This window comes from Ranitomeya imitator, chromosome 5 (genome assembly GCF_032444005.1).
Source record: "Ranitomeya imitator isolate aRanImi1 chromosome 5, aRanImi1.pri, whole genome shotgun sequence".
NCBI classification, from domain to species: Eukaryota; Metazoa; Chordata; class Amphibia; order Anura; family Dendrobatidae; genus Ranitomeya; species Ranitomeya imitator.
In genome coordinates this window covers 671,653,258-671,874,809 of record NC_091286.1, presented here as the reverse complement: position 1 = coordinate 671,874,809, position 221,552 = coordinate 671,653,258, and the positions used below count along the sequence as shown (strand labels likewise).

The 221,552-nt window shown below is 44.8% G+C and overlaps 2 protein-coding genes and 2 long non-coding RNA genes across 9 annotated transcripts; 3 read left to right on the top strand and 1 right to left on the bottom strand.

The window, feature by feature from the left end:
- The first annotated feature begins 8,690 nt into the window (after positions 1 to 8,690).
- Positions 8,691 to 188,424, top strand: LOC138638752 (cytochrome P450 2K4-like). Of its 2 annotated transcripts, none has more exons than XM_069728307.1 (10): positions 8,691 to 8,729; positions 166,558 to 166,745; positions 168,986 to 169,148; positions 174,613 to 174,762; positions 174,901 to 175,061; positions 175,266 to 175,442; positions 175,646 to 175,787; positions 178,277 to 178,461; positions 186,100 to 186,241; positions 187,327 to 187,723. In XM_069728307.1, exons 2-10 carry the CDS (start codon positions 166,572 to 166,574, stop codon positions 187,503 to 187,505), a joined length of 1,473 nt encoding a protein of 490 aa, XP_069584408.1. In that variant the 5' UTR covers positions 8,691 to 8,729; positions 166,558 to 166,571; the 3' UTR covers positions 187,506 to 187,723. The 2 variants fall into 2 exon arrangements, with proteins under 2 accessions (XP_069584408.1, XP_069584407.1); XM_069728306.1 differs by lacking the exon at positions 8,691 to 8,729 and adding an exon at positions 157,572 to 157,875 and having other exon boundaries at positions 187,327 to 188,424.
- On the top strand, positions 12,655 to 127,207 carry LOC138638753 (cytochrome P450 2K4-like). 4 transcript variants are annotated; one of them, XM_069728308.1, is made up of 12 exons: positions 12,655 to 12,795; positions 17,140 to 17,207; positions 18,358 to 18,407; positions 39,555 to 39,742; positions 49,621 to 49,783; positions 50,432 to 50,581; positions 57,967 to 58,127; positions 59,602 to 59,778; positions 62,141 to 62,282; positions 121,946 to 122,127; positions 124,652 to 124,793; positions 126,816 to 127,207. In XM_069728308.1, exons 4-12 carry the CDS (start codon positions 39,569 to 39,571, stop codon positions 126,992 to 126,994), a joined length of 1,470 nt encoding a protein of 489 aa, XP_069584409.1. In that variant the 5' UTR covers positions 12,655 to 12,795; positions 17,140 to 17,207; positions 18,358 to 18,407; positions 39,555 to 39,568; the 3' UTR covers positions 126,995 to 127,207. The 4 variants fall into 4 exon arrangements, with proteins under 4 accessions (XP_069584409.1, XP_069584410.1, XP_069584411.1 ...); XM_069728309.1 differs by lacking the exon at positions 18,358 to 18,407; XM_069728310.1 differs by lacking the exons at positions 12,655 to 12,795; positions 17,140 to 17,207 and adding an exon at positions 18,130 to 18,255.
- On the top strand, positions 98,056 to 107,042 carry LOC138638751 (uncharacterized). Of its 2 annotated transcripts, XR_011312546.1 has the most exons (6): positions 98,056 to 101,407; positions 101,536 to 101,672; positions 102,007 to 102,170; positions 102,715 to 102,841; positions 102,914 to 103,084; positions 103,854 to 107,042. It is a non-coding gene; the product is annotated as an uncharacterized lncRNA (long non-coding RNA). The 2 variants fall into 2 exon arrangements; XR_011312545.1 differs by having other exon boundaries at positions 98,056 to 101,672; positions 103,854 to 107,041.
- Positions 127,837 to 136,341, bottom strand: LOC138680968 (uncharacterized). Its single transcript, XR_011321862.1, has 3 exons — positions 136,244 to 136,341; positions 135,534 to 135,578; positions 127,837 to 128,087 (listed from the first exon to the last, which is right to left on the bottom strand). It is a non-coding gene; the product is annotated as an uncharacterized lncRNA (long non-coding RNA).
- Positions 188,425 to 221,552: the final 33,128 nt, after the last annotated feature.

Genomic DNA, 221,552 nt, shown 5'->3' with positions numbered 1-221,552 from the left:
GGCAGTGGGGATTTTGGGCTTCCTCGTGCACAAGGGCTACTTCGACTCCCTCTATTAAAATGATGGTATAAAGCCCTCATATTGCTAAGTTGATGGAATAATAGAATGTTCTGGCTTTTGAAATGTGAAGATGAAGAATAAACCTGAAAAAAATGCTAAGAGGATAATAATCAATAAATGCCGTCGAAAGTCACCAAGCGACAAAATCAGCTTGTTTTCTGAAGTATTATTACTTGTCACTACAGAATTTATTTCTACTTTTTATTGTGTCACGTGTTGTTTGTGCTGGATTTTGCTTTTTTTATGAGGTGTAAAAGTGAGAGATCAGCAGGAATCCTGGAAAGAGAGAGAAGATTGTAGACTAGATAACTTTACGAGCAACAAGTCATGGGGCAAAGCAAGTTCTTTCTCCTTCAGAGAAGTGTCAGGAGGACTAACTATGGCGATTTAATGGAAAGATCATTAAAAGTTCTGCAAAAACTCAAATTTGTAAAATATCAGAATGGTATGATAAACTTGACATCAGTGATAACTGTAAGGATCTCCTATTGTTAGGAGTCGAGTTTCCTCTGCTGCACAGTGGGAATCTCGATCCGTCTCCGCTGCGGTCTCCCATTCTCCTTCAGCCGCAGTGGAGTCTGCTCAGCAGGGACGTCGCTCCCAGTGTCTTGCTCACTCTCACTCTGTACAGAGAGTTACTGCTGCTTCTTCAGCTCCTGCCATTAAAGTCAGTGCTGGTCAGCGGCGAGCGGACTTCCCTGGGACTAAGTCCTTGCTTGCGCACACTGAGCATGCCCAGGGCAAGATCTCCCGTTGGAGATCGAGGGTCATGTGCTCAGGCTCTGCAGCACATTCCATTGGACCTCTTGGCAGGTCTTGGAAGGGCAAAGTTTCTGTGGCCACATCCTGTGCTGCAACTATATAAACTGCGCATGACCGCACGGCCATGCGCTAGTGTACAATTGAATACGTGTATTTGTTGTGAGTGCAAGTCGTTCATTAAATACCCCTACTCTATTGTATGACTGTTCGCGTATGGAGTATGGCTGCTATCTAGCGCCCGACAAATCACTCAACGTGTCACACACGTATCAGCGTCTATTGCTGTGACCGCCAGTGCGGCGCCACGTGCCAGTAGTGCGCTTCCTGACCCACGTCTGGGTGCTTAGTGGTGCCTGCCAGCACGGCACAGTTCGCACTTCGGTGCTCTAATTATAAGAGTTGCCTAACACACCCTGTTGCGGTGTTGTGTCAGCAAGTGGTCTAATCGGACTTCAATCCTAGTTGGGGTTAAGTTCGCTGACTGCTTGCTCGCCTTCTATGTGCGGTACCGCGATCCTGTGACGCAACAGGATCGCTTCCTTCACGTTGGGTGAAGTTTAACCCACGCGAGTATACTTATGAGTACCGCCATATAGTCCGTCATTACTCAGCAGCAGGTTCCATCTCTGCACGGTGGACCGCGGGCTACGAACGCACCGTACACTATCAGTCTTATTATTTGGTGCGTTCCGCAAGCCCTAACATTACACTAGCGCCAGGGTCTGGCTAGTGATGATGGACAAACAGCAATCCCTGCGGTATATACAGCAGCTGGAGGGTAGGTTGGCGGCTCTCAAGAGCGCAACCTCAGCTGTGGATGTTACCGCAGTTGCTGTACAGGCTGCCAGCGTGGCTGCAGCAACTTTGTCCATTGCCACCCCTGTTCCGACATTTTCTCGCCTCCCGCTGCCAGAAAAATTTTCTGGTAATAGCAAATTTTGTAGGGGATCCGTGAGTCAGTGCTCTATTCATCTCGAGCTTCTGGCTGCACGTTTCCCCACAGAGCGGGCTAAGGTGGGATTTATTGTGTCTCTATTGTCGGACAGGGCGTTGGAATGGGCTACGCCGCTGTGGGAGCGTGGCGATCATGTGGTGCAGAGTGCTCCTCTGTTTTTGAGCACTTTAAAACAGGTCTTTTTAGGACCTCAAGTCACCCATGACACTGCGCTCCAACTGCTGGCATTAACTCAGGGTGAGTCCTTGGTCAGTCATTTTGCCGTCCAATTCCAGACTTTAGCATCTGAGCTGGAATGGTCGGATAAAGCTCTTATCCCCATATTTTGGAGGGGCTTGGCTGACCATGTAAAGGACGCTCTGGCCACTAGGGAGATTCCTGCCACACTGGAGGAGTTAATAACTGTCTCCACTCGAATTGACCTCCGTTTTAACGAGCCGAGGTTAGAGCGAGCCCAGTGTAGGCAGAGGTTTCGGCTGGCTCCTACTTTCGCCAAACCTCTGGAATCTCCGGTCCTGGTTCCTGAGTCACATGAGGCCAGGGAAGTGTCACAAGCGGGACCTAAGTCCCGGACCGCTTGTGCACTCAGGGTCTGTCATGTTTGCCAGCAGTCTGGACATTTAGCCACCAGATGTCCTTAGCGGTCGAGGAAACGTCAGCGTCTAGTGGTCGTAGGTGGAGGTACACTAGACACGGCGACGTTTGCCTCTAAATTGTCCTTTAAGGGGACAATTACTATAGGCTCATTCTCCCACTCGGTAGAGCTCTGCGTGGATTCTGGGGCGGAGGGCAATTTTATGTCTTCTGCCTTCGCCCAACGCCACGCAATACCTCTGGTTATGCTAGCTCAACCTGTAACGGTACGAGTGGTGAATGGGTCGACTCTGCCCTCACAGATAACTCACCAGACCATCCCTTTTACTCTGTCCATGTCACCATCTCATCAGGAGATTATTTCTCTGCTCGTCATTCCAGAGGGAATTGATGAGGTCCTGTTGGGAATACCTTGGCTACGGTACCACTCTCCTCATATCGAGTGGTCCTAAGGCAGAATTCTGGGATGGGGTGAATCTTGTGGGGGTAAGTGTCAGAGGGAGTGCATTCAGGTAGCTACAACTGAGGTACCCGCAGATCTTTCCTCTCTCCCCAAGCAGTATTGGTCGTATGCAGACGTATTCTCCAAAAAGACGGCGGAGACCCTTCCGCCCCATCGCCCCTATGACTGTCCTATTGACCTCTTGCCTGGTGCTGAGCCTCCCCGGGGTCGAGTCTATCCGCTATCTCTCCCGGAGACGGAGGCAATGTCACAGTACATCCAGGAAAATCTGGCAAGAGGGTTCATCAGGAAGTCAGTGTCACCTGCTGGGGCAGGGTTCTTCTTCGTGCAGAAGAAGAGTGGGGAATTGCGTCCATGCATAGACTACAGGGGTCTTAACGCCATCACCGTTAAGAATAAATACCCTTTGCCTTTGATATCTGAACTGTTCGATAGGCTTTGGGGAGCAAGGGTATTTACTAAATTAGATCTGCGGGGTGCTTACAACCTGATTCGCATCCGTGAGGGGGACGAATGGAAGACGGCTTTTAACACCAGGGATGGGCACTATGAATATCTGGTGATGCCCTTTGGGCTCTGTAATGCCCCAGCCGTTTTCCAAGACTTTGTGAACAATATCTTCCGGGATATGCTTTCCACCTCGGTCGTAGTCTATCTGGATGATATTCTCATCTACTCTCCAGATATTGACTCCCACCGGAGAGATGTTTGCAAAGTCTTCGACCTCCTACGGGCAAACTCCCTCTATGCCAAGTTGGAGAAGTGTATGTTTGAGCAGGAGTCCTTACCTTTCCTAGGCTACATCATCTCAGCCCAGGGAATGGCTATGGATCCTGCCAAACTACAGGCTGTGATGGACTGGCAGGAACCCCATTCTCTTAAAGCGGTGCAGCGCTTTATGGGGTTCATCAATTATTATCGCCAGTTCATCCCGCATTTCTCAACTTTGGTAGCTCCCTTGGTTGCCCTCACAAAGAAGGGGGCGAATCCCAAATTGTGGTCTGAGGAGGTCTCCAAGGCCTTTATCTCTATAAAGTCACACTTCGCTAGCGCTCCCATTCTTCATCGCCCCGATGTTGATAAGCCATTTATCATGGAGGTGGATGCCTCTTCTGTTGGTGCTGGAGCAGTCCTCTTCCAAAAGGATGCTCAAGGTCGGAAGCATCCTTGCTTCTTTTTCTCCAAGACCTTCGCACCAGCAGAGAGGAATTATTCCATCGGGGACAGGGAGTTGCTAGCCATGAAGTTGGCTTTCTCGGAGTGGAGACATCTCTTGGAGGGAGCACGTTTTCCCTTCCAAGTCTTCACAGATCACAAAAATTTGGTGTATCTGCAGACAGCTCAGCGGTTGAATTCTCGCCAGGCCAGATGGTCCTTGTTCTTCTCCCGGTTTCATTTCACCCTCCATTTCCTTTCTGGGGAGAAGAACATTCGGGCCGACGCTCTCTCTCGCTCCGTTGTGTCATCTGCGGAGGAGGAGGAGCCTCGGCTTATTGTCCCCACCGAGAGTTTGAGAACCGTGGCCCCAGTTTCACTGGAGTCTGTGCCCCCGTGCAAGACTTTTGTTCCATCTAGTTTGCGACCGGAGGTTCTCTCTTGGGCGCACTCGTCCAGGGTGGGTGGACATTTTGGTACTAAAAGGACATCAGAGTTACTGGCGAGGACATACTGGTGGCCGCATATGGCTCGTGATGTCGCGGAGTACGTTCGGGCGTGTGTCTCTTGCGCCAGGAACAAGACTCCTCGGCAATGTCCAGCTGGTTTGCTTTATCCTCTGCCTGTGGCTGAAAGGCCCTGGGAGATGGTCGGGATGGACTTTGTGGTCGGCTTACCCAAGTCTCGTAATTGCACCATTATCTGGGTGATCACCGATCATTTTTCCAAAATGGTGCATTTGGTGCCTCTTCCACGGCTACCATCTGCACGGGCGTTGGCTGTCTTGTTTATCAAGCATATCTTTCGCTTACACGGTATGCCAGACAAAATTGTTAGTGACCGGGGTCCCCAGTTTGCGTCTCGATTCTGGAGGGAGCTATGTCGTCTACTCAGTATTGAGTTAAATCTCTCTTCGGCATATCATCCCGAGACGAATGGGTTGGTAGAAAGGGCCAACCAGACCTTGGTCACATATCTGCGACATTTTGTTTCTGCCAGACAGGATGACTGGGCATCCTTGCTACCGTGGGCAGAGTTTGCACTTAACAATGCCGTAGCCGACTCCACCGGTCAGACTTCATTCCTCTTAAATTACAGCCAGCATCCGCGTGTTCCTGTGCCCATGCCTGTGTCTTCCGCTGATCCCAGGGTGGCAGACTGGGCTGTGGAGGCACGGGACATTTGGGATCGCACGCAGGATGCCATTCGGGCCTCTAAGGAGAGAATGAGGTCCTCCGCCGATGTTCATCGGCGCCCCGCTCCGACTTTTGCCCCTGGCGACTTGGTGTGGCTCTCCGCCCGTAACATCAGGCTGCGAGTTGAGTCCACTAAGTTTGCTCCTCGCTACTTGGGTCCCTTCAAGGTTCTCGAACAGGTTAATCCTGTGGTCTACCGCCTGGCTCTTCCTCCACGCTTGGGTATCACCGACACCTTTCATGTGTCCCTCTTGAAACCCGTATACATGTCCCGGTTTTCCGTGTCATCTGCCGGGACATTGGGTTCGTCTACGGACGATTACGAGGTGAAAGCTATTTTGGGGTGCAAGGTGGTACGCGGCAAAAAGTTTTATTTGGTGGATTGGAAGGGTTATGGTCCAGAGGACAGGTCTTGGGAGCCTGCTGAAAACATTCGGGCCCCACAGCTCATTGCTGCCTTCGAGCGTAGCGAGGCCCAAGGAGGGGGGGGCCCTGGGAGGGGGGGTAATGTTAGGAGTCGAGTTTCCTCTGCTGCACAGGGGGAATCTCGATCCGTCTCCGCTGCGGTCTCCCATTCACCTCCAGCCGCAGTGGAGTCTGCTCAGCGGGGACGTCGCTCCCAGTGTCTTGCTCGCTCTCACTCTGTACAGAGAGTTACTGCTGCTTCTTTAGCTCCTGCCATTAAAGTCAGTGCTGGTCAGCGGCGAGCGGACTTCCCTGGGACTAAGTCCTTGCTTGCGCACACTGAGCATGCCCAGGGCAAGATCTCCCGTTGGAGATCGAGGGTCATGTGCTCAGGCTCTGCAGCACATTCCATTGGACCTCTTGGCAGGTCTTGGAAGGGCAAAGTTTCTGTGGCCACTTCCTGTGCTGCAACTATATAAACTGTGCATGACCGCATGGCCATGCGCTAGTGTACAATTGAATACGTGTGTTTGTTGTGAGTGCAAGTCGTTCATTAAATACCCCTACCCTATTGTATGACTGTTCGCGTATGGAGTATGGCTGCTATCTAGCGCCCGACAAATCACTCAACGTGTCACACACGTATCAGCGTCTATTGCTGTGACCGCCAGTGCGGCACCACGCGCCAGTAGTGCGCTTCCTGACCCACGTCTGGGTGCTTAGTGGTGCCTGCCAGCACGGCACAGTTCGCACTTCGGTGCTCTAATTATAAGAGTTGCCTAACACACCCTGTTGCGGTGTTGTGTCAGCAAGTGGTCTAATCAGACTTCAATCCTAGTTGGGGTTAAGTTCGCTGACTGCTTGCTCGCCTTCTATGTGCGGTACCGCGATCCTGTGACGCAACAGGATCGCTTCCTTCACGTTGGGTGAAGTTTAACCCACACGAGTATACTTATGAGTACCGCCATATAGTCCGTCATTACTCAGCAGCAGGTTCCATCTCTGCACGGTGGACCCCGGGCTACGAACGCACCGTACACTATCAGTCTTATTATTTGGTGCGTTCCGCTAGCCCTAACACCTATGACACATTCATTTGCTTTTCCGTTAATTTAATAATGTTGGAAACTTTTATTATCGGCATAAAATACTTCCACTTCAAAGGGTACCTTGCTATCATTTAAACAAATAAAATTAGTGTTCCGATTCGAAACAATAGGCCAGTAAGTCTAACCTCTATTGTTGGTAAAATATTTGAAGGGTTTCTGAGGGATGTTATTCTGGATTATCTCAATGAGAATAACTGTTTAACTCCATATCAGCATGGGTTTATGAGAAATCGCTCCTGTCAAACCAATCTAATCAGTTTTTATGAAGAGGTAAGCTATAGACTGGACCACGGTGAGTCATTGGACGTGGTATATCTCGATTTTTCCAAAGCGTTTGATACCGTGCCGCACAAGAGGTTGGTACACAAAATGAGAATGCTTGGTCTGGGGGAAAATGTGTGTAAATGGGTTAGTAATTGGCTTAGTGATAGAAAGCAGAGGGTGGTTATAAATGGTATAGTCTCTAACTGGGTCGCTGTGACCAGTGGGGTACCGCAGGGGTCAGTATTGGGACCTGTTCTCTTCAACATATTCATTAATGATCTGGTAGAAGGTTTACACAGTAAAATATCGATATTTGCAGATGATACAAAACTATGTAAAGCAGTTAATACAAGAGAAGATAGTATTCTGCTACAGATGGATCTGGATAAGTTGGAAACTTGGGCTGAAAGGTGGCAGATGAGGTTTAACAATGATAAATGTAAGGTTATACACATGGGAAGAGGGAATCAATATCACCATTACACACTGAACGGGAAACCACTGGGTAAATCTGACAGGGAGAAGGACTTGGGGATCCTAGTTAATGATAAACTTACCTGGAGCAGCCAGTGCCAGGCAGCAGCTGCCAAGGCAAACAGGATCATGGGGTGCATTAAAAGAGGTCTGGATACACATGATGAGAGCATTATACTGCCTCTGTACAAATCCCTAGTTAGACCGCACATGGAGTACTGTGTCCAGTTTTGGGCACCGGTGCTCAGGAAGGATATAATGGAACTAGAGAGAGTACAAAGGAGGGCAACAAAATTAATAAAGGGGATGGGAGAACTACAATACCCAGATAGATTAGCGAAATTAGGATTATTTAGTCTAGAAAAAAGACGACTGAGGGGCAATCTAATAACCATGTATAAGTATATAAGGGGACAATACAAATATCTCGCTGAGGATCTGTTTATACCAAGGAAGGTGACGGGCACAAGGGGGCATTCTTTGCGTCTGGAGGAGAGAAGGTTTTTCCACCAACATAGAAGAGGATTCTTTACTGTTAGGGCAGTGAGAATCTGGAATTGCTTGCCTGAGGAGGTGGTGATGGCGAACTCAGTCGAGGGGTTCAAGAGAGGCCTGGATGTCTTCCTGGAGCAGAACAATATTGTATCATACAATTATTAGGTTCTGTAGAAGGACGTAGATCTGGGTATTTATTATGATGGAATATAGGCTGAACTGGATGGACAAATGTCTTTTTTCGGCCTTACTAACTATGTTACTATGTTACTATGTTACTATGATTGGAATTTGTCCCACAATAACAATGATACCTTTTTTATAGAGATCCGATGTGTCAGTCATAAGAAATCAAGTATAGAAGACATGTGAAAATCAGACAGGAAGTGCTCCGGGGGCGTGTCAGTGCACTTGAAGTAGTCAAATTGTAGTCACACGTCCTCGATGCACTTCGTTCTTGATTTGCATATTTCTTCTAAACAAGATTTCTCTTGACTGTTACATCAAAGCTCTACAAGAAAAGGTATCATTATTATTGTGGGACAATAAGGTATTTAGCCATACCAATACTTCAATATATAAAAACGCACTGACAGGTTCCCTTTAATATGTTATGCAGGGAACTCCGGTGTATTTGAAATGTAGACAGGTTAATGAAAACTGCTGACTCATCTTCTCACAGCGCCCTATGGATTATGTACGGGGTGGAGTTGTTTTAAAGTTCAACACTGATATAAAAGTTTTCTGAGTGCAGAAGGCAGAAGAGAGAAGACTGTGCACTGCTCACCACAGGACAGGTAAGACGACACATTCTCAATATTGTCCTACACTTTTCATGATTTCTTACCTCTTGCATATAGAATTTGGCATTAATGGAATTTTTAAAATGTTTTCCTTGAGGCTTCATTGCGACAACCAGGGATAAAAATTTGTTACATATTGATGCCAGTAAATTGGTCAAAATACTTGATGAATACAATCCTTGTGTTTCAATTCTTCACTTTTTTCAAGCCGATACATTACTGTTAGTGAATGACACCGCTATTTGCACTCACATGTTTTACACCCTGTCCATTGCTCGTCCTGCTCTTAGCAAAGAAGTGGATACAACTGTGCTCAGTCTAGATCAGGGGTCTCAAATTTATGTGGGTATATGGGCCGCACATAGAAAAAAAACTGCATTCTTTGCAGGATAAAGTGACATTTTTAGCTAAACTATTTTTTTTTCTATACACATTCTGATCATTTTTTTGTACATTTTTGCGTGTTTATTTTATAGTTTGAAATGGCATTCATCATATGGGTTATGGTTACATGCACCTTTTTTGTTCACTTTAGTTAAAAGCATTTTTAGTGACAAAATATTTTTTCATGCTTTTATTTTCAATTTTGTTTTTACATTTTTTACAATTTTGTTTCCCCTAATTGGCCACATACAGTAATATTGTCATACAATTAACATCAAATACCATATACTCATTCTGGCAAACATCTTGAAGTAATGTCCCCCATCGTGGTCCCCATCTTGTAGAAACTCTATCCTGGTCCACTTCTTGTAGTAATGTCCCCAACCTTATTCCCTTCTTGTAGTAATGTCCCCATCCTGCTCCTCATCTTGTAATAATGACCCATCCTGGTCTTCTTCTTGTAATAATATGCCCATCCTCATCTTGTAGTACAGTCCTCATCCAGGTCTCCATATTATAGTAGTATTCCCTCTTATGCCGTTCCTCACATACACATAAAAGAATAAAAATTATTCTCACCTGTCCTCTGTTCCCTCGACATCCTTTCTGTCTATGCACTACAGGCACTGTACAACCCTTGACGATTGCGGCCTGGTTCAGGGGGGCACCAACATCAGACCCTTATTTCAGTTAATTGGGCATTTTATATAGAATATACTTATAAAATGATGATACTTAGCACATAAATTTGCCAATTTGTATGTACTCACCAACCATTATACGGTGAACTTTCTTTATTGAGATGCATCAACAAAGAAGGAAGGCACTCACCGGTCCAAGACTAATCACTTTATTCCATCTTCAAGTAAAATTCATGGTCGGGGAGTGAACATGGGAGTTTAGTGTGAGCAGGGATAGACGACGGCCGTTTCGCGCTGTGCTTGTGCTTCCATTGGTTCACTGACCCGTGGAAGCGCAAGCACAGCGCGAAACGGCCGTCGTCCATCCCTGCTCACACTAAACTCCTATGTTCACTCCCCCGACCATGAATTTTACTTGAAGATTGATAAAGTGATTAGTCCTGGACCGGTGAGTGCCTTCCTTCTTTGTTGATGCATATGGATTGGACTTACTTGTTATTTTTGGAAAGAGCACCTGGACTTGTAATGTGCGGCTGTCTAATAATTTAGTACTGAGTGACACCTAAGTCTAGATCTCAGAAGAATCTCTTTAATCTCAGTCGGTGCCGTCCCATATTTTTTCTGTTTTTGGACATCTTTCTTTATTGAGACCCTATCTTTTTATATCAGAATTACCTATCCCTGGTCAAAAGCTGACCATATTCCTCCCCATGCCTCAGCCTATAAGAGATAAGTCTGATAGAATTAGGGTTACTTGAAAGAAAGGTATTCCTTGTCATGTCTGGTGTGCACTCACAAATTAAATTTGTGTTCTATGTACCTCAATTTTATAAGCATAGTCTACATGACAATCTATCTATTATAGCTTGCTACCAAAACAGTGCAGCAGCACGCTGTGTGCAACCAGATATTAGAAAATATAGAGCATATGAAATTGCGATTGCATTACTGCTATATAGAATATACTTAGAAATTGGCAAAGTCATGTGTACCCACCAGCCATATCTAGGCTACCTTTTTTGATGGGATCTTAACCTTTTCTATCAGACAAACATGGCTAAAGGCTAAACACTTTCAGGGCATTTGATGACTGCCTCCTTATTGGGATGAATATTTCTCCCATGTCTCAGACTATAATAAGTGAATCTGATAGTATTAGGGTTCCATGAAAGAAAGGTACAACTTGTCTTGGCTGGTGGGTGCACACAAATCAACAAATTTATGCTCTAAGTACCTCAATTTCATAAGTATAGTCCTATGACAATAATGCAGTTTACAATTAATTTCATATCTATCTCTTTAGGGTTGAGCGACTTTTACTTTTATAGGATCGGGTCGGGTTTCACGAAACCCGACTTTTTCAAGTCGGGTCGAGTGAAATCGGCCGATCCTATAAAAAAGTCGGGGTCGGGGTCGGCCGAAACTCGAAACCCAATGCAGTGCATTGGGTTTCCAATGGTTCCCAGGGTCTGAAGGAGAGGAAACTCTCCTTCAGGCCCTGCGATCCATATTTAAGTGTAAAATAAAGAATTAAAATAAAAAATATCGCTATACTTACCCTCTGACGCGCCCTGGTACTAACCGGGAACCTTCCTTCCTTCGAATCAGCGCTTGCAGGACCTTGCGGTGACGTCGCGGCTTGTGATTGGTCGCGCGACCGCCCATGTGACCGCTCGCGCGACCAATCACAAGCCGCGACGTCACCGCAGGGTCCTGCAAGTGCTGATTCTTAGGAAGGAAGGCTGCCGGAAAGAAGCAGGGCTCGTCCGAGGGTGAGTATATTCATATTAGGTATATACTCACCCTCGGACGCGCCCTGCTTCTTTCCGGCAGCCTTCCTTCCTAAGAATGAAGGTTGCGCTAAACTGCACTGCAACCACATCACACCCAGATCTCGAAAAATGTACATTCTGTGTGTCTTGAAAAATGGCAACAAACGTAAAGTTGTTTTTTTTTTCTACAAATTTCCTGAATTATTTTTTTACCACGTAAATAAAAAATAAACTTAACATGTTTGGTATCTGCATAATTATACTGACCTGAGGAATCATATTAGTAGCTCAGTTTTATCACATAGCGAACATGGTAAATAAAAAAAATAAATAAATAATTGCTGAATTGCACTTTTTTTTTTTTCAATTTCACGCACTCGGAAACTTTTCTTGTTTTCCAATAGACTAAATAGTAATATCAATGGTGCCATTTAAAAGTACAACTCATCCCGCAAAAATAAACCCTGATATGGCTATATTGACAGAAATATAAAAAGATGATGGCTCTTGAAAGAAGGGGAGAAAAAAAAACAAAATATCAAAACAATTGTTACTCTCCACATAGGGATCATTTTTGGACCCCCACTTGTCAAAAGTTACGGTATGTTTTTTTTCGTATACATCTCAAGAGGATGAACACTAATACAGTGAGCAGGCATTTTTGCCCCAAAAAGGATCATGTTTGGACCATTTTTACCTTCTAAAAATACCCCAATATGTACAACGGTACAAGGCATTGTCAAACAGCCTCTTTGTTTCGCACGGTCTACCCATATATGCTGAGGACACGCTGATGTTACAAAAGGCTATGCTTCCATTAATGACTTTGAAAGCAGTTGGGTACAGTCCTCAGAATGCGATACATGTCAATATAGGGTGACTGGAAACTTTGCAGCAATTGATATTAGTGGCAAATTAATTTGCTGTGAGGCAAACTTTTGGAAAAAGCTTTCAAGCTTGAATTTCAAACGATTCAATAATCTCTAATGCAAAGCTGTGCAGACAGAATTGCTCTTCGACTGTGCTGACGAACTCTTAGCATTTTCATATTGGAGATCTATAAAAAGTTTGTTTATTTTACTCTTCACAAAGGTCCATTGGCAGAGAACTGGCACATTTCATCACTGCTTCCTAGGGCTAAATACAGGGTGGAGTTACTTGTAAAGTTTTCACTTGTGTAAAAATCCTCCGAGTGCAGAAGACAGAAGAGAGAAGACTGGATCAGTGCATTGTGTTGTGTCCTGTTTACAGTCGGCACCGCAGGTATGATTATTGATTACTTTTCTTACATTTTTCTTGAGTTCTTTATCTATTATTATTATTATTATTATTTATTTATATAGCACCATTAATTCCATGGTGTACGTTCAGGGTTATAGATATCGTTTACAGTACACAAATTTACAATGACAGTCTGGTACAGAGAAGAGAGGACCCTTACATTTATTTACATGTCCTAATCTATCTCATATCCATCTTACCTAGTTCTCCACAATAATAGCATCACCTACTGTGTCTTGGACGCAGTGAGTGACAGTTTTACTGCCCTATGAAACCAGGGTGAGTGACAGCTCAGTTGACCAATCTAGTGCAGAGGTGTACTAAACTGTCAGCATTTGATAGAAAGCTTAACCCCTTTCTGCCATCCGACGTACTATTCCGTCCATGTGGGGTGGGCCTTAATTCCCATGGACGGAATAGTACGTCCAGGGCGATCGGCCGTGCTCACGGGGGGAGCGCAGCCGATCGCGGCCGGGTGTCACCTGCCAATTGCAGCTGACATCCGGCGCTATGTGCCAGGAGCGGTTATTAACCCCCCGGCACACCGCGATCAAACATGATCGCAATGTGCCGGCAGTATAGGGAAGCGTCGCGCAGGGAGGGGGCTCCCTGCAGGCTTCCATGAGACCCCCGCAGCAACGCGATGTGATCGCGTTGCTGCGAGGGTCTCCTTACCTCGCTCCCTGTAGCAGGCCCGGATCCAAGATGGCCGCGGCATCCGTGTCCTGCTTGGAAGGAGGTGGCTTACCAAGTGCCTGCTCAGTGCAGGCGCTTGGTAAGCCTGCATAGCTCTCAGACAGATCGGTGATCTGACAGAGTGCTGTGCAAACTGTCAGATCACCGATCTGTGATGTCCCCCCCCCCCCCCCCGGGGCAAAGTAAAAAAGTAAAAAAAAAAATTTCCACGTGTAAAAAAAAAAATAAAAAAAAAATTCCTAAATAATGAAAAAAAAAGATATTATTCCCATGAATACATTTCTTTATCTAAATTAAAAAAAAAAACAATAAAAGTACACATATTTAGTATCGCCGCGTCCATAACGACCCAACCCATAAAACTGTCCCACTAGTTAACCCCTTCAGTAAACACCGTAAGAAAAAAAAAAAAGAGGCAAAAAACAACGCATTATTATCATACCGCCGAACAAAAAGTGGAATAACACGCGATCAAAAAGACAGATATAACTAACCATGGTACCGCTGAAAACAGCATCTTGTCCCGCAAAAACGAGCTGCCATACAGCATGATCAGCAAAAAAATAAAAAAGTTATAGTCCTCAAAATAAAGCGATGCCAAAATAATTATTTTTTCTATAGAACAGTTTTTATCGTATAAAAGCGCCAAAACATAAAAAAAAGATATAAGTGAGGTATCGCTGTAATCGTACTGACCCGAAGAATAAAACTGATTTAACAATTTTACCAAATCAAGGAAAAAGATGTGCACACTGTAACTAGGTTGGTGCAGGCATGAACAAAATAGTCCAAGTATAAGAAAAATCAGCCGCACTCAAATGGTTGAAAGTTCAGCAAACTGTGTAGTTTCTTTATTAACACAAACAATAAACATCACCAGGTGCTTTTTTAGGAGGTAAATGGGTGGCGGACTATTCAATTCGGGTAACGTTTCGACCCCAGCGGGTCTTTATCAAAACCTCACTGTAAAACAGATACAAACATATAAGTGAACTGTACATATATACATGTAATATATTAAAAAGAACCGAAAAAAAAAGGGAAAACAAGAAAAACAATAACAAAAACAACAATAACATCAGGTCCAAAATTCATAATGGTACTAATTGACAGCTGTAACAACAGTACTCTGTCCCATACAATTACAAGAACATGATGTGGAGACCCTATCATAGGGGTGGGGAGTCCCCCATTTTTTGCAGATGGGAGCAAGGCTATTCCGGAGAAACAGTTACATAGAGCACATATATAAGTCTAAACAGGAAAACCAGGTGCAGCGATCCGGTCGCTGATGAAATGCACTGACCTTATGCCAAAGAGGTAGAGGAGAGGAGAAAGAGCCGAATTCCCATAGGGCTAAGGGGAAGTAAAGAGAAGGGAGAGAAAACAGGGAATAAGCAAATGACCAGTAAAACAAGTAAGCCGCTGTAAGCAAGAGGAGAGAGACTTAATAATTACCAGCTCTGGCTGGGAACTGGGTGTATGTATATTGGAGGTATAGATGGAAGTGTCACCGAGTCAGCGAAAGAAAAAGAAGATGAAAAAGGAAAAAATAAAAAGATATGAATAAAAAAATTAAAAAGATAAAAAATAATAATGAAGAAAAAGAGAAGAGAGGAAGTTGTGTATGCTTAAAGCAAGCAGAGTTATGGCTAATTTCGGTAAGCAAGCTAAAATGGGGGTATATACTCCCTATAGTTGGGAGGAAAAATTAGAGAGTTGTACATAAATAAAAAAAAATTAAAAAAAATAATTAAAAAAAAAAATAGAATAAAGTAAAATAAAATAGAATAAAGATGAAAAAAAAAAAATAAATAAATAAAAAAATCAAAACAGCTACCTTTCTATCTAACCCCCACCCCACAATACCCGTCTTTTATGTTCTCCCCAAAATTCATAAATCCCTCACGAATCCCCCAGGCCGCCCCATAGTCGCATCAACAGACTCCATCCTAGCACCTCTGTCCATTTTTTTAGAAAAGTATCTGACCCCATTGGTTAAAAATACAAAATCTTTTATCCTGGATACAGGCCACTTTATCAGGACAATCAAGCAGTTTTCCACGGTCACATCACATTGCCTTTTGACTACTCTTGATGTCAAGAGTTTATACACATCCATCAAGCATGAACTAGGCTTCTAGGCGGTTGATAACCTACTACAGACCCTAGATCTTAGCCCACAATCCCAGCAGTTTATTTTAGACCTTCTCTCTGTAGTCCTCAAGGACAATTTTTTTATGTTTGGGGATCAGTTCTACCTTCAAACCTGCGGGACTGCCTTGGGCTCTAACGTGGCGCCAGCATATGCAAACATCTATATGGACACATTTGAGAACAAACACATTTACAACAACACACTGTTCCGGAAACACTCTAAATGCTGGCTCCGATACATCGATGATGTGTTCTGCCTATGGGATGGAACACCCGATACTTTTTCTTCTTTTTTTTCGCAGATCAACAACATCAGACCAGAGCTGCAGTTCACCCCTAGCTGTGACACCCAGAAAATCCCATTTTTGGACACCTTGGTGACCAAAAATGCCAAAGGGGGTTTGGACACGGATATTTTTGTAAAACCCACTGACTCTAATAATTTACTTCTTTTCACAAGCTGTCATCCTAGATCTACCCGTGAGAGTCTCCCACGCTCCCAATTCCTGAGGGTCACCAACATTGTCTCTGATACAGACTTGGTTGGTTCACGGTTGGACGACATGGCCCAAAAATTCAGGAGCAGGAAATACCCAGAAAAAATTCTTGCAATGGAAAAACAGAGGGCACTTGAACGCCCTCCTTGCAGATGCCGCGTTTCTAAACCCGAACGGGTTCCTTTCGTACATACACATCACCCCATCATGCCATTGATCTATAAAACCATCAACAAGCACTGGCCTCTCCTTTCAGAAGCCTACCCACAAATAGCATCCTTCCAAACACCTGCACTGATGTGCAAACGCAGACCTAGGAACTACAAAGACTCCCTGGTCAGGGCCGACATTGGCAATCTCACTAAGCAACCTATACAACAATTCCTGAGCTCGCAGCGAATGGGTACATTCCCATGCTTGAATTGCGCATGTTGTGCCAATGTAATTAGATCCAGTGAATTCCTACATCTGCACACAGGCAAGAGGTTTAAGATTAATGGCTTTTATACTTGTGAAACCAACTTTGTGGTGTACCTTATTAAATGCCCGTGTGGCCTCCTGTATGTAGGGGAGACCACACAGCATGTGCGGGACAGAATTTCGAGCCACAAATCTACAATTAGACTGAAAAAAAACTTGGCTCCCACTCCCACACCACTTTGCTCTGGCCAACCACTCCGTTTCCCAACTCCGCTACCAGGTGATAGAAAGGGTAGAAAAACCCAGACGTGGGGGTGATCACGTTAAACTTCTGAAGGAAAGAGAATCCTTTTGGATTTATACGCTACAGACCATGGCCCCCAAAGGCTTCAACAGGGAATTAGATTTGACCTTTTAGTTGAGTGGATTGTTCTATACGTAACTTTGATATGTTGTAACTATATCTGCCGCAGGTTCTCCAGGTTCTCCGGTCAAGGTCGCCCCCATTTCTAACCTATGTCATTCTTTTTGTCTCCACCCTTCCTTCCTACATCAGACCTCTTGAGCAAGCATTATAAGGAAAATATGTATTTGGTTTTCTTTTCCTCTATTCGGCTGATCTGGGTAAGTCCCCTTTATTTTCTCTTTTTAGTTTTTTCTTTTTTTTAAAAAAAAACTTTTTTCCTCATTTTTCCTTTTTTCTCTTATTTATTATTTTTTATTTTTATATTTTTTTTACTTTTTATTTGCTTTTTTGACATCCCCTTTTTTCATTTTTTGTGTACTTGTTTTTTTCTTTTGTTTTTTCCTTTTTGTTTTTTCCTCGTTTGTTATTTCTCCTCTTTTTTTCCTTTTTTTTTCTTAGTACATTCTTTCCAGTTTTGGTTTAGTCGTTTTTTAAATTTTTTTATTCCTTTATTCTTAGTTTCATTTGTTTATTTTTTATTTTATTATTTTTATTTTTTTTTCATCTTTATTCTATTTTATTTTACTTTATTCTATTTTTTTTTTTTTTATTATTATTTTTTAAATTTTTTTTATTTTTTTATTTATGTAGAACTCTCTAATTTTTCCTCCCAACTATAGGGAGTATATACCCCCATTTTAGCTTGCTTACCGAAATTAGGCATAACTCTGCTTGCTTTAAGCATACACAACTTCCTCTCTTCTCTTTTTCTTCATTACTATTTTTTATCTTTTTAATTTTTTTATTCATATCTTTTTATTTTTTCCTTTTTCATCTTCTTTTTCTTTCGCTGACTCGGTGACACTTCCATCTATACCTCCAATACACATACACCCAGTTCCCAGCCTCTTGCTCTCATGTTCTCTTTGTTTTCTCTTTATACATGCTCCCTAACTTCTCCCTTTACAGCTCCCTTAGCCCTCCACGCTGGTTACTTGGACCCCGCCCTAACCTGCAGTAGCTCTGCATATCTCCCTGAGCACACTACGCAGGCGCCTGACTATCACGCTGCTGGCATCTACTCTGTGGCCACAGCGCAGACTCAGTCTGAATACACAGCGTTCCTAGCCTCTTTCCCAGTCTGAGCCACTGCGCAGACCCGGATATGACCGTATGTGTCTTGTGTATAAATTCTCGCAGCCTTACACATTTGCTCCTACATCACCCACCAGGCGGACGCGCTTCCACACAATTCCACCAGAGCTGGTAATTATTAAGTCTCTCTCCTCTTGCTTACAGCGGCTTACTTGTTTTACTGGTCATTTGCTTATTCCCTGTTTTCTCTCCCTTCTCTCTACTTCCCCTTAGCCCTATGGGAATTCGGCTCTTTCTCCTCTCCTCTACCTCTTTGGCATAAGGTCAGTGCATTTCATCAGCGACCTGATCGCTGCACCTGGTTTTCCTGTTTAGACTTATATATGTGCTCTCTGTAACTGTTTCTCCGGAATAGCCTTGCTCCCACCTGCAAAAAATGGGGGACTCCCCACCCCTATGATAGGGTCTCCACAGCATGTTCTTGTAATTGTATGGGACAGAGTACTGTTGTTACAGCTGTCAATTAGTACCATTATGAATTTTGGACCTGATGTTATTGTTGTTTTTGTTATTGTTTTTCTTGTTTTCCCTTTTTTTTTCGGTTCTTTTTAATATATTACATGTATATATGTACAGTTCACTTATATGTTTGTATCTGTTTTACAGTGAGGTTTTGATAAAGACCCGCTGGGGTCGAAACGTTACCCGAATTGAATAGTCCGCCACCCATTTACCTCCTAAAAAAGCACCTGGTGATGTTTATTGTTTGTGTTAATACAGAAACTACACAGTTTGCTGAACTTTCAACCATTTGAGTGCGGCTGATTTTTCTTATACTTTATCAATTTTACCAAACGCGGAATGGTATAAACGCCTCCCCCAAAAGAAATTCATGAATAGCAGGTTTTTGGTCATTCTGCCTCACAAAAAATGTCACGTGCCCGAAAATGTTACCAATAAAAACATCAACTCGTCCCGCAAAAAACAAGACCTCACATGACTCTGTGGACTCAAATATGGAAAAATTATAACTCTCAAAATGTGGTAACACAAAAAATATTTTTTGCAATAAAAAGCGTCTTTCAGTGTGTGACGGCTGCCAATCATAAAAATCCGCTAAAAAACCCGATATAAAAGTAAATCAAACCCCCCTTCATCACCCTCTTAGTTAGGGAAAAATTAAAAAATATGTATTTATTTCCATTTTCCCTTTAGGGCTAGGGTTAGGGCTAGGCTTAGGGTTAGGGCTAGGGTTAGGGTTAGGGTTAGGGCTAGGGCTAGGGTTAGGGTTAGGGCTAGGGTTAGGGCTAGAGTTAGGATTAGGGTTAGGGTTAGGGCTAGGGTTAGGGCTAGGGTTAGGGTTAGGGCTAGGGTTAGGGTTAGGGCTAAGGTTAGGGCTAGGGTTAGGTTTAGGGCTAGGGTTATGGCTAGGGTTAGGGTTGGGGCTAGGGTTAAGGCTACAGTTAGGGTTAGGGTTTGGATTACATTTACGGTTGGGAATAGGGTTGGGATTAGGGTTAGGGGTGTGTCTGGGTTAGAGGTGTGGTTAGGGTTACCCTTGGGATTAGGGTTAGGGGTGTGTTTGGATTAGGGTTTCAGTTATAATTGGGGGGTTTCCACTGTTTAGGCACATCAGGGGCTCTCCAAACGCGACATGGCGTCCGATCTCAATTCCAGCCAATTCTGCATTGAAAAAGTAAAACAGTGCTCCTTCCCTTCCAAACAGGGGTTTACCCCAACATATGGGGTATCAGCGTACTCAGGACAAATTGGACAACAATTTCTGCGGTCCAATTTCTCCTGTTACCCTTGGGAAAACACAAAACTGGGGGCTAAAAAATAATTTTTGTGGGAAAAAAAAGATTTTTTATTTTCACGGCTCTGCGTTATAAACTATAGTGAAACATAGGGGGCTCAAAGTTCTCACAACACATCTAGATAAGTTCCTTGGGGGTCTAGTTTCCAATATGGGGTCACTTGTGGGCAGTTTCTACTGTTTAGGTACATTAGGGGCTTTGCAAACGCAATGTGACGCCTGCAGACCATTCCATCTAAGTCTGCATTCCAAATGGCGCTCCTTCCCTTCCGAGCCCTCCCATGTGCCAAAACGGTGGCTCCCCCCACATATAGGGTATCAGTGCACTCAAGACAAATTGTACAACAACTTTTGGGGTCCAATTTCTCCTGTTACCCTTGGAAAAATACAAAACTGGGGGCTAAAAAATAATTTTTGTGGGAAAATTTTTTTGTTTTATTTTTACGACTCTGTATTATAAACTTCTGTGAAGCCCTTGGTGGGTCAAAGTGCTCACCACACATCTAGATACGTTCCTTAGGGGGTCTACTTTCCAAAATGGTGTCACTTGTGGGGGGTTTCAATGTTTAGGCACATCAGTGGCTCTCCAAACGCAACATGGCTTCCCATCTCAATTCCTGTCAATTTTGCATTGAAAAGTCAAACGGCGCTCCTTCCCTTCTGAGCTCTCCCATGCACCCAAACAGTGGTTTATCCCCACATATGGGGTATCAGCGTACTCAGGACAAATTGTACAACAAATTTTGGGGTCCAATTTCTTCTCTTACCCTTGGGAAAATAAAAAATTGGGGGCGAAAAATAATTTTTGTGAAAAAAATGATTTTTTATTTTTACGGTTCTGCATTATAAACTTCTGTGAAGCACGTGGTGGGTCAAAGTGCTTACCACACTTCTAGATAAGTTCCTTAGGGGGTCTACTTTCCAAAATGGTGTCACTTGTGGGGGGTTTCAATGTTTAGGCACATCAGTGGCTCTCCAAACGCAACATGGCGTCCCATCTCAATTCCTGTCAATATTGCATTGAAAAGTCAAACGGCGCTCCTTCCCTTCTGAGCTCTCCCATGCACCCAAAAAGTGGTTTACCCCCACATATGGGGTATCAGCGTACTCAGGACAAATTGTAACACAAATTTTGGGGTCCAATTTCTTCTCTTACCCTTGGGAAAATAAAAAAATTTGGGGCGAAAAATAATTTTTGTGAAAAAAATGATTTTTTATTTTTACGGTTCTGCATTATAAACTTCTGTGAAGCACTTGATGGGTCACAGTGCTCACCACACTTCTAGATAAGTTTCTTAAGGGGTCTACTTTCCAAAATGGTGTCACTTGTGGGGGGTTTCAATGTTTAGGCACATCAGTGGCTCTCCAAACGCAACATGGCGTCCCATCTCAATTCCAGTCAATTTTGCATTGAAAAGTCAAACGGCGCTCCTTCCCTTCCGAGCTCTCCCATGCGCCCAAACAGTGGTTTACTCCCACATATAGGGTATCGGCGTACTCAGGACAAATTGTACAACAACTTTTGTGGTCCAATTTCTTCTCTTACCATTGGGAAAATAAAAAAATTGGGGGCAAACATATAATTTTTGTGAAAAAAAATTATTTTTTATTTTGACGGTTCTGCATTATAAACGTCTGTGAAGCACTTGGTGGGTCAAAGTGCTCACCACACCTCTAGATAAGTTCCTTAGGGGGTTTACATTCCAAAATGGTGTCACTTGTGGGGGGTTTCAATGTTTAGGCACATCAGTGGCTCTCCAAATGCAACATGGTGTCCCATCTCAATTCCAGTCAATTTTGCATTGAAAAGTCAAATGGCGCTCCTTCGCTTCCGAGCTCTGTCATGCGCCCAAACAGTAGTTTACCTCCACATATGGGGTATTGACGTACTCAGGACAAATTGTTCAACAACATTTGTGGTCCATTTTCTCCTGTTACCCTTGGTAAAATAAAACAAATTGGAGCTGCATTAAATTTTTTGTGAAAAAAAGTTAAATGTTAATTTTTATTTAAACATTCCAAAAATTCCTGAGAAACACCTGAAGGGTTAATAAACTTCTTGAATGTGTTTTTTAGCACCTTGAGGGATGCAGTTTTTAGAATGGTGTCACACTTGGGTTTTTTCTATCATATAGACCCCTCAAAATGACTTCAAATGAGATGTGGTCCCTAAAATAAAATGGTGTTGGAAAAATGAGAAATTGCTGGTCAACTTTTAACCCTTATAACTCCCTATCAAAAAAAAAATTGGTTCCAAAATTGGGCTGATGTAAAGTAGACATGTAAAAAATGTTACTTTTTAAGTATTTTGTGTGACATATCTCTGTGATTTAATTGCATAAAAATTCAAAGTTGGAAAATTGTGAAATTTTCAAAATTTTCGCCAAATTTCTGTTTTTTCACAAATAAACCCAGGTAATATCAAAGAAATTTTACCACTATCATGAAGTACAATATGTCATGAGAAAACATTGTCAGAATCACCGGGATCCGTTGACGCGTTCCAGAGTTATAACCTCATAAAGGGACAGTGGTCAGAATTGTAAAAATTGGCCCGGTCCATAACGTGCAAACCACCCTTGGGGGTAAAGGGGTTAATCGACCAATCTAGTACAGAGGCAAACTGAGCTGTCACTGCATTGCAGTCACGGGTGTAGCGGTGACTGCAATGCAGTTTTGAAAAAATAAGTGTAGCCATAGACATGTTAGTGTTAGTGTGGGCAAATGCAAAAGATTGAGCACCCTGCATCGTTTGTACCTAGTAGCACCCCTTTTTGAAAGTATCACAGCTTGTAGCCAGCAAAAAAGTCTTTCAATTCATATTTGAGGGATTTTCATCCATTCTTCCTTGCAAAATTCATCCATTTCTGCGAGATTCCTGGGGTCAATTGCATGTACTGCTATTTTGAGGTCTAGCTACAGATGTTCATATCAGGGGACCGTGAGGGTCATTGTAAAACCTACAGCTTGCACCTTATGAGGTAGTCTATTTTGGATTTTGATGTGTGTTTAGGATCAACATCAGCTTTTTTTTACAGATGGTGTTATGTTTGAATAAATAAATTGTTGAAATTTCATTGAATCCATTATTACCTCTATCCTATGTTCCCATGCCATTGGCTGCAACACAAACCCAAAGCATTAATGATCCACGGAATATACCAGGGAATTGTGTCATCTTTAACTTTATCCCCTTTAGAGATCATTGTATCTTCAACTTGCTTTACTGTTCACAAAAACATTAACCTTGACCAGGGGTGCCAAAACATGTACATGCCACTCTATGTGCATGCATGTTGCAAGTGTGTGTGTACTTGGTATGTGTACAGTATGTATGTGTATGTGTACACACACATATATATATATATATATATATATATATATATATATATATATATATATATATATATATATATATATACACATATACAGCTCTGGCAAAAATTAAGGGACCGCTGCAAAATTTTCAGTTTGTCTGATTTTTCTATTTGTAGGTATATTTTTTGGTAAAATGTAAATTGCTCTTTTAGTCTATGAACTACTGACCACCTATCTCTGAAGTTCCAAGCAATAAATTTTGTATTTATTTTCTGAAAATGAGAAATAGTCAAAATAACAGAAAAATGCATTGCTTGCAGACCTCAAATAAGTTAAAAAAAGACCATAATCATTTAGATACATCAATACTAAGGCCTTAACTCAGGAAGAGTTCATAACTCAATATTTTGTGGAATAACCATGATTTTTAATCATAGCTTTCATGCATCTCAGCATGCTTTCCACCATTCTTTCACCTTTCGCCTTTGGGTGACCTTATGCCACTCCTGATACAAAATCTTAAGCAGTTCTTCTTTGTTTGATGGCTTGTGACTATCCATCTTCCTCTTGATTACATTCCAGAGGTTTTCAATGGGGTTCAGGTCTGGAAATTGGGCTGGTCAAGACAGGGATTTGATGTGGTGCTCCTTCATCCACACCTTGACTGACCTTGCTGTGTGGCATGGTGCATTGTCCTGCTGGAAAAACAGTCCTCAGAGTTGGGGAACATTGCCTGAGCAGAAGGAATCAACTGTTTATCCAGGATAACCTTGTATGCAAGGTATGCATATCCTTCACAAAGATTAACCTGCCCAATTCCAGCCTTGCTGAAGAATCCCCAGATCATCACTCAGGGCCGGCGTCAGCACCCGGCACAGCGGGCAAATGCCGGGGCCTTGGGAAGAAAGGGGGGCCCACTAGCAGCTGGGAGAGCAGAGCAGGAGATAACATGCTCTCTCCCCCCACAAAGTCACTGCTGGCTGCGTTCTCTTAACCCCTATGTGCCAGCTCTGACACAAGCATCTTCTCACTCAGTCAGTGCAGCCAGGCAGGCACATAGGGGTTAACAGAAGGCAGCCAGCGTGACTGTTTGTGGGCGGAGAGAGCACGTTCTCTGCTCTCCCCCCTGGCTGGCTGCAGACAGTGCTGCTGAGCTGAACTTATCAGGAAGATTCCGGAGGAGCTAGTCCTACCAGAGTGCAAAGGTATCCAGCAATAATTGCAGTTGGTCCTGTGGCTCAGTCTGCTGCTGTCTGTCTCTGCTGCCTAAAAATGTGGGTGATGTCTGGAGGAGCAGCTGGTGGGGTGCAGCCACCCAGCTCTCCCAGAACCCCAGAATACATGCATGCTGCACCAAACCTGCACCAGTGGGGCAGGAAGAAGCTTAACCCCTTCCCATCTGTATGAAGGTTATTGCTAAACCTTAAATATAACAATCTGACCCGCATAAATGGGGTTAACCAGATGCCAGGAGGAAGGGGAGCTGCTGCCATGTGGGCTGTATGTTGGGGCCCCGTGGCCCCAGGCTGGTGACTGGAGGGACTCTGCCCAGTGCTGGCATGTGGGTGATTTCTGCTCCAGATTCTCAGCTTCTCTCCTCCAGGTCACACTGTGCAGTCACAGCAACATTGGTTGTGTCTGTCCAGGTCCCAGCAGCTGCCACTGCTCCCACCAAGGACATGGCATCACTTAACCCTTCCCCTGCAGCCACCGGCAACAAATGCACATTATTCCTTGATTAAATCAGGTTCCAACCCAATAGAGGAGCAGACATTTCCTGCTGCCATTAGGGTCCGGGAGGGGGTGACATTGGCTGCCCTGCTACTCTGTAGTGGGGGGTGACAAGTGTAACATGGGGTAACGATGACGGAGAAATGCACAGGATAATAGTGAGAGCGACAGAGGGCAGTGTATGGTATGGAGCAGTCAGGGGGTGGGCTGCAGGATCCCCCCATACTGTACATGACTGCTCGGGACAGGGAGGTGTTTAATGAGCTTCTAATGACAGGGCACTAATTGGGTCATTAGGGTTTGTGGAAACGATTCAGCATCAGGTCCCTCATTAATGCCCGAGCGATGTTACTTTGTAGCACAGATCTGTTAGGTCCGCAAAACCAAACAACGTTGTTTATGTAGAAAAGTCTTTGTTTCATAGAAAAACTCAAAACAGAAAAGATTTTCTGATACAACAACGCCCTGCTCACGACACTGCACAGCACCTCTCCTGTATATATACACTGCACAGCACCTTTCCCCCTGTATATATACACTGCACAGCACCTTTCCTCCTGTATGTATACATTGCACAGCACCTCTCCTGTATATATACACTGCACAGCACCTTTCCTCCTGTATATATACACTGCACAGTACCACTCCTCCTGTCCTGTATATATACACTGCAGAATTTACAATAGCTGTCACTCATGTAAGAAGTGAAATCTGGCATTGTACTATACATTTCTCTGCCGTATCTGTGCATCATAAATCGGGTATGTGTTAAAGGGGGGGGCCCACTGAGACTCTTTCGCCCGGGGCCCTCAAAAACCTGGAGCCGGCCCTGTCATCACTGATCCTCCACTAAATTTCACAGTGGGTGCAAGACACTGTGGCTTGAACGCCTCTCTAGGTCTCCGTCTAACCATTAGATGACCACTAGGCAAATCTTAAAATTAGACTCATCAGAGAAGATTACCTTACTTCAGTCCTCCATGGACCAATACTTATGGTCTTTGGCAAACTTCAGCCTGGCTCTTTTTTGCTTCTCAATGAAGAAAGGCTTTTCTCTAGCTTTACATGCCTTCAGTTGTGCCTCTAGGAGCCTGTTACAAACTGTTCTTGCCGCGCACTTCACCCAAGCTGCCTTTGCCATTCCTTTTGTAGGTCACTTGATGTCATCCTGCGGTGTTAGGACTGGCGGAACGCACCAAGACAGATGATAAAGGTGCGTTCGCAGTCCGGGGTCCACCGTGCAGGTGAGAACCTGCTGCTAGCAATTAGCAGACAATATGGCGGTACACTAAAGTATACACGCGTGGGTTAAACCTCACCCAGCGTGAAGAAAGCGATCCTGTTAATTCACAGGACCGCAGTACCGCACTAGTGCGCGAGCAAGTGGTCAGCGGACTTAACCCCAGAAGGGATTGGAGCCCGATTAGACCCTTGCTGGCGTAACACCGCAACTGGGTGTGTAGAGAACCTTAAACAATCTATGTGCACAAGAGTGCGAGCGATGCCGCACTAACGGACGCCACTAACCACCCAGACTCGGGTATGGAAAGCGCAAGGCAGGCGCACGGCGCCGTACTGGCAGGCACAGCTACAGGACGCTGTGATGTGTGTTAGTGCTGTAGGCTAAGTCGGGCGCTAGGTAGCAGCCATACACCTTCCGCGAACAGACATTCAATAGGGTAGGGGTTTCCAAGGACGACTTGCACTCACAACATACACACATAAGCAATTGTAAAACAATACTAGCGCATGGCCGTGCGGTCATGCGCAGTTTATATAGCAGCAGCACAGGAAGTGGCCACAGCACTTTTGCCCTTCTAGGACCTGCCAAGAGGACCAATGGAATGTGCTGCAGAGCCTGAGCACATGACCCTCGATCTCCAACGGGAGACCTTACACTGGGCATGCTCAGTACATGCAGACAAGGACTTAGTCCCAGAGAAGTCCGCTCGCTGCAGACCAGCACTGACTTTAAAGGCAGAGACTGGAGAAGCAGCACTAACTCTCAGAACAGAGTGTGAATGAGCAAGACGCTGGGACCGACGTCCTTGCTGAGCAGGCTCCACTGCGGCTGGACAAGAATGGGAGACCGCAGCGGAAGTGGCTCGAGATTCCCCCTGTGCAGAAGCGGGAACTCGACCCCTAACATTACCCCCCCTCCTAGGGCCCCCCCCTCCTTGGGCCTCGCTACGTTCGAAGGCAGCAATGAGCTGCGGGGCCCGAATGTGCTCAACAGGCTCCCAGGACCTGTCCTCGGGGCCATAACCCTTCCAGTCCACCAAATAAAATTTTTTACCACGCACCACCTTGCACCCCAAAATAGCGTTCACCTCATAATCGTCCGTAGACGAACCCGATGTCCCAGCAGATGACTCGGAAAAGCGGGACATATACACGGGTTTCAAGAGGGACACATGAAAGGTGTCGGTGATACCCAGGCGTGGCGGAAGGGCCAAACGATAGACCACAGGATTAACCTGCTCGAGGACCTTGAATGGACCCAAGTAGCGAGGAGCAAATTTAGTGGACTCAACTCGCAGCCTGATGTTACGGGCGGAGAGCCACACCAAGTCGCCAGGAGCAAAGGTCGGGGCGGGGCGCCGATGAGCATCAGCGGAGGACCTCATTCTCTCCTTAGAGGCCCGAATGGCATCCTGAGTGCGGTCCCAAATATCCCGTTCCTCCACAGCCCAGTCTGCCACCCTGGAGTCGGCGGAAGACACGGGCATAGGCACAGGTACCCGTGGATGCTGACCATAGTTGAGGAGGAATGGGGTTTGTCCAGTGGAGTCGGCAACGGCGTTGTTCAGTGCAAACTCTGCCCATGATAGCAAGGATGCCCAGTCATCCTGCCTGGCTGAAACAAAATTTCGCAGGTATGTGACCAAGGTCTGGTTGGCCCTCTCTACCAACCCATTCGTCTCGGGATGATAAGCGGAAGAGAGATTCAACTCAATACTGAGAAGACGACAGAGCTCTCTCCAGAACCGAGACGCAAACTGGGGACCCCGGTCACTGACAATTTTGTCTGGCATACCATGTAGGCGGAAGATATGTCTGATGAACAACGCTGCCAAGGCCCGTGCAGAAGGTAACCGCGGCAGCGGCACCAAATGCACCATTTTTGAGAAATGATCGGTGATGACCCAAATGATGGTACAGCCGCGAGACTTGGGCAAACCCACAACAAAGTCCATCCCGACCATCTCCCAGGGCCTATCTGCCACCGGCAAGGGATAGAGCAAACCAGCTGGCCTTTGACGCGGAGATTTATTTTTGGCGCAGGAGACACACGCCAGAACATAATCCCTGACATCCCGGACCATATGCGGCCACCAGTACGTCCTCGCCAGTAGCTCAGATGTCCTCTTTGTCCCAAAGTGTCCACCCACCCTGGACGAATGAGCCCAAGAGAGAACCTCCGGTCGCAAATTAATGGGCACAAAAGTCTTGCCCGGAGGCACAGACTCTAGTGATACCGGCGCCACGGTTCTCAGGCTCTCGGAAGGGACAATAAGCCGAGGCTCCTCTTCCTCCTCCTCAGTTGACATAAGGGAGCGAGAGAGAGCGTCAGCACGGATATTCTTCTCCCCGGCGAGATAATGAAGGGAAAAGTGGAACCGGGAGAAGAACAGGGACCATCTGGCCTGGCGAGAATTTAGCCGCTGGGCTGTCTGCAAATAGACCAAATTTTTGTGGTCCGTGTAAACTTGGAAGGGAAACCGCGCACCTTCCAGAAGGTGTCTCCACTCCGAAAAGGCCAACTTCATTGCTAGCAACTCCCTGTCCCCGATGGAGTAGTTCCTCTCCGCTGGCGTGAAGGTCTTGGAGAAGAAGAAGCATGGATGCTTCCGACCTTGAGCATCCTTTTGGTAGAGGACTGCTCCAGCACCAACGGACGAGGCATCCACCTCCAGTAGGAATGGCTTATCCACATCGGGACGATGTAAGATGGGAGCGCTAGCAAAGTGGGACTTAACAGAAGTGAAGGCCTTGGAGACCTCTTCCGACCACAATTTGGGATTCGCTCCCTTCTTGGTGAGGGCTACCAAGGGAGCCACCAGAGTTGAGAAGTGGGGAATGAACTGGCGGTAATAGTTTATGAACCCCATAAAGCGCTGCACCGCTTTAAGAGAATGGGGCTCTTGCCAGTCCATCACAGCCTGTAGTTTGGCAGGATCCATAGCCAATCCCTGGGCGGAGATGATATAGCCCAGGAAAGGTAAGGACTCCTGCTCAAACACACACTTCTCCAACTTTGCGTAAAGAGAGTTTGCCCGTAGGAGGTCGAAGACTCTGCCAACATCTCTCCGGTGGGAGTCAATGTCTGGAGAAAAGATGAGAATATCATCCAGATAGACTACAACCGAGGTGGAAAGCATATCCCGGAAGATGTCGTTGACAAAGTCTTGAAAAACGGCAGGTGCATTACAGAGCCCGAAGGGCATCACCAGATACTCATAGTGCCCATCTCTGGTGTTAAATGCCGTTTTCCACTCGTCCCCCTCACGGATGCGAATCAGGTTGTAAGCACCCCGCAGATCTAGTTTCGTAAACACTCTAGCTCCCCGAAGCCTATCGAAAAGCTCAGATATCAACGGCAAAGGGTACTTGTTCTTAACTGTGATAGCATTAAGACCCCTGTAGTCTATGCATGGACGTAGTTCTCCATTCTTCTTCTGCACGAAGAAGAACCCTGCCCCAGCAGGTGACACTGACTTCCTAATGAACCCTCTTGCCAGATTCTCTTGTATGTACTGAGACATTGCCTCCGTTTCCGGGAGAGATAATGGATAGACTCGACCCCGGGGAGGCTCAGCACCAGGCAAGAGATCGATAGGACAGTCATAGGGGCGATGGGGCGGAAGGGTCTCCGCCGCCTTCTTGGAGAACACGTCTGCATAAGACCAATATTGCTTGGGGAGAGAGGATAGATCTGCGGGTACCTCAGTAGTAGCAACCTGAACGCACTCTCGGTGACACCTACCCCCACATGATTCACCCCATCCCAGAATTCTGTCTGAGGACCACTCGATGTGAGGAGAGTGGTACCGTAGCCAAGGTATCCCCAACAGGACCTCATCAATACCCTCAGGAATGACGAGTAGAGAAATAATCTCCTGATGGGATGGCGACAGGGACAGAGTAACAGGGATGGTCTGATGTGTTATCTGTGCGGGGAGTGTCGACCCATTCACCACTCGTACCGTTACTGGTTGGGATAGCATAACCAGGGGTATTGCGTGACGTTGGGCGAAAGCAGAAGACATAAAATTGCCCTCCGCCCCAGAATCCACGCAGAGGTCTACCGAGTGGGAGGATGAGCCAAAGGTAATTGTCCCCTTAAAGGACAATTTGGAGGCAAACGTCGCAGTGTCTAGTGCACCTCCACCTACTACCACTAGACGCTGACGTTTCCTCGACCGCTGATGACATCTGGTGGCAAGATGTCCTGACTGTTGGCAAACCTGGCAACCCTGGAGTGCACGAGCAGTCTGGGACTTAGATCCCGCTCGTGACACCACCTTAGGTTCCTGGAACTCAGGAGCCTGAACTGGAGATTCCAAAGGTTTGGCGAAGGTGGGAGCCAGCCGAAACCTCTGCCTACACTGGGCTCGCTCTAACCTCCGCTCGTGAAAACGGCGGTCAATGCGAGTAGATACTGCTATTAACTCCTCCAGTGTGGCGGGAATCTCCCTAGTGGCCAGAGCGTCCTTAACGTGGTCAGCCAGCCCCCTCCAAAATATAGGGATAAGGGCTTTATCCGACCACTCCAGCTCAGATGCCAGAGTGCGGAAATTATAAAGCCCACCTTAGCCCGCTCTGTAGGGAAACGAGAGGCCAGAAGCTCGAGATGTATTGAGCACTGACTCACGAAACCCCTACAGGACTTACTGTCACCAGAAAATTTCTCTGGTAGCGGGAGGCGAGATAGCGTCGGTACAGGAGCGGCAGTGGACAAGGTAGCTGCAGCCACACTTGCAGCCTGAACAGCGACAGCAGTAACATCCACAGCTGAGGTTGAACGCTCAAAAGCCGCCAACCTTCCCTCCAGCTGCTGGATGTACCGCTGTAAACGCTGATCGTCCGCCATTTTACTAGCCAGACCCTGGCGCTAGTATTCTGTTAGGACTGGCGGAACGCACCAAGACAGATGATAAAGGTGCGTTCGCAGTCCGGGGTCCACCGTGCAGGTGAGAACCTGCTGCTAGCAATTAGCAGACAATATGGCGGTACACTAAAGTATACACGCGTGGGTTAAACCTCACCCAGCGTGAAGAAAGCGATCCTGTTAATTCACAGGACCGCAGTACCGCACTAGTGCGCGAGCAAGTGGTCAGCGGACTTAACCCCAGAAGGGATTGGAGCCCGATTAGACCCTTGCTGGCGTAACACCGCAACTGGGTGTGTAGAGAACCTTAAGCAATCTATGTGCACAAGAGTGCGAGCGATGCCGCACTAACGGACGCCACTAACCACCCAGACTCGGGTATGGAAAGCGCAAGGCAGGCGCACGGCGCCGTACTGGCAGGCACAGCTACAGGACGCTGTGATGTGTGTTAGTGCTGTAGGCTAAGTCGGGCGCTAGGTAGCAGCCATACACCTTCCGCGAACAGACATTCAATAGGGTAGGGGTTTCCAAGGACGACTTGCACTCACAACATACACACATAAGCAATTGTAAAACAATACTAGCGCATGGCCGTGCGGTCATGCGCAGTTTATATAGCAGCAGCACAGGAAGTGGCCACAGCACTTTTGCCCTTCTAGGACCTGCCAAGAGGACCAATGGAATGTGCTGCAGAGCCTGAGCACATGACCCTCGATCTCCAACGGGAGACCTTACACTGGGCATGCTCAGTACATGCAGACAAGGACTTAGTCCCAGAGAAGTCCGCTCGCTGCTGACCAGCACTGACTTTAAAGGCAGAGACTGGAGAAGCAGCACTAACTCTCAGAACAGAGTGTGAATGAGCAAGACGCTGGGACCGACGTCCTTGCTGAGCAGGCTCCACTGCGGCTGGACAAGAATGGGAGACCGCAGCGGAAGTGGCTCGAGATTCCCCCTGTGCAGAAGCGGGAACTCGACCCCTAACATGCGGTTGCTTAAAGATATTCAAATAAGATGATGGTCATCTTGGTCAGTGGAGAGTTGTTTTCGCCCTCTGCCGGTCTGTAGCTTTGTTGTCCCCAATGTCTTTTAAAGAGAAAGTGCCACCCCAAAATGAAAGGTGAGCTAAGCCCAACAGCATCAGGGGCTTATCTACAGCATTCTGATGTATCCTAAAATATGAGAAAAAGAGGTTATATTATACTCACCCAGGGGCGGTCCCGGTCCGGTCCGATTGGTATCGCGGTCCAGTCCGGCGCCTCCTATCTTCATCAGATGACGTCCTCTTATTGTCTTCAGGCTCTGGTGCAAGCGTACTTTGCCTCCCCTGTTGAGGGCATAGCAAAGTACTGCAGTGCACAGGCGCCGGGCCTCTCTGACCTTTCCTGGTGCCTGTGCACTGCAGTACTTTCCTCTGCCCTCAACAGGGCAGACAAAGTACGCCTGCACCGGAGCCGCAGCGTGAAGACAAGAAGAGGACGTCATCGTAAGAAGATGGGAGGCACCGGACCGGACCGGACCACGACACCCATCATACCGGGACTGCCCCTGGGTGAGTATATTATAACCTCTTTTTCTCATATTTTAGGATACATCGGGGGCTTATCTACAGCAATCCAGAATGCTGTAGATAAGCCCCTGATGCTGGTGGGCTTACAGGTTCCCTTTAAGGATGGAGGCAACATGACGCTCACTGTGTCCCTCTGCTAATAAAGCCAGAATTGAGCCCTTCTTTTATCCATTCAAGACTTTTCAACTCATTTGACATAGTTAAAAGTTATTTTTTCATTCTTATTACTTTTGGGATTTTACTAGCACTTGTTTTGTCATCCAGCTTGTCCTATTGCAAGAGGATTGTGAACACCATAGCAGTATTTTTTTTATACTTTCCTTCATTAAATAAGATTTGGTTCAGGTGATCACCTAATCAGAAGCACATTAAGTAGAATGAGGTGTACTATGGTTGGAATTCAACTGACACCTGAATGGAATGGCTGTCAGACATGTAGCGAAGCAGATTTTTATAAAACTGTGCAGTGGTCACCTAATTTTGACAGAGCTGTATATATATATATACATATATATATATATATATATATATATATATATATATATATGTATATATATATATATACGTATGTAACACCCCAGGTAACTGGTTGTTACAGTGATGTTGCCTTCCTTTCGGGGAGGGCAATATCATGCTTGGAGGCAAGGAGGATTCCCTTTACCAGGTAACGCACCCACATTCAACACATTTTGAATCCAGGCCAGAAGGGGGAGCTCAGGACCTGGATTCAGGGGAGCTTCCCCAGCTTTAAGTGTTCTGGTCTGGAGGAGTAGTAAGGTAGTATGTGAGAGAGAGGGAAGTCTTTAACTGAGAGCAGACAACAGAGCCGTGCAGCCAGGACTGAGCTGCAGCTCCAGGGAAGGACCTGAACCTGAGGGGTTGAGAGTGGTGGAGCAATTGAGGAAATGAGCATAGTGGAGAAAGCAAAGGGCTCAGAGGGAACTGTGACTGAGCACCCGCAGGATTCGGACACCGGGAGCCCAAGATTGTGTTGTATTCTAGGACACATAGCAGACCCAGAAGGCATAGGACTGTATGTTATTTGCCCACACCACGCCTGGAGGCGAAGCAGCACCTGAAGAGCCCGGTTTGTGATAGAGTCCCCATAAAATGGCTCAAGCTGCCCACCATACAGGTACCTGTCTCAATACAGAAGGGAGAGAGGACTTTGCCAGCAGCTACAGGCAGCAGGGACCTCTCATACTAGCGCGAGTAGGAATGCTTATGAACCTCACCTGGGAGAGGGATCCACTATTGCCTCCAGGCTGTCTGGACCATACCACCCCCTGATCCTGGTACCCTGGACTGTGGACTGCTACTGCCAGTAAACCAGGTAAAGACTTTACAACTCTGTGTCCTCCACTCATTTGCCAGCATACATCATCCTTGCCACACACCTTGGGAGCCCCTGGGGATCCTGCTTCACCTGTGGGAAGCGTCACCATCTTGCTGCAACATCACCCCAGAGGACCCCTTTAACCAGCGTCTGTCCCCTCTGACCGAGAATCACAGATGGCATCATGAATAGACTTTATTCTAAATCCCTTAAAAGACTTTTCCCCTTTTAAGAGAGCGCCCTGGGCCATGGACCCGGTCGCAGCCACCGTTACATCCCACTAAGTGCTAATGGACCCAGTGCTGAATATCCCACTGCCCAGGTGGGCGACTCATGTATATATATCGTTCTCCTTGGTCACACCTCTGTTGTGCTTCAAGTTGCCCACCGCGGCTCAATAACATTATCTCTCTTGGCTTATTAAAAGCTCATTAAGACACACATCTGTATCTTGGTATCTTGGGATTTAGATTCTAATCCTCTAGTTCTCTATAAAGTTAGGGCCAGAAATATTTGGACAGTGACACAAGTTTTGTTATTTTAGCTGTTTACAAAAACATGTTCAGAAATACAATTATATATATAATATGGGCTGAAAGTGCACACTCCCAGCTGCAATATGATAGTTTCCACATCCAAATCGGAGAAAGGGTTTAGGAATCATAGCTCTGTAATGCATAGCGTCCTCTTTTTCAAGGGACCAAAAGTAATTGGACAATGGACTCTAAGGGCTGCAATTAACTCTGAAGGCGTCTCCCTCGTTAACCTGTAATCAATGAAGTAGTTAAAAGGTCAGGGGTGGATTCCAGGTGTGTGGTTTTGCATTTGGAAGCTGTTGCTGTGAGCAGACAACATGCGGTCAAAGGAACTCTCAATTGAGGTGAAGCAGAACATCCTGAGGCTGAAAAAAAAGAAAAAATCCATCAGAGAGATAGCAGACATGCTTGGAGTAGCAAAATCAACAGTTGGGTACATTCTGAGAAAAAAGGAATTGACTGGTGAGCTTGGGAACTCAAAAAGGCCTGGGCGTCCACGGATGACAACAGTGGTGGATGATCGCCGCATACTTAATTTGGTGAAGAAGAACCCGTTCACAACATCAACTGAAGTCCAGAACACTCTCAGTGAAGTAGGTGTATCTGTCTCTAAGTCAACAGTAAAGAGAAGACTCCATGACAGTAAATACAAAGGGTTCACATCTAGATGCAAACCATTCATCAATACCAAAAATAGACAGGCCAGAGTTAAATTTGCAGAAAAACACCTCAAGAAGCCAGCTCAGTTCTGGAAAAGTATTCTATGGACAGATGAGACAAAGATCAACCTGTACCAGAATGATGGGAAGAAAAAAGTTTGGAGAAGAAAGGGAACGGCACATGATCCAAGGCACACCACATCCTCTGTAAAACATGGTGGAGGCAACGTGATGGCATGGGCATGCATGGCTTTCAATGGCACTGGGTCACTTGTGTTTATTGATGACATAAGAGCAGACAAGAGTAGCCGGATGAATTCTGAAGTGTACCGGGATATACTTTCAGCCCAGATTCAGCCAAATGCTGCAAAGTTGATTGGACGGCGCTTCATAGTACAGATGGACAATGACCCCAAGCATACAGCCAAAGCTACCCAGGAGTTCATGAGTGCCAAAAAGTGGAACATTCTGCAATGGCCAAGTCAATCTCCTGATCTAAACCCAATTGAGCATGCATTTCACTTGCTCAAATCCAGACTTAAGACGCAAAGACCCACAAACAAGCAAGACCTGAAGGCTGCGGCTGTAAAGGCCTGGCAAAGCATTAAGAAGGAGGAAACCCAGCGTTTGGTGATGTCCATGGGTTCCAGACTTAAGGCAGTGATTGCCTCCAAAGGATTTGCAACAAAATATTGAAAATAAAAAGATTTTGTTTGGGTTATGTTTATTTGTCCAATTACTTTTGACCTCCTAAAATGTGGAGTGTTTGTAAAGAAATGTGTACAATTCCTACATTTTCTATCAGATATTTTTGTTCAACCCTTCAAATTAAACGTTACAATCTGCACTTGAATTCTGTTGTAGAGGTTTCATTTCAAATCCAATGTGGTGGCATGCAGAGCCCAACTCGCGAAAATTGTGTCACTGTCCAAATATTTCTGGCCCTAACTGTATTTAGTGTGCTCCATCTTCTGTACATACTGTGCTTCTAATTGATTCTATCCTTCCTGGGTTCCTCTTCATCCGTCCTGCTGCTCCTGAGATTCCAGAGTGTGCCAAGTCCTCACTTTCCATGTGTCTTCCTCTTTGCTGGACCAACTCCTTGGTCCATGTACCCACCCAAATCTGAGGCTTCATTGATACACCAGAGAATGTGAGCCCAAAAAAATTGCCTAAAATTTTACCAAAAAATTAGAGCTGCATGAATCCAAAATGCTTCATTCTGACCCACCACGCTATGCCATTGCTCTCTGGTCTCTTCTGGTCTTCCTCCACTCTACAGCAGCCCAACACACATTATCATGTTGGGACTACACAATTTGCATTGTCCAATGCCAGAGTCAAAGCGGTGACTTAAAATAGTATACAGTTGTGGCCAAAAGTATTGACACCCCTGGAATTCTGTCAGATAATGCTCAGTTTCTATCTGAAGATGATTGCAAACACAAATTCTTTGGTATTATTATCTTCATTTCATTTGTCTTAAATTAAAAAGCACAAAAGAGAATGAAGCAGAAAGCAAAACATTGATCATTTCACACAAAACTCCAAAAATGGGCCAGACAAAAGTATTGGCACCCTCAGCCTAATACTTGGTTGCACGACCTTTAGCCAAAATAACTGCGACCAACCACTTCCAGTAACCATCAGTGAGTTTCTTACAATGCTCTGCTGGAATTGTAGACCATTCTTCTTTGGCAAACTGCTCCAGGTCCCTGATATTTGAAAAGTGCCTTCTCCAAACTGCAATTTTTAGATCTCTCCACAGATGTTCTATGGGATTCAGGTCTAGACTCATTGTTGGACACCTTAGAAGTCTCCAGTGCTCCAGAGTAACCATTTGAGCATAGTAAACAGTATGACAAAGTAGCTGACAAATTAAGTGGTTTACCTAACAGCAAAAATCTCATTGATTTACAACACCTGACAGCAAAAACAAATTGTGTACTTTGCTTTTCCAAAAATAAGTGGTAGTGGAAACCTTTCCTTTTTCCTGCAAAAAGTCTTGCCGGTGAACCAGAAGTGAAAGTCTTTAGGGTAGTTCATAGGATGAATTCTAAGAGAATAAAAGTCTTTGAACTCAGGGTGATGTTTGTTGGTCTATCTGGAGAGAAACTGCACATTTCCCCAAAAAGAACAAGGCAGGGAAACCAACTTTCGTAAGGTGGTAGAGAGAAACTGTTTTGCACTGTTAAAATTGGGAAACAAATGTATCTTCCGAAAAACTGGTGGCACAGTTGAAGTAGATGTATAAGCCAACTTTGTGGGAGTCTCCTGATTTATTCATCAGGAACTACAAATGCTTCTCAATAATTTAGGATATCATCAAAAAGTAAATTTATTTCAGTTCTTCAATACAGAAAGAGAAACTCATATATTATATAGAGTCATTACACAGAGTGATCTATTTCAAATGTTTATTTCTATTAATGTTGATGATTATGGCTTACAGCCAATGAAAACCCAAAAGTTATTATCTCAGTAAATTAGAATACTTTATAACACCAGCTTGAAAAATGATTTTAGAATCTGAAACGTATGTTCAGTAAATGCACTCAATACTTGGTCGGGGCTCCTTTTGCATCAATTACTGCATAAATGTTGTGTCGCATGGAGGCGATCAGCCTGTGGCACTGCTGAGGTGTTATGGAAGCCCAGGTTACTTTGATAGCAGCCTTCAGCTCGTCTGCATTGTTGGATCTGGTGTTTCTCATCTTCCTTTTGACAATACTCATTGGTTCTCTATGGCAGAGGTCCCCAACTCCAGTCCTCAAGGCCCACCAACATGTCATGTTTTCAGGATTTCCTTAGTCTTTCCCAGGTAATAATTGCATCACCTGTGCAATGCAAAGGAAATCCTGAAAACATGACCTGTTGGTGGGCCTTGAGGACTGGAGTTGGGGACCTCTGCTCTATGGGGTTAAGGTCAGGCAAGTTTGTTGGCCAATCAAGCACAGCGATACTATTGTTTGTAAACCAGGTATTCGTACTTTTGGCAGTGTGGACAGGTGCCAAGTCCTGCTGAAGAACGAAATTTCCATCTCCAAAAAGCTTGTTGGCAGAGGGAAGCATGAAGTATTTTAAAATTTTCTGGTAGACGACTGACTTTGGTCTTGATAAAAACACAGTGAACCTACACCAGCAGATGACATGGCTCCCCACACCATCACTGATTGTGGAAACTTCACATTAGACCTCCAGCAGCTTGGATTGTGGCCTCTCCACTCTTCCTCCAGACTCTGGAGGCTTGAATTGGAAATGAAATGCAAAATCTATTTTCAACTGAAAACATCACCTTAGACCACTGAACAGCAGTCAATTTTTTTTTTGTCCTTGGGCCAGGAAGAAGCATCTGGCTTTGCCTATTGGTCATGAGTGGCTTGAAACAAGGAATGTGACACTTGTAGCCCATGTCCTGGATACGTCTGTGTGTGGTGGCTCTTGAAGCAATGACTCCAGCAGCAGTCCACTCCGTGTGAATCTCCTCCAAAGTTTTGAATGTCCTTTTCTTAACAATCCTTTCCAAGCTGCGGTTATCCCGGTTGCTTGTGCACTTTTTTCTACCACACTTTTTCCTTCCACTCAACTTTCCATTAATACGTTTGGATACAGCACTTTGTGAACATCCAGCTTCTTTAGCAATGACATTTTGTAGCTTACCCTCCTTGTGGAGTGTGTCAATGACTGCCTTCTGGACATTTGTCAAGCCACAAGTCTTCCCCATGATTGTGGAGACTATTGAATCAGACTAAGGGACCTTTTAAGCACTTAAGAAGCCTTTGCAGATGTTTATTGTTAATTATTTTAATTTTCTGAGATAATAACTTTTTGGTTTTCATTGGCATAAGCCATAATCATCAACATTAATAGAAATAAGCCAATGAAATAGATCAGTTAGTTTGTAATGACTCTATATAACATGAGTTTCACTTTTTGTATTGAAGAACTGAAATAAATTACTTTTTTGATGATATTCTAATTTAGCGAGAATCATTTGTATAAGTTGAAAATTGGATCTTCAGATAAATCAGTCTTTGGATGCTCAGTTTTTGTGTTTTGTTATCAAACTTTGTTTGCTGTATCGCCGTTTTTTGCACAGGCTTTTCAGTACATCCAATAAATATTTCTTGAGTCTAACTGGCATTCCTTTAATTATGAAAACTGAAGTGTTCTTAGATGATATACATGAAAACCTAGCAATAGAAGGGTTGATTGCCTTATTTCTGTGTTGCTGCTAGGACAATAAGAATTACTTAATAACTTGTTTTTCTTGTGTTAATCTTCTAATACTCATTTCTAGGTAAATGTTGCTTTATCTGTAATTATGTGTAATTCATACAACCCATTATTCATTGCTTTCTAATGCTTTTCATGTATCTTCACATTTTACAGCTCTCGCGTTCACCATGGACCTGGTCACTGTTCTCCTCTCAGTGGTTGTCATCCTATTTTTGGCCACAGTTTTTAAGAATCGAAAACAAGGAACTTACAAAAATTTTCCACCTGGACCAAAGCCTTTGCCAATCATTGGGAATGTCCTCATGATGGACACAGGAAGACCCCATAACACATTTATGCAGGTAAAACTTTGTCATTTTTTAATTAAAAAAAAATCCCACTGCAACAAGACGTAACTAATCCAGATGGACCAGTGGCGTATCTAGGGGGGCAGCCGGGGCATGTGCCCTGGTCGCAGCTGGCAGGGGGCGCAGTCGGGCCGCCTAATGCGGTGGACCGCAGTGTCTCCCCTGGCAGCTGCATTCTGCCACCCCTGGACTGGGAGTCAGCTGTTCTCTGTGCTGACTGTCAAGCTGACAGCCAGCGCAGAGAAGCTGCAGCGCGCCAGTCCCAGTATTCAATTGTACTCGTATCTTACAGAAACCAGTACAATTGAAGATGTGACTGCAGGGTAGCGTCTAAATTGGAGTTCATTTCTGGAGGGGGAGGAGTCGATTGCAGGAAGCTGCTGGTGGAGAAGAGAAGCCGGAAATGAGGAGCCGTGTGAGGAGAGGACCGAGAAGCTGCAGCATGGAGCCATGTGAGGAGAGGAGCTGCAACATGGACCCTTGTACAAGGGAATGAGGATGCAGGACTCAGTGTGAGGCTCTCAGGATGTAATTTGGAAAAGGGGTGATGTTACTTGAGTGGGGCTGCATAGGGAAGATGATGGTGAGGGGCTGTGTGGGGAATGGGGGGATGATGACTAGCTGTGTGGGGAATAGGGGGATGATGAGATTCTGTGTGGGGAATAGGGGGATGATGAGGAGCTGTGTGGGGAATAGGGGGATGATGAGATTCTGTGTGGGGAATAGGGGGATGATGAGACAATGTGTGGGGAATAGGGGGATGATGAGACAATGTGTGGGGAATGGGATGATGAGGAGCTGTGTGGGGAGTAGGGGGATGATGAGGAGCTTTGTGGGGAATAGGGGGATGATGAAATGCTGTGTGGGGAATGGGGGATGATGAGATGCTGTGTGGGGAAAGGGGGGATGATGAGACGCTGTGTGAGGAATAGGGGGATGATGAGGAGCTGTGTGGGGAATAGGGGGATGATAAGACGCTGTGTGGGGAACGAGGGGAATCATGAGGACGGAGCTGTGTGGGGAATGGGGGATATATTGTGTGGGGAGATGTGGAGAGGAGATGGGGGGATTTAAGGACACAAAATGAAGAGCAAAGGGGGAGTTGGGGGCATATATGAGGAAATAGTACAGGGGAATGAGGGCATGTATGAGGAAACATATATGAGGGTGATGGGATGTGTGCAGACACAGTATGGGGGGTCAGGTGAGCAGGCAGTATAGAAAGTGAGGGGGTAAATATATGAGGAGACAGTATGGCGAACAGGAGGGATGTGAGAGGAGACAGTATGAGTAGGGAGGTGAATAGCGTGAGGAGACAGTATGGGGGGAGAAAAGTGAGTGGGCACAGAATAGAAACTGAGTAGTGGGTTCATAGCATGGAGGGACAGTGTAAGGGCACAGCCAGGAGTGGACAGTATACTTAGGAGGGGGAGTGTGATGACAGAGTATAGTATAAATACTAGGCCCTATAGGGGACACAGTGTGAGAGGACAGTGTGAAGAGGGGGCCGGTATGGAAAGAAGAGGTCAGTGTGAAGAGCATGTACCATAAGAGGGACAGTGTGGGAGTCATATTTTGTGCAGACAATATAGTGAGGGGCAATTTTTTATTCAGGAGCATTATAATGACACTTGTATCTTTAAGGGCATCATGTAGAGATTTTCTGCAAAAGAGCGGAGAAGATGGAAGTCTGCAGAGATGGCTGTGGATGAGAAAATTCATCATGGGGTCAGGACAAGATGAAGAAAAGAAGGAGAACGGCTCCAGAGACAACATCATCTATAAGGTACCTCTCATGTTTTTATTTATGTTAGGAGCATTAAAGGGGATGTCCAGGTTTGTAATGAGTCTGCAGTCATTCTTTGTGTCTGCAGACTTCTGAGTTCTCACAGTGCGCACTGTACGCTGTCAGGATTCTCTCATGCTGACGATTTACATACATGCGGTCATGTTCTGACTAGACATGTGTGGCCTCACTCTATAAAAATGAACTGAACGAGGCCGGGCACGTCTAGTCAGAATGTGGTCAGAAGTATACAAATCACATGCTTGTGCTGACATGATTGTCCACCGGCAAGGGAGAATCCTAAAAGTGTGCAGTGCATTAGTTGTGAGAATTCAGAAGCCTGTGATGTCAGGATTCAGCTCTGCAGGTTCCAGTATTCGCCACATGGACACTTCACTCATATGTGACTTTCATACTTGTGGTCCTGTGACAACGAGCTTCTCTTCTGCTTGTCTGTTTTTCACTGAACATTGAGAGCATTAGGGAGAGGAGCTCGTGGGTACATGACTAAGTGTGAAAATCGCATATGTCCTGGGGCGGGCGCCAAAAATGAATTCTTGAATTCTTGCCCTGGGTGCCAGAAACCCTAGATGCACCTCTGAGATGGACACTAAGTACAATAACTCGCCTCCTAGTAGTGTGCTCGCTGTCAGGATTCTCCAATATTGTCCATGAGGCCGGGGTCATATTTGCGAGTGCGATGCGAAAAACTCGCGCGAGTCTCTCGCATTAATACCCGGCACTGCCGCCGTCACTCGGAGCTGGAGTGTGCGGCTGCATATATTTCTATGCCGGGTTTTGAGACAGGAGACTCACGTGAGTTTCTATTATCAGACTCACAAGTGTGACCCCGGCCTTAGAGTGATTTTCGTACTTGCAGTCACATAAAGACTAGAAGTGCTCGTGGAGCGCCCCCAGACACAGGGCCACGTGTTCTCGGTACCGGGCCTCTCTGGTTCGGTTCTGAGGCTGTCACGGTGGCTAGACCCGGTCCGCGACCCTGCTAAGGGGCGTCCAATAAAGGTGGTACAGTCTGTCAAGGATTCGTGACGCCACCTGTGGTGTTCGGTCAGGGTGACCGACGCTGCAGTGGGGTCCGCTGGGGTGATGGAATGGCAGCTGGATGGTATACTTTCCCACAGGTGAAGTATGTCACTTGACCACCTGGTTTCACAGGCAATACCGTAGAATCCAGACAGTGTGCGCACCTCAGCTGTCATCATTCAGATATTGCAGACTTTTATCCCAAGTTTGGAAAACTTGTTTAAATGTGAATTTTTTTTTAACAATTGTGGCTCAATGGTTTGCACTGTAGTTTTGCAACGCTAAAGTCCTGATTCAAATCACATCAAGGACAACATCTGCATGGAGTTGATATTTTCTCCCTGTGTTTGCATGAGTTTCCTCTTGGTGCTCTTGTTTCCGCCCACACTCTAAAGACTTACTGATTTAAATTGTGAGCCCTAACAGAGACAGTAATAAAAATGAATTTAAAGAGATATGTAAATTAATGGCGCTAAATAAAAAAGCAAAATAAATTAATAAAAAATGTGACACTTTGTTCACATTTCCTTCTGATTCTCAGTTACAAAATCTGAAGATTTAGACACAGTTCCACAGTTCTTAGAAAATCAAAAAAGAAATGTGGCACTCACCCAGTTTGCAGTGAAGTTGATGTCTTTTATTTTACCATATCAAGGTTACAGACATTTTCTTGGAAATGGCAGGTAACCGATAGAAGCGCTGAGTGTGCGAAACGGCCGTCGTCCTGTCTTCACTCCCGGCACCCTCACTTTTTACCTGCCGATTCCAAGAAACTGTCTGTAACCTTGATATGGTAAAATAAAAGACATCAACTTCACTGCAAACTGGGTGAGTGCCACATTTCTTTTTTGATTTTCTATGGATTATCTTTTTGCTATTATATGTGAAGCATCATTCCCAGTGGCAAAAAGCAACCGTTTTTTTAGTCCTGAAGGATCATATGTTGTATGCCTTGAAGAGCACTACAGCTCCTGGTGCCATTCAAATCTTTTCTCAAACTTTTAATTCCACAGTTCTATCTGTGGAAGCTCCAGGCAGGCAGGGCCGCCATCAGAGCATTACTGCCCTTACTACTGTATGGGGCCCGGTGACTAGAAGCAGAAAGGGGGGCCCGAACATGCTGGCAGCCTGGTCCACTCAGGCCCCCTCTCTTTTGCTTCTCCTCATCGGGCCCCTGGACATTTTGCTCAAAACTTCTGAACACCCGATGCATAACAGCACTGTGGTGTTTTAAAGATACATCTACAGTGTTGTTAATGCATCCAGCGAACGTAAATTGGCACTGAACCTTTAAGCTGCGGCCGGCCCGGGTGCTTCATGGTCCTTTCTGACATCAGATGCTGCTCCACTTTCTCATTTCGGAGCAGAGCAGTGTGCGGTGTGTCACGCGGGGGCGGATGAGAGCAGGTGGAGGCGGGGGGCGGGGAGCAGGGTGAGTCTCACTCTCTTCGGTGATCCCGTCTGCTGAGCTGTATCTAATCCTATCCTGTGTGATCCCATCTACTGAGCTGTGTATCTAATCTTATCCTGTGTGATACTGTCTGACGTGCCATGTATCTTATCATCTCTGGCGTGATACTGACTGCTGAGCCGTGCATCTAATCCTATCCTGTGTGATACTGACTGCTGAGCTGTGTATCTAATCCTCTCCTGTGTAAAACTGTCTGATAAGCCGTGTATCTAATCATCTACTGTGTGATCATGTCTGCTGACTTGTGTATCTAATCTTATCCGGTGTGATAGTCTGCTGAGCCGTGTATCTAATCTATTCTATCCTGTGTGATACTGTCTGCTGAGCTGTGTATCTAATCCTATCTTGTGTGATACTGTCTGCTGAGCCATGTATCTAATCCTCTCCTGTATGATACTGTCTGCTGACCTGTGTATCTAATCCTATCCTGTGTGATACTGACTGCTGAGCTGTGTATCTAATCCTATCCTGTGTGATACTGACTGCTGAGCGTGTATCTAATCCATTCCTGTGTGATACTCCTAAGCTGTGTATCTAATCCTCTCCAGTGTGATACTGACTGCTGAGCCATGTATCTAATCCTCTTCTGTGTGATCATGTCTGCTGAGCTGTGTACCTAATCATCTGTGTGATACTGACTGCTGAGCCATTTATCTAATCCTCTCCTGTGTGATACTGTGTGCTGAGCCGTGTATCTAATCTATTCTATCCTGTGTGATACTGTCTGCTGAGCTGTGTATCTAATCCATTCCTGTGTGATACTCCTAAGCTGTGTATCTAATCCTCTCCAGTGTGATACTGACTGCTGAGCCGTGTATCTAATCCTCTCCTGTGTGATCATGTCTGCTGAGCTGTGTACCTAATCATCTGTATGATACTGACTGCTGAGCCATTTATCTAATCCTCTCCTGTGTGATACTGTCTGCTGAGCCGTGTATCTAATCTATTCTATCCTGTGTGATACAGCCTGCTGAGCTGTGTATCTAATCCTATCCTGTGTGATAGTCTGCTGAGCCATGTATCTAATCCTCTCCAGTGTGATACTGACTGCTGAGCCGTGTATCTAATCCTATCCTGTGTGATACTGACTGCTGAGCTGTGTATCTAATCCTCTACTGTGTGATACTGACTGCTGAGCTGTGTATCTAATCCTCTCCTGTGTGATACTGACTGCTGAGCTGTGTATCTAATCCTCTCTTGTGTGATACTGACTGCTGAGCTGTGTATCTAATCCTCTCCTGTGTGATACTGACTGCTGAGCTGTGTATCTAATCCTCTCCAGTGTGATACTGACTGCTGAGCGTGTATCTAATCCATTCCTGTGTGATACTCCTAAGCTGTGTATCTAATCCTCTCCAGTGTGATACTGACTGCTGAGCCATGTATCTAATCCTATCCTGTGTGATACTGACTGCTGAGCTGTGTATCTAATCCTCTCCAGTGTGATACTGACTGCTGAGCCATGTATCTAGTGTATCTAGTGTTATGCTGTCTGCTGAGCTGTATCTCATTCTCACTTGTGTGACCCCGTCCGGTGGGCACTGTGGTATAACCCCTTCTCGCTGTTGCAGGTTGTATGTGGTCTTGGAGGTTGTCGCTTTTCCCGTTCTCTTCTTCTGACTGGGGTTGACGGATGAGCAGGCGGAAGGTGGGGGGCGGACGAGAAAGGAGAGGCGGCGGGTGGACAAGCAGGGTGAGGCGGCAGGCGGACGAGCAGGGGGAGTCTCTCTGGTGAGAAGAGGCTTCAGGTGGCTCACTGTGGCTGCGGCTGGACTGGTATCGTGTGGCTAATGAGGGAAGACTGCATCCAACAGGGCCCAGGGGGAGGCTAGTGGAATGTATAAGCTACTGGATGATCCTGACCTGCTGCAAAACCAAATGCCCAATTATAACAACAGGCAGCAGTGCTCAGGATCATCCAGTAACTTATAAGTTTTGGTTGGGGTTTGGAAGGGGGGTGGGGAATTATTGGTGTGAGTCACCCTGCCAGGGCCGTGGGGTAACTGGTACTGTGTCCGGTGTTCACAGGGGGATGTCATGGTGGCGACCCGGTCCATGGCCCTGGGCGCCTATGTAAAAGGGAAAGGTCTTTAAAGGGAATAAATTTTATGTTCGTGACACCACCTGTGGTATTCGGTCAGTGGGGCCCGACGCTGCTTTAATAGGTCCTCTGGGGTGATGTTATGGCAGCTAGATGGTATAACTTCCCACAGGTGAAGTGTATCCCCAGATCTCCCTGTGTGTAGATGAAAGATGGTCAATGGCGCAGTAAAAAACGAGGACTCAGGGTTGCAGTCTCTTTACCTTGTTTACTGAAGACTTCAGGCAGCCACAGTCCAGGGCACCAGATCACAGGGCAGGCAGGGTCCGGCCGGCTTGGGGGCAAATTAGGAGTTCCCTTATCCAGGTGAAGTTTAAAGCCTTCCTCTGCCTATGACTTCATATAAGGTCCTCACAGATGTTCTCTCTCTGTCCCCCGTATAAGATAGGACATAACCCGTATGACTGGTGACTTGAGAATTTTTACAGGGACTCTAGCAGGGCAGACAGGTAACTTGCAGTTCAGCTGTCCTGACGGTCTCTGATGTAAGTCGTAGATGCCCATGCAACCTCGGTGCACCGGCTACCGGTCTCTGCACCTCAGAAGGAGGCATCCTGCTCGTGGCTTGTCTCCCACTGGTATCCTCTCATGTGCTTCGCTCTTCTGCACGCTCACTGCAATATATTCGGCTTTCGTGCAATTTCTTTCCAGGAGCTGCAGCACTGTGGCTACACAGCTCCGTACACCTTCTTCTGCCACTGACTGCTCCAGTCTGTTCCCTGGCAGGAACTAACTCACTTTCTCTACAAACTACCATATATACGAGGAGTCACCTAGTAAATAGGATCAAAAGCTCCCCCTGGTGGCCTGGAGTGTGAACATGTTGCATGTTTGTGTTTACCTGGTGACAGTTATCCCTTCTTGCCTCCAAGCGTAACGTCACTCTCCCCGTGAGGAAAGGAATACCAATGTGATGACCAGGACCCTGGGTCGCCACAGATGCAAGTGGGTATATATGATCGGAAAACCTCTTTATTATTATTATGGCAGTGTAATTTTTTAAATGGGGCTATTTGTCTGTGCTCGCACAGCAATGCATGGACTAGGCGTCGATCCTCTCACCAGCATCCTCATACATGCTGTGAGGCTGGTGAGCTCAGGTCAGGAGATCCGTGGCCAGTCCATTCACCATGGTCCAAGTGCAGACTGATATTCACAAGAAGTGGAGCTTTTACAAGAGAGGGTGGAGGAACTGTGGAAGGTTCGAGGGGTGGAGGCGGAACTGGGGTTGGAGACTGGGCAGAGATTCAAGGGGGCCCTGAAATTCCTAGTGGCAGCCCTGCAGGCAGGTAATCCATCTCTAACCCTGCTCCTGACCGTTCTCCTGTTCTATTGTTCCTGCTGCTTCTAGTTATTAGCTGATGCATTTTCTGAGGATCATTCTCAGCAGCCATGGCTCTATACATCTTTGTATCGGTAAGAGTCAGATGATCACTTATATTTTGTGACTCTGTAAAGCGGCCAGGGTGGTAGTCGTGGCAACGGGCTGTAGTGTTCCCACACCCTAGTGCCTCACCGATGCCATATAATGTCCCTTCTGCTGCACGTGCAGCGTGCACAGCAGAACACTTACATCAGTTGCTAAAGTCCCCTCATGCTCGGTCTTTCTGGCTTTAGACCCACAGATCCCACAAATCACTCTGGACTCCATGTTCATGCTCAACTGTACAACTTTACTTAAACATGGGGTTTTGTCACTGATGCCATACAGTTCCTTTGCAGTGTCAATCCTGAGGCTTTCCCTGAAAATCTCTGTTCTTCCTGTTGATCAGCTCTGGCCCCTTGGACAATATCTGTCCCACGGGCAATCTCTGGCTCTTCCTGGCATCTCTGTCTCCCTCCTAGACAATCCCTGTCCCTTCTGTGACTCCCGTGGTTCAAGGTCCCCCAGCTTCCTCCCGTTCAACTCATCCCGACTCAATAGGAGAAGGTAGAAGGCTGGCCATCTCAGCTGACCTAATCCCGGCCTCAGGCCCTGGATCCTCTTGGGATGGGTTACCTTTGAAGGTGGTGACTGCTACCACATTTATCAGCCTGGAGCCCCTTCATGCCATAACAGCTTTATCCCCATGACTGGCAGACTGTCACTATTCACTGCTGCATCCTGACTGAGCTGAACCAGTAAGTGCCTCACTATATCCTCAATGCTCTGCACTGCACTACACCATAACTCCTCCTCACTGGAAAACCTTTATGCTGTCTTTTCCTAAACTTATATGCTTATTCCTTATCTTTAATGTGCCCCACTGTTCTATCCCACTATTGACCTATGATATCCCTACTTCTTTACATAACACACATCACATTATAGTACATAAATAATACAGCAACAATACATTAACATTAGTAAACGTCAAGGTGCAGCACGTAATATATGTGTACATTTTCCACAGGGGGAAAACACCTCACCTCCTACAACTCAGTACCGTACTCACATCCATAGCAATCATTGATGGTTTCTGTCAAACAGTCTTCTCTACTACCCTTTCTTACTACTATTCATTACTTATGACTGTTCAAATGTAGAATCCTAGTGGTGGCTTAGATAGCAGTGTAAGTACATGGGGGAGTAAGGCTCCAAAAAGAGCCTAAAATCTCAGGTTTAGATTCAACAAGCAGAACAGCATGGAACACTAAGTATCCTATCAAGATTATGGACACAACAACAAATCTTGGTGAACGCCTTTAAAAAACAAGATTATCCACTGGTCATCTTTTGTATCCATTAGAGTTGAGTATACTGCAAATAGACCGATTCTCTTAATTTGGTTGGAAAATGTGATTTCCAGATACAAGAGCATAACAAGCAGAGAGGTATAAAATACATTGTCCAACTTGAAACCTCACCTGTCCTGGCATCGGAGCCTCCATTCTTCCTCTGGCTCACTTCCTCCATACGGTTCCAGACTTCTCTTCCTTTTGTAGGAGCTATTATGTGGAGCTATTAGTAACTGCCCCATGGGGTTATTGCCTTCTTTTGGATCAACATGTTAGTCTATAGGTTGACCTTGATGGACTTAAGTCTACCTTCAACCTTAAAAACAATAAAACTATGAAAATCTGAGGGTTCAGGTGAATTCAAACATTTTGTGAAATTCAAAGGAAATTTGATCCAGCTCAAATCGATCCACACAACTCTAGTAACCATCTTATGCTAGATCTGGCACTGTGCTGTGGTTTTCTATTATGAACATACACCAAAATCTAGATGTGAATAAACTATTATTGGGTGTTTAGATGTGATTACATTTAACTTTAGATCTGAAAAATGGGCACAAGGGCTCGCATCTATATTTCTATGACCAAATCCTCTAAATGTTAGTTAACCATATTAAGATTCCCAATATAGGTGTAAGTCTCCCGTGATCTATAACGTCTACTCTAAAGTCTAACTCCTATAATCAGTGAACATAAAAAGGTAAAGCAATTTCAGGACATTGGTGATTGTATGATCATTCTTGTATTCACAGTTGGCTAAGGAGTATGGCCCAGTCTTTAGTATCCAGATAGGAATGTCAAAATCCATCGTCTTATGTGGTTATGATACCATTAAAGATGCTTTCGTCAAATATGCAGACTATTTTGCAGAAAGGCCAGATACACCATTGTTTTTAGAGGCTCTAAAAGGCTATGGTAAGTCTTTGTTTTATTTATAACATTTCTTTACCTTGTTATTAACAACGTTCTGTGTCTTAAATACTCATTTATTAACTAGAAAAAACTGCTATAAAGGGAATAACCTCCTTGGAGAACCAATCATGTTCATGTATTACATCAAGATGATCTTGATTTCATAGGGCTTTGTGCAATGCCTCTTTTCTCTTGTGGTAGCACAGAAGATGAGTTGAGTGGCTGCTGATTGGCTATTATGTTAATGTTTTTTATTGGCACAGAGAGTAGTGTAAGTCCATGGAGAAATCGCATGTGGTGGGGTTAGGTTAAATCTGCAAATGTTCTAGACCGGAGGGTAGAGGTCTTTGAAGTCTAATACTAGTCCTACTCCTCCTATATCTACATCTGAACTTAAATATTTGACTGAATTTGGAATCTAAAGGATAACTAGAAAACTCAACTAATTAAAATTATTATAAAAATATATATTTTTGGGCTCTCTTCTTTACAGGTGAGTTTTTTTTTTCTCTGACTGACTAATAAGCAGTTTTATTTGGGGTTTTATTTTTTTTTGTGGTCCGCCAGATAATTTCTTGGATTTGTGATGGACCTGTCAAGTCTTAAATATCAATTTTAGTACATATCTCTTGTCCATCCGGTCATCTTTAGGTATTGTATTTTCCAATGGAGAGAACTGGAAAGTGATGAGAAGATTCACACTCTCCACACTACGAGATTATGGAGTGGGAAGGAAGACCATAGAGGACAAGATCATTGAGGAGACTGAGTATTTAATACAAAAGCTGAAATCATATGAAGGTGAGTTTTGTAGTATGTCACCTGGGGAAATACTGCATCTAAGGTCGATCAATTATACATTAAAGCCAAATACAGTGGTGTGAAAAAATGTTTGCATCCTTCCTGATTTCCTATTATTTTCCATGTGTGCCACACTTAGGCCATGTTGACATGTTGCGGATTTTACCTCGGATCCGCTGCGTTTTTGACGCTGCGGATCTGCAGCAGATTTTCATGCGGTTTACAGTGCCATGTAAACCTATGGAAAACACAATCCACTGTGCACATGCTGCGGAAAAAAACACGCAGAAATGGAGCGTTGTTTTTTCCGCAGTATGTCAATTCTTTGTGCGGATCTGCAGCATTTCTGCAAGCATTGACTTGTATTGAGTCAGGCACATCCGCAGCAAAACTGCAGATGTAAAAAAGATCTGCGGTCTAGCTGTGGGGGAAACGCTGCAGTTCGGGAGGAGGGAAGTGTGTGGGCGGAGACAGTGCGTGTCTGTGTGTGCGGCGGTGTCTTCATGTGTGTGTGTATGTCGGTCTGCGGGGCTGTCAGGGAGTCTGTGCAGGACTGCCAGGGCTGTCGGGGGTCTGTGCGGGCTGTTGGGGTTCTGCTGGGGCTGTCGTGGGTCTGTGCAGGGCTGCTGGGGGTATGCCGGGGGTCTGTCGTGGCTGTCGGTGTTCTGTGCAGGCTGTCGGGGGTCTGTGTGGGGCTGTCGGGGGTCTGTGCGGGGCTGCCGGGGCATCTTCTGAGGTTGTCAGGAGTTTGCCAGGGCTGACGGGGGTCAATGTGGGCTGCCAGGGGTCTGTTGGGGATCTGCCATGGCTGTTGGGGGTCTGTGTGGGCTGTCAGGGGTCTTTGTGGGGCTGTTGGGGGTCTGTGCGGGGCTGTTGGGGGTCTGCCATGTCTGTGTGTGTGTGCAGGCATCATCCGATGGGACTACAAGTCCCATCGGGCTATGCCTGCTACAGTGACAGCGATTGACACATTAGCCAATGATGGGACAGTGGTAGTGTGTTGAATGTAAAAAAAAACACAAACAGGTAACAGTACATAAAACATATAACATATAACAGAACATACAACATACAACAGTACATACAACATACAACAGTGCATACAACATATAACAGTACATACAACATACAACATATATCAGAACATACAAAATACAACATACAACAGTACATAAAACATACAACATATAACAGTACATACAACATACAACAGTACATACAACAGTACATACAACATACAACATATAACAGAGCATACAACATACAACAGTACATACAACATACAACATACAACAGTACATAAAAACATAAAACATACAACATATAACAGTATATACAACATACAGCAGTGCATACAACATACACCAGTACGTATAACATACAACAGTAGATACAACAGTACATACAACATACAACAGTAAATACAACATACAACATACAACAGTACATACAACAGTACATACAACATACAACATATAACAGGACATACAACATATAACAGTACATACAACATACAATTACAACAGTACATACAACATACAACAGTGCATGCAGCATACAACATACAACAGTACATACAACATACAACATGCAATAGTACATACACAGTACATAAAAAAATACAACAGTACATACAACATGCAACAGTACATAGAACATGCAACATATAACATAACTCACAACATATAACAGTACATACAACATACAATTACAACAGTACATACAACATACAACAGTGCATGCAGCATACAACATACAACAGTACATACAACATACAACATGCAATAGTACATACACAGTACATAAAATTTACAATAGTACATACAACATGCAACAGTACATACAACATACAACATATAACAGAAGATACAACATACAACATATAACAGTACATACAACATATAACAGTTCATACAACATACAACATATAACAGTACATACAACATATAACAGTTCATACAATATACAACATATAACAGTACATACAACATACAACATATAACAGTACATACAACATACAACAGTACATACAACATACAACAATACATACAATATACAACAATACAGCAGTACATACAATATACAACATATAACAGTACATACAACATACAACATATAACAGTACATACAACATACAGTACAAACAACATATAACATACAATACATACATACAGTACATTCATACATTACATACATATAGACATACAGTACATACAACATAGAGTACATACTCACCATCACCTTGTCACCATGATCCCATGCAGCTTTGCCATAAAGTGAGACCCTGAACTAAGGTAACCTCAGTGATGCACTGAAGGAGCCATTGTCTCCTGTCAGTGTGTCCCTCAAGGTCTGTACAGTAGTGACATCACCCAATGTCACTGTTCTATAGGGGAGATCATCGTGGGACATTCATTATTAATTGGACTACGTCGGACAGGGAGTATACGGATTATTATTTAAAATTTTTTGCAGGCGAGCGAGTATAGTAAGTATGGTTAAATTAAGAATATTAAAATACTTTTTTCTGGCTGTGTCTTTATTTTTTATAACCCTTTCACTACTATAGGATTAATAATGGATAGGCGCCTTATTGACGCCTCTCCATTATTAACCGGCCTTAATGTCACCTAACATTACCCCATATCCCACCGCTACTCGGGAGTGGGAAGAGAGGGGCTAAGTGCCAGAAATGGCGCATCTTACAGATGAGCCATTTCTGGGGCGGCTGCGGACTGGTATTTGTAGCCGGGGGACCAATATCCATGGCCCCTCTCTAGGCTGTGAATATCAGCCCACAGCTGTCTGCGTAGCCTTTCTGGCTTTAAAATATAGGGGGACCCCACGTAATTTTTTTGGGGGGTCGCCCTATTTTAATAGCCACTAAAGGCTACGCAGACATTTGCCGGCTGATATTCATAGCCTGGGAGGGGCCATTGGTATTAACCCCTTTACAGGCTACATATATTGGCCCCTGGCTGTCGGCTTTCCCCCTCTTTTGCAGAAAATTGTGCGGGAGCCCACGCCATTTTTTTCCTGTTTTTTTTTTTTTTTAATTGAACGTTCATTAAGAAACATAGGCCTTGCTAATATATATTTATGGATATATCTATGGATAAATTTATATATCTATAGATGGATAGCTATGGATATATCTATAGATATTACTGAGGCCATATCTATCTATAGATATATTTACAGATAGTTATATCTATAGATACATAGATATATCTATCCATATACCTGGCTACTTTAACACATCAGGTTTTTGCCATCAGGCACAATCTGGCGAGTTTTGAAAACAACGGATCCGTTTTTTTCTCATAGAGTTGTATTAGCACCGAATTACGCCTGATGGCCACACGTTTCATCCGTTTTTTGCCGGATTCGTCAGAAAAGCTGTTTCCGGCGGACGGAAAAAACGTATAGAAGAAAGGATCCGGTGAAAAATGTATGAAACTGAGATGTGAAATGATGAATCCGGCCTCCGAATCCGGTTTTTCATGCATGTTTCCATTCAAATCATGCACATTTTCCGTTCTCGCTCTCTCTCAAAAAAGGATCAGTTGCATCAGTTTTTCACTATTTGCAACGGATCCGTTTTGTCAAATTTTCGCCGGATCCTGCCTGACGGAAAAAAACTGATGTGTAAAAGTAGCCTAACTATCCATATATCTAGCTACATCTATGCATAGATACAGTTAGGTCCATATATATTTGGACAGAGACAACATTTTTCTAATTTTTGTTATAGACATTGCCACAATGAATTTTAAACAAAACAATTCAGATGCAGTTGAAGTTCAGACTTTCAGCTTTCATTTGAGGGTATCCACATTAAAATTGGATGAAGGGTTTAGGAGTTTCAGCTCCTTAACATGTGCCACCCTGTTTTTAAAGGGACCAAAAGTAATTGGACAATTGACTCCAGGGCTATTTCATGGACAGGTGTGGGCCATCCCTTCGTTATGTCATTCTCAATTAAGCAGATAAAAGGCCTGGAGTTGATTGGAGGTGTGGTGCTTGCATTTGGAAAGTTTTGCTGTGAAGTAAACACGAGGTCAAAGGAGCTCTCCATGCAGGTGAAACAAGCCATCCTTAAGCTTTCAAAACAGAAAAAAACCCATCCGAGAAATTGCTACAATATTAGGAGTGGCAAAATCTACAATTTGGTACATCCTGAGAAAGAAAGAAAGAAAGCACTGGTGAACTCATCAATGCAAAAAGACCTGGGCGCCCACGGAAGACAACAGTGGTGGATGATCACAGAATAATTTCCAGGATGAAGAGAAAACCCTTCACAACAGCCAACCAAGTGACTAACACTCTCCAGGAGGTCGGCGTATCAATATCCAAATCTACCATAAAGAGAAGACTGCATGAAAGTAACTACAGAGGGTTCACTGCACGGTGTAAGCCACTCATAAGCATCAAGAATAAAAAGGCTAGACTGGACTTTGCTAACAAACATCTAAAAAAGCCAGCACAGTTCTGGAAGAACATTCTTTGGACAGATGAAACCAAGAACAACCTCTACCAGAATGATGGTAAGAGAAAAGTATGGTGAAGGCGTGGTCCAGCTCATGATCCAAAGCATACCACCTCATCTGTAAAACACGGCGGAGGCAGTGTGATGGCTTGGGCATGCATGGCTGCCAGTGGCACTGGGTCACTAGTGTTTATTGATGATGTGACACAGGACAGGAGCAGCCGAATTAATTCTGAGGTATTCAGAGCCATACTGTGTGCTCAGATCCAGCCAAATGCAGCCAAACTGATTGGTCGTCATTTCATACTACAGATGGACAATGACCCAAAACATAAAGCCAAAGCAACCCAGGAGTTTATTAAAGCAAAGAAGTGGAATATTCTTGAATGGCCAAGTCAGTCACCTGATCTCAACCCAATTGAGCAGCAGTTCACTTGTTAAAGACTAAACTTCAGACAGAAATGCCCACAAACAAACAGCAACTGAAAACCACCGCAGTGTAGGCCTGGCAGAGCATCAAAAAGGAGGAAACACAGCGTCTGGTGATGTCCATGAGTTCAAGACTTCAGGAAGTCAATGCCAACAAAGGGTTTTCAACCAAGTACTAAAAATGAACATTTTATTTAAAATTATTGAATCTGTCCAATTACTTTTGGTCCCTTTAAAACAGGGTGGCACATGTTAAGGAGCTGAAACTCCTAAACCCTTCATCCAATTTTAATGTGGATACCCTCAAATGAAAGCTGAACGTCTGTACTTCAACTGCATCTGAATTGTTTTGTTTAAAATTCATTGTGGTAATGTCTATAACCAAAATTAGAAAAATGTTGTCTCTGTCCAAATATATATGGACCTAACTGTATATCTATATACATCTATCCATAGATATATCTATCTACATCTATCTCATTCTTTCTAACTATCTATCTATCTATCTATCTATCTGTGTGTAATGTAGTGTGGGTTGTACAAATGTAAAAGAGGAGGTTTGACAAGACATGACATAACAAATCTTTTTTTTTATTCAATAATACATCTTTATTTAGCTTTCAAAAACACATACAAAAACACATTAAAAAAACGTGCAAAAACCGCATCAAAAACGTGCAAAAACGTATCAAAAACGCACCTGCGTTTTCTGCCAAGAGCTGTGGATTTAGTGCAGAAAAATCCGCAGGCAAATCTGCAACATGTGCACATACCCTTAAATGATTCAGATCACCAAGCAAATTTAAATATTACACCTGCATGACAAAGTGAAATAGACCAAAAGGATCCTCAAAAGCTAGACATCATGCAGCAATCCAAAGAAATTCAGGTAGAAATGAGAAATAAAACAACTGAGATCTATCACTCTGGAAAAAGCTATTAAGCCATTTCAAAAGTTTTTGGGACTCCAGCGAACCACAGTGAGAGCCATTATCCCCAAATGGTGAAAACATGGAACGGTGGTGTACCTTCCCAGGAGTGGCCAGTAGACCAAAATTACACCAAGAGCACTGTGAAGACTGATCCAAGAGGTCACAAAAGATGCAACAGCAACATCCAAAGAACTGTAGGCTTCACTTGCCTCAGTTAAGGTTAGTGTTCATGACTCCACCATAAGAGAATAGGGAAAAAATGGCCTGCATGGCAAAATTCCAAGCCAAAAACCACTGCTGAGCAGTGAAAACATAAAGGCTTATCTTAGTTTTGCAAGAAAGCATAATGATGATCCACATGACTTTTGGGAGAATACTCTAAGGACTGATGAGACAAAAGTTGCATTTTTTTTAATGTTGTATGTCTCATAACTTCTGATGTAGAAGTAACACATCATTTCAGAAAAGGAACATCATACCAACAGTAAAATATGATGGTGGTAATGTCATGGTCTGGGGCTGCTTTGCTGCTTCAGGACCTGGAAGACTTGCAGTGGTAATTGGAAAGATTAATTCTGCTGTCTACCAAAAAATCCAGAAGGAGAATGTCTGGCCATCAGTTGGTGATCTCAAGGTAAAGCACGCTTGGGTTATGCTGCAAGACTATGGTATAAAACACACTGGCAAGTCCACTTCTGAATGGCTAAAAAAAAAAATTAAGACTTTGGAGTGACCTAGTCAAAGTCCTAACCTTAATCCTATTTAGATGCTGTGACATGACCTTTAAAAAGGTGGTTCATACGCTGAAACCCTCCAATGTGAGCCAATCAAAACAATTCTGCTAAGTGGAGTGGGTCAAAATTCCTCCAGATCATTGTAAAAAATGTGTTGCCAGTTATCCCAAATGATTGATTGCAGTTGTTGCTGCTAAGGGTGGCCCAACCAGTTTTAGGGGGCAATCACTTTTTCACACTGGGCCTTGTAGGTTTGGATTTCTTTTTCCACTAATAATAAAGACCTTCATTTAAAAACTTCTTTTTTGTTTACTTGTGTTTTCTTTGTCTGAAATTTACATTTCTTGGTGATCTGAAACATTTAAATGTGACAAACATGCAAAAGAATAAGAAATCAAGAAGGAGAAAACAATTTTTTACACCACTGTATTTACATGGTATATTTACTTCTAGGAAAAACATCAGTTGGAAGAACATGGACCACTGTCGCACAGGGCCGGTTATAAGTTACCATCTTTTGGTAACTTGAAGTTGAAATGAGTTAAGGGATTGATAACAGTCACCTTTGGCTTCCAATTCATTTTTTACTTCTGCCATGTATTGCAAATTGGGATTGCCTATTAAGTATTTACAACATAGCCTGCAAATATAGCGATACAGAAGAAAGCACCTCTACGGGTTGAGGTGACATCTCAAGTGTAAATTCAAGATCATGTAATAAAAGATTTACTCAAACATTCAAGGCATCAATAAAACAAAAAAAATATAAAACATATTTATATTTTATCCCCTTACTTTCAGGAAAGCCCTTTGATAACGTCACCGGTATTTATGCTGCTGTAACTAATATAATTGTGTCCATACTCTTGAGCAAAAGATTTGATTATGAGGATCCAACAATACTGCGGCTTATGGGTTTAATCAATCAGAATGTAGAACTTTTAACCAGCCCCTGGGTCATGGTAAGTAATTATTCAGGGATGTATGAAGGTTCAATCAGTAGGGACAATGCCTTATTGATTTTACATTTCTCAGAGGTTAATGTGCTAAGTATGCTTTCATGGTAGACTGGGAAGAGCATTTTTGGTGGTGGTCCATGTTAGCATGTAACCATAAGCGTGGTCTAGGTTATTTAAGAATCAGTGTTCAGTAGTGTTGAGTGATACCGTCCGATACTTGAAAGTATCGGTATCGGATAGTATCGGCCGATACCCGAAAAATATCGGATATCGCCGATACCGATATCCGATACCAATACAAGTCAATGGGACACCAAGTATCGGAAGGTATCCTGATGGTTCCCAGGGTCTGAAGGAGAGGAAACTCTCCTTCAGGCCCTGGGATCCATAGTGAGGTGTAAAATAAAGAATTAAAATAAAAAATATTGATATGCTCACCTCTCCGGCGGCCCCTGGACATCACGCTGGTAACCGGCCGGCTTCTTTGTTTAAAATGAGCGCGTTTAGGACCTGCGAATGACGTCGCGGCTTCTGATTGGTCGCGTGCCGCTCATGTGACCGCCACGCGACCAATCAGAAGCCGTGACGTCATTCGCAGATCCTTAATTCCTAGAATTAGGAGTTTAGTGAATGAGAATGACGTCGCGGCTTCTGATTGGTCGCATGGCGGTCACATAAGCGGCACGCAACCAATCAGAAGCCGCGACATCATTCGCAGGTCCTAAACGCGCTCATTTTAAACAAAGAAGCCGGCCGGTTACCAGCGGTGATGTCCAGGGGCCGCCGGAGAGGTGAGCATATCAATATTTTTTATTTTAATTCTTTATTTTACACATCCCTATTGATCCGATACCGATACCCGATACCACAAAAGTATCGGATCTCGGTATCGGAATTCCGATACCGCAAGTATCGGCCGATACCCGATACTTGCAGTATCGGAATGCTCAACACTAGTGTTCAGTCATCTGGAGTCAGTTACAGAGAGCATGTGAGTGTATTGGAGCCTCAGGCTGCCTGTGTATATTACAAAGTCAAGTGAGGATTGGGCATATTTGCCAATTGGAACACTGGTTGAAGGTTACATCTGAGGTGGAGGAACCATTGCTCACCCGATGTAGAGAATGCCTTTTGAAAATGAAGCAAAGTGCCTAAAAACTTAGTCTGGACTCAATAAATCAAGAGAGTTGCTCATATGCAGAGGAGAATGAATTCTGCTAGTGAGCAACTAACAGCTTCCTGAGAGCTTAATTCAGGTGACCACATTCAAGAGAGCCGAGACACCACACATTTAGAGTGGGAGCCGAGACACCACACATTTAGAGTGGGAGACAAAACACCACACATTTAGAGTGGGACAACTGTTTTTTTTTTAATTATCTTAATTTATTTGTTTTGTTTTCTAATGTTCATAATTTCATTAGAACATATTCTTCAAGATTTTTTTTCTTTTCTTTTCTTTTCATGTATACCGAAGCTGTACAACAGTTTTCCATCTTTTGTGAAATGGCTGCCTGGAGCTCACAAAACTATTTTAAAAAATAATAAAGAACTTAATAACTTCATAATAAAAACATTTACGAAACAGAAGAAAGAGCTGGATGTGAATGACCAAAGGAACCTCATTGATGCCTTCTTGGCCAAGCAGCAAGAGGTACAGTGTACATTTTAGGTGTTAATAACATGTAATTTTATTAAAAAAAAAATAATGTACAAAAAGACAAAAGTAGAACATTTTAACAAAAACTTGACGCAACATGGTGAATTCATTATGCAAACAACATAACCAAGCAAGAATCATGTTCACAATACTCTGCGAAACATATGAACCAGCTCACCCTCAATGAGGCCTTCAGTGGTCCTCAGTATGGAAAAACCACTCCTCACCGGACTGGGGAAGTGGTAATTTAAGATAGATTTTTAACCGATTTTCCATTGTCTGGAAAAATTATTTATCTTGCACAACAAAGTACTTGTAACAAACGTGTTAGATTAGCCCAAAAATTTGGCACAAACTGCTAATTAAATCTACAAGAACCAACCTCTCAAAGGTTCCTTGTTGATCAAAGCAATTACTTCTTAGGAAGTGGTTAGAGCTTGGAGGACTTCAAAGAGAGTGGTAAGTCATGTTGGGAAATTGAATGCTTCTTTTTGTTTTTGTCATTGATATCACTGTTGCCACTGCCTATAGCTGAGAACAAGATCTTGAATAAATGGCCGGACCTTCAGAGGTCTTGGGAAAATGTACAGTATACTACAAACTGCATCCGCCAGGCAAAAGGAATTTAATAGAAATATGTCATGTAAATTTTATTAACCATTGGTTGAAACAGGTTGCACTCATTCAATTCTTGATCCTGAGAGGTTACAAATGGTACCGTAGTGCCTTATCTGAAACCAGAAGAATAAAGAATTTTTTAAAGCACAGTAGGAAAATAATCTTTAGTCTAACATTGCAGAAATGTTATTGAACATGATATCAGAGCAATGATCATGCACAATTCAAGAAACGCATTGACTTTCCTTCTCAGAAGTGGTTCATTTCACATTAAGGCTATAAACATCTTTGACATGTGTTAGTGGTTAAATTGCGGCAAGTTTCAGTCTGAAATCTTTTCTTTTTCATTCATTTTAAGATCCCGAATATACAGGTTGCTTCGAGTTTCAGGTTTTTCTGTTATGGATGTGATAAACGATTATGTTCGGAATCGGTCGCCTAAACTGAATTTGCCATATTTGTGCCATATCGGTACACTATTTGTGCCGAATTTATGTTTGATGATCGGTTCCAAACATTTCTACTCCCATTGATGTTCGGCAATATTGCAAAAACAATATTCGCCGCCAATCATAATCGGAAACAAATTTTGAAAAATTCGCTCAACTCTAGTGCTGTGCTTACCACCTTTTCTGTAGCATGCTTTATCTGCCCTACCTGACAATGCACATGCTACAACTACCTCCTCTCCCTGCTGATTTCTCTTATTTGAAAAAAGAGAAGGAAGAGCAGAAAGATCCATCAGAAGCAGAAGATCTGTAACATTTTTTGCAGATTAATCAGCTAGGAAAGTGATAATCTACCAGAGAAAAATATGTTTACGAAAGATTACACATGTTGTAGAAAGTTGTGCACCACTCCATCAGGAAGCAAAATGAAGAATAAAAATAAAATATGTGTGAATATGTAGCTATCCTAGTTAAAATTGTGTTTAAGTCAGAAAGGTTGTGAGTTGAAATGTGCTTCTTCCACAGTTCAAAGAGCTATGGAGGAGATTTAGTTTTACAAATAGAGAATGGACAGTGGACTATTGGATGACACACATACCTTAATCCTAAACCTGGAAAGTCATTTAAATAAGGTTCAGGGTGTTGACTTCCTTCTTTGAAGATTTAGTTTGATGATCTAGGTTTACTTTGCTTACTCAGGATAGTGTGCCGTAGCCTTGGAACAAGCTTAAAGGAGTTGTCAATCATTACGTTTCCATATTTCTGGTCAAGATTCCTGCTGTTTTCTTGACGTCCTGATGGGAACATACATAACCTCTGAAGATAATCCATGACTTAGTCAGAATAAAGAAATTAAAGCTAGGATAACACAGATTCCATTATGTTAGAAATACGGTTTGACCTAGAGAATAGGCCAGTAAAATTTTAAAGGTCCACCGACGGTGGCTCAGCTTACCAAGCCCATGAACTTTGGACACGGACGGTGGATTTGTGAACAGTCGAGTTGAGAAAGGTGATGGTGGAACTTGTGAATGTCGAATACGTGCTACTGGGGTTTCTGAATGATTTAAGATGTCAGATAATTTCAGAATCAGTGATACTTTGTGTTAAGGTTGGGTTTATTAACTAGAAATTGGGTCTATGTCCTAGGAATGACAGAATATGGTTACTTCCAGTAATAATCCTCTAGATTATTCTCTCGTATAGTATTTAAATATGTAAATGAGTACTCTAGAAAAAAAATAGATAAAAGACAATATTCAGCATTTCATATTACTTTTTTTCTCCAGGGAAAACCAGAATCCACACAGTTTTATCACAATGAGAATTTAACTACTCTGGTGGCAGATTTGTTTGGCGCTGGAATGGAGACCACATCAACCACATTGAGTTGGGGGATCCTTCTAATGATGAAATATCCAGAAATTCAATGTAAGAAATGAATTAAAAGGATTTGTATACTGAGTATACAATTTAAGATCACATAAGGTCCTTCACCAATATTATTTATTTTTTGACATATTATTAGTGATGAGCGAGAATACTCATTTGTCGGGTTTTCCGAGCACGCTCTGGTGGTCTCCAAGTATTGTTAGTGCTCCGAGATTTCATTTTCCTTGCCGCAGCTGCATGATTTACGGCTGCTAGACAGGCTGAATACATGGTAGGATTGCCTGTTTGTTATGGAATTCCCACATGTATTCAGGCTGTCCAGCAGCTGTAAATCATGCAGCTGAGGAGAGCAAAACTAAATTTCCAAGCACTAACAAATACTCGGAGATCACCCTAGTGTGCTCGGGAAAACCCAAACAACGGGTATACTCGCTCATCACTAATCATTATAATTTCATTGAGCACAGTGGAAGAGAGCATGAGTGAGTCCACATGGGCCGGCCTTACAAATAGAAATGCGCTTTTGTCACTTAGCTCAGCCATTGTAACAATGCAATCGCACATCCACATATTTATAGACAAAGTATAAAAATATAGGATACACATGGTGGATATAATATTGTCAGATCTTTAATTCACTCCCTATATCCAGTCACTAACATGCCCAAATCACCTGCACCTCAAAAAAATTCTTCAGAATACAACCATTTCTCTCCTTTGAAACTGCAAAAACTCTTACTGTTGCTCTGATTCTATTTTTAACAACTGCAATTTACCACTTATCGTACTTCTCTCTAGGCTAGAGTTGAGCGACTTTTCCTTTTTTAGGATTGAGTCGGGTTTCGCGAAGCCGCGAAGCCCGACTTTGTCAAAAGTCGGGTCGGGTGAAATCGGCCGATTATTTCGAAAAGTCAGTGGCCGACCGAAACAGGAAACCCAATGCAAGTCAATGGGGAATCAAAGTCGGCAGTGAGTTTGCATCTCGGCTTTGGGAAAATGGCCGCCGCGATCTCTAATGCGCACGCGCGGCATCCCGCGGCCATTTTCCTGAAGCCCCGTGCAGCAGAGCACTCGATCTGCGCACGCGCGGCCCCAGGAAGATGGCCGCCCCCACCGACGAAAGGGATGACAGCGCAGATCGCGCGCTGTGTCTTCACCACTACGCCACTACGCCACCAACGTAAAGCTGAGGAAGAACCAGCGATGTCACCACGCCCTCCCGACCTGACCAGCCTGATTGACAGGCGAAAATGGCGACTTTGGTAAGTTATTTCTCAGCATACATGGGGAATCGGGGTACACTACATACACTATAGGAACACACAGCGCAGGCCCTATTTAACAGTATTTATAGCTCAATCTCAAAAAACGGGGTGACAGGTTCCCTTTAAGCTTGTCAATCTTAATTTACTTAATAATACTAGTTAGGCAATGAAAACAGGGGGTCATTTGGCTAAAGTTGTGGGGGGTAGGGCTGGCTCAAGATTTTTGTGGGCCCAGGAAACGCGGAATACGTCACGGCGGTGGAGCAGGGAGAGGTAAGTATTTCAACTTTGCAAGTGCTGTGATCCTGAGCAAGCAGGGGGGCCCACTAGTTGGCACTGGCACAGGGCCCCTCATAGTACGGTGGTGTGTTTGATGGCGGGTGGCGCCTCCCACTGCCAGAGACACTTTTACGTACTATGAGGGGCCATGTGCCAGTGCCAACAAGTATGCCCTCTACCTGATGAAGGAACCTGCACTTTCATCTGCACCTTCCTCTTTGTCCCTGTGTAAGGTGGTATAGTATGCGGGAAGGGAAACCTGACTTTCAGCAAGGTCAGATTCAGGCTGTGTAGAGTGCAAGGGGAATGTAGTGTTCTGGGTCAATGTACCAGCAGATTCATCTAGCAGTGGCTGGGCAATGGGCAGGATGAAGAGGAAACACAGATATAGGCCCAAAATTAAAAAAGTAGGCTACAAGCAGTTCAAAATTGGTAACAGGACTAAACAGGCGGCATTGCTTTGTTCAATGGAGGACAATTGTAACGAGTGGCGCAGACACAGTTAGTAGGTCCAAAATAAAAAAGTAGGCTAAATGCAGTTCAAAATTGGTAACAGGTCTAAACTGGCGTCATTGCTTTGTTCAGTGGAGGACAATTGTAACGAGTGGCGGAGACACAGTCAGTAGGCCCAAAATAAAAAAGTAGGCTAAATGCAGTTCAAAATTGGTAACAGGACTAAACAAGCGGCATTACTTTGTTAAGTGGAGGACAATTGTAATGAGTGGCGCAGACACAGGTTGTAGGCCCAAATACAAAAGTAGGCTAAAAGCAGTTCAAAATTGGTAACAGAACTAAACAGGTGGCATAGCTTTGTTCTGTGGAGGACAATTGTAATGAGTAGCGCAGACACAGGTAGTAGGCCCAAAATACAAAAGTAGGCTAAATTCAGTTCAAAATTGGTAACAGGACTAAACAGGTGGCATAGCTAGGTACTGGGGTGGGTTCCTCTGCTGAGTAGCAGACAGTGGTAGTAGGCACAAAGTATTAACTGGTCTAAATGGAGGCCAGGCCCCTGTATTTTTTAACAATCATCTATCATTTCAACAAATTTGCTTTGGCAGTGCCATTGAAGGATTTAACAGCACAGACTACACAGTGGTGGAGCAGGGAGAGGTAAGTATTGCAAGTTGTAGAGCACTGTTCGAGCTGGGAGGAACACTCTCTCGAGGGCGGCGGTACTGGCACAGGGCCCCTCATATTATGACGGTGTGTCTGACGTTGGTTGTGCACCACCACCATCAGAGACACTTCATTGTACTATGAGGGACCCTGTGCCAGTGCCGTCGCCCACGTGTGGGCGCACCCACCTGTCCAGGCAAACAGTACTCGCACGGGTGCTTGCGCCACGTGGTGACCACGGCCCTGTGGGGGGAGTCAGCCCATTTAGGGAGGTATAAAAATGGCCTATGGTGGCCATCAGCAGCTGCAAATGGAGGAATTGGAGAAGTCAGTAAGAGGAGGCCAAAAGCAAGACATTTTTCAGGCAAGCAATGTGTCAGCAGGTGAAGGTGGGACAAAATAATTTGAAATCCATGATTGGTTCATTTTAATGAAGGTTAGATCATCAACATTTTGCGTAGCCAGACGTGTCCTTTTTTCGGTCAGTATTGAACCAGCAGCACTGAAGACTCTTTCTGATAGCACACAAGAAGCAAGGCAATTGAGCTCCTGTGATGCATATTCTGCCAACTCAGGCCAGGTGTCTATTTTAGATGCTCAGTAATCAAAGGGGAATGACCTGTGAGGGAGAACATCGATAAGGGAGGAAAAGTAGTTCGTAACCATACTGGACAAATGCTGTCTCCTGTCACTTTGAATCGATGCAGCAGTACCTGTCGTGTCAGCGGTCATTGCGAAATCACTCCGCAACCTGGTCATAAAACCCCTCTGTCCAACGCCACTTCGGATTTGTGCACCTCTAACACCTCTGCCATGTTGCCCCCTACGGCTCGTGTGAGAACCATCAACGCCGCTGTGTGCTGGGAATGCCTGAACCAAACGGTACAAAAGAGTTGCTTGTTTGGTATCCAATATTTGCTCAAGGTTCTCATGTGGCATGATATTTTGTAATTTTCCTTTATATCATGGATCCAGGAGGCAGTCCAACCAGTAATCGTCATTGGTCATCATTTTGATAATGCGGGGGTCCCTTTTTAGGATACGCAAGGCATACTCAGCCATGTGGGCCAATGTTCCAGGTGTCAATTCACTGCTTGTGCTGGGTTGAGGAGCATTTTCTTGCAAATGAACATCACTTGTGTCCCGCAAAAACCCTGTACCTGACCTTGCAACGCCACCAGTTTCTATTGTCCCCTGAGAAGCATCCTCCTCCCATAAATATTCATCCCCATCATCCTGATCCTCATCCTCTTCGTCTGCCACCTCGTCTAGGAGAGTTCCCTGAGCAGACAATGGCTGACTGTCATCAAGGCTTCCCTCCTCCTCGGCTGCAGACGCCAGCTCCTTAATGTGCATCAAACTTGCATCAGCAGACGCATTAGTGGGATGCTCATGCTTATGATGGTGTCATGTGCACTTACCAGCTGTGTGCATTCCTCAAAACACTGAAGGACTTGACAGAGGTCTTGGAGCTTCGACCACTGCACAGCAGACAACTCCATGTCTACCATCCAACTGCCTGCCCGTGTATGTGTATCCTCCCACAATTTAATCACAGCACGCATCTGTTTGCACAGCCTCTGGACCATGTGCAGTGTGGAGTTCCATCTTGTTGCAACGTCGATTTTTAGGCGGTGCTGGGGAAGATTCAGCGATCGCTGATGGTTCAGCATACGGCTGGAGTGTACGGGCGACCGGCGGATGTGCGAGCATAGTCTTCACACCTTCTGGAGCAGGGCTGGTAACTCCGGATAATTTTTGAGGAAGCACTGCACCACCAGGTTCAAGGTGTGAGCCAGGCAAGATATGTGTTTAAGTTCTGAAAGGTTTATGGCAGCCATAAAATTCCTTCCGTTATCACTGACTACCTTGCCTGCCTCAAGATGTACACTGCCCAGCCATGACTGAGTTTGTTGCTGCAAGTACTCGGCCAGTACTTCCGTGGTGTGTCACTTGTCGCTCTAACACTTCATTTCTAAAACAGACTGCTGACGCTTACCTCTAGCTGTTCGATAATGGGACACCTCGTGTGCAACACTGGCAGATGCGGATAGAGTGGTCATGCGACTGCACTCTGTGGATGAGCTTTCGCTTCTGGAGGAGGAGGACGAGGGGTGGGGACCGCCTACAGCCAACTGTTTCCTAGACCGTGGGCTAGGCAGAACTGTCCCACTATGGCTGTCCCCTGTGGACCCTGCATCCACCACCTTAACCCAGTGTGCCGTGATGGACATGTAAAGTCCCTGGCCATGCCTACTGGTCCATGCATCTGTTGTGAGGTGCACCTTTCCACTGACTGATTGCCTCAGTGCATGGACAATGCAGTTTTTGACATGCTGGTGGAGGGCTGGGATGGCTTTTCTCGAAAAGAAGTGTTGACTGGGTAGGTCATAGCGCGGTACAGTGTAGGCTATCAGGGCTTTGAAAGCTTCGGTTTCAACCAACCAGTAGGGCATCATCTCTAACGAGATTAGTCTAGCAATATGGGTGTTCAATCCCTGTGTACGCATATGAAATGATGAGTACTTTCTTTTCCTAATGAGAGTCTCTTGTAGGGTGAGCTGGACTGGAGAGGTACATATGGTAGAACTTGCGGTTGTTGTGGTGGTGGACATGGCGGATTGAGAGAGGGTTGGTGATGGTATTCTCAATGTTGGCCTACATACAGTGTTTCCTACCAAGAACCTTGTGATTCCCTGACTGCTTTGGCCTTGCGACGATACCTCCACATTTGCTGCTGGTGGTGTCCTAACCGGTGGGCTTACAGTGAGGGAAGCAATGTAGCATTGCTGACTACCTTCGTTCTGAGCAGGTGCACCAACGGTTCGGGATGTTTGGTAGTTAGTCCAGGCTTGCAAGTACATGCTGGTTAAATGTCTAAGCATGCACGTTGTATTTAAATTTTGAAGATTCTTCCCTCTGCTAAAGGTCTTTGAGCATTTCTTACAGATAACTTTTGACTGATCATTCGGATCTTGGTTAAAAAATTCCCACGCTGCACTCTTCCTACTATGGAATACCTTTTCAGGCATTGCACGCTGTGCTACTTTCACCGGATTGCCACGCTGTTTTAAAACTGTTTTTGACAAACGTTTTTGGCCTGCCAGATGACAGCTGTTGAGATGTAGATGGCTGCTGCGGATCATCCTCCTCCGCTTTAGAGCTACTGGCAGCGGCACCCTCTTCCCCCAATGGCTGCCAATCTGGGTCAACAACTGTGTCATCTATCACCTCCTCTTCAATGTCATGTGAACCTTCCTCTGTGTCACCGTGTAAGGTGCTATAGCGTTCAGGACGGGGCACCATAGTCTCATCAGGGTCAGATTCTGGCTCAGTACACTGTGAGGGCAATGTAGTGATCCGACTCAATTGAACAGCATTATAATTTAGCTGTGGCTGTGCATCTGTGGACTCCATGTCCGATTCATCTTGTAATGGGCAGTTAAAACTTCCTGTTCTAACCCAGGCATGGTATGTGTAAAGAGCTCCATGGAGTAACCTGTAGTGCTGCCTGACGCATCCTTCACTTTTGGTTTGGGTGAAGGACACAAGGAAACGTCTTGTTCCTGACCGGGAGCATCCACTGACGACTCGCTGCTTTTATATTTGAAACTTTCTGAAGAGGAGGCGAAAGAGCTAGAGGCTGAGTCAGCAATGAAAGCCCAAACTTTTTCCTGCTGCTCCGGCTTTAAAAGCCGCTTTCCTACTCCCAGAAAAGGGAGCCTTTGAGGCCTTGTGTAGCCAGACGATGACGCTGACTCAATACCTCGAGCCTTAGGTGCTATTGTGCTTTTGCCACTACCACCAGATGCACCAGCACCACCATCAGTACCAGCTGGCAACCACTGCGCACGGCCTCTTCCACGAGACTTCCTCATTTTTTGGAAAATATAACCAAAATAACAACCATTATATTGTAAAACAAGGTAGAAGGTGTATATAAACTTGTTGAGAATTTGAAACTCCTTTTTTTGGGGGGAGACTGACCCAAAACTCAGGCCCAGTGTATAAAACAACGCAATCTAAGTGGCAGAAAGTGGCTGGATAATATATGAAAAAATACAAGGACTGTAGTACAATTTCATTCTCCCTACAATGATCTGAGGACAAGTATGGCAGCAATAAAAAGGACTGCTGCACACAAAAGTGTGGACAAATAAACAAGATAGCTGTGCAGAAAGGAGCAACAGGATTTTTGCTTTTAAAAAAGCAGTTGGTTTGCACAGCGGCATGCAAACAGCAATGCAGCTATCAGGGAGCCTTATAAGCTACAGAGCTGATGCACAAAAATATAGCCTCCACTGTCCCTGCAAACAAATGGTGGTGTTGGACAGTGGAAATCGCTACAGCACAAGCAGTTTCGGGGTTAATCTTCCCTCCCTAACTATATCCCTTCTTCTGTTGAAGGTGCAGCAACCTCTCCCTATACTAAGATCGGCAGTAGTAAGATGGCGGTCGGCGTGCACGCCCCTTTATAGCCCCTGTGATGACACAGAAAGCAAACCAATCACTGTCATGCCCTTCTTTAAGATGGTGGGGACCGAGACCTATGTCATCACGCTGCCCACACTCTACGTCCTCCTTCATTGGCTGAAAAATGGCGCTGAAAGCGTCATACGAAACGTGACTTTGGCCCGAAGATCGCCGACCTCATGGCCGATCCCACACTAGGATCGGGTCGAGTTTCATGAAACCCGACTTTGCTGAAAGTCAGCGATTTTTGAATTTGTCTGATCCGTTTCGCTCAACCCTACTCTAGACTATCCTATTTATCCTTAATACAGTAGTCACAATCATATTTCTGTACACCCACTCCACTGACGCCTCTTCTCTGTGCCAGTCATTGCACTGGTTACCCATGCACTATAGAATACAACATAAACTTATCACACTCACCATCAAAGCTTTCTACAGTGTTGCAAATTGAGCTGAACACTCTTGTCTCTGTATACCACCCTGTCATCTCCATCCACAGTGCTGCAGCACCCCACATCTGTTCCTTTATCTATATCTAACACACTACACTTGCCCTCAGCCCTTCACCACCTTACATCTCCTCCTCATCTCAATGCACCACCCTACTTGTGCTCTCCATTTTGCTATTGATCTATGATGAACATCATTTATAATTTAAAGCACCCACTCATACATTAAGGAGCATTCTTGTGTTGTATCAGTTCTCTGGAATGAACTACCCCATCTGATAAGTTCCCAGTGTTCACAGTTTTAAGTGTGGCCTAAAAACACATCTCTTTGGACAGGTCTATTACCTGACTAATCTAACAGTTCTTATCAGTTCTTCATTTCTTCATTTTCCTCAGAATCTTATCCTTTCTATCCTCAGTTCACACCTTTCTTAGCACTTTACTCTATTTATTGTATTGATTGCTGAACCATATAATACAAGGAGCATTTCCCTGTATATTGTAAATGGAATTTAACATATAAATACACAGTAAGTGATGGGCGAGCACTAAAATGCTCGGGTGCTCGTTGCTCGGGTCGAGCAGATTGGAATACTCGGTTACTCGGCCAAAACAATGAGCCCAATGTAAGTCTATGGGAGACCCAGGTATTTTTACTGCGATCCCCCCGGGGGTCCTTTTAAGATCTAAAAACATCTGAAAATGATGGAAACACTGCTCAAATGACACTGGGACATCATGGGGATCGCCCCTGGAAGCATTCCTGATTTCTAGTTCACAGCTTTAATCATTTTTTTCCGAGATTCATGCCATTTTTCCTGGTGCCATAAAAAACACATGAAAAGAAAACCAAAACGGGTTTTGCTTTGAAATATGTCAAGGTGCATCCTTTACTTGCCTGTAAGGCCAAATATTTAACCCCAGACCGAAAATTTACTCTCCCACTAAGGCTTAGTTCAGACGCAGTGTTTTTGAAGAGTTTTTCAACTTTAACATTGCTTTCAACCATTACAAAGGCATTCACTGGGAAATGTCATTGTAACATGTAACACCCCTAGCTGGCCATGTGGTGTGTGACACATAAGCAGACCCATCTTGTTTCATTTACGAAGGAGGGACTCTTAAAGTCACAGGGCCTGTTTTTACTTGTGCATCAGGCGGCATTAATCTTCTTAAAGGGCCATTGTGAAACATTGGGTCTCCTAAGCTGTTGTAGCCGATGCTGTGAGGGGATGGGCTGACAAGAATTATGATGCACCACAATACCACTGTCATAAGATGTCCAGGGGGGACTCCTGAAAAAGTGTTGCATTGAATGCAAGTCCTGCCCTGTTACCAAGTCATATGCACCCTAATAAGCCTTGGAACCCACATAGTGGATGGGCTCACGAAAATCCACTTCATAATATGCATTTTGTGCTCCATACTCCTTGGTTTTATACATTGCCAGAAAGGCGAGCCCTGCTGTAAAGGCAGTCATATGCACCCCAGTAGGCCTTGGATCCCACATAGTAGATGGGCCCAGGAAAATCCACTTCACAATATGCATTTTGTGCTCCATACTCCTTTGTTTTATACATTGGCGGCAAGGCGAGCCCTGCTGTAAAGTCAGTCATATGCACCCCATTAGGCCTTGGAACCCACATAGTGGATCTACCCATGAAAATCCACTTCACAATATGCATTTTGTGCTCCGTACTCCTTTGTTTTATACATTGGCAGGAAGGCGAGCCCTGCTGCATAGTCAGTCATATGCACCCCATTACGCCTTGGAACCCACATAGTGGATAAGCCCATGATAATCCATTTCACAATATGCATTTTGGGCTCCATACCCTTTTGTTTTATACATTGAAAGGAAGGCAAGCCCTGCTGTATAGTCATATGCACCCAGGGGCGTAGCTAGAGCTTTTGCCGCCCGGGGCTGCTCCCAAGTTTGGCGCCCGAGTGCGTTACACCGCGGCCCGTTACCGCTGCTATTAACCCTGTGTGAGTGGTGACTGGAGGGGATTATGGAGCGGGCGCTGATTGTGGGGAGTATAGAGCAGGCGCCGGGCACTGACTGCAGCGGAGGGACTAATCGGACTGTGCCCGTCGCTGATTGGTCGCGGCAGCCATGACAGGCAGCTGCCGAGACCAATCAGCGACGACAGACAGAGGCCGCGACCAATGAATATCCGTGAAAGAAAGAAAGACAGAAGGACAGACAGAAAGACGGAAGTGTCACCCTTAGACAATGATGTAATATATATATATATATATATATATACATATATACTTCTCACCTGTGTCTTGCCTCTCTGTTGTTTTCTGTCTCTGTTCTCACACTCTGATTTTCATATTGCCTTCTGCCTCTTCTTCCTGCTTGTCCGTGGCTCCGCCCCCGACATTTAGCCCCGCCCCTCCATGGCTCTTCACATTGTGAGAGCTGTGACGCTGCTGATGGGGCGGGATCGGAGCTTCTGCTGCTGACTGCAGGTGCGGGGGTGAGTCACAGCGTGTGTGACTGTGTGCCCCTGCTACACTGCAGCCAGCAACTCTGCACGGCCGCGCGCACTGCCAGCGCTCTGCTCCAGTCCTCATAATGCTGGGAGGAAGGAGCAGAGAATGAGTGCGCGCAGCCGCGCTGATAGCCGCCCCCGCATTGTGCCGTCCGGGGCGGCCCGCCCCCCCCCCCGCACCCCCTTTCCTACGCCACTGTATGCACCCCATTAGGCCTTGGAACCCACATAGTCGATGTGCCCATGAAAATCCACTTCACAATATGCATTTTGTGCTCCCTACTCCTTGGTTTTATACATTGCCAGAAAGGCGAGCCCTGCTGCATAGTCATATGCACCCTATTAGACCTGGGATCCCACATAGTAGATGGGCCCAGGAAAATCCACTTCACAATATGCATTGTATGCTACATACTCCTTTGTTTTATACATTGGCGGCAAGGCGAGCCCTGCTGTAAAGTCAGTCATATGCACCCCATTAGGCCTTGGAACCCACATAGTGGATGTGCCCATGAAAATCCACTTCACAATATGCATTTTGTGCTCCATGCTCCTTTGTTTTATACACTGGCAGGAAGGCCAGCCCTGCTGCATAGTCATATGCACCCCATTAGGCCTTGGAACCCACATACTGGATGGGCCCAGGATAATTCACTCGTATTTTTTAATGGTATGATTGTTCTCTCTTTGCACAATTATTTACATGAGAATTTTGCAATTTTATTTGGCATGTTTTTAACACTAAGGTTCAAATACAGCTTTAAAAAAGGCAAATACGTGCAATGCAAGGCAATTTTATTGCAAACTACAAAATTCAAGGAATAATATGATTGAATATTGTGATTGCGTACACTTTTGTATGTGTTAACATGCACAGGTTAATAAGTACATATAAGGATTAAATAAATGTGATATTACGTATATATGAAGATTAACTACATACAGTATAGTTAGATCATCACCAAGAGGCTTTTAAACATCATCCATCTGGAATATCAGAGAAGCAACACCAAGACAGAGAACCCCTGAGAGATTACCTACACTGCATGGGCGTCCCCAATTATGCAGGTATCAGCACACTATACATGTACAGGTACCCCAGTTTTGACATCTGTCTCAGTCATGTTCCTCTGGTCTTATATAGTGATTTACACTATGTAGTAACTCTAGGCTCACTCACACCTTCAAGTGGCCACTTTTCAAGATTGGATGAAACTGAGATATCATGGAGTCATCAGACGAGGGTCCATAAACCCCAAGAAAATAAAAGCCACAAGGATTTTGATCCTTTGCCACCACCGGCATAGTTTAAGTAAACCTTAATGTTTTACAATGACAAACAGCAAACATATAGAGGCTTAGAACTGTTTGTGAAGTGAATAACCAAACATTTATCAAGATTGTGTCACTATGAGCATTGTCTGTCAAATCTCTAAATGTTTTACAAGAAATGCAGCTATGTGATTGTCTGAATGCATTCGGTGTACAGTATTTCAATCTTGTTTACAAATCGCCATTTGTATATTCTCCATTTGTACATTTGAGGCAGAGAAAGTTAAGACTCACAAGAAGAGAAACAAGTATAGTGGACAAAGCTATAATTTTAATGAACTACTGAGGCAAAGTAACAGCATTGCTTTATCAAATTTATATGAAGTGTATTGTGTCCAATGTTAGCAACCAGGCAACACAAAAAGGAGCTTCTCAAGTGAACTCTTTAAGGTAAACAAATGTTATGAAGTGTTTTTCAAGAAGGATGTGGCTTCACCAATGGGGGGTACCTTTTGTATAAATAGACTAACGGCATCACAGCCTTCCTTGATCAAACTTCACCAGCCTATAACAGTACAAAGCACGTTCACCCTGGTGATCTAGTGGCAGTTAAACAAGAGACATTGCAGGAGTCAGATTTAAGAAGTTGGCCCAATGGAATGCCATGCCCAATTCCCCTATGTGGGGTCCTTTTTGGACTGATTAAAATAGTGCCATCACAGCCCCCTACACCTAAATGCCCCGTACAGACCATGTTCACCCTGGTCATTTAGTGGCAGTTAAAGGACACATTGCAGGAGACAGAGTTAAGAAGTAGGCCCAATGTAATGTAATTCCCAATTCCCCATTGTGGGGTCCTGTTTTTACTAAATGAAATAGTGCCTTCAGAGCCCCGTGCCCAAAAATCACCGGCCTATAACAGAACTGAGCACGTGCACCCTGGTCATGTCGTCGAAGATTGCAGATTGCAGAAGACAGAGTTAAGAATTAGGGCCAATGTAGTGGTGTGGGTCTCTGAGACTTTTAATGCAATGCATGATCTGCCAAACAATTCCCTAATGGGGGTACCTTTTTTAAAAATACACTAGTGCCATCGCATGCCCCTAGCCCAAACGTCAACGGCCTATAACAGTACTGAGCACGTTCTCCCTGGTGATCTAATGGCAGGTACAGGACCGATTGCAGAAGACCGAGTTAAGAAGTAGGTGCAATGAAATGTCATGCCCAATTCTCCAATATGTTTTCCTTTTTTTCAAAAATAAGAGTGCCATCACAGCACCCTTGGCCAAAATGCACCGTACAGAGCACGTTCACCCAGGTGATCTACTGTCAGGTACAGGACAGATTGCAGGAGACCAAGTTAAGAAGTAGGCCCAATGTAATGCCATGCCCAATTCCCCAAAGTAAAATCCTTTTTTTTTAAAAGAAAAGAGTGCCATCACAGGCCCCTTGGCCAACATGCACTGTACAGAGCACGTTCACCCTAGTGATCTACTGGTAGGTACAGGACAGATTGCAGGAGACCGAGTTAAGAAGTAGGCCCAAAGAAATGTCATGCCCAATTCCCCAATGTGTTGTCCTTTTTTTTCAAAAATAAAAGAGTGTCATCACAGCTCCCTTGGCCAAAATGCACCGTACAGACCAAGTTCACCCTGGTGCTATAATGGTTCTGGATGAGGAGGATGAAGATACGGAGGAGGATAAAAACAAACAGACCAAATCTAGAAGCGTATACCCATGTGTGGTTGTGAAGAGGTGCATGACAATACACCTCCCCAAAACAAAGAATGTATTTGAAGTTATGTTTTGCTGCTTTCACTTGGTGGTGTTCAGAAATCTTTCCCAATCCAGGTATTGTTCATTTTGATAAGAGTCAGCCTGTCAGCATTTTCAGTTGACAGGCGGATGCGCTTTTCTGTTATAATTCCACCAGCGGCACTAAAAACCCACTCTGACAGAACACTAGCAGTAGGGCAGGCCAGGACCTCCAAGGCATAGAGAGCTATTTCATGCCACGTGTCCAGCTTGAAAGTATCGGTATCGGATAGTATCGGCCGATACCCGAAAAGTATCGGATATCGCCGATACCGAAATCTGATAAATAAAGAATTAAAATAAAAAATATTGATATACTTACCTCTCCGGAGGCCCCTGGACATCACCGCTGGTAACCGGCGGCACGCGACCAATCAGAAGCCGTGACGTCATGGAAGGCTCTAAACGCGCTCATTTTAAGAAAGAAGGCTGCCGGTTACCAGCGGTGATGTCCAGGGGCCTCCGGAGAGGTGAGCATATCAATATTTTTTATTTTAATTCTTTATTTTACACATTAATATGGATCCGAAACCGATTCCCGATACCACAAAAGTATCGGAACTCGGGATCGGAATTCCGATACCGCAAGTATCGGCCGATACTTGCGGTATCAGAATGCTCAACACTAATCACGGTATTGATTGTGAAGCTGTTTATTTCACTGTAATCCGGTCCCGGTTTCTTTAGTGATCAGCCTGAAAGGACTGGTGCTTCCCTTCCACACATGCAATCCAGTTTTGACTCCTGACTGATTCAGCTGATATAATCAGGAACTGCTGGGATCTCAGTCTCTCATCTGCTGGTCTGGGAAGCTGACACAGTAAGGTTGCACAAACTTCTTTCTTGTTGTGTAGGTTTATTTTGTAGTTAGAATCTTGTTAGTTAGTGGCCAGACGGACTTAGATATTTTATTTCATGTTTGGCACGTGTAACATTGTACGGCAAATGTGTACAATAAACACACCTGACACATACCTGTGTGGAACTCGCTAGTCTGCTATTGTCCGTTGTGACTCCATAGCCATCTGCTTGGGCCAAAGCAAAGATCCCTGCTGAGCTATATTCCCACAAATGGTGTTTTGAATGCGGGCACTTGTGGCTATTGGACTGTGACTGCAGATAAAGTGCTCTGTGTATGTCCTGGCTGAAAGCTCCTGTGCTTTTGAAGAGCCAAGAGTCCAGTAATATGGAGGAACTAGTGAAACAGTTATTGCAGGCAAATGTTCAACAACAGCAGACCAATACTTACTTCCAGCAAGCCCTGGACCAGCAAAACCAGATTCAGCAAGAGGAGTTGAATGCAATAAAGCAGGCTTTGAATCGGCAGCCCCAACATGAGAGGGATCATGCACAAAGTGTTGCTGGTGCACGGAAAGCCGTACAAAAAACCCTGCTTAAAATGACTTCTGACGATGATGTAGAAGCGTATCTGTTAGGAGTCGAGTTTCCTCTGCTGCACAGGGGGAATCTCGATCCGTGTCTGCTGCGGTCTCCCATTCTGCATCGGCCACAGTGGGGTCTGCTCAGCGGAAACGTCGCTCCCAGCGTCTCGCTGAGGCTGATTCTGTGCATAGGGTTACTACTGCCTTTTCTGGCTCTCCTATTGTACCCTGCACTGATCTGCGGCGAGCAGGCTTCTCTGGGACTAAGTCCTTATTTACACATACTGAGCATGCCCAGAGCAAGATCTCTCAGTGGAGGTCTAGGGTCACATGCTCAGGTACTGCAGCGACTCCCATTGGTCCTTCTCACGGAAGGTCCTGCAGGTACTAGGACTAGTTCTGCTTTGCACACTGAGCATGCCCAGGGCAGGATCTCTCAGTGGAGGTCTGGGGTCACGTGCTCAGGTGCTGCAGCAATTCCATTGGTTCTTCTTTCACAGGTCCTAGATGTGCTGCAGCTATTTAAGGCTCGCATGGCCGCACGGCCGTGTGCTAGTATCGTCTTATGCTATATGCTTTGCGCCAATGTGGTCATGTGTTTGAATGTGTTCAGGGACCCGGCTGAAATAAGCCCCTAGAATGCTGGCATCTCCAGCGAGGAGTTTTGTATGCATGCATGACCACTCACTGCTCACATCTGGGTAGTTGGCCTGTCCCTCTGTGAAAGTCTAACAGGGCACAGTGCTTTCATCTCGCGGTTACTCTGTGAAGCTAACAGAGTTGGTATATACTGCCATATAGAGCCGCCATTATTTAGCAGCAGGTACTTTCCTGCACGGTGGATCCCGGGTTGCGAACGCACCAATTCCATTTAATAAATAATATATTTGGTGCGTTCCCCCAACCCTAACAGTATACTAGCGCGAGGATCTGGCTAAGTAATGGCGGATGAACAGCGATTGCAGGGGTACATCCAGCTGCTGGAGGTTGGCGTCTCTTGAGCGTGCAACCTCGGCGGTGGATGTTACCACAATAGCTGTTCAGGCTGCTAGCGTGGCTGCAGCAGCTTTACCCACTGCCACCTCTGTTCTGACCCTATCTCACCTTCCGTTGCCTGAGAGATACTCTGGGGACAGTAAGTCCTGTAGGGGTTTCGTGTGCCAATGTGGTATACACCTCGAGCGTCTGGCTGTACGTTTCCCTATTGAGCGGGCAAAGGTGGGATTCATAATCTCTCTCTTGTCGGACAGAGCGTTGGAGTGGGCTACGCCGCTGTGGGAGCGCAACGATCATGTGGTGCAGAGTGTTCCTCGGTTTCTGGACACTCTGAAACAGGTCTTTTTAGGACCTCAAGTCACCCATGATACAGCGCTCCAACTGCAGGCTTTGACTCAGGGTTCAACCATGGTCAGCCATTTTTCTGTTCACTTCCGGACATTAGCGTCTGAGTTGGAATGGCCAGATAAAACCCTCATTCCCGTATTTTGGAGGGGGCTGGCTGACCATGTGAAGGACGCTTTGGCCACTAGGGAGATTCCCGCCACACTGGAGGAGCTCATAGCCGTATCAACTCGCATAGACCTTCGTTTTCACAAGCGAAGGTTGGAGCGAGCCCAGTGTAGGCAGAGGTTTCAGCTGGCTCCCACCTTCGCCAAAACTTTGGAATCTCCAGTCCATGCGTCCGAGTCACATGAGGCCTTAGAGGTGACACGAGCGGGATCCAAGTCTCAGTCCGCCCGTGCACATAAGGTCCATCATTTTTGCCGGCAGTCAGGACATCTTGCCTCCAAGGGTCCTCAGCGGTCGGGGAAACGTCAGCACCTAGTGGCAGTTGGAGGAGGTACACTAGACACAGCGACGTTTGCCTCAAAGTTGTCCTTCAAGGGGACAATTACCATAGGCCCATCCACTCTTATGGTCGAGCTATGCGTGGATTCTGGGGCAGAGGGTAACTTTATGTCTTCCGCTTTTGCCCAGCGTCACGCAATACCCTTGGTGATGCTCGCCAAGCCAGTAACCATTCGAGTGGTAAATGGGTCGACACTACCCTCACAGATTACCCACCAAACCATTCCTATAACGCTTTCTGTGTCCCCGTCACATCAGGAGATAATCTCCCTATTAGTCATTCCTGAGTGAATTGATGAGGTCCTGTTGGGGATACCATGGCTTCGCTACCATTCTCCTCATATTGAGTGGTCTTCAGGGAGAATTTTGGGATAGAGTAAATCCTGCGAGGGTAGATGTCAGAGGGAGTGCGTTCAGGTTGCTACTACACAGGTACCCGCAGATCTTTCCTCTCTCCCCAAGCAGTATTGGCCCTATGCAGACGTGTTCTCCAAAAGGTCTGCGGAGACTGTTATGGCTGGCAATCAGGCAACACAGCGTGCAGTAATCAGCGCACATACAGAGATCTGGCAATAACCAAAAACAATAGGACGAGCTCTGAGACGTGGAATCTCTGTAGACTGCAGTACCTGATCTATCCTCACACAACTATAAGCAGCAGTGGATTGCGCCTAACAACTACCTATGCAACTCGGCACTGCCTGAGGAGCTGACTAGCCTGAAGATAGAAATACAAGCCTGACTTACCTCAGAGAAATACCCCAAAGGAATAGGCAGCCCCCCACATATAATGACTATTAGCAAGATGAAAAGACAAACGTAGGAATGAAATAGATTCAGCAAAGTGAGGCCCGATATTCTAGACAGAGCGAGGATAGCAAAGAGAACTATGCAGTCTACAAAAAACCCTAAAACGAAAACCACGCAAAGGGGCAAAAAGACCCACCGTGCCGAACTAACAGCACGGCGGTGCACCCCTCTGCTTCTCAGAGCTTCCAGCAAAAAACAATAGCAAGCTGGACAGAAAAAAACAGAAAACAAACTAGAAGCACTTATCTAGCAGAGCAGCAGGCCCAAGGAAAGATGCAGTAGCTCAGATCCAACACTGGAACATTGACAAGGAGCAAGGAAGACAGACTCAGGTGGAGCTAAATAGCAAGGCAGCCAACGAGCTCACCAAAACACCTGAGGGAGGAAGCCCAGAGACTGCAATACCACTTGTGACCACAGAAGTGAACTCAGCCACAGAATTCACAACAGTACCCCCCCCTTGAGGAGGGGTCACCGAACCCTCACCAGAACCCCCAGGCCGACCAGGATGAGCCACATGAAAGGCACGAACAAGATCTGGGGCATGGACATCAGAGGCAAAAACCCAGGAATTATCTTCCTGAGCATAACCCTTCCATTTGACCAGATACTGGAGTTTCCGTCTAGAGACACGAGAATCCAAAATCTTCTCCACAATATACTCCAATTCCCCCTCCACCAAAACAGGGGCAGGAGGCTCCACAGATGGAACCATAGGTGCCACGTATCTCCTCAACAACGACCTATGGAATACATTATGTATGGAAAAGGAGTCTGGGAGGGTCAGACGAAAAGACACCGGATTGAGAATCTCAGAAATCCTATACGGACCAATAAAACGAGGTTTAAATTTAGGAGAGGAAACCTTCATAGGAATATGACGAGAAGATAACCAAACCAAATCCCCAACACGAAGTCGGGGTCCCACACGGCGTCTGCGATTAGCGAAAAGCTGAGCCTTCTCCTGGGACAAGGTCAAATTGTCCACTACCTGAGTCCAGATCTGCTGCAACCTGTCCACCACAGAATCCACACCAGGACAGTCCGAAGACTCAACCTGTCCTGAAGAGAAACGAGGATGGAACCCAGAATTGCAGAAAAATGGAGAGACCAAGGTAGCCGAGCTGGCCCGATTATTAAGGGCGAACTCAGCCAACGGCAAAAATGACACCCAATCATCCTGGTCAGCGGAAACAAAACATCTCAGATATGTTTCCAAGGTCTGATTGGTTCGTTCGGTCTGGCCATTAGTCTGAGGATGGAAGGCCGAGGAGAAAGATAGGTCAATGCCCATCCTACCACAAAAGGCTCGCCAGAACCTCGAGACAAACTGGGAACCTCTGTCAGAAACAATATTCTCAGGAATGCCATGTAAACGAACCACATGCTGGAAGAACAAAGGCACCAAATCAGAGGAGGAAGGCAATTTAACCAAGGGCACCAGATGGACCATTTTAGAAAAGCGATCACAGACCACCCAAATGACCGACATTTTTTGAGAAACGGGAAGGTCAGAAATGAAATCCATCGAAATATGTGTCCAAGGCCTCTTCGGGACCGGCAAGGGCAAAAGCAACCCACTGGCACGTGAACAGCAGGGCTTAGCCCTAGCACAAATTCCACAGGACTGCACAAAAGCACGCACATCCCGTGACAGAGATGGCCACCAGAAGGATCTAGCAACCAACTCCCTGGTACCAAAGATTCCTGGATGACCGGCCAGCACCGAACAATGAAGTTCAGAGATAACTTTACTAGTCCACCTATCAGGGACGAACAGTTTCTCGGCCGGACAACGATCAGGTTTATTAGCCTGAAATTTCTGCAACACTCTCCGCAAATCAGGGGAGATGGCAGACACAATGACTCCTTCCTTGAGGATACTCGCCGGCTCAGATAACCCCGGAGAGTCGGGCAAAAAACTCCTAGACAGAGCATCCGCCTTCACATTTTTAGAGCCCGGAAGGTATGAAATCACAAAATCAAAACGAGCAAAAAATAACGACCAACGGGCCTGTCTAGGATTCAAGCGCTTGGCAGACTCGAGATAAGTCAAGTTCTTATGATCAGTCAATACCACCACGCGATGCTTAGCACCCTCAAGCCAATGACGCCACTCCTCGAATGCCCACTTCATGGCCAGCAACTCTCGGTTGCCCACATCATAATTACGCTCAGCAGCAGAAAATTTCCTGGAAAAGAAAGCACATGGTTTGAACACTGAGCAACCAGAACCTCTCTGTGACAAAACCGCCCCTGCACCAATCTCAGAAGCATCAACCTCGACCTGGAACGGAAGAGAAACATCAGGTTGACACAACACAGGGGCACAGCAAAAACGACGCTTCAACTCCTGAAAAGCTTCTACGGCAGCAGAAGACCAATTAACCAAATCAGCACCCTTCTTGGTCAAATCGGTCAATGGTCTGGCAATGCTAGAAAAATTACAGATGAAGCGACGATAAAAATTAGCAAAGCCCAGGAATTTCTGCAGACTTTTTAGAGATGTCGGCTGAGTCCAATCCTGGATGGCCTGAACCTTAACCGGATCCATCTCGATAGTAGAAGGGGAAAAGATGAACCCCAAAAATGAAACTTTCTGCACACCGAAGAGACACTTTGATCCCTTCACGAACAAGGAATTAGCACGCAGTACCTGGAAAACCATTCTGACTTGCTTCACATGAGACTCCCAATCATCTGAGAAGATCAAAATGTCATCCAAGTAAACAATCAAGAATTTATCCAGATACTCACGGAAAATGTCATGCATAAAAGACTGAAAAACAGATGGAGCATTGGCAAGTCCGAACGGCATCACCAGATACTCAAAATGACCCTCGGGCGTATTAAATGCCGTTTTCCATTCATCTCCCTGCCTGATTCTCACCAGATTATACGCACCACGAAGATCAATCTTAGTAAACCAACTAGCCCCCTTAATCCGAGCAAACAAGTCAGAAATCAATGGCAAGGGATACTGAAACTTAACAGTGATCTTATTAAGAAGGCGGTAATCAATACACGGTCTTAGCGAACCATCCTTCTTGGCTACAAAAAAGAACCCTGCTCCCAATGGTGACGACGATGGGCGAATATGTCCCTTCTCCAGGGACTCCTTCACATAACTGCGCATAGCGGTGTGTTCAGGTACGGACAAATTAAATAAACGACCCTTAGGGAATTTACTACCAGGAATCAAATCGATAGCACAATCACAATTCCTATGCGGAGGTAGGGCATCAGACTTGGACTCTTCAAATACATCCTGAAAGTCCGACAAGAACTCTGGGATGTCAGAAGGAATGGATGACGAAATAGACAAAAATGGAACATCACCATGTACTCCCTGACAACCCCAGCTGGTTACCGACATAGAGTTCCAATCCAATACTGGATTATGGGTTTGTAGCCATGGCAACCCCAACACGACCACATCATGCAAATTATGCAGTACCAGAAAGCGAATAACTTCCTGATGTGCAGGAGCCATGCACATGGTCAGCTGGGCCCAGTACTGAGGCTTATTCTTGGCCAAAGGTGTAGCATCAATTCCTCTCAACGGAATAGGACACCGCAAAGGCTCCAAGAAAAATCCACAACGTTTAGCATAATCCAAATCCATCAGATTCAGGGCAGCGCCTGAATCCACAAACGCCATGACAGAATACGATGACAAAGAGCACATTAAGGTAATGGACAAAAGGAATTTGGACTGTACAGTACCAATAACGGCAGAGCTATCGAACCGCCTAGTGCGTTTAGGACAATTAGAAATAGCATGAGTAGAATCACCACAATAGAAACACAGTCTGTTCAGACGTCTGTGTTCTTGCCGTTCTACTTTAGTCATAGTCCTGTCGCACTGCATAGGCTCAGGTTTACTCTCAGGCAGTACCGCCAGATGGTGCACAGATTTACGCTCGCGCAAGCGACGACCGATCTGAATGGCCAAGGACATAGACTCATTCAAACCAGCAGGCATAGGAAATCCCACCATTACATCCTTAAGAGCTTCAGAGAGACCCTTTCTGAACAAAGCCGCTAGTGCAGATTCATTCCACAGAGTGAGTACTGACCATTTCCTAAATTTCTGACAATATACTTCTACATCATCCTGACCCTGGCATAAAGCCAGCAGATTTTTCTCAGCCTGATCCACTGAATTAGGCTCATCGTAAAGCAATCCGAGCGCCAGGAAAAATGCATCAACATTACTCAATGCAGAATCTCCTGGTGCAAGAGAAAACGCCCAGTCCTGTGGGTCGCCGCGCAAAAAAGAAATAATAATCAAAACCTGTTGAATAGGATTACCAGAAGAATGAGGTTTCAAGGCCAAAAATAGCTTACAATTATTTCTGAAGCTCAGGAACTTAGTTCTGTCACCAAAAAACAAATCAGGAATCGGAATTCTTGGTTCTAGCATCGATTTCTGATCAATAGTATCTTGAATCTTTTGTACATTTACAACGAGATTATCCATTGAGGAGCACAGAGCCTGAATATCCATGTCCACAGCTGTGTCCTGAAGCACTCTAATGTCTAGGGGAAAAAAAAGACTGAAGACAGAGCTAAGAAAAAAAAATGATGTCAGGATTTCTTTTTTCCCTCTATTGGGAATCATTGGTGTGGCTCCTTGTACTGTTATGGCTGGCAATCAGGCAACACAGCGTGCAGTAATCAGCGCACATACAGAGATCTGGCAATAACCAAAAACAATAGGACGAGCTCTGAGACGTGGAATCTCTGTAGACTGCAGTACCTGATCTATCCTCACACAACTATAAGCAGCAGTGGATTGCGCCTAACAACTACCTATGCAACTCGGCACTGCCTGAGGAGCTGACTAGCCTGAAGATAGAAATACAAGCCTGACTTACCTCAGAGAAATACCCCAAAGGAATAGGCAGCCCCCCACATATAATGACTGTTAGCAAGATGAAAAGACAAACGTAGGAATGAAATAGATTCAGCAAAGTGAGGCCCGATATTCTAGACAGAGCGAGGATAGCAAAGAGAACTATGCAGTCTACAAAAAACCCTAAAACGAAAACCACGCAAAGGGGCAAAAAGACCCACCGTGCCGAACTAACAGCACGGCGGTGCACCCCTCTGCTTCTCAGAGCTTCCAGCAAAAAACAATAGCAAGCTGGACAGAAAAAAACAGAAAACAAACTAGAAGCACTTATCTAGCAGAGCAGCAGGCCCAAGGAAAGATGCAGTAGCTCAGATCCAACACTGGAACATTGACAAGGAGCAAGGAAGACAGACTCAGGTGGAGCTAAATAGCAAGGCAGCCAACGAGCTCACCTAAACACCTGAGGGAGGAAGCCCAGAGACTGCAATACCACTTGTGACCACAGAAGTGAACTCAGCCACAGAATTCACAACAGGAGACCCTTCCGCCTCACCGCCCCTTTGACTGTCATATTGACCTCTTGCCTGGTGCTGAGCCTCCCCGGGGTCAAGTCTATCCGTTATCTCTCCCGGAGACGGAGGCAATTTCTCAGTACATCCAAGAGAATCTGGCAAGAGGATTCATTAGGAAGTCAGTGTCACCGGCAGGGGCTGGGTTCTTCTTCGTACAGAAGAAGACTGGAGACTTACGTCCAAGCATAGACTACAAAAGTCTTAACGCCATCACCGTTAAGAACAAGTACCTATTACCCCTGATATCTGAGCTTTTTGATAGACTACGGGAAGCAAGGGTATTTACAAAGTTAGATCTGCGGGGTGCTTACAACCTGATTCGCATCCGTGAGGGGGATGAATGGAAGACGGCTTTTAACACCAGGGATGGGCACTATGAATATCTGGTGATGCCCTTCGGGCTCTGTAATGCCCCAGCCGTTTTCCAAGACTTTGTGAATGACATCTTCCGAGATATGCTCACCACCTCGGTCGTAGTCTATCTGGATGATATTCTCATCTACTTTCCAGATATTGACTCCCATCGGAGAGATGTTCACAAAGTTTTCGACCTCTTATGGGCAAACTCCCTCTACGCCAAGTTGGAGAAGTGTGTGTTTGAGCAGGAGTCCTTGCCTTTCCTTGGTTATATCATCTCTGCCCAGGGTTTGGCTATGGATCCTGCCAAGCTACAGGCTGTAATGGACTGGCAGGAACCCCATTCTCAAAGCGGTGCAGCGCTTTATGGGGTTCATTAATTATTATCGCCAGTTCATTCCACACTTCTCAACTTTGGTAGCTCCCCTGGTTGCCCTCACCAAGAAGGGAGCAAATCCCAAGTTGTGGTCAGAGGAGGTCTCCAAAGCCTTTCTCTCGATTAAGTCAGACTTCGCTAGCACTCCCATCCTACATTGCCCCGATGTAGATAAACCATTTATCTTGGAGGTGGATGCCTCATCCGTTGGTGCTGGAGCAGTCCTTTTCCAAAAGGATGCTCAAGGTCGGAAGCATCCTTGCTTCTTCTTCTCCAAGACCTTCACACCAGCGGAGAGGAATTATTCCATCGGGGACAGGGAGTTGCTAGCCATGAAGTTGGCTTTTTCAGAGTGGAGACACCTCTTGGAGGGAGCTCGTTTTCCCTTCCAAGTCTTCACTGACCACAAGAACTTGGTGTATATACAGACGGCCCAGCGGCTGAACTCTCGCCAGGCTAGATGGTCCCTGTTCTTCTCCCGGTTCCATTTTACTTTCCATTTTCTTTCCGGGGAGAAGAACGTTCGTGCCGATGCTCTCTCCCGCTCCGTAGTGTCATCTGAGGAGGAGGAGGAGGAGCCTCGGCTTATTGTCCCTTCTGAGAGCCTGAGAACTGTAGCTCCGGTTTCGCTAGAGTCTGTGCCCCCGGGCAAGACTTTTGTGCCAGCAAATTTGCGACCGGAGGTTCTCTCTTGGGCTCACTTCTCCAGAGTGGGTGGGCATTTTGGGACCAAGAGGACAACTGAGCTTCTGGCGAGAACATACTGGTGGCCGCATATGGCCCGAGATGTCAGGGACTATATTCAGGCATGCATTTCTTGCGCCCAGATTCGGTCTCCTTGGCAACGGCCTGCTGGGTTGCTTTACCCTCTACCGGTGGCAGACAGGCCCTGGGAGATGGTCGGGATGGACTTTGTGGTGGGCTTACCCAAGTCGCGTGGCTGCTCCATTATTTGGGTTGTCAGTGTCACCGACCATTTCTCTAAGATGGTGCATTTGGTGCCGCTTCCACGGTTACCTTCTGCACAGGCCTTGGCGGTGTTGTTCATTAAACACATTTTCCGATTACATGGTATGCCTGATAAAATTGTCATCGATCAGGGTCCCCAGTTCGCGTCTCGGTTTTGGAGAGAGCTCTGCCGTTAACTCAGCATAGAGTTGAACCTCTCCTCTGCATACCATCCCGAGACGAATGGGTTGGTGGAGAGAACCAACCAGACTCTGGTGACATATTGGCGACATTTCGTCTCTGCTAGGCAGGATGACTGGGCATCTTTGCTACCTTGGGCGGAATTTGCCTTGAACAACGCCGTAGCCGATTCCACTGGTCAGACTCCTTTTCTCCTTAATTACGGCCAGCATCCGCGTGTCCCTGTGCCCATGCCCGTGTCATCCACCGATTCTAGGGTTGCAGACTGGGCGGTGGAGGCACGTGACATCTGGGACCGTACACAGGATGCCATCCGGGCCTCCAAGGAGAGAATGAGGGTTTCGGCTGATACACACCAGCGCCCCGCTCCGATCTTTGCTCCTGGCGACTTAGTGTGGCTCTCCGCCCGTAACATCAGGCTGCGAGTTGAGTCCACTAAGTTTGCTCCTCGCTACATTGGCCCGTTTAAGGTTCTGGAACAGGTCAACCCTGTGGTCTACCGTTTGGCTATTCCTCCACGCCTTGGTATCACCGATACTTTTCACGTTTCCCTCTTAAAGCCCGTTCATTTGTCCCGGTTTTCTGAATCATCTGCTGGGACATCGGGTTCATCCACGGATGAGTTTGAGGTGAATGCTATTGTGGGGTGCAAGGTGGTACGTGGCAAGAAATTTTATCTGGTGGACTGGAAGGGTCATGGCCCAGAGGATAGAACCTGGGAGCCTGTGGAGCACATTCGGGCTCCGCTGCTTATTGCAGCTTTTGAGCGTAGTGAGGCTCAAGGAGGGGGGCCCCTAGGAGGGGGGATAATGTTAGGAGTCGAGTTTCCTCTGCTGCACAGGGGGAATCTCGATCCGTGTCTGCTGCGGTCTCCCATTCTGCATCGGCCGCAGTGGGGACTGCTGAGCGGAGACGTCGCTCCCAGCATCTCGCTGAGGCTGATTCTGTGCATAGGGTTACTACTGCCTTTTCTGGCTCTCCTATTGTACCCTGCACTGATCTGCGTCGAGCAGGCTTCTCTGGGACTAAGTCCTTATTTACACACACTGAGCATGCCCAGGGCAAGATCTCTCAGTGGAGTCTAGGGTCACATGCTCAGGTACTGCAGCGACTCCCATTGGTCCTTCTCACGGAAGGTCCTGCAGGTACTAGGACTAGTTCTGCTTTGCACACTGAGCATGCCCAGGGCAGGATCTCTCAGTGGAGGTCTGGGGTCACGTGCTCAGGTGCTGCAGCAATTCCATTGGTCCTTCTTTCACAGGTCCTAGATGTGCTGCAGCTATTTAAGTCTTGCATGGCCGCACGGCCATGCGCTAGTATCGTCTTATGCTATATGCTTTGCGCCAATGTGGTCATGTGTTTGAATGTGTTCAGGGACCCGGCTGAAATAAGCCCATAGAATGCTGGCACCTCCGGCGAGGAGTTTTGTATGCATGCATGACCACTCACTGCTCACATCTGGGTAGTTGGCCTGTGCCTCTGTGAAAGTCTAACAGGGCACAGTGCTTTCATCTCGCGGTTACTCTGTGAAGCTAACAGAGTTGGTACAGTGGGGCAAAAAAGTATTTAGTCAGTCAGCAATAGTGCAAGCTCCACCACTTAAAAAGATGAGAGGCGTCTGTAATTTACATCATAGGTAGACCTCAACTATGGGAGACAAACTGAGAAAAAAAATCCAGAAAATCACATTGTCTGTTTTTTTTAGCATTTTATTTGCATATTATGGTGGAAAATAAGTATTTGGTCAGAAACAAAATTTCATCTCAATACTTTGTAATATATCCTTTGTTGGCAATGACAGAGGTCAAACGTTTTCTGTAAGTCTTCACAAGGTTGCCACACACTGTTGTTGGTATGTTGGCCCATTCCTCCATGCAGATCTCCTCTAGAGCACTGATGGTTTTGGCTTTTCGCTTGGCAACACGGACTTTCAACTCCCTCCAAAGGTTTTCTATAGGGTTGAGATCTGGAGACTGGCTAGGCCACTCCAGGACCTTGAAATGCTTCTTACGAAGCCACTCCTTCGTTGCCCTGGTGGTGTGCTTTGGATCATTGTCATGTTGAAAGACCCAGCCACGTTTCATCTTCAATGCCCTTGCTGATGGAAGGAGGTTTGCACTCAAAATCTCACGATACATGGCCCCATTCATTCTTTCATGTACCCGGATCAGTCATCCTGGCCCCTTCGCAGAGAAACAGCCCCAAAGCATGATGTTTTCACCACCATGCTTTACAGTAGGTATGGTGTTTGATGGATGCAACTCAGTATTCTTTTTCCTCCAAACACGACAAGTTGTGTTTCTACCAAACAGTTCTAGTTTGGTTTCATCAGACCATAGGACATTCTCCCAAAACTCCTCTGGATCATCCAAATGCTCTCTAGCAAACTTCAGACTGGCCCGGACATGTACTGGCTTAAGCAGTGGGACACGTCTGGCACTGCAGGATCTGAGTCCATGGTGGCGTAGTGTGTTACTTATGGTAGGCCTTGTTACATTGGTCCCAGCTCTCTGCAGTTCATTCACTAGGTCCCCCCGCGTGGTTCTGGGATTTTTGCTCACTCTTCTTGTGATCATTCTGACCCCACGGGTTGGGATTTTGCGTGGAGCCCCAGATCGAGGGAGATTATCAGTGGTCTTGTATGTCTTCCATTTTCTAATTATTGCTCCCACTGTTGATTTCTTCACTCCAAGCTGGTTGGCTATTGCAGATTCAGTCTTCCCAGCCTGGTGCAGGGCTACAATTTTGTTTCTGGTGTCCTTTGGCAGCTCTTTGGTCTTCACCATAGTGGAGTTTGGAGTCAGACTGTTTGAGGGTGTGCACAGGTATCTTTTTATACTGATAACAAGTTTAAACAGGTGCCATTACTACAGGTAATGAGTGGAGGAAAGAGGAGACTCTTAAAGAAGAAGTTACAGGTCTGTGAGAGCCAGAAATCTTGATTGTTTGTTTCTGACCAGATACTTATTTTCCACCATAAAATGCAAAAAAAATGTTAAAAAAACAGACAATGTGATTTTCTGGATTTTTTTTTCTCAGTTTGTCTCCCATAGTTGAGGTCTACCTATGATGTAAATTACAGACGCCTCTCATCTTTTTAAGTGGTGGAACTTGCACTATTGCTGACTGACTAAATACTTTTTTGCCCCACTGTATATACCGCCATATAGAGCCGCCATTATTTAGCAGCAGGTACTTTCCTGCACGGTGGATCCCGGGTTGCGAACACACCAATTCCATTTAATAAATAATATATTTGGTGCGTTCCGCCAACCCTAACAGTATGTCACCGTATTTGAACGTATTGCAGAACGTGAGCATTTACCGGTGGACAGGTGGGCTGAAGTGGTTGCGCCATTTTTGAGCGGGGACCCACAAAAGGCCTATTACGATCTAAGTGGAGTGGATGCTATGGACTATACCAAATTAAAAGGCGAAATCCTGGCAAGGCTGGGAGTAAACATATATGTTCGAGCACAGAGAGTACATTTATGGACTTTTGTGGAACATCAGCCAGCCCGCTCACAAATGCATGATCGTATCCATCTAGTAAAAAAATGGCTGCAACCAGAGGTTTTGACATCCGCAAAGATGGTAGAACGTGTTGTTCTAGACAAGTACCTGCGGTCCTTACCCGCTAAGATACAGAGGTGGGTTGGACAGGGTGACCCATCTACAGCCGACCAGTTGGTGAATATGGTCGAACGCTACAATGCTTCCGAAAGCCTACTCCAAGGGACATTATCACCTCGCTGGGCTCCCAAGAAATCGCCAGAAAATACTGCGAAACCTACTTCATCTTCAAAAGAAGAGAACGTTGCAATAAAGGGTAGCAGACCCACAAAGGACTATGGAGGCGGTACAGTCTCACAGCAATTCAGCAGACCCTATCAGGCGTCTCCGGTGAGGAAGCAAGGACCTATACAATGTTGGCGATGTCGCGGGCTTGGCCATGTAGCAGCTAACTGCCTAATCACTACTGAGCCAATGGACTGTAACCCTATGAAACGCCTTTCGTTATATGTACAATTGGTCTGTGTTGCAGAGGTCCTCACAGGAAATGAACGACAGGTGTGTTGCCTCGAGGTCGACGGCCATAGTGTGAATGCCATCTTGGATTCCGGCAGTCAAGTAACTCTGGTACATGCCAGTTTGGTGGACCGTAGAGTCCTAACGAACTCAACCGTGGGCATTAGTTGCATCCATGGCAATATAAAAAACTACCCCACTGCCTGGGTCACCCTTGCCACGCCAGTAGGAACCAAAAGACATCAAGCGGCAGTCCTAAAGTCTATGGGACATGATGTAATATTGGGAAGAGACTTTCCCTTATTTTGGGACTTGTGGAGCCTTAAAAATGGCATGAACACTCTAGTTGAGGAGGGTGCCGTGGGGCTAAACCCTGAGCCATTGCAGCAAGAGGGGGGGTCCATCTCAGAGGAAACTCCAGAATCTGTAGACTCACCTCTGGCTATATATACAGGCGACACAAGTGAACTAGGAGGCTATAGAAATGCCAGGTCTTGAGGTGGCCCTGGTAAGTTCGGGACCGCTCAGCACCAGGACCCTACTCTGGCAAGGGCATGGGAAAATGTAAAGGTCTCTGATGGAAGACCATTGTACCCAGGGGCTCAAAATGAGTTCCCACATGTAGCGGTGCAACAGGGTATGTTGCATCACATAGACAAAGTGCGAGGGGTGGTGGTAGAGCAACTAGTGGTGCCCAAGTCCTTTCGCCAGGTAGTTTAGGAACTGGCACATAAACATCCCTTGGGGGGACACCAGGCCGGAGAAAAAACAAAACACCATATTCTGCAACGTTTCTTTTGGCCGGGTCTAGGGGGGACGTGACCCGGTATTGTCAGTCCTGTCCTACATGTCAATTGACCACACCTATGTCACATTTTAGAAGCCCCCTTGTGCCCTTACCAATAATAGAGGTGCCCTTTGCGAGGATAGCAATGGATATAGTTGGTCCATTAGTTAAATCTGCCAGGGGTCATCAGTACATTTTGGTAGTACTAGATTATGCCACTCGTTACCCTGAAGCAGTGCCTCTGCGGAATGCCAATGCGAAAGCAATTTCAAAGGAACTTGTTAATATGTTTTCTCGCAGCGGCATTCCGAAAGAAATACTAACGGATCAGGGAACCCCCTTTATGTCTCGAATACTTAAGGACTTATGTAAGCTACTAAAAATCTCCCACTTGCGTACTTCAGTATATCACCCTCAGACTGACGGATTGGTGGAGCGATTTAATAAAACCCTGAAGGGAATGTTGAAAAGGGTGGTAGATAAGGACGGGAGGGATTGGGATGCTCTCCTACCATATCTCCTGTTCGCTATTCGGGAAGTACCCCAATCCTCCACAGGCTTTTGCCTTTTGAGTTAGTTTACGGGCGATGTCCTAGAGGCCTGTTAGATATTGCTAAAGAGACTTGGGAACAAGAGGTGACTCCTTATTGTAGTGTAATTGAACACGTAATGCTTATGCAAAAAAGAATTGAGGCAGTCATGCCAATAGTTAAAGAATGTTTAGAACGTGCGCAACAGGCCCAAAGCATGATATATAACCGAGTGGCTAAAACACGAGTCTTTCAACCCGGAGACAAGGTGTTAGTATTAGTGCCTACTGTAGAAAATAAATTTCTTGCGAAGTGGCAGGGCTCATACGAGGTGTTGGAGAGAATAGGTGAAGTGAATTATAAGATATATCAACCAGACAAGAGGAAAACCGAACAAATCTACCACATAAACTTGCTTAAGGCCTGGCGGGACAGGGAGAGTTTAATGACAGAAGCCACCCTTAATGATGGACCTCGTACGGCACCACCATCTGTGGTAAATGACCCCCAGGTAGCACTGCCAGAGGTTGGTATTGCAGAGACACTATCCGAAAGTCAAAAACGAGAGACCAAGGAATTTATACAGAAAAACACAGAGGTTTTTTCAGAGCTTCCTGGCTGTACGCACTTAATTAAACATGACATTGTTACTGATCCACAGGCCCGGGAACGACTAAAACCATATCGAATTCCGGAGGCTCGGAGACAAGCCATTGCCCAGGAAGTCAAGAAAATGTTAGAACTTGGAGTCATTGAAGAGTCCCGGAGTGGTTGGGCTAGCCCAATCGTGCTGTTACCCACACCCGATGGGACTATTAGATTTTGTAATGATTTTCGGAAATTAAATGAGGTATCGAAATTTGATGCCTACCCGATGCCGAGAGTTGATGAACTTATAGAGAGACTGGGTTCGGCCAGGTACATATCCACTATCGACTTAACAAAAGGTTATTGGCAGATACCCCTCACGGATTCAGCCAAAGAGAAAACAGCCTTTGTAACGCCCCAGGGACTGTTCCAGTACCGTGATATGCCATTTGGGTTGCATGGTGCTGCAGCCACCTTCCAACGTCTAATGGATATTGTCCTTAAACCCCACGTCCAGTATGCGTCCGCATACTTGGACGATATCATTGTCTTTAGTGATGACTGGGACACACATTTGTCAAAAGTACAAGCCGTCTTGGATTCGATAAAAACTGCTGGGTTAACTGCCAATCCTAAGAAATGTACCTTGGGATTGGAAGAGGCTCGCTAACTGGGATATAGCATAGGGTGAGGAGTCATAAAGCCACAGACCAATAAAGTGGACGCTATTCAGAATTGGCCACGACCGGTCAGCAAAAAACAAGTCAGAGCCTTTTTAGGGATCGTTGGTTATTATAGGCGCTTCATCAAACATTTTGCCACTATCGCGGCCCCTCTCACAGATCTTACCAAGGGCTCGAAATCTATCACAATAAAGTGGAACACAGAAGCAGAGAAGGCCTTTCAGTATTTGAAAACGGTCCTCTGTGACCAACCAGTGTTGGATGCCCCTGACTTTAAATGGGAGTTTATTGTCCAAACGGACACCTCTGGTGTTGGCCTCGGTGCAGTTTTGTCACAAGAAGTGAATGGCGAGGAACACCCAGTGAGCTATCTGAGCAGAAAGCTTACCAGGGCAGAAAAGAACTATAGCGTGGTTGAGCGGGAAGCCCTGGTTGTGAAATGGGCCCTTACGCTATTATTTACTAGGTCGCCAATTTAGGCTAGTAATGGACCATTCACCCCTAACATGGATGTGCCGGGCAAAAGAGGGCAATGCGAGGGTGACGCGCTGGTTCTTGGCATTACAACCTTTTAATTTTTTCGTTAAGCACAGGGCAGGCGCAGCGCACGGGAATGCAGATGCGTTGTCTAGGACACACTGCTTGGCAGCTCATTGTGTCTGACCCTACGGGCTCGAACAAAGGAAGGGGGTATGTGAGGTGCCAAGGGGAGAAGTACTAGAAAACAGATATGTTTCTCCCTGTTTCATTTCATATGTATCACGGTATTGATTGTGAAGCTGTTTATTTCACTGTAATGCGGTCCTGGTTTCTTTAGTGATCAGCCTGAAAGGACTGGTGCTTCCCTTCCACACATGCAATCCAGTTTTGACTCCTGACTGCTTCAGCTGATATAATCAGGAACTGCTGGGATCTCAGTCTCTCATCTGCTGGTCTGGGAAGCTGACACAGTAAGGTTTAATGCACCCCACAGATCATGGGGTGCATTAAAAAAGGTCTGGATACACATGATGAGAGCATTATACTGCCTCTGTACAAATCCCTAGTTAGACCGCACATGGAGTACTGTGTCCAGTTTTGGGCATCGGTGCTCAGGAAGGATATAATGGAACTAGAGAGAGTACAAAGGAGGGCAACAAAATTAATAAAGGGGATGGGAGAACTACAATACCCAGATAGATTAGCGAAATTAGGATTATTTAGTCTAGAAAAAAGACGACTGAGGGGCGATCTAATAACCATGTATAAGTATATAAAGGGACAATACAAATATCTCGCTGAGGATCTGTTTATACCAAGGAAGGTGACGGGCACAAGGGGGCATTCTTTGCGTCTGGAGGAGAGAAGGTTTTTCCACCAACATAGAAGAGGATTCTTTACTGTTAGGGCAGTGAGAATCTGGAATTGCTTGCCTGAGGAGGTGGTGATGGCGAACTCAGTTGAGGGGTTCAAGAGAGGCCTGGATGTCTTCCTGGAGCAGACAAATATTGTATCATACAATTAGGTTCTGTAGAAGGACGTAGATCTGGGGATTTATTATGATGGAATATAGGCTGAACTGGATGGACAAATGTCTTTTTTCGGCCTTACTAACTATGTTACTATGTTACTATGTTACTATGTTACACAAACTTCTTTCTTGTTGTGTAGGTTTATTTTGTAGTTAGAATCTTGTTGTTAGTTAGTGGCCAGACGGCCTTTAGATATTTTATTTCATGTTTGGCATATGTAACATTGTACGGCAAATGTGTACAATAAACACACCTGACACATATCTTTGTGGAACTCGCTAGCCTGCTATTGTCCGTTGTGACTCCATAGCCACCTGCTTGGGCCAAAGCAAAGATCCCTGCTGAGCTATATTCCCACAAAAGGCACAGAGGAATCACGGAGGATGTTTGTATGATCTGCAAGGTACTCCCTCACCATCTTCCCAAACATTGCACTTCTTGTGACAGCACCCCTTGCCTGTGTGCCGCCACGATGGGAGGGTCTGAGAAAACTGTCCCAGAACTTGACCATGGTTCTCCTGCCTGAGCTGGATTATACTTCTGTCTCTCACGCTTGGAGTCCTTGGTTGTGCAACAAACTTTACTGCTGCCAGCATTCTCACATGGGAATTTTCTAAGTAATTCCACTACAAGGGCTCTCTGGTACTGCAACACTTTTGTACACCTCCCTGCCTCAGGCAGAAGAGATTAAAAGTTTTCCTTGTGGCATGGGTTTAGAAGTGTCACCAACCAGTAATGAGTGTCACCCAAAATTTTGATAATCCGAGGATCACGTGAAATGGAGCGAAACATAAAGTCAGCCATGCTTACCAGACTGCTAACAGGCAAGACTTCCGTGTCCTCACCAACAGGATGACTGACCAAGCTGTCCTCCTCCTCCTCATCCTCATCTTTCTCAGGCCATCCACACTGAACAGACGCTAATACAGATGTGTTTGTAGTACTGTCTATAGCGCATGAAAGTAGCTCCTGTTCTTCCTCCTCCTCATTGCCTACCAATGCACGTTGAGAAGACATGAGGCTGGGCAGAGTGTAATCCCCCTGTATGTTTCTTTGCTCCATGTCCTCATGCTCTGCCTGCAATGCATCCTCTTTGATTGTGAGCAGAGAGTTTTTCAGAATGCTGAGAAGCGGGATGGTGATGCTATATATGGCGTCATTGCCGCTCACCATCTTGGTACAGTCCTCAAAGTTTTGGAGGATGTTACATATGTCTGACATCCATGTCCACTGCTGAGGTCTTATGTGTGGAGTCTGACCTGAAATTTGACGGCCTTGTTGATGTTGGTAGTCAACAACGGCCCTCTTCTGCTCACAAATCCTTTCCAACATATGCAGTGTAGCGTTCCAGCGCGTGGGGACATCTCACAACAGTCGGTGAGCTGGTAGCTGAAACTGCTGCAATAGAACGGCAAGGGCGGTTGAAGCTGTAGCTAACTTTCTAAAATGGGCAGAAAGATGGCGTACTTTCACTAGCAGATGAGGCAGCTCCGGGTAGCTTTTCAGAAAACGTTGAACCACAAGGTTAAGCACATGGGCCAAGCAAGATACGTGTATGAGCTCACCTTGCCTCAGAGCCGCCAACAGGTTACGGCCATTTTCACACATGACCATGCCTGGCTGTAGGTTCAGTGGTGTCATCCAAACATCTGACTGCTCTTTCAGCACTGTCCACAACTCTTCTGCATTGTGCGGTTTGTCACCTATGCAGATTAGCTTCAGCACAACCTGTTGCCGCTTGGCTGAGGCAGTGCTGTAGTGCTTCCAGCTTTTGACTGATGTGTTGATTTCAGACATGGAGGATAAAGAGGAGGAGGAGGAGGTGCACGAGCTGTAGACTGTGGGGGCAACCCTGATTGACATAGGGCCAGCAATCCTCAGCGTGGGGAGGATGTGTTCTATCCCAAGGTCCGACTGGGTCCCGACTTCCACTATGCTAACCCAGTGTGCCATCATTGATATGTACCGTCCGTGCCCACAAGCACTTGTCCACGTGTTCGTGATTAGGTGGACTTTCCTGGTAACAGCATTGTTGAGGGCATGGGTAATGTTGTGGGGCACATGATGGTGTAATGCCGGTATGGCACACCGGGAGAAATAGTGGTGTCTGGGGACCGAGTACCTTGGGACGGCCGCCACCATCAGGTTGCAGAAAGCTTCCATCTTAACCAGCCTAAAAGGCAGCATTTCTAGCGCAAGCAGAAGAGAAATATTAGAATTGAGGACTGTGGCCTGTGGGCGATTGGCTTTGCATTTTTGCTTGCGTTCCAAAGACAGGGTTATAGACAACTGAAAGCTGTGCTGGGACAAGGACGTGGACTCGCTTGCTGATGGTGCTGCTTGACTGTGGGCCACAGCAGGTGCAGGGCTAAAGGCATCTTCACATGCACGGTGTACTGGGGATTGGCTTCTGCGCAAAACAGTGGAAGAAGCAATGGTGTGACCAGCAGGCAGTGGTCCTGGAGCCTGGGGTTCTGCCCACAAAGTCGGGTGCTTTGCTTGCATTTGCCTGATCATGCTGGTGGTGGTCAGGCTGGTTGTTTTGCTACCCCTGCTGATGCGGGCATGGCAGGTGCTGCAAATGGCCTGTTTGGGGTTATAGGCAGAGTCTTTAAAAAATAGCCAAATATATTAATAAAGGGTGCACCAAAAGCTATAATCTTGAGTAAATACTGTAGGGTGCAGTGCCAAGTCCAATATAGATATAGAACCAAAAAACAAAGAGAACAGAATGGACTATAAAGCAGGCACGCACAACCAACAAAATAGAAAAATAACAAATGTTTTATTGAACACTACAGCAAAAACACATAAAAACAATTAAAATGTACAAATAGTGTACATAACACCCTGATATAAATATCCTACAAATAATGTGCAGTCGATATAGAACATGACATAGTGTCCTCGGTCCGCCTGATGTATATCACATAATATAGATGGAACAAAAACCTCCTAATAAAATAACACATCCAAGTATGCTATAAGCGCACCAATAAAGAACACAGGTGCAAAATACTATGGGTTAATAAATGTCAGAGCGCACGACGAACCTGGTGGAATAAATGTCCATACCAAGTCCTATTCAATAAACAATAACAAAATGCCCAATAGATGACCAAAAGAGAAAAAAAAAAACCCAAAAAAAACCCCCATAATTATAAAGAAAGGGCCATGTAATGCCCGGCAAACTCAGCTGAAACACGGAGGGAAATAGCAGGCTAGGACCCAGATCTATGACGACAATGCCGAATCTGAAAACAGGTATCAATGCCTAAGTGTAGACGGCATGAAGCAGAGTAGGCAGGGTGTCAGACAAGAGCCCCACGCGTATCGCCGCCGCAGCGGCTTCGTCAGGGGAAGTAGTTGCTGTGGACGATCACTTACATTTAAATAGAGGATCCAATTAGCCGGAGTGTGTGCCAGCCGTGCCGTTACACAGGGAGAGAGACGTGGACCGGAAGTCGCGCTGGCCGGAAGTGACGAGCGGCAGAATGGAAAGACACAGAGAATCTCCATGGAGAAAGATGACGCATGCGCAGACGCGGCTCTGGGTACTGAGCCGCGCTGCACAAGCGTCTAGAGGGAGGCAATAGAGACCACGTAAACCCAGCGACGTATGGGGCATGCAGATGAAAAATGCCAACGCAACTGCGTGCGCAAATCCATGTAAAGGAATGCATATCATGTTTAAAGGAATACTCGATAACCATGTGATCCACATAGCATACGGAAACTCAGGGACATACATGACCTGGTGGGAGTATGGACTTCTGGATATCTATATTATATTAAGACTTTGGAAAACCAGTCAGGATACGACCATTGGACATCTATGAGAGGTGTCATAGGTGGTGTTTAATGGAGGACGGTTGAATATACCCGACCGCTGGATGGGTAAAGACTTTCATTTCATCTATGGGTACATCTTTTTGGACCCCTGGCGTATTACCCACTGGACCTTTATTCATGTAATTCATATGGAGTAATGGACTTGAATAATCACTCACTGCACCTTCCATCTTATTGTGCTACCTTTCTTGGCATTCGGATTGGAGTTTATGGGAGGGTGAGGGTTTCTTTATTATTTTTATTATTATTATTTTCATTTCATTATTGTTTTCCCTTCTATTATTATTTTCTTTATTTCTCTGATTATTTCTCTGATTATTTTTCATTAATGTATGTCTATTTATGTATTATTATTATTTATTACTTATCTTTATTTTTATTTTTTATTTATTATTTTTTATTTATTATTTTTCATTATCTTTTATTTATTATTTTTTTTTTTTTTATTATTATTATTATTTTTCATTATTATATACTTATTTTTCATTCATTTATGGTTGCATGGATGTTTGTTTAATGAGTTATATTCCCTCCATGTAGGTTTACATATATCATCGGTGCCTGTTGTTTTTGGCTGTATGCCAGCTTTTATCATGACCTTATGTCCCTGAGTTTCCGTATGCTATGTGGATCACATGGTTATCGAGTATTCCTTTAAACATGATATGCATTCCTTTACATGGATTTGCGCACGCAGTTGCGTTGGCATTTTTCATCTGCATGCCCCATACGTCGCCGGGTTTACGTGGTCTCTATTGCCTCCCTCTAGACGCTTGTGCAGCGCGGCTCAGTACCCAGAGCCGCGTCTGCGCATGCGTCATCTTTCTCCATGGAGATTCTCTGTGTCTTTCCATTCTGCCGCTCGTCACTTCCGGCCAGCGCGACTTCCGGTCCACGTCTCTCTCTCTTCCTTTGTAACGGCACGGCTGGCACACACTCCGGCTAATTGGATCCTCTATTTAAATGTAAGTGATCGTCCACAGCAACTACTTCCCCTGACGAAGCCGCTGCGGCGGCGATACGCGTGGGGCTCTTGTCTGACACCCTGCCTACTCTGCTTCATGCCGTCTACACTTAGGCATTGATACCTGTTTTCAGATTCGGCATTGTCGTCATAGATCTGGGTCCTAGCCTGCTATTTCCCTCCGTGTTTCAGCTGAGTATGCCGGGCATTACATGGCCCTTTCTTTATAATTATGGGTTTTTTTTTTTTTCTCTTTTGGTCATCTATTGGGCATTTTGTTATTGTTTATTGAATAGGACTTGGTATGGACATTTATTCCACCAGGTTCCTCGTGCGCGCTGACATTTATTAACCCATAGTATTTTGCACCTGTGTTCTTTATTGGTGCGCTTATAGCATACTTGGATGTGTTATTTTATTAGGAGGTTTTTGTTCCATTTATATTATGTGATATACATCAGGCGGACCGAGGACACTATGTCATGTTCTATATCGACTGCACATTATTTGTAGGATATTTATATCAGGGTGTTATGTACACTATTTGTACATTTTAATTGTTTTTATGTGTTTTTGCTGTAGTGTTCAATAAAACATTTGTTATTTTTCTATTTTGTTGGTTGTGCGTGCCTGCTTTATAGTCCATTCTGTTCTCTTTGTTTTTTGGTTCTATATCTGTATTGGACTTGGCACTGCACCCTACAGTATTTACTCAAGATTATAGCTTTTGGTGCACCCTTTATTAATATATTAGGATATCTGTCTGGCCCTGTGTTCCGGGGCATTTTTTCTTAACGGTCGCACACACCTATTTTGGTGGTGCTGGTATAAAATTACAGACTTATTGTGATCCGGTTGGTGTGACGCTGTTGTCGTCATGGATTGGGAGGCCAGGGAGGCAGCCTGGCGGGCCAAATCTTCTAGTGTGTTTGAGGCTAATACAGTAGTTGCCTCTAGTGTGGATAATGGCTTCTCTGCATTATGTTCCGATTTAACCAAAGCCCACAAGACGTGTGTGAGGCTTTGGTGGAACATGAGAAGCCTAGATGAATATATCAAATCTGGATTTGTCCCTAGGGGGCTTCGTGTGCCTATCTTCCCTACTTGGGAACCCACTGATTCTTTTCAACAAACGTGGGAGCAGGGACTAACACGTTGCTCAACTATTTTGATGAATCTATTACTTGAACATGACAGGACACTTTTTTCATCCACGAAAGTTCTAGTTAAAGATTTGGAAGTTAAACTTGCTACGTTTGAAGAGGGCCAGGTTTTGATATTTAAAAACAAACTTAAGGATACACTTGACAAATATGAATTGGAAGTAACACAACGAAAATGTAAGAAGTTTCAGAGGGACAGGATGGACTTTGAACAACAGACAGAGTACAAATGGAGACATGTTGGCAATGCTCGCCGCACAGGAGTAGGTAGAGGGGGCCTAACTACATCGACTAATATCTCTGCATGGAGGGAGGACAGTTCAAGTGATTTTTTGTCCTCTACCGGGAGCGAGGTAGACCACGGACCAGACGTGGGGGCAAACGCAAGAAGCGTGAAAAAAAGATTACCACGGCACAGGGGTCAAACTTCACCTCATTGGCACCAATATCCCACCAGACGGAAGTAAACCAGCCAGGGACTCGGGATTTGACTTCATCTGCTCAGGAGTTAGGATCAACGGTGTTGCAGGTAATTAATTTATCTGAGTATCAGCTTTCTTCCCTTGAATTATCGGTCCTTCAGAGGGGGTTATCTTTTGTCCCCACACACCCAGTGGATAAATTTGTTCTTATTAAGGATTTATACCTCTTTTGTAGAAAGCTCACCTTCCAGGTCATGTACAGGAGACCGGACATTTTGCAAACGATGCCCTTGGATGAACGGAGCACCTTTCAGGATTTATTAGAGCTACTTGAAGAGAATGAGTCGGGTTCTACAAGAAGGAGATTCCCAGGTAGGAACAAGTCTCTCAAAACACCGTCCTTTTCCCTGGTACCGGCTATTAAAATATTTTTTGAGATGGTCAAGTGTGACATCCAGGCTATGCCTGCTCTGGTAGGTGGCACCTCTAATTTAAGCATGGAGGAGAAACGGGCTTTATCTGCTTTGCAGAATAATAGAGAATTTACAATAAAGGAAGCTGACAAAGGGGGTAACGTGGTGTTGTGGTCTTATCAGCTATATGAAGCCGAGGCTAAACGTCAGCTCAGTAATGTTCAATACTACCAAAAGCTTCCTTCTGACCCAACTTCTTTGTTCCTCTCGAAATTTGAACGTCTTCTCTGCAGGGCCCATCAGCTTGCCATCATCACCACACAAGAAAGGCGGTACCTGTGGATAGAAAATCCGGTCACGGCAACATTCTACATGCTGCCAAAGATACATAAGGATAGCATTAAGCCTCCTGGTAGGCCAATCGTCTCTAGTGTTGGCAGCATGTGCGAAAGAGCGGGTGAGTACCTGGATTTCTTCCTCCAACCCATTGTCTCATCTCTCCCTTCATTTATTCGTGACTCCTCACACTTTATTGAGGTGTGTGGCCGGATTGAACTCCCCGATGACTTTTTATTGGTCACGTGTGATGTTGAGTCACTTTATTCTAATATTAGTCATAAAGAAGGGATTGAGGCGGTTGCTCATTTCCTAAATTTGAAGAGCTCCTTGGATAGGGGGCATGACTCGTTTCTGCTTGATCTCCTGACATTCGTCCTTCATCACAACTTTTTCCTCTTTGACAGGGCTTACTACCTCCAGCGATCAGGCGTGGCGATGGGCGCGAAATGTGCACCAGCCTATGCTAACATCTTTTTAGGCTGGTGGGAAGAGAAATTTGTTTATCCTTTACCCTCTTTCGTCGCCCACGTCCACGCCTTGGTACGCTTTATAGATGATGTTTTTATCCTTTGGAGGGGCACGAGAGAGGAATGTGAGGAATTCATTAGGAGCCTGAACTCTAACCCCTTTAACATCTTTCTCACCCATTCTTTGTCTGCCAGTGAAATTACTTTTTTGGACCTGAAGATTTTTCCTCATGAGGGTCGTTTGGCGACGGATTTATTTCGAAAGCCTACGGCAACTAATGCACTTTTGGACTTCTCAAGCTTCCATCCCTGGCATACCAAGGTGGGTGTACCCACGGGACAGTTTCTGCGTGTCAGACGTAACTGTACCCGTGATCATGATTTTTCTATCCAGGCCCGTGATCTCTCGGATCGTTTTCATCAGAGGGGTTACCCGAGACGTATCATCTCTAAGGCCTACCAGAGGGCAAGGGGCCAGGATCAGCAGTCACTTCTTTCCTCAAAAGGAAGATGTCAGGAGACACAGACGAGATTCATCACTGACTTTAGTGACAGCTGGAAACAGGTCAGTGACATTCTATCGAAACATTGGCAGATCTTGAGAACAGATACACAGACGGTTGAGGTTACAAGTGACAGACCCCTCATGACGGCAAGACGAGCGCCGAATTTGAGAGATCTCCTTACTAGGAGTCATTTTAAAAGACCAACAGTGAGACTGCATAGGGGGATTGTCCTCAGGGGATCATTTCCCTGTGGGGATTGCAATGTTTGTCCTCACATGATCCCGACTCAGAATACCTTTCTTCATCCTACACGCAATAGTAGACATCCCCTGAAGGCATACATCAATTGTAAATCCAGGGATGTTATATATGCCTTAATCTGTCCTTGTAAGCTTGTGTATGTCAGACAGACATCACATGAATTGAGAAAACGAGTTCAGAAACACATCTCAACTGTACATCTAGCGGCCTCGGACTCAAGGAAGGGTAAGACTCTCACCCCAGTGGCTGAACACTTCCTAGCTCACCATAGGGGCTCCTCAATTGACCTTACAATAGTGGGTTTACAGAAGTTAACCCCGAATGAGAGAGGTGGGGATAAAGGCAAATTACTTTTACAAATTGAATCCAGATGGATTTTTCAATTACAGTCTGTAACCCCCTCTGGTTTAAATGAGGAACTTCTTTTTACAGGGTTCTTGGGGAGCTAAATGTTTTCACCCCAGCTGTTTCATCTTGATTTTTCTTTCCGGATCTTTCTATATATATTTTTGGTAAGATCATCATCATCATTATTATGATGTGGCCATGTCTTCATTTCTTTTCCAGTTCTGCTATTGGATCCACTTCGTTGGTTTTCGCCCATATTAGTTGGGTTTTGGATGTCTGCTCTTCTGTACATGACTTGGTGGGAGTATGGACTTCTGGATATCTATATTATATTAAGACTTTGGAAAACCAGTCAGGATACGACCATTGGACATCTATGAGAGGTGTCATAGGTGGTGTTTAATGGAGGACGGTTGAATATACCCGACCGCTGGATGGGTAAAGACTTTCATTTCATCTATGGGTACATCTTTTTGGACCCCTGGCGTATTACCCACTGGACCTTTATTCATGGAATTCATATGGAGTAATGGACTTGGATAATCACTCACTGCACCTTCCATCTTATTGTGCTACCTTTCTTGGCATTCGGATTGGAGTTTATGGGAGGGCGAGGGTTTCTTTATTATTTTTATTATTATTATTTTCATTTCATTATTGTTTTCCCTTCTATTATTATTTTCTTTATTTCTCTGATTATTTCTCTGATTATTTTTCATTAATGTATGTCTATTTATGTATTATTATTATTTATTACTTATCTTTATTTTTATTTTTTATTTATTATTTTTTATTTATTATTTTTCATTATCTTTTATTTATTATTTTTTTTTTTTTTATTATTATTATTATTTTTCATTATTATATACTTATTTTTCATTCATTTATGGTTGCATGGATGTTTGTTTAATGAGTTATATTCCCTCCATGTAGGTTTACATATATCATCGGTGCCTGTTGTTTTTGGCTGTATGCCAGCTTTTATCATGACCTTATGTCCCTGAGTTTCCGTATGCTATGTGGATCACATGGTTATCGAGTATTCCTTTAAACATGATATGCATTCCTTTACATGGATTTGCGCACGCAGTTGCGTTGGCATTTTTCATCTGCATGCCCCATACGTCGCCGGGTTTACGTGGTCTCTATTGCCTCCCTCTAGACGCTTGTGCAGCGCGGCTCAGTACCCAGAGCCGCGTCTGCGCATGCGTCATCTTTCTCCATGGAGATTCTCTGTGTCTTTCCATTCTGCCGCTCGTCACTTCCGGCCAGCGCGACTTCCGGTCCACGTCTCTCTCCCTGTGTAACGGCACGGCTCGCACACACTCCGGCTAATTGGATCCTCTATTTAAATGTAAGTGATCGTCCACAGCAACTACTTCCCCTGACGAAGCCGCTGCGGCGGCGATACGCGTGGGGCTCTTGTCTGACATCCTGCCTACTCTGCTTCATGCCGTCTACACTTAGGCATTGATACCTGTTTTCAGATTCGGCATTGTCGTCATAGATCTGGGTCCTAGCCTGCTATTTCCCTCCGTGTTTCAGCTGAGTATGCCGGGCATTACATGGCCCTTTCTTTATAATTATGGGTTTTTTTTTTTCTCTTTTGGTCATCTATTGAGCATTTTGTTATTGTTTATTGAATAGGACTTGGTATGGACATTTATTCCACCAGGTTCCTCGTGCGCTCTGACATTTATTAACCCATAGTATTTTGCACCTGTGTTCTTTATTGGTGCGCTTATAGCATACTTGGATGTGTTATTTTATTAGGAGGTTTTTGTTCCATCTATATTATGTGATATACATCAGGCGGACCGAGGACACTATGTCATGTTCTATATCGACTGCACATTATTTGTAGGATATTTATATCAGGGTGTTATGTACACTATTTGTACATTTTAATTGTTTTTATGTGTTTTTGCTGTAGTGTTCAATAAAACATTTGTTATTTTTCTATTTTGTTGGTTGTGCGTGCCTGCTTTATAGTCCATTCTGTTCTCTTTGTTTTTTGGTTTTAAAAAATAGCCAGACTCAGGAAGATCTCACAGGTTGAATGAAAACTTCACTCATGTTGGTATTACCGGGAACGGATGCACAACTCCTTCTGTCTGAGGCCACCACACTGCTTCTTCGTGCCTGTTGGGGGGATATGCCTCCTTCCCCATTTATGCTGCTGTCCTTGCTATGCATGTCCTCCTGCCAGGTTGGGTCAGTCACCATGTCATCCAGCACCTCATCTTCCACATCCACACCCTGCTCCTCCTCACTTTCTGGAAATTGTGGCTCATCATCGTCCACCTCTTGTGACCCTTTCCCACCATCGCCTTCGCGTGACCGGGGCTGGTCAAAGCTTTGGGCAGCTCTACATGCGATCTCATCTTTCCCCACTTCAAGTTGACCGGCAGAGATTTCTGAATCTTGAAATGAAAAACTAAACAGCTCTTCAGAGTGTACAAGTGTGGGATCAGTTGTCTCAGGGCACTCGGCATGGTGGGAGGAAGGAGGATCAGGGTGAGGAATATCCTGGCCATGCTCATGGCTACTCAGACTTGACCATGTGGAAGACTAAGTGGTGGTGGTGGCTAAGTGACTGGAAGCATTATCCGCTATCGAACCAACAACCGTTTCATACTGCTCTGGCTTCAATAGTGGTGTGTTGTGGTCACCTAGAAACTGGGACAAGAAGGTCGAGTGAGATGATGTGGGTCTTTGTTGTTGCCCACTTTCACCTTGCCCACGGTCTTGTCCTCTGCATGCACCATCATCATCCCGTCCTCTTCCCCATCCCTTGCCAATTGCCTTAACCATTTTAAATGGACTACTGCATTTCCAATGCTCAACACAAACGTCTTTATTAGTAACAAAATAATATGTGATCAGTATGCCTGCAAATCTACGATTTTCAAATCCTGGTGTGGTATTTCCTGATGAAGGGGCATGAGACCCCTGAAACGCATTGAATAAAACAACTGTGAATCAACTATACTCTCCTGAAATTCATCTTAGCGGCAGTGCAGAATTTTAACTACAAATCTCCCTTTGAAGACAATATTTTCTCTGGTCGGTGAATCTCATCCTAACCAGGTGAGCAAATTTGGTGTATATTCTCCTCTGTGTAACGTGGATAAGACCCTATTGTGCTCTTTGTCTTCCCATTGTTTTGCAACAGCCACAAAGTAAGTTCACGGGCCTCCAATGGCAAAACTTGGAGCAGAAATATATGACGGCTGTAACAGAAATATCACACTGGCAAATCTGTGGCCTTTCAAATTTTTGGGGTGCTAAATAGTGCTGTATACAATGCCCAAACTTAGAGCACAGAGATATATGAGGCCCTTTTCGGTGAATTTCAAACACCAAAAAAAAAAAGGGACACAAGGGTAGCACACTGTTGTGAATTCTGTTGTCAAGCTCCCTCCTGTGGTCATGAATGGTACTTCGGCTGGTTCTGTCCATGGGCTTCCTCTGGTGGTTGTGAGTGGAGCTGCGGCTTCTGAGTTTCCTTCTACAGGTGACGAGGTTAATTCGTTAGCTGGCTGCTCTATTTAACTCCACTTTTATTATTATTTATTATTATTATTATTATACATTTTTATAGCGCCATTTATTCCATGGCGCTTTACATGTGAATACGGGGCAAATATAGACAATTACATTAAACATGAGCAGATAACAAGGCACACGAGTACATAAGGAGGGAGGACCCTGCCCGCGAGGGCTCACAGTCTGCAGGGGGTGGGTGAGGATACACTAGGAGAGGGAAGAGCTGGCTGTGCGGCTGTTCAGTAGGTTGAGGATCAATGCAGACTGTAGGCTTGTCGGAAGAGATGAGTCTTCAGGTTCTTTTTGAAGGTTTCTATGGTAGGCGCAAGTCTGATGTGTTGGGGTAGAGAGTTCCAGAGTATGGGGGAAGCACGGGAGAAGTCTTGGATGCGGTTATGGGAAGAAGAGATGAGAGGGGAGTAGAGAAGGAGGTCTTGGGAGGATCGGAGGTCGCGTGTAGGTAGGTACCGGGAGACCATGTCACAGATGTATGGAGGAGACAGGTTGTGGATGGCTTTGTATGTCAGTGTGAGGGTTTTGAACTGGAGTCCCTGGGTGATAGGAAGCCAGTGAAGGGCTTGACACAGGGGAGAGGCTGGGGAATAGCGGGGGGACAGGTGGATTAGTCGGGCAGCAGAGTGTAGGATGGATTGGAGTGGTGCCAGAGTGCTAGAGGGGAGTCCAGAGAGTAGGAGGTTGCAGTAGTCGAGGCGGGAGATAATAAAGGCATGCACTAGCGTTTTTGCAGTGTTGCGGTCAAGGAAAGCACGGATCCGGGAAATATTTTTGAGTTTGAGATGACAGGAGGAGGCAAGGGCTTGGATATGTGGCTTGAAAGAGAGGGCAGAGTCGAGGATCACCCCGAGGCACCGGGCGTGTGGGACTGGGGATAGTGAGCAGCCATTGACATTGATGGATAGATGTGGTGGAGGGGTAGAGTGAGATGGGGGAAAGATGATGAATTCTGTTTTGTCCATGTTCAGTTGTAGAAAGCGAGCAGAAAAGAAGGCTGAAATGGCAGACAGACAGTGCGGGATTTTGGTAAGCAAGGAGGAGAGGTCAGGTCTGGAGAGGTAGATCTGCGTGTCGTCGGCGTAGAGATGGTACTGCATACCGTGGGATTCTATGAGCTGTCCCAGGCCGAAAGTGTAGATGGAGAAGAGTAGGGGTCCTAGAACAGAGCCTTGAGGAACACCGACTGACAAGGGGCGAAGTGAGGAGGTGGTGTGGGGGAGGGAGACACTGAATGTTCGGTCTGTCAGATATGACGAGATCCAGGAAAGGGCCAAGTCTGTGATGCCAAGGGATGAGAGGATTTGTAGCAAAAGGGAGTGGTCAACAGTGTCAAAGGCAGAAGACAAGTCCAGAAGAAGGAGGACAGAGTAGTGTCGCTTGCTCCTGGCAGTTAGTAGGTCATTGGTGACTTTAGTTAGGGCAGTTTCAGTTGAGTGATGGGAACGGAAGCCTGATTGTAACCGATCAAAGAGGGAGCAGGAGGAGAAGTGGGAGGACAGTTCAAGATGGACGTGTTGCTCCAGCAATTTGGAGGCATAAGGGAGAAGAGATATTGGGCGATAGCTAGACACAGAGGATGGGTCGAGGGAGGGCTTTTTGAGGATGGGTGTGATCTTGGCATGCTTGAAGGATGAGGGAAAGACACCTGTTGTGAGTGAGAGGTTGAAGAGGTGCGTTAGGGTTGGGATGAAGACCGTGGAAAGGTTAGGGATGAGGTGGGATGGGAGCGGGTCAAGCGTGCAGGTGGTGAGGTGTGATCTTGACAGGAGGGTGGAGAGCTGATCTTCTGTCATGGTGGAGAAGCTGGTTTTGGAGGAGCAGGGTTGAGCAGCTAAGAGGGGCAGTGGGCGCTGTGGGCCAAAGCTTTCTCTGATCGTATTGATCTTCTGTTTAAAGAAAGAGGCGAAGTCATCAGCAGAAATGAGGGGGGAGGGAGGAGGTGCGGGGGGACGGAGTAGAGAATTGAAAGTGTTGAAAAGCTGTTTAGGGTTGTGAGACAGGGAGGATATGAGGGATGAGAAGTAAGTTTGTTTTGCGGCAGTGAGCGCAGACTTGAAGCTGGCGAGGGACTGCTTGTATGCAGTGAAGTGGTCGGCAGAGTGGGATCGCTTCCATCTCCGCTCAGCAATCCTGGAAGCCCGTCTCAATTCTTTGGTCAGGCTGGTCAGCCAGGGCTGCATGTTAATTGTACGAGTTTTACTATGCATGAGTGGGGCGGCCGAATCGAGTGTTGTTGTTATTGTGGTGTTATAAAAAGTGGCAGCAGCATCTGTGTCATGAAGGGAAGCTATGTCTGTGAGAGGGAGAAGGGACTCAGAGAGTGATTGTAAGTTGAGATGTTTGAGATTTCTGCGAGGGTGAGTGAGTTTGTGGAGTGAGGGTTGCACACTAGGAGAGGAGAGGGACGAGAATGTCAGTAGGTTGTGGTCAGACAGGGGGAGGGGTGTGTTAGTGAGATTAGTAAGGGAGCAGAGGCGGGTGAAGATGAGGTCCAGCGTGTGGCCATCTTTGTGAGTGGCCTCAGAGGACCATTGAGTGAGGCCAAAGGAGGCAGTCAGTGATAAAAGTTTAGAGGTAGCTGAGGTGAAAGTGTCAATGGGGACATTGAAATCACCCATGATGATAGTGGGGATGTCAACAGAGAGGAAATGAAGTAGCCAGGTGGTGAAGTGGTCGAGAAAGGTGGAGATGGCTAGTTCTGGGGGGCGGTAGATGACAGCCAGCTGGAGGTTGGAGGGGGAATAGATGCGGACAGAGTGCACCTCAAACGAGGGAAGAGTAGCGGAGGGTGGTAGCGGGATTGGAGTGAAGGAGCAGGTGTTGGACAGGAGCAAGCGAACTCCTCCACCGCGTTTGTTGCTGGGGCGAGGGGTGTGAGAGAGGTGGAATCCGCCATAGGAGAGCGCAGCTGGAGAGGCCGAGTCAGAGGGGGTGAGCCAGGTTTCAGTGAGGCCGAGGAAGGAGAGTTTGTTGGTGATGAAGAGGTCATGGATAAATGTCAGTTTGTTGCAGATGGAGCGTGCGTTCCATAGTGCTCCAAGTAGGGGGAGCTGGGGAGTGTGGGCTGGATGAATGGGTATGAGGTTGTCGTGGTTGGGAAAACATGCGGAGGATCGTGGCAGGGGGTTAGAAACGAGTGTGGGGATGAATTGAGGAGGGCCAGGATTTGGGGATATGTCACCAGCAATGAGGAGTAACAGACAGATCATTAGAAGGTGGGAGCAGGATAGGACATGATGCGGCCGTGTGTGTCTGGATAAAAAGGATTGTATGTGGAGGAACAGTTCTGAGGGGAAGGTGAGATGGCTGGGGAGTATGGAGGAAGAAATGACTAGTTCCTTACTAGGAGGAGGGATTGCAGGAGATTGTAAGAAGGAAAGTAGTATGGGGGTGAAAGAGAAAAGAAACCGAAACATTGTAGTGGTTAGTAGTCTGTTACCTTCCAGTCAATTCCAGTCCAATTCAGTCTAATTCAGAATCATAATTAAAAAAGATGTAATTTAAAAGATGGAAGTTAAAAGATGATTTGCAGCAGACTGAGTCTATAGCAGACTCCTGCATGTGAATATATCCCCAGTTAAGGGCAATCAGGTGTGAATGAGGGGGTGGCTGGGTATGGGAGACCAGATGTAGAGAGTTAAGCAAAGGTCATAAAATGAGGGAGGGGTAAGACTGACCACTCAAAGAGATGCCAGGATCACACAATGGGATACATGAAAACAGGTCATGGAAACAAGCTCATAGGTGAGAAAGCATACTAAAAGGATTATATGTGCTGCATCAAGACACTCAAATCCAGGGGAAGCATAGAAAAGCCAGTGCAGTATACAGAGACATTCAGAAGCCAGGGAGAGCTGGGTAAAGTCAGTGCATACCATGGAAAATCAATGCAGTATACAGAGACATTCAGAAGCCAGGGAGAGCTGGGTAAAGTCAGTGCATACCATGGAAAATCAATGCAGTATACAGAGACATTCAGATCACTCCACTCCACTCCACTTAGATCATTGCTCCATGCCACCTGTCAATGTTCCAGTATTGGTCTAGCTCTCTCCTGGATCGTTCTTGTGACCTGTCTTCCCAGCTGAAGCTAAGTTACTGGTTGTTTTTCTCTGGTTTGCTATATTTCTGTCCAGCTTGCTATTTTGATTTTTGTCTTGCTTGCTGGTAGCTCTGGGACGCAGAGGGAGCGCCTCCGCACCGTGAGTCGGTGCGGAGGGTCTTTTTGCGCCCTGTGCGTGGTCTTGTTGTAGGTTTTTGTGCTGACCGCAAAGTTACCTTTCCTATCCTCTGTCTGTTCAGTAAGTCGGGCCTCACTGTGCTAAATCTATTTCATCTCTGTGTTTGTAATTTTCATCTTTACTCACAGTCATTATATGTGGGGGGCTGCCTTTTCCTTTGGGGAATTTCTCTGAGGCAAGGTAGGCTTTATTTTTCTATCTCTAGGGCTAGCTAGTTTCTTAGGCTGTGTCGAGTTGCATAAGGAGCGTTAGGAGCAATCCACGGCTATTTCTAGTGTGTGTGATAGGATTAGGGATTGCAGTCAGCAGAGTTCCCACATCTCAGAGCTCGTCCTATATTATTAGTAACTTTCAGGTCATTCCGTGTGCTCTTACCCACTAGGTCCATTAGTGTCCTTACCACCAGGTCATAACAGTACAGGTGGCCCAAAGTATTAATGCATCTCAATAGAGGGATAAGAGAAGTTGTGAAACCATTTTTTTTTCTTTGCAGTGTGTTTTGTCTCTCTTTTCCCCTTTACCTCTGGGTGGTTCAGGATACAGGTGTAGATATGGACATTCAAGGTCTGTCCTCTTGTATGAATAATCTCACTGCAAGGGTACAAAACATTCAAGATTTTGTGGTTCAGAATCCGATGTTAGAGCCTAGGATTCCTATTCCTGATTTGTTTTTTGGGGATAGATCTAAGTTTCTGAATTTCAAAAATAATTGTAAATTGTTTCTTGCTTTGAAACCTCGCTCCTCAGTTGACCCTGTTCAACAAGTGAAAATCATTATTTCTTTGTTACGTGGCGACCCTCAAGACTGGGCATTTTCCCTTGCGCCAGGAGATCCGGCATTGCGTGATGTTGATGCGTTTTTTATGGCGCTCGGATTGCTTTATGATGAACCTAATTCGGTGGATCAGGCAGAGAAAATCTTGCTGGCTCTGTGTCAGGGTCCGGATGAGGTAGAAATATATTGTCAGAAGTTTAGGAAGTGGTCTGTACTCACTCAGTGGAATGAATGTGCCCTGGCAGCAATTTTCAGAAAGGGTCTCTCTGAAGCCCTTAAGGATGTCATGGTGGGATTTCCCATGCCTGCTGGTCTGAATGAGTCTATGTCTTTGGCCATTAAGATCGATCGACGCTTGCGTGAGCGTAAAGCTGTGCACCATTTGGCAGCATTATCTGAGCATAGACCTGAGCCTCTGCAATGTGATAGGACTTTGACCAGAGCTGAACGGCAAGAACACAGACGTCGGAATGGGCTGTGTTTTTACTGTGGTGATTCCACTCATGCTATCTCCGATTGTCCTAAGCGCACTAAGCGTTTCGCTAGGTCTGCTACCATTGGTACGGTACAGTCGAAATTTCTTTTGTCCGTTACTCTGATTTGCTCTTTGTCATCCTATTCTGTTATGGCATTTGTGGATTCAGGTGCTGACCTGAATTTGATGGACTTGGAGTTTGCTAGGCGCTGTGGTTTTTCCTTGGAGCCCTTGCAGTATCCTATTCCATTGAGAGGAATTGATGCTATGACTTTGGCCAAGAATAAGCCTCAGTACTGGACCCAATTGACCATGTGCATGGCTCCTGCACATCAGGAGGATATTCGCTTTTTGGTGTTGCATAATCTGCATGATGTGGTCGTTTTGGGGTTGCCATGGCTACAGGTCCATAATCCAGTATTGGATTGGAAATCTATGTCTGTGTCCAGCTGGGGTTGTCAGGGGGTACTGTTATGAAGGCAATCCAGTGACACAGTGTGCCAGCAATCAGAGCACATACAGTGATCTGACAATAACCCAAAAACAATAGAACGAGCTCTGAGACGTGGAATCTCTGTAGACCGCAATACCTGAACCTATCCTAAACACAACTAAAGGCAGCTGTGGATTGCGCCTGTCACTACCTATGCAACTCGGCACAGCCTGAGGAGCTGACTAGCCTGAAGATAGAAAAACAAGCCTGACTTGCCTCCGAGAAATACCCCAAAGGAAAAGGCAGCCCGCCACATATAATGACTGTTAGCAAGATGAAAAGACAAACGTAGGGATGAAATAGATTCAGCAAAGTGAGGCCCGATATTCTAGATAGAGCGAGGATAGCAAAGAGTACTTTGCAGTCTACAAAAAACCCTAAAGCAAAAAACCACGCAAAGGGGGCAAAAAGACCCACCGTGCCAAACTAACGGCACGGCGGTGCACCCTTAGCGTCTCAGAGCTTCCAGCAAAAACGAATAGACAAGCTGGACAGAAAAAGTAGCAAAAAAACAAAGAAGCACTTATCTAAGCAGAGCAGCAGGCCACAGGAAAGATCCAGAAGCTCAGGTCCAACACTGGAACATTGACAAGGAGCAAGGAAGACAGAATCAGGTGGAGTTAAATAACAAAGCAGCCAACGAGCTCACCAGAACACCTGAGGGAGGAAGCTCAGAAGCTGCAGTACCACTTGTGACCACAGGAGTGAATTCAGCCACAGAATTCACAACAGGGTACATGGTGATGTTCCATTTTTGTCAATTTCGTCATCCACCCCTTCTGAAGTCCCGGAGTTTTTGTCGGATTACCGGGATGTATTTGATGAGCCTAAATCCAGTGCCCTACCTCCTCATAGGGATTGCGATTGTGCTATTAATTTGATTCCTGGTAGTAAGTTTCCTAAGGGCCGACTGTTCAATTTATCTGTGCCAGAGCACGCCGCTATAATAATCTTTATTTTTTATAATAATCTTTATTTTTTATATAGCGCTAACATATTCCGCAGCGCTTTACAGTTTGCACACATTATCATCGCTGTCCCCAATGGGGCTCACAATCTAAATTCCCTATCAGTATGTCTTTGGAATGTGGGAGGAAACCGGAGTACCCGGAGGAAACCCACGCAAACACGGAGAGAACATACAAACTCTTTGCAGATGTTGTCCAGGGTGGGATTAGAACCCAGGACCCCAGCGCTGCAAGGCTGCTGTGCTATCCACTGAGCCACCGTGCTGCCCTCTGCTATGCGGAGTTGTGTAAAGGAATCCTTGGAGAAGGGTCATATTTGCCCGTCGTCGTCACCATTGGGAGCAGGGTTCTTTTTTGTGGCCAAGAAGGATGGTTCTTTGAGACCTTGTATTGATTACCGCCTTCTTAATAAGATCACAGTCAAATTTCAGTACCCTTTGCCGCTGCTGTCGGATTTATTTGCTCGGATTAAGGGGGCTAGTTGGTTCACCAAGATAGATCTTCGTGGTGCGTATAATCTTGTGCGTATTAAACAGGGCGATGAATGGAAAACAGCATTTAATACGCCCGAGGGCCATTTTGAGTACCTGGTTATGCCATTCGGGCTTTCCAATGCTCCATCAGTATTTCAGTCCTTTATGCATGACATCTTCCGAGAGTACCTGGATAAATTCCTGATTGTATATTTGGATGATATTTTGGTCTTCTCGGATGATTGGGAGTCTCACGTGAAGCAGGTCAGAATGGTGTTCCAGGTCCTTCATGCGAATTCTTTGTTTGTGAAGGGGTCAAAGTGTCTCTTTGGAGTTCAGAAGGTTTCATTTTTGGGTTTCATTTTTTCCCCTTCTACTATCGAGATGGACCCTGTTAAAGTCCAGGCCATTTATGATTGGACTCAGCCGACATCTGAGAAGAGTCTGCAAAAGTTCCTGGGCTTTGCTAATTTTTATCGTCGCTTCATCAGTAATTTTTCTAGTGTTGCTAAACCGTTGACTGATTTGACCAAGAAGGGTGCTGATGTGGTCAATTGGTCTTCTGCGGCTGTGAAAGCTTTTCAGGAGTTGAAGCGTCGTTTTTCTTCTGCCCCTGTGTTGTGCCAGCCAGATGTTTCGCTTCCGTTTCAGGTCGAGTTGATGCTTCTGAGATTGGAGCAGGGGCTCTTTTGTCGCAAAAAGGTTCTGATGGCTCAGTGATGAAACCATGTGCCTTCTTTTCTAGAAAGTTTTCGCCTGCTGAGCGCAATTATGATGTTGGCAATCGAGAGTTGTTGGCCATGAAGTGGGCATTCGAGGAGTGGCATCATTGGCTTGAGGGAGCCAAGCATCGCGTGGTGGTCTTGACGGATCACAAGAATTTGACTTATCTCGAGTCTGCCAAACGGTTGAATCCTAGACAGGCTCGTTGGTCGCTATTTTTCTCCCGTTTTGATTTTGTGGTTTCGTACCTTCCTGGCTCTGGGGTAATTTTGTCTGCCATCTCCCCTGATTTGCGGCGGGTGCTGCAAAAATTTCAGGCTGATAGACCTGACCGTTGCCCAGCGGAGAAACTGTTTGTCCCTGATAAATGGACTAGTAGAGTTATCTCTGAGGTTCATTGTTCGGTGTTGGCTGGTCATCCTGGAATCTTTGGTACCAGAGATTTGGTGGCTAGATCCTTTTGGTGGCCGTCTTTGTCACGGGATGTGCGTTTTTTGTGCAGTCCTGTGGGACTTGTGCTCGGGCTAAGCCCTGCTGTTCTCGTGCCAGTGGGTTGCTTTTGCCCTTGCCGGTCCCGAAGAGGCCCTGGACGCATATCTCTATGGATTTCATTTCGGATCTCCCTGTCTCTCAAAAGATGTTGGTCATTTGGGTGGTTTGTGATCGCTTCTCTAAGATGGTCCATTTGGTACCCTTGTCTAAATTGCCTTCCTCCTCTGATTTGATGCCATTGTTTTTCCAGCATGTGGTTCGTTTACATGGCATTCCGGAGAACATCGTTTTGGACAGAGGTTCCCAGTTTGTTTCGAGGTTTTGGCGAGCCTTTTGTGCTAGGATGGGCATTGATTTGTCTTTTTCCTCGGCTTTCCATCCTCAGACAAATGGCCAAACCGAACGAACTAATCAGACTTTGGAAACATATCTGAGATGCTTTGTTTCTGCTGATCAGGATGATTGGGTGTCCTTTTTGCCTTTGGCTGAGTTCGCCCTTAATAATCGGGCCAGCTCGGCTACTTTGGTTTCGCCATTTTTCTGCAATTCTGGTTTCCATCCTCGTTTGTCTTCAGGGCAGGTTGAGTCTTCGGACTGTCCTGGTGTAGATACTGTGGTGGATAGGTTGCAGCAGATTTGGACTCATGTGGTGGACAATTTGACATTGTCCCAGGAGAAGGCTCAACGTTTCGCTAACCGCCGGCGCTGTGTGGGTCCCCGACTTCGTGTTGGGGATTTGGTTTGGTTGTCGTCTCGTTATGTTCCTATGAAGGTTTTCTCTCCTAAGTTTAAGCCTCGTTTCACTGGTCCGTATAAGATTTCTGAGGTTCTCAATCCTGTGTCGTTTCGTTTGACCCTTCCAGCTTTTTTTGCCATCCATAATGTATTCCATAGGTCATTGTTGCGGAGATACGTGGCGCCTGTGGTTCCATCCGTTGATCCTCCTGCCCCGGTGTTGGTTGAGGGGGAGTTGGAGTATGTGGTGGAGAAGATTTTGGATTCTCGTATTTCGAGACGGAAACTCCAGTACCTGGGCAAGTGGAAGGGTTATGGTCAGGAAGATAATTCCTGGGTCTTTGCCTCCGATGTTCATGCTGCCGATCTGGTTCGTGCCTTTCATTTGGCTCGTCCTGGTCAGCCTGGGGGCTCTGGTGAGGGTTCGGTGACCCCACCTCAAGGGGGGGTACTGTTGTGAATTCTGTTGTCAAGCTCCCTCCTGTGGTCATGAATGGTACTTCGGCTGGTTTTGTCCATGGGCTTCACACATGGTGGTTGTGAGTGGAGCTGCGGCTTCTGAGTTTCCTTCTACAGGTGACGAGGTTAATTCGTTAGCTGGCTGCTCTATTTAACTCCACTTAGATCATTGCTCCATGCCACCTGTCAATATTCCAGTATTGGTCTAGCTCTCTCCTGGATCGTTCTTGTGACCTGTGTTCCCAGCTGAAGCTAAGTTACTGGTTGTTTTTCTCTGGTTTGCTATATTTCTGTCCAGCTTACTATTTTGATTTTTGTCTTGCTTGCTGGAAGCTCTGGGACGCAGAGGGAGCGCCTCCGCACCGTGAGCCGGTGCGGAGTGTCTTTTTGCGCCCTCTGCGTGGTCTTGTTGTAGGTTTTTGTGCTGACTGCAAAGTTACCTTTCCTATCCTCTGTCTGTTCAGTAAGTCGGGCCTCACTGTGCTAAATCTATTTCATCTCTGTGTTTGTAATTTTCATCTTTACTCACAGTCATTATATGTGGGGGGCTGCCTTTTCCTTTGGGGAATTTCTCTGAGGCAAGGTAGGCTTTATTTTTCTATCTCTAGGGCTAGCTAGTTTCTTAGGCTGTGTCGAGTTGCATAGGGAGCGTTAGGAGCAATCCACGGCTATTTCTAGTGTGTGTGATAGGATTAGGGATTGCGGTCAGCAGAGTTCCCACGTCTCAGAGCTCGTCCTATATTATTAGTAACTTTCAGGTCATTCCGTGTGCTCTTACCCACTAGGTCCATTAGTGTCCTTACCACCAGGTCATAACAGCACACACAACTATGCTACGTATGCCTGACAAACTATCACTTTTCAACAGGCCTCAGTCTGACAGAAGAGGCTGTATTTTTTTTGGGGGGGGAGGGAACTTTGGGAAAAAAAACCTTTTTATAGACAGTAAAGAAGCTGCAGCAGCAGCTGCAGGCAGTTATGGAGCTTTGGGAGGGATGCAGTGGGAGCAATGGACGCACATACAGTGCCTGCAGCCCTTGCACTGATGTGGATATGCTGTGCCCTGCCTGCCTAGCGCTGTAATATTAGGACCCATGAATTAGCTCTAAAAAGGACTTTTGGCTTCTCAAGAGTTGTAAGAGTTGCAGACATACACTAACTCTAAAACCACAATGCTGACCCTATTTTGTCAGCAGATCTCCCTACTCTCGCTGACACAGAAACAGAATGCAGCGAGCAGGGCGGCGCCTGGTCTCTTATATTCGGGATGTTGCTGTATGGCCCAGTAAAATACTGCACGACCACAAAAAAGATGGCTGCGGCGTTTCAAGGCCTGGCAGACAATTCCTGCACTGTGATTGGGTCTCTAAAGCCAGCCAAAACTGCTGGGTGGAGACTGCAGTTACCGCCGAATAATCCCGGGAATGCTCGCTGCTCGGCGAGTACCCCGAGTCTCGGGCGAGTATCAAATAGTGGCGAACACGTTCGCTCATCACTATACACAGTATATAGGAGTTACATAAATAAAATTAGTCATTTTTTATAATTATTATTGTTTAATTATTATTTTTCTCTGTTTATACCAAGAGTTTCTACATGTAGACATGTTAGTTGTCGAGATCCCACAGCTGCACAGGGGGAATCTTGAGCCATGTCCTCTGTGGTCTCCTATTCTTCTTCAGCTACAGAGGATCCTGCTCAGCAGAGACATCAGTCCCAGCGTCTTGCTCAGGCTAATGCTGTGCGTTTTGTTGCTGCTGCTATCCCAGGTTCAACTATAGAAACCAGCATTAGTCAGCAGTGAGCAGACACTCCTGCTTTTCTCCATCTGAGCATGCCCATAAGACGACGGCTCATTGGTGGTCAGAGGTAAAATGCTCAGCTTATCAAGCAGCTCGGATTGGGTCATCAGCAAGGTCCCAGAAGGCTGCGGTTATAAAATGATAGGCCTATAATTATGGTGTGTGTGTGCAAGCGTGCAGGTCTCAGGTGAAAGCTCCTAATGATCCCCTTCCCTCTGACTGTGCATGTGAATTGGGTGATTGGAGTCAGAGACATTGCCTAGTAGTGGCATTGCCTGTACGCCACTGTGCCACCATTTAGTGTCCACCATTACCGAGCAACAGTTTACAACTCTGCACGGTGGACCCCGGGCTGTCAACGCACATTATGACTATCTTTATATTTATTTAGTGCATTCTGCCATCCCCAACATTATGGGTCATCAGCAAGGTCTCGGAAGGGTGTGGCTATAAAAGGATTGCAATGCCGTGTGCTAGTATATCCTATAATTGTGGTGTGTATGCAAGCATGTGTGACTCAGGTGAAAGCTCCTAATGATCCCCTTCCCTCTGGTTGTGTATGTGAATTGGATGATTGGAGTCAGAGAGAGCGCCTAGTATTGGCATTGTCTGTACGCCACTGTGCACCCACTCCACGCTCCACAGTAGCTAGCATCAGTTTGGCATTCGTCTGTGTGACTAGTTAGCGTGTGTTAGTGGCGATCGCCACTGCAGCTCCAGGTTCCCCCCGTGCGCTATATATAATTAGCGGTTCTGTGGAGTAACAAGGCTCTCTGCAGTACACACTGGGTGACGGTTAAGGCTACTTTCACACTAGCGTTTTTTTTAATACGTCGCAATGCGTCGTTTAGGGGAAAAAACGCATCCTGCAAAGTTGTTTGCAGGAAGCGTTTTTGCCCCATAGAGTAACATTACCGACGCATTGCGACATATTGACACACTTCGCAACCGTCGTGCGACGGTTGCGCCGTGTTGTGGCGGACCTCTGGTAGCAAAAAATGTTACATGTAACGTTTTTTGCTGCCGACGGACTGCTTTTTCCGACCGCGCATGCGCGGCCGGAACTCCGCCCCCACCTCCCCGCACCTCACAATGGGGCAGCGAATGCGCCGGAAAAATGCATCCGCTGCCTCCGTTGTGCGGCACGTTCACCGCTAGCGTTGGAATCTTGGCCCGACGCATTGCGACAGGCCGAATCCGACGCTAGTGTGAAAGTAGCCTAACCTGTGTGTTCAGTATTTAGTGTCCGTCATTACTGAGAAGCAGTTACATCTCTGCATGGTGGACCTGGGGCTGCCAACACACCTTATAACTATCTTTATAATTATGTATTGTATTCTGTCAGCCCTAACAAGATGTCTGCTGGTATAATCAACTGACCATGTTCTTCAACAGTGGCTAAAATGTCACATCCTGTGTTGTGTTCCCACTGCTGCACAAGGGGAATCTCGAACCATGTCCTCTATGGTCTCCCATTCTTCCCAAGCCACAGAGGAGCCTGCTCAGCAGAGACACCGGTCCCAGCGTCTTGCTCAACCTGATGCTGTGCATCTGGCTACCACTGTCATTCTTGGTTCTGCTATTATAACCAACAGTGGTCAGCGGCGAGCAGACATTCCTGGGACTAAGTCCTGCTTTTTCTCAACTGAGCATGCCCGTGGGACGACCTCCCATTGGAGGTCGGGGGTCACATGCTCAGGTCCTTAAGCAGCCCTGATTAGACGACTGGGAAGGTCCCGGAAGGACGCCGCTATAAAAGGATTGCATGGCCTCTCAGCCATGCGCCAGTATAAAACGTATACCATGTGTGTGTGGATGAGTGTTTGATATCTGGTGAAATCTCCTAATCAATCCCTCCTTAGCGTTGTTATGTATGGTTTGGGTGTTGGAGCTGACTAGCACCAGTCTGTGCCATTCTGCACAAGGCATGATTGTACTGCGTCATCTCAGCAGCATCTGCCAGTGTGGCCACATGTGCATTTAGTGCGTGATCCGGTCCCTAGCTAGGGCGGTTAGTGGCGTCCGCCAGAGCGGTGCTGCGCACACTCAGAACACTAAATCTTTATTATTTAGGTTTCTCCCTGGCACAGCAGTTTCGGCACTGAGCGCTAGTGGGTCTAGAGGGACTCTAACTCTGTGTCCTTGGAGCAGAGTCCTGTCACCTAACACTAGCATTCACTCAGTGGTATTGCGGCCCTGTGAAGCAACAGGGTTAGCCTCCTTACTTACCGGGAGAAGTTAACCCATGTGTGTTCGCATTATACCGACGTATATTCTGCCATTACCGAGCAGCAGGTGTCATCTCTGCACGGTGGACCCCGGGCTGCGAACGCACCATGTTTCTTCCTTCATATTATTTGGTGCATTCTGACAGCCCTAACACTATCCCAAAAGAAAAAATAAAGATTACCGCTGGGGACTAGTGATAGGCATGGTCAAATGATGTGGCGTCACATGGATCAAGAGTTATAGAAATTGAGCAGATGCTCAAGATGTCTGTGGTGATAGGAGAAAGTTTCCATAAAAATGTATAAATTCAACACTAACATATGGGTAATGTACCAGGTTATAGCATCTATAGGAAAGACCTTGATGTTAAACTTAGATTGGTTATCAAAGAATAATGTATTAAAGGTGTTTCTGGGATTACAAATTGATAGCCTAGCCTTAGAAAAGGACATCAATGTTTGAGTTGTGGGGGTCCCAGAGGTCAGTGACTTTGATAGAACCAAAAGTCTGTGGTGCTCACTGGAGATTATGGTCTGTTCGATGCTAGACATTGTGACAGTCTCGTGATGTGGCTGCTATTCGTGCTGCAGCTCAACCCCATTCAAGTAAAGAAGTCTCAAAGTTGTTTTTTTTCTGCTGGAAAATTCCAGGATTCCAAGGAGGTCGGTATGGGAAACAAGCTCTGCATTATCACAATTTCTAGAATATTGTTAAAATTTCATTAAATATTGGAAAATATATTGATGATTTTTTCTTAGCAGGTTGCAACTATTTTTTAAGATACTGTATATCAATCAACCCCCTAGAAATTATTTTTTGCTGCATTCTGTGTTTTAAGTTAGAATTTAATGTGCGCATATTTGTACATATCTGTTTTGACAGTAAAAGTGCAAAATGAAATTGAACGAGTCATCGGGTCGGCACAACCTCAGACAGAACACAGGAAACAAATGCCGTATACTGACGCCGTCATCCATGAAATCCTTAGGTTTGGGGATATTGTGCCGATAGTGTCACATTCTACCTCTCAAGATGTCACTTTTCATGGTTATTTTATTCCAAAGGTAGTGCCAACATTTCATTGTTTATTCTTTTGTGCCATTAAAAATGGAATGGTATTGTGATTTCAGACAGAGACATGAGCTACATTACCTGGGCAAACATGGACGTAGGGAAAAGGATAATGGAAAAGAAGAAGGTAATCTGTGAACAAAGCAGCAAAGTCCAGAGGATAAAAGACTAATAAGATTATATCGATAGAAAGCAGATCCATTACTGGATGGTGACATACAGTAGACTAGAGAATGAGAACTCAACTTCGAGAACTAGACACAAGACTTAAGTAATATGTTTTAAATGGGAAAATAAAGAAGGAAATAAAGGTGTACAGGTGTTAGGTCATCAAGAAAATTCTCAAATGTGATAGGGTATAGTGTTGTCCCATCAGTTATGAAGGCTATGGAACAGAAAGATTAAGTGGAAGCCAAACATCTACAAGATACAACTATGGCAGAGAGCAACATTAGGACATCATTAGGTAGACATAGGACTAAAAAGGAGAATGGTCTCAAGAGGTTGGGCATTATCAATGAGATTATGTTTCACTGAAAGGACAAAGGCTAAATCACAAATCGCCTTTCTTAAGGTAAACCTTCCAATTCTTCTAAAAAGCACATACACCACTCTGATTTTTTGACTGTAAAAGTACAAAAAAGCACCATAGCACATCTCAAGAAACAGGAGGTGGACACAACTTTTCCTTTCTCCCAGCCCATGAAGTTAGAATATATTCCCTTATAAAATCTAGTGATGATTACAACTGACTAGTGATGAGATCTGACACAATTCCGCATCTCCGGCCTTTTCGCTCATAGACGTGACTTTCAGGTATAATCAGGCCTCTGAGGTTACTGTGCACCCTGCCGAAGTGGCATAAGTGGTGACATCATGGTCCATCACAATTTTACGACTCATAGTGACCTCCGAGGTCTGATCGCTGCCAGAAGTCCCATTCTAGAATGAAGAGACCGGGCATGTGACATGATGGTGGAGAGAAGAGCCGCTGAGAATCGCATGCCGAGCAGCGAGGAAAGGGGAAAAGGTGAGCTTTAATATTAGTGAGGTTTTTATCAACTTTTGCTGGGCAGCTAGCTGGCATATTTACATGAAAATCTGTATTCTGGAGGATATGAAATTATGTAAAATTCTTGTATTATTAACCCCTTTCTGACCTTGGACGGTATAGTACGTCCGAGGTCAGAAGCCCTGCTTTGATGCGGGCTCTGGCGGTACAAAACAGCTGACATGTGCCCGCAATAGTGGCGTGTGAAATCGCGATTCACCCGCCGCTATTAAGTAGTTAAATGCCGCTGTCAAACGCAGACAGCGGCATTTAACTACCACTTCCGGCATGCGGCCAGAAATGAGCGCGTCGCTGACCCCCGTCATATGATCGGGGGTCGGCGATGCTTCTGCATTGTAACCATAGAGGTCCTTGAGACCTCTATGGTTACTGATCCCCGCTAGCTTTGATCGCCACCCTGTGGTCGGCGCTCATAGCACATCTGCATTTCTGCTGCATAGCAGCGATCTGATGATCACTGCTATGTAGCAGAGCTGATCCAGTTGTGCCAGCTTCTAGCCTCCCATGGAGGCTATTGCAGCATGGCAAAAGTAAAAAAAAAGTTTAAAAAAATGTGAAAAAAATAAAAAAAATATATAAAAGTTTAAATCACCACTCTTTTGCCCCATTCAAAATAAAACAATAAAAAAATCAAACCTACACATATTTGGTATCGCTGCATTCAGAATCGCCCGATCTATCAATAAAAAAAAGCATTAACCTGATCGCTAAATGGCGTAGCGAGAAAAAGATTCAAAACACCAGAATTACAGTTTTTTGGTCGTCGCGACATTGCATTAAAAGTAATAATCGGGCGATCAAAAGAATATATCTGCACAAAAGTTGTATCAATAAAAACATCAGCTTGGAACACAAAACATAGCCCCTCACCCGACCCCAGATCACGAAAAATGGAGACGCTAAGGGTAACGGAAAATGGCGCAATTTTTTTTTTTAGGAAAGTTTGGAATTTTGTTTCACCACTTATATAAAACATAACCTAGTCATGTTTGGTGTCTACGAACTCGTAATGACCTGGAGAATTATAATATCAGGTCAGTTTTAGCGTTTAGTGAACCTAGCAAAAAAAAGCCAAACAAAAAACAAGTGTGGGATTGCACTTTTTTGCAATTTCACCGCACTTGGAATTTTTTTCCCGTTTTCTACTACACGACATGCTATAACCAATGATGTTGTTCAAAAGTACAACTCGTACCACAAAAAAATAAGCCCTCAAATGGCCATATTGATGGAAAAATAAAAAAATTATGGCTCTGGGAAGGAGGGGAGCGAAAAACGTACACGGAAAAACGGAAAATCCCAAGGTCATGAAGGGGTTAAATTACACTCAAATAAATGAGCTCATCTATAGAACTTATCAATTAAAGGATCCCTTTAAATGTTATTGCCTAAATTAAATATCACTCCAATTTTTTAAGTAGTATTGCTTTTGTGTTTTCTTCCAGGGAACATGCGTGATTGCTCTTTTCCATTCGGCTCTCAGAGATAAAGATTACTTTGAGAAACCATATGAGTTTTACCCAGAACATTTTCTTGACTCCAATGGAAATTTCAAGAAGAATGAGGCCTTCATAGCATTTTCAATAGGTATCGTTAATAATACATGACTTATTCTTTGGAGGGATAAGATCAGTGCATTAATAATAGAATTATTTCTAACAATACAATCAGGCTCGGACTGGCCCACCGGAGAACCGACGGATTCTCCAGTGGGACCAGGCACTGACACCTGCTGGCATACTGGCCAGCAGCTGCCTAGGGCCCCACTGCTCCAGGGGCCCCCAGCCAGTGGCTATGGGGACCCCTAGTCAAGGGGGCCCGCCCTGTGCCAGTGTAGCAACAGCTGGAGACAGGATCCTGTCCACACTGCTAAAGCAAAATGAATATTCATGCTTCCCCACACCGCTATGGGCGTGGAGAGGCATGAATACCATTTCTCTTTAATAGTAGGCAGCATTAGCCGCAGGCTGCAGCTAACACTGCCCGCATGTAAAGCATCACCACACACACACAGCACCACCACACACACACAAAGCACTGCACACATACAGACACACACAGGCAGAGACTCAAAGAGCAGCTTACCTCCCAGCGTCTTTCTTCCTGTCTGAGACAGCCAAGCTGGATGACATCATCATCCAGCGTGCTGTCTCAGTCAGAAAGCTTCCAGCAAGGAAGAGGCTGCCGGGATGAGCTGCTGCTGCGGGGAGGTGAGCTGTGCTGTGTGCCTGCGTGTTTGTGTGTGTATGCCTGCGTGTGTGTATGTGAGAGTGTCTGTGCCCGTGTGTGTGTGTGCCTGCATGTTTGTGAGAGTGTGTGTGCGCCTTGCGTGTGCGTGTGCCCGCGTGTGTGTGATGAACTGCGGTGAGGTGTGTGTGTGTGGTGGTGAAGGACAATGATATTGGTGGGGGGAGACGATGGAGGTGATTGCCAATGATAGTGGTGGGGGAGACAATGATGGAGGTGATAGGCAATGATGGTGGGGAGGCAATGATGGAGGTGATGGGCAATGATAGTGGTGGGGGAGGCAATGATGGAGGTGATGGGCAATGATGGAGGTGATAGGCAATGAAGGTGATAGGCAATGATGGTGGGGAGGCAATGATATAGGTGATGGGCAATGATAGTGGTGGGGGGAGGCAATGATGGAGGTGATGGGCAATGATGGTGGTGGGGGAGGCAATGATGGAGGTGATGAAATGGACAATGATGATGGGGGAAGAAACATTGATGCAGGTGGTGGAATGGGCAGTGATGGAGGTGGTGGGGATAATGATAGGGGTGGAGGGGGAGAAGGCAATGATGGAGGTGGTGATGAGGACAATGATGGGGGTGGAGAGGGGCTGCATTATACTTTATGAGGGGGCTACATTATATTCTGTGGGGGGACTACATTATTCTCGGGGGACTACACTACATTATATTATGGGGGTCAACATCATACTATATGAGGGGGCTACAGTATACTCTATGGGGGGCTGCATTATATTCTGTGATGGGGCTGCATTCTCTCAGGGGACTACATTATATATTCTGTGGTGGGCTACATTATACTATATGAGGGGGGGTTGCATTATACTATTTGAGGGGGCTACATTATATTCTATGGTGGGGACTGCGTTATACCTGAGGGGGTTGCATTATATTTTGTGAGGTGCTGCATTATATTCTATGAGAGGGGACTGCGTTATATTTTATGTGGGGGCTACATTATATTCTGTGAGGGGGCTACCCCAACCCTTGCTACATAATTAAGATGTGAACTACCTTATATTATACCCTGATATTAGCGCTTTTTATTGCACAATTGGTGGTCTTGCATCTATTTCTATGTAGCTACATAGTGGGCCCCAAGAATGATTATCTCTGGTAGGCCCAAGGTGCTCCAGTCCGATGCTGAATACAATACTTATTCCTTCAGAAAACAAAATCTCCTACAGCTACATTGACAAAAAATGAGCATGCCCTCAAGGCCAAAATTGGCCTGGTCTCCAAGTGGATAATGTTTCCATGGAACCAACTTTGAAGGAGATATTATGAAAAACACAGATAAAAAGATCTTTAAATCTAATAACCTTCATGTATTTATAATTTTGGACTACTTTACAGGGAAAAGAAGTTGTGCTGGAGAGACCTTGGCTAAAATGGAGATATTTCTCTTCTTTACATCACTGATGCAACATTTCACATTCCATCCACCACCTGGAGCGAAACTGGACCTTACTCCTGCCCTGGGGGTTACAAGTGCCCCACAACCTTATAAAATGTGTGCCGTGTCTCGCAGATAGACTATGATCACCTTCAATCCTAATGTGAAGGATACTTCACGTCATAGAAAAAAAATTATTGAAAATAATTCAACAATTTTGTAATCTATCAGGAAATTTTTCAGCATCCATTTTTGTATTGTAATAAGTTTAAATAAAATGATAATGAAAAATGAATGAATAATAATAAGAATAATAAAAACAATAATAATAAAATAAACTTTATACAATTTGTTTTAGTGTGGGTTCTATTTTTTTGTAGACATTGAGAAAAGTCATCCAACAGGCCATGAGGAAAACATCCCAGTACATTGGTTCCAAGCTTAAAGTTTTCAGTTAGATCTAGATCTACAGTTCGGTGGACTTTCTAATGTATGAGGCACATCACAATGTGATAAACTCCAATGTGGTGTAATTAGAAAGTTCTGCTTCACATAGAAAATGAGTAAATGTCCCACTTTTCACCCAATATTCTTTAGATCCATAAAAAAAGCTAAAGTCATGTCAAGGTATAACATCTAGGATGACTACACATATAATCAGAACATTAAGAATATGAATGTTTGTATGTAATGATGCCGGATGACACTAGAAGCAAGTAATGATCTCACAAGTGCTTCTTCCACCTTTCTTGTAATTAACTTATTACTCATTTATTCACATGTTTAATCTTGCTGTATTTCGAATGCTATGCTATGATGGTCTTAGGTAGGGGAGGGAGGCCTCAAACTGTCCCTGGAACTTGTACCCCAACTACCCCTGTCCCGGGGGTGCTCTTGATCTTTCTCTAGGTGAAGAGAATGGGGCATCACACTGCGCTGCTCACCTGTCAGGATAATGTACCAGAGAAGTCCAAGTAGATGTAATAGAGAATAGACTTTATTTCTGCGCATTTCGTGGTGGTCACACCAATTCCTCAGGACAGTCTATACACATACACATACAGGGTCTGTTATTTATAGCAAAAGAAGGCACATGGAGATGCCTCCTTTCAAAAAAATGCCACACCCAGTGGACATGGAATCAGACTTGGTGCTCTTGATGGTAGAGAGGCCCGAGATTTCAACCTTACTCTGCTCCTGATAATCGCTGATCTTCCCTCAACTCAAGGAGCCTGGGACAGAAATTTAAAGTAAACAGGACATAAAAGACAAAAGTATGATAACAGAAAATCATCATCTATCGTACAAAAGCACTAACCAACAATAATGAGAAGGATAGGGACAGGGAGGAATAAACTAAACAGGAACAGGGACCAAGAGATAAACACACACTTACTACAGAAAACCACAGAACACCTCCACGATAAGGCAAATCTCGTTGCTGGGAACCTATCTAATGTAAATATAATTTGATATTTGTATACATTACCTAGGCTTTATGACTGAGCACTCCACCCCTCAGCCTCAGGTGTGTTTAATTACAGGAGGATTCTACCTTCCCATATAAATGTAGATTTCAGTCTAAGAGAGGATCCACAATAGATAGGTTCCCAGGAAAGATAATCGACTTATCGTGGCTTCCTGGCACACATGAACTGGCCAATTTAAGTGCTAAATATTCTCAATTTTTCATATTTTCTAGTGCAGTAATGCAGATCAAATTTCATATATTTCATGTTTGTATGCTATAGCGCTACAGATTGTTACTTTATGTGTTGGCCATAAATGAATTTGGATCCAAGTCTCCACATCCAAGTTAATTGAAATCCTAAATTTAATGGCCACAAATCTTAGCCCAGATGAGACCTTAAAATAATTCAGGATTCCAGATAAGTCCCAAAAATAATTCAGACCCCAGATAGTGCCTAAATAGCAGAATTGATTTTCAATAGTCAAAAGATGAGTTGATCAACTTCCAATTTATGTGTCAAAGAACAGCTTGGGTTTTTATTTCACTTACATCAAACACATTGCTCCCTAATTCATCAGAAAAATAATAGTGTGTAAAGGAGCAGAACAACAATAATAGGCAAAAAAAATTTTTATGTATTTTTATACATCAGTGTTCCCCAACTCCAGTCCTCAAGACCACCAACAGTGCTTGCTTTTAGAATTTACTTAACCCATTTCTGCCATTAGATGTACTATCCCATCGAGGTGACCTAGGATTTAATTCCCACGATAGGATAGTATGTCATAGGCGATCGGCCGTGCTCACGGAGGGAGCGTGGCCGATCGCAGCCAGGTGTCAGCTTATTATTATTATTATCCAGTCACGGACCGCTCCAGGCACATTAACCCTCGGAACACTGTGATTAACCATGATCACAGCGTTCCGGAGCCATATGGAAGCATCGCGCAGGGAGGGGGCTCCCTGCATGCTTCCCTGAAACCATGTGATCGCGTTGTTCCGAGCATCACCTCCATCCTCCTCCCTGCAGGCCCCGGATCCAAGATGGCTGTGGGGGCTTTCTGGGTCCTGCAGGAAGGTGGCTTACAAGCGTCTGCTGAGAGCAGGTGCCAGCAAGCCTGCAGCACTGTCTGTCAGATCGCTGATCTGACACAGTGCTGTGCAAAGTGTCAGATCAGCTATCTGACACTATACCAGGATGTCCCACCTTGAGACAAAGTAAGAAAAAAATATAGTTACATGTCTAAAAAAAAAAAAAAAAAAAAAACCTAAATAAATGAAAAAAAAAATATATATATATATATATTGTTCAAATAAATACATTTATTTATGTAAATAAAAAAAGTACACATATTTAGTATCGCCACATTCGTAACGATCCGACCTATAAAACAGTCCCACTATTTAACCCCTTCAATGAACAACGTAAAAAATAAAATAAAAAACCATTCAAAAAACATACCGCCGAACAAAAAGTGGAATAACACACGATCAAAAAGATGGGTATAAATAAACAAAGTACCATCGAAAACATCATCTTGTCCCACAAAAAACAAGCTGCCATACAGCATCATCAGCAAAAAAAAAGTATAGCCCTCAGAATAAAGCGATGCAAAAATAATTATTTTTTCTATAAAATAGTTTTTATTGTGTAAAAGTGCCAACACATTAAAAAAAATATATAATAATAATAATAATAATTTTTATTTATATAGCGCCAACAAATTCCGCAGAACTTTACAATTAAGCGGGGACACGTACAGACAGTAAATTCAGTACAAGTTAAGACAATTTAAACAGTGACATTAGGGGTGAGGTCCCTGCTCGCAAGCTTAAAATCTACAAGGAAATGGGGGGGCACAATAGGTGAAAAGTGCTTGTTATTTCAGGTCTGGAAATTATAATAAATAAGGATTTTCATATGAAGCTGCATGATCCGGTCATCAGCCCATGTGTTTAAGTGCAATAGTCAAGTATCAAGTGCAGTTATCATGTGCATGGAGGGTGTGGAGACAGATGAATAGTAGGGTGCAGATTCACATGCAGATAATATTTGGAAGGAGGGAACAGGACAAAGTTAGTTTACTGAGTAGTTGATTTGGTAGGCTTGTTTGAAGAGATGGGTTTTTAAAGCGCGCTTGAATAGGTCGGGGCTAGGTATCAGTCTGATCGTCTGGGGAAGTGCATTCCAGAGAGCTGGCGCAGCACGAGAGAAGTCTTGAAGACTGAGGTGCGAGGTTCAGATAGTCTTAGGTCATTTGTAGAACGGAAAGTACGTGTAGGGCGATAGACGGAGATGAGAGAGAAGATATAAGGCGGTGCAGAACTGTGGAGAGCTTTGTGGGTGAGAGAGATGAGTTTATACTGGACCCTGTAGCGAATGGGTAGCCAGTGTAATGACTGGCATAAGATGGAGGCATCGGTGAAGCGGCTGGACAGAAATATGATCCTGGCTGCCGCATTTAAGATGGATTGGAGAGGAGAAAGTTTGGAAAGAGGGAGACCGATCAGAAGAGAGTTGCAGTAGTCCAGATGGGAATGAATGAGAGTGACAGTAAGAGTCTTAGCAGTTTCAAAGGTGAGAAATGGTCGGATTCTGGAGATGTTTTTAAGATGCAGGTGACAGGAGCGAGTGAGTGATCGGATATAGGGAGTAAAGGAAAGTTCGGTGTTGAATATCACCCCAAGACAGCGGGCATGCTGCTTGGGAGTTATGGTTGAAGGGTAATTTCGATGTTGGGTAGAGTGAGATTAGTAGAAGGGAGAAACACAAGTAGTTCAGTTTTGGAGAGATTTAGTTTCAGATAGAGGGAGGACATGATGTTAGAGACAGCAGACAGACAATCCTTGGTATTTTGAATTAGGGTAGGGGTGATGTCGGGGGAAGAAGTGTATAATTGGGTGTCGTCAGCATAGAGATGGTACTGGAACCCAAATCTGCTGATTGTTTGTCCAATGGGCAGTGTATAGAGAGAAGAGGAGGGGGCCAAGGACTGAGCCCTGCGGAACCCCGATAGTAAGGGGACGAGGAGAGGAAGAGGAGCCGGCAAAAGATACAGTGAAGGAGCGGTCAGAGTGCACAGTGTCAAATGCGGCAGAGAGATCCAGGAGAATCAGCAGGGAGCAATGACCTTTGGATTTAGCTGTTATTAGATCATTAGAGACTTTAGTGAGGGCAGTTTCAGTGGTGTGTAAAGAGCGGAAACCAGATTGTAAGGGGTCAAGAAGAGAGTTATCCGAGAGATAGCGGATAAGACGGGAGTGGACCAAGCGTTCCAGGAGTTTAGAGATGAAGGAAAGGTTAGAGACAGGTCTGTAGTTAGCTGTGCAGTTCTGGTCCAGGGATGGCTTTTTAAGTAAAGGGGTAATGATGGCATGTTTAAATGAGGAGGGAAAGATGCCTGAGGAAAGAGAGAGGTTAAATATTTTAGTCAGGTGAGTGGTGGTGACCACTGGTGAGAGAGACTGCAGGAGAGGTGAAGGAATGGGGTCACTATTGCAGGTTGTAGGCCGAGCAGAAGTGAGGAGCTTGGAAACTTCTTCTTCTGAAACAGGCTCAAAGATGTCTAGTGAGCTTGAGGTGCGGCAGGGAAGGGGATCCAGGCACTGAGGAGATTGGGCTGAGATATCCTGATGGATGTGGTTGATTTTTTTCTTGGAAATAAGTGGCCAGATCCTCACCACTGAGATTGGAGATGGTGGCCTGTACTTTAGGTTTCAGGAGGGAGTTTAAGGTTTCAAAAAGTTGTTTTGGGTTGTTGGATAGTGAGGTGATGAGGGTGGTGAAGTACGATTGTTTGGCCAGAGAAAGGGCAGAGTTATAGGTTTTGAACATGAACTTATAGTGGATGAAGTCTTCTGCTAAGAGAGATTTTTTCCACTGCCGCTCTGCACACCTTGAGCAGCGCTGAAGAAAGCGTGTTTGCATAGTGTGCCAGGACTGCCGTTGTCTGTGTCGGGTATTTCTGCGTGAAGAAGGTGCTGCTTCATCCAGGGCATTCTTCAGTGTAATATTGAAGTGTGACAATGCTAATTCTGGACAGGAGAGGGAGGAGATGGGGGCTAAAGATGTGTGGAGGTTGTCCATAAGCTGCTGGGTATTAGTGGTACGTGTATTCCGATAAGTGTGGTAAGTGGGGATATCCCAGGTGAGGAGACAATTCTTGACAGAGAAGGAAAGAAGGTTGTGGTCCGAGAGCAGGAGAGGGGAGTTAGTAAAGTCGTGCAGCGCTCCGGGACGGGAGAAAACCAGGTCCAGAGTATTCCCGTCCTCATGCGTAGGAGAATTAGTAAACTGTGAGAGGTTGAATGAAGAAGTTAGAGAAAGAAGATTAGAGGCAGATTGGGAGAGGGCATCATTGATGGGGATGTTAAAGTCTCCCATGATGAGGGCGGGGATGTCACAGGATAGAAAGTGAGTAAGCCAGGTGGCAAAGTGGTCTAGAAACAGGTGGGAGGAGCCTGGAGGGCGATAAACAACCGCCACCCGCAAGGGGAAGGGCTTAAAGAGTCTGATGGCGTGGACTTCAAAGGAAGGAAATGTAAGTGAGGGAACCGGGGGGATGACCTGGAAAGCACATTGTGATGAAAGGAATAAACCAACACCTCCACCCTGTCTGTTCTCAGGTCTGGTGGTATGTGAAAATTTCAGCCCACCAAACGAGAGCGCAGCAGCAGCAGTGGTGTCTGAGTGCTGGATCCAGGTTTCTGTAATAGCCAGAAGGTTAAGGGAACTAGAGAGGAAAAGATCATGAATGTAAGTTAGTTTGTTACACACAGACCGTGCATTCCAGAGAGCACAGAGGAAAGTAATAGGAGAAGGCATGCACTGAATGTTAATAAGATTAGCAGGGTTTCTATATGTAGCTGGAGGAGAGTAATGTATGCTGGTGGAGGTAGGTCCAGTGTTTGGGGAAAAAAATATAAATGAGGTATCACTGTAATCGTACTGACCAAAAGCATAAAACTGCTTTATCAATTTTACCAACCGTGGAATGGTATAAATGCCCCCTCCAAAACATATTCAAGAACTCCTGGTTTTTGTTCATTCTGTCTAACAAAAATCGGAATAAAAAGCGATCAAAAATGTCATGAGCTCAAAAATGGTACTAATAAAAACGTCAACTCATCCCGCAAGAAACAAGACTCACATCACTCTGTGGACCAAAATATGGAAAAATTATAGTTCTCAGAATGTGGTATTGCAAAAAATATTTTTTGCAATAAAAAGCGTCTTTTAGTGTGTGACAGCTAAGCATAAAAACCCGCTATAAAAACCCAGTATAAACAGTAAATCAAACCCCCCATTATCATCGCCTTAGTTAGGGAAAACTAATAAAATAAAAAAATGTATTTATTTCCATTTTCCCTTTAGGATTAGTGTTAGAGTTGGGGCTAAAGTTAGAGTTGGGGCTAAAGTTACAGTTGGGACTAAAGTTAGGGTTAGGTTGGAACTAAAGATAGGCTTAGGGTTGGGGCTAAAGTTAGAGTTGGTGCTAAAGTTAAGGTAGGGGCTAGAGTTGGGGTTAGGGTTTGGATTACATTTACGTTGGGGTTAGAGGTGTGTCAGGGTTTGAGTATGGTTAGGGTTGGGATTAGGGTAAGGGGTGTGTTGGGGTTGGGATTAGGGTTAGGGGTGTTCGGGTTAGGGGTGGGGTTAGGGATGGTATTAGGGTTGGAGTTAGAAATTGGGGTCCAATTTCTCCAGATACCCTTGAGAAAATACAAAATTGGGGGCTAAAAGATCATTTTTGTGTAAAAAAAAGGATTTTTTAATTTTCAGGGCTCTACATTATAAACTTCTGTGAAGCACTGGAGGTTCAAAGTGCTCACCACACATCTAGATAAGTTCCATAGGGGGTCTACGTTCCAAAAATAGTTTCAATTTTGTTGGGTTTCCACTGTTTAGGCACATCAGGGGCTCTCCAAACACGACATGACTTTCGATCTCAATTCCAGCCAATTTTGCATTGAAAAGTCAAACGGCGCTCCATCCATTCTGAGCTCTGCCATGCGCCCAAATAGTGGCTTACCCCACATATTGGATATCGGTGTACTCAGGACAAATTGCACAACTTTTGGGGTCCATTTTCTCCTGTTACCCTTGGTAAAATAAAACAAATTGGATCTGAAGTAAATTTTTTGTGAAAAAAAGTTAAATGTTCATTTTTTTTAAACATTCCAAAAATTCCTGTGAATCACCTGAAGGGTTAATAAACATATTGATTGCAGTTTTGAACACCTTGAGGGGTGCAGTTTTTAGAATGGTGTCACTTTTGAGTATTTTCTTTCATATAGACTCCTCAAAGTGACTTCAAATGTGATGTGGTCCCTGAAAAAAATTGTTTTGAAAAAATGAGAAATTACTGGTCAAATTTTAACCCTTACAACTCCTTAACAAAAAAAATTTGGTTCCAAAATTGTGCTGATGTAAAGTAGACATGTGGGAAATGTTACTTATTAAGTAATTTGTGCGACATATATCTGTGATCTAAGGGCATGAAAATTCAAAGTTGGAAAATTGCGACATTTCCTAAGTTTTCGTCAAATTTCCATTTTTTTCACAAATACATGCAAGTAATGTCAAGGAAATTTTACCACTAACATGAAGGACAATATGTCACGAGAAGACATTATCAGAATCACCTGGATTCATGCAAGCTTTTCAGAGTTATAACCTCATAAAGGGACAGTGGTCAGAATTGTAAAAATTGACCTGGTCATTAACATGCAAACCACCCTTAGGGGTTAACCCTTTATGTACCAATGTCTTTTTTTGGGATGCCTAATCTTTTGCTTCTAGCAACTAAGATTTTATAATTTTTATAATTAGGTCCAATCTTTTGCGTTGTGTTTGTAAAATGAATGTTTTCAAAACAGGAAATCAGGTCATTGTCATTTTAAATTTTATATTGGGACGCCCTTTTTTGAAAAATCCGTACTTGTAAAAATTTGGCGAATTATGTTTCGGATTCTTTACGACACAAAATCGTTAAAAATCTGTCATTTAAAAAAAAATGAAAATTGCTAATTTGGCAAGTAATGGGTTAAGGGGTTAATATTGCACTGTTGATTGAATTATCACCTGGGCAATACTAAGGAAATCCTGAAATCATGATTTTTTGGTGGCTCTTGAGGAGTAGAGTTAGGGAACGTTCTCCAACATCCTCTGATTTTTCTATCACCGGCCTGATGAAGGGTACATTACCTGATACACTGTATTGCTTCAACTCACATTGTTGTAGTTTTTTGGCTAAAGGGGATAAAAGGGAAAAAGCATTAAAAAAATATTACTTTTTGTGCCTATTTTTGTTGTGTCATTCCTTTATTCAGAATTCATTTTCATTTTCTAACATTAATTTAGAGTCAAGGTGAAACCCCAAAATTAATTCACACATAACAAGAAACAATAATAATTGAGACCTTAGATCGGGTCCCAAAATGTGCTATATAGTTATATTGACTATACACATTTTTATATTATTGTGCTTGTGATAACATTATTGGGAATGTAGGGAGAGAATTAACTTTGCTGTCAATGTAATACATTATTAGAAAGGACATTGGAAATAAGTATAACTTAAAGCTGTGTAAACTCTTTTAGGGTCAATTCATGCTCTGCGGGATTTTGACAGATAGTTCAGTGACCGTCCTAATCTATGGCTTTTGATAAGCTGATATAGTAGTGAGCTAAGGCAAATGAGTTTATGGATAAAACTTTATCATTGATTGTTTAGAAAAAGTCACTTACAATGTAAACCATTCTATTTAGAAACTCACTTGCACGCTATAAACTCACTTGCTCTTAATCAGTTTACCCGCCTACACCAGATGAACTGGTTTTACTTCTAAACTTGGCTCAGTTTTCCCTCTCAGGAGGACACAACAGCCACTTCTTCACTCAAGAACTCGACTTACCTGTTGCTGCCTTTTGTGATTATTACGGTCGGCATTAATATTCCCTCTGAGACTTCACAGAGCGTGAGTTGGGAAGTTAGAAATATGGGTGCTGCTCCTTATACAGAAAGCTGTAATACAAGGTGTCTAAAATTATTCAAAATATTTAGAATTGAGAGTCCTCAGTGGTTGATAACTTTTAATGGCTAACTGAAAAGATGGAAACGAATTGCAAGCTTTCAAGACTACTCAGGTCCCTTCATCAGGCACAGACTAATAGAAATTCTGAAGAATCGCATATTTATGCACAACGCAGCACAGAAATAGTGCCATAGATAAGACAGGTGACGTGAAGCAGAACTACCATTATGTGAGTGATAAACAGTTATGCCCATAGATATTGGAACAGTTTATAGATAAGGAGTGTGAATGTTTTGTTGTCCTCTGATTGGGGTCTGGTTCTATGTTATGATGATCCCACAGGGTCTGAGGAGCAAATTCCATAATTGATGTAATACTGTATCATACAAAGTAAAGTCGGGATCGACCGAAACACGAAACCCAATGCAAGTCAATGGGGCAGCATAGTCGGCAGTGAGTGGAGGCCAGGAAAACACCTAGAGTGCCCATTTTAATGTCAAAACCATCCATTCTTCTTAATGAAGCTTGTCAAGCGTAATTTACCTTATAATAATTGGAAGGCATTTGAAATTGGGGGTCATTTGGCTAAAGTTGTGGGGGGTAGGGCTGGTTCAAGTAATTAGTGGGCCCAGGAAATCTGGACCACGTCACGGCAGTGGAGCAGGGAGAGGTAAGTATTTCAACTTTGCAAGTGCTGTGAACCTGAGCAAGCAGGGGGGCCCACTCGTTGGCATTGGCACTGGCACAGGGCCCCTCAAAGTACAGCGGTGTGTTTGCACGGCGGGGGTGCCTCCCACCGGCAGCAACACTTTTGCGTACTATGAGAGGCCCTGTGCCAGTGACGTCGCCAACTAGTATTCCTCCCCCCACCTGATGAAGGAACCTGCACTTTCATCTGCACCTTCCTCTTTGTCCCCGTGTAAGGTGGTATGGTATGCGGGAAGAGCAACCTGACTTTCAGCAGGGTCACAATGTTGTTGTGTAGCGTGCACGGGGAATGTTGCGTTATGGGTCAATGTACCAGCAGACTCATCTATCACTGGCTGGGCAATGGGCACGATGAAGTGGAAACACAGATATAGGCCCAAAGAAGAAAGTGGGCTAAATGCAGTTCAAAATTGGTAACACAGGAATAACCAGGGGGCATTGCAGTGGAGGACAACTGGAATGAGAGGCTTACACAGAGAGTAGGGCCAAATCAGTAAGTAGTCGAAATGCAGTTCAAAATTGGCAACCGTAGTAAACAGGCGGCACAGCTTTGTTCAGTGGAGGAGAACAGCAAGGAGTGGCAGACACCGATAGTAGGCCCCAACCCAACTAGTAGGCCAAATGCAGTCTAACATTAACAACTACTTAACGAGAGGCTGAAAATGGAATTTCAGGACAGGAAACCAGGAGAACAGCAAGGAGTGGCAGACACCGATAGTAGGTCCCAAACCAACTAGTACGCCAAATGCAGTTGTTCCATTTAACCACAATTTAATGAGAGCCTGAAGATAGAAGCTCAGGAAAGGCAACCTGGTGAAAACCTTGGAGTGTAACACAACCTGTCTCTACACCCCATACCAAATTTGTAGGCCTAATGCAGCGTAGTTTCCACCAACTACTAAACGAGAGCCGGAAGATCGAAGCTCATGAAAGGCAACCCGGGGAACACCTTGGAGTGTAACACAACCTCTCTCTACACCACGGAAGGGCTGATTCTTAGGAAGGAAGGCTGTTGTAAATAAGCATTGCGCGTCCGAGGGTGATTATATTCTTATTCGGTATCTACTCACCCTCGGACGCGCCATGCTTCTTGATTTGTAATTAATGTTTATTTGCAATGTGCTTTTGACTTACTCAATTATTTTTTTAATTATTGATTTTATTAAATTAATAGTTTAACATCTTATTGGAAATAATTTAAAGGAGACGCGACAGGACAACACTCGGTGGATGCCATATCTGTGTTAACAACTCCAAAAAACTTTCAGTTAACTTCTTGCAGGAGAAAGAAATTGTAGCTGTTGGACCTTTGTAGTACAGTTCCAGATATTTGTTGTGTGTTTGTTTTGATTGTTAAAATGTCTGCATTTGAGATCTCAACACGATCTTATTTTTTATAATCAAATTATTTTTTTAAATATTTTATTAGGTTGGTTCAAGGGGTACACGGGCCGCAGTAGACAGGTCAGTGGAGGCCTAGTGGAAGGAGGGACCGCAGATGCGCCACTGTTTCACCCATACACAATTAGTAGGCCTAATGCAGCGTAGTTTCCAACAGCTACTAAACGAGAGCCGGAAGATCGAAGCTCAGGAAAGGCAACCTGGGGAACACCTTGGAGTGTAACACAACCTCTCTCTACACCACGGAAGGGCTGATTCTTAGGAAGGAAGGCTGTTGTAAATAAGCATTGCGCGTCCGAGGGTGATTATATTCTTATTCGGTATCTACTCACCCTCGGACGCGCCATGCTTCTTGATTTGTAATTAATGTTTATTTGCAATGTGCTTTTGTGTTATGGCTGGCAATCAGGCAACACAGCGTGCAGAAATCAGCGCACATACAGAGATCTGGCAATAACCAAAAACAATAGGACGAGCTCTGAGACGTGGAATCTCTGTAGACTGCAGTACCTGATCTATCCTCACACAACTATAAGCAGCAGTGGATTGCGCCTAACAACTACCTATGCAACTCGGCACTGCCTGAGGAGCTGACTAGCCTGAAGATAGAAATACAAGCCTGACTTACCTCAGAGAAATACCCCAAAGGAATAGGCAGCCCCCCACATATAATGACTGTTAGCAAGATGAAAAGACAAACGTAGGAATGAAATAGATTCAGCAAAGTGAGGCCCGATATTCTAGACAGAGCGAGGATAGCAAAGAGAACTATGCAGTCTACAAAAAACCCTAAAACGAAAACCACGCAAAGGGGCAAAAAGACCCACCGTGCCGAACTAACAGCACGGCGGTGCACCCCTCTGCTTCTCAGAGCTTCCAGCAAAAGACAATAGCAAGCTGGACAGAAAAAAACAGAAAACAAACTAGAAGCACTTATCTAGCAGAGCAGCAGGCCCAAGGAAAGATGCAGTAGCTCAGATCCAACACTGGAACATTGACAAGGAGCAAGGAAGACAGACTCAGGTGGAGCTAAATAGCAAGGCAGCCAACGAGCTCACCAAAACACCTGAGGGAGGAAGCCCAGACATGGACATCAGAGGCAAAAACCCAGGAATTATCTTCCTGAGCATAACCCTTCCATTTGACCAGATACTGGAGTTTCCGTCTAGAGACACGAGAATCCAAAATCTTCTCCACAATATACTCCAATTCCGCCTCCACCAAAACAGGGGCAGGAGGCTCCACAGATGGAACCATAGGTGCCACGTATCTCCTCAACAACGACCTATGGAATACATTATGTATGGAAAAGGAGTCTGGGAGGGTCAGACGAAAAGACACCGGATTGAGAATCTCAGAAATCCTATACGGACCAATAAAACGAGGTTTAAATTTAGGAGAGGAAACCTTCATAGGAATATGACGAGAAGATAACCAAACCAAATCCCCAACACGAAGTCGGGGTCCCACACGGCGTCTGCGATTAGCGAAAAGCTGAGCCTTCTCCTGGGACAAGGTCAAATTGTCCACTACCTGAGTCCAGATCTGCTGCAACCTGTCCACCACAGAATCCACACCAGGACAGTCCGAAGACTCAACCTGTCCTGAAGAGAAACGAGGATGGAACCCAGAATTGCAGAAAAATGGAGAGACCAAGGTAGCCGAGCTGGCCCGATTATTAAGGGCGAACTCAGCCAACGGCAAAAATGACACCCAATCATCCTGGTCAGCGGAAACAAAACATCTCAGATATGTTTCCAAGGTCTGATTGGTTCGTTCGGTCTGGCCATTAGTCTGAGGATGGAAGGCCGAAGAGAAAGATAGGTCAATGCCCATCCTACCACAAAAGGCTCGCCAGAACCTCGAGACAAACTGGGAACCTCTGTCAGAAACAATATTCTCAGGAATGCCATGTAAACGAACCACATGCTGGAAGAACAAAGGCACCAAATCAGAGGAGGAAGGCAATTTAACCAAGGGCACCAGATGGACCATTTTAGAAAAGCGATCACAGACCACCCAAATGACCGACATTTTTTGAGAAACGGGAAGGTCAGAAATGAAATCCATCGAAATATGTGTCCAAGGCCTCTTCGGGACCGGCAAGGGCAAAAGCAACCCACTGGCACGTGAACAGCAGGGCTTAGCCCTAGCACAAATTCCACAGGACTGCACAAAAGCACGCACATCCCGTGACAGAGATGGCCACCAGAAGGATCTAGCAACCAACTCCCTGGTACCAAAGATTCCGGCCAGCACCGAACAATGAAGTTCAGAGATAACTTTACTAGTCCACCTATCAGGGACGAACAGTTTCTCGGCCGGACAACGATCAGGTTTATTAGCCTGAAATTTCTGCAACACTCTCCGCAAATCAGGGGAGATGGCAGACACAATGACTCCTTCCTTGAGGATACTCGCCGGCTCAGATAACCCCGGAGAGTCGGGCACAAAACTCCTAGACAGAGCATCCGCCTTCACATTTTTAGAGCCCGGAAGGTATGAAATCACAAAATCAAAACGAGCAAAAAATAACGACCAACGGGCCTGTCTAGGATTCAAGCGCTTGGCAGACTCGAGATAAGTCAAGTTCTTATGATCAGTCAATACCACCACGCGATGCTTAGCACCCTCAAGCCAATGACGCCACTCCTCGAATGCCCACTTCATGGCTAGCAACTCTCGGTTGCCCACATCATAATTACGCTCAGCAGCAGAAAATTTCCTGGAAAAGAAAGCACATGGTTTGAACACTGAGCAACCAGAACCTCTCTGTGACAAAACCGCCCCTGCACCAATCTCAGAAGCATCAACCTCGACCTGGAACGGAAGAGAAACATCAGGTTGACACAACACAGGGGCACAGCAAAAACGACGCTTCAACTCCTGAAAAGCTTCCACGGCAGCAGAAGACCAATTAACCAAATCAGCACCCTTCTTGGTCAAATCGGTCAATGGTCTGGCAATGCTAGAAAAATTACAGATGAAGCGACGATAAAAATTAGCAAAGCCCAGGAATTTCTGCAGACTTTTTAGAGATGTCGGCTGAGTCCAATCCTGGATGGCCTGAACCTTAACCGGATCCATCTCGATAGTAGAAGGGGAAAAGATGAACCCCAAAAATGAAACTTTCTGCACACCGAAGAGACACTTTGATCCCTTCACGAACAAGGAATTAGCACGCAGTACCTGGAAAACCATTCTGACTTGCTTCACATGAGACTCCCAATCATCTGAGAAGATCAAAATGTCATCCAAGTAAACAATCAAGAATTTATCCAGATACTCACGGAAAATGTCATGCATAAAAGACTGAAAAACAGATGGAGCATTGGCAAGTCCGAACGGCATCACCAGATACTCAAAATGACCCTCGGGCGTATTAAATGCCGTTTTCCATTCATCTCCCTGCCTGATTCTCACCAGATTATACGCACCACGAAGATCAATCTTAGTAAACCAACTAGCCCCCTTAATCCGAGCAAACAAGTCAGAAATCAATGGCAAGGGATACTGAAACTTAACAGTGATCTTATTAAGAAGGCGGTAATCAATACACGGTCTTAGCGAACCATCCTTCTTGGCTACAAAAAAGAACCCTGCTCCCAATGGTGACGACGATGGGCGAATATGTCCCTTCTCCAGGGACTCCTTCACATAACTGCGCATAGCGGTGTGTTCAGGTACGGACAAATTAAATAAACGACCCTTAGGGAATTTACTACCAGGAATCAAATCGATAGCACAATCACAATTCCTATGCGGAGGTAGGGCATCAGACTTGGACTCTTCAAATACATCCTGAAAGTCCGACAAGAACTCTGGGATGTCAGAAGGAATGGATGACGAAATAGACAAAAATGGAACATCACCATGTACTCCCTGACAACCCCAGCTGGTTACCGACATAGAGTTCCAATCCAATACTGGATTATGAGTTTGTAGCCATGGCAACCCCAACACGACCACATCATGCAAATTATGCAGTACCAGAAAGCGAATAACTTCCTGATGTGCAGGAGCCATGCACATGGTCAGCTGGGCCCAGTACTGAGGCTTATTCTTGGCCAAAGGTGTAGCATCAATTCCTCTCAACGGAATAGGACACCGCAAAGGCTCCAAGAAAAATCCACAACGTTTAGCATAATCCAAATCCATCAGATTCAGGGCAGCGCCTGAATCCACAAACGCCATGACAGAATACGATGACAAAGAGCACATTAAGGTAATGGACAAAAGGAATTTGGACTGTACAGTACCAATAACGGCAGAGCTATCGAACCGCCTAGTGCGTTTAGGACAATTAGAAATAGCATGAGTAGAATCACCACAATAGAAACACAGTCTGTTCAGACGTCTGTGTTCTTGCCGTTCTACTTTAGTCATAGTCCTGTCGCACTGCATAGGCTCAGGTTTACTCTCAGGCAGTACCGCCAGATGGTGCACAGATTTACGCTCGCGCAAGCGACGACCGATCTGAATGGCCAAGGACATAGACTCATTCAAACCAGCAGGCAAAGGAAATCCCACCATTACATCCTTAAGAGCTTCAGAGAGACCCTTTCTGAACAAAGCCGCTAGTGCAGATTCATTCCACAGAGTGAGTACTGACCATTTCCTAAATTTCTGACAATATACTTCTACATCATCCTGACCCTGGCATAAAGCCAGCAGATTTTTCTCAGCCTGATCCACTGAATTAGGCTCATCGTAAAGCAATCCGAGCGCCAGGAAAAATGCATCAACATTACTCAATGCAGAATCTCCTGGTGCAAGAGAAAACGCCCAGTCCTGTGGGTCGCCGCGCAAAAAAGAAATAATAATCAAAACCTGTTGAATAGGATTACCAGAAGAATGAGGTTTCAAGGCCAAAAATAGCTTACAATTATTTCTGAAGCTCAGGAACTTAGTTCTGTCACCAAAAAACAAATCAGGAATCGGAATTCTTGGTTCTAGCATCGATTTCTGATCAATAGTATCTTGAATCTTTTGTACATTTACAACGAGATTATCCATTGAGGAGCACAGAGCCTGAATATCCATGTCCACAGCTGTGTCCTGAAGCACTCTAATGTCTAGGGGAAAAAAAAGACTGAAGACAGAGCTAAGAAAAAAAAATGATGTCAGGATTTCTTTTTTCCCTCTATTGGGAATCATTGGTGTGGCTCCTTGTACTGTTATGGCTGGCAATCAGGCAACACAGCGTGCAGTAATCAGCGCACATACAGAGATCTGGCAATAACCAAAAACAATAGGACGAGCTCTGAGACGTGGAATCTCTGTAGACTGCAGTACCTGATCTATCCTCAGACAACTATAAGCAGCAGTGGATTGCGCCTAACAACTACCTATGCAACTCGGCACTGCCTGAGGAGCTGACTAGCCTGAAGATAGAAATACAAGCCTGACTTACCTCAGAGAAATACCCCAAAGGAATAGGCAGCCCCCCACATATAATGACTGTTAGCAAGATGAAAAGACAAACGTAGGAATGAAATAGATTCAGCAAAGTGAGGCCCGATATTCTAGACAGAGCGAGGATAGCAAAGAGAACTATGCAGTCTACAAAAAACCCTAAAACGAAAACCACGCAAAGGGGCAAAAAGACCCACCGTGCCGAACTAACAGCACGGCGGTGCACCCCTCTGCTTCTCAGAGCTTCCAGCAAAAGACAATAGCAAGCTGGACAGAAAAAAAACAGAAAACAAACTAGAAGCACTTATCTAGCAGAGCAGCAGGCCCAAGGAAAGATGCAGTAGCTCAGATCCAACACTGGAACATTGACAAGGAGCAAGGAAGACAGACTCAGGTGGAGCTAAATAGCAAGGCAGCCAACGAGCTCACCAAAACACCTGAGGGAGGAAGCCCAGAGACTGCAATACCACTTGTGACCACAGAAGTGAACTCAGCCACAGAATTCACAACACTTTTGACTTACTCAATTATTTTTTTAATTATTGATTTTATTAAATTAATAGTTTAACATCTTATTGGAAATAATTTAAAGGAGACGCGACAGGACAACACTCGGTGGATGCCATATCTGTGTTAACAACTCCAAAAAACTTTCAGTTAACTTCTTGCAGGAGAAAGAAATTGTAGCTGTTGGACCTTTGTAGTACAGTTCCAGATATTTGTTGTGTGTTTGTTTTGATTGTTAAAATGTCTGCATTTGAGATCTCAACACGATCTTATTTTTTATAATCAAATTAATTTTTTAAATATTTTATTAGGTTGGTTCAAGGGGTACACGGGCCGCAGTAGACAGGTCAGTGGAGGCCTAGTGGAAGGAGGGACCGCAGATGCGCCACTGTTTCACCCATACACAATTAGTAGGCCTAATGCAGCGTAGTTTCCAACAGCTACTAAACGAGAGCCGGAAGATCGAAGCTCAGGAAAGGCAACCTGGGGAACACCTTGGAGTGTAACACAACCTCTCTCTACACCACGGAAGGGCTGATTCTTAGGAAGGAAGGCTGTTGTAAATAAGCATTGCGCGTCCGAGGGTGATTATATTCTTATTCGGTATCTACTCACCCTCAGACGCGCCATGCTTCTTGATTTGTAATTAATGTTTATTTGCAATGTGCTTTTGACTTACTCAATTATTTTTTTAATTATTGATTTTATTAAATTAATAGTTTAACATCTTATTGGAAATAATTTAAAGGAGACGCGACAGGACAACACTCGGTGGATGCCATATCTGTGTTAACAACTCCAAAAAACTTTCAGTTAACTTCTTGCAGGAGAAAGAAATTGTAGCTGTTGGACCTTTGTAGTACAGTTCCAGATATTTGTTGTGTGTTTGTTTTGATTGTTAAAATGTCTGCATTTGAGATCTCAACACGATCTTATTTTTTATAATCAAATTAATTTTTTAAATATTTTATTAGGTTGGTTCAAGGGGTACACGGGCAGCAATAGACAGGTCAGTGGAGGCCTAGTGGAAGGAGTGACGGCAGACAGGCATCAAAGGCCTAACATTGGGCTGGCTGTAGGCAAGTTAAAATTGGTTCCAGGGGAACACGGCCATCAGTGGCCTGGTCAGTGTAGTTGTAGTTGAAAGAACGGGACGCAGACAGGCTTCGAAGGCCTAACATAATAACATAGGGCTGGCTGTAGGCAAGTTAAAATTGGTTCCAGGGGAACACGGCCATCAGTGGCCTGGTCAGTGTAGTTGTAGTTGAAAGAACGGGCCGCAGACAAGCTTCGAAGGCCTAACATAACAAACTTGGGCTGGCTGTAGGCACTTTTAAATTGGTTCCAGGGGTACACGGGCAGCAGTGGTCTGGTCAGTGGAAGTCTAGTGGAAGGAGTGACCGCAGACAGGCTTCCAAGGCCTAACATAACAAACTTGGGCTGGCTGTAGGCACTTTTAAATTGGTTCCAGGGGTACACGGGCAGCAGTGGTCTGGTCTGTGGAAGTCTAGTGGAAGGAGTGACCGCAGACAGGCTTCCAAGGCCTAACATAACAAACTTGGGCTGGCTGTAGGCACTTTTAAATTGGTTCCAGGGGTACACGGGCAGCAGTGGTCTGGTCTGTGGAAGTCTAGTGGAAGGAGTGACCGTAGACAGGCTTCGAAGGCCTAACATAACAAACTTGGGCTGGCTGTAGGCACTTTTAAATTGGTTCCAGGGGTACACGGGCAGCAGTGGTCTGGTCTGTGGAAGTCTAGTGGAAGGAGTGACCGCAGACAGGCTTCGAAGGCCTAACATAACAAACTTGGGCTGGCTGGAGGCACTTTTAAATTGGTTCCAGGGGTACACGGGCAGCAGTGGTCTGGTCAGTGGAAGTCTAGTGGAAGGAGTGACCGCAGACAGGCTTCCAAGGCCTAACATAACAAACTTGGGCTGGCTGTAGGCACTTTTAAATTGGTTCCAGGGGTACACGGGCAGCAGTGGTCTGGTCAGTGGAAGTCTAGTGGAAGGAGTGACCGCAGACAGGCTTCGAAGGCCTAACATAACAAACTTGGGCTGGCTGTAGGCACTTTTAAATTGGTTCCAGGGGTACACGGGCAGCGGTGGTCAGGTCAGTGGAAGTCTAGTGGAAGGAGTGACCGCAGACAGGCTTCCAAGGCCTAACATAACAAACTTGGGCTGGCTGTAGGCACTTTTAAATTGGTTCCAGGGGTACACGGGCAGCAGTGGTCTGGTCTGTGGAAGTCTAGTGGAAGGAGTGACCGCAGACAGGCTTCCAAGGCCTAACATAACAAACTTGGGCTGGCTGTAGGCACTTTTAAATTGGTTCCAGGGGTACACGGGCAGCAGTGGTCTGGTCTGTGGAAGTCTAATGGAAGGAGTGACCGCAGACAGGCTTCGAAGGCCTAACATAACAAACTTGGGCTGGCTGGAGGCACTTTTAAATTGGTTCCAGGGGTACACGGGCAGCAGTGGTCTGGTCAGTGGAAGTCTAGTGGAAGGAGTGACCGCAGACAGGCTTCCAAGGCCTAACATAACAAACTTGGGCTGGCTGTAGGCACTTTTAAATTGGTTCCAGGGGTACACGGGCAGCAGTGGTCTGGTCAGTGGAAGTCTAGTGGAAGGAGTGACCGCAGACAGGCTTCGAAGGCCTAACATAACAAACTTGGGCTGGCTGTAGGCACTTTTAAATTGGTTCCAGGGGTACACGGGCAGCAGTGGTCTGGTCAGTGGAAGTCTAGTGGAAGGAGTGACCGCAGACAGGCTTCCAAGGCCTAACATAACAAAATTGGGCTGGCTGTAGGCACTTTTAAATTGGTTCCAGGGGTACTTGGGCAGCAGTGTATGGTCAATGGAAGTCTAGTGGAAGGAGTGACGGCAGACAGTCTTCGAAGGCCTAACATAACAAAATTGGGCTGACTGTAGGCACTTTTAAATTGGTTCCAGGGTAACACGGCCAGCAGTGGCCTGGTCAGTGTAGTAGTTGTAGAAAGAAGGGACCGCAGACAGGCTTCGAAGGCCTAACATAACAAAAATGTCAAAACAATGGTATTGTCAGTGCCAGGCATTGAAGGATGTCAGCGCCTAGACTACACATTGGTGAAGCTGTGAGAGATAATTTTGCTAGTGGTAGAGCACTGTTTGAGCTGGGGGGGGAACTGTCTTGTGGCCGGCGGTACAGGCACAGGGCCCCTCATATTACAACGGTGTATCTGACGTTGGGTGCGCACCACCACCGCCAGAGACACTTTATTGTACTATGAGGGACCCAGTGGCAGTGCCGTCGACCAAAAGCGGCCACACCCACCTCTTCAGACAAACAGCACTCTCAAGGGTCCAAGCGCAAAGTGGCGATAGCACGGCCCCGTGTGGGGAGTTTGGCCATTTCGTGAGGTGGAAACATGTCGTATGCTGGACAATCAGGTGAAGAAAATTACGAGATTGGAAAAGTCATTCAGAATAGTCCACAGGCAAGACCTTTTCATAGGAAAGCTAGGTGTCAGCCGGGCAGGGTGGGGCAAAAGATTTTGAAATCCAGTTGTGGTTCATTTTAATGAAGGTTAGATCATCTACATTTTGGGTAGCCAGACGAGTCCTTTTTTCTGTTAGTATTGAACCTGCAGCACTGAATACTCTTTCTGATAGGACACTAGCTGCCGGGCAAGCAAGCTCCTGCAATGCATATTCTGCCAATTCTGGCCAGGTGTCTAATTTGGATGCCCAGTAATCAAATGGAAATGACGGTTGAGGGAGAACGTCGATAAGGGATGAAAAATAGTTTGTAACCATACTGGACAAATGTTGTCTCCTGTCACTTTGAATTGATGCTGCAGTACCTGTCCTGTCTGCGGTCATAGAAAAATCACTCCACAACCTGGTCAGAAAACCCCCCTGGCCAACGCCACTTCTGATTTCTGCCCCTCTAACACCTCTGGTCTGCTGGCCCCTGGAGCTCGTGTGAGAATGATCACGGGCGCTGTGTGCAGGGAATGCCAGAAGCAAACGGTCAACAAGAGTTGATTGTTTTGTTGCTAATATTAGTTCCAAGTTCTCATGTGGCATAATATTTTGCAATTTGCCTTTATAGCGAGGATCAAGGAGGCAGGCCAAGCAGTAATCGTCATCGTTCATCATTTTTGTAATGCGTGTGTCCCTTTTGAGGATACGCAAGGCATAATCCGCCATGTGGGCCAAAGTTCCCGTTGTCAAATCTGCGGTTGTGCTTGGTTGAGGGGCAGTTGCAGGCAAATCTACGTCACTTGTGTCCCTCAAAAAACCAGAACCCGGCCTTGCCACGCCACCAATTTCCCGTGCCCCCGGGAAAGCTTCCTCATTAAAAATATACTCATCCCCATCATCCTCCTCATCCTCCACCTCCTCTTCGCCCGGTACCTCGTCATGTACACTGCCCTGATCAGACAATCGCTGACTGTCATCAAGGCTTTCCTCTTCCTCTGGTGCAGACGCCTGATCCTTTATGTGCGTCAAACTTTGCATCAGCAGACGCATTAGGGGGATGCTCATGCTTATTATGGCGTTGTCTGCACTAACCAGCCGTGTGCATTCCTCAAAACACTGAAGGACTTGACACATGTCTTGAATCTTCGACCACTGCACACCTGACAACTCCATGTCTGCCATCCTACTGCCTGCCCGTGTATGTGTATCCTCCCACAAAAACATAACAGCCCGCCTCTGTTCGCACAGTCTCTGAAGCATGTGCAGTGTTGAGTTCCACCTTGTTGCAACGTCTATGATTAGGCGATGCTGGGGAAGGTTCAAAGAACGCTGATAGGTCTGCATACGGCTGGAGTGTACAGGCGAACGGCGGATATGTGCGCAAAGTCCACGCACTTTGAGGAGCAGGTCGGATAACCCCGGATAACTTTTCAGGAAGCACTGCACCACCAGGTTTAAAGTGTGAGCCAGGCAAGGAATGTGTTTCAGTTGGGAAAGGGAGATGGCAGCCATGAAATTCCTTCCGTTATCACTCACTACCTTGCCTGCCTCAAGATCTACAGTGCCCAGCCACGACTGCGTTTCTTGCTGCAAGAACTCGGACAGAACTTCCGCGGTGTGTCTATTGTCGCCCAAACACTTCATAGCCAATACAGCCTGCTAACGTTTGCCAGTAGCTGCCCCATAATGGGAGACCTGGTGTGCAACAGTGGCAGGTGCGGATGGAGTGTTTGTGCGACTGCGGTCTGTGGACGAGCTCTTGCTTCTGCAGGAGGACGAGGAGGAGGAGGAGGAGGAGGGGGTGCGAACGGCTACAGACAACTGTTTACTAGACCGTGGCCTAGGCAGAACTGTCCCAAACTTGCTGTCCCCTGTGGACCCTGAATCCACCACATTTACCCAGTGTGCCGTGATGGACACGTAACGTCCCTGGCCATGACTACTGGTCCATGCATCGGTTGTCAGGTGCACCTTTGTGCTCACAGATTGCCTCAGTGCATGGATGATGCGCTCTTTAACATGCTGGTGGAGGGCTGGGATGGCTTTTCTGGAAAAAAAGTGTCGACTGGGTAGCTCGTAGCGTGGTACAGCGTAGTCCATCAGGTCTTTGAAAGCTTCGCTTTCAACTAACCGGTAGGGCATCATCTCTAACGAGATTAGTCTAGCTATGTGGGCGTTCAAACCCTGTGTACGCGGATGCGAGGCTAAGTATTTCCTTTTTCTAACCATAGTCTCATGTAGGGTGAGCTGGACTGGAGAGCTGGAGATCGTGGAACTAGCGGGGGTGCCGGTGGACATGGCAGACTGAGAGACGGTGGGAGATGGTATTGTTGCCGCCGGTGCCCTAGATGCAGTGTTTCCTACTACGAAACTGGTGATTCCCTGACCCTGACTGCTTTGGCCTGGCAAAGATACCTGCACAGATACAGCAGGTGGTGCGCTAAATGGTGGTCCTACACTGCCGGAAGGGATGTTGCGTTGATGACTAGCTTCATTGGCCGAGGGTGCAACAACCTTAAGGGACGTTTGGTAGTTAGTCCAAGCTTTCAAATGCATGGTGGTTAAATGTCTATGCATGCAACTAGTATTGAGACTTTTCAGATTCTGACCTCTGCTTAAGGAAGTAGAACATTTTTGACAGATGACTTTGCGCTGATCAATTGGATGTTGTTTAAAAAAATGCCAGACTGCACTCTTTCTAGCATCGGATACCTTTTCAGGCATTGCAGACTGAGCTTTAACCGGATGGGCACGCTGTCCTCCACCAGGTTTTGGCTTTGCCATGCGTTTTGGGCAAGATACGGGCCCGGCAGATGGAACCTGTGGCGATGTTGATGCCTGCTGCGGCCCCTCCTCCTCCTCTGCTTCAGAACTGCTGCCGCCTGCACCCTGTTCCCCCAATGGCTGCCAATCGGGGTCAAGAACTGGGTCATCTAATAACTCTTCTTGTACCTCCTGCGCAACTTCGTCTGTGTCACCGTGTCGTTCGGTGGTATAGCGTTCGTGATGGGGCAACATAGTCTCATCAGGGTCTGATTCTTGATCAGCACCCTGCGAGGGCAATGTTGTGGTCTGAGTCAAAGGACCAGCATAGTAGTCTGGCTGTGGCTGTGCATCAGTGCACTCCATGTCAGATTCAACTTGTAATGGGCATGGACTGTTAACTGCTTCACTTTCTAAGCCAGAGACGGTATGTGTAAAGAGCTCCATGGAGTAACCCGTTGTGTCGCCTGCTGCATTCTTCTCTGTTGTTGTTTTTGCTGAAGAGGACAAGGAAGTGACTTGTCCCTGACCGTGAACATCCACTAACGACGCGCTGCTTTTACTTTTACCAGTTTCACGAGAGGAGGCAAAAGAGCTAGAGGCTGAGTCAGCAAGATAAGCCAAAACTTGCTCTTGCTGCTCCGGCTTTAAAAGCGGTTTTCCTAATCCCAGAAAAGGGAGCGTTCGAGGCCTTGTGTAGCCGGACGACGAACCTGGCTCCACAGCTCCAGACTTAGGTGCAATATTTTTTTCCCCACGACCACCTGATGCTCCACCACTACCACTACCCTAATTACCAGCTGACAATGAACGCCCCCGGCCACGACCTCTTCCACTAGACTTCCTCATTGTTTTAAAAACGTAACCAAACTAACGTTATTTGTTGCAGTCACACAACTTACACGGTGAGCTATAACTTCAGTATGATTTAGCTACCCCTTTACAGGTTGGTGAGACCACAGCGAAAATCAGGCCCAATGTTACACACTCTGTTTTTGGTGGCTGCAAATTAGAGAGATGCCCCACACGCAGGACTGTCACTGAAGCACAAATGTTAATATTAATGTCACACTATTATTTTTTTTTTATTTTTTATTTTTTCAGGAACACTTTAGAAACCCCCCCAAAAAAAAAAATAGATTTTTGCAGGGAGAATTTAGAAAACAAATGTAACAAACTATATGCTTTCTATGGGCCACTGAGTGAGAGATGACGCACACAGGAATCAGGAGTGGCACACAAGCCCAGAGGCCAATATTTTTCTACCAATGATTGATGGAGTTATTTTCTCTGGTAGATTTTGGAACCCAAATCAAGGAAAAAAAATATAGGCTTTCTATGGACCACAATTGGAGAGAGAGAGAGAGAGAGAGAGAGAGAGAGAGAGATGGCACACCCAGGAGTCAAGACTGGCACACAAGCAGAAAGGCCAATATTAATCTCCCACTGTTTTTTTTGGTTGTTTTTTTTTTTTTTTTTTCAGGGAGACTTTAGAAAAAAAAAAAAAAAAAATATGATTTTATCAGGAAGAATTTAGAAACCAAATAAAATAAAATGATTTTTTCAGGGAGAATTTATAAAACAAATAAAACCAAAAATAGGCGTTCTATGGCCCACTGACTGAGATATGACACACACAGGAGTCAGGAGTGGCACACAAGCCCAGAGGCCAATATTTTTCTAGCAATGATTGATGTAGTTATTTTCTCTGGTAGATTTTGGAACCCAAATCAAGGAAAAAAAATATAGGCTTTCTATGGACCACAACTGGAGAGAGAGAGAGAGAGAGAGAGAGAGATGGCACACCCAGGAGTCAAGACTGGCGCACAAGCAGAAAGGCCAATATTAATCTCCCACTGTTTTTTTTGGTTGTTTTTTTTTTTTTTTTTTCAGGGAGACTTTAGAAAAAAAAATAATAAAAAAAATATGATTTTATCAGGAAGAATTTAGAAACCAAATAAAATAAAATGATTTTTTCAGGGAGAATTTATAAAACAAATAAAAACAAAAATAGGCGTTCTATGGCCCACTGACTGAGAGATGACGCACACAGGAGTCAGGAGTGGCACACAAGCCCAGAGGCCAATATTTTTCTAGCAATGATTGATGTAGTTATTTTCTCTGGTAGATTTTGGAACCCAAATCAAGGAAAAAAAATATAGGCTTTCTATGGACCACAATTGGAGAGAGAGAGAGAGAGAGAGAGAGATGGCACACCCAGGAGTCAAGACTGGCACACAAGCAGAAAGGCCAATATTAATCTCCCACTGTTTTTTTGGTTGTTTTTTTTTTTTTTTTTTTCAGGGAGACTTTAGAAAAAAAAATAATAAAAAAAATATGATTTTATCAGGAAGAATTTAGAAACCAAATAAAATAAAATGATTTTTTCAGGGAGAATTTATAAAACAAATAAAAACAAAAATAGGCGTTCTATGGCCCACTGACTGAGAGATGACGCACAGAGGAGTCAGGAGTGGCACACAAGCCCAGAGGCCAATATTTTTCTACCAATGATTGATGTAGTTATTTTCTCTGGTAGATTTTGGAACCCAAATCAAGGAAAAAAAATATAGGCTTTCTATGGACCACAATTGGAGAGAGAGAGAGAGAGAGAGAGATGGCACACCCAGGAGTCAAGACTGGCACACAAGCAGAAAGGCCAATATTAATCTCCCACTGTTTTTTTTTGGTTGTTTTTTTTTTTTTTTTTCAGGGAGACTTTAGAAAAAAAAATAATAAAAAAAATATGATTTTATCAGGAAGAATTTAGAAACCAAATAAAATAAAATGATTTTTTCAGGGAGAATTTATAAAACAAATAAAACCAAAAATAGGCGTTCTATGGCCCACTGACTGAGAGATGACGCACACAGGAGTCAAGACTGGCACACAAGCAGAAAGGCCAATATTAATCCCCCACTGTTTTTTTTGTTTGTTTTTTTTTTTGTTTTTTTCAGGGAGACTTTAGAAAAAAAAATAATAAAAAAAATATGATTTTATCAGGAAGAATTTAGAAACCAAATAAAATAAAATGATTTTTTCAGGGAGAATTTATAAAACTAATAAAACAAAAAATAGGCGTTCTATGGCCCACTAAGTGAGAGATGACGCACACAGGAGTCAAGACTGGCACACAAGCAGAAAGGCCAATATTAATCCCCCACTGTTTTTTTTGTTTGTTTTTTTTTTTGTTTTGTTTTTTTCAGGGAGACTTTAGAAAAAAAAATAATAAAAAAAATATGATTTTATCAGGAAGAATTTAGAAACCAAATAAAATAAAATGATTTTTTCAGGGAGAATTTAGAAAACAAATAAAACCAAAAATAGGCGTTCTATGGCCCACTGACTGAGAGAGAGAGAGAGATGGCACGCTTAGTACTGGCACACAAGCCCAAAGGGCAATATTAATCTCCCTTTTTTTTTCAGGGAGAATTTCTAAAACCCAAAAAAAAAAAAAAATAGGCTTTCTATGGCCCACTATTTGTGAGAGAGATGGGACGCTCAGGACTGGCACAGATGGCACGCTCAGGACTGGCACAGAAGCCCAGAGGCCAATATTAATCTCCCTTTTTTTCTGGGAGAATTTATAAAACCAAAAAAATATTTAAATAGGCTTTCTATGGCCCACTATTTGTGAGAGAGATGGCACGCTCAGGACTGGCACAGATGGCACGCTCACAACTGGCACACAAGCCCAGAGGCCAATATTAATCTCCCTTTTTTCAGGGAAAATTTATAAAACAAAAAAAAAAATTAAATAGGCTTTCTATGGCCCACTATTTGTGAGAGAGATGGCACGCTCAGGACTGGCACAGATGGCACGCTCACAACTGGCACACAAGCCCAGAGGCCAATATTAATCTCCCTTTTTTTCAGGGAGAATTTATAAAACCAAAAAAAAAATTAAATAGGCTTTCTATGGCCCACTATTTGTGAGAGAGATGGCACACCCAGGGCTGGCACAGATGGCACGCTCAGGACTGGCACACAAGCCCAGAGGCCAATATTAATCTCCCTTTTTTTCAGGGAGAATTTATAAAACCCAAAAAAAAATTAAATAGGCTTTCTATGGCCCACTATTTGTGAGAGAGATGGCACACTCAGGACTGGCACACAAGCCCAAAGGCCAATATTAATCTCCCACTGTATTTTTATCAGGGAGAATTTATACACCCCACAAAAAAAAATACAGAAAAATGAAAAGGCTTTCTATGGCCCACTATGTGAGAGAGATGGCACACACAGGGATGGCACTCTAGCAGAAATGCCAAATTGCCAATCTTAATCTCCCACCAAAAAAAAAAAAAAAAAACAGGGAATGTCCTACAATTACTATCTCCCTGCCTGCAGTAATCTCAGCCAGGTATGGCAGGCAGCTACTATCTCCCTGCCTGCAGTAATCTCAGCCAGGTATGGCAGGCAGCAATAAGGAGTGGACTGATGCACAAATCAAATAAAAAGTGTGGACAAACAAAAAAGATAGCTGTGCAGAAATGAAGGAACAACAGGATTTGTGCTTTGAAAAAAGCAGTTGGTTTGCACAGCGGCGTACACACAGCAATGCAGCTATCAGGGAGCCTTCTAGGGCAGCCCAATGAGCTACAGCGCTGAGGGGGAAAAAAAAAAAAAAAAACTTCCACTGTCCCTGCACACCGAGGGTGGTGTTGGACAGTGCAAATCGCTGCAGCACAAGCGGTTTTGTGGTTAATGGACCCTGCCTAACGCTATCCCTGCTTCTGACAAAGCGGCAGCAACCTCTCCCTAAGCTCAGATCAGCAGCAGTAAGATGGCGGTCGGCGGGAACGCCTCTTTATAGCCCCTGTGACGTCGCAGACAGCAAGCCAATCACTGCAATGCCCTTCTCTAAGATGGTGGGGACCAGGACCTATGTCATCATGCTGCCCACACTCTGCGTTTACCTTCATTGGCTGAGAAATGGCGCTTTTCGCGTCATTGAAACGCGACTTTGGCGCGAAAGTCGCGTACCGCATGGCCGACCCCGCACAGGGGTCGGATCGGGTTTCATGAAACCCCGACTTAGCCAAAAGTCGGCGACTTTTGAAAATGTTCGACCCGTTTCGCTCAACCCTAGTCACAATTCTTGCACACCTACTGCTGCGCATCATCCTCCTACTTATTCTTTTCCTTCTCCATCAAATTATGCTGCATGTTACCTTGAGGGAATGTATGGTTGCCAAATCGGAATAGTCAAGCAGGCATGCAAAAAGTTAAATGTGTGTAAAATATTTTCAATTTCACATTTTTGTTTTTTTCAATACTATTATCTCCCTGACCAAAAACCTTAACTAGATTGCTATACTGTTTGCCAGGTACATAAATGGTAATTAATTTTCTTCAACATCTAGCAGTATTGTTGTGATAAAAAAAGGTTCTTAATTTTTTATAAAGCCAGTGTCCATTTAAGCTACTACACCACTGATTTGATTTATGATGAGCTGACAGGACTAGTGACGTTGCAGAAACACTCGCTCCTGTGATAAAACAGGCAGGAAAATGTGTTATATCTGCTGTAAGCCCCTGCTGTGTTGTCTGTATACTGAATTATGATAAACTCATGCTTTCAGAAAATAACATTGCATAGCAGCGTCACATTTAAAAGATTATTTCAGCACAGGAACATTTATTTTTCAATGCATCCAATTGTGGAACTTATTATTCCAAGACGTATTATTTAAGATGTACTTTGCTCATGGAACAACCATATTGTGCAACTACAGTATGTGCAGGAAGGGCCAAATTGGAGAGTTGCCAAAGAACATAGTAGATAAGCAGGATATAAACATAAAAAAGGTGAAATGAGTTTTTCTCTGCTTGAAACACAAAACTTGTAGTCTTAAAGGAACACTCTGAGTAAGTGAAAATATGATATTTTATTACCGTAAAAGCTATTTTGTTATCAATATACCTGAATACAGTCAATGGCCATATAATATAGAGGCAGCCAATATGTTGCTACTATGAGAGGGGATTAATAAAGTTATGCAACATCTGAGTCAACGCAAAATCTACCCGATAGCTCGCACCTAGTGTGCGTCATTCTTCATTCTGGTGTCTTCTTATGTGGCAGTGGGGATTTTGGGCTTCCTCGTGCACAAGGGCTACTTCGACTCCCTCTATTAAAATGATGGTATAAAGCCCTCATATTGCTAAGTTGATGGAATAATAGAATGTTCTGGCTTTTGAAATGTGAAGATGAAGAATAAACCCGAAAAAAATGCTAAGAGGATAATAATCAATAAATGCCGTGAAAGTCACCAAGCGACAAAATCAGCTCGTTTTCTGAAGTATTATTACTTGTCACTATAGAATTTATTTCTACTTTTTTTTGTGTCACGTGTTGTTTGTGCTGGATTTTGCTTTTTTATGAGGTGTAAAAGTGAGAGATCAGCAGGAATCCTGGAAAGAGAGAGAAGATTGTCGACTGACTAGATAACTTAACGAGCAACAAGTCATGGGGTGAAGCAAGTTCTTTCTCCTTCAGAGAAGTGTGAGGAGGACTAACTATGGCAAATTAATGGAAAGATCATTAAAAGTTCTGCAAAAACTCAAATTCGTAAAATGTCATAATGGTATAATAAATTTGACATCAGTGATAACTGTAAGGATCTCCTATGACACATTCATTTGCTTTTCCGTTAATTTAATAATGTTGGAAACCTTTATTATCGGCATAAAAAGGGTACCTGGCTATCATTTAAACAAATGAAATTAGTGTTCCGATTCTATTGGAATTTGTCCCACAATAACAATGATACCTTTTTTATAGAGATCCGATGTGCCAGTCATGAGAAATCAAGTATAGAAGACATGTGAAAATCAGACAGGAAGTGCTCTGGGGGCGTGTCAGTGCACTTGAAGTAGTCAAATTGTAGTCACACGTCCTCGATGCACTTCGTTCTTGATTTGCATATTTCTTCTAAACAAGATTTCTCTTGACTGTTACATCAAAGCTCTACAAGAAAAGGTATCATTATTATTGTGGGACAATAAGGTATTTAGCCACACCAATACTTCAATATATAAAAACGCACTGACAGGTTCCCTTTAATATGTTATGCAGGGAACTCCGGTGTATTTGAAATGTAGACAGGTTAATGAAAACTGCTGACTCATCTTCTCACAGCGCCCTATGGATTATGTACGGGGTGGAGTTGTTTTAAAGTTCAACACTGATATAAAAGTTTTCTGAGTGCAGAAGGCAGAAGAGAGAAGACTGTGCACTGCTCACGACAGGACAGGTAAGACGACACATTCTCAACATTGTCCTACACTTTTCATGATTTCTTACCTCTTGCATGTAGAATTTGGCAATAATGGAATTTTTAAAATGTTTTCCTTGAGGCTTCATTGCGACGACCAGGGATAAAAATTTGTTGCATATCGATGCCAATAAATTGGTCAAAATACCTGATGAATACAATCCTTGAGTTTCAATTCTTCACTTTTTTCAAGCCGATACATTACTGTTAGTGAATGACACCGCTATTTGCACTCACATGTTTTACACCCTGTCCATTGCTCGTCCTGCTCTTAGCAAAGAAGTGGATACAACTGTGCTCAGTCTAGATCAGGGGTCTCAAATTTATCTGGGTATATGGGCCGCACATAGAAAAAAAACTGCATTCTTTGCAGGATAAAGTGACATTTTTAGCTAAACTATTTTTTTTTCTATACACATTCTGATCATTTTTTTGTACATTTTTGCGTGTTTATTTTATAGTTTGAAATGGCATTCATCATATGGGTTATGGTTACATGCACCTTTTTTGTTCACTTTAGTTAAAAGCATTTTTAGTGACAAAATATTTTTTCATGCTTTTATTTTCAATTTTGTTTTTACATTTTTTACAATTTTGTTTCCCCTAATTGGCCACATACAGTAATATTGTCATACAATTAACATCAAATACCATATACTCATTCTGGCAAACATCTTGAAGTAATGTCCCCCATCGTGGTCCCCATCTTGTAGAAACTCTATCCTGGTCCACTTCTTGTAGTAATGTCCCCAACCTTATTCCCTTCTTGTAGTAATGTCCCCATCCTGCTCCTCATCTTGTAATAATGACCCATCCTGGTCTTCTTCTTGTAATAATATGCCCATCCTCATCTTGTAGTACAGTCCTCATCCAGGTCTCCATATTATAGTAGTATTCCCTCTTATGCCGTTCCTCACATACACATAAAAGAATAAAAATTATTCTCACCTGTCCTCTGTTCCCTCGACATCCTTTCTGTCTATGCACTACAGGCACTGTACAACCCTTGACGATTGCGGCCTGGTTCAGGGGGGCACCAACATCAGACCCTTATTTCAGTTAATTGGGCATTTTATATAGAATATACTTATAAAATGAAGATACTTAGCACATAAATTGGCCAATTTGTATGTACTCACCAACCATTATACGGTGAACTTTCTTTATTGAGATGCATCAACAAAGAAGGAAGGCACTCACCGGTCCAAGACTAAACACTTTATTCCATCTTCAAGTAAATTTCATGGCCGGGGAGTGAACATGGGAGTTTAGTGTGAGCAGGGATAGATGACGGCTGTTTCGCGCTGTGCTTGTGCTTCCATTGGTTCACTGACCCGTGGAAGCGTGAGCACAGCGCGAAACGGCCGTCGTCTATCCCTGCTCACACTAAACTCCTATGTTCACTCCCCCGACCATGAATTTTACTTGAAGATTGAGAAAGTGATTAGTCTTGGACCGGTGAGTGCCTTCCTTCTTTGTTGATGCATATGGATTGGACTTACTTATTATTTTTAGAAAGAGCACCTGGATTTGTAATGTACGGCTGTCTAATAATTTAGTACTGAGTGACACCTAAGTCTAGATCTCAGAAGAATCTCTTCAATCTCAGTCGGTGCCGTCCCGTATTTTTTCTGTTTTTGGACATGTTTCGTTTTTGAGACCCTATCTTTTTCTATCAGAATTACCTATCCCTGGTCAAAAGCTGACCATTTTCCTCCCCATGCCTCAGCCTATAAGAGGTAAGTCTGATAGAATTAGGGTTCCTTGAAAGAAAGGTATTCCTTGTCATGTCTGGTGTGCACTCACAAATTAAATTTGTGTTCTAAGTACCTCAATTTTATAAGCATAGTCTACATGACAATCTATCTATTATAGCTTGCTGTTAGGACTGGCGGAACGCACCAAGACAGATGGTATAGATGCGTTCGCAGTCCGGGGTCCACCGTGCAGGTGAAAACCTGCTGCTAGCAATTAGCAGACTATATGGCGGTACACTAAAGTATACACGCGTGGGTTAACCTCACCCAGCGTGAAAGAAGCAATCCTGTTAAGGCACAGGACCGCGGTACCGCACCTAAAGCGCGAGCAAGTAGTCAGCGAACTCAACCCCAACAGGAATTGAAGTCCGATTAGACCCTTGCTGGCACAACACCGCAACTGGGTGTGTAAGGAAACTGAAGAGCAATATTAAGGCACAAGAGTGCATGCAGTGCCGCACTGACAAACGCCACTAACCACCCAGGCTTGGGTAAGGAAAGCACAGAGGAAGTGCACAGCGCCGTACTGGCGGTCACAGCAACTGGACTCTATAATGTGTAACTAGTGCTGTAGGATAAGTCGGGCGCTAGGTAGCAGCCATACACCTTCCGCGAACAGTCATTCAATAGGGTAGGGGTATCCAAGGACGACTTGCACTCACAACATACACACATTAGCAATTGTAAGACAATACTAGCGCATGGCCGTGCGGTCATGCGCAGTTTATATAGCTGCAGCACAGGAAGTGGCCACAGCACCTTTGCCCTTCCAAGACCTGCCAAGAGGACCAATGGAATGTGCTGCAGAGCCTGAGCACATGACCCTCGATCTCCAACGGGAGATCTTACCCTGGGCATGCTCAGTACGTGCAGACAAGGACTTAGTCCCAGAGAAGTCCGCTCGCTGCTGACCAGCACTGACTTTAATGGCAGAGACTGGAGAAGCAGCAGTAACTCTCAGAACAGAGTGAGAATGAGCAAGACGCTGGGACCGACGTCCTTGCTGAGCAGACTCCACTGCGGCTGGATAAGAATGGGAGACCGCAGCGGAGGTGGCTCGAGATTCCCCCTGTGCAGAAGCGGGAACTCGACCCCTAACATTACCCCCCCTCCTAGGGCCCCCCTTCTCCTTGGGCCTCGCTACGCTCGAAGGCAGCAATGAGCTGCGGAGCCCGAATGTGCTCAGCAGGCTCCCAGGACCTATCCTCAGGGCCGTAACCCTTCCAGTCCACCCAAAAAAATTTTTTGCCGCGTAACACCTTGCACCCCAAGATAGCGTTCACCTCGAAATCGTCCGTAGACGAACCCGATGTCCCGGCAGATGACTCAGAAAACCGGGACATGTATACGGGCTTAAGGAGGGACACATGAAAGGTGTCGGTGATACCAAGGCGTGGAGGAAGAGCCAGACGGTAGACCACAGGATTAACCTGTTCGAGGACCTTGAAGGGACCCAAGTAGCGAGGAGCAAATTTAGTGGACTCAACTCGCAGCCTGATGTTACGGGCGGAGAGCTACACCAAGTCGCCAGGAGCAAAGGTCGGAGCGGGGCGCCGATGTGCATCGGCGGAGGACCTCATCCTCTCCTTAGAGGCTCGAATGGCATCCTGAGTGTGGTCCCAAATATCCCGTGCCTCCACAGCCCAGTCTGCCACCCTGGAGTCTGCGGAAGACACGGGCATAGGCACAGTTACCCGTGGATGCTGACCATAGTTGAGGAGGAATGGGGTTTGTCCAGTGGAGTCGGTTACAGCATTGTTCAGCGCAAACTCTGCCCATGATAGCAAGGATGCCCAGTCATCCTGCCTGGCTGAAACAAAATGTCGCAGGTATGTGACCAAGATCTGGTTGGCCCTCTCTACCAACCCATTCGTCTCGGGATGATAAGCGGAAGAGAGATTCAACTCAATACTGAGAAGACGACACAGCTCTCTCCAGAACCGAGACGCAAACTGGGGACCCCGGTCACTGACAATTTTGTCAGGCATACCATGTAGGCGGAAGATGTGCTTAATGAACAACGCAGCCAAGGCCCGTGCAGAAGGTAACCGTGGTAGCGGCACCAAATGCACCATTTTCGAGAAATGATCGGTGATGACCCAAATGATGGTACAGCCGCGAGACTTGGGCAAACCCACGACAAAGTCCATCCCGACCATCTCCCAGGGCCTATCTGCCACCGGCAAGGGATAGAGCAACCCAGCTGGCCTTTGACATGGAGATTTGTTTTTGGCGCAGGAGACACACGCCAGAATATAATCCCTGACATCCCGGACCATATGCGGCCACCAGTACATCCTCGCCAGTAGCTCAGATGTCCTCTTTGTCCCAAAGTGTCCACCCACTCTGGACGAATGAGCCCAAGAGAGAACCTCCAGTCGCAAATTAATGGGCACAAAAGTCTTGCCCGGAGGCACAGACTCAAGCGAAACCGGCGCTACGGTTCTCAGGCTCTCAGAAGAAACAATAAGCCAAGGCTCCTCTTCCTCCTCTTCAGTTGACATAAGGGAGCGAGAGAGAGCATCAGCACGAATATTCTTCTCCCCGGCGAGGAAATGAGAAGAAAAGTGGAACCGGGAAAAGAAAAAGGACCATCTGGCTTGGCGAGAATTTAGCCGCTGGGCTGTTTGTAAGTAGACCAAATTTTTGTGGTCAGTGTAAACCTGGAAGGGAAACCGCGCACCTTCCAGAAGATGTCTCCACTCCGAAAAGGACAACTTCATTGCTAGCAACTCCCTATCCCCGATGGAGTAATTTCTCTCCGCTGGTGTGAAGGTCTTTGAGAAGAAGAAGCATGGATGCTTCCGACCTTGAGCATCCTTCTGATAGAGGACTGCTCCAGCACCAACGGATGAGGCATCCACCTCCATTAGGAATGGTTTATCCACATCGGGACGATGTAAGATGGGAGCGCTAGCAAAATGGGACTTAATAGAAGTGAAGGCCTTGGAGACCTCTTCCGACTACAATTTAGGATTCGCTCCCTTCTTGGTGAGGGCTACCAAGGGAGCTACCAGAGTTGAGAAGTGGGGAATGAACTGGCGGTAATAGTTAATGAACCCCATAAAGCGCTGCACCGCTTTAAGAGAATGGGGCTCTTGCCAGTCCATCACAGCCTGTAGTTTGGCAGGATCCATAGCCAATCCCTGGGCGGAGATGATATAGCCCAGGAACGGCAAAGACTCCTGCTCAAACATACACTTCTCCAACTTAGCGTAAAGAGAGTTTGCCCGTAGGAGGTCGAAGACTCTGCCAACATCTCTCCGGTGGGAGTCAATATCTGGAGAAAAGATGAGAATATCATCCAGATAGACTACAACTGAGGTGGAAAGCATATCCCGGAAGATGTCATTGACAAAGTCTTGAAAAACGGCAGGGGCATTACAGAGCCCGAAGGGCATCACCAGATACTCATAGTGCCCATCTCTGGTGTTAAACGCCGTTTTCCATTCGTCCCCCTCACGGATGCGAATCAGGTTGTAAGCACCCCGCAGATCTAATTTAGTAAACACTCTAGCTCCCCGAAGCCTATCGAAAAGCTCAGATATCAACGGCAAAGGGTACTTGTTCTTAACGGTGATAGCGTTAAGACCCCTGTAGTCTATGCATGGACGTAGTTCCCCATTCTTCTTCTGCACGAAGAAGAACCCTGCCCCAGCAGGTGACACTGACTTCCTGATAAACCCTCTTGCCAGATTCTCTTGAATGTACTGAGACATGGCCTCCGTCTCCGGGAGAGATAATGGATAAACTCGACCCCGGGGAGGCTCCGCACCAGGCAAGAGATCGATAGGACAGTCATAGGGGCGATGGGGCGGAAGGGTCTCCGCCGCCTTTTTGGAGAACACGTCTGCGTAAGACCAATATTGCTTGGGGAGAGAGGATAGATCTGCGGGTACCTCAGTAGTAGCAACCTGAACGCATTCTCGGTGACACCTACCCCCACATGATTCACCCCATCCCAGAATCCTGCCTGAGGACCACTCGATGTGAGGAGAGTGGTACCGTAGCCAAGGTATCCCCAACAGGACCTCATCAATACCCTCAGGAATGATGAGCAGAGAAATAATCTCCTGATGGGATGGCGACATGGACAGAGTAACAGGGATGGTCTGATGTGTTATCTGTGCGGGGAGTGTCGACCCATTCACCACTCGTACCGTTACTGGTTGAGATAGCATAACCAGGGGTATTGCGTGACGTTGGGCGAAGGCAGAAGACATAAAATTGCCCTCCGCCCCAGAATCCACGCAGAGGTCTACCGAGTGGGAGGATGAGCCAAAGGTAATTGTCCCCTTAAAGGACAATTTGGAGGCAAATGTTGCAGTGTCTAGTGCACCTCCACCTACTACCACTAGACGCTGACGTTTCCTCGACCGCTGATGACATCTGGTGGCAAGATGTCCTGACTGTTGGCATACATGGCAACCCTGGAGTGCGCGAGCGGTCTGGGACTTAGATCCCGCTCGTGACACCACCTTAGGTTCCAGGAACTCAGGAGCCTGGACTGGAGATTCCAAAGGTTTGGCGAAGGTGGGAGCCAGCCGAAACCTCTGCCTACACTGGGCTCGCTCTAACCTCCGCTCGTGAAAACGGAGGTCAATGCGAGTAGATACTGTTATTAACTCTTCCAGTGTGGCGGGAATCTCCCTAGTGGCCAGAGCATCCTTAACGTGATCAGCCAGCCCCCTCCAAAATATAGGGATAAGGGCTTTATCCGACCACTCCAGCTCAGATGCTAGAGTGCGGAAATGGACGGCAAAAAGGCTGACCAAGGACGAGCCCTGAGTCAGTGCCAACAGTTGGAGCGCCGTGTCATGGGTGGCACGAGGTCCTAGAAAGACCTGTTTCAGAGTGCTCAGGAATAAAGGAGCACTCTGCACCACATGATCGCCACGCTCCCACAGCGGCGTAGCCCACTGCAACGCCCTGTCCGACAATAAGGAAATTATAAAGCCCACCTTAGCCCGCTCTGTAGGGAAACGAGAGGCCAGAAGCTCGAGATGTATTGAGCACTGACTCACGAAACCCCTACAGGACTTACTGTCACCAGAAAATCTCTCTGGCAGCGGGAGGGAAGATAGCGTCGGTACAGGGGCGGCAGTGGACAAGGTAGCTGCAGCCACACTTGCAGCCTGAACAGCAACGGCAGTAACATCCACAGCTGAGGTTGAACGCTCAAGAGCAGCCAACCTTCCCTCCAGCTGCTGGATGTACCGCTGTAAACGCTGGTCATCCGCCATTTTACTAGCCAGACCCTGGCGCTAGTATTCTGTTAGAACTGGCGGAACGCACCAAGACAGATGGTATAGATGCGTTCGCAGTCCGGGGTCCACCGTGCAGGTGAAAACCTGCTGCTAGCAATTAGCAGACTATATGGCGGTACACTAAAGTATACACACGTGGGTTAACCTCACCCAGCGTGAAAGAAGCAATCCTGTTAAGGCACAGGACCGCGGTACCGCACCTATAGCGCGAGCAAGTAGTCAGCGAACTCAACCCCAACAGGAATTGAAGTCCGATTAGACCCTTGCTGGCACAACAACGCAACTGGGTGTGTAAGGAAACTGAAGAGCAATATTAAGGCACAAGAGTGCATGCAGTGCCGCACTGACAAACGCCACTGACCACCCAGGCTTGGGTAAGGAAAGCACAGAGGAAGTGCACGGCGCCGTACTGGCAGTGACAGCAACTGGACGCTATAATGTGTGACTAGTGCTGTAGGATAAGTCGGGCGCTAGGTAGCAGCCATACACCTTCCGCGAACAGTCATTCAATAGGGTAGGGGTATCCAAGGACGACTTGCACTCACAACATACACACATTAGCAATTGTAAGACAATACTAGCGCATGGCCGTGCGGTCATGCGCAGTTTATATAGCTGCAGCACAGGAAGTGGCCACAGCACCTTTGCCCTTCCAGGGCCTGCCAAGAGGACCAATGGAATGTGCTGCAGAGCCTGAGCACATGACCCTCGATCTCCAATGGGAGATCTTACCCTGGGCATGCTCAGTACGTGCAGACAAGGACTTAGTCCCAGAGAAGTCCGCTCGCTGCTGACCAGCACTGACTTTAATGGCAGAGACTGGAGAAGCAGCAGTAACTCTCAGAACAGAGTGAGAATGAGCAAGACGCTGGGACCGACGTCTTTGCTGAGCAGACTCCACTGCGGCTGGACAAGAATGGGAGACCGCAGCGGAGGTGGCTCGAGATTCCCCCTGTGCAGAAGCGGGAACTTGACCCCTAACACTTGCTACCAAAACAGTGCAGCAGCACGCTGTGTGCAACCAGATATTAGAAAATATAGAGCATATGAAATTTCGATTGCATTACTGCTATATAGAATATACTTAGAAATTGGCAAAGTCATGTGTGCCCACCAGCCATGTCTAGGCTACCTTTTTTGGTGGGATCTTAACCTATTCTATCAGACAAACCTGGCTGAAGGCTAAACATTTTCAGGGCATTTGATGACTGCCTGCTTATTGGTATGAATATGTCTCCCATGTCTCAGACTATAATAAGTGAATCTGATAGTATTAGGGTTCGATGAAAGAAAGGTACAACTTGTCTTGGCTGGTGGGTGCACACAAATCAACAAATTTATGCTCTAAGTACCTCAATTTCATAAGTATAGTCCTATGACAATAATGCAGTTTACAATTAATTTCATATCTATCTCTTTATACCTTTTTTGAAAGTTTTCTATAGGATATTTCATATCATGCAGAAGATTTTGCAGATAGACTCCCCGTGGTCAGTTTTTTTTTTTTTTTGTGGTTACTCTTACAAGTCATAAGTAGATTTATTGTTTATTTTTCTCCAGTAATGAGATAATCTTTGTGAACCAATATAATTTTCAATCCAACTCTTATCTTTCTATCTCACTTTAATCTTTTGCAGAACTCCATTTCACCATGGACCTGGTCACTGTTCTCCTCTCTGTCGTTGTCATCTTGTTTTTGGTGAACACATTTAGGAACCAAAAACAAGGAAATGACAAAAATTTCCCACCTGGACCCAAACCTTTACCGATCATTGGAAACATCCACATAATGGATATAGGAAAACCCCATATAACATTTATGCAGGTAATACTGGTTAACCACTTTGTTTCTAGTGTGTTTTGTTTAAAGAAAATGTAGGAGTGAATATCAGGAACAGAGGGCTATTTCCATTGTGAATACAGGCCATAGATGGTTTACAATCAATGGAAAAGTCAATACCAGGGGTTCTATAAATTATTCCATTGTATTTGTGTCATAATGATTTAATATGATTAGCTCAGTGTGAATAGACATTAGGCGAATAAATAGATGGCTCAGTAGAGTTGGGCTCCATCCAATGAGATCTCTTTACGCAACTTGGATCAAAACTACGACTTTTTTTCATATGTGCAGTAATAGTGGAATTCATTCATTCAATAACCTGTCATACTGGGGGCGGCATGAATCAGAGCCTGCCTTCACGATTGCAAACAGCTATATTTTTCTCTAATACACATCAATGCTTCAGAGAAAATACATGTAGAACATCTGACCTAGGACCATAGCCGGAGATAAGACTAGTCCGGCACCAACTCAGGCCGGCTCTTCATTGACAGGTCTTTCTCTATATCTGGGGTGACAAGTCTCATCCCTGGTTGTGGTCCCAGGCCAAATCTTATAATTATGGTCTTTCTGAAATGCAGAACCATTTCATAGGAGAATATACAAATGTACAGCAAGATTGTGATTCCTGCTGGCTGTGGTTTGAGCTGTATGAATTGAGTGACCGGTTCCCTTGAATTGTGCTGTTGCACAGTGTTTTTTTGCACTTATACCTGGCCTTGTGTTAGGGCTTGCGGAAAGCACCAAATAATATTAAGGAAGATATGAGGTGCGTTCGCAGCCCAGGGTCCACCGTGCAGAGATGACACCTGCTGCTCGGTAATGGCGGACGGTATATGGCGGTATAATGTGAACACACGCGGGTTAGCTTCACCCGGTATGTGAGGAAGAAAAACCTGTTGTGTCACAGGGCCGTAATACCGCAGAGTGAACGATGGTAATTGGTCACAGGACTCTACCCCAAGAACACAGGTTACAGTCCCTCTAGACCCAATAGTGCTTAGCGCTGCACTGCGGTACCAGGGGTAATGGATTTGGTGCACTAGGTGCATGCAGCACCACTCTGGCATACGTCACTAACCACATAACCAGGGCCTGGAAAGCGCACTAGTTGCGCACGGCGCCACACTGGCAAATGATGCTGAAGTGATGCAGTATTTCGTACTCTTGTACTGGATTGCACTATCTGGTGCCAGTCAGCTCCAAACACCCAAACCACATATAACAACGCTAGGGAAGGGAACATTAGGAGCTTTCACCAGAAAACATACACGCATCCCCACACACAACATTAGGTTTATACTAGTGCATGGCCAAGCGTCCATGCAAACCTTTCATAAATGCAGTCTTCCAGGACCTTCCCAGTAGTCCAATCAGAGCCGCTACAGGACCTGAGCATGTGACCCAGAGACTCCAATGAGAGGTCGTCGCAGGGGCATGCTCAGTAGACGAAAAGCAGGACTTAGTCTCTGGAAAGTCTGCTCGCCGCTGATCAATCCTGGTTACAATGGCTGAACCTGGTACGGAGCAGTAACCAGACACACAGTATTAGCTTGAGCTAGTTGCTGGGACTGACGTCTCTGCTGAGCAGACTCCTCTGCGGCTGAGGAAGAATAAGAGACCACAGAGGACATGGCTCGAGATCTCCCCTGTGCATCGGTGGGAACTCGACACCTAAGGCTACGTTCACATTAGCGTTTCCCGACGCAGCGTCGGGAAACGCTGCGGCGACGCATGCGTCATGCGCCCCTATATTTAACATGAGGGACGCATGGACATGCATTGTGCAACGCATGCGTTTTTTTTGCCGCAAGCGTTGGGCGCAGAAAACGCAACAAGTTGCATTTTTTTTGCGTCCAAATTTCGGCAAAAAAGGATGCATGCGTCGCAAAACGCAGCGTTTTTGCGTGCATTTTGGTGCATTTTTATTTGCGTTGTGCATTGCGTCGCCGACGCAGCGGCGCACAACGCAAATGTGAACTTAGCATAACACCTTGTCCTATATTTTCTGCACAACCTTTGACAGACCTTCTCGTATGTAGGATCCAAGTGGAATCCATTTTATGATAGATTTGGAAACACAGGATATTGTAGGTTGAAATGTATTAAAATTAAAGAACTACTTAATTGCTATTGTCATAACTGGCTACATGTTTATTGAGAGGGTGTTAAGGAAATTCTAGGACATTTTGCAAATTTTATGATCTCTTTTGTATTTATAGTTGGCCGAGAAGTACGGCACGGTCTTCAGTTTTCGGATTGGAATGTCAAAATCCATCATCCTCTGTGGATATGAGACCATTAAAGATGCTTTAATTAACCATGCTGAATTATTTTCAGAAAGGCCAAACATACCATTGTTTTCAGAAGCAACTAAAGGTCATGGTGAGTTTTTGTATTGGTTGTAACATTTTTCTTTTATATAAAGGGAGATCCTCTGTTACAGGGTGAGTCCCCTGTCCAAGGCTGTCATCAATCAGCAGGAAAGAAGGGCTGTAATAAAGAATGTCTTGGGTATGGTGGACCAGCAAGGTCCTTGCATAACATCTAGAGAGCATTTGTAAACTGGATGCTATTGATAAGTGATCTTTGACTTTACGAGAAATGTAGCATGAAATTTCTCTGTCCCAAAGCTATATATATATACTAGCTGAAGAGCCCGGCGTTGCCTGTGTATAGTAAATATCTGTGGTTAGTTATAGCACCTATCTTCTCTTATTTTCCCATCACACCTCTCATTTTCCCAATCACATCTTTCATTTTCCCAATCACATCTCTCATTTTCTCCCTCACACCTCTCATTTTCTCCCTCACTCCTCTCATTCCCCCCTAACACTTGTCATTTCGACCTCATATCTGTCATTTTCCGATCACTCCACTCTTTTCCCTCGCTCCTCTAATTTTGCACTCACACCTTTTCATTTTCACCTCACACCCCTCCTTTTCACCTCAGTATATACATGTTTGCATCTCCCTTATATATAGTATACACCTGTATGTCATCTCCTGTATATAGTATATACCTGTATGTCATCTCCCCTGTATATAGTATATACCTGCTGTGTGTCATCTCCCCTGTATATAGTATATACATGTATGTCATCTTCTATATATAGTATATACCTTTATGTCATCTCCTTCTATATATAGTACATACTTGTAGGTCATCTGCTCCTGTATATAGTATATACCTGTGTGTCATCTCCTTCTATATATAGTATATACCTGTATGTCATCTCCTTCTATATATAGTACATACTTGTAGGTCATCTGCTCCTGTATATAGTATATACCTGTGTGTCATCTCCTTCTATATATAGTATATACCTGTATGTCATCTCCTTCTATATATAGTACATACTTGTAGGTCATCTGCTCCTGTATATAGTATAAACCTGTATGTCATCTTCTATATATAGCATTTACCTGTATGTCATCTCCTCCTGTATATAGTACATACTTGTAGGTCATCTGCTCCTGTATATAGTATATACCTGTGTGTCATCTCCTCCTGTATATAGTTTATACCTGTATGTCATCTCCTCCTGTATTGAAAGATAGGAGACAAAAAAAGCGCAAATAGGGTCTTATCCCCAGGATTGTTTCTGATCAATTGTGAGAGAACTGCTCACCTGGTAGTACACAGTACAAGCGTGTAGTTTGTCAGCTGCTGCAGATCCACAGGTCGGCGCTGCGACCTCTCAGATCCGTTATAATAGATGAAATGTGGATTACATCCGCGCTGCTGCGACAAATAATAGATCCAGATATACTTGTAAAATGTTCGGGTGGTTTATTCAACACGTTTCGAAGCTCATGGCTTCTTCTTCAGGAAGTTTCCACACAAAGATATGACACGTGGTACTGTTGCAACAGAAGAAGCCATGAGCTTCGAAACGCGTTGAATAAACCACCCGAACATTTTACAAGTATATCTGGATCTATTATTTGTCGCAGCAGCGCGGATGTAATCCACATTTCATCTATTATAACGGATCTCCTCCTGTATATAGTATGTACCTGTATGTCATCTCCTCCTCTATATAGTATATACCTGTGTGTCATCTCTCCTGTATATAGTATATATCTGTGTGTCATCTCCTCCTGTATATAGAATACAGATAATAAATGGGAAATGTTTAAGAACATCCTAAATAGGCAGTGTAAGCGGTTTATACCTTGTGGGAATAAAAGGACTAGAAATAGGAAAAACCCAATGTGGCTAAACAAAGAAGTAAGACAGGCAATTAACAGTAAAAAGAAAGCATTTGCACTACTAAAGCAGGATGGCACCATTGAAGCTCTAAAAAACTATAGGGAGAAAAATACTTTATCTAAAAAACTAATTAAAGCTGCCAAAAAGGAAACAGAGAAGCACATTGCTAAGGAGAGTAAAACTAATCCCAAACTGTTCTTCAACTATATCAATAGTAAAAGAATAAAAACTGAAAATGTAGGCCCCTTAAAAAATAGTGAGGAAAGAATGGTTGTAGATGACGAGGAAAAAGCTAACATATTAAACACCTTCTTCTCCACGGTATTCATGGTGGAAAATGAAATGCTAGGTGAAATCCCAAGAAACAATGAAAACCCTATATTAAGGGTCACCAATCTAACCCAAGAAGAGGTGCGAAACCGGCTAAATAAGATTAAAATAGATAAATCTCCGGGTCCGGATGGCATACACCCACGAGTACTAAGAGAACTAAGTAATGTAATAGATGAACCATTATTTCTTATTTTTAGGGACTCTATAGCGACAGGGTCTGTTCCGCAGGACTGGCGCAGAGCAAATGTGGTGCCAATATTCAAAAAGGGCTCTAAAAGTGAACCTGGAAATTATAGGCCAGTAAGTCTAACCTCTATTGTTGGTAAAATATTTGAAGGGTTTCTGAGGGATGTTATTCTGGATTATCTCAATGAGAATAACTGTTTAACTCCATATCAGCATGGGTTTATGAGAAATCGCTCCTGTCAAACCAATCTAATCAGTTTTTATGAAGAGGTAAGCTATAGGCTGGACCACGGTGAGTCATTGGACGTGGTATATCTCGATTTTTCCAAAGCGTTTGATACCATGCCGCACAAGAGGTTGGTACACAAAATGAGAATGCTTGGTCTGGGGGAAATTGTGTGTAAATGGGTTAGTAACTGGCTTAGTGATAGAAAGCAGAGGGTGGTTATAAATGGTATAGTCTCTAACTGGGTCGCTGTGACCAGTGGGGTACCGCAGGGGTCAGTATTGGGACCTGTTCTCTTCAACATATTCATTAATGATCTGGTAGAAGGTTTACACAGTAAAATATCGATATTTGCAGATGATACAAAACTATGTAAAGCAGTTAATACAAGAGAAGATAATATTCTGCTACAGATGGATCTGGATAAGTTGGAAACTTGGGCTGAAAGGTGGCAGATGAGGTTTAACAATGATAAATGTAAGGTTATACACATGGGAAGAAGGAATCAATGTCACCATTACACACTGAATGGGAAACCATTGGGTAAATCTGACAGGGAGAAGGACTTGGGGATCCTAGTTAATGATAAACTTACCTGGAGCAGCCAGTGCCAGGCAGCAGCTGCCAAGGCAAACAGGATCATGGGGTGCATTAAAAGAGGTCTGGATACACATGATGAGAGCATTATACTGCCTCTGTACAAATCCCTAGTTAGACCGCACATGGAGTACTGTGTCCAGTTTTGGGCACCGGTGCTCAGGAAGGATATAATGGAACTAGAGAGAGTACAAAGGAGGGCAACAAAATTAATAAAGGGGATGGGTGAACTACAATACCCAGATAGATTAGCGAAATTAGGATTATTTAGTCTAGAAAAAAGACGACTGAGGGGCGATCTAATAACCATGTATAAGTATATAAGGGGACAATACAAATATCTCGCTGAGGATCTGTTTATACCAAGGAAGGTGACGGGCACAAGGGGGCATTCTTTGCGTCTGGAGGAGAGAAGGTTTTTCCACCAACATAGAAGAGGATTCTTTACTGTTAGGGCAGTGAGAATCTGGAATTGCTTGCCTGAGGAGGTGGTGATGGCGAACTCAGTCGAGGGGTTCAAGAGAGGCCTGGATGTCTTCCTGGAGCAGAACAATATTGTATCATACAATTATTAGGTTCTGTAGAAGGACGTAGATCTGGGGATTTATTATGATGGAATATAGGCTGAACTGGATGGACAAATGTCTTTTTTCGGCCTTACTAACTATGTTACTATGTTACTATATTTATATATATATATATATATATATATATATATATATACTAGATGGTGGCCCGATTCTAACGCTTTGGGTATTCTAGAATATGTATGTATGTATGTACATCACGCTTAGCACAGCCACGTAGTATAAAGCACAGCCACGTAGTATATAAGACAGCCACATAGTGTATAACACAGCCACATAGTATATAACACAGACAGCCACATAGCATATAGCACAGCCACGTAGTGTATAACACAGCCACATAGTATATAGGACAGCCACGTAGTATATAGCAGCCAGATAGTATATAGCAGTCACATAGTATATAGCACAGCCCACGTAACACAGAAAACCACATAGTATATAGCACAGCCACGTAGTATATAGCAGCCATGTAGTATATAGCAGCCACGTAGTATATAACACAGCCAACGTAATATATAGCACAGCCCACGTAATGTATAGCACAGCCCACGCAGTATACAACACAGGCGACGAAGTATATAACACAGCCCACGCAGTATATAACACTGTCCACGTAGTATATAGAAGCCAAGCAGTATATAACACAGCCCACGTAATATATAACACAGCCCACGTAACATATAGCACAGCCCACGCAGTATATAACACAGTCCCCATAGTATATAGCAGTGTGGGCACCATATCCCTGTAAAAAAAATAAAATAAAAAATAGCTATATACTCACCCTCTGACGTCCACCAAAGCTGTAATTACCCAGATGGGTAATTTTGCAATGCATCACTGGGAACGGAAGCTGGCAGCAGCATCGCGCGCCTCGGTGGACGGTGGAAGGTGAGAATAGCACAATTTTTTTAATTATTATTATCTTTAACATTATATCTTTTTTTGATTGATGCTGCATAGGCAGCGTCAATAGTAAAAAGTTGGTCCAGGATGGGGCGACACACTGGCACTGACTGGAGGGGAGTAGGGAGGGGGGCACTGACTTGAGGAGAGTAGGGAGGGGCAAATTTGCCACTGAGAGTTTCAGTGGAAAAAGGAGATCCATACAAATTCTACATAACAAGCCCTAGAAGACAGTTTTTGGTTTGGATTTGGTGCACGGAATGTGCACTCACCATATTGGCTTCCAGGACAAAATGAGTACAGAGGTCGGTTAGTACTGAACTTCAGCATCAGGTAAACAGAAAATTAAAACATTTTTAAAAACATGATGTAAAGGTACAAAAGATGTTAAAAAGATAAGGACAAATGAGGTTCAGGTTTCAACTCTAAATCATAACAATCGACTGTAGCTGACAGCTATACTTAAGAATTCTTAACCCGAAACGCGTCAGCTTATGGATCTTTATCTTTTTAACTTTTTTTGTACCTTTATATCATGTTTTTTAAAATTCACACTGAACATTGTGTTAGTTTTCTCTTTTTATGGTGCTGAAGCTTGGTGTTAACACACCTCTGTTTTCCATTTTTACTTTCCATCAAATACATTTTATGCAAGTCGAATTTCATGACATGTTTGATGCACTCATCCAGTAGGCTTCTGATGTTTTTCGAGGACCTCTAAGTAAACAAGATTTGCCTTGGTCAAGCCAATGTATAGACAACACCCATCACTTAAAGTGTATTCACTCCACTCAGGTGTCATCTTTTCCACTGGTGAAAACTGGAAAGCAATGAGGAGATTTACTCTCTCAACCCTACGAGATTATGGAATGGGGAGAAGAACCATAGAAGACAAGATCACCGAGGAATCGGAATACTTAATTCATAAGTTAAAGTCCTATGAAGGTAAGAAATTATTTCATCCTTTCCTTAGCAATTCCTCACCCTAACGTCTTGTTATCATTAAATCAATAATTTTAAATTTCCAAGAATTATTAAAAAAATTCTAAAATAATAGAAAAACAATTATTTGCTTTCTTTCAGGCAAGGCCTTTGATAATATTACCAGTATTTATGCTGCTGTAACCAATATAATCGTGTCCATTCTCCTGAGTAAAAGATTTGACTATGAGGATCCGACCATACTGAGGCTTATGGGCTTAGTCAATGAAAATGTGAAGCTTCTAAGCAGCCCCTGGGTCGTCGTAAGTGATTTATTTATTGGTCCTTCATATGACTTCCATTGACCACCTAATGGTCTGTTTGTCGTTTCCGTCCTTCTGTCTATGTAGTAAAATAACATGTTATGTTTTGAAGATGTTATAAGGACTAAAAGCACATTTTATCGTTCGTCAAGTTCAACGTGTAAATATATATTTTTTCATTTTTTTGTTGCATGTATGCCGTAGCTGTACAACTGTTTTCCGTTACTTGCAAAATTGCTTCCCGGAGCTCACAAAACAATTTTTGAAAATACTAAAGAGTTTCATAACTTTATAATAAGAACATTCACCAAACAGAAGAAAGAGTTGGATGTAAATGACCAGAGGAACCTAATCGATGCCTACTTGGCCAAGCAACGAGAGGTATGATCAATGTGTTACCAGGTATCTTTCCAGATACAGAGCATAATAAACGTGAGATGTAAAAAAACACAAAAAAACTGAATACTCATTTCATCTCTTACTCTCCAGCCACCCTCCTAATGTGGCATGACTGCAGTTTCCCAGACTAACTTCTTTTGTATATATGAACATTTTGGGAAATGTTTAAACATTTTTTTTTCCAGGGAAAAGCAGAAAACATAAAATTTTTCAACAATGATAATTTAATTTCTCTGGTGGGAGACTTGTTTGGAGCTGGAATGGAGACCACATCAACCACATTGAGATGGGGGATTCTGCTCATGATGAAATATCCAGAAATTCAAAGTAAGATCAATCATTTCAATCATGTACTGTAGATATTTTAACTTTAAATTTATATGTTTTTTAACATGTTATTAAGATATGTAGAAGAAAGTACAAGTGAGATAGAACCCATTTGTATCGGGAACATTTGCTAGGACAAGTAGGCCCACATTTTGCTAGAGAAGTCTGCTTGAGCAACCGTTTTCACATCTTTTAGGAAATTCTATTTGTAAAAATAAGGAACTTTGACCAATGCCATTAAAAAAAATATGGATGGGTTTATTTTTGAAGCCAAAGGAGCTTGTCTCAGTTGTGTAAGTGATGTTTACTGCATATTTGTTTGATGAGGTTATGGACATATGTCATATCATCTGCATCGCTAATTTTTGGTTTTCCGATTTGCCCATCAAAAAGTTTACTTTCAGTGATTTTTCCAAAGTTGTCCAGAACAAAATAAATAAAAGTAGATGCAAATGCAAAACATGCATGTCACGGGGTCCTTCTCCGATACCACACAATCAACAGAGCAAGAGAAGAGTAAACAATCCCAAGACCTTTATGTAGGCAAACATATGAAAGGTCCATAGACAATCCATCACACAAAGGATAAGATAGTCCAGAAGTCGAATGCAGTTCAGTGACAGGATAAAAGTCCAACAATCCGGCAAACAGAGGATAACATAGTCCATATACTCTTCTTTCTCTCTGAGGTGCTGTGAACACATCATCATTCCACATAGGACTGCTCTGTGTCTTACCTCCCTGATATTTTAAAAGTCCCCCTCCTCATTCACAGGTCAGGAGGGGGAAGGTCTCAGGGGCTCATTGTTTCAACAAGCTAGTTCAAATGTCAATAACATATTAGCAAACAGGATTATTCACTGACCCTGTGAGAAGACAACTATACAGTACTGTGGGGGCTGATATCAGAGGGCAACCACAGGCATTCATCAATTAGCAAATCACTCATCCTACAAGAGAACACCATGATAATCAGTAAAATATTAATACAAATAATATGATATCCACATACCATATCCCTCCATCACAATGCTCCTAGTCGCCAATATAAAATCTATAAAAATTCTTCCCTAGGGTGTTCTTTATGGCAATGAGGCCTTTGGGACATTCTAGGTTCCAGGGTCTGGTAGATACCGTTCCGATTGATGATGTTAGCTTTGTGTCACTGGAATGCAAATGTTCACAAAATTCGTATATATGATGATCTCCAAGTTAAAAACTGAGGAGTCATGATGCAAAGCAGTGTCTTGTAGGACACTTAGTTCTGACAGTCGGTGGTGATCCTTTCTATGACATGAAGCTAAACAGAAATGTGGAAATGCGTTAGGTAGAACCGCATTACATGGTTTAAGTGTCACAAAAGCATGAAGTGTTTCAGTGCTCTACATGGAAAAGGAACATTTTGAAAAAAGTTTTGTAAAATTCATTAGGAGCAAGCCCTTTTTGGACATTTATGACTTATAATGTGGAAAGATGCAAACTTGCCTGGAAAGTTTCTGAGCACCCTGACATGAGAGCTGAGCACATGAACATGAGTGCTGATATTCCATTTCTAAGGCTAAACCCCATTCTTAAGATTTGTGTGGGTCCCATCGGACATTTGGACCATTTTCTGTGGTTATACTAAAAATGTCCAAGATGACATAAATCTTTTAGATTGACAGTAACAGAACTTGCTTGGGACAAGATTATTGATGAACAATTGATAGCAACTCAAATGTGTTCCAAATTTTTCACAATAGGTAATAATTTTTTTTACTAAATTCCACACACCTCTGATATTGCTCCACCAATCATCATCTCTGTTTTCTGTTATATATCTTCCTTTTAATTGGCCTCCAATGCTGACGATCTTAAATGGGCGCTACGCTGTCACATCCTGTACATGGTCATGTGGAGTGTAATGCCCGTCAATCGATGGCTCGGAGCCTAATAAAGAGCTGCAGCATCAGAGGCCTGGAAAGAAAAGAAGATATAGGAAAGATGACAGAAGAAAGAAGACATGGGAGGTAACAGCAGAGGTTGGGGAGAGCCAAGCAGAGTTGGTTCTAAGAGTTTTTTTAAACTCTTTTCGACAATTTGATTTTTTCCGAAATCGAATTTTGCAGCCAAGTAAAAGTGAAGCTGCTGAATTAGAATTTTGGCAGATTTGCTGATTTCCTTGTTCTGGATTATCAGACGATAGCATTAAAGAAAATAGAAACTCAAAGTTTGGAAAGACAATAATAATATATTTAACAAATGTTATAGAAATATACAATAAAGGTTCTAACTAGTGTGAATGGTGGAGTCTAAGAGGCCAGCAGTTATAAAATACAATTGTGTCTGTAGGTCCTTCATAGGTCCTGACATGTCTCTTCATCTTGTGCATACTATTGAATACATCCAGATTATTGTGCAAATTGGTAACTATGACTATATATATATATATATATGTATATATATATATATATATATATATATATATATATAAATCTCTACCGTGACAGAGAAAGTGCAAAATGAAATTGAGCGAGTGATCGGATCCGCCCAACCTCAAATGGAGCATCGGAAAGAGATGCCGTACACTGACGCCGTCATTCATGAGATCCAGAGGTTTGGAGACATCGCACCGGCTGCTGTTCCACATGCAACTTCTCAAGATGTCACCTTCAGAGGCTATTTTATTCCAAAGGTACTGCAGTGCTGTCATCTATTTTCTCTTGTTGGACCACTTTATTAATTGGTGATGTGAGAACCTGCTATTGACCTAATCCCTATCTATAGGGCTAATCATAACAACACATAAAGCACAGTGTATCAGATACAGTATCTTTCTGTAATAGTTGTGATCCTTCAAAATTCTTATTTACAAACGATAGTATTTGATAATGTTGAAAAAAAGTCTAGCAAGTCCAACCTATATTCCTACCAAGAGAATCCTCACTGAGGCCGAGGCCAATTTTTTTATGTAGGGAAAAAATGTCCTTCCTAAGGGCAGTCCCACGCGTCCAGATAATTCCGGTACCGGAAAATTCGGTACCGGAATTATCCGTGTCCGTGTGCCCGTGCATTTCTGTGGCACATCAGTGTGGCACACGTGCTGCACACGTGTGCCACCCATGTGCCCACTGGGTACCACACGCACCGTGCAGGAGACAGCGCTACAGTAAGCGCTGTCCCCTGCATCTGGTGCTGAAACCGCGATTCATATCTTCTCTGCAGCAGCGTTTGCTGTAAAGAAGATATGAATAATCCTTTTTTTTTGTTGTTTCTCGTGTTTAAAATAAAGGTTCATGTCCCCACCCCCTGTGCGCCCGCCCGCTGTTCTTAAAATACTCACCCGGCTCCCTTGCTGGCTGGCGCTGCTTCCTGTCCTGGCCACACCTTCTATTGTAAGAGCGGTCACGTGGGGCCACCGATTACAGTCATGAATATGCGGCTCCACCTCCCATAGGGGTGGAGCCGCATATTCATCACTGTAAATGAGCGGCCCCACGTGACCGCTCATACAGTAGAAGGGGCGGCCAGGACAGGAAGCAGCGCCAGCCAGCAAGGGAGCCGGGTGAGTATTTTAAGAACAGCGGGCGGGCACACAGGGGGTGGGGACATGAACCTTTATTTTAAATACGAGAAACAAACAAAAAAAAGGATTATTCATATCTTCTTTACAGCAAACGCTGCTGCAGAGAAGATATGAATCGCAGCTTCAGCATCAGTGGGGGGGACAGCGCTTACTGTAGCGCTGTCTCCTGCACGGCACACGGAATGCACACGGACAACATCCATGTGCGGTACGTGTTTTACACGGACCCATTGACTTTAATGGGTCCGTGTAATCCGTGCGCTCCCACGAACACTGACATGTCTCCGTGTTTGGCACACGGAGACACGGTCTGTAAACAATCAATGACATCTGCACATATGCATTGATTTGAATGTGTCTACGTTAGTCAGTGGCTCCGGTACGTGAGGAAACTGTCACCTCACGTACCGGAGCCACTGACGTGTGAAACCGGCCTAGCTTCTGATTTTACGATCAAAATAATTCCATCTATTTGTAACTTTGGAAATATAGTACCCATAGTGATATTATATTTTTAATGAAAGGCATCTGATTCTAGACCCTCCTTGAATTTGTTTAGTTAATCATCATGATGTATGATCCACCTCTCGTGTCTCTCCTTTTCCTCATAGTTTGTAAGCTTGCGAGCAGGGCCCTCATTCCTCTTAGTATCTATTTTGAACTGTGATTTCTGTTATGCTGTAATGTCTATTGTCTGTACAAGTCCCCTCTATAATTTGTAAAGCGCTGCGGAATATGTTGGCGCTATATAAATAAAATTATGAATTATTATTATGATATCATGTGGCCATCAGCTCTTTAGTCTCACTGCTCTTACAGAAAAGAAAACCCCGGGTAAACAATCTCATATGATGAGGGTAAGAGATAAAGGGAAAATAAGTGCTTCTTAGTGTAAAAATGTAGGGGGTAAAAGGGTAAGATGAATATAACTATACATTCAATCTCAGAAGTTATGCAAGGGCGGACACAGCATTGCCTAACTGTAGCTGCATCTGGGTCACGTGAGGCCAAGTGAGCGGTCAGCGATAGCTCCACCCACATGCAGAGAGGTCAACAAGAGGTCTTTACAAAAATACTTCTGTACAAGGGTTCAATTGATGAGAGAATGGACATCCTCTTTAACCCTTTCATGACCTTGGGATTTTTCGTTTTTCCGTGTTTGTTTTTCACTCCCCTCCTTCCCAGAGCCATAACTTCTTTATTTTTCTGTCAATTTGGCCATCTGGGGGCTTATTTTTTGCGGGATGAGTTGTACTTTTGAACGACATCATTGGTTTTAGCATGCCTTGTACTAGAAAACGGGAAAAAAAATTCCAAGTGCAGTGAAATCCCACACTTGTTTTTTGTTTGACTTTTTTGCTAGGTTCATTAAATGCTAAAACTGACCTGCGATTATGATTCTCCAGGTCAGTACGAGTTCATAGACACCTAACATGACTAAGTTATTTTTTACCTAAGTGGTGAAAAAAAATTCCAAACTTTGCTAAAAAAAAAAAAATTGCGCCATTTTCCGATACCCGTAGCGTCTCCATTTTTCGTGATCTGGGGTCGGGTGAGGGCTTATTTTTTGAGTACCGAGATGATGTTTTTAATGATCGCATTTTGGTGCAGATATATTCTTTTGATCGCCCGTTATTGCATTTTAATGCAATGTTGCGGCGACCAAAAACATGTAATTCTGGCGTTTCAAATTTTTTTCTCGCTACGCTGTTTAGCGATCAGGTTAATGCTTTTCATTTAATTGATAGATCGGGTGATTCTGAACGCGGCGTTACCAAATATGTGTAGATTTTATTTTTTTTTATTATTCATATATTTTGATTGGGGCGAAAGGGGGGTGATTTAAACTTTTATATTTTTTTATTTTTTTTCACATTTTTTTAAACTTTTTTTTTTTACTTTTGCCATCCTTCAATAGCCTCCATGGGAGGCTATAAGCAGGCACAGCACAATCAGCTCTGCTGCATAGCAGCGATCTGCTGTTCGCTGCTATGTAGCAGAAAATCAGGTGTGCTGCGAGCGCCGACCACAGGGTGGCGCTCACAGCCACCGGCGATCAGTAACCATAGAGGTCTCTAGGACCTCTATGGTTACCATCCTGACGCATCGCCGACCACAGATCATGTGACGGGGTCGGCGATGCCGTCATTTCCGGCCGCTCGGCCTGATGCGGTAGTTAAATGCCGCTGTCTGCGTTTGACAGTGGCATTTAACTATTTAATAGGTGCGGGCAGATCGCGATTCTGCCCGCGCCTATTGTGGGCACATGTCAGCTGTTCAAAACAGCTGACATGTCCCGGCTTTGATGCGGGCTCACCGCCGGAGCCCGCATCAAAAAGGGGCTTCTGACCTCGGACGTCCTATCCCGTCCGAGGTCAGAAAGGGGTTAAGGTAAGACTGTATCATCTGCTCCTACCAGGCTCGGATTGGCCTACAGGAGAACAGGAGAATCCTCCGTTGGGCCACCACCCTCTTAGATGAGCAGTACTTTCCATGATATACTTAAATTGCTGCATACAGACAAAGGCGGCATCTTTTTTATTCACAAATAAACCCATTTTACTGCGATAGAAAGATGTGAATGAGTCATATTGACATGTTGCTGAAAAGTGGGGCCCTGGAGTTGGTTACTGATGAGCCCTTGGTACCCCAGTCCGACACTGACTCCTTCCATTGATCATTTCCTGTAAAAGGGAGGGTAAACCATACCACAGGCTTAGTCCAAAGGACTACAAGCCCTACAGCTTAGAAATCCATTTTTTTCACGGATAGTATCCATACTTATGTTCGGACATTCATGTTCACACATCCATGTTTTTTGCAGACCATGTGTTGGCAAAAAAATAAATCAAGAAAACATAGCAAATTTTTATTTGAATCATGAATCATTGTTGAGGTCCAACCATTTTTGAGGTCCATGTGGTCAGACTCTACGTCCCCTTCTCCATGCGAGTGGCGGTGGTGTATCGTCCTCCCGGCCCCTCTCATCAGTTCCTGGATCACTTTGCCACCTGGCTTCCACACTTTCTCTCCTGTGACACCCCCACCCTTATCATGGGTGATTTCAACATCCCCATTGCCTCTCCCCTCTCCCCATCTGCTTCTCACCTTTTATCTCTATCCTCCTCTTTCGGCCTCTCGCAGCATACTAACTCTCCAACACATGAAGATGGAAACTCCCTTGACTTGGTCTTCTCCCGGCTTTGCTCAGTGGATGATTTCACAAACTCCCCTCTCCCACTCTCTGACCACAACCTTCTTTCATTCTCTATCAAGAACTGCCATCCCGCTCAGGTCACCCCCACTTTCCACACTTATAGAAACATACAGGCCATTAACAAACAGAAACTTATGAAGAACTTGCAGTCCTCATTGGCCCAAATCTTCTCCATCTCATGTCCTGATTCTGCTCTGAAGCATTACAATGAAACCCTGCAAAGTGCTCTGGATGAAGCTGCTCTTCCTATACATAAAACAACTCGGCACAGACGGCAACAACCGTGGCACACACGTTTCCTGCAGCGGTGCTCCAGGTGCGCAGAACGTCTGTGGAGAAAATCTAATCTACCCGAAGATTTCATCCATTATAAGTTCATGCTAAAGACATACAATTCTGCCCTTCACCTCTCCAAACAAACCTACTTCAACACCCTCATCACCTCCCTGTCCAATAACCCTAAACGTCTCTTTGACACGTTCCAGTCCCTACTCAACCCAAGAGAGCAGGCCCCAACCACGGATCTCCGTGCTGACGATCTGGCCAATTACTTCAAAGAAAAAATTGACCACATTCGACAGGAAATCATCTCCCAATCTCTTCATACCATGCACTTTCCTCCCTCCCCCACTGCATCTAGTTCACTCTCTGACTTTGAAGCAGTTACAGAAGAAGAAGTAAGCAGGCTGCTTGCATCTTCTCACCCGACCACTTGCACCAGTGACCCCATTCCGTCACATCTCCTCCAGTCCCTTTCCCCGGCTGTCACCTCTCACCTAACAAAAATATTCAACCTTTCCCTCACTTCCGGTATTTTTCCCTCCTCATTTAAGCATGCCATCATACATCCATTACTTAAAAAACCATCCCTCGATCAAAACTGTGCCGCTAATTATAGACCTGTCTCTAATCTTCCCTTCATCTCTAAACTCCTCAAACGCCTGGTCCACTCCCGTCTTACCCGCTATCTCTCAGATAACTCTCTTCTCGACCCTCTTCAATCTGACTTCCGCTCTTTACACTCTACTGAAACTGCCCTCACTAAAGTCTCTAATGACCTACTAACAGCTAAATCTAATAGTCACTACTCCATGCTAATTCTCTTGGATCTCTCTGCAGCATTCGATACTGTGGATCATCAGCTCCTCCTCACTATGCTCCGCTCCATCGGCCTCAAGGACACCATTCTCTCCTGGTTCTCCTCCTATCTCTCTGACCGATCCTTCACTGTATGTTTTGCTGGTTCCTCCTCCTCTCACCTTCCCCTTACTGTTGGGGTTCCTCAAGGATCAGTCCTAGGCCCCCTCCTCTTCTCGTTATATACTGCCCCTATTGGACAAACAATCAGTAGATTTGGTTTCCAGTACCATCTTTATGCTGACGACACCCAATTATACACCTCTTCTCCTGTTGTCACGCCGACCTTTTTAGAAAACACCAGTGATTGTCTTACCGCTGTCTCTAACATCATGTCCTCCCTCTATCTGAAACTGAACCTGTCAAAAACTGAACTCCTCGTGTTCTCTCCCTCTACTAACCTACCTTTGCCTGACATTGCCATCTCCGTGTGCGGTTCCACCATTACTCCAAAGCAACATGCCCGCTGCCTTGGGCTCATCCTTGATTCTGACCTTTCATTCACCCCCCACATTCGATCACTGGCTCGCTCTTCTTACCTGCATCTCAAAAACATTTCTAGAATTCGCCCTTTTCTTACTTTCGACTCTGCAAAAACTCTTACTGTTTCACTTATTCATTCTCGTCTGGACTATTGTAACTCTCTACTAATCGGCCTCCCTCTTACCAAACTCTCCCCGCTCCAATCTGTCCTGAATGCTGCTGCCAGGATCATATTCCTCACCAACCGTTACACCGATGCCTCTACCTTGTGCCAGTCATTACACTGGCTACCCATCCACTCCAGAATCCAGTACAAAACTACTACCCTTATCCACAAAGCACTCCATGGCTCAGCACCACCCTATATCTCCTCCCTGGTATCAGTCTACCACCCTACCCGTGCCCTCCGCTCCGCTAATGACCTCAGGTTAGCATCCTCAATAATCAGAAGCTCCCACTCCCGTCTCCAAGACTTTACACGTGCTGCGCCGATTCTTTGGAATGCACTACCTAGGTTAATACGATTAATCCCCAATCCCCACAGTTTTAAGCGTACCCTAAAAACTCACTTGTTCAGACTGGCCTACCGCCTCAATGCAATAACCTAACGATCCCTGTGTGGCCTATTTATATATATATATTAAAAAAAAAAAAAAACAGGTTCCTCGCATCATGTTCTCATTCACTTTATGCAGTTAATAGCCCTCTGTGTCAGTACTGCTACATACTTAGGCAGTTAACTGGTTCATGCAGCTTTACATGAACACCCGAGCCTTACACCATGGCCGGTCCGAATAACTAAAGCAATTGTTACCATCCACCTCTCGTGTCTCCCCTTTTCCTCATAGTTTGTAAGCTTGCGAGCAGCAGGGCCCTCACTCCTCCTGGTATCTGTTTTGAACTGTATTTCTGTTATGCTGTAATGTCTATTGTCTGTACAAGTCCCCTCTATAATTTGTAAAGCGCTGCGGAATATGTTGGCGCTATATAAATAAAAATTATTATTATTATTATTATATTGTCAGCCATATAACGTTTACAAGTCTGAGAAAATGAGTGAAGTCACGAGTCATCCATGTTTTGTCCATAATTAATTTTGTAATGGGTAGGAGAACCTTTTCAATTTTTATTTCTTACATTTTTTTTTTGTATATAAGAAAATTATTTATTAAATACTGATGGTAAAAACAGACATATGGTTCAAACATAGATGAAAATCTACCCGTTTTTTCCACCGATGTGAAAAAAAAAACAGAATTCAGAATGAGGCCTAAAGTGGAAAGGGCAACATAACCAGACATAGCCAATAACTGGCGTCCAGCCATAACTAAATAGTTTAATCACCCAAACTTTGCAGTGAGAATGTACTAACCCTATAAAGAGTAACCATTGTTTTAACTTTTTTCTACATACATTATTAGTACATGAGAAAATAAGAAACTTTGTAATATCTTATTAGAGAAAACAGCTTCTTTCTCCTCCTGGACTGATCTTTTACTCTCTAAACTCTCGAATTCATGGTTAAAGTGTATTTTCTGTGAATCGAGATTTTCCACTTGCTAAGAAAGGAGATGACAGTTGGTGCTTATGAGGTTCTATGTTTGTGTCTGCCTCTAGCCCCTCCCCTCTGCATAGGATTTTAGAGGCACCAACTGTCATCTCCTATCTCAGTAATGGAAAAATCTGTTTTACAAATTTTACCCATAAATTGAGACTGAGAGATCAGTCCAGTAGGAGAAAGAAGCAGATTTCTCTGATAAGATATACTACAGAGTTTCTTGTTTCATTTCTATAATTGATTTATAGAAAAATAATGAAATACAGTTCTTTCCCATTGGAACCTATTTAGCATTTTATTTACTATGACCTATTTCATTAATATCTTACTGTGTCATTTTGTTTTCTTCCAGGGAGCAACTGTAATCGCACTGATCCATTCAGCTCTCAGAGATAAGGATTACTTTGAAAAACCAGAAGAATTTTATCCGGGACATTTTCTTGACTCTGCTGGAAACTTTAAGAAGAACGAGGCCTTTATACCATTCTCCATAGGTAACAGGGACACTAAACCTAAAAGTGAATGTATAAATTAACTTCATTAACCTTTTTTTTTCAAAACACCCTTCCCTATAAATGAGACATTACCACATCCATATAGATATTTCTGTCTGCTTTTTCCTACAATATTTTTTTTTATGAAAATCTGTCAACAGATCAAAAGTCTTCAGTTCCTTCATTTATTTTATTTCCACTACCACCACTAATGTTATGGTTTTCTTTTAAGATTTGTTATACGGTTCCACAGACAAGAACTTTATTATTTAGAGCTATTTTTTAAGAAATTTACAAACAGGCAGCACACAGTGTTCCTCAGGGGCGTGTCTTTAGATTGTTTTGCCTATTTACCCTTTTGTTATTACATCATTGATAAAGAGCATATTGGGAAAACAATCAGAGCAAAATGTAGTCACTTTTGACCTGGTAAAAGGTCTTTTTTAAATATATATTTTTTTACAATATTTATTAGGCATGATCAGACCAGGATTCGTGAACGGTAAGACGCAGCCATTGACAGCAATGAAAAAAATGCTTCAGTGGCGCTTTAACTCATCAAGTCAAAAGTGCCTTGTTTTGCTCTTATTTTATTTCTACCGCACCCCTAGTTGTTTTTTTTGTTCAAGTCCATTGTTGTTTTTCACAGCAACATAAAGCAACTTAGAAGGTTTTCCCCGATAAGTGGAAACCCCTTTAATAGGTTCCCAAAATGGCAGACCCACAGACCATTTACACATTGCAATGGCAGTTGGAGACCTTTTGCCTACTTGCCAAAAGTGTTGATTTTGCCAAGACAATCATGTAAAGCAGACTGGAAAATCGGTGGAGTTTATTGAAATATATCCCAAAAGTAGGTGATGTCCGGAATTCTTAAGGAATTCCCACTAGTGGTGGAGGAAATGTTGGCATGTAAGAAATTATGAAATTGGTACCCTGCAGTGGAGTCGTTGGGTTGAAAGAGGAAGCACCTTCCTGTCGTCTCACCACATAGATGTCGTGGTAGCCTCAATCCACTTGAGCAAAAAAAAGATGATTTACGTCTGAATTCAGTCATGTATTTATGTGTTTGCATTCTTTTCTAGGTAAAAGAAGTTGTGCTGGGGAGACCTTGGCTAAAATGGAGATATTTATCTTCTTTACGTCATTGTTGCAAAACTTCACATTCCATCCCCCACCTGGAGCCAAACTGGACCTTACTTCTGCCATGGGGTCAACAAATGCTCCCCACCCTTATGAAATCTGTGCTGTATCTCGCAGATAGACTATGATCAGTGATCACCTTCAGTCCTAATGCGATGGATACGTCAATTCATAGGAAAAAAATAATTGCAGTTTGGGATCTACATTTTGAAATCTACCAGGATATAAGGAACATGGACATGTGATGGAGAGAAGAAGTTGTTGTGATTTTGTTTGATCTGTTTGCATGTCCTTTCCCCCCATTATTATAATAGACCCACAATACTTTATTGCACTTTCACCATAGTTATGTCTTCGTCTTGAATGTCCATAATGTTCATTTGCTGCTGCTTGACCTGTTCCTTACTGGTCTATATGAGCCATGATGAATTGATCTGATAATAGCCCTGGTCAAGACTCATGTGAGCCCCCGTATAGTTTCCCAATGAGCATTTTACTCAATAGGACTGACACAGATATACTTACTGGATATTGCTGTGATTTTAGTTTGATCTTTTTTCATGTCCTTTTCCCCCCATTATTATAATAGACCCACAATACTTTATTGCACTTTCACCATAGTTATGTCTTCATCTTGAATGTCCATAATGTTCATTTGCTGCTGCTTGACCTGTTCCTTACTGTCTAATTGAGCCATGATGAATTGATCTGATAATAGCACCAGTCAAGACTCATGTAAGCCCTCGTATAGTTTCCCAATGAGCATTTTACTCAATAGGACTGACACAGATATACTTGCTGTGATTTTTTTTAGTCTTTTTGTAACCTTCAGTCCTAATGTCATGGATACGTCAATTCATAGGAAAAAAATATTGTCGTTTGAGTCCTGTTCTTTACCCGTCTATATGAGCGACCATGAATTGATCTGATAATTGCACTAGTCAAGGCTCATGTGAGCCGTCATACTTTCACAAACTTTCCAATAGGTAGCTCTTCTACTTCTGAGTCAAGGACAATAAAAAACACCCCATGGTAAAGAACTTCTGGCCTTATAATAATAATAATAATAATAATTTTATTTATATAGCGCCAACATATTCCGCAGCGCTTTACAAATTATAGAGGGGACTTGTACAGACAATAGACATTACAGCATAACAGAAATACAGTTCAAAACAGATACCAGGAGGAGTGAGGGCCCTGCTCGCAAGCTTACAAACTATGGGGAAAAGGGGAGACACGAGAGGTGGATGGTAACAATTGCTTTAGTTATTCGGACCAGCTATAGTGTAAGGCTCAGGTGTTCATGTAAAGCTGCATGAACCAGTTACCTGCCTAAGTATGTAGCAGTACAGACACAGAGGGCTAATACTGCATAAAGTGTATGAGAACATGATGCGAGGAACCTTTTTTTTTTTTTATTATAAATAGGCCACACAGGGATCGTTAGGTTAATGCATTGAGGCGGTAGGCCAGTCTGAACAAATGAGTTTTTAGGGCACGCTTAAAACTGTGGGGATTGGGGATTAATCGTATTAACCTAGGTAGTGCATTCCAAAGAATCGGCGCAGCACGTGTAAAGTCTTGGAGACGGGAGTGGGAGGTTCTGATTATTGAGGATGCTAACCTGAGGTCATTAGCGGAGCGGAGGGCACGGGTAGGGTGGTAGACTGATACCAGGGAGGAGATGTAGGGTGGTGCTGAGCCATGGAGTGCTTTGTGGATGAGGGTAGTAGTTTTGTACTGGATTCTGGAGTGGATGGGTAGCCAGTGTAATGACTGGCACAGGGTAGAGGCATCGGTGTAACGGTTGGTGAGGAATATGATCCTTGCTGCAGCATTCAGGACAGATTGGAGCGGGGAGAGTTTTGCAAGAGGGAGACCGATTAGTAGAGAGTTACAATAGTCCAGACGAGAATGAATAAGTGAAACAGTCAGAGTTTTTGCAGAGTCGAAATTAAGAAAAGGGCGAATTCTAGAAATGTTTTTGAGATGCAGGTAAGAAGAGCGAGCCAGTGATCGGATGTGGGGGGTGAATGAAAGGTCAGAATCAAGGATGACCCCAAGGCAGCGGGCATGTTGCTTTGGAGTAATGGTGGAACCGCACACGGAGATGGCAATGTCAGGCAAAGGTAGGTTAGTAGAGGGAGAGAACACAAGGAGTTCAGTTTTTGACAGGTTTAGTTTCAGATAGAGGGAGGACATGATGTTAGAGACAGTGGTAAGACAATCACTGGTGTTTTCTAGTGCCTTCAGTCTGTATTCTCCAGGTAAATCCAGGTCCATTTCCACCATAATTATAATAGATCCACTAAACTTTATTGCACGTTCTCCATAGTTATGTCTTCATCTTGAATGTCCATAATGTTCATTCGCTGCTACTTGACCTGTTCTTCACCAGTCTATATAAGACATCATGAATTGATCTGATAATAGCCCTGGTCAAGGCTCATGTGAGACCTTATACTTTCGCAAACTTTCCAATAGGTAGCTCTTCTACTTCTGAGTCAAGGCCAATAGAAAAACACCCTAAAGTAAAGATTTTCTGGTCCTCAGACTGTATTCTCCAGGTAAAATCCAGGTGTACTATTTGGCCACAATTGATGTTCAGTTTAGTGTTACTGTGCAGAAGCTGGACTTATTTCTTATGTATGAGGGACATACTTCGGATTAGGCAGCTTCACCAACTTCATATGTAGCAGGTGTTGGAATCCAAAATGTTTGAATGCCCACCTATCTCTAAGCATTCACCAGATCCATGTGAAAGTAAAGGTGATCGGCACAACTTTCTGGGTAGATTTGATTCCCTATGAGAAAATTAGGTGCAAATGGAATTTGATAGGAGAGGGTTAAAAATAATTGCTTTTTATGTTTACTTCTCTTGAGCCTACTTCTTGACTGTCCTGCCACCACAGCTAACTGCACAGTCCTAGGTTTTCTACTCCTCAGTCTTATCTTTGATATTTCCATGGTTGAGTATGCGCGAAACTGTCAAGTAGTCTTTGATGCACACCAATTGTGCTATGCCCCATATGACCATGTTGGGTCTAGTCAGCTAGGAAATGTGCTGGACATAAGAGAGAAACAAAAAGAAGATAATTCTAAGTGCAAGCGGGGAACTGCGGTAGTGGATTAAGCAAGAGGAGGAGACCCCAAGAAATTTGAGATCGTTGTTTTTTGCAAACCTTCTGAGGTTCAAAATTGCATCATGTTCCTGAATTGAATCACTAAATATTTTCGATCATTCAGAGTCCGAATTTTGAAGGAAATTTACAAGACAAAATGAGTCTTTTAGAACTGATTCACTTGCTCAATTCTAGTCCAAATAATAGAGGAAAGTGAAGATCGCTAAATGAATTTAAACCACAGATCGCAGAAACTTTTGGAAAGAGCTCAAAGAAAAAGTTGATGATGACATTACAGACATACAGTGGGGCAAAAAAGTATTTAGTCAGTCAGCAATAGTGCAAGTTCCACCACTTAAAAAGATGAGAGGCGTCTGTAATTTACATCATAGGTAGACCTCAACTATGGGAGACAAACTGAGAAAAAAAAATCCAGAAAATCACATTGTCTGTTTTTTTAACATTTTATTTGCATATTATGGTGGAAAATAAGTATTTGGTCAGAAACAAACAATCAAGATTTCTGGCTCTCACAGACCTGTAACTTCTTCTTTAAGAGTCTCCTCTTTCCTCCACTCATTACCTGTAGTAATGGCACCTGTTTAAACTTGTTATCAGTATAAAAAGACACCTGTGCACACCCTCAAACAGTCTGACTCCAAACTCCACTATGGTGAAGATCAAAGAGCTGTCAAAGGACACCAGAAACAAAATTGTAGCCCTGCACCAGGCTGGGAAGACTGAATCTGCAATAGCCAACCAGCTTGGAGTGAAGAAATCAACAGTGGGAGCAATAATTAGAAAATGGAAGACATACAAGACCACTGATAATCTCCCTCGATCTGGGGCTCCACGCAAAATCCCACCCCGTGCAGTCAGAATGATCACAAGAACGGTGAGCAAAAATCCCAGAACCACGCGGGGGGACCTAGTGAATGAACTGCAGAGAGCTGGGACCAATGTAACAAGGCCTACCATAAGTAACACACTACGCCACCATGGACTCAGATCCTGCAGTGCCAGACGTGTCCCACTGCTTAAGCCAGTACATGTCCGGGCCCGTCTGAAGTTTGCTAAAGAGCATTTGGATGATCCAGAGGAGTTTTGGGAGAATGTCCTATGGTCTGATGAAACCAAACTGGAACTGTTTGGTAGAAACACAACTTGTCGTGTTTGGAGGAAAAAGAATACTGAGTTGCATCCATCAAACACCTTACCTACTGTAAAGCATGGTGGTGGAAACATCATGCTTTGGGGCTGTTTCTCTGCAAAGGGGCCAGAACGACTGATCCGGGTACATGAAAGAATGAATGGGGCCATGTATCGTGAGATTTTGAGTGCAAACCTCCTTCCATCAGCAAGGGCATTGAAGATGAAACGTGGCTGGGTCTTTCAACATGACAATGATCCAAAGCACACCGCCAGGGCAACGAAGGAGTGGCTTCGTAAGAAGCATTTCAAGGTCCTGGAGTGGCCTAGCCAGTCTCCAGATCTCAACCCTATAGAAAACCTTTGGAGGGAGTTGAAAGTCCGTGTTGCCAAGTGAAAAGCCAAAAACATCACTGCTCTAGAGGAGATCTGCATGGAGGAATGGGCCAACATACCAACAACAGTGTGTGGCAACCTTGTGAAGACTTACAGAAAACGTTTGACCTCTGTCATTGCCAACAAAGGATATATTACAAAGTATTGAGATGAAATTTTGTTTCTGACCAAATACTTATTTTCCACCATAATATGCAAATAAAATGTTAAAAAAAACAGACAATGTGATTTTCTGGATTTTTTGTTCTCAGTTTGTCTCCCATAGTTGAGGTCTACCTATGATGTAAACTACAGACGTCTCTCATCTTTTTAAGTGGTGGAACTTGCACTATTGCTGACTGACTAAATACTTTTTTGCCCCACTGTATATTATGCCCTTCATGACCAGACGTATTTCCGTTTTTACGTTTTCATTTTTTGTTTCCCTTCTTATCAGAGCCATAACTTTTTCATTTTTCCATCAATATGGCCATGTGAGGGCTAGTTTTTTTGAGGGACAAGTTGTACTTTTGAATGACACCATTGGTTTTAACATATTGCGTACTGGAAAATGGGAACAAATCTCCAAGTGCGGTGAAATAGCAAACAAAGTGCAATTTCACAATTTTTTTTACCATGTTCACCAAATGCTAAAACTGACCTGCCATTATGATTCTTCAGGTAATTATGAGTTCATTGACACCAAGCAAGTCTAGGTTCTTTTTTATCTAAGTGGTGAAAAAAATCCAAAATTTGGTAAAAAAAAAATGCTGCCATTTTCTGACACCTGTAGCATCTCCATTTTTTGTGATCTGGGGCTGGGTGAGGGATTATTTTTTGCATGCAGGGCAGACATTTTTATTAATACTGTTTTGGTGTAGATGCCATCTTTTAATAGTTTGTTATTGCAAAGTAGTTTTGACCAAAAAAAGTAAATCTGTTTTTTTTAACTTTTTTTCTCATTACGCCGTTTAGCAATTGGGTTAATTATTTCTTTCTGTTGATAGATCAGGTAATTCTGTAAGCGATGATACCAAATATGTGTATGTTTGATTTTTCTTTTATTGTTTTATTTTGAATGGGGCGAAAGGGGGGTGATTTGAACTTTTATATATACTTTTTATATATTTTTACATTTTTTTTTTTTGCTTTTTCCATACTTCAATAGTCTCCATGGGAGACTAGAAACTGCAGTTGTCTGCTTGCACACAGACAATGATCAGATTGCCTGTGTGTAACAGAAATGCGCACCTGCTATGAGCACCTACTGCTGGGCGGCACTTATAGCAATCCGGCAATGATAACCATAGGGTTCTGCTGCAGAAACCGTGTTTTCATGCCAACCCATCAGTGACCTGAGGGCATGTTACACGGGTGCTGATGGGCATGATTAGTGACGCGATTCTGGTAAGCGCGAGTTAAATGCCGCTCTCAGAGATTGACAGCAGCATTTAACTAGTTAACAGCCGCGGGTGGATCGTGATTTTACCTGTGTCTATTGTGGGCACATGTCAGCTATACAAATCAGCTGTGATATACCTGGAAAGGTGCAGGCTCAGTGCCGGAGCCAGCATCAATCAGAGGGAGTCCGACATCGGCGTACTATTACAACCTACAGTATGTCAGAAAGGGATTGTAAATAAATATAATGCAACTAAGAATGTGCAGGACTTTAGCTTTGTTGCCCACTAGAGGGGTAAGGCTGGGTTCCCATTGCGTTATGGGATCGCCTTTAACGGACAGCGTTGCACGGCGAAATTAACGCCGTGCAACGCGTCCGTTAGCGCGCCCATTCAAGGCAATGGGAACGCGCATCGCTAGCGCGTGCCATTTTCGGCACGCGCTAGCGATGTGCCGGTGTTTTGTAGCGCGCCGCGGACGCTGCTCGCAGCGTCCGCGGTGCGCCCGAGGTCCGTTCCCCGCTCTCGCAGATCAGGGATCTGCGCTAGCGGGGACGTTAAACGCGACCCCGAAAATCACATTGCATTAGCGCAACCCGCTAGCGCTTAGCGCTAAACGGATTGCTCTAACGCAATCTGAACCTAGCCTAAGAGGTGGAGGTGGCATGGAAGCTATCGAACCCTCCATAGGTACCAGGAATACATATTAGACTACTACCTCGGTACCCATGTAGCTGGTTGTTAGGGACAATTGTCACACTTTAGATGTATTATTTTCTTACATATTGCCATCTATGTATGTTTTATGATAATAAACGTTAATGTTCATTGTGAAATAATTACTATCATGAGTTTATTAATCATCTGTAATAATGTAAAATAAATAAATTTATTTATTAGCCCTCCATTCGGTTAAAATTGTTAGGTAGTGGGACTCCTAGACTAATGAAGCCTATGCACTAAGTGAAAGAGCTGCCAAAAATTAGAAGGAGGGACTGCAATACCCCCTGGAATACACTTAGAGGAGGGCCTCTTTTTGTGGTTTTCATGTCAGAGTAGGACTGGCAAATGTAAGGACCGTTGATGCGGGTTGCCAGCTTACATATTATGGCCAGAATATCAACCAATACCTTACATATATTGATATGTTTTTTTTTTTTTGCACGTTGTATTTTTTTCGGGGTGCAGTTGGGCCCAAATGGTTTTGTACACTGTGGCCTCTGTTCACACAGGATGCATTATAGTTAGCATTGGGCAGCTGAGAACCAGATGCTCTGCATTCCTTGTGTGAACACGCCACATACAGAGTATATTTTTTTTGCATTGGTGTGCCACACGGCCAATCCCTGACTAAAGGCTGGCTGTTTCATTTGGTATTGCACCTGTGCAGTTGCCATTTTACTTGGGTCCGTTGCACCCTGTCAGTGCAGTTGTATTGAGGCCCATTTGGACAGGTAAGCACCTCTGCCTGTTTTTGGTTTGTTTTCTTTAATATTGGAGGATTTTCCTCTTTTCGTGGTTTTCAAGGGAGAGATGCTGGCCAATGAGTGTTTTCCTCACCAGATTGAGGAGGGCGCTCACTGGCTGCTGTCTCTGTGCTCCTGCATGCCGCGTCCCTGGTGACTGGGGAGTACTCACATACAGTCAGGGGCCTCGCCGCGCAGCACACAAGGACAGCAGAGGAGGAAGAGCAGGACTTACGTTGTGTCTTCTGCTCCCTCCACTGTTCTGTTCCAAGCAGCCTGCAGCAGCATCTCCTCACTGTGAAGAGATGGGGGAGGAGCTCACTGCAGGAGACAACATGGTCGCACCAGGGGGCTGATATCAGTCCTGTCTGCTCTATGCCCCATCCCCCACAGTGAGTTCTGCAGCCCTCTTCATCTGAACTGACCTCCTCCAGGGTTCATCTGATCACCTGATATACAAGAGAAGTATGTGTGTGTATGTGCATCTGTGTATGTACAGTGTGTCTGTGTGTCTATCTGTGTGTGTATCTGTGTATGTATGTATGGTATATACAGTGGGGCAAAAAAGTATTTAGTCAGTCAGCAATAGTGCAAGTTCCACCACTTAAAAAGATGAGAGGCGTCTGTAATTTACATCATAGGTAGACCTCAACTATGGGAGACAAACTGAGAAAAAAAAATCCAGAAAATCACATTGTCTGTTTTTTTATCATTTTTTTGCATATTATGGTGGAAAATAAGTATTTGGTCAGAAACAAACAATCAAGATTTCTGGCTCTCACAGACCTGTAGCTTCTTCTTTAAGAGTCTCCTCTTTCCTCCACTCATTACCTGTAGTAATGGCACCTGTTTAAACTTGTTATCAGTATAAAAAGACACCTGTGCACACCCTCAAACAGTCTGACTCCAAACTCCACTATGGTGAAGACCAAAGAGCTGTCAAAGGACACCAGAAACAAAATTGTAGCCCTGCACCAGGCTGGGAAGACTGAATCTGCAATAGCCAACCAGCTTGGAGTGAAGAAATCAACAGTGGGAGCAATAATTAGAAAATGGAAGACTTACAAGACCACTGATAATCTCCCTCGATCTGGGGCTCCACGCAAAATCCCACCCCGTGGGGTCAGAATGATCACAAGAACGGTGAGCAAAAATCCCAGAACCACGCGGGGGGACCTAGTGAATGAACTGCAGAGAGCTGGGACCAATGTAACAAGGCCTACCATAAGTAACACACTACGCCACCATGGACTCAGATCCTGCAGTGCCAGACGTGTCCCACTGCTTAAGCCAGTACATGTCCGGGCCCGTCTGAAGTTTGCTAGAGAGCATTTGGATGATCCAGAGGAGTTTTGGGAGAATGTCCTATGGTCTGATGAAACCAAACTGGAACTGTTTGGTAGAAACACAACTTGTCGTGTTTGGAGGAAAAAGAATACTGAGTTGCATCCATCAAACACCATACCTACTGTAAAGTATGGTGGTGGAAACATCATGCTTTGGGGCTGTTTCTCTGCAAAGGGGCCAGGACGACTGATCCGGGTACATGAAAGAATGAATGGGGCCATGTATCGTGAGATTTTGAGTGCAAACCTCCTTCCATCAGCAAGGGCATTGAAGATGAAACGTGGCTGGGTCTTTCAACATGACAATGATCCAAAGCACACCGCCAGGGCAACGAAGGAGTGGCTTCGTAAGAAGCATTTCAAGGTGCTGGAGTGGCCTAGCCAGTCTCCAGATCTCAACCCTATAGAAAACCTTTGGAGGGAGTTGAAAGTCCGTGTTGCCAAGCGAAAAGCCAAAAACATCACTGCTCTAGAGGAGATCTGCATGGAGGAATGGGCCAACATACCAACAACAGTGTGTGGCAACCTTGTGAAGACTTACAGAAAACGTTTGACCTCTGTCATTGCCAACAAAGGATATATTACAAAGTATTGAGATGAAATTTTGTTTCTGACCAAATACTTATTTTCCACCATAATATGCAAATAAAATGTTAAAAAAACAGACAATGTGATTTTCTGGATTTTTTTTTCTCAGTTTGTCTCCCATAGTTGAGGTCTACCTATGATGTAAATTACAGACGCCTCTCATCTTTTTAAGTGGTGGAACTTGCACTATTGCTGACTGACTAAATACTTTTTTGCCCCACTGTATGTGTATGTATGCTATATTTGTAGGTCTGTGTGTGCGTATGCATGTACAGTATATGTGTGTCTGTACGTACAGTATATGTGTGATTCTGTGTATGTGCGATAAATAAGTATATATGGTATATACAGTGGGGCAAAAAAGTATTTAGTCAGTCAGCAATAGTGCAAGTTCCACCACTTAAAAAGATGAGAGGCGTCTGTAATTTACATCATACGTAGACCTCAACTATGGGAGACAAACTGAGGAAAAAAAATCCAGAAAATCACATTGTTTGTTTTTTTAACATTTTATTTGCATATTATGGTGGAAAATAAGTATTTGGTCAGAAAAAAACAATCAAGATTTCTGGCTCTCACAGACCTGTAACTTCTTCTTTAAGAGTCTCCTCTTTCCTCCACTCATTACCTGTAGTAATGGCACCTGTTTAAACTTGTTATCAGTATAAAAAGACACCTGTGCACACCCTCAAACAGTCTGACTCCAAACTCCTCTATGGTGAAGACCAAAGAGCTGTCAAAGGACACCAGAAACAAAATTGTAGCCCTGCACCAGGCTGGGAAGACTGAATCTGCAATAGCCAACCAGCTTGGAGTGAAGAAATCAACAGTGGGAGCAATAATTAGAAAATGGAAGACATACAAGACCACTGATAATCTCCCTCGATCTGGGGCTCCACGCAAAATCCCACCCCTTGGGGTTAGAATGATCACAAGAACGGTGAGCAAAAATCCCAGAACCACGCGGGGGGACCTAGTGAATGAACTGCAGAGAGCTGGGACCAATGTAACAAGGCCTACCATAAGTAACACACTACGCCACCATGTACTCAGATCCTGCAGTGCCAGACGTGTCCCACTGCTTAAGCCAGTACATGTCCGGGCCCGTCTGAAGTTTGCTAGAGAGCATTTGGATGATCCAGAGGAGTTTTGGGAGAATGTCCTATGGTCTGATGAAACCAAACTGGAACTGTTTGGTAGAAACACAACTTGTCGTGTTTGGAGGAAAAAGAATACTGAGTTGCATCCATCAAACACCATACCTACTGTAAAGCATGGTGGTGGAAACATCATGCTTTGGGGCTGTTTCTCTGCAAAGGGGCCAGGACGACTGATCCGGGTACATGAAAGAATGAATGGGGCCATGTATCGTGAGATTTTGAGTGCAAACCTCCTTCCATCAGCAAGGGCATTGAAGATGAAACGTGGCTGGATCTTTCAACATGACAATGATCCAAAGCACACCGCCAGGGCAACGAAGGAGTGGCTTCGTAAGAAGCATTTCAAGGTCCTGGAGTGGCCTAGCCAGTCTCCAGATCTCAACCCTATAGAAAACCTTTGGAGGGAGTTGAAAGTCCGTGTTGCCAAGCGAAAAGCCAAAAACATCACTGCTCTAGAGGAGATCTGCATGGAGGAATGGGCCAACATACCAACAACAGTGTGTGGCAACCTTGTGAAGACTTACAGAAAACGTTTGACCTCTGTCATTGCCAACAAAGGATATATTACAAACTATTGAGATGAAATTTTGTTTCTGACCAAATACTTATTTTCCACCATGATATGCAAATAAAATGTTAAAAAAACAGACAATGTGATTTTCTGGATTTTTTTTTCTCAGTTTGTCTCCCATAGTTGAGGTCTACCTATGATGTAAATTACAGACGCCTCTCATCTTTTTAAGTGGTGGAACTTGCACTATTGCTGACTGACTAAATACTTTTTTGCCCCACTGTATGTATGTTTACATGCATGTACAGTACAGACCAAAAGTTTGGACAGACCTTCTCATTTAAAGATTTTTCTGTATTTTCATGACTATGAAAATTGTACATTCACACTGAAGGCATCGAAACTATGAATTAACACATGTGGAATTATATACTTAATAAAAAAGTGTGAAACAACTGAAATTATGTCTTATAGTCTAGGCTCTTCAAAGTAGCCACCTTTTGCTTTGATGACTACTTTGCACACTCTTGGCATTCTCTTGATGAGCTTCAAGAGGTAGTCACTGGGAATGGTTTTCACTTCACAGGTGTGCCCTGTCAGGTTTAATAAGTGGGATTTCTTGCCTTATAAATGGGGTTGGGACCATCAGTTGTGTTGTGCAGAAGTCTGGTGGATACACAGCTGATAGTCCTACTGAATAGACTGTAAGAATTTGTATTATGGCACTACAAAGAAACTAGCTCACATGAGGACCGCCCCAGGAAAGGAAGACCAAGAGTCACCTCTGCTTCTGAGGATAAGTTTATCCGAGTCACCAGCCTCAGAAATCGCAGGCTAACAGCAGCTCAGATTAGAGACCAGGTCAATGCCACACAGAGTTCTAGCAGCAGACACATCTCTACAACAACTGTTAAGAGGAGACTTTGTGCAGCAGGCCTTCATGGTAAAATAGCTGCTTGGAAACCACTGCTAAGGATAGGCAACAAGCAGAAGAGTCTTGTTTGGGCTAATGAACACAAGGAATGGACATCAGACCAGTGGAAATCTGTGCTTTGGTCTGATGAGTCCAAATTTGAGATCTTTGGTTCCAACCACTGTGTCTTTGTGCGACTCAGAAAAGGTGAACGGATGGACTCTACATGCCTGGTTCCCACAGTGAAGCATGGAGGAGGAGGTGTGATGGTGTGGGGGTGCTTTGCTGGTGACACTGTTGGGGATTTATTCAAAATTGAAGTCATGTTGAACCAGCATGGCTACCACAGCATCTTGCAGCGACATGCTATTCCATCCAGTTTGCGTTTAGTTGGACCATCATTTATTTTTCAACAGGACAATGACCCCAAATACACCTCCAGGCAGTGTAAGGGATATTTGGAGGATAGGAGAGGAGAGTGATGGGGTGCTACACCAGATGACCTGGCCTCCACAGTCACCAGATCTGAACCCAATCGAGATGGTTTGGGGTGAGCTGGATCGCAGAGTGAAGGCAAAAGTGCTAAGCAACTCTGGGAGCTCCTTCTAGATTGTTGGAAGACCATTCCCCGTGACTACCTCTTGAAGCTCATCAAGAGAATGCCAAGAGTGTGCATAGCAGTCATCAAAGCAAAAGGTGGCTACTTTGAAGAACCTAGAATATAAGACATAATTTCGTTTTTTTCACACGTTTTTGTTAAGTATATAATTCCACATGTGTTAATTCATAGTTTTGATGCCTTCAGTGTGAATGTACAATTTTCATAGTTATGAAAATACAGAAAAATCTTTAAATTAGGTGTGTCCAAACTCTTGGTCTGTACTGTATGTACAGTATAGGTGTACAGTATGTATAAGTGTGTACATTATGTGTATACTATATGTGTATATAACTGTATGTGTGCATCTTCAGTATATATGTGTATGTATATATGGTATATGTGTGTGTATGTACGGTATGTGTGTATATGTATGTACGGCACGAGTATGTGTATCTGTATGTATGTACGTTATTTGTGTGTATGCATGTATTATATGTGTATCTATGTGTATTTACGGTATGTGTGTGTATGTACTGTATATGCCTGTATGTACAGTATGTTGTATGTATGACGGTATATGTATGTGTATCTGTGTGTATGTACGGTATATGCAAGTACAGTATGTGTGTGTATGTACAGTTATATGCGTGTGTTTGTATATGTACAGTATGTGTATGTATGACGGTATATGTATGTGTATCTGTGTGTATGGTATATGTGTGTGATTGCATACACGGTATATGTATACATAGTATCTGCGTGTATGTATGTACAGTATGTGTGTATGTATGTACGGTATATGTATGTGTAATGGATATATATTTATTACAAACACACACGGTAGATATATATATATATATATATATATATATATATATATATGTATAAACTATCTCTTGTACCCGTTCTATGCCCGGGTGGTGAGCATTTATATTGGTATATGGTCGTCTCCATCCTGATATGTGGTGCTTCCATCCTGCGCCCTAATCTTGTCATGTGCTGCTACCATCTTGTGCCCCATCCTGTCATGTGCAGCCCCCATCTTGTCATGTGCTACTCTCTTCCTGAGACTTCATCCTGTCATGCGCTCCCATCCTGCACCCCCATCCTGTCATGTGGTGCCCCCATCCTGCACCCCCAGGCTATCATGTGCTGCTCCCATCCTGCACCCCCTTTGTGTCATGTGGTGCTCCCATCCTGCACCACCATTCTGTCATGTGCTGCTCCAATCCTGCGCCTCTTTCTGTCATGTACTGCTCCCATCCTGCACCCCATTCTGTCATGTGGTGCTCCCATCCTGCACCCCATCCTGTCATGTAGTGCTACTATTCTGCACCCCCATGCTGTCATTTGCTGCTCCCATTCTACACCCCCATTCTGGTATGTGCTGCTCCCATCCTGCACCCCCATCCTGTCAAGTGGTACTCCTCATCGTGAGCCCCCATGCTGTCATGTGCTGCTCGCATCCTGCACCCCCACCCTGTCATGTGGTGCTCCTCATCCTGCACTCTCATGCTGTCATGTGCTGCTCCCATCCTGCGTCCCCATCCTGTCATATGCTGCTCTCATCCTGCGCCCCCATCCTGTCATGTGCTGCATTTGTGGTGCCCCAGCGTCCTGGTCATCACAGTAGCATTGCTTTCCTCACAGGTAGAGTGATGTTACGCTTGAAGGCAAGAAGGGATAACTGCAACCAGGAACCACAAACATGCAACACATTCACATTCCAGGCCACCAGGGGGAGCTTTTGATCCTACTTGCTAGGTGACTCCCCATATAGAAAATAACTGGTAGTCTGTAGGGAAAGTGAGTGCGTTCCAGGCAGGACCAGCCAGGAGACGGACTGGATCAGTCTGAGGTAGCAGAAGGTTTTACGGAGCTGTATAGCCCCAATGCAGCAGTTCCTGGAAAGAGACATTCAGAAAGCTGAATACATTGCAGAGAGCGTGCAGGAGAGCAGAGCACAGGAGAAGATATCAGGGGGAGACCAGCCCCGAGCAGGTTGCCTACTTCTGATGCGCAGAAACCGGTAGCCGGAACACCGAGGATTGTAAGGCCCTCTACGACTTACATCAGAGACTGGCAGGACAGCTGAACTTTATGTTACCTGTCTGACCTAACACCCAGGAGGCACGGTGGCATCCCTCCAAGGCCGGGGCATGCTAGAGTCCCTATAAACAGCCTCAAGCCATAAGTCATACGGGTTATGTCCTATCCTACCCGGGGGACAGAGAGAGAGATAACATCTGTGAGGACCTTATGTGGAGCTTTAAGCCGTAAGGGACCACACCACCACGGCGCTAAAGGAAGGCTTTTGATTTCCACCTGGGTAAGGGGACTCCTAACTAGCCTTCAAGCCGGCCTGACCCTGCCTGCCCTGTGATCTGGTGCTCTGGACTGTGGATGCTGAAGACTTCAGTAAACTGATGTGCCACGAGAGCACACGGACACACGGACACGGATAATTCCGGTACCGATTTTTCCGGTACCGAAATTATCTGGATGTGTGAGACTGGCCTTAGATTGCGTAATTATATACACAGGGCCTGAGTTTTGGTTCAGTCTCCCCCCAAAAAAGTGAGATTCACATTCTCACAAAATGGATATACTTCAGTTCTTTTAGTTTGTCATATATCAGCCAGCCACTTTTTGCCACTTAGATTGCGTAATTATATACACAGGGCCTGAGTTTTGGTTCAGTCTCCCCCCCAAAAAAGTGAGATTCACAGTCTCACAAAGTGGATATACCTCAGTTCTGTTAGTTTGTCGTATATCAGCCAGCCACTTTCTGCTACTTAGATTGCGTTGTTATATACACTGGGCCTGAGTTTTAGTTCTGTCTCCCCCCAAAAAAAGGGAGATTTAAATTCTCAACAAGTTTATATACACCTTCTACCTTGTTTAACAGTTGATATTTTGGTTAGATTTTCCATTAAAAAAATGAGGAACTCTGGTAGAAGAGGCCGTGGGTGGTGATTGCCAGCTGGTACTGATGGTGGTGGTGGTGGTGCATCTGGTGGTAGTAGCAAAAGCACAATAGAACCTAAGGCTGGAGGTGTTGAGCCAGCGTCATCTTCTGGCTACACAAGGACTCGAAGACTCCCTTATCTGAGAGTAGGAAAATGGCTTTTAAAGCCGGAGCAGCGGGAAAAAGTTTTGGCTTTCCTTGCTGACAGCCTCTAGCTCTTTAGCCTCCTCTTCTGAAAGTTCAAATATAAAAGCAGCACGTCGTCAGTGGCTGCTCCTGGTCATGAACAAGACGTTTCCTTGTGTCTTTCACCCAAACCAAAAGTGAAGGATGCGTCAGGTGACACTACAGGTTACTCCATGGAGCTCTTTTCACATACTGTGCCTGGGTTAGAAAGGGAAATTGTTAACTGCCCATTACAAGAAGAATCGGACATGGAGTGCACAGATGCACAGCCACAGCTAGATTATTAGATTATTATGCTGTTCCATTGACTCAGATCACTACATTGCCCTTGCTGTGTACTGAGCCAGAATCTGACCCTGATGACACTATGGTGCCCCGTCCTGAACGCTATAGCACCTTACTCGGTGACACAGAAGAAGGTGCACATGACATTGAAGAGGAGGTGATAGATGACCCAGTTGTTGACCCTGATTGGCAGCCATTTGGGGAAGAATGTGCCGCTGCCAGTAGCTCAGAAGCGGAGGAGTATGATCCGCAGCAGCCATCTACATCGCAACAGCTGTCATCTGGCAGGCCCGTATCAGGACAAAAACGTTTGTCAAAATCAAAAACAGTTTTAGGACAATGTGGCCATCCGGTGAAAGTCGCACATCGTGCAATGCCTGAAAAGGTATTCCATAGTAGGAAGAGTGCAGTGTGGCAAAGATCCGAATGATCAGTCAAAAGTTATCTGTTAGAAATGCTCAAAGACCTTTAGCAGAGGGAAGAATCTTCAAAATTTAAATACAACGTGCATGCGTAGACATTTAACCAGCATGCACTTGCAAGCCTGGACTAACTACCAAACCGTTCATGCACCTGCTCAGAATGAAGGTAGTCAGCAACGCTACATTACTTCCCTCACTGTAAGCCCACCGGTTAGGAAACCACCAGCAGCAAATGTGAAGGTATCATCGCAAAGCCAAAGCAGTCAGGGAATCACAAGATTTTTGGTAGGAAACACTGTAGGTAGGCCAACATCAAGAATACCATCACCAACCCTCTCTCAATCCGCCATGCCCACCACCCCCACCGCTAGTTCATCCATATGCAGCTCTCCAGTCCAGCTCACCCTACAAGAGACTTTCGTTAGGAAAAGAAAGTACTCATCCTCTCATCTGTGTACACAGGGATTGAACGCCCTCATTGCTAGACTAATCTCGTTAGAGATGATGCCCTACTAGTTGGTTGAAAGCGAAGCTTTTAAAGACCTGATGAACTATGCAGTACCACGCTATGACCTACCAAGTCGGCACTTTTTTGCGAGAAAAGCCATCCCAGCCCTCTACCAGCATGTCAAAGACCGCATTGTCTATGCACTGAGGCAATCAGTCAGTGGAAAGGTGCACCTCACAACAGATGCATGGACCAATAGGCACGGCCAGGGACGTTACGTGTCCATCACGGCACACTGGGTTAATGTGGTGAATGCAGGGTCCACAGGGGACAGCTATAGTGGAACAGTTCTGCCTAGCCCACGGTCTAGGAAACAGTTGGCCTTAGGCGTTCGCCACCCCTCCTCCTCCTTCTCCTCCAGAAGCAAAAGCTTGTCCACAGAGCGCAGTCACACGACCACTCCATCCGCAGCTGCCAGTGTTGCACACGAGATGTCCCATTATGGAACAGCTAGTGTTATGCGTCAGCAGACTGTGCTACAAATGAAGTGTTTTGGCGACAGACACACCGCGGAAGTACTGGCCGAGTACTTGCAGCAAGAAACTCAGTCATGGCTGGGCAGTGTAGATCTTGAGGCAGGCAATGTAGTCAGTGATAACGGAAGGAATTTTAAGGCTGCCATAGCCCTTTCAAAACTGAAACACATTCCTTGCCTGGCTCACACCTTGAACCTGGTGGTGCAGTTCTTCCTCAAAAAATTATCCTGAGTTACCAGCCCTGCTTCTGAAGGTGTGAAGACTTTGCTCACACGTCCGCTGGTCGCCCGTACACTCCAGCCGTAAGCTTAACCGTCAGCGATCGCTCATCCTTTCCCAGCACCGCCTGATAATCAACGTTGCAACAAGGTGGAACTCCACACTGCACATGCTTCAGAGGCTGTGGGAACAGAGCCGTGCTGTAATTAATTTGTGGGAGGATACACATACACGGGCAGGCACTTGGATGGCAGACATGGAGTTTTCTGGTGTGCAGTGGTCGAAGCTGCAAGACCTCTGTCAAGTCCTTCAGTGTTTTGAGGAATGCACACAGCTGGTAAGTGCAGATGACGCCATCATAAGCATGAGCATCCCACTAATGCATCTGCTGATGCAAAGTTTGACCACATTAAGGTGCAGGCATCTGCAGCCGAGGAGGAGGGAAGCTTTGATGACAGTCAGCCATTGTCTGCTGAGAGAACTCTCCTGGACAAGGTGGCGGACGAAGAGGAGTCAGAGGATGATGGGGATGAATATTTATGGGATTAGGATGCTTCTCAGGGGGCAATAGAAACTGTTGGCGTTGCAAGGTCAGGTACAGGGTTTTTGCGGGGCACAAGTGATTGATTTGCAAGAAAGTGCTCCTCAACCAAGCACAAGCAGTGAATTGACACCTGGAACATTGGCCAACATGGCTGAGTATGCCTTGCGTATCCTAAAAAGGAACCCCCGCATTATCAAAATGATGACTGATGACGATTACTGGTTGGCCTGCATCCTGGATCCACGATATAAAGGAAATTACAAAATATCATGCCACATGAGAACCTTGAGCAAATATTGGCTACCAAACAAGCAACTCTTGCAGACCGTTTGGTTCAGGCATTAACAGCACACAGCGGCGGTGATGGTTCTCACACAAGCCATAGGGGGCAACATGGCAGAGGTGTTAGAGTTGCACAAATCCAAAGTGGCATTGAACAGAGGGGTATTATGACCAGGTTGTGGACTGATTTTGCAATGACGGCTGACACGACAGGTACTGCCGCATCAATTCAAAGTGACAGGAGACAGCATTTGTCCAGTATGGTTACGAACTACTTTTCCTCCCTTATCGATGTTCTCCCTCACAGGCCATTCCCCTTTGATTACTGGGCATCTAAAATAGACAACTGGCCTGAATTGGCAGAATATGCATTACAGGAGCTCGCTTGCCCTGCTTCTAGTGTGCTATCAGAAAGAGTCTTCATTGCTGCTGGTTCAATACTGACCGAAAAAAGGACACGTCTGGCTACCCAGAATGTTGATGATCTAATCTTCATTAAAATGAACCAATCATGGATTTCAAATTATTTTGCCCTGCCTTCCCCTGCTGACACGTAGCTTGCCTGAAAAATGTCTTTATTTTGGCCTCGTCTTACTGAGTTCTCCAATTCCTCCATTTGCAGCTGTTGAATGTCCACCATAGGCCATTTTTATACCTCCCTAAATGGGCTGACTCCCCCCCAAAGGGCCGTGGTCACCATCTGGCACAAGCACCCTTGCGAGTGCCGTTTGCCTGGACAGGTGGGTGCGCCCACTCTTGGGTGATGGCACTGGCACAGGGTCCCTCATTGTACAATGAAGTGTCTCTGGTGGTGGTGGTGCACAACCAACATCAGACACACCGTTGAAATATGAGGGGCCCTGTGCCAGTACCGCCGCCCACGAGAGAGTGTTCCCCCCAAGCTCGAACAGTGCTCTACCACTTGCAATACTTACCTCTCCCTGCTCCACCACTGTGTAGTCTGTGCTGTTAAATCCTTCAATTGCACTGCTTATACAAATGTGTTGAAATGATACATGATAGCTCAAATATACAGGGGCCCTGGCCTCCATTTAGACCAGTTAATTCTTTGCGCCTAATACCACTGTCTGCTACTCAGCAGAGGAGCCCACCCCTGTACCTAACTATGCCGCCTGTTTATTTATCAACTATTTTTTGGCAGACATTTAGCCTACTTTATCATTTGGGCCTACCAACTGTGCCTGCCACTCATTACAGTTGTCCTCCACAGAACAAACCAATGCCGCCTGTTTTGTCCTGTTTCCAATTTTGAACTGCAATTAGCCTACTTTATTATTCTGGGCCTACTAACTGTGTCTGCGCCACTCATTACAGTTGTCCTCCACTGAACAAAGCAATGCCGCCTGTTTAGTCCTGTTTCCAATTTTGAACTGCATTTAGCCTACTTTATTATTTTGGGCCTACTAACTCTGTCTGCGCCACTCATTACAGTTGTCCTCCACTGAACAAAGCAATGCCGCCTGTTTAGTCCTGTTATCAATTTTGAACTGCATTTAGCCTACTTTATTATTTTGGGCCTACTAACTGTGTCTGCGCCACTCATTACAATTGTCCTCCACAGAACAAAACAATGTCGCCTGTTTAGTCCTGTTACCAATTTTGAACTGCATTTAGCCTACTTTATTATTTGGGCCTATATCTGTGTTTCCTCCTCATCCTGCCAATTGCCCAGCCACTGCTAGATGAGTCTGCTGGTACATTGACCCAGACCACTACATTCCCCTTGCAGTCTACACAGCCAGAATCTGACCCTGCTGAAAGTCAGGTTGCTCTTCCCACATACTATACCACCTTACACAGGGACAAAGAGGAAGGTGCAGATGAAAGTGCAGGTTCCTTCATCAGGTGGGGGGGGCATACTCATTGGTGACATCACTGGCACAGGGCCCCTCATAGTACGCAAAAGTGTCTCTGGCAGTGGGAGGCGCCACCCGCCATCAAACACACAGCCGTACTATGAGGGGCCCTGTGCCAGGGCCAATTGCCAATGAGTGGGCCCCACTGCTTGCTCAGGATCAAAGCACTTGCAAAGTTGAAATACTTACGTCTCCCTGCTCCACCGCCGTGACGTATTCCGCATTTCCTGGGCCCACGAAAATCTTGAGCCAGCCCTACCCCCCCACAACTTGAGCCAAATGAACCCCATTTTTCAATGCCTTACTATTATTATAAAGTAAATTAAGATTGACAAGCTTCATTAATAAGAATTTATGTTTTTGGCATTAAAATGGGCACTGTAGGTGTTTTCCTGGCCTCCACTCACTGCCGACTTTGATTCCCCATTGACTTGCATTGGGTTTCGAGTTTCGTTCGGCCCCCCGACTTTTCGCAATAATCGGCCGATTTACACAACCCGACTTTTGACAAAGTCGGGTTTTGTGAAACCCGACCCGATCGGTTCGCTCAACTCTAATCACCACTACTGAAACAACTGTAGCAACTGCACCAGTAGATATGTATACTCGGTACATGCAAACTCTAATTACAGCCTGTGACTTGCCTATATATTGGACAATACCAGGGGCTACCATGGACAATGCCACAACTAAGATAAACTAAACATTGAAAATAACTGTAAATAGTTAAGTTAACTCCTTGTTGCAAGTTTCTTAAATGACTGTTACTGTTTAATCTAATAAATAAAGCTGAATGTGTGTGTGTGTATGTCTGTGTGTGTATGTCCGGGATTGGCATCTGAACCGTTGTAGCTACAGCCACAGACTTTTGCACAGTCACACGTCTGGACCCCGAGAGCGTCATAGGCTATGTTGTGAGGTGAAATTTTAACCCCGCGCTTTCCAATTTACCAAACAATTTTGCCGCTATCTACATAATGGAGAAAAGTGAAAGGAAAAGTGTTGGAGGCAAATTGACAGCTGCCAGATGTGAACAAGGGGGACTTAAAGAATGAGAGCGATGGGGCCAAAGAGTATATACCGTACAGTTGCTAAGGTGGGGCCCCGACATGGAATACTCACCACACACGGGGATATGAACACACACACAAAATGCGCCACACACTACCACGTGCTTGAACACATATACCACCCTCAGCACACATTTCACCACAAATACACCAACCTCGCCACATAAAAGTCGAAACACAAAAGTCGCCGCTCAAAACTCGCCACACACAAAACTCGCCACATGCAAAACTAGGCTCACGCAAAACTCGCCACACGTGCAAAACTCACCTCATGGAAAACTCGCCACACGCAAAACTTGCACACGCGGAAAAATTGCCATATGCACAAAAGTTGCAACACATGCAAAAGTTGCCTCACACAAAACTTGCACATACTCAAAAGGCAGCACACATAAAACTCGCCACGCGCAAAACTTGTTGCACACAACTTGCTACACTAACCTGTCACATGCAACTCGACACACAAAAAGTTGCTACACGCATGTCGCCACACAACTCATCTCAAAAAGTCGCTACATGCATGTCGCCACACGCAACTCAACACACACAACTTGACACACGAAACTCGCCCTAAAACACACAGAAGTCTGATATTACCCTTCAAAAATAAAAATCTGATTAATAAGCAGACAAACTACAAGAGCAACAAATGTACCATATAGGAAATACGGCAGCTGTCAGTCACATGACCTGTCTATTATGTGTATGTGTGAGCTAATATATACTGCCAGGGGGGAGGGCTTCCTGTTGGCTGGAGATATATCAGGCTGCCAATTTAGCTTACAAATACTGAGGTAAAAATACTGACCAAATAATGTGTGAACGAGGTCTAATACAGGAGGAGATGACATACAGATATATACTATGTACAGGGGAGATGACACACAGGTATATACTATATACAGGAGGAGATGACACACAGATATATACTATATACAGGAGAGATGACACACATGTATATACTATATACAGGAGGAGATGACACACAGGTATATACTATATACAGGAGCAGATGAGCTACAGGTATATACTATATACAGGAGGAGATGACATACAGGTATATGCTATATATAGGAGGAAATGACATACAGGTATATACTATATACAGGAGGAGATGACACACAGATATATACTATATACAGGGGAGATGATACACAGGTATATACTATATACAGGAGGAGATGACATACAGGTATATACTATATACAGGAGGAGATGACATACAGGTATATACTATATATAGGAGGAGATGACATACAGGTATATACTATATACAGGGGAGATGACAAACATGTATATACTGAGGTGAAAATGAGAGGTGTGAGGTGAAAATGAAAAGGTGTGAGTGCAAAATGAGAGGAGTGAGAGAAAATAGTGGAGTGATCGGAAAATGACAGATGTGAGGTCGAAATGACAAGTGTTAGGGGGGAATGAGAGGTGTGAGGGGGAAAATAAGAGGTGTGAGAGGGAAAATGAGAGGTGTGAGGGAGAAAATGAGAGGTGTGAGGGAGAAAATGAGAAATGTGAGGGGGAAAATGAAAGACGTGATGGGAAAAATGAGAGGCGTGATGGAAAAATAAGAGAAGCTAATTAGCTTCCATTGCTAATTTACTTGGGCAGTGTCTGCATCTTGCCAGAACCTCTCTGGACGCCGGTCTATAGCCTGTCCTTCCAACTGTTATGGGGGAACAGGCTTAACCTAATCAAGAGGGAGGTCACGTACCACACAAGGAGACTTGATGGGTTGGGTATGGTCAACCCAGTGGTGTTCTTAGTGAACACTTTTCTTAAGATCAACATTGCCAACCTCTGGTCAGAGAGGGCTCCTCCGTGGGTATTCTCCTGCAGGGGATGGTTTCGGCCTTTCTTCCAGGAATGGGAGACAGGAGGGTAGGTGAAGGACCTACGCACACCACATGGACATCTCCCGGCTTATGCTACCCTGGCTCTGAGGATGATCCGCAGGTGGGGTCTGGGAATGTGAGAGATCAGGACCATGTCGAGGAAATCCTTTGACAGTAGGGTCCTGTTGACCCATTTCCAGAAGCCCCTGGTGCTCAGAGATTGCCCAGGCCGGGATCTGGAGGGGGGGCTCGGGTTGTTAAACTCTTTCCGGATCCCCTCGAAGTTTTGGGACTTGGCCTGGCGCTGCTTTCATGGGAGGCTGTATGTGAGGGACAATCTGTAGTGCAGGAACTCTGATGATCTGGGTTGTCCTCGTGAGGAGTGTGGCGACGTGCTGGAAAGCATGGAGCACTTCCTCCTTCAGTGTCCCTTTAATACAGGGGTCTATAACCGGGTGGGTGCTTCCATAGGCTGGCCTAGGCTGGCATCCCTCTCTTATGCGGAGTGGGCTTATGGGGCATTCAGATCCCTTGGTGGCCGAGATCGGGGCACTTTATTCCTAGTTAGTGTAGTTGTTAGGTTCTACACCTGGAATGCACGGTGCCTAGTTTCTACACAGCAGAAAGTCCTCCCCTGGGATGAGGTGGTTAGTAACATCTTGGGTGGGGGGTGTAGTTTAGGTTGGGTGGGGGGTGTATGTTGGGGGGTTGTGTAGGGGCATATGGACCCTGTTAAAAAAAAATATATTAAAAAATAAATAAATAAAAAAATTAAAAAAAATTTGAGTTATAAGGGCATGAACTTACATGGACACGTGGTGTTTGTAAAAGGCATGGACTAACATGGACCTATGGTTGCGATGCGGGTGAGGGGAAAAAAAAAAAAGAGTGTTATATTAGGGTTAAGTTGTATATATTAGGGTTAAGTTGTGTTTTGCGGCCAGTGAGGCCATCTTTTCATTTGGGCAGTATGGGCCAGACTTTTATTTTTTCCATTTGAGTATGAATGGGGGAGGTGTGAATGTGGATGAGTGGTTAAAATTCATGTTTTCTTTTTCTTTTTAGTTAGAGTATACATAGGTAGGTTCCTGCTGGGGGTCCTGTTGAAGCTGTGTAAGTTTTAAAGGAAGCAAGTAGAGTTGAGCGACCTTGACCTTTTAAGAGTCGAGCCGGGTTTCGCGAAACCCGACTATCTCAAAAGTCGGGTCGAGTGAAATCGGCCGATTATGACGTAAAGTCGGGATCGACCGAAACACGAAACCCAATGCAAGTCAATGGGGCAGCATAGTCGGCAGTGAGTGGGGGCCAGGAAAACACCTAGAGTGCCCATTTTAATGTCAAAACCATGCATTCTTCTTAATGAAGCTTGTCAAGCGTAATTTACCTTATAATAATTGGAAGGCATTTGAAATTGGGGGTCATTTGGCTAAAGTTGTGTGGGGTAGGGCTGGTTCAAGTAATTAGTGGGCCCAGGAAATCTGGACCACATCACGGCAGTGGAGCAGGGAGAGGTAAGTATTTCAACTTTGCAAGTGCTGTGATCCTGAGCAAGCAGGGGGGGCCCACTTGTTGGCATTGGCACTGGCACAGGGCCCCTCAAAGTACAGCGGTGTGTTTGCACGGCGGGGGCGCCTCCCACCGGCAGCAACACTTTTGCGTACTATGAGAGGCCCTGTGCCAGTGACGTCGCCAACTAGTATTCCTCCCCCCACCTGATGAAGGAACCTGCACTTTCATCTGCACCTTCCTCTTTGTCCCCGTGTAAGGTGGTATGGTATGCGGGAAGAGCAACCTGACTTTCAGCAGGGTCACAATGTTGTTGTGTAGCATGCACGGGGAATGTTGTGTTATGGGTCAATGTACCAGCAGACTCATCTATCACTGGCTGGGCAATGGGCACGATGAAGTGGAAACACAGATATAGGCCCAAAGAATAAAGTGGGCTAAATGCAGTTCAAAATTGGTAACACAGGAATAACCAGGGGGCATTGCAGTGGAGGACAACTGGAATGAGAGGCTGACACAGAGAGTAGGGCCAAATCAGTAAGTAGTCGAAATGCAGTTCAAAATTGGCAACCGTAGTAAACAGGCGGCACAGCTTTGTTCAGTGGAGGAGAACAGCAAGGAGTGGCAGACACCGATAGTAGGCCCCAACCCAACTAGTAGGCCAAATGCAGTCTAACATTAACAACTACTTAACGAGAGCCTGAAAATGGAATTTCAGGACAGGAAACCAGGAGAACAGCAAGGAGTGGCAGACACCGATAGTAGGCCCCAAACCAACTAGTACGCCAAATGCAGTTGTTCCATTTAACCACAATTTAATGAGAGCCTGAAGATAGAAGCTCAGGAAAGGCAACCTGGGGAACACCTTGGAGTGTAACACACCATCTCTCTCCACCCCATACCCATTTTGTAGGCCTAATGCAGTGTACTTTTCTACAAGTACTAAACGAGAGTCGGAAGACCGAAGCAATGGCAAGGAAACCTGGGGAACTCCTTGGAGTGTAACACACCATCTCTCTCCACCCCATACCCAATTTGTAGGCCTAATGCAGTGTAGTTTCCAAGAACTACTAAACGAGAGCCGGAAGATCGAAGCTCAGGAAAGGCAACCTGGGGAACACCTTGGAGTGTAACACACCCTCTCTCTACACCCCATACCCAATTTGAAGGCCTAATGCAGTGTAGTTTCCAAGAACTACTAAACGAGAGCCGGAAGATCGAAGCTCAGGAAAGGCAACCTGGGGAACACCTTGGAGTGTAACACACCCTCTCGCTACACCCCATACCCAATTTGAAGGCCTAATGCAGCGTAGTTTCCAACAACTACTAAACGAGAGCCGGAAGATCGAAGCTCAGGAAAGGCAACCTGGGGAACACCTTGGAGTGTAACAAACCCTCTCTCTACACCCCATACCCAATTTGTAGGCCTAATGCAGCGTAGTTTCCGACAACTACTAAACGAGAGCATGAAGATCGAAGCTCTGGAAAGGCAACCTGGGGAACACCTTGGAGTGTAACACACCCTCTCTCTACACCCCATACCCAATTTGAAGGCCTAATGCAGTGTAGTTTCCAAGAACTACTAAACGAGAGCCGGAAGATCGAAGCTCAGGAAAGGCAACCTGGGGAACACCTTGGAGTGGAACACACCATCTCTCTACACCCCATACCCAATTTGAAGGCCTAATGCAGCGTAGTTTCCAACAACTACTAAACGAGAGCCGGAAGATCGAAGCTCAGGAAAGGCAACCTGGGGAACACCTTGGAGTGGAACACACCATCTCTCTACACCCCATACCCAATTTGAAGGCCTAATGCAGCGTAGTTTCCAACAACTACTAAACGAGAGCCGGAAGATCGAAGCTCAGGAAAGGCAACCTGGGGAACACCTTGGAGTGTAACACAACGTCTCTCTACACCACGGAAGGGCTGATTCTTAGGAAGGAAGGCTGTTGGAAATAAGCATTGCGCGTCCGAGGGTGATTATATTCTTATTAGGTATATACTCACCCTCGGACGCGCCCTGCTTCTTTATTTGGAATGAATGTTTATTTGCAATGTGGTGTTGACTTTCTCTATTATTTTGGTAATTAATGATTTTATTATTTTCATTGTTTTGCATCTCCTCGGCAATAATATAAAGAAGACGCGACAGGACAACACTCGGTGGATGCCATATGTGTGTTTTCAATTTAAAAAACCTTTCAGTTAACTACTTGCAGGAGAAAGTAATTGTAGCTGGTGGCCATTTTTAGTACTGTACCAGATTTTAGTTGTGTGTTTGTTTTTAATGTTAAAATGTCTGCATTTGATATCTCTCCAGTATTTTCTTTTTTGTAAGCAAAATACTTATTTTTATATTTTCTGATGTTGGTTCCAGGGGTACACGGGCAGCAGTGCCCTGGTCAGTGTAGTAGTAGTTGAAAGAATGGACCGCAGACAGGCATCGAAGGCCTAAAATAAAAAAATTGGGCTGGCTGTAGGCAATTTTAAATTGGTTCCAGGGGTACACGGGCAGCAGTGGTGTGGTCAGTGGAGGCCTAGTGGAAGGAGTGACCGCAGACAGGCATCGAAGGCCTAAAATAATAACACATGGCTGTAGGCAATTTTAAATTGGTTCCAGGGGTACACGGGCAGCAGTGACCTGGTCAGTGTAGTAGTAGTTGAAAGAATGGACCGCAGACAGGCATCGAAGGCCTAAAATAATAACACATGGCTGTAGGCAATTTTAAATTGGTTCCAGGGGTACACGGACAGCAGTGGTGTGGTCAGTGGAGGCCTAGTGGAAGGAGTGACCGCAGACAGGCATCGAAGGCCTAAAATAATAACACATGGCTGTAGGCAATTTTAAATTGGTTCCAGGGGTACACGGGCAGCAGTGACCTGGTCAGTGTATTAGTAGTTGAAAGAATGGACCGCAGACAGGCATCGAAGGCCTAAAAGAATAACACATGGCTGTAGGCAATTTTAAATTGGTTCCAGGGGTACACGGACAGCAGTGGTGTGGTCAGTGGAGGCCTAGTGGAAGGAGTGACCGCAGACAGGCATCGAAGGCCTAAAATAATAACACATGGCTGTAGGCAATTTTAAATTGGTTCCAGGGGTACACGGGCAGCAGTGGTGTGGTCAGTGGAGGCCTAGTGGAAGGAGTGACCGCAGACAGGCATCGAAGGCCTAAAATAATAACACATGGCTGTAGGCAATTTTAAATTGGTTCCAGGGGTACACGGGCAGCAGTGACCTGGTCAGTGTAGTAGTAGTTGAAAGAATGGACCGCAGACAGGCATCGAAGGCCTAAAAGAATAACACATGGCTGTAGGCAATTTTAAATTGGTTCCAGGGGTACACGGACAGCAGTGGTGTGGTCAGTGGAGGCCTAGTGGAAGGAGTGACCGCAGACAGGCATCGAAGGCCTAAAATAATAACACATGGCTGTAGGCAATTTTAAATTGGTTCCAGGGGTACAAGGGCAGCAGTGGTGTGGTCAGTGGAGGCCTAGTGGAAGGAGTGACCGCAGACAGGCATCGAAGGCCTAAAATAATAACACATGGCTGTAGGCAATTTTAAATTGGTTCCAGGGGTACACGGGCAGCAGTGACCTGGTCAGTGTAGTAGTAGTTGAAAGAATGGACTGCAGACAGGCATCGAAGGCCTAAAATAAAAAAATTGGGCTGGCTGTAGGCAATTTTAAATTGGTTCCAGGGGTACACGGGCAGCAGTGGTGTGGTCAGTGGAGGCCTAGTGGAAGGAGTGACCGCAGACAGGCATCGAAGGCCTAAAATAATAACACATGGCTGTAGACAATTTTAAATTGGTTCCAGGGGTACACGGGCAGCAGTGACCTAGTCAGTGTAGTAGTAGTTGAAAGAATGGACCGCAGACAGGCATCGAAGGCCTAAAATAATAACACATGGCTGTAGGCAATTTTAAATTGGTTCCAGGGGTACACGGACAGCAGTGGTGTGGTCAGTGGAGGCCTAGTGGAAGGAGTGACCGCAGACAGGCATCGAAGGCCTAAAATAATAACACATGGCTGTAGGCAATTTTAAATTGGTTCCAGGGGTACACGGGCAGCAGTGACCTGGTCAGTGTAGTAGTAGTTGAAAGAATGGACCGCAGACAGGCATCGAAGGCCTAAAATAATAACACATGGCTGTAGGCAATTTTAAATTGGTTCCAGGGGTACACGGGCAGCAGTGGTGTGGTCAGTGGAGGCCTAGTGGAAGGAGTGACCGCAGACAGGCATCGAAGGCCTAAAATAATAACACATGGCTGTAGGCAATTTTAAATTGGTTCCAGGGGTACACGGGCAGCAGTGACCTGGTCAGTGTAGTAGTAGTTGAAAGAATGGACTGCAGACAGGCATCGAAGGCCTAAAATAAAAAAATTGGGCTGGCTGTAGGCAATTTTAAATTGGTTCCAGGGGTACACGGGCAGCAGTGGTGTGGTCAGTGGAGGCCTAGTGGAAGGAGTGACCGCAGACAGGCATCGAAGGCCTAAAATAATAACACATGGCTGTAGGCAATTTTAAATTGGTTCCAGGGGTACACGGGCAGCAGTGACCTGGTCAGTGTAGTAGTAGTTGAAAGAATGGACCGCAGACAGGCATCGAAGGCCTAACATAATAACACATGGCTGTAGGCAATTTTAAATTGGTTCCAGGGGTACACGGACAGCAGTGGTGTGGTCAGTGGAGGCCTAGTGGAAGGAGTGACCACAGACAGGCATCGAAGGCCTAACATAACAAAAATGTCAATACAATGGTATTGTCAGTGGCAGGCATTGAAGGATGTCAGCGCATAGACTAAACATTGGTGGAGCTGTGAGATAATTTTGCAAGTGGTAGAGCACTGTTTGAGCTGGGGTGGGGGGAAACTGTCTTGTGGCCGGCGGTACAGGCCCAGGGCCCCTCATATTACAACGGTGTGTCTGACGTTGGGTGCGCACCACCACCGCCAGAGACACTTTATTGTACTAGGAGGGACCCAGTGGCAGTGCCGTCGACCAAAAGCGGGCTCACCCACCTCTTCAGACAAACTGCACTCTCACGGGTGCTGTCGCCAAGTGTCGATACCACGGCCCCGTGTGGGGAGTTTGGCCATTTAGTGAGGTGTAAACATGTCGTATGCTGGACAATCAGGTGCTGAAAATTAGGAGATTGGAAAAGGCATTCAGAATAGTCCACAGGCAAGACCTTTTCATAGGAAAGCTAGGTGTCAGCCGGGCAAGGTGGGGCAAAAGATTTCGAAATCCAGTTGTGGTTCATTTTAATGAAGGTTAGATCATCTACATTTTGGGTAGCCAGACGAGTCCTTTTTTCTGTTAGTATTGAACCTGCAGCACTGAATACTCTTTCTGATAGGACACTAGCTGCCGGGCAAGCAAGCTCCTGCAATGCATATTCTGCCAATTCTGGCCAGGTGTCTAATTTGGATGCCCAGTAATCAAATGGGAATGACGGTTGAGGGAGAACATCGATAAGGGATGAAAAATAGTTTGTAACCATACTGGACAAATGTTGTCTCCTGTCACTTTGAATTGATGCTGCAGTACCTGTCCTGTCTGCGGTCATAGCAAAATCACTCCACAACCTGGTCAGAAAACCCCTCTGGCCAATGCCACTTCTGATTTCTGCCCCTCTAACTCCTCTGGTCTGCTGGCCCCTGCAGCTCGTGTGAGAACGATCACGGGCGCTGTGTGCAGGGAATGCCAGAAGCAAACGGTCAACAAGAGTTGATTGTTTGGTTGCTAATATTAGTTCCAAGTTCTCATGTGGCATTATATTTTGCAATTTGCCTTTATAGCGAGGATCAAGGAGGCAGGCCAACCAGTAATCGTCATCATTCATCATTTTAGTTATGCGTGTGTCCCTTTTGAGGATACGTAAGGCATAATCCGCCATGTGGGCCAAAGTTCCAGTTCTCAAATCTGCGGTTGTGCTTGGTTGAGGGGCAGTTTCAGGCAAATCCACGTCACTTGTGTCCCTCAAAAAACCAGAACCCGGCCTTGCCGCGCCACCAATTTCCAGTGGCCCCGGAAAAGCTTCCTCATTAAAAATATAATCATCCCCATCATCCTCCTCGTCCTCCTCCTCCTCTTCGCCCGCTACCTCGTCCTGTACACTGCCCTGGCCAGACAATGGCTGACTGTCATCAAGGCTTTCCTCTTCCTCAGCTGCAGACGCCTGATCCTTTATGTGCGTCAAACTTTGCATCAGCAGACGCATTAGGGGGATGCTCATGCTTATTATGGCGTTGTCTGCACTAACCAGCCATGTGCATTCCTCAAAACACTGAAGGACTTGACACATGTCTTGAATCTTCGACCACTGCACACCTGACAACTCCATGTCTGCCATCCTACTGCCTGCCCGTGTATGTGTATCCTCCCACAAAAACATAACAGCCCGCCTCTGTTCACACAGTCTCTGAAGCATGTGCAGTGTTGAGTTCCACCTTGTTGCAACGTCTATGATTAGGCGATGCTGGGGAAGGTTCAAAGAACGCTGATAGGTCTGCATACGGCTGGAGTGTACGGGCGAATGGCGGATATGTGAGCAAAGTCCACGCACTTTGAGGAGCAGGTCGGATAACCCCGGATAACTTTTCAGGAAGCACTGCACCACCAGGTTTAAGGTGTGAGCCAGGCAAGTAATGTGTTTCAGTTGGGAAAGGGAGATGGCAGCCATGAAATTCCTTCCGTTATCACTCACTACCTTGCCTGCCTCAAGATCTACAGTGCCCAGCCATGACTGCGTTTCTTTCTGCAAGAACTCGGACAGAACTTCCGCGGTGTGTCTGTTGTCGCCCAAACACTTCATAGCCAATACAGCCTGCTGACGTTTGCCAGTAGCTGCCCCATAATGGGAGACCTGGTGTACAACAGTGGCAGCTGCGGATGGAGTGGTTGTGCGACTGCGGTCTGTGGACGAGCTCTCGCTTCTGCAGGACGACGAAGAGGAGGAGGAGGGGGTGCGAACGGCTACAGCCAATTGTTTCCTAGACCGTGGGCTAGGCAGAACTGTCCCAAACTTGCTGTCCCCTGTGGACCCTGCATCCACCACATTTAACCAGTGTGCCGTGATGGACACGTAACGTCCCTGGCCATGCCTACTGGTCCATGCATCTGTTGTCAGGTGCACCTTTGTGCTCACAGATTGCCTGAGTGCATGGACGATGCGCTCTTTAACATGCTGGTGGAGGGCTGGGATGGCTTTTCTGGAAAAAAAGTGTCGACTGGGTAGCTCATAGCGTGGTACAGCGTAGTCCATCAGGGCTTTGAAAGCTTCGCTTTCAACTAACCGGTAGGGCATCATCTCTAACGAGATTAGTCTAGCTATGTGTGCGTTCAAACCCTGTGTACGCGGATGCGAGGCTAAGTACTTCCTTTTTCTAACCATAGTCTCATGTAGGGTGAGCTGGACTGGAGAGCTGGAGATCGTGGAACTAGCGGGGGTGCCGGTGGACATGGCAGACTGAGAGACGGTGGGAGATGGTATTGTTGCCACCGGTGCCCTAGATGCAGTGTTTCCTACTACGAAACTGGTGATTCCCTGACCCTGACGGCTTTGGCCTGGCAAAGAAACCTGCACAGATACTGCACGTGGTGCGGAAAATGGTGGCCCTACACTGCCGGAAGGGATGTTGCGTTGCTGACTAGCTTCATTGGCCGAGGGTGCTACAACCTTAAGGGACGTTTGGTAGTTAGTCCAGGCTTGCAAATGCATGGTGGTTAAATGTCTATGCATGCAACTTGTATTGAGACTTTTCAGATTCTGTCCTCTGCTTAAGGTAGTTGAACATTTTTGACAGATGACTTTGCGCTGATCAATTGGATGTTGTTTAAAAAAATGCCAGACTGCACTCTTTCTAGCATCGGATACCTTTTCAGGCATTGCAGTCTGAGCTTTAACCGGATGGCCACGCTGTCCTCCAACAGGTTTTAGCTTTGCCACGCATTTTGGGCAAGATACGGGCCCGGCAGATGGAACCTGTTGCGATGTTGATGCCTGCTGCGGCCCCTCCTCCTCCGCTTCAGAACTGCTGCCGCCTGCACCCTGTTCCCCCAATGGCTGCCAATCGGGGTCAAGAACTGGGTCATCTATTACCTCTTCTTGTAGCTCGTGTGCAACTTCGTCTGTGTCACCGTGGCGGTCGGTGGTATAGCGTTCGTGATGGGGCAACATAGTCTCATCAGGGTCTGATTCTTGATCAGCACCCTGCGATGGCAATGTTGTGGTCTGAGTCAAAGGACCAGGATAGTGGTCTGGCTGTGGCTGTGCATCAGTGCACTCCATGTCAGATTCAACTTGTAATGGGCATGGACTGTTAACTGCTTCACTTTCTAAGCCAGGGACGGTATGTGTAAAGAGCTCCATGGAGTAACCCGTTGTGTCGCCTGCTGCATTCTTCTCTGTTGTTGTTTTTGCTGAAGAGGACAAGGAAGCGACTTGTCCCTGACCGTGAACATCCACTAACGACGCGTTGCTTTGACATTTACCAGTTTCACGAGAGGAGGCAAAAGAGCTAGAGGCTGAGTCAGCAAGATAAGCCAAAACTTGCTCTTGCTGCTCCGGCTTTAAAAGCGGTTTTCCTACTCCCAGAAAAGGGAGCGTTCGAGGCCTTGTGTAGCCAGACGACGAACCTGGCTCCACAGCTCCAGACTTAGGTGCAATATTTTTTTTCCCACGACCAGCTGATGCTCCACCACTACCACTACCCTCATTACCAGCTGACAATGAACGCCCCCGGCCACGACCTCTTCCACCAGACTTCCTCATTGTTTTAAAAACGTTAACAAACGAACGGTATTTGTTGCTGTCACACAACTTACACGGTGAGCTATAACTTCAGTATGATTTAGGTACCCCTTTACAGGTGGGTGAGACCACAACGAAAATCAGCCACAATGTTACACACTCTGTTGTTGTTGGCAACAAATGAGATGGCACACACGCAGGACTGTCACTGAAGCGCAAATGTAAATATTTATCTCCCACTGATTTGTGTTTGTTTTTTTTAAAAGGGAGACTTCAGAAAAAAAAAAATAAAAAAAAAATATTTTTTACAGAAGAATTTATAAAACAAATAAAATGAAATGATTGTTTCAGGGAGAATTTAGGAAAAAAAAAAAGGCTTTGTAGGGCCTACTGAGTGAGAGAGGACGCACACAGGAGTCAGGAGTGGCACACAAGCCCAGAGGCCAATATTAATCTCCCACCGATTGATTTAGTTATTTTTTTTGGTAGATTTTGGAACCCAAATCAAGCAAAAAAATTAATAGGCTTTCTATGGCCCACAATTGGGGAGAGAGAGAGAGATGGCACACCCAGGAGTCAAGACTGGCAC

Coding starts and splice junctions, on each gene's coding strand:
- LOC138638752 (XM_069728306.1), top strand. CDS start 166,572: ATGGACCTGGTCACTGTTCTCCTCTCTGTCGTTGTCATCTTGTTTTTG. Junction 175,062..175,265: donor TAAGCAGCCCCTGGGTCGTC/GTAAGTGATTTA, acceptor TGTATGCCGTAG/CTGTACAACTGTTTTCCGTT. Junction 175,443..175,645: donor ACTTGGCCAAGCAACGAGAG/GTATGATCAATG, acceptor TTTTTTTTCCAG/GGAAAAGCAGAAAACATAAA.
- LOC138638753 (XM_069728309.1), top strand. CDS start 39,569: ATGGACCTGGTCACTGTTCTCCTCTCAGTGGTTGTCATCCTATTTTTG. Junction 59,779..62,140: donor TCTTGGCCAAGCAGCAAGAG/GTACAGTGTACA, acceptor TTTTTTCTCCAG/GGAAAACCAGAATCCACACA. Junction 124,794..126,815: donor CTTCATAGCATTTTCAATAG/GTATCGTTAATA, acceptor ACTACTTTACAG/GGAAAAGAAGTTGTGCTGGA.